Here is a 227113-nt window from a genome sequence, read left to right on the forward strand (position 1 = left end):
ACACTGTCCTTGTTGGTACTGGCTTACTAATACACTACTTTCTAGTATACTTGTCTTTCCCCTGCCCCAGAATATCTATATTCTTTCTCAGATGCCCATTATAGAAGTTTTATAAATTCTGCATTTCCTTATTTAAAACCTTTGACTCCAGATCACCCCCTCCAAGAGAACTGACAGCCTGTTATAAACAGGCCTGCATGATGACAGATATGTGATTATATTTAAATAGCCCTGTCATAAAAAGCATTTCCTAGATTTCTTTTTTCCTTAGCCTGATATTTAAGAGGTTGCACTACATTTTCTGTGCTGTTAATGAAAACTTTCTGCAGTGTGAAAAAGGAATTAAAAGCCCTAAATTAAGCATGTAAGTACCATTTATCCTACAAAATAAACATGGAAGAAATGGGGGAGGGAAATCTGTAATGCATCTATGAGAGCTTCTCACTATGGCAAAAAATGTTCCAGCCTGCTCAAAGAGCAGATGAATTTGGATCTCACTTCCAAAGAAAGGCTCCTACTGCTAATCTCTGTGTCCTGCTGTTTGAACTCATCAGCCTCAGAGATGATAAGGATATGTTGTTATGCAAGCTATCAAAGTTTATTTACACAACTTCTTAAAACAGATTCTTTCAGTGGTATGGCCAGGTGGTTAATGCTGATTGTCAGATTCTTTATGCATGCCAGCTTGGTAGTACACATCCTGCATTCTGTAAGCAAGATATTGTCTGCTGTACAGTGCTCTGTCATCCTAAATCTTAGGGGTTAATACACTCTCATCTTTAATCTCCTGGAATTCTTCTTTTCCTTTGATTTTAAAACATATGAACATTTTCACAAAGCAAATCCTCAATAAACACAATAAAAAAAATCAAATAACCTAAGCAGCTTTAAGTTCAAAATTAAATTATATATCAAGCAGGAATCTGGCAATGCAGTGCTATTCTAACATAAAGTCTTTCATCCATGCAAATCCTGTGAGCACTTTACTGCTCCCAGATTGTCAGGTGAGCTCTCTGTTCTAAATATTTTTAAGTGGCTTAAGCACTTAAGCACTCAGTTCTGGGATTCCCAACTTAATGTTTCCTCAAAGGATCTAATTTACAAAGGATGGCTGTTCATCTTCTGCTATCTATAAACTGAGGCAACAATTTAACTGCAAACCCTTTATAACAGCTGGGAATTGTCAGGTCTTCTGTATTTTAAAAAGCTTTTCTTCTGCATGGGATATAAATCACAGAATAAAATGTATGAGGGAAAATGGGAAATGGAGATACCATCTTATATGCAAAGGAAATACTGAAGATTTATCATCAGTGATTTTCTGAAATCTGCTTATACAGCCAGGACAATGGTTTCCAGAATGGTTATGGCTGCTTTTCATATTCACAGGTCAGCAGTTTGTGGGGACCTTTGAAGAGCTCAGACTCAAAGTAAAGGGCACTGACAGTAATGAAATGTCTTCCAGTGAGCAGCAAACTGCCAGGGGCTGCTGGAAGTCAGCACCACAGTGAGGGTTTGGTGTCACCCTACCCGTCACCAGAGTGCTCTGGGACCATGGGAGAACATCTCTGAACCAGAGTCACAGGGATCAAGCTTCAACTGCAGCCCTCAGCACATCAGGGCAGCATTTTGGAAAAAAAAAATAAAATTCTTATGCCTAAATCAAGTTGCAGCAACTTAAAAAAATCAGTTGGACATTTTGTGACCTGTGTCACCAGCAGGGTTACCTGACCGAAGGCCACAGTAACTTAGACCACTTTATGTTTGCTGTGGACTAGAAAACCACAGCCTCAAGGGGCAGGAATAATAGAAACAAAGTCACCTGAATAGATTTTCGAATTCTAGACACCTTGGAATCCAAAAATTACTTTCACTTCACTGTCTCTTTTGATATTACTTCCCCTTACAATGACAAGTGCCTCAAAAACTGTGAACTGCTTTCAGCTGAAGCTTGACCTTTGCTGCTTTTCTTCTTCAGCAAGTGACACCAATAAAATTATACAGCAGACAAAAAAGCTAATAAATAAATCTGCAAAAAAAAAAAAAAATAAAGCAAATAAATAATCCAGCTATGTAAGACTTATATTGAAGCTGTGGGAAAATATACACTGAGTAGGACATTCAATTCCCCCCTTGCAATTCTTGAGTGAAAGACCACAAAGTTTGCAGAGAGTTTGCAGCAGATATGCAGCAATATCCATGAAGAGTAAAACCCAGACTTCTGAGAGTGTGTGTGGCATTTGGGACGACAGAAACACCCACAGAATATTATAATATTTCAAGTTGGAAGGGATAATATTGTGAGTTTCATTCATACAGATATCATTCTCACTCAGTTTACGTCTACCTAAACACTGCTTGTTCAGAAACTAGAAATTTGTTGGCCAGAAGGTTCCCAAGCACGGAGTGAACAAGAATTGTCCATTTCATAGCTATATAACACCCATTATAGGTGGTGTCAGTCTGTTCTCAGTGGTCATGCAGACTCCAGAAATATGTCATCACAGCTGACTGGCATTTGGCTGACTGCAGAAAAGAGAAGTACTGAGGAAATTGGAAGGGAAGTGCCTTTTAGCAGGACTTTGCAGAACTGGGTTAAAGCATAGTGCTGAAAAGACAATAACAGACACTTTTATGCTGCGCATTTCATCCCCTGATTTGGTTAATCTTGACTAGCTGCTGCCACAACTGAGGCTGTTCTGTGGGTGAGAGGAGTGTCCCTCTCTATTCTGAACCAGAAAGAATGTGCAGAAAGCAAAGATACACAAATTCAATCCAGCCAATGTTTTCATTACTTTATTTATTCTGGGAAGGTGAAAGACAGAGAAGACTTTCTAGGCTATTTTGGTAACTAGAATGATTTAAAAACGTGGCTAGGCAACAGTGTGTACAGACCTTAGGCTGTTCTGCCAGCTCATCTCAGTCATCATCTGCAGCATCATTCGCTATTTGGTTACTAGAAAACCTTGGGTCTGAGGACTTCACTCATGTTGCAGCATTCCAAATAATTTCAGCTGGGTTTTTCCCTTTATCTCCTAAGGACATATGGCCACAGAGAATATCATTGGATGAGCAACTTCACTTGCCTTTGTGCTCTGCTCCTGGAGTTGGACTGAGGATGCAATGCCCAGCCTGTGCTAGACACACATCAGCTGCAGAGAGGAGTCCCTGGAGCTGCGAGGTCCCACAGCTCATCATGGCTTGGGTACGACATTGGAAACTGAAAATCTTGGCTACTGGGACAAGGGAATGAGCAGAGAGAGGCAAGAGCCTGGGCTCTGATTTTCAAGTCTCCATACACTGGTAGGAAAGGCCAGTGGTACCTGAGGGAGACCCTCTCCTCGAGCAGGGCTGGGCTGCTGGGGCAGAGCTGCTGTCCCAGGAGGAGGGGAGCTCCATCACCTCACTTCTGTGGCCCTCACAAGCACAGGTGGGTGCCTAAACAGGAATGTAGAGATTTCTGCAGTCAAATCTGGGCACGGTGCTTAGATTCCTCTGGGCTGGGCACTGGGGTCAGGGAATCTGGTTGCTCTCCAAGGCCAGACTCGGGTCACAGTCTGAATTTCACCTTTAAGCACAAGTCCTCATTTCAGTGTTCTCTGAAGTCCTCCTTGAGCTTTTAAACCTTTGCCCTGAAAAGATATTATCTTGATAAGATACATGGTTTCATAACCCTTTCAAAAATAATAAGGAAGAAAGAAAATTGAGAACCCAAGTTGTGCACAGTAAGGTCAAATACTCAGCTCCTTCTCCAAACTGAGCTCATCACACTTGGAAAATTCAGGACATAGCTGTATTGGTCCAGCTTTCCTTTGAAGCATTTTAACCTGATGTCCAAAACAAAGCAGTAAATTAGATGAACCAGTCAGCTGAAATTCGATGTCTTTAGCTGAAACTTGGCATGTAGTTTTGCCAGCTCAGTTATAGATTTTTTTGTTGTTGTTTTTTATGACTCTTTGGCTTTTTTATTTCTCTCTGTGCCTTTTTTTTTTTTTTTTTCTTTCCCTTCTCCTTCTTTTCTTCCTAAAAATATACTTTCCATTACAAGGAGCGCAGGAAAGCACCACCTTACTAACTTCTCTAATGTAGCCATTTTATTTAAATATTCTAGGCATTAGAGATATTTTCTATTAAACTTACAGGTTTCTTTCTTTCTGTCATTGGAACATGGTTTTAAAAATAAAATTATTTTGTTTCTGAGGTGTATGGAAATGAGTCTAATGTGGAAATTCACTTTGCTCAAATGAAGCTAAACAAAACATTAGAAAAGATACAAAAGAATTTGATCCTGATCAATGAAGGGGCATCTACTTCATTTCCATTGCTGAGTTCTGCCATCAGTGAAATGAGTTTTTCTCCAGGTAGGTCTTAATTCAAACAGTGTATGTTGAAGATTTAAGCTTTACCAATGCACATTTTGGAAGTCACTTCACATCAAAATTAACAATGCATTGTTTAGAATTAACAAGGAAGTTTTTTATACAGCTGGTTTATTCCCTTTCTTTTTTACACCTGGGCCCCATAGTGACCATAGCAGCGCTTTAAAAAGCTCTGTGTGATGTTTGCTCATAACACTTGGAATATTAAATCTCCACTTTACTTGTGGGTCATTACCATCTTGAGAGGAATGACATGGCCAAAGGTTCTTGAATTGTCACTCTCTTCATCCTCAGCTGGTTTGAGAGCAATGCTGACTACCAGGGATAGTCAGAGCTGCTTAGAAATTTTAAAATTGCTGCTCGTTCTCTGGCTTCTGGATTTGCTGGCTTGTTGCTAGTAGTTCCAAAGAATCCATGGTTCTGCAGCCCAGACAGAAATATTTACCTCTCTTCTTGAACTTGTCATGATTTCTTCTCAAATTTCCTTCAATGTCAGTAAGGGAGGCAGAAACAAACAAACCAAAAATATGAACTTTACAACTTTTCTTGGGAGGAAAAATCAGCTAAGGCAGCTTTCTAAGGAAGTTGAAATTGGCCTTTTTAAATCCAGATTTAAAGCTTGACCTTCAGTTCTATAGGTCACATCAGCACCAACAATATTTCTACAGTCATTTTGTTCCAAATAAAACCCCAAAAGAATAACAGCATGCACATTCATGTGGCTACAAAGGGAAGTTTGAATTTCCCAGAATCATGCATTTGAAGAGTTTCCTGTGGGTGATGTTATTCTACAGGCATACCTTATATCTCTGTACCAAGTGAGAATTAGATGCCACATCCTTTCATTCTTGCAGTCATTCCTTAATCAAGATGGTATCTCAGACTTATTTATTACAGTGAAAAAATAGAACAGCCCCACTAAACAAAATAGTACAAATACTATTCTTTTTGTGTACAAAAAATAATAATCAATGCAGTAGTGGTGTGTGTATATCATAGTTTATATGCAGATATGTCCTTCACATCTATTTAAATACTTATTCAAATATTAATGCATCAAATTCCAGTTGTATCCTGGATATAGCTCTCTCAGAGGGGTGTGTCTTGGGCACTGAGCTGTGGAGGGAGAAAATAACTGTGTCACAAAAAGAAAGGTTTTAACAGAATTCAGAATGGAATCCTTATCTCCTTTCCAGCCTTTCCTTTTATTGTAGCACTTTTTTCTTTCCCTGACTCATGGAACAAAAGAAATATAGCTTAATGCAGATCTTATCTTCTGTAGAGTAACTGAAATAGCAGCTCCACAACACCACTGTCCTTTACACAGCCCAGAGTGACTCATTAGCTGTGTCAGGGGCTGTTTGCTCTTCTGATCTGCTCATCCACAGAGCTGCATCCAGAAGCCTGTTTGCACATAGGATTCCTGCCCTCTGTGTATTGATTGCTGTAAATAAAAACACTTCCTCCCCTTTCTCTTGACTGTGGGAGCTGTTGTGGTCCAGCTGTGAGGTTGCTGCTGTCCCTGGTGTGGTCCAGGCTCACCGAGGCTCCAGCAGGAGCAGGCAGATGGTCCATGAAGGACTGGAGTGTTATTTCAGAATATCAGCCACTGTAAGACTATCTGACATCCATTTTGGAACTGGGACAGGCCCACCCCATGGGCTTTCCATCTTAAAGCCATCTGTAACTTTGCAGAGTGAGCTTTTGTTTTCCTGGGAGAGCATCCAGCCCGTGCCCACATCAGGGCTCACGTCTGTGTGTTTGAGGGGATGGCTGGTTCCTTCTGAAGGAGCAATCCCCCCTCTGCCATCACTGCAGAAAATGGAAGAGTTGAGGATATTCTACTAATTAGGAACGGACTCCATGCTTTTGCCCTATCAGTCTTTTTACCAGAAATGTATGAGTGCACATGAGGAAAATGCTGCCCTTTGTGGCAGTCATAGAGCATGATTAAAATCAGACTTTCTGACTAAGATGCAACTCTGTAAACAACAACAAAATGGACAAGAGCAAGTGGAGTTTGATAAGGGGAGAGAGACCTTCCTCTTTCTCCATCACACTGCAATAAACCTGGTTCAATTGCTTCTAGTTTATCACAGTTCAGCCTAAGGCTTTAGAAGTTCAAACACTCATATGATCTTTCTCCTTTCTTTACTCTAAGAAGTCCACACTAGTTATTACATGCTGGTTTTATTCTTGGTCCATCTCTATAGAGTTTGAGTGGGAAACCTGCAGCAGCACCAGATGGATTATTTCTCCTTTTACAGCTTTTTTTCTGTGTATGTGTTTGGCAACTCCAAATTTGAAAATGAGAACCCAACCTCCCATTACACAGCACCAATTCCCAGTGGGCAGACTGTTAGAGATGAAATAGCAAATCCCAAGCACTGTATAGAGATTTAAAAGAGGAAAATTAAAAGCTGTATCATTTGATTAAGCTCTGTGTCTCATATTGGAAAATTAAAGATAATTATGTTTACTTTCATGTAAGCCTAGAAATAATTCTCTGAGAATTTGAAAGCCCAGAGCATTGTCATTTACTTAGAGCTGAGATTTCCCTATGCAGTTTTTAACAGATTATACACAAACCCATTCTTAACTGGTTTTGAATATCTTTGCAAGTCAGTATCTGCAATATAGATCCTTATTTTTACCATACCCTCTTCCTCCCACTGTTCTACAGCTTCACTGGTGAACAAGCCTGGGATGAAAAGCTGATGGTTTAGTCCCACACTATAATTAAGTGATGGCTAAAGTCAAGTCCAGATTGATTTTCCAGACACTCTATTCTTTTATTTTTTCCCTTCCATTCTTTCCACTGACTATGAAGAATAGAAACTTCCAGGTGAACAGAATTGTCTGAAACAAATTACTTTAATGATGATGCCTTTTCCATGAATCAATGATGCACATTAAAGATTCAGAATGCACTTTAGAGCAACCCAAAATGTGGAAAATAGCAAGATACCAGTGTGATCTCCCTTTAAATTATAGATTGAGAATTAGATTCCACTTCCAACCATGCAGGTGCAAATCCATTAATTTCAGAGCAGCTTCTGCAGGTTGACATTGAAAAAAATGTGAAGCAAGAGTTTAGTTCTCTTTTTCTCCAATGCCTATTTATTTCTTCATCTGTGTGTTGGAAAGCCTTCCACCTCAAATATCTGTATAAACTTTGACAGAGTTTTCAGCCTTTCTGATAGACCCCAAAGAAATTCTAGGTAGTTTTTTGAAAGCACACTAGCAAATCAAATCTCTTCTTAACACCCTCTTCCTGCATCCTTCTGAATTGATGAAGCACAGAATTTTTTACCTTTTTTAGGCACAACAGGACACACCTAAATGATGCATTGCTGGTGAAGGAAGAGCTATAATGAAAAACTTTGACACTTCTTTGGACAGACCCTCAGTTGTGGTAAACTGAGAGAATCAGCCAGAAGTCAACACATACCTCGAGGGGAGATCTAAGTCACATGCTCTACATCTGAGGAGGTCAATGTACAGGGTGAAAATGCATGTTGATCTATCATTTTGGAGGCAAAAAAATTGAGTTATAAAGAATTTTGAGCATTTCTTTCCAAATTTAAATAGCGACTGTAGAGAAGAAAGACCAGGAGCTCCATTTTTATAAGTTTAGAGCAATTCCTGTTGTGAGAATTAACCTGGTGTGGGGTTCATAGACCTCTTTTTACCAGACTTTGCCTCCATGACTGCAACAAAGGGAGTTTTCAAGCAGCTTAATGACGTTCCTGGCCTGCAACTTCTAAGGAAATAAAAAGCATGATTTTTTGTGTTCCCTTATGCAGTGAGTCCCAGACTCCTCCATCCTCAGACAGCACAGTCTGTATTTGCAAGAATTTGCAGATAGGTTTAGATAAATTTGTCTGAGTAACAAAATAACATGAGGATTAAGAATTGCCAATAAAATGTGAGCTTTGGTAATAAACCAGGATGTGTGGGAGTTCTGCTCTAAGGCAGCAGTATGTCTTGAGTCAAGGAGACTCAGTGAATAAAACCCTCTCAGCATGGTATTAAATGAAGTCCTTGCTAATTTTGGCTTGGCTTGTGATAGATGGGAATACATTAATTTTCCATAAGCAGGAAAGCCCTGTGTGTTTTCTTCTGGTAGTAATGGAAGTGACAATACATTTAGAGGGCTTTGAGGAGGCAGAGGGAGAGAGCAGAGATCTGCCAGTACTTTTTCAGCTGCCCCTCCTTACTCTGGGTTGCTGCTGCAGCAGGGGTAGCTGATGCACACTCTGAAAACTGCCTGATGGTCCCCTGGCAGCCTGTCCAAGGAAAAGGATGAAGTTCACAGAAATGAATGGAAAAGACCATTACAACTGTGCTGTTTATCACAAATTATTTTTTACCTCTGAGCTTCATCCTTCTGCTATCAATGGAAGCATTCCAGATAACGTGATTTTAAAGGGGAAAAGATGTAAACATTTGGCTTTGGTATGCCAGAGACAGGCTTAATTATCTGGAGATTTGCTGGATATGTCTGCAAACCATTACAGGCAGAATTAAATCCTTTTGAAAATCCAGGTCTTATTCCTCTTTACTGTTCTTTGCATCTAAACACCCTGATAAAGCATACATATTTGTGTTTATTAGGCAAGTTGTGCAATCTCTTTGCTCCTTTTTGGTTTGGCCATTTGTACTCATGGTGTGCATGTTTGATGAAGTGATATTGCCCTACTAATGTTTCTCCAGGGCCTCAATGGGATTCTGAAGAGTCCAACTGAAGTAATTATTTACATCCTTTTGTGTTGCAAAGACAACCTGAATATAATGGAGAGGTTCCTCCTCCCCAAGCTCTATCCAGGTAGAAACTCTGAAGTGACTGAATGCTTGATGGGGCATTTCTCCAGCTCTGCCAAGAAGAAATAGAGCTTGAGAAGCATGAACTGTCCCACTCCATCTCAGCCAAGCATGGATCCTGAAGCTTAATAAAACTCCCCTTTGTGTGTGGGTACTCTGCTGGTCACAGAGGAGTGGAGCTTTCTGCCCCCACCTGCTCTCTTTAGCATCGGGGTCTGTGTTATTGAAGCTGAAGAACTCATCCAATCATTACCTGTATTTTCTTCACCATTTCTCTCTGGGAAAAAAAAAGTAAAACTGACAATAACATTTCTAAAGCCTGAGGCTGAAAGCAAGTGATACTCCAGCTCAAGTGAGAAATTAACCTGATTTCTGAAGGGCTGTTTCTGGGCTGCTCCTGCTGCTGCCTTCCTCCTGCCTTTCACTAGAAAACACTGCATTTCAGAAGAATTTGCATGTTGATGAGCATCTGCAGAAAAGATTATTTATGTCAGGCAAGGATGAACTTGTGCCCATCTCCCCATTTATGTTCTAAAGAAGTTCTCAGATCAGAAGATAAGCTTTTATCCTTTTTTCTCTTTCATTACAGAAAGCAAATTGAAAAGAAGGTCACTGTAAAGATTAAGAAGTCAGGATCAGTCTGAGATCTCTTCCTGAAATCTGTTTGCTCCTGCATTACTCTGTATATATGAAGTGGTGCTTAAATTCCAGGTTCCTGTTAAGGCTTTTTAGAGAAAATAATGGAAATTCACAAACTTTGGAACTTGTGCACTTCCAGATTGCTGGAACCTGACAAATTACAGAGGTGGAACTTATTCCTGGATTTATAGATCTGGATTTGAGGCTGCTTTTATATCAGCCACCAGCCAAAGTTCGTGGTGCTTGGTGGTCTGGTTCAGGCCTGTGTGTGATCCAAGAGTTAGGAGAGTGCACACTCTTCTCTGGAAAGCAGACATCACTTAAAAGAGACTCCTTTGGCTTCTGTTGGAAAAAGCCACGCTGTCAAGTAACCACAAAATGTTCAGCTCACTGTGATTTAATTCTTTTGCGAAGAAAAACAGTTTGGGCCATCTAAATTCGTACATAATGGACACTGGCCATGATTAATTTTTAATTTTAGCTGTGTGCTATTAGTTATAGCACCATCCTAGATGTCGTGGTCTATCACTTGCTGTTCTCACTGAAATGTGACATGCACAGCAAGCCAACTAAAATGTGACTGTGGCACAGCCAGGCTGGCTGACTCCCAGGATTTCCCTGGTCCTGCTCAGGTCTATTCCACTGCCTTCAACTTGCAGTTTTCTCTTCATATTATTTATTGCTGCTGAGGGTTAATTAAAAGGCAAATTCTGCTTAGGTCTAACTCTCTGAGTACAAATCTAGGAGAAACCTTCTGAAGTAAGTTAGTAAGTTTAAAAACAGCACACAGCCTTTTGCATCCTTCTCCTCCCCATGTACTGTACGAGTCAGCTGCACAACTTCAGTAAGCTTTTCAACTCTATGAAACCCCAGAGAATGAAGCCCTTACCACTGGCTGTGTTGATTAACACTTAGCTGGTGAGAAGAGAGCTCTTGCAGATAGAGCCTCTTCTGCAGGAACATTTTCCATTGCTGATCTCCTCCTGCGTGCTCCCACTGCCAATGACACACAGCACATCATCTTTCCAAGCCAGTTTACTTTGTTTTCCTCAAACAAAATGATCTAAGAGTGGCAAGGGTGTGCTTTTGCAGTAGTCTCTGGAAAGGCTTATTGCTGCCATCTGTCTCAGCTCAGCTTAACCTCCACTCCTGCTCCGTAGCATTATTGGTGCCATTTACTCTGTGGTGAAACACAAAGTCTTTCCACCCAGTATCCCAATTCTAAAAGAAAGTCAGAGGAAAGTGGTGTAATCATGGGCAAAATAAATTTTGTAATTTTGTAATATTTTGGGGATGCAAACATTTTGTTTCATTCTCCTTTAAACTTATTTTTTGAAGAATTGAGTTTATTCAATTTTCTCTTTTGAGACATTTAGTTTCAAATACAGTTTTTGCAAAGTCAGCTTTTTCAAAAGGGTGAGTTTCATTTGGAAAACATCAAAATATTAAAAAAAAATAAAAAATAAAAAAAACTTTCACTATTTCCAAGAGGAAACATTTCATTTAAAATCCTGTCAAAGGAAAATGTGTTTACATTTAGTAAAAAAGCCCTGGTCAGCTTTTTCAGCTGTGAGGTAAATTCTGAATCAATACAATTTCAGTCCCCCTGAAAGTTGTCTGCTCCAGAAATAGGTGCTGACTGTCTGATACCTCAGCCATCATCCTCCTGAAGATTTACAGCTCTTGTTTTGCAGCTGTCCCAGTGGCAAACCAGAAGTAGGGACAGACTGGATCCCTGCACCCTGCATGATTTCTTCTTTTTTCCTCCTTCCTCAGCCTTTGTAAGCACCAGCACACTCCAGGCAAGTGCCTGCCCTCCCTCAGCATCTCTCTGTGCCACCAAGGCTCAGAGGTGTAAATTCAGTGTCTCACACTCCCAGTGGCTGTGGCCCGAGGGAGGAAATTGGGTGGCAGCAGGTTCTGGCAGAGTGATGAGCAAACATCCACGGAGGCCCAGGGCTGCTGCTGCTGCTGGACCTGCCTGGGACCCCCGTGAGCCCAGCTGTGTCTGCCCATGCTCAGCTTTCCTGCCCTTTCTCCTTCAGCTCCTCTGCTAAAAGCGCATGTTTGATAAAAATCTGCTGTAATACAGCCAGCCAGCCAGCAAGACTGAATGTAAATCCAACAAAGTCTCAGAGATGAAAACAACTCTTGACCTTAGGGAAAAGGGGTGACATCCAAACTGCTGCCCTGACAGCAGAGTCTGGGAAATGAGAGACTCGTTTCCCAGATGTAGTGACTTCGTGGCCACCAAATGCCTTCCTTCCTGAAGTATCTAAGGCCACCTGCTGCTTCACAGTTGCTGGAGGGGCAGGATAAATAAGTATTATGGCAAAAAGTGCTCCTTTTCCTCTGTGGAAGAACTTTTTTAAGTTAAAATGAAAAGCCCAGATTTGTTTTCTTTTTCTTTTCTCTTTAGCTAGCAAGAATCTCAACATGCAGCAGAAAGCTTCTCACCCTGATCCCCAGGGCAATCAGCCCCTTGCCATGGGGGCTGGGTAGGCAGACACAGCATCATTCCAGTGAATTTCTCTTTAAGAAGCAGCTAAATGCACCAGGTCAGCTTGAACTGCAAATTATGTCTGTGTAAGTCACTGACACTGGTGACAGTTTTCTCTCAGCTCAGGTGAGGTCTTCCCACTTGCTCAACTCATACTGCAAAGACACTCAAAGTGAGCTACAGTCAGCTGAAAACATCAGAGCTGAATAGCCTTTCAAGATGCAAAAAATATAAAATAAAATAAAATAAAATAAAATAAAATAAAATAAAATAAAATAAAATAAAATAAAATAAAATAAAATAAAATAAAATAAAATAAAATAAGATAAAATAAAATAAAATAAAATAAAATAAAATAAAATAAAATAAAATAAAATAAAATAAAATAAAATAAAATAAAATAAAATAAAATAAAATAAAATAAAATAAAATAAAATAAAATAAAATAAAATAAAATAAAATAAAATAAAATGGTTTCAGAAGAAGAAGTAGGATCTGCTGAGGACTTGAATTCACACATGATCCTACCATAGTGCAGAGTTCACCATTTGTCCACTTCTTTTCCTTTATCTGCCTCATGTATGTAGATATAAGAACTCCAAGGCAGAGGGGGAGTTTAAAAGCTGAGGATGTGGTACCTGCACAGGGGGCTCTAGTCTTCACTGGCCCAGCAACACTCATGGGGTGACTGAAAATTAAATCAGGAAAAGTAAGAGAAAAGAGATTGGGCATTGAAGAATGGTGAAGTGCTGAAAGCCCATGCAGAGCTGAGTTCTAACTTGGTTAGACTGCCTAAAAAAGCCAGTATTCAGACAGAAACACAGGAAGACAAGAGGTAGCTGAGGACTGTAGAAAAGTCAGGAATGGTGAGTCTGTTGTTCCATGCTCTCATCCTTCACAGCACTTAAAAACGTATTCTCTGAGTTGTTTATCCACAAGAAATAAAATATTTTGTTTAACAGACTGATCAGACCCTGGACAACACAGAAATGTGGATGGGATTGGGAAATCAAAGAATGAAATGGAAGGCTGCAAAGGGGACAGTGTGTTTTCCCACAACCCCTGATTGTCTCAGCCCAGTCCCAGCCCAGTCAGGCACTTGCTGTTTACCTTGCTAGGGTAGAAGAGCAGGACCATGCCCGTTTCTGTTTGAAGTTGCCAAGTTATGAAACCACAGGTTCCACAGCAGACTCAGGTATGAGTAGGCTTTGCTTCCACTTCAAAAGAGCCTTGCAATGGCCACAAGGAACAGAAGATCCACAGTGGCCTTGCCAGAAAAGGTAAAGGAAAAAGAAGAATTCAGCTGCACCTGGCTGACATGGATAAACCTGTGCAGTTCTTCCTGAGCAGTTTCTGTCAATGTCATATTTGTGTACAGCAGTTCAGATCAATGAAACATGGAGACTTTAGAGTCACAGAATCATGGAATTGTTAAGATTGGAAAAGACTTTTAAGTTCATCAGTTACTCATCACCATGTTCACCACTAGCCCACGTCCTCCAGTGCCACATCCACACGCCCCACTTCCAGGGATGGTGACTGGATGTCTCTGGGCATGTCACTGAATAACAACCATTTCTGTGAAGAAATTTTGCCTAATATGCAGTCTAAACCTGTACTGGCACGACTTGGGGCCATTTCTTTGCTACGTGGAGGTGACACTGACGCCCACCTTGGTACAACCTCCTCCCAGGGAGCTGCAGAGAGCAACTGGGGATACCCCAATTAAAGTGCCTATAAACACTGAGTCACAGAGTAGCCTTTTTGCAGTTCCCATAGTTTTCTATTATATCAATTTTGATGCAAAGTGACTTATTTTTCATAGTAATTCATGAGAAGAAAAAAGACAAGGTAACATTGTGTGCTTTTAAACCACTAGGAATGTCAGATAGGTATTTTACATTTTTATGGAGATTTCTGGAAGAATTCAATAATTCTTTTTCTTCTGTGGATGTAGTTGTCCTTCTAAGAGGAATCCAGGTGCTACCTCCCTTAGAAACAGCCTAAAGATAAACCCAGCCTTATACTCACGGATTTAATAATTTCCAGTCCATTGCCTTTTTAGAGGATTATGACCACCAAACATAGCTTAATTTAAAACATTTTTCAAATTAAAGTCTAATCAAAGTGTCTTTGCATCTAACCAGAATATTCTCTGCAGGAAACTTGCTGCTTCAGTACCTGGAACAATGGGAAACATTTAAACTGGTACCCTTATTTAATAATGACACTACTCATAGGTCTGGTGTGCAGAGTCTTCTCAGGAGTGTTGTAGCAATGCTCTGGCAATAAAGAGGAAAAAGCCCTGCTGATACCCCTGATGGTTCTGGGAAGATCTGCATTGCATAAGTTGTTTTCTCCAGACCGTTTCAGTCTCTCCATATTTTTGAATGACTAAAGAGATTTATCGTGTAAGAAAGTTTCCTGATAAGCTACTCAACAAGTTATCGCACTCCTTCAGTAAGCTATTAGAAATGGATGGTTCACTTCTACAGTTCACTGCCATTTGCTGCTCCTGCTGAGAAATTTCTGACAGTCTTGCAATAATATAAGACCCATGTGGATGTTCAGATAGTGTAAGATAGGGAAATAGCAACTTTTAGCTGAGACAAGCTTAATAAAGTCACAGTTTTTCAGGTTTCAGAGCAATTGGATATCACATTGCAAACTGCAGCTGGAGTCTTATCTAAAATTGGGAATGAAGCACCTTTCTGGCAAGTTCTGCCATAAACACTCAAGTAATTCATTGGTGCTATTCTGGTCTCTTGGTGTGAGTCAGCAGGCACACTGGTCATACCTCTGTACACAGGCAAAGGTGAAGCAGCCAGAATACCAAATATCATGCATGGTTAAATTTAGTAAAAGATTTTATTTCACGCTGTTACTCAGAAAAACCCCTTTACTTTGACAGCAAAATTCAGAAGTATGTCCAGAATTTTGTGTTTTCACTTGAATACCTGCAGGTGAAAAACAAGTGACCACACCTGGCAGTGCTGACTCACCTGGCCAATTCTGTGTTCTCCTTTAACTAATTTAGACATTCAAGGAAGTGCCTCATCTGCATCCAGGCAGAACAAAGGTGTTTGGACACCCATTTTTTGAGATCTGTGGGAGTTATAGCATGCTAGATAATGCACCATCTCATGAACTGGCACACATGGTCCAGGACTTTGAGTGATCTGGCTCGGGCTAGGAGTCAGAGGCAGGCAGCTTAGGGGTCTCTCTTCCTTGGAAGAGCCTCTGGCTCACGATTTTTGGATAACTAGTATCTTCAAACTGAGTAAGAATGGGAAGAAATTTTGACTCATAGCATGACCTTTAGAATAAAAAAGATGTGTGGGATTCTAACAGGATTTTTTGAATTAAACCTGTCTTTTAATACCTGTGTTAACCACAAGATAGTTTCCTGGGGAACTGTTCCATCTCCTGCTTCGTGTTAAACAGTTGCTGCATTTTTTCCTTTCTAAGATAACAGGTATTGCTATATTTCTTACAAGAGCACAAGAGGGTTTCAGTACCCTCTTTAGGTTTATGAATCTTTGTGTGCAATGTTTATCATTGCTAAATATAGATGTGATAAGCACTGATCCTTCTCATGGTATTTAAAATACAATGGCTCTTCAGCCTCTTCAGTTTTCATCTTGTTTCAAGTGGGGAAAAATATTCAGTGTGCTGTATGTTTTCTGCCTCTGAAAGATGTATGTATCTAAAGTAACATCATAAATACTTGAAACTGTATAAATATTGTACTTCTGCCCAATGCAAAAGTGATTACCTCATTAACCCAAGATATAGAGCTGAAATAAACATGATATACAGTGAGGTTGTTCTGAGTTTGGCTGGATTCTCAGTCTGTGAGACCCTTTTTTACTCTGGGAAACATAAGATATTTTTTTTCTGTTTGCAGAACGAGTGATAACTTGCTCCACAGAGAACAGAAGACTTACGTTGAACTTGATTTCAAAACATTGCTTAATCTTGGGGCACTATCTAGAATGGTCTCTGTTTCAGCTGAGGTTCAAGTTCACGTCCCTTTGATGCTGTAAATGGAGCGAGTTGGACTGGCTGACGCAGTATTAAATGTTCTGTGTGCTTTTATAAGAACAAATTAACAAATTATCTGAGGGCTAACATGCTCTGCTTTACATGCTGAAAATTCAGAGGTAATGACTTTAAAAGCTGATTTGTGTTTTCTTTCATGTCCTAAAACATCATTCACGTGCATTGTCATTCTTGTTCCTTGTGCTGATCTAGAACATCAGGTTGTCTCAGCAGAGTTTATACACAAATGGACCAGAAGGCTCAAGTGAGAAACAGGATGAAAACTCTTATGCCAGTATTGATCCCCATCACAGAAATTCACATGGCCCTTGAAGCAGACACTGGATGTGTTCCTGGACAGCCTGCTCGAAGGGACTCTGTTTCAGCAGGGGAGGCTGGACAAGGTGACCTTCCCACCCCAACCATTCTGTGATTCTGTGAAGTCTCCATTTCTCCAGGAATCTAAGACTTGTGTTTATTCTAGTATGATTAAAAGTAGCAAGATTTCAGTGTCAGATATATTTATGTTCTAGTTTAGTAACAGATTCTAAAGATTTGCATGAATTTTTAAATTACATTTTAAAAAGAGAAGGAAAATTAATAGTATCTCTTCAGCTCTGCACTCCTTCCAATCATTCATTGGATCAGTTCTTCTTTTTCCAATTATGGTACACTTTTAAATTTCAGTAGGAAAGTGTTTTTAATATTTCAGGATTTGGCTTGTTCTTTTCTGCCTACAGTTTTATTTTTTTACCATATTTCCACATGATATCCCTTTCCAGTAAAGGAGAAGGGGTGCCAAGCCTTTCTGTGTTCACTGCCAGTGTCGGTACAACTCCAGCGTGATTGCATCCGCAGTGCCAGCCAAGCAGCCAAGGAGTTGTTCAGCATGGGACTGTCTGTTCCCAGGCTGGCTGCTTTGATACCTGCCTTTCTGCTCCTCCAAAGCTTCCTGCCTTCTATCTCCAGATCTCTTTAGGCTCTGCTTCTTCTCATAGATCATCTGCAGTACTGCACATGTTGCCTTCATCCAGGAAACATCCCGCTGCACAAACTGAAATTCTTTCTGTATGCCCATTTATAGTGCTTCTGGAGTGATTTTTTTTTTTTTTCCACATCCAAAACATCCCAGTGACAGGCAAAAAATTGCATCAAATATCAAGGAGGTGTTGAATTTTCAGCAGTAAGCCAATGTCTGTGTGAACTTTTCTCCATGCTTCTAATGCTAAGAAGCTAAAGGTTTCCCAGTTACCACCAGAAAAGATTTGTCACCCTTCGGAGAATTTTCCCATGTGCAGCTGGTTATATATGATGCTGTGGGAGGACTAAATCACAAATTTGCTATAAATTCTCTCTTAAAGACAAGATGTACTTTTCATAGGGCTGAAATATTAGAACCCTTGTTGAACCAATCTAGTTCTTGTATCAATGAAGCAATTTCTGCCATTTATGGGAAATGTGATTTTGTACAGCTTCAAGGTAATATTTCATTCAGGTAGGAAAAGTCCTGTGGCTGAAAACAGTATCATAGATCAAGGGAAATATGTTGAAAAGATCTAGACAAAAATCCAGGCTATTGGCATGGAAGAGATCTCAAAAATAAAGATCTTCTCTTTCCCATCAAAGACAGCTCATGTAGCTGATTTTGGATGGACTGTTTTTGGATTTCATTGCTGTCCCATTAAAAAAATTATGTCAAAAAAACTCCAAACATTCAGACCAATGCACTGAGTGCTGAACTGTGGGGTCCCTTCCCACTTCTATGTGGATTCCTTGAGTCATCCAGAGGAGTAACTTCATTCCTCTCCACTTTTAATTCTCCTTGAAGGAGGAAGAGAATCATTCTCTGTCTGAGAGGGGTCAGAGAGAAACCAGAGGATGTGTTCATACAATTATAACATGAGGACTGCCTAATGACACCCACTCCCAAAAGAAGTGTTCAGAGAATCTTACAGAAGCAAGTTCAGCTGCATCTTCAGGAAATTCATCTGCAGAGAACCCCATTATGATTTAAAAGCCTGCTTAAATGCCAAAGAAATCTTCAGTCTATGGTTTCTTCCCGTTCTGGAGTAAAATGCAGTACTGGAAGAATATAATCTGTAGCCATAAGGTGTGCTGCTATTTTATGTGTCAGGTTTTTATGGAGAGGTTTAAGGAGACCAGAGGGAGCTTCTTGAATTATAATGAGCAATCCAGGCAATATCAATTTGGGGTTATTTTCTATTCTTTTCTACTCCTTAATGCCTAAGCTCTACTGATCTTTCTAGCAAGCAGATGCCAACATAAATTTCTATTCTCTTTTCCTTCTTTAGTTAAGTCTGACATACCAGCAATGTAATAAACTCATCAGATTCAACATTATTAGGGCTGCCACAGAGTTGGGACCTTGCCCTGGTAGGATTATAGAGTTTCTGGGATTGACTTCCATGTCAGCTAACTTGACAAATTAATTTTCTTTTAATTGGTAAAAATTGATTGCCTTTTAAGCCCCTAGGAGTTTGCCCTTATTAATATTACCATATGGGGAACTGTAAGGGAGATGGTGAAGGAATTAGGACACTTGGTGGGGTTTAGAGTAGTTTGGGGCAGCAGCTGTTTTTCTTTTCTTATTTAGTTTACTGTATTAAACTCCTACCAAAGATGGATGGAGCAAACAGGAGAAAGAAATAACTCTCGGACAGGAGAAACACTGAACAAATACTGCTTTGACTAGTACAAATCCAAAGAAAATGGAATTCTGGCACCTTGGATGGCACAAGGTTTACACTGGGGGAGAGGAGGATTTGGCTCTTCTTTCCTAGGGATTTGTGTGTATAAAACAGTACAAGTGCATTTGTAAACTGGAGCCTGAAACCACAAATCTTAACACCCAGTACTTGGTACTGTCAGAAATATGAAGCTGCAAGGAAGTTACTTCTGGTTCCTGGTGAGGCCTCATGGAGAGGCACAACTCACTCGGCATGAAAGCTGGTATTTCCTCTGGCATCTTGGGCTTGTACAGGACCAGTACAGCCTGAGGAGCTGGTGGGGCCCTTACACAGAACCAGCATCCCACCCCTGGATGGAATTACAGCTTGTGGTGATGGATACTATTAAATGTGCCTGAAGCACGTGGGAAAATCTGTCTTGAAGTTCCTTCAAGTCTTCATCTCTTCAGTGAGCAGAAGTCATCCCACATGTCAGCACGACTCAGTCAGTAATAAATCCTTGGGAGGCCAAGCTGTGAAAAGTTTATGTTGAAATGAAGGATCTCACTGTGCAACTTCATATGGTTTTGGTTGTGAGTAATGGTAACTAACAGATACCATGAAATCAGCTACAATTAAGGGAAAGAGAAGGGAGTCTCCATGTTTCAAATGGAAAATGGAAAGTGAGTACTTTGGATGTCAGGTAACCAGATGAGAACAAATGTCTCTATTCAACATAAATGGATGAGCACAAACACGTTTTCTACACATGTTTAATCATGCATTCACAGCCTCTTTTTAGTTTTATTTGGCATATAGGCATAAGAAAGAATAGATTCAAATAGGACAGGATAGGATAGGATAGGATAGGATAGGATAGGATAGGATAGGATAGGATAGGATAGGATAGGATAGGATAGGATAGGATAGGATAGGATAGGATAGGATAGGATAGGATAGGATAGGATAGGATAGGATAGGATAGGATAGGATAGGATAGGATAGGATAGGATAGGATAGGATAGGATAGGATAGGATAGGATAGGATAGGATAGGATAGGATAGGATAGGATAGGATAGAATAGAATAGAATAGAATAGAATAGAATAGAATAGAATAGAATAGAATAGAATAGAATAGAATAGAATAGAATAGAATAGAATAGAATAGAATAGAATAGAATAGAATAGAATAGAATAGAATAGAATAGAATAGAATAGAAATGTTTCTGTTGGAAGGGACCTACAACAATTATCCAATCCAGTTACCAGACCTATTCAGAGCTGACCCAGTTAATGTGTGTTAAGGGCATTGTCCAAATGCCTCTCAAGCATTGACAGGCTTGGGCCATTGGCCACCTCCCTGGGAAGCTGTTCCAGTGTTTGACCACCCTCTCTCTAAAGAAAAGTTGTTTAATGTCCAGTCTAAACTCACCCTGATGCAGCTTTGACTCATAAAGGAGGGGGTCCCTGTCACCTCCCAGTGATGTTTCCCCACAGCACAGCAAGTGCTCTGTGCATTAGCCAGCTCTGGATATCAAAAATGCCTTTGGCTGGCACAGCTGGCACAGCAGCTGTCAGCTGTCAGATCCAGGGCTGAGTGAGTTAATAAAAAGCTTATCCAAGGGGTGGTGAGTGGGTCAAAGGCAAACAGAGGTCCAGGGATTTGGCACGAGGACTGCACAACATGGCAAGGCCACAGTGCCAGCCACAGGCTTTATGTTTATCATGAGTTTTCTTGTATTTATCATATTAGCCCTCTAACCATACATCCTGATGCCCTGGAGACCTGGCAGCAGACCCAGGAGCTATGGAGTGACAGCCTGCCAGGCTCCCAGGCTCCTGTTTGAATGCAGACAGAAGCCCAGGTTGCAAGAAGAATCACTGAGATGAAAATAGCTCACTGCAATATTATAAATTCCCTTATGTCTGCAGGATATAAATTTTGTCCTGCACTTCAGTGAGTCATGTGAGATTTTTATAAACTCGTATTAACTTTTTTTTTTTAAATTGGAGAAGGGCAATGGATTTTGGTTCTAACTTCTCATGTCTTGCACTTTAAACATCGTGATGGTGATATTATTGTTACTCCACACAGACTTTCAAATTTCCCTTTGAAGGAGCACTCAGGATACCTGAATATTTTTTAAGTGCCAGGCAGTGACATTGTTTAGCTTTGCAAAGTCAGTTATTAGTGAAATAAGTGATATTTTAACTTTGCAGAATGCAACATCCATGCCATCAACTACAGATTAGGTGCAGCAAACAGTGACTAGCTAATGAAAAGCAAAACTGTAAATTAACTTCCTTTTTTTACAGTGGGAGGAGGTGAGGCAAAGACCAAAGGCATCTTCCTGATACCTTATGGGCTTTCCTGCACTGCTTTGTGTTCTTGTGCTCTTCTGAGGATTTTGCCAATTTGAAGGAACTGTGTGGGCAACAGCCACTTGGGATCCCAATTAAGGCTTCTGAATTATGTTCTAATTTGGTTCAGTGTTGCAAGGGTGGAAATTATTTAGCTTCCTGCAGCAACGCTCCAAAGACTCAAAATCCTCAGCCAGAAAGAAGGGAATGAGTCCTGTCACACTCCTACCTTTAAAATGCCCTCTTTAGTTTAAGGAAATTCGTTTTCCTCCATCACTTCCTTGGAACAAATGGCAAAGAAAGGACCAGAAGAGATTTCCCACTCCCTGCCTTCATACTCATCTATTTCACAGGGTAGAAGTGAACAGATGCAGCTTCTGGCTCACAGCATCTCTGTGTCCTGTCAGGATTGCATTTAGCTGCTTTTCACAACTTCTGGGGCAGTGTGAGAGACACAGACTTCATTTTTCACCAGCTGCTGGGTGTTTTTATAAATAGAACTGGATCAGAAAAACACACTTGCTGCTTTTCAAAGATCTACAGGTTGTTGTAACTCAGTTTCTACTGCACAATTCACAAATTCAACAGAAATTGCAGAACTGCTTCCAAGTAGACTTGTGTTTTATCATGAAAAAAAAAATAATTGCACAGTAAGGATACATGCATCAGGCAGACAAAATGTGCTGCCATTTCCCTCACAAAAAATATTAAAAAATTTTTAAAAATTGACATAAAATCAAAATATATTTTTAGAAACCCTTTATTTTGTCTTCATAGATGATGTTTTTACATTTCTCTGCAAGCCAGAATGTCACAGAAGTGGTCTTTTGGGGAAGGGCTGTGACTGGTTGTTTTTTAATGACTTTTGTGATCCCTAATACCAAAGGTTCCCAGCCACACTTTGCTAAGAGTGACAGCTGAATTCAGTTAATTCTCCTCCTCCCCCTCAATGTAAGCTGGCTGAAGGCAGAAAACTATTTGGGACAAGCTTTTTTAAAATGTTTGTGCACCAAAAGCATCTTGCACGATTGCCTGTGCACATTTAATAAAAGTGTGAGCTGAGGCTGCTAATTCACAGCCATTATCCCCATAGCATGTGTGGTGCCTACTTCCTTTCCATGGAAAACAGACCAAAAGAATATCCATGGTACTTTATAAGTGCTTGGATCTAGATTTACAGTTAAAGAATCATGGTTTCTACTCCTTCTGCATAGAAACAGCCTTAATCCTTTGTTAATCTTGCTTAATATCTCTAGATCTAGCTGTAATTAGTTATTCTTATTACTGTTACATGGATCTAAATATGTGCCAGGAATTAACTCTTCATTAACAGAAGGGAATTGAGCAGAGTTTAGCATTAGGTGGGAAGTGCTGTAAGAATGGAAAAGACATATGTGCATTCTTAGAACTTCAGTGTTTGTAGACTTGAAGGGTATCTAGCTTACCTGTCTGCCAAATTCTGCTTTTAAAACTCTTTCAAGCTCTTTTTTAAAGACCTGAGATTGCAAATGTTACATAAACTTGGGTAATATTTGTTCATGAAATAAGTTAAAAGCTTAACATTATGTGAAGAACAACTTCAAGTTACCAGCAGCAAAAACCTGTTGTGAAAGGGGAATTTTTGAATTGGATGTTTGGTGCTGGTAAAAATATCACCACCCACATAATCATTAATAAAAAACACACTTTTCTGCTGGCATAAAGTGTTGTTTATGTAAAGACAGTGTGAGTGGAGGTAAGACAACTCATTGACAAGGAGTCTTGTATTTGGTGGAAGAGTTAGGTTAGCAATGACAGTCCCCAGCTGGGTCTTGTGGCCCTCTTGTTCTGGGCTCTGTGGAAACTTGCAATTGGAAGGACCTTCCAAACCTTTCTCTACAAATCTCTGTTGTGCCTCCTCATATCTGACAGCATTTATGTCCTATTCCAGTCCCCAGTTTAACATCTTATCTTTTCATCTTCCTAAACATTTGCTAGTTTCTGGTGGGTTCTCCTGTTCCTGACTGACAGTGCAGCTGTGCTCTGCTGAAAGCACCTGGCACACTGATGGATGTGGATCTACACAGCACTTAGGGCTAATGAGCTCTCAGCATCCTCTGCTCCATGAGCTGCACAGGGGAAACACCTCCACTTTGTGAGCTAACTTGAAGAAAATGTCGAGAGTGAATTGCTTTAGGGAAAAGAATCCACTTAAATGTAATGGGGCCTGAAACAGATAGCTCCTTCTTTCTGTAAACTCTCTGATACCACTTCTGCTATTCTGAGATTATGTGGGTTTTTTTTTTTTAATGTTGTTGAAGCAAATGAAAAGTGCCAACTGTACAGTTTCCCCCTTTTTCTCCACACAAGTGAGTCCAGAAGCTCAGATAAGCTGGGAAATAGGTGAGGAAATCAATGATCTCTCATGGAGTGCTCCCAGCAGTTCCCTTTCTAGCTGTGTCCCAGAGCAGCAGACAGCCTCATTCCCCATGGGCTCTGGGAGGATGTCCCCATCCCAGGGCTCTCTGCAGCTGCTGGAAGTCTTGCCAGGAGCATGGGCTTCGTGTCACACAAACTTTTGCTGATTTTAGGAGTCTCAATTTCCTCACATCCATGCACAACATTCCACAGAAGGCCCATTGCCTCTCTGAACTATTCTCACACACCAGGATATCTTGAATCATCTTTACCTTAATGGAAAGGAAGAAAATACAAATCTGGATCACTGTAATGTCACTGTTGCCTAGGAAGAGCCATTCCTGCAAGGCTCTTTGATTTGAATTACCTGAGCAGAGCATCAACCATTGCAGGTCCCATTTCCTTACACTCAAAAGGCAGGACAGGGCTTTTTGGTCGTAATTTCCAGATATTTAGTAGGCTGTAGCTCCTAAGTTTATTTACAGCTACAAAGAGTAGGATTTGCCTGTGTTGCATATCTCAGGAGAAGTTTTGAGAGTATTTCATTATTAAGAATTACAGCAATGTTATCCAAGGAATCTGTCTGGGAATAAAAAGTTTTCCAAGTAGCTGTGACCAGTGTTTAGGACAATGTCAGCTCTTCACTTGACTGGGCAATGAAAATAAGAATGTGTGCCCCTTATAAGAGAAACACACCTGGATTTTGCCCTCTTGGTAATATGTTAACAGATATTTTTTTCCAGCAAGTGGCAAATGACCATGGTATTCACCATGAAAACAAGTCTCTGAGTGCCCAAACAAACTGTATTTCAGAGATGCAAACTCAAGACTGCTTACTCATTGGGTTAATCAAATGTACAATCTGTTCCATAAAGCTGAGAAAAAAATGAGCCTAATTTCTTAACCAAACCCTATGAGCTTTAAAAGAAATATCAGTATATTTTTTAGTTAGCCCAGAAAATAAGGATTAGATTATCCTGTGCAAAGCCGTGGTTTCTCTCTGCTACCACTCTCTAGCCTTGTGTGGGTCACTTCAGGGAAAGGATGATCTCCCAGCTGTGTAGGAGTAAAATGAGAATTTCTACTCTGTGGGAGGCTATGAGAACTGCATGGCCTCTGCTTGCTCATAGACTGAATTGTTTCTGGCCTTTTATTGCCTTTGAAGGGCAATGTAAGATGGAGCAGCTCTGACAGTTCAAAGGCAGCACAGGTGAACCAGCCTGACACAAGAAGGAACAGAATCAGAAGAATATGGCAACGATCTTCATACAGCTCCTCTGCAAGGAAAGCTGACTTGTGTGTTAAGGATCTGGACTATAAAAAAGAATCTGGGCCTTTGCTCATGAAGCTTCATGTTATAAAATTGGCATCTTAGATGAAAATCACTAAGCCATCAGATCATTAATATGTTTCACGTTTTGTCAAACCATGGGTGAAAACTCCAAACAGAACTCAGGGCAAAGTTCATTAAGTTGGCAACAGCCCTGGCAACATGAGCCAGGAGCTTAAACCCAGACTCCAAGGAATTGTGTTTATCTGTATCATTGCCCAAAATGGTCACAGAAGGAAAACAGTGGACACCACAGCAGGTTCAATTCCTCTGTTTTAAGTTCCTTCTGCATTTCAGAGAGGAAAAAATAATTAAAAAGGAAAAAAAACCAATAAAAACAGTATGTTGACAAACTAAATGTCCATGTTTAAAAGGATGAGTCTGTGTTTCCCTGTTCTTGGACAGGGAGCAGCTGAAACAGTTGTTGCACCTACAAGTTAACCCATTTTCCCCTTTTTCAAGATTTTATGCTCCCTCTGCAGAGACAAAGGTCTCTGTTTCCTTCAGTTTTCTGATGTTTTTTATGACACAAAAATGCCCAGGAGCATGTACAGAACACCCTTGAAGCTGTTGAAAGCTTGATACAAACTTTAATGCACTCTTGTTATTTCCTCTTGCAGCTGCTGTGTGTCATGCAGGGTTTCTCGTTCTCGTCTGCAGGAGATATCTTACCAGCACTTGCCTGCAGCAGCATGGCATAAATCACAGAGACCAAATGCCCTGCTGATGTGAAGGGGTGATGTTCTAGGCACACCATGGGGTTTGTTCTTTTTGTTCTGGCAAGCAACTGGGGCTAGAAGTGTGTGTGCATATGTGTGCATGAGCATGATGCAGAATGAAACGGTACCAGAACCCAAATCCTCGTGTTCTCTTCCCTGCAAGCACCATGGAAACTCCCAGTGGTGCCCTACATCATGCTATAAACAGCCAGGAAGGGCTACAACATAATAGATAAGTAGCTATAAATAGCTTTAAGATTTGTCTGAAGGAGGAGACAGTTTTATGTCATTTTAAATTCTGTCAAGCCACCTGCACCTGCAAAGAGTTGCTAAGCATTCCTTCTACTCAAATATCCAGAATAATAAGTTTCTGTTAGCACTGTGGGGATATTTTTGTGACAAAGAGATTCATGTTCTCTTTTAAAAATCATATAATAATGAAATTGCTAATAAAGATATGGGCTATTGAGTGTTTTATCTCTTCTTTCCCTGGATGAAGAAGCTGAAGGTTCTTGAATGCCTAGGAGACATTCACTGAACACAGAATATGTAGTGGCATAGCTAAATCAGCCTGTGGGTAGTCCAGCTTGCAGATGCCCTGGAATGACATGCTCAAACAAAGTGGGGACTTGTTGAGTTGCAGGTTGCACCCAGCCAGAAATCAGCTTTGCCCACACCAGCAGCCTCTGACTGAGGCACTCCAGTGCTGCACATTTTTAGGCAGTAACACCCAGCACAGCTGGGGCAGGTGCTGCCATGGGTTATTCAGCCCAAGAGACAAACCCTGCTGAATGCACACCCAGAACTGAAGGCCCTCTGGATTTCCAGAGTCACCAGCTCCAGAAAAGTGCTACACAGGGGCTCATGTCTACTGCTGCTGCTGCTTTGTCAAGAGACACAGGCCACAGGTAACAATATTAGAAAGGCAGGTGCCAACAGGAAAACAGTAGATAAAGCAAGTTATCTTGCAGGCCACAGCTGAAGGAGCCCCTCACGATGGGGCTCATCAGAGCATCAGGAGCCCTGCCAGCAAACGTAAACGTTTTGTGAATTTGTCTCAGTTTTATTCAACTGTCCATGAATAACAAACCACAATAAATGGTGAAAGCTGAAATTTTTCCTCTTGGCAACTCCAGCCAGAACATTTGGTTTCCAGCTGGAAATAGGTCGTCATTTAGAAATTTCATTCCCTTTTGTTCAAGGAAATAGGTTTTAGAACATCCTACAATGCTTGAATCTGAAATGAAATGTTTTCTTTACATCAAATTCCAGAAACTTGTGGGGTAGGGAGTTGGAGAGATTTTAATAATTTTTAAAAATAAACAGAACCATCAATCATTGGAAAAGTTCTCTTCCTGGCTTTCCCTCTGGGTTCTGATGGGACTTGGGGTATCTCAGGACATTTACTAAGCCTTTGTTTTTCCATCTTAATTTGGAGCTATAGCTATCCCTGCCTGTTTGTGTTACACTGACCTCAGTGGGCCCTACTCTAATGAAAACTGCAAGAGTTCCTCTGCTCTCATTCTCTCCTCCCAAGGCCCCCTGACAGCCTCAGTCCCTCAGTCTCACTAAAACCATTGATGAACCGTGGGCAAGGGTTCATCAGAAGAGAAGACTGCTCAAGGGAGAGCAGATAAGTTGATCTGAAAGGGCAAATGGACTTCCTGAGCTGACCCCTTCAGTGCTGTCTCCAAAGCACCAAACCACAGCCAGGCCAACCCTGCCAGATGGGACTGGGTCAGCATCATCTCCTCAGTCCACAGCTCTCAAGATAACCAGTGAAAGATGAGCCAGGACAGATTGTTTTCCATGACAGACTCTTAACTTCTGCTTCTCTCTAGTGCCAGCGATTCCTTAGCCAATCATATTCAAGATTAGCCCTTTCTGTGAATATCAGCACAGTTTTCCCAGTAATCTTCTAGTTTATTTCCTCTTAAGAGTCCTGAGAAAGCTTCTGCTTGCACAATTTATCCTGACTTTACAGAAATAACAGAGCTCTGACGATTTTTTTTCCAAGTCAGGTTCTTCAGCCACTTGGCAGGCAGACCCACAGGACATCAGGGTAACCTGAGAGGAGAATTCAGGTCTTTTTCCCTGCCCTGGGACCTGCCTTACCGAGAAGGAACGTGGAGCCCAGGGAGCAGGAGTGAAAGTGCAGCACGTTGTTAACAGGAATGAATATCATCATCATCATCATGCCACCATCATCTGCCACTGGAATGGATCTGTCTCCATGGCAAGGAGTTTGCAGTCAGGACTGCATTGACTCAGCCTGCTTGGCCTCACAAAGTCTCATCTATTTTCTGCTTATTTTGAGTAAAAACAGTGAGGAAGTGGATGGAATACTGCTTTCTTTCATTGGGTGTTTTGGGAAATGTGATTGATGGGCTGGATGGATGGTGTTAGAGCTTGTGCTGTCACAATAACTCTTCTTGCCTGACAGTGCAGGGCTGCACATCTCACCAAACCTTGTCAGAGTAATAGTAAATAGCCTTTATAAATTAAAGAAAGAGTAAAATCATGATTAGTACCAGGAAGGATAGAAATTCTTCTTGGAAGTTATTTCCTTAATATTTGGATATAATCTACCTTATTCAGGAATATCCTTCTGTATGCAGAAGAAAGAAATATGCTTTTGTGCCCTGCAGCAAAGTTTAACAATGAGGTAGTAAGGACTGCTTCCTGAGCACACACAAATGGGGTTTTTATCTGTGCCAGGAACCTAATAGGAGCACTCAAATAAAACTACAAGCAGACAAGAAAAAGGGCTCATACCTGAAAGCCTTTGGTGACTCTTTCCATCCCCTGAGCTTCACTAGCCTGCTCTAATGAAGCTTTGGAGCTTTGTTTTCTGAGAACATTTATATTCTATTAGGAAAGTGCAAACATCTCTAACAATAGTTTTGTGTCAGGCCACAACTGTAGCCCTTGATGCTAGCACAAGCTATTAAAAGACAAAGTTCAGCCAAAGCCCCTTGGGTTCTAGGAGAGCTGTACAATTTGGATGTCAGACTCACTACCAGTTTCAGAGCTTTGCTGTACAGATGACTTCAAAACTCACAATTCCACCAAGAGAGACTAAAGTTGCAGAGGCCACTAAACTGAGACTGCAAATCAAACACAGTCAAAATGCCAAGATATTTTATCTTGGCAGATAGCAAATAAAACCCACGAGTGTAAGAAAAAAGAAAACTCTGGAGGGACTACATCAGAGCAGAAATAATTAAACTGCAGAAAAGGGGGAAAACTGAATTACAGGCTGAGTTTCATGTCTCTCTGTAAAAAGGTGAGCAGCAGGTGGGGATGCCCAGGCTGGAAACTTCAGGTCCTAATTCTGGTGGAGTGACACTGGTCCAGATGGGGCTGGGAATATCTGAGCTGAAGCATCAGCTGCAACATGGGGAATCCAGACAGTAGGGAAAACCTTTTGGTACAAGCTGTAGGGAAGCAGTGCAGTAGATTTCTTGAGGAAGCCATAGAATCTTCATGAAAAGAGATTCTGCAAAACAAGTGGGGAATGGGTGAGAATGGCAAAGGCAAAGCTGCTTCTCTCCTGGAGGAGGGGCATGGTCCAGAGGAGGCCTCCTCTTCTGCTTTCCATGATTGCCATGCTGGAATTTGGGCCTGAGTTCTCAGATCCAAAATGAGTTAGAGTCAATTCCATCCACACAAGTTGTGCAGGATCATGGGTTGTGCAGGAAAACAGGGTGCTTTCCATGTACTTTCTCAGAGTGTCTTCATTTTAATTCATTGCCCAGGGCTGCTCAACAGAAAGAGGAAGGCAACACTCCAAGGAAAACATCCCTGAGTGACTTTCAATGCCACCAGTTAATCCCTCTGCTCCAGGGGCCTCACTCCAGCCCAGTGCCAGAGCACTGCCAGTTCACATGAGCAGCAAGTTTGGGTTCAGTTATGGGACTTAAGCCAAAAATGCGATAGCAACCACTAATTCCACATCTTTTAGGAAATACAGACTTCCATGTGAGAGTTCCTTACCACTTCCACGAGATTTGCAAGCCTATAAAGTGTCACACTGAGCCACATTTTTAACCCATCTAGTCAATCAGGCTGTAATTGCTATTTGACTGCCCCTGAGTATTTCCCTGTAAATCAGTTTCTTATTTCAGAAAGGTACCTTTGGTTGTACTCCCAGATTCTGGCAAATGGCAAGAGTGCAGCAGGGCAAAAGAGGAATCTTGCAGCCATGAGTGGTTTTGCCCAGGTAGAAGTTTTACAACTTGTACACACAGAGTTACAGGAAACAATTTATTCCCTACAGCTATTCTGAAATCACACCTCTTTCTGAGACTGAATCTAGACGATATTCCATATCCTATCCTTCCTTACAGGGCTAGGAACTAGGGGAAACAGACCATTTTTGTGAAGAATCCTCTCTGTTTGAAAGTGCCTGCATGAATCTTCATTTCTCCTCATCATCTGTAGGACTCTATGACACACACAGGAGGAAAACATTTTAAGTACATCCTCCCAGCCTGAGTTCAAAGGAGAGTGAGCTGGACAAGATGTGCCAAAGGGTTTAACATCTACACCTTTCCTATAGAACATTGTTTTGTCCTTCACACTGTGTGAGGAGACACCCACATGTGTTTTCCACTTTCATTGTGAAAGCAGGAAATGTTTAATTAAAATCAAGCTTTAAAAACCCACTTTGTTTTTTCTTCATGCTGAAGTAAATCAGCTGCTAAGAGGGAGGATCTGTGAGTCCTGGAACACAAGTGGCCTCACCCAGCAGAGGGATGGAGCTGGAGAGATCCACACAGATCTGCTGGGATGATGTGTGTATCCCTGGGGTATGGGAACAAATCAGGTCATGTACCTGAAGGGCCACTTGCGGTGGGCTGAGGAAATTCAATCAAGATGGTTGTACTGGGCCAAACTCTGTTGCATTTATACAAAATAACAGAAAATAGGGATGGCAAGTAACTCACCACAAGATACAATCCTCCTGCCTTTCTCTGTGTCACCCTGGTGAACCACAGTGGCTGGGAGCTAGGAGAGCTGAGGTAAGGACAGCTACAGGTACTGCACCCCAGCATTCTCCCAAACCCAGCAGCTGTGGGTGGAGGTACCAAATTAGTTAAAGAAACTCAGAGCCATGACTGATTTATATCCTCACTGGATCAGGCCAAAGGAAGGACACTCTATCTTAATCTTAAGTACAGATTTTATCATGTGTCCCCTTTCACTTGCCAGGGTCTGAAGGACTTTTCAGTCCCCTTTCAGTGGCCATAAAGTAACACAAATCTTTGTGTTCTGTTTAGTAATGCAGAAAACAGTCCTATGGTCATGAGTGGCTTGGGAGGAAGGTTAAGGCTGCATATTCTTTTCCCAGGGACAACTCCACTTCCAATTACATATCATTATGTGTCAAGCACAACTCCATTTTCCACAGAAGGTGGTCTCAAGTGCTTTTTGCTATGGCACTTCAAGTGCCAGGAGAGGTACTATTCTCCAGGAAAAAAGAAAAAGTATAATTGTGTAACAGGAACTTTCCATGCAATGATTAAAGTCCTTGGAGACATCCATCAGACCACTTTGGAGAATTCTGTAGCATCAAGGTAAGCTCTGATCAATATACTCTAAAGAACATAATTATTTCCAGTAACGTTTTCACCAACTCAGATGCTCTTGAAATGGAAGTATTCTTCAAATAATTCAGTGTTTTGGGTCAAATCTCTCTGTGCAATTTTCTTGTAGTTGATGAGTGATCCAAGCCAAGCTAGAAGCAAATTAACGTTTGCAATTTTAATAAATTTCCCAGCCAGGTGTTAACTTTCTCATTTGCAAGGAAATTTTGCAGCAGCTTGTCAAAGCTGTAAAGTGCTATTTAAAACCCTTTGGGATTGTCCTATTTATCAACATAATCACTGGCATTTTTCTATAATTTAGATGGGGTCTTTAGTTCTTAGAAGAACACCAGCCAGAATATAGTGCTATCCAGGATCCCATTATCAGAAGACAACTCCTGCCCATGGAAGCATAATCCCTGTCTCAGACACCATATTAAAGTCACCTAAATTGCTTCCCCAGTTACCAATGGAGAATCTGAGGATAAGAAGTAAAAAAGTTACTCAGAAAGTAGGATTCCTTTCTTCCATGAAATTGTAACATCTTGCAGCAAAGGGAAGGTTGAAAGACAATGGATTTACCTAAACATTTGTTGTGTTTATGAATCCAAAGTGGGAAGATGATGGGAGGAACTATCCTGTATATCAGTGCTACAGCAGAAGAGGTTTGTCTCCAGTTTTAATCTCTCTTTTTGTGTTCCCTTCATTCCCCCTTTGGCCCATCCTGACATCATCCATGCTTTAACACTTTGGTCCCTTCCTCCTGTTTTCCCTAGAGAAAGGGAAGTAAGCAGAAGCTGAAATGAGCTCAGGAAAGAGCTCAGGGCAGAACAAGAGCATAAAGTACTGGGGCTCACAGGGCTGAAGTACAGCAGTGTTGTTTCCTCAGCTTCAGAGCTATACAATGACAAGCAGCAGCACACAAACATGTTGTCATGACAATGAGTGTGATAAAAAATGGGGATTTCTTTGCATGGCTGATGCAATGAGGGAAAGGTAACCAGGACAGCAATAAACACTTGAGAGAGTTCACTGTGTTGAGGAGCAAGGCAGCAGCACAGAGTTTGAAACATAATTAGAGACAAATAATTTGTAAGTGATGAGGTGATCCAAACTTTCCTATCTGTATTGAGGGACAGCAGTACAGGGTAAGCTATTCCAGCCTTACCCAACACCTGCAAACTGACCCTTCTGCGTGGCTGCAGCACCCCACCCAACCCATCCAACCAAGAAAGGTGCAAAAAGAACCTGTGGGTCAAACATATAGTACAGTCTAATGCCTTGAGAATGTAAAAGAGGTGAGAAATTGAGAGATGTAGAAGAGAACACATTAAAATTGATAATAATTTCACATGCTTAGTGTGAGCCATAGCACAGTGCTCTCTATCCACTCAGGCAGGGTGAGTTGAAGGGACAGTGTACAAATCCAACAGTCACAGCTTGAAGACCCTGTGTGTTCATCACTGCAAGACTTTCTGTGAAAAAAATCTCAGTTCATTCAATTTTTTTTAAACCTTTTTCCCCTGTTTAAGCCTTTTTTCCTTGTCACTGATCAGATCAGTGACATAAGAATGCCATGCCATGACCTGACAACAGGCTGCCTCAAAATGTGCAGTTCTCTTGCTAAAGGATTCTTTATTCCTTCTCTCTTGTGTTCATGAATTATTTACCTTTGATCCTAAGGAAGCAGATAATGGTTCATTTCAGACAAAAGACAAACTGATAGTAAGAGATCTCTCAGCTCATAGGAGCTTGTTTTCAAGTCAAAACCTAGTGGCTCAGATCCAGCCAGCTGCCTGAGTTTCTGGATGTGGCTCTTGAGCAAGGTTTTAAGACTCCATCCAGGACTGTGTAATTGATGAAGAGACATATTTTTGAGCTTACAGGGAAGACATATCAAGCAATAAGGAATAATGGAGTCCAGCCAGACATATTTAGTGAACTTTGTGGATCGGCCCATCCATGGATCTTCTGTTTACACAAAATAAAATCTCTATTCCTTTCTAGTCTCAGTGTCATCTCTCTCTCTCAAAGGAGACAGTCCTTGCTATGTTGAATTCCAAAGGCAGGAATAGGCTGTACCTTTCTGTTTGATCACATTTGTGTTCTGCTTTGTGATCTGTTCAGGATCTCAGCTGCTTCTCTAAGACTGCTCCACAGCCCACTAGATCACACCAGCAGGAAGTTTTTCATGATATTCCTTCTTCTTCTTCAGCTGCTGTAGCTATGTTCAAGTGTCTTGTCCAAAGCCATTCTTCAGGACATCTCCCATTATGTGCTAAATACATTCCCTTGCACCGAAGTTCTTCCCCATCCATGTTCACAGCAATCCTCTCCAGCAGCACACCAGGTTTGTTATCTGTCTCACACTGCTAATTTTCTTTCCCCTCACAGCTCACCTTAGCCCATTTCCTTCCTGCAATCATCTTCCTGTGAAATCAACAACACATGCAGCCAATTAAAATTTCAAAACCAGGTCCTCCCTTGAGGGCACACCTGCTTTCAAGCCCAGCAGGGCAAAGCATAGTTCACCAGCTGGGATTCTTGGGAATGGGCATCTTGGGAATGTGGTGGGCAACACCCACAGACAGACCATCTCCATTTCAATCACCAAACCAACAAATGTGGGAACTGCCTAGCTAACAAACTACTGATTTATTTGTGTTGCATCTAGGGAAGAGAGACAGCATATAATTTTGTATTGGAACTACTCTGTTCCACAAGCAGCTCATGGCACTGGGACTAAAAATATCCAAGTTATTGGCTTCCCACTCATACTGGAGGGACAAATCTTGCACTGAAGAAGCTCTATTTCTTCCTATTCTGTCACACCTATGAGGAAAATGCTGGGGGAGTTTTTGCTTCTTTCCTAAGTATCTGCCTGTTTAGTATATATATTGTTTTTAAGGGTATTAAAGTTCACCACTTTCCAGACAACATGCCACTGTTCTTACACAAAATTTTACTGCTTAGAGAAGAAGCCACATAAGGGTTAAATGTCCAAGGCTGGGAGCACAAAACCAAGTGGGGATTGTAACTAAGGGGTGACCAGGCTCCCTTCCTGCTCAGTCACACTGCTGTCTGCACTGCAATGATTTCATTCACCAAAACACAGCCATGGACAAAGAACGGACTCTGCAAAAACAGTCCCTTATCTGCTCCTGCCTGCCTCTTGTCCAAGTCATGTGTGATTAGTTCCCTGACACAAACACCCCTCTGGAGCCAAGGCAGCTGCAGGAGCAAGCTGTGCTCTGATACAGCTCATGCCTCTACAGCAGTGTGAGAGCAGTAGCTACTGTCTAGCTGAGCCCAGGAGCTTCGCTGTTTATGGAGCTGGAAGAAAAACAGAGTTTGATTCTAAGGGATCAAGCAGACCTGGTTGAGCTGGCAATCAAAATTAAAAAGTCAATCCTGGTTCGTAACAATAACTGTGGTGAGTATGAAGTAAAGATTGGCTGTAGGGAACAAACACAGGACTGAGAAAAGTAATTCCCAGGCGGTGTTTCACCATTTCTTTAGTTTTAATTTCTTGATAGGAAGCAAAGGGGTTCAAAGTACTTGGGGTTGGGGGATGAGAAGTAGGTGGCAATAGAGCAAGTCTCTAAGTGCCATAATTCCAACCACATATCATTTAAGCGATTACTCCTCTGAAAATTAAAACTGTGGGGAGCTTCTTTTCAAATATACTTCTGCTGTGTGTGTTCTTGGATATCTGCTGTGCAAGAAGCTCTGCAGCTACCTTTCTGTGAGTGAGGCACTGGTAGGCTTTCTTCATTCTACCCAAATAGTATTTTCATTAACACTGGTAGGAGTTTGTTCTACTGGAGATATCTTCTCCTCTGTCAGCCCTGGCTGGAATTAGACAACAGGAGGAAAGATTTGAGAAGACAAGGTTAGAATCATCATCATCATCATCATCATCATCATCATCATCATGCGTGGCAGTCATTCCATCAGCGTTCATTCCTGCCATAAATGGACCACGGAAGCATGGATATAACATATGCCAAGTAACAGACTTTCTGTCATGCTGCAGAAACTTTTCCAATGCAAGTGTATTTATTCCAGTTTGAAATATCAATTCCATGCTTTTTTAAAGTTTCAGCTCCGGGAAGTTCATTAAAGACCTTCACCTTTTATTTTCTTGCAGGCTTACGACTTGAAAAGCAAAGCAAGCACACCCTAAAAGCTCAAGGAAAAAAATATTAACTAGCAAACAAACAAGCAAAAAAGAATATAGAGTATTTAAGAAAGACCTCAGCTTTTATAAATGTAAAACCTCAAGAGTTTTAGGCCAGTATGATTTTTCTGGGGAGGGTATCTTTGCCACAAAACAGTGTTTGGTGTTAAATAACCAAGAGATGCCTCAATACTTCCTTAGTTAACAGTAATGAGGTTATCTATAAACTTTTGTTAGTGCTACATTTTCTGACCTGGTAGGACAGTCAGCTTATTATGGTGTTGCTATGGCATCATTTTCTAGTTTTTTTACACTACTTGATGGTGTTTCTAAAGAATCTTTGAAAACTGAGACTAAAACCTCTTTTCCCTTATCTGCTTTTTAGCACTTACACTGGAATATGACCCAGTAGGCAAAATGTTACTCATTATCAATTATTCTGGAAGGAAAATGGTTTAGCTGATAAAGCCTTTAGAATCATGTTTATAGTTTCAAAGGGCAAATAACTAAACAATTCAGCACAGTAAACAAGTGCTTAACTTTCCTAAGGAACGGAAAATATGTGTAATGTTAAGGTTGTTCAAGCTTTTACGAAGCAAAGACTCACTGCATAAAAGAAGTTGAAAGGCAATGATGAAAGCAGAAACTAGAGACCGTGACACAGGACCCACAGGGTCTGAGGATGAGACATAGGCTAAAGGCCAGTCACTGAGGCCCAGATTCATCCCATTTAACTTCAGGCACTTAAATGAATTGGCTAATGTAGGAAGCTGGGCTCCCTCATTAGACAACGTAGAGAAAAAAGCTTCTTCAATGAGAATTGAAGCACAGCCAGAACTAACATTTCTCTTTACTACATGTAAGAGAAGTTTAAACTCTAAAATTCAGTGATGTTTCTAACCTGAGACCTCACTTAATTGCATAAAGTTACTTCCCAGCCATCCCAGTCTTGAGTCCAGCTGTCTCCACTACAGCCTAAATGGCTCTTGCTATTATATTTGTCCATTCCTTCTCCTGTATCCAGCAGAGAACAGTTTCTTCCTCTCTTTGCAGGAGCATTTTACACTGTCATTGTGTCCCCTTAGTGATGTCTCTGGAGTAAACAAACCCAGTTCTTTCACTCTTTCCACTCGAGCTACAGTGTCAAGGCCTCCAGTTGTTCTCATTGCTTGCTTTTGGGATCATGCCACTAGGCTCACACATTTCTAAAAGGTGGCACCTAAACCTGGACACAGACATTGCCAGTAGGCTAATGCCAGGTGTTTGTTTGCTACTCTATTTTCAATAGAGCAGAGGGATTACTTTATGCCTTGCATGCAGCTCCTGCTCCCGGTGATTGTGCAAGCGCAGCCACCACTCCCCAGAGGCCTTGCAGCACGTCAGGATTATCAGACCTCTTCACTGAGACAGAAACAAGGGCCCTGCCCCCTTAGTCCTGCTCCCACAAGAACGTCTTTTCATGGTATGGTAACTGGTGCCAAGAGTAATAAGAGCAGGAAATGGGCATAAAGAGGAAAAGACAAGTTCATTGCAATCAGAGGCACCAATCCCACAGGCCGAGCACCAGTGGAGATGCTGAAGTTGCCAGTTACAACCCAACCTTGCAATGTTCCTTCTGGGCAAAGTTATTTCTCCTGTCTGTCCCTTTGATTCCCTTCCTAACTTTGACCTAATGAATGTGATTAAGTCTGCAGGAGGGCATTCCTGTACTACAGGCCAGATTCAGTAATTCTCCCACCTCACTCGAAATACCAACCCCTCTCTGTAGTAGAACTGCAAGTAGCAACTGAAGTAAGAAGTTGACAGCAATGCCAGCTGCCCAACCCAGTCTCCAAACAGATGTGATTTCAGAAACAGTTGAATGAGAGGTGGCCAGAACTGGGAAACAGTGAGATGCCCTAATGCTCACGTCAGAAGCCCTCCTGTGTTCCTTCCAGAAGCGCCTCTCATGGGTTGGAGGCTCATCCTTTGGGGAACAAAAGCAATGCCATATGATATGGTTTGCAGTGACCCATGAGTTCTGTGAACAGTGCATGGGGAACAGCAAACACGCCGGCAATCAGGAAGGCAAAGAGTTCATAGAGAGCCTGTGGCCTGAAATGTGTTTGCATAAACAATCTCCCTGAATTATTATGAATAATTAATGCGTAAAAAGTCCAAAACTCATTCCTGGACAGTCTGCAGAACAGAAGGATAAATAAATCATAAGGAACAAGGTGTTTGCTGAGTGACAATAGCTAAGCTAACTACAAGCTTAGCAGTTTCAGATTGCAAGGCTGCAGTGAGCAGCCTGTGGTTACTGTCAAGAACAGCTTGAACACAAGGGTGCCTCAATAACAGCTTTTATATTTAAAATAGTCATAATATTCTGTCTATAGGAGACCTTTCAGATGAGGACTGAAAAGTGGTTCACAGCTATTCAGAATCACAAAAGCCCAGTGAGAGCAAAGAGAGTATTTATTAGATACAATTATGGCTTTGTTACTAATTCATTACAAATTTGTTGGCAGATGCAAGATTTTGCTACTCAGATATGAGGGAGTTATATGCATTAAGTCTAACATCTAATATAGAAAACCTTAAAAAAAAAGGCTATTCTTCTATTTTGTCCAAAAACATTGTATATAAAAAGCAGGCATATCAAGAATTTCTTGCAAGTGGCCTTTATGTTACTTGGTCATAAATTAATTTAGCTGGAAACCATAGTGAGGTATTTGTATATTATTAAATGCCTTGCTGATTGAAGAGGGTGAGGGAAAGGGAGGTGTGGTTAAACTGACTTCAAAATCAGTCTCTAACAATAAAAATTGAGATAAGACTCAATAATAACTTTGCTTCATCAGACACTGAACAAAACAGGAGAGGGGTCTGACGGGAAGGCTTTGTTGGGTGTGAGGGAAGTTCACTGGTGGCTTCATCCTGCAAGGGGCTGAGTCCTATCCAATCTTCCCCAAATCCGTGTAAATCTGACCCAGCACTACCAGGCTGGATCAGAGCCTGCACTCTGCCAGTGCTGCTGGTGTTGTGGTTTCACTGTCCGGGATAAAGTCTTTGGGGACCTGGCAGCAGCAGCACAGTGTGCCAGGGACAGTGAAGGGTCTCGCTGGAGCTGCCAGCACTGGACCCACAGCAGATCGTGGGCTGCTGCCCAGAGCACTGCCATGCTCCAGCACCCACACAACACAGGGCTTTAAATGCAGGAGACTAATTTAGCTCAAAAAAATACTCTAGGACAAGTCATGATGAAAAGAAAGACGTTGAGACAAAAATCAGACTCACTGATTAAAGGGTCACTTCAGCTTGCCTTTTTTTTTCCCTAGTTAAAACTGTTAAGATCATAATTATGTTATTGAAAGATGTAGATATATAGTTTTAAATCCTGACCAGATTTCCAAAAGTACAGAACACATATTTATCCACTTTACCTCCAGTAAACAGGGGAATGCTGGGCTCTTCACCTTACCATACCAGGTGTCTGTTTCCAAATGCAAACTGAAGAGATTTCCCAATAGGTGGTACCTAAAAGGGGACTTGCCATCAGAAATGTTGCTTGCAGAGCTGGAGTATCATAATTTAATTTGTAGTTACAAATTGATAAGCAAACACATGAAAAGTGAGGCAATTTACCACCATCTTATGATGATTTTATGACAGACTGAATAAGTAAAAAAGGTGCATGCCCTGGTCCACAGCTACTGAAAAGCAAAAGATGCAGAGGTGACAAAAAGCTTAATCCAAAGAAGCAGTACCAGTTCCACCAAGGAATGGTCAGCAGAGGTGTCTCGCAAGCAGTAAGAAGAGGTTATTAGCAGCAGATGTGTTACTGTGAGCATTGTTTTAAACACTGGGAATGTGTTTAGGAGCTACCACAGGATTCCAGCATTTTTTCTTCCCCACTTGCCAGAGGCTCAGCTGCAAGTCAGTCAGGGCAGTGCATTTACTGATAAGGGGTGAGCTCACCCACACCAGAGGTAGGTGCAAGTCAACCATTTATTCTGTGATGATTGAAGCCCAGCAGTTTTCACTCAGTGACAGGCTTTGACTACATCTGAGGTTCATGTTTAAACTTCTTCAGTAGTTTCCAGAAGCAGGTATCAAAGACATTTATCAGAGAGGTACAAAGCAACAGGTTAGGGAAAAAAAAAACAACACGGAATGAAACTAAAGTTGTTGCAATATATTTTTCTAAGATTATTGTTAATATCTGGGTTTTCTTATGCTACTTGATAGCAGCCTTGCATGGCTCTGCAAGATCCCCATCTAACACTGATGCGTCCTACTATTTCTTCCTCTTTTAGCTAATCCTGTATTTATTTGCACCAAATAAAAGCAGTCACTGAAAAAGCCTGTCACTGAATATTTTAAACTGACAAAAAAGATAGGTTTCAAAACTAAAATTTGCAATTCAGAATCTCCCAAAACCTTATAAAGGCATTCTTAACACCACATAAAAAGAACAACTATTTAACTTTTTCACATGCAGTGACACAATCTCAGCTCTTCAGAGATCTTTCCCATGGTACTGCCCTAAGTTAGCATGAACCACAACTGACTTTTCTTGCTTAAAAAAAATCCAGAATGTATTTTCTCGCAGTGGGAGCCCTAACCCATGTCCCTACAGGATCCAAGGCCTCAGTGCTGCATCTGGAGACACTCAGCCAACAGCACTGGGCTGACCAGACCTCTAAATCAGTGGCAACCATCACCCACCATCACGGGCAGCTGGAGCTGACCCCTCAGCCGTGCTGCTCGAGTCAGTCTTTTGCCATTCAGAAAATAGATACAGATTTTCCACACATCCGAAAATGCTGAATGAGTCTTTTTGAATATCCCAGGCACTTGTTTATGTGCTCTAGTTATCCTTGATGTGAAGGGGAAAGAAATGGTCTCTGAATTCCACATTTCACCACCCAGCAAGTTGTTGGACACTGAAACACTGCTGCTGTGCCCTTTCATCAAGCCCACACCTCAAGATGTGGTTTTAAGGCACCAGGTTTTTTCCAGGTAAAATGTGAGGAGGAGTTTCCCAAAGCATGCTACTGTCATCCTACAGATGGGTAAGCATCAGGATGGAGAAATAAGGCAACTTCTTACAGCCAGTATGCATTGAAGCAGGAATAGACTAACATGAAATCTCAGAGGGCTCAGTCATCACTCCTCTGCTGTCATCTCTGACCACAATCTCTCTGTATAAACAAAGGCTCTGGCCACTGCAGGCTTTTCTGGCCTGCTGTAAAATGTTTTGCCACCCTTCTCACAGGAACTGCTGATGCTTAAAAAAGAGGCAGCTTTTTCTCACAGTGACAGTGTATCTGTAGAGGAGTCAGGATATCAAGAAAGTATAGGGGGATGCAGACAGGAAGATCTGGCAACTTGAGCAATTAGTCAGTTGTAATCTGGATTAATGAGCACATTATTATTACTCCAGATTAATATTAGTCCAGATTGCAAATAAAGTCCATTCTGGGAGAATTGAATGGTGTTGGTCAAACTCAGCCTTCTTATGAATTTTGATTTTTTAGCAACAATGAAACAGATTTCAGGAGACAAAAAACATGGCCTGGCTGTTCTTGAACACTGTTTTTCTCAGTGTGTGAGAGAGAAACAGAAAGATGTATTGCATCTCTTTTATCACCTGAAGGGAATTAATGAATCAGCATGATTGTAACACAGTCTCTTGATGACAAAAATACTCCAAACAATGGCTGGGTTGCTGTGATGGGGTCTTCCAGAGCATCAGGATTTATTTATGTGTGTTCAGATTGGTTTGGAGCTTTTCAAAATGTTGGTATGCTCAGTCCTGTACATGCTAAACATCATTTCAGCCACAGCCTTTGAGTGAACTAATAATTAATGAATTAATGAACATCCACTGCTTTGGACTCCCAAAGTCAAAATCGGGATGTGCTTCCTAAGGTAGCTCACACTTGTACACGGCATTCCCCACGGAATTATGGTATCACACACACAGCATAGGGCTGGAAAGCAGGGCCACTTCTGTTCCTTGATACTTTTGCTTTATATTTTCATGATATTATTTAACTAAAATCGACTACATACAGTATTTGGAGCACTGTCACATGTGCTCAGGAGATAATGTCAATGGAATTGCGTGTTGTCACAGGATAACAGCCTCCTGCTGCTGCTGAAATGCCAAATTGAAGCCGAGGCATTTATGGAAAATAAACGTCAAGTCAAAGCCAAGATGTTTATTTTAAAAACAAGAGACATGGATCTTGTGGCAATGTTCCATCATGTCTCTATTTCTCTAATAACAAATGTCCAGTGTGAATAGAGCCAAGTGATGATTTCTTCCTGGGCTGTCAGGGAGAGGGTGAAGCCTGCTCACTTCACATGAGGACTCACAGAGTTGTTTCTCACCTGCTTTCCTGCAGGTTTCAGTCAGCTGTCCAGGTAGCAAACACAAATGGTTTATCAGATATCTGCATGCTAAATTTGCAAAGAGATTTAGGAAGACAGCAGGAAGAAAAATGAACAGCAAATGCATTTTTAATTTGCTTTTAGGTAGTTCTTTTTCTCCAGAGAAGGAATGACAACATGAGGCTCCCTGAAATCAATGGGAGGATTTCCAGGCTTTTCAGTGGACTGATTAATGCCTTAAGGGAACAAATAGCTCATCTTTTTAGAGGGCATTATGTTAATAAGAGTGGTCCCTGAATTTTATTTGTGAAGGCATGGCTGGACCAAGACTGGGCAAGGAAGACAAGATCCTTCTGGGTCATAAGGGGCACCACGAGGCACAGAACTCAGAGCAGCACTGGAGAGAGCAGGATGGCTTACAACAGCAAGTCAGAGCTGGCCACAACAAATCCACTGCCCTAGCTACAGCCACAATGAAGAAGAGGGTTAATCCCAGTGCACAGAACCATTCCCAAATTCCTGCTCCATTCCTGGTGCTGCTGGAAGGGACAGAACCCATTCCACAGGACCCTCACCTTGCAACCTGGTTTGCATGGAGGGAGGTACACAAAAACAAGCTGGAAGCGATGCAAAACATCTCAAAGGATTCGGCTTAAAAATACACCCAAATAACCCACTTCAGTTCCTGAAATGCTGAGGTTTCACAGCTCATGCCAATAGGGTTCCTCAAATGCAGCACATTTTGATTCTCATTGGATCTACCTCTTATCCTCTATGCAATATAAGACTGATCTCTCCTAGTAACTACTGACAGTTTGGGCTCTTTTTTTTTTTTTTTTTTTTTTAAACTTCCAGAGGAAAAAATAAATTAGTTGCTCATTAAAAACCGTGATTTGGAGAGCAAGTAGAAAACAAACTATTTTAGTGCTGTAAGCTCTTCTCTTGACCTAACCTAACATCCTTAACTAATATGCAAACAAAGGGAAGTATTTAAATCATATTAAAGAGCTGTCTGAAAGGAAGAATCAAACCAAAAAACCTAACAAAACAAAACAAAAAACACAACCAAACAAAAATAAACAAAAAAAAAAAAAACCCAAACAAGGAAATTTGGAGTTAAAGGAGATTTGCAAAAGGTAATGCTCTGAAAGGGGTTAAATCTAAAGTGAATATTTGGCTGCTCTGTGCTGCAAGGGCCAGAGGGATGTTCTGTACAGAATTCGTAAACTTGCTTATTTTTTCCTTTGGAGATGCATTGTTTCCCAAAGACATTCTGGCTCCAGCTCTGATCTGGCACTCCAGATTGACGCGTGTGGAACCAAGAAAGACACGGAGAAGCAACACACAATTATGTGTCTTCTGTTTTATTGCATATTTGCTAGTAATTTCCTTTACTCCTACAACCTTTAAGCTTATCTTCTCTTATGGTGGGAAGAGACCTCCTGCTGGAGATCTGATAGGACAGCTTGATAGGCAAAGAGCTGGCATTTTATTAGTTTACGGTATTTATTAACTGTATAAAGATATTACAGCCATAATGGATCTGGACAGATGACAGATGGATGGTGCTCCAGGAATAGCAAATAAAACAGCTGCAGGCTATCCCCACCACTGCTTCACTGTCATCTTGGGAAAAATATTTAAGATTTTATCAGAATTTTTTCTGGCTGATTTTATGCTAAAATGGACTGTACACATTCACAAAATTCATCCAAGCATCTTGTCTGTGAAGGTTTTGGTGTAATGATGCATCATGGACCTCATACTTACTTTAAGCAGCTAAATGTAGAAAAGAAAAAAATGTTTCTATCCCACAGCTCCACTAACCTGGTTTCATATTATTATTTTTTTTAGATCAGGATTACAGATACCAGACCTGGGCAAATACACCTAGAAACAGCCCTTCTGCTTTTCATTTGGCATAAGATCTCCCTGTGTTCTTGAGGATGTCATGCTTCCTTCCCTTCCCACTAAAGAGGGTCATGCTTTGGTCCAGCAGATGACGAGCAGCAAAGCAAAGTCCATGGGAACATAAGGGAATGGTTTGCCAAGCAGCAGGTCCATGCTGGTGTGTGGCCTTTAGTCAGGGTTAAATAAACACTGTGTAAATAAATAAATAATTTTTCCCCAGGTTGTGACCTTGTAAATCAAGCCTAAGCCTAGAAGGGATTTTTATGGGCCAGCTGGAACAGCAGAGCAGTCTTAGCAGAATAAATATATAGGGGGAAGAAAATAACTGTGCCTTCCAGTTGCTCCCAGAGTGCTGTGGGGGAACATTTGGTGCTGCTGTAAAGACATGCCAATGATTTAAAAGGCAGGAGAGAAGGGACATTGTTCTCATTTACTCTGTGGTTGCTCCACATTATTTTAAGAAGTTTAAAACAGGAATAAAATGCAGTAAAATGCAGTCTTACAGCTTCAGAGCAGAATAGAGAGCCACACAGGTGAATGGAAATCTAACCAAACAAGTTCCTAGCAGCAGGTTTCCCAGAAGGGGATGGGACCTGGGCAGGATTTGCTCAGTTGGTTATCCGGGCATTGCAGCCTCCTGATGTTTCAGTAATTTACTGCTCATTACCAAATAATGGTACTAACATCATTAATACTTCGAGCAGTCCCTAGATATAGTGTGTTTGACCAGACTGCGTAAAAGCTACTTCACACATTTTTGAAAGTCCAGAGACACTCGTTCAATACAGCAGAGAAAAGCCAGAAAAGGGAGCTCCCACCTCCCAACCTTGCAATGGCTTGGTCCAGCAGGGCTGGAGGAGATGGGAAAAAGAGGATTCACAATAGGGAGATGCAGGGACAAGCGATATCCACAGAGCTGGGAGAGGAGGCACTGGGGACAGGGGCCTTGTGAGCGCGACACTTGTCTCTGATGGGGACATCCAAAGGGATGCAGCCAGTCCTGGCATTTTACTTTTTCCAGGGGTAAAGAGAAGTAATTTCTGCTCCAGAAGCCGGTAGGAGGCCACCCTGCCGGTATCCCCTGGCTGCCCTGCGGCTGCCAGGCACAGACACCCCTTGCCCAGGACATCCACGCTGCCGTGAGGAAAGGAGGCTCTGTGCTCGGCAGCCGCCGGACAGGCAGAGCGTAGCCAGAGCGAATACGGGGGATCCTGGGGAATTCGGGGCGGTACCGGCAGGAATGGGGCAGGAATAGCGTCAGAGATAAGCAAGGATAGGGGCAAGGAGAGGGGCAGGGATAGGGGCAGGGATAGGGGCAGGGATAGGGGCAAGGATGGGGCAGGGATAGGGGCAAGGATAGGGACAGGGATGGAACAGGGATGGGGCAGGGATGGAGCAGGGATGGAGTAGGGATGGGGCAGGGATGGGGCAGGGATGGTGCAGGGATGGGGCAGGGATGGAGTAGGGATGGGGCAGGGATGGAGTAGGGATGGTGCAGGGATGGAGTAGGGATAGTGCAGGGATGGGGCAGGGTAGGCGCAGGGTAGGTGCAGCGGTATCGCCGGTGCGCGGGCGGGGCGGTTCAGTCCCGCTCCCTCGGTGCCCATTGGCAGGGGGCGGTACCGGGGCGGTACCGGGGCGGTGCCGGGGCGGTACGAGGGCGGTATCGGGGCGGTACCGGGGCGGTACCAGGGCGGTATCGGGGCGGTACCGGGGCGGGCCCGTCCGGCGGCGCGGCGCGGGGCCATGCGGCAGCCCCCGGGCGGTGGCAGCGGCGGCGGCGCCGCCTTCCTGCCCGCGGCGCGGTGCGGAGCGGCGGCCGGAGCGCCCCGCACAGCCATGGGCGATGGGTGGCTGCCTCCGGACTGCGGCCCCCAGAACCGCTCCGTGGCCGGGGTGACGGCCGTGCCGCCCGGGAGCAGGCAGCTGCCCGCCGCCGAGCTGCTGTCGCAGCAGTGGGCTGTGGGCATGAGCCTGCTGATGGCCCTGGTGGTGCTGCTCATCGTGGCCGGGAACGTGCTGGTGATCGCGGCCATCGGGAGGACGCAGCGGCTGCAGACCCTCACCAACCTGTTCATCACCTCGCTGGCCTGCGCCGATCTGGTGATGGGGCTGCTGGTGGTGCCCTTCGGGGCCACGCTGGTGGTGCGGGGCACCTGGCTCTGGGGATCCTTCCTCTGCGAGTGCTGGACCTCGCTGGACGTGCTCTGCGTGACGGCCAGCATCGAGACCCTGTGCGTCATCGCCATCGACCGCTACCTGGCCATCACCTCGCCTTTCCGCTACCAGAGCCTCATGACCAAGGGTCGGGCCAAGGGCATCATCTGCACCGTCTGGGCCATCTCTGCCCTGGTCTCCTTCTTGCCCATCATGATGCACTGGTGGCGGGATGACGACCCCCAGGCGCTGGAGTGCTACCAGGATCCGGGCTGCTGCGACTTCGTCACCAACAGGGCTTACGCCATCGCCTCGTCCATCATTTCTTTCTACATCCCCCTTCTCATCATGATCTTTGTGTATCTGCGGGTGTACAGAGAGGCCAAGGAGCAGATGAGGAAGATCGATAGGTGCGAGGGCCGATTCTACGGCAGCCAGGAGCAGCCGCAGACGCCCCTGCCCGCTCACCCTCACCACCAGCCCATCCTCGGCAACGGCCGAGCCAGCAAGCGAAAGAGCTCCCGCATCATGGCCATGAGGGAGCAGAAAGCCCTCAAGACTTTGGGCATCATCATGGGGGTGTTCACCCTCTGCTGGCTCCCCTTCTTCCTGGTGAACATCGTCAACGTCTTCAACAGGGACCTGGTGCCGGACTGGCTCTTCGTTTTCTTCAACTGGCTGGGCTACGCCAACTCCGCGTTCAACCCCATCATCTACTGCCGCAGCCCCGACTTTCGTAAGGCCTTCAAGAGGCTGCTGTGCTGCCGCCGGAAAGCCGACCGGTGGCTGCACGGCGGCGGCGGGGAGCTGGCCCGGCTGCCCGGGGGCTTCATCAGCACCGTGGGCTCCCCCGAGCGCAGCCTGGCCGGGACCTGGTCCGACTGCAACGGGGGCACGCGGGGCGGCAGCGAGTCCAGCCTGGAGGAGAGACATAGCAAAGCCTCCGACTCGGAGTCCAAGGTATAGGGGGGGCGTGGGGGGCCGCGTCGGAGCCGGGACAGGGGGGAAAGGCAGGCAGGGAGACGCGCAGGAGCAGAGAAGTCCCCGGCAGCTGCTGATGGTAATGCTATTGCCCGGCAGAGCGATCCCTGCCTTGGCAGGGGGAGTGCGGGTGTTTACTTAGGAATAAAAGCAGGTGAACTGGTGTACGACATACCTCATCCGAAACTACAGAAAACAGGAAACCCACTGACCGGAGAACAAAGGAAATAAAGAGCCCATCCCGGAGACAGCCACCTCGTCTTTAGGAGACGCGCTGTCGCGGGGACTGTGGCGGCAGCGCCCGCGCTCGGGTGACCGTCCCAGGACCGTGCTGGTGGCCGAACCAGCGGGTGGTGCTGGCCCTTGGGGCCGAGTTCGGCTGCAGCTGGGGTCCGGCCACCCCGCCTGGCCCCGGGGCTCATCCCCTCTCCCGGGTTGCCGGGGTTTTGGGAGGCGCGGGTCGGTGCTGCAGGTGCTCCGGGCACGGAGCGCGGCCGGCGACACGGAGACCTGCTGGCAAGATGAGTTTTAAGCTCGGAGCAGCCGTGCTCTCCTCGTCTGCAGAGTAGCGAGACAGAAAATAATGAGCAATGAGGAGCACTGGCGTATTTTGAGAGGGGGTAAAACAACCCGACCCACACTCTTGTGCTTATTCCCTCTGCATCAGCCAGCAGTGAGTTACTGTGCTTATCTCCTTCGGCCAGACAATAGCAGTCAGGCTGAGAAACTTCTACCTCAAACTGTGCATATTGTACAGGGGAATGAACGGAGCATGTTTATATTAAACAGCATATTTACATCCCACTACTAGGGTTTTATGACAAGGGACGGGGAGGAGCGGGGGTGAGGAACCTTCTGCAGCTTGTTCATTGTAATTACAGATGAACCGGGGGAGAGGGGAGAATCCCGGAGACGAAAAAATGTACTGCACATTTTTTTTTTTTTAAATGGCGACAAAGTCGTTTTTTGCACAGTGTTAAAAGAGTTGTAAAGTTATTTGAAGATATTACTTGCACACACATACACACATGCAGATTGAAAAGGAAACGGAGGTTTGAGTAACACCGACCCTGAACCTGATTTCTGGCTTTGTCTGATCTGTTTTAGTTTTATTGAGAGAGAGTGACTTTTTTAATATTATTTTTTGAAGGTACTGTAAATATATCCATATTATAAATTAAAATATCTTAAGAGACTTTAATATTTTTATTTTTATTTCCAAATGCCCACGTGAATCTGCTGTTATTTTAGCACTTGTGTGTCATTTCCATTTTCCTCTCTGTGTGTGTTTTATAACGTATTTATACTTTGGTGCAATTTACTACTGTGTAAGTAATTGGTCTATGTGCAATAAATACCATTGCAGCACAAGCAAGTGTGTCTCTATAGGTTTTGAAACTATACCAACGTATAATGGGAAGAACAGCATTTGTTTTTCTCCAAAGATGGCTCAGATTACCAATACAACTTGATCTAATGGCTTTTCCTGACACAGTGTTGCAAAAAAACCTGTTTGAAACCCAGTATAGTTGTGTTCCAGTTGCACTGAGGTCCACTGACTTCCCTTATTAATAGGAAAAAATTAATGGCTAAATTAATGGCTAAAGACAAGGTGTTTCCACTGATAGTGAATACTCATTTTCTTGAACTATTCCTTTCTGGGATATATTCTTCTCTTTTTTTTTTTCTTTTTTTTTTTTTTTTTCTTTTGTTGTTGTTGTCATAGGAGTACATGGCTGGGAGTCAGGAGACCAGAATATTTAAGATTACAGAGGACACTTATTTTGAAAGCTTAAATTGGTCTTGAGTAGAAAGAAATCTCTGTGAGCATTACATGCCACCCCACAAGTAGGTCCACTTCATGCTGACAGCAGGGCTGATCCTGCCCTAGCAGGTGATGATAACTGAATATTACATTTTTCATTGCTGTAAGTAAGGAGTTGCAGTGAGCAGAAGTGCTGCAGCTTTGTCTTCCTTTATTGCTTTATGAAGGTGTGCTCTATTCTTGTGGTTTCATAAAGTTTTTCTTTACTGAAATGAATACATGGCAGACAGGGAAGCAAAGTGACAGTGCAGAATCAAAGTGAAGTAATTTTTAGTTTTATTAAACTCAGGAGTATAGTTTAATTGAATATCAGCTCCCAGGAACAGCACTTCCCAGAGCGAGTTCTTCAGGGTGGTGGCTCGCGGTTTGTTTTGGAAACCAGTTGTTCATTTTTCTTTGTTTTCAAAGTTAAGGAATTTGTCCTTTGCAATTTCTTATGTTGCATTTTCGGGGCGGGGAGGGGGGAAAGTTATTCTTTTTATGCAAATACAAAATAAAGGGACTGGAGAAGTAAATAATACTTTTCTATCGATGTTACTGGAGTTTGATGTGAGCTGCAGTTAATGGTGTCTTCCTTGATAACAGTGAAATGGGGTCCTTAAAATGCTGGGGTGACATCAAATCAGGAGCTAAGTGAGGTGGGCTCTGCCACTCTGCCACCAAATGATTTTAAAAAACCCAAAACAATCTGGTTTTATCTTTGATTACAGCAAACACAACAGGACCAAAAGTGTGCACTGGATGGTGATGTCTGATGCCAGCAACAGCAACGAAATGTTGGCTGTGCATGTCTGGGATGGGATGGGGAGACAGTGGTGCTTTCCTTGTGCATGTTGGGGATCACTGAGCCAGGGCAGGGCCAGGTCTCTGCCTGCTGGGTAGAGCAAGACAGGATCCCAGCAGCTGCCTGGGAAGTGGCTGTCAAGCCCTCATCCTCAGCAGGATGCTGGATCCTGAGGAAGCACAGTGCCTACTGCATGGAGCAGGACAGCCTAATGGACTTGGATACTCATCTCATAAATCAGTTCACACACTCACTTCTAACTATCCAAACACTCCTGTCCTTAGACTTTAAAAAGTGGTGACAATTTTGTGTCAACAGGGTCCAACTTAGGTGGGAAATTTATGGCCAGAACTTGCTCTGTTTGCCCTGTGGAAGAGCTGTGCTGGGTGATGCATCTCCTGGACAAGTGTAATGGCACTGAGGTAGGATGGGTTTAGCACACTGACCTCAGAAGGGCCAGCTGTGTCAGCAGAGCAGTCAGGGTTCGTCTGCTGTTGAATTTTGCCAGTTGACGACCTGCTGAAAGAGTCTGGAGGCTGACACATTGAGTCCCTTGGTAGACAGCTGAAGTAATCCCACTGGCAGCCTGCACAGGGATGCCAGTCCATCTTGCATGGCGTGGAAAAGGCAGTGGCACAGTAACAGTGAGGACAGAGCAGGACATATGGCACACACGTGTGCGAGGAAGGGGAGGCTGCTGGCGAGCAGTCTGCTGTGGATCACACTCAGAACAGGCTGTTCTCTGCAGAGAAGGATACTCTGAGAAGCGCTGTGGGGCAGCTGAAATACTCCGGAGGCAATGAGTCAAACACTCGGGATGAATGTATTTTTTTCTGACAAAAACCAGACATGGATTAGCAGTTGGAGCTGCAAGTCAGAAAGAAAAGGTGGTAGGCATGCGGCTGCACACGTACGTGGGCAGGAAAGCAACAGCAAAGAGCTGCAGGCCTGCAGGAGAGGGAGACACAGGTAAACCAGAAATCCGCTCAGAGAAAATGTCCTGCAGCTGCCAGGACCAAAATTATTTGGCGAGGATGCCTGGAGACTTCCACATGGAAGACGCCTGATTCTCCAAGGCGCCGGCCGCACTCTGTGCAGTGTTTGCTCAGCACTTCTGAAAGGAAGGCTGCCTCTCTCCGTGTGTTTAAATGGGAATAGACCGGGTTGGAGGAGTGGATTCAGTTTTCCATGTGCTCAGGGAAGTTGAGGCTGTTTCAGACAAGCAGCAGGCTCTGCAGAAGGACTCCCCAGCAGTGAGAGCTACACAGAAGCCCTCCTGCAAATCCGCTGCACTCTAAGACTGCAACCCTCAGCATCCACTGTCTGTTGCTCCAAGCAGCATGGAACTATGTGAAAAAAGGTGGCTTAGGATCTGAGCTGTGCATTTGACAGCATCGGCTGGGTATTTAAGTTGCTGCATGCACTGGTTCTTATGCAGATGCTGCTTTCCTTCTTGGGCATCCACATGTCCTCAAGTATAAGGACAACTTCTTTATCGACTTTTTTTTTTCCTAAACCCTATCTGAGACTAAGGTTTTATTAATAACCTCTAAGTGGCTATTTTGCAAACCTTCCTTGTGCTGCACACTTTCCTAATTTATTGTAATTTCCCGTCTGGTGGAGTGTACTTACTTCCTTTATGTAATATATCAGCTGCAGGGCTGGAAATTGGGCAGCTATGAACTGAAAAGAGCAGACTTTCGTGAGGCCAAATGCGGTCAGGCATCATTGCCACTGGGAGCAGAATTTGACCTGATAATCTAATCTCATACGAGAGTCTATCTCCAGAAAAGTATTGTTACCAACAGCAAATGACCTCTGCTAATGAAGCTGGAGCAATTAGTCCTATTTAAAGCTGTCGAGAAAATGTTAACTGCTAAATAACAGTTAGTGCTGGATAGTTCAAATAATGAGTGTTTTGTTTGCTGGTGTGTGTTAGGTGATGTGTTGGGAAATAATTATCCTTTGACTAGAAGCCAGCTTTGTACTAATCAGAAAGGAGAAGTCATGTTATGTTTGAAGGATTATACCTAAAAATAGTTCTGTTACCGCCACATCAACAAGCAAGAAGAAGCAAATTCACGGCAATGTACACACCTTCCTAACATTTCACTTTTCATCCTAAAAACTCATTGTTCAGCTGGGACTTTCTGTTTGTGTCAAGAGCACCAATGTGATCTCCTGCAATAGCACTAAGCACACTCTCCCCAAGGAGCATTATCCTATGCACCACTGACTCGCTTTCAGACCCTGCCAAATTCCCAAACGCCCCAGGAGGAAGTAAGGATTCTTTCTCTTTATATAAACAATCACACATAATGTAAGATCAACAATATTTGTGACAATCATGTTGCAGAAGAAATCGATCTGCTTTTTCTCTGAGACGTTTGTATGCCTGCCCATCCGCGAGGAGCAGCCGCCCATGGTAACAGCAGGTGATTTATCCCCACAATTCACTAACTCCAGCCTGTCAAACTCTGCTGGGAAAAGTGGCCAAGATGGGAAAAGGATAAAAAAGGTGATGCTGGTGAGCAAACACAGGATTGTGAATGCAAAAAGAAAAACTGGGGTGTCTTTGGGCAGGCTGTAGGTGCTGCCTTTTACTGGTAAAGAGTAGTTGGTTTGGAGAGGGATACATCAGGCAGAGGCACTGTGGAAATACAGGTTAAGAGGTATGAGGTCAGACATTCCATACAGGACCATGCTACCAAAGGACTGGCAGCTAAAATATGTCCAAAACATTCCTAGAAGTTTTTTTTTCCTATTCTTTGAGGATAACAGCAGCAGACTAAAGCACACCTGAGCAGCTTTCAGCTGATGTAAAGCCACTCAGCTCTCTGGCCAGCCGCGGACGCACTGGACCCCCTCAGCATCTCCCCCTCCTCTCCAAGTGGCTCCAGCTGGACCTGGAGCCATCCCCCAGCCTGGAGCCACCCTCCTCTTCCGTGGTGCCAAACGGGAGGTGCCCCATGGCCTTGGGGGTGGCAGTGCTGTGGGGTGTGCCGGGCGTGCTGGCACTGGCTGCCACCGTGCCCCTGCCCTGACTCGTCCTCTGTCCTGCCAAGCAGCCACAGAATCGGGCCCACTGTGCTGGAAATGGAACAGAGTTTGGATTTATTATGTAAACTGGTGATCAGCTTCCTGGTTCACCAAAAGCAGCAGCTTGGTACTCACATTTGCTTCACAAGCCAACTTTCTTTTCTTCCCTGCCCCACTTGGCTTCCAGGTTTTTCATGGTAGTGTTTGCTTGCTTGGCCTTAGCACCCAGCAGCACAAGGGTTTTTTTGTTTGTGCCCTGGCAGTTGTTAGAATCATGAACTGTACCAGGCTGTGGGCAGTTGTCCAGGTTTGGTTTTACCCATTCCTTCCAGGACTGATGCTCAGAGTTATGAATACTGGCTGCACCAGAGTGCAAAATTCCCTGACAAACAGGAAAGGAGTCCTGACCTCCAGGTTCACAGCCTAAAGAAGAAAATAGAAGCTTACCATTTGCAGACTTTTGCCATTGCCATGATTAGCAGAGCATCTCTGATGTAATGGTGTACCCTTCCCATCTGATCCTGTGTAATGCACCGAATCCTGTTGTCCTTAATGAGATTAAATGAGGATTTTCTACTAGTTCAGTGCCTTAGCCATTAGCAACTGTTGTGTGTCTCTAGGCAGTGATGTATCTTTGCAAGCCTGGCCCAGTGTCTCTCTCAAAGCTAAGGTATTTGGCTTCTTCCTACGAAATTTATTTTCATAATTTGTCTTAAGCTCATTGGCACAATGCTTTGAAAGGCAGATCCAAGTGTATACACCAAAGAGGCAAACAGACACTAAAGAGCTCAGAATCTCAGCAGCTGCTAGGTGTATAAACATTTCAGCTACCAACAAGCCATTTTGCAGGGCCAGGTGAGTGCTGCAGCCCCCTCCAAATCTGCAAGCTGGCTTCCCTCAGAGGGGGACCCTGCCACAGTAAGGAACAATTGCAGAGACAGCACAATAGCACATCACAAAAGGTTTCTCCAGGTGGTAAAATTTGAACAGTGCTTTGCTGGCAAAATGTAGAGACCTCTTGTTAAGAAGAAGGAATCAAGAAAAGCCCCTGGCGGGATTCCTAGCGGGGAAGGGAGAGCAGCGCTCAGGGTTGAAGTTTCCATGTGCAGATGAGGAGCCCCGCGGTGACTGCTCCAGTGAGGGTCACGGATGCCGCTGCTCACCCTCTGCCACTCTGCTCCCTTTCGGGTGTATCATGTGTGCCCCTCTCACCTGCCCGAGCGCCGGGAGGGACCCCAGAGGTGTCCTGAGACACAAAGGTGAGTGTCAGCCTGCGCGGCCACCCCGTCCCTCATTGTGCAGCGCAGGGAGGAGCGCTTCCTCTTGGACTGGAGCAGGTAAACTGGGAGATGTCCTACACAGCTCCCATTGTTCCACAGCTCGCAGAGCCCGCCTGCAGCCAGGGGTGGTTTGTTTTTCTGTTCTTCCCCTAAATGCTCACTTGGGAGCCGTCAAATAGAACCTCAATTAGCTGGCTTAGGACAGGGAGGGTGTGGGATGTGTTCCCTGGCAGGCAGCGCTCCATCCTCGCTGCGGGCACGGGAGGCAGCAGGGGCGGTGTGGGTCCTGTTGCTCACACACAGCATCGCTGGTACCCTGGCAGGTCCCCATGGCCAGACTGGGACAGCCACACCGCCAGCGCATCCGGGCTGGATCCGACACAGGAGCATCTGTAGGGATCGCTCACAGAACAGCCTGTGTCAAACACTCGGGCTTTTTGGAGCTTTTATCTAATATGCAGCACAAGGCAGCTGCTGCAGTAATTGCCAGTGACAACAGGTGTTGTAGCAGTGCTCTAAACCACCTTGAGAACTTCCACGGGAGAGGTTTTGTTCCTGTTTCAGTGCCAGGTAGTTACCAGCTGTCTGGCAACGCTGTAGGTGCCTGTCTGTGGTTTTCAGCATCAGCCCATCCAAGCCAGGGCTGGTGCTTGCCCCCTCTCCTCCTCTCCCCAGCCCTTAAGTCCCATTGCTTGTCCTGCTTCCCAGCCTGGCTCTGCTGCCTGTGGAGCTGCACGGGCAGTGAGCTCCTGTGGCTGAAACCCAGCCCTTTCAGACAAGGTTTGTTTCAGCTGAGCCAGCGGGTTACACGAGCACGGGTAACAATTGCCATAGGAAGATGCAGAGTGATGGGTTAGGGATCATCTGATAGCAGCCCTGGTTTAGATCCATCTCTGTGGTCACAAATCTCGTGTCCAGTGGTGCAGACGTTGAGACCCAGACCAGCCCTCTCTGGCCACTGTTTTGCTTGGCTGGTGCTGAAAAAAGAGGACTCACCACCCAAACCTTCTCTCCCTTTCAGAAGCTGCTCAAAATATTCTATTCAGGGGTTTAGTGACTAAGCCATTAAGCTTCTCACTGTATGTGAAAAGTCAAAATAAATTCAGGTTTTTACAAATACTAGTGCAATAGCGGGAAAAAAAAAATTGAATTCTGATTATTTCCAAGACCAAAGTGTGGGGCATGGGACAAACTTTTGACAGAGACTGGGACCAGGGCAGCTGAAAGAGCAACTCCTGTGGATCTCAGCACCAAACTGTCCTCAAATGCAAGAGTGATATGGCTACAAGCCAAGGACACTGGAAAAATAATTCCCCAGGAAGAGCAGCTCTGTTTCCCAGTGTGTATGTATGAATCCCAACACTTATGAGCACCACTGGGCTGTTAGGGGCTTGTGAGCAATCCCCATCATCTGTGTCTGCTGCTGAATGGTGTTTAGCTGCTTTTATTCCTGCACACTTCACTTACGTGGGAGCAAGGAATGTGGTGATAAAAAGGCTGGAATGGTTTCAGTTCTGGATAGTTTCCATTAATATATTTCTCGTTGTATAACGCTGCCATCACAGTACAAAATCCAGTAAGGTAACTCTTAGGAAGGTAGAACTTTTCTGCATAGCTATAATTAGGTGAGTGGGGCTGTGGAGCAGGCTGGGCTTTGATCAGACAATTTTTAATTGCACCGGATATGTTTGGGCTATTGCATGGTATGAATTTCTTTGCCCTTAGGTTACAAGGCACCTCATAAATTAAATGGTTGATGTTGTCAAATGCATGCCATTAGCACTCCGAGCAGATAATCCTTCCCATGGCCTCATTGGAGTCTATCTCAGAGCCTGTCTCCAGATAATGGCCTGGAAGAAGAACAATGGTGCTCCCAGCTCCCAGGGGCCTCCACTCTTCTGTTCTGTGCTTCAGAGAAGAAAAATTATCATTATCTGCATGGCTCAAGCTCCCTTTGAAATGCAGTTATTTTTTACTCATACACTCCCAAGTATTTTTTACATGATATCAGTGAGAAACTTGAAACCCCCTTTGAGAAGAGAAAGATTTCCTGCAGCCCTACTACTAAAGAAAATAGATAGATCAAGTAGTAAAGTTCAATGACTTACTTAGCATTAAATAAGAAAGAGAATAATGAATTGGATTTTGTGTGCCTGGTTTTCCTCTGCAGGGAGCAGTCAGGCTAATGGATTTTCATTGCCTCGTGCTTCTGTTCATCAGCCTAGGTGAGTTCAAAACACTCTTGCCTTTTTGTGTTCTCCTTTCCCTGCCCACTTGTCACAACTTCAAATATTTGGAGATTAGCAAACACATAGATTTGTTGCTATCAACACCACCTTGACTGGGGAGGAAAACACAGGGTTAACCCCCTGCACCCAGTGATGACTTTTGGCTGCATGGGCATCTGTATTTTATGCCTGGTAGCTGTTAAGTAGACAATTCCTTACCTAGGGTGGACACTAGTTTCCTACTATTATGAATTCAAGCTGTAACGTCCTTCAAAAAAGACATTATTTCCCCACTGGGTTCACCAAATATTTGTTGGGTCTCCAAACCCTCCTCTTTGTTTACAGGCTTTGCCAAACATGCCGTAGGGATTTTATTGGGGAAGGAAGGGAGGTGGCGGAGGAGGAAACGATTACAAAGCTATTTAACATAAACAACTTTCTCCTGTAAACTCCAGACACGGCTTGGCAGGGAAGAGGTTAAAGCTAGGGGGTGGATGGGGAGACTCATTAGGGCAAAGTAATAAATGGCAAATTGAAAAGCCCAGGGAAAGACACAGGGGAAGAGATGAGCTGACCCTAAATGGGACCCTAAATGGACTCCCTGGCTTGCTGGAAACCCTCTGCTGCTCTGACCTCGGGGTTTGGACCTGGTTCCTCCCTAAGGCATGCCAAAGCTGGGGGATGCTCAGACAGAAATCCTGCAGAACTGATTGGGAGTCATATTTCAAAGGTGAACCTGAAAGGTTTCTACAGAGCCAGAAATTGCTACTTCCTGCCCCAAACCTTTGCTGGGTCTGCCAGCGCTGCCCAGAGCCAGGGAGCTGCTCTCTGCCCACTTGGAGCAGGATTTCCGTTTTCCTACCAGCCTTGGTGCCTCAGGCTTTGTGATCTGGTTTTTGTCTGAATGGGAAATGCATAATGACAAACTGTTTAAACAACTTATGGTACAAGGAAACTTGCTGGAGTAAAGTACAGCACTCTAATTTATTTCCAAGGAAGTGATGCACCCTCCAAAAGCACTCCACTCAAGCACTGCAATTCCAAGTGCAGGTTAATTGCTGGCCATCCTCAGTGCTGCCTTCAGCCCTCATCCAGGCTGGTACTCAGGCACAGCTGAATGCCTGAGGTCCAGGGAAGGTCTGGCTGTTAGAGCTGTGCTGACTGTTGCTTTGCTTGTGTGGGTAATTCTGGTCATCCTGGTGCTGGGGAAGGAGAGCCCAGGAGCCACAAAAGCCACAGAGGAATTTTCTTGTTCTATTTCCAGCCCTGCTTTTTAAGACACAAAGGGCTTCAGATCAGATGCATTTCAGAAGCTTATCTGTGTGAATATTTCACTGCTTATCCAAGCAGAACAAAAACCTTCAAACCTTCTGAGGTCTATCCATCAAGAGCCTTATCTCCCCGTGTCACAATTTGGCTCCTGGCTGCTGCTGCTTGGAGCCTCCTGCCACCAGCTTCCCATCTTCCCTCTCTGTGCTGCTCCACAGCATCCTCCACAGCCACCCTGTGGTCACAGGCTCCCTGCCACTTCAGCCATGGCCTCTGCACTGCATGCAGGAGCAGCAGACCTGTGCTGCTGCATGCTCTGCAGCCAGCCAGCATCCTGATGAGCTGCATTTGTGCTGCTGCATCACAGCCCATCATCTGCATCCCCTCAACACACACACCGAGTCTGGGATACAGCCAGAGCCACGGCCAGAGCGGAGCACCGACCCTGCCTGGCCCCAGGAATGAAGAACATTTGTCTTTTCTTTCGGGATATTAATGAAGCTTGGATAAAGGAATGCTGCCTCCTCTAACTGAGCTTCCAAGACTGAAATATCCAAGGAGAATACTTCTGATCCTCTCCCACCTGGAAGCTGCTGGTCCCCTCTGGCAGAGGCACCACTGACATGGGGCTGCTTAGAGATCTCAAGGAGCACCTTAAAAACCCAGGCAGGCTCTTCCCCTTTGTAGCTGAGCATGGTACCTGAACCACTGGGAAGCACCAGGAGCATGGCAAGAACACAGGAGAGGCATCAGCATCATCAGCCATGTGTGAAATTCCTGGCCAAGTAAAACAGCTGCATAGTCAGACTTCGTGTCCAGTTTGTGCCATTGAGCAGGAGAGTCTCTGCAGAGCCTTGTGCTCAGTACCAGGACCACAGGACTTTTTGTGCTTTGAAGCTGAGCTGGCACAAGAAGTCGTCTGCAGCCATCCTGTCAAAGCCATGGCCAAAAACAACAGGGTGAAGACTTTGGAAAGAGCCACCCATCCACAGTGTAACTGATTTAAACCGGGGACCTGCCTGGCACAGGGCTTGAGAACAGCTTTTATGCGGGTCAGAGGTTGAAATCCGGAGCACCACGGTGGGGATCAGAGACCTCTGCTTCTTGGTACTGCCTGGACTCAGCCCAGATGTAGACAAGCTTCAGCATCAGGGTGGCCTCTTCCAACAGGGACCATTTTCCTACAGTCCTTTTCACAGGAGAAATTAATGTGTGCCTTGTTTTTGCTCTCCTCCCTGTGGTTTTAATTTTTTTCTCTGTTTTGATGGTCAGAGGGGTAAAGCTAATTCCCATCTCATATAAAACAATTAATTTGTCTCAGTAACAAGAGGCTAAATGTACTTTTTATACTGTGGTGTATGATAAGCTATTTATAAATTTCATATCACTGCTGGATCCTAGTCAGAGTTTAAAATAAAGTTTTAATTTAACTATAGTTTTCTAGTGTTGACAGATATGATAAATACTTTTTTTTTTTTTTCTATAAAAACTAATTTCAGCAGTGTTTTGCAAAAATCATTAGAAGCTAAGGGTTATTTCCCTGGGCTTTTCTTTTTTTTCTTTTGCTTTGTTTTTCTCCATGTTCCAGTGTTTAGTTTAATGTTACATTCCATTATAGGAAAAAAGAAAAAATTGTGTCTGTGGTAATTTGTTCTCCAAGGCCTCTGCTTAAGAGATGGAAGGATTTTCCTAAGAAGACCTATGGAAAGAGGTGTCAGCTCATGTCACAGAGGCCTTGGGGCAGTTGCAGCACCTCTCTGAGGTAGAACCAGCTCTCAGAGCACTGCTGCAAAGCCCACTGGCAATTTCATAGTGATTGAGCAAATCTTGGTATTTCAGGTGATCCCACAAGAGAGCCAAGAGGGCACAGTGGGGCAGGTTTCATGTCTGGAAGCTGAGTTTAAAACACAAGTCTTCCATCTACAGGAGGGTTGCATGCTCAGTCCCTTCAAAATTTTTCTGGACCCTCTCCAGTTTTCCTGCTTCCCCACATCAACAGCTTTGAAGAAGATGTCTCTTTCTGCAATCAATCATTTTCATTCTGCACTAAACAGCTCTGACATCAGCTACCATTGTGTTGTAGATGCAAATGCAGCACAACAGAGCCCTACATGTTGTGAGGTGAGCGGGTCAGACACTGTCCTGGAACAACAGAAAAACAAGAAATGTTGAGCAGGAAAAAAAAGCTTGTTTTAAAGTGTTTTAAAGCTGCTCTCTGTCTTCTCAGCCCTGCAGTTTACAGCCTGTACTTCTCATGCTGCCTCCCTGTTAGACAGACAAACAAGAGATGAAGCTATTTGGGGAGCAAGTCTGTGTTCTGCACGTGTGGAAACACTGACACTTGTGTCTATATGGACTGGCCTTTGTCTGTGAGGAGCTCCCAGAAGTTCAAAATACCCAGGAAAGGGGCATGCAGAAGGGGAGAGAGGTCTTCTTCTGGTGGGCTGCCCTGTCTCTCAGGCTGCTTTCATGGTGATACCCAGAGGACGTCATTGATGCAGCCAGCTACAATAATCCTTTCAGTGGGAACAGGTGCTGGGGGATAATCCTGCTGTTTTCCTTGGTCACAGTTCTCTTCAGTCACTAAGACAGAGCAAACAGGATTATCACAGCAGCGATTCAGGAGGTGAAGTTTTTGGTGGCGCATGCCCAGGGCTCTGTGGACATTTATTTCCGAGGGAGGTGCTGGCTTTGCAGAGCAGCCTGTCCTGCTTTGGTGAGCCTGGCTGGCTGCTCCCGAGGCTCTCACTCACACTGCCCCTCAGGGATGAGGGATGAATCCCAGATGACAAGCTGCTGCTCTCTACAGCTCTCCCAGGATATGCCTTCCCCAGTATCCTGGACACGTGTGGGATGGAGGTTGCCCAGCTGTGCATTGTCCCAAAACCTAGCTGGGCCAAGGCACTGGAAAAGGAGCTGGGGGAGGACAAGGGGTGCCAGCTCTGCTCAGGTTGCCAAATTTTCTGTAGCCAGGAAGGTTTGAGGCACTACAGACACCCTGGGGGTTCACAGTGACCCAGTCTGACTCTGAAACTTCAGCTCTGTGCCTGTGTAAGTGCAGGCTCATGCTTCCAGCAGACTTTAATGTATTGTCAGGTTTTATTTAAAATCCCTGGAATGCTGCACTCATCCACTCCCTCCCAGCCCATCTCCACTGCTCTTGGACCAGCCTGCACCCTGGTGACTGTCCTTGCCATGCAAAGCCAATGCCTCTCTGCTCCTATTTCACCTCCTTTTGCTCTGCTGATAACAACCCCTGACCCCACCATGTGATTCCCTTCTCCACCAGGGAAGGGAGGGCACGTGAGGTTCTTGGAATCAGCCTTCACACAGCCTCTGTGCACAAACACCTGCTCCCCACTATTGGTTTGCTTCGGGACTTCCCTGACCCCTGATTTCAGTATCAGCAAAGCAATTGATCTTGGCTTCATGGTTTTGTGGCAATCTGGGCCCAAGGCTGTTTTAAATAGCAAACTACAAAATAAACATTTGTGTACAGCATAAAGACACTGAACTGCAGGAATAGAAACCCAGGACGTGCCGGGTTGTTAAAGCTCCAGCTTGCAGCCGTGCTGATAAGGCAGCTTCCAAGAAATCGCCCAGCCCTTGAATTCTAGAAGCTCTCTCTTCCCAGGTCAACAACCTTCTATGGACTCAGTCCTGGTGTCACTCTACAAGCAAACACAGGCCAGGCAGGACCTTCTGCATATGGTACAAAACAGAGAACCTGTGTTGCTAAGAAGGGGAACAGGCACTCTCTGGCATAGGAACCTGAAATACACAATGAGAAGCACATTGGTAACTCTGGCAGTTTGGGAAAGCACAAGAAAATGTGCCTCAACTTCATTCTTCTTTGGGCAAGCCTCCTCCTTTTCTCAGAGGGGCTGAAGGTGGTGTTGGCTGAGCTGCTGCTCTCCCTGTGCCAGCTGTAGGCTGCAGTGCTGCCACATTTGGGCTCCTCCCGTTGTCTCCCCTCTTCTGGAGGAGCACTCAACCAGCTCTGCACCCAGGCTGCTCCCCTGCTGCTCCACACCCTGCTTTTGACCAGCCTTGACTTCAGACAGGAACAATGGCTCTTTGGAGAGCAGATTTGCCAGAGCATCCCACAGCTCTGTTAGTAAAAGCCTTCAGTGTGGCTTTTTTTCTGTGGGAAACACAGACAGGGCTGATTGGACCCGGTTGTTCGGCTCCCTCATTTCACAGGGATGTTTTAAAATATCTTATGCAGGTGCAGGAGTTGACACAACAGAGCATACACCGTGCTAGAGTCTGTCCAGCTTGTGTGTAAACACCACCAGTCCCCTTTTCAAACTCCTAGGAGTTGTTTCATAAACACAAAATACTTCACTTAATTTCCAAACCACACGGGGTTTTCTCAGCCGGGCCGGTGGTGGAGGACACAACATCAGCCCCGTGTCCTGCAGAGCAGCCCCAGGTCCCTGCCAGGGCTGGCAGCAGAGCCAGGCAGAGGCTACCACCTGCTGGGCCCTCCTTGCTGACTGCTGCTCAGAACCTCTCCACGGTGCCACTTGCTGCCTGGCAGGAACACTGTGTGCACAGCACTAACCCCTCTGGCCAGCCCTGTGTCGCTATCAGAGCTCTGGACACGTAAGCCTTGTAAGCAGTCAGGATGCTTAGTCAGTAGCTTTGGGCACCTGACCTGTTTCTTGCTCATTTTTTGTCTTCCAGAGTCTGTTTCTCTTCCTTATTGACCCCACAGAACAGGGTCATCTTTCTGAGCTGAGGAAAATTGCTAGAATTTTGCTGAATTGAGGAACCTGTTATTTCCCCACCGAAACTTGCTCCTACCAAAAACCAAAATGACTCCTCCAGCAGTCCATAAAAAGGGGGAATAAAATTCATGTATACTGGATGGGGACATGCCTGAATTGTGTGGGATCCCACACTTGCACGGGGAATCTGGAAAAGTCTTCATGGGAAACACCCTTACATGTTTAGGGCTCTCCACATGAGCTGGTGGCAGCGCGAGGCCCCAGCTCTGCCGTGCAGTGTCACCGTGCAGGACAGCTCACAGGGCTGCTGCTTTTGGGAGAGTGCAGAGCCTGGCCTGGGCAATCCAGGAAACACAGGGGCATGTTTGTCTCACTCAGGTGAGTTCTGTAGCTGACCCTGACTCCTGCAGCCTTGAGATTAAGGGACTTGGCACCTGTTCTGGATGGGCGCTTTGTGCATCTTGCAGTGCCGAACACTCGCTGCTCCCAACTTCTCCAAGGGGCTCGTGATGCTGCAGCACGTGCATTTCTGGGGCAGAGACTCTGGTTTTGCACCAAGCACACTGAATGCTATTGACATAGTTTCTTGATTGAGGCTTTTTTGTTTGAGCTGCTCTACCAAACTGCCCTGAGCCTCAACAGGGTGGCCTGCACCATCAGGCTTCATCTTCCCAGTTAGCCAGGCTCTGGGAAAGTCACTGGAAGGACTCCAGTGGCTTCAAAATAGGAGTTGACTCATGCCCCATGAGATCAAAACAAAATGTCTCTGCATATGAAAAAATATTATGGAAACTGTATCATTCATGCACGAAAGCCACACTTCAAATTTATCATATAAAATAATATTGTAAATGGAAAGAAGAAATTGCACAAGGCCTGGTGTGCATGAAAATTATTGGCATGTGAAAATGTCTCTTCCCATAAACACAGCTGCGGTCTGGTACACAAGCAGGCATCCAGAACAGGGAAGCTTGGTCCATTTCTGCTCTTCTTCAAAACTCTCCTGTTCTGTAGGAGTAGTTAATTTCCAGACTCATCCCTTGTATTGCCAAGAGTGACCCAGAGCAGAGCTTAGGCTGAAGAGACCATTATGAGGTGGTGTGGCAGTGTGACAGGCATTTCAGGAGCTCACAGATACAGCAGCAGCACCTGAGAGCACTGCCTGGGACAGAGGTGGTGCTCAGAGCACCCACAGCCAGGCTGCAGCTCTTGGCTCACTCAGGTCTTCATGGGAGCTCTGAGTCTGGGGTCAATCCCACCCCACTGGAGATGGCCAGGACGTGGCCGTGGTGCTCAGCAATTCAGAGACCCCGCGATTCCCTCAGCCGACATCTGCGGCTTGGTCACATTCCAGCAAGAGCTGATTGCCACGGTCCAGGGAGCAGGGTTTAGCATATCACCTTGAGGAGACGAGCAGAGGATGCTTCTGCAGGCACAGCAAATGAAACTCTAAGGGAAACAATGAATTAATGTGGGTATTAACCAGCAATTTGTCATACAGCCTCTAGAGTCAGCTTCTGATGCTGTGAAGTGTGCCGTGAAAAGCAGTGGATGTTTCTGTACCTCCTCTGGCTTCTCTGAAGCTCTTCAGCACTGGGAGCAGGTGGATACCACCGAGCCTGTTCATTGCTCAGCAATGGAGAAGCCAGGATGAGCACTACAGCTGCTGCTGCTGTCCCACCTCTGTGCAGGGCCATGGGGCAGACTGCAGCTCAGGTTTTCCCTCTGTGCCATGCTTCCCTCCCTGGCTGGGAATGCCAGGAGCTGGCTGAGGGCACTGCAGAGGTGCTGTCTGTCCCCTCCTGGGCTGGCCCTGACACACGTTCCATTTATCACTCTGTAGTGCCTCAGTGTCCCCTCCCTGTGACACTCCTGTGGCAGAAGGATCCCACCACACACCCTCCAGCAGCTGGGCCTGAACATAAACACAGTCAAGAGTCCAGCGACCCAGAGAGCCAAGTGAAATAACCCAGCTGCATCATTTGTCCACTATTGCCACAAAGTCACCCATTTTTCCCCAAAGCACATGCAGTTCAGCACTGCTGGCCACACTGTGCAAGCCCATCACTGATCCCCATGCCTACAGAGAGGAAGAGCTGTGAGATGGCTGAGAGGACTTCTGGCTCCCATGGTCTCCTGCCCCAGTGTTACAGGGTGACTGTGGAACCTTCCTCAGCCAACTGGGCTCTACTGGTTCCCTGCTGGAGCAGAGAACTGACTGACTGACCCACAGCTGACACCAGGAGATATCCAGCTGCGATGACTAAACTCTTCTTACATTCCAGAAATCCGACAAATAAATGTTTCTTGAAAATAAGCTGGTGTTTTGTTCTGGGAAATGAGCAGACCATCTTCCTGGTTGCTTGTGTGCAGAGGGCAGAGCCTTGCAAGGACCCACAGGGCACCAAGCAGCAACACCAGCATCTTGCTTGCTCTCCCTCCCAGCTGGCCTCGCCTCCTTTGATGGGTTTGGAACGAGCTCTGGAGGTCTAACTGCAGAGAGTAATGATGTGTGAAAGCTCACTTTCATTTTTCACTCTACTTTTTTGGAAGGTGGAACATTTTAGAGTTGACAGTACCATGCTAAAGCCATATGAGGCAAGTAACTATTTTTAACCAGATGGAGACTATCTGAGAGTCTAGTGCTGGATCATTTCAAACAAGGAAGAAATCATGGAATCCAAATGTAGGCGTGGGAGGGATGGGGGTGGGAAGGCTTTTATCATACACTTATTCCAATAACTGTCCAACTGCTTCAAAACTTATGGCCACTTAACTGAAAATGCCTGTGGGGTCACTTCAAGTAGTGGCTGCATTTTAAAAAATGCTCTGAGAGAGAGGCAGATCCTCAGGTTAGAGCAGCTTGAGAGGCTCCCTGTGCTCAGCAACCCCCTTTGCATTCTGCACCATGCTCTGAGCTGTGCCAGATGGGAGAAGACACTTGCCCACCTTGGCACTGCCCTTCTCTAGACCCCCATCATCACGTACTAGATGGGTGCAATGTGCTCAGCTCTTCTGGGGCCACAGCCTGAATGAGAGGAGAAAGGGTGGTCCCAGCCCTGTTCTGGATGTCCTTCCACCTGACAAGTGAAAACCACTGCTTCTGCCTCCCTTGCTCAGAACAGAGGTGGTGCTCCACATAATGAGAGTTTGCCAGGTGAAATTTGCCTTGTGGATAAACTGAGGAATTTTTGTTACATTTTCTTTATCTGACACACCTCAGAATTGCAACAGCAGAACTTTCTCACTGGCAGCCAGGGACTGAGGCAGCCCCTCACACAAAGAAAGGGAGAACCAGGTTACAACTGCCTGACAGGACACAACCTAAATGGTGTTAGAAACCTGTCACCCTATTTGTGTGAATGCACATTTACAGGCACTCAGAGCACAAGGGTGGTGACCACACACTTGATGTTTAGCTTTGTGCTGAAGTCAGTTTAACTCTGTTGCAGGTGCAGCATTGACTGGTTCCATGCAGGAATGTGGCACTGCTTGGGCACACCCTGGTGCCAAAACAAGGGTTGGGAGGAACATTTCTGCATTCAACCCCATCAAAAGTGAGGCTTTGTGGTCTGCAATGTTTTCCCACTTTGCAAAGGGAAATCAAACCTTCTTCTTTGACCTAGTTTGGTACTTGGCCACTAGCCTGTCTTCTCAGTATCACCGCAATCATGAGTGGGACACATGCCCTTAGCCCCCTTTAGACAAATCTCTTGGCTCTGATTGCCCAAAATCTGCTGTTCCTGGGATCCTCTACATTGACAACAAAGTCAAACCCTGCCCTGGCTTTGCACTTCAGCATGGCTGGGGCAGAGTGTGCAGAGATGACACAAAGGCATTGTGAAGTTCCATGTTTGCTTGTCACATAACAAAACATAGTCTCTTAATCTGGGGAGACAGAGAAGTTCAAATTAACTTTCTCTTCCAAGCCATCAGCATCATCTACAGAAGGAATCTTGCACATTTAGACTACTTTTAGCTCCCAACTCAGTGACACCTGAAAAGAGGAGCATATTGTCCATGGTAGGTAGGCTGCAGCTCTCTCCAGCATTTGCTGCACTGCAATTGCCTCTTCATCCTAAAACATCCTAAATGTGAGCTATGAGACCAGGAGGACATTCTGGCTGCAAAGACACAGGCAAATTTAGCAAAAGGGACAGGATACATCCCCTTTAAAAGGAGTCAGGGTCAGCATCTTCGTCATGGAGAGTGGAGTTCAGGATAAATGATGTATGAAACTCAATGTTTTTAAGAAGAGTTGTGACATGAGATGGACATAGCAGGGTCTGCTGCCACCTGCAAACGCCTCTGCACACCCCTGTTGTCACTGCTGTCACTGCAGCTGTCACCTTGTGGCTTTGCTCTTCCTGTGCAGAGAGCAGCAGTGAGCAGCAAGGCTTGCAGTGCTCCCCGCTATGTCAAACACAGCACAGGCTGCTGAGCTCACATGTGGGCTGTGACACTGTGGAGAGATGACTTGCATTTTCCATGGGACTTGGCTTTCACTTGGGATTCCCATCCATGGAGAAGCTCAGAACTTCCCTCCTAGACCTTCTCATCTCCTTTTGTCTGGTTATTTCTGACTCACCCCTTGTCCTGAGGCAGGGCTGTGGGGAGGTGATGGCTCCTGCTCAGTGTCAGCCCAGCCAGGCAGGGCACAGCCCAGCCTGCTGCCAAGCTGACCGGGGCCTTTGGCTTGAGGAAATGCCTGCTTGAGCTGATGTCACTGGACTGGTGACGTACTTGCACACCACGTGTGGCTTGTCCCATCCCTGTCCCTGCAATCTTGAGTAACAGGGACTGACACATGTTTTTTCCAGAAAGCAATCTTTTCAGATAGAATTAATTCTGTGATTTCCAGGTGCTTCCTCCTCCACACAACTGATGAAGACTTCCTGAAGCTAACGGCCAAGGCTGCTCAAAGCCAGGACATTTAAATTAATCTTTTGTTCTTGGGGACTTTCAGTAGCTTGATGGCTCTGGGTGCTACTTCTTTCTCACTCACAGACCTAAACAGGTCCCAAAGCTGCTGGCAAAGAGGGGTTTTAGGGGGAAGAGGAGGCCAGGGTGGGAAGTGGCTTGTCTGTGGCTTTGAGACTGTGGGGAGGCTCCACTGAAAGCTCTTTGCAAGAGCCTCCCTGTAGAGCTGCTGTCTGGGTGTGGGGTGAGGGCAGCCTGTGAATCCAGCCTGGGGTCCACCACAAATGGCCTCAAATGAGCCTACAGCTGCACCCCAGTGTCTGAGTCACCAGGACACCCTGAGGATGTGGTAACTGAGGGTTGTGTTTAAAGGCACAGACGACCTCTCCTTCCCAATTTGAGAGGGTGCTTCTTGAGAAGGATGCTTGCATTTGAGCAACTCTGCATCCCGCAGGTTCTCTGTGCATTAAGGGGAACTGAGATTTTGATGGGAACACCTTGTGTTGTGCATCTATTTCCTCTCTCCCACTTATCAGGGGTTGGATCATGTTGCTTATTTTAAAGTCTAAAATGCAGATGAAGCTGTGAAGCATGAACAATAAATGCTACACGTCAGCAGATACCCAAGAAGCACAGCCCATTAATAAGGGGTGATGAGTGAATAAAATGCCTTTCACTCCCTGATCAAGAAATTTTTATTCACTGTTTTTGAGCATAATTTAGTGTTGGGTCTGAGCCAGAATGTTTTTATTTTTGTGTGGATCTACATTTGCATTTTCTCATGGCTGTTCTATAACCTGACTGCATTGCCATTATATAAATGCTGGCATCACAACATTTTCAGAGCCTGTAAAAGGCATGGAGCAGAAATCTAGAGAACATACCCCACACCTGTGTCCTACCTCCAGTGCAACTTATCTTAAAAGGTAAAACCCCTCCTGACACTGATCTCAAAGATCCCTTGGTAAAGTGTATTTCTTCTTATTTTCAAAAAATGCTAAACATTTCCTTATCCAGCTTTTTGCTCGAGCAAGAGGCAGTGCCCCGGTGCTGAACTGTGGCTTTCTTGCCTTGCCCTCCTCACCAGGCACGTCTGTCCTAGTGGGGCTTTTAAATGCGGTGGGTTTTAAACTAACCAGTATAAAATGTACATGAACATGAAGCCTTTGTGGTTACTGCAGTATTACCCTTAAGGGACAGGCCTGGTTGATGCTTTCAGTGAGGTCAAGTCCCTCTTCTTAACTCTGGTGTTACTTGTGTCTGCCCTTGTGCCCTCGCTTGCCTGCCAGCCGGGAGGTCGACACCCCTGTTACACAAGCGAATGTCGTCGGTGTTTTCCTTCTTGATTGTTCTGCGTGTAATTTGGATTCCACGAGCGGCACTCAGCTTATGTCATTGTATCATTTTAATGGTGTTTTTCTTGGCTGCAGGTCTGATTTTCTTGGCCTTGCAGTTAGGGCATCTCTGCAGACACGGACACTCGATAGCTGCGGGCGCTGCTTCCCCTTTCGCGCACCTTGCGCTCGCCCCTGTGAAACCAAACTGCAAAGGACTGGCTTTGCAATTCCTCCCTTGCCCATTCACAGTGGCCAACACACTCCCCTACTCCTTTAATTTTCACATGTCAGTACTTGGATTAAAGTTGTTACTGTACTACATGAAATCTTTAAAGTTTTCATTATGACTGCAGTGCGAAGGGTTTTCAGAGAAACTTGGAAGGATATCTAGGTGCTTCAGAGTGGTCACATTTACTTGACCTTTTCTGGGTGCACATCTCAACAGAATGAGTTTGGGACTGTACTTTTTCCTAGGCTGTTTAGCAAAGCCATTCCTTATTCCTGGTAGCTCTGCTTTCAAGGTATCTCCAGCAACATAGGTATCCTAAAACAGTAGTGCAGGGCTCTTGATGGATTCATGCAAATCCTCACATTTTTTATTCACACAATTTACCCTTCCTTGTATGAGCTGACAATCAAATCATACATGTATGCTTTGCAGTTGAGAGTTTTGTTTTCTTATATATTACCTATTATATTTCTTGCCTGTGCTGTTTGTAAAAGAAAAACAAAGCAATCAGCTCCCCCCAAAGCAACCTCTTTCTCCTCTAAACCCATGAAAAGTTAAAATCTGCATCTTTATTTTTTCTCCCCCTGCCCATGCACTTCTGCTTTTGTGCTCTCTGCCCAGGGATGGTCCCTGCACTGCTGTGTCCTGCTCCTTGGAGGAAACATGATGTCAGGAATCACGAAGCTGAGTGAGGTCTGTCAGGGGTCCCTGGCTCCCACACAGGCAGTGAACTCCCAGAAGCATGGAGAGGAAAGAGGGAAAGGGAAAACTGATGAGGCTATGAGCTGACACACAGACCAGAACAGGCAGATGCTTCTCAGAAGGAACCTCCAAAGTAAATACGATTGTGCAAGCTATTTCTGCGCCACGTTTCCAAAGAGAGACTTTTCTGTTTCCCTTTCCTATATAGCCACTCAGAAGGGCATGTTTGGATGCTCCAGGGTTGAAAAAAGAAAAGTTAAGACCATGCTGTCAGCTGCACTCCAGATCTGGGCATGCAGCACCCTGAGCTCATTCTGCAGAGGAGAAGGAAAGCCATGACACTCCAAAAGCAACTAGGGTTTGCTCTTGTGCCAGGATGGCCTTTCTGAAAAATAATTTCTCTTTCTCTCCATGCCTCAGTCTTTAACCAGCTAGCCAGTTTCCTTCCTCTCCCCTGTATGTTGATTTTTGGCCTTTTTTGGGGACAAGCAGCATCCCCCAGGAGAGGGACTTGGGGGTGCCTGGGGGACTTGGGGGTGCTGGGAAGCTTGGCATGAGCTGGCAGTGTGTGCTGGCAGCCCAGGAAGCCAGTCATTATCCTGGGCTGCATTTAAAGGAGTGTGGCCAGCAGGCCAGATTCTCCCCCTCTGCTCCACTCTGGTGAGACCCCACCTGGAACACCCCTGCTATGAAAACAGGTGGAGAAAGTTGGGATTGTTCAGCCTGGAGAAGGTTCCAAGAAGAACTGGGAGCACTTCCCAGTACATAAAGGGGCTAGAGGAGAGATACAGAGGAACTTTTTATGAATGTTTGTAGGGATAGGACAAGGGGGAATGGCTTCAAACTGAAAGAAGGCAGGTTTTTTTAGATACTAGGAAGAAATTCTTTACTGTGGGGTTGGTGAGGTACTGGCACAAATTGAACAGAGAAGTTGTGGATGCCCCATCCATGGAAGTGTTCAAGGCCAGGCTGGATGGGGCTTGGAGCAACCTGTTCCAGTGGAAGGTGTCCCCATGGCAGTGGGCTTGGAAATAGATGGCTTTTAAGGTCCTTTCCAATCAAATGATCCTGTGACTGTATGACATGAGGGATCAGAACCCCAGCTGACCTCACTGGCAGCTGTGTCTGAGGAAGGTTCCTCACTGGTCCCAAGGCATCCACACACAGAGGATGGTGGCCAGACAGGAGCTACTCCTCCGTGCCTCATCCAGCCCAGTGGTAATGGAGCAACAGCACAGGAGCCTGTGAGCCTGCTCTGAATCATCCTCTGGAAGGCCTTCACTTCCTTGCTCTCTGATCCAAGGCTGCTTTCTTGGCAGAGGCCTCCCCCCAGCAGTCAGTGGTAAATTCACTGCTTTGGTTGGTTGGTGTTTTTCCAGTGTTTGCTATGATACACAATTAATGAAACGTAAGTACCTCCATTTACTGCTCTCTAGAGAATCCCCTGGAATACAAGCCCTGGCCTTTGGGGACATTTCTATTGTTTCAGCTGCCACCAAAGCCAAGGGCAGCTAAATCACACAGTGTGATGGGAGGGAGCTCACCTGCCACTGTGCCCTGGCATTGCTTGCAGTTGCCTGAGCACTGTCTTTAATGACAGACACGCCACAGTAGCTCTGGCATTACAAGGTGACCACTGCCCGCGAGGTCTGGGCTCTGTCCCCAGCCCAGGCAAGGTCAAATCATTTTGAAATAGTTGACTGATCTTTCAGCATCAACAAGCAGCCTTGGAAGACTGCAAGGAAATTCTAAGAGGGGGAAATAGTTTGACATAATTCAGGTAAACAAAAAAACGCAGTCTGCAAGCCTCGTGCTACAGGCCTACTGCCAAATCTGCCACGTCTCTTTTCCAAGGGCTTCACCTGCCTGAGGAGCAAAGGTGACTCGATCCAATCTGTGTTTGGTCAGGTCCTGGTTTAGAGGTGTGCCTCTATTTTTGAAGTGCCCGCATGATAGTCATTCTCTGCTGGCAGGAGACCTTCTTGATGCATTTGGTATTGGGGTTGGACAGCCCAAGACCATGAGGGCTCCCAAGCACAGTGTCCAAGGTCCCAGGTACCTGGACCGATGGCTGCTCTCTTTAGCAGGTTGGTTTAGGAAGCAGAGACTTTCCTCTGCCAACCCTTGCTGATGGAAAACACCTGCTTGGCACTAGCTGGATCTTTCTAGATCCCAGAAATGTCTGATTAGAGCCAAGCAAAACAAGGGACTGTGGATTCTGTGGGAGGTTGTACCTGGAGCTGTGGATGGGTTTCACTGCCAGCCATCCTGCCTTGCTCAAGGCACTCTGGCTGCGCAGCACAGAGGATGTGGGAGCTGTGCAACCACCTCGGACAACTTGCAGGTCACAGAGCAGCACTGCCAGGGAAAACAAATATCCTTGTTTGCCTCAAAAGGCTGAGCCATTACCTGCAGTGCACCAGGAGCTGCTAGGACAGCTTTGGGTGGATAGGCAAAGACCTCACTGTGGGACAGTCCTGTTCCCTGTGCCAGCCACCCCCACGGGTTTGAGTGAGCCCTGGGTCAAAGCAGACACATGGCAAGGGGAAGGGAGCAGGGGAAGGGCACCACAGGTTTGGTTGTCAGCAGCCTGTGTCACTCTACATGTTAAGTCCATGAGAAGCTGGCAGCAGCTCATTCTGATTTCTCATTTTACCTCATGGCTAAAGATCCCTTCTCCAAAGGGGTGAAGCCCTTAAATACTTTCAAAAGTCCATCTAATCAATCTTGCTCTGATAATTTAATTACTAAGATGAAGCCAGGGCAGTTGATCAGTACAAGCCACTTACAGCACGAACAGATCAGAGCTCTGAGCCCAAGCTCGGTTTTTTTAACCTCTTTGACTTGGAAAGTTTTCAGAGAAATTTTCAGGACCACAACACAGGTCTGACCGGCACAAGGTCTGTTTCTGCAGGCATATGCTGCTTTTACCCACAGTGTTGATATAAGTAATTCTCACCTTCCTCCTCTCCCCTGTACCAGGCACTGACTATAGAGTTACAATAATTTAAGATCTATCATTTTCAGAGTATTTTTAACCACTTCCTTTCACAGTGCAGCCTCACAACCCCTTCTGCCTGGCTGCAGATCTCAGAATAAACTGCCTTGCATTTGCACCCTGCTTCAACCCATCTCCAAAGGCAGCAGCAGTTCCCAAAGAAATGTGGGTTGGATGTCCCAGGGCAGGGTTTAAGGACACACCAACCATCACAGAGCAGGCAGCAGTGCCTGCTGGGTTGGGCTCTACTCACCTACCATGTGTCAAACACCAGCACACTCTGGTCAGAGCTCACAGACCTGGTGCTTTCATTTGCTGCTTTTCCTTACTCCACGCACACAGGATTATTTTAAAATAGAAACTTCCTAAGAAGCTCTTAGACATTCATAGGACTTGGCCTGTTGTGAGCAAGGTGCTTCACTTGAGGCATTTGAGCAGCCCTGCCGAGATCAGTGGGCAGCTGCACGTGGTCAAGAGCCCGGTGAAACCCAAGAGCCAGAGATTTCCTCTACTATTGGACATCTACCGGAGCAGAACCACAACAAACACATCTAACAGCATATTTATACACGTTAGATGAGAACAACTTGTTCAGCAGTGCTCTGCTACTACAACAGTTACATTTATGCATGCAAAAATCCCGCAAAATGTGGCACAGACCCACTGTGGTTTGATGCAAAATAGCCTAAAAACAACCGCAACAACAAAACCTCCAGCAGAGCTCACTATTAAAAATCCCCTTAAAATAAAGCAAAGAGAGAGAGAGAAAAATGGCAGTGATGATTTCCTCATTCACAATCAGCCAAAGAGAACTGCTAGCATCTGGTCAGATATTTATCACACAGTAGCTGCAGCATCAGGCTGGCTCACTTCAGCACCGAGCACTTAACAGGTGCCATGAGACCCTTTCCTCTGCACACAGAGCTCAGCTGGGTCAGGCTCAGACACAGACCCAAAAACAGGGCTGGGAACCTGTTTGCCAAATGGCCTCTTGAAAATAGCACCAAAGCCAAAATTAGTATTTGAGGAAGCTTAGCTTCAGGCTGTTGTTTCCAAGCACCAGCATTACATACTCAGGAAGCACAAATAAACCTTAATTTTTGGTCATACCTGTCAACAACAACTATACCTGCTATTGAAAATGGAAAGAGCTGGAAGAAAAACTGTGAGCTGCAAAACAATTTCAGCATAGGGTTATCCAGGTAACTGTAACCAGAAAAATCACTGGGAGCCCTTGGCCTGGTCCTGGGAAGCTTGAGGTTGTTTGCCATTGAATTTCAGTAAAAGATAGGACACCCCCTTCTCTCATTTATGGTACTCTGGGAGATACTAGAATAAACTCCATAAATTATCCCCTTCACTGTATTCATTTTCCCTTTTTCTGGCTCCCTGCAAGGGCAGCACAACCCTTATGAATCCCATTCCCAGGTTTTTAATATAAGCAGTGCCAGCAACCAGACACGATCACTTAGTATTTTTATTAAAAAATACAATCATGGCTAAAAAACAAACTCTGTTAGATCTCGACAAGAGAATAAATAAATCAGAGGGGCAAATGTGGAGATGCAGCCAAGGAGCCACTCCTTGATGCTGGGACTGTGGGAGTCCCATAATTCACATTATGGAAGGAAAAAGCACCGAGGGCACTTAGAGGGACTGCAGCCCTGAACTGCAGCACAGCTGCCGCCTGTGCAGCGCATTCCCAAGGGAGGAATACAGTGGGAGAGGTGTTTTTCCCGGCTGCGCTGTTCCTGCCAGTGCAGGACCGGAGAAGAGGCACTGCCACCTCTCGTTTAGCAGCTGCAATAGGCGAGCAGGGGCTGGCAGCCAGCACGGGAGGGGCAGAACCCTGCAGCACTGCTCCCATTCCCTGCTCAGTCAGACCCGTTCGAGGGCAACAAGAAGGGTTTTGGCAGGAACAGGCTGCAGGCAGGGCAGCTGCTTCTAGCCCTGAGTTTGTTCACAGGCATCACGAGCTCCCACTCAGCACAGACCCTGCTGCCACCCCACCCTGAGAGCTGCCAGCACAACTGGAGCCAGGCAGCAACAAATAGTGGGACAAATCAGAGCAAACCAGGCTTTCATACATTTGTATGTTTATTATTTCAAAGTACAGTATATACACAAGGTATAGCAATACCTTTGAAAACTTTATACAGAAACAGGTATCTACAAAATTAAATCAACAGACATTTTGTGTATAGGACTTACACACAAAGATTGGAAGAATCAACAGCTTCAGTTAGAACACGGAAATGGGAAGGAAACACCCATCCACCTTGGAAAAGCTCTAGATACCACCCAGCTCCCTCTGCAAGGCAGCCACCTGTCCCTGGTGAGACAGGGCACACCTGATTCCCACCCAGTGCTGGTGTTCACAGTCACAGTGACTGGCACAGGGAGGGTGAAGGCTCCTTGGGACAGGCCTTGCCCTCTGAACCCTCCCTAGATTCAGGTCTCTGCAGCATGTGGACACTCAGTTTTACACTTGATGCACTGGAAGCCAGGCATACAGTTTTTAAAATTTTTCTTCTTTAGTTATGAACCAAAACACTCTAATAAAAAATATTTCAAGAGAGATACTACAGGTGTTGCCAGCAACAAGTGAAGATAATGAGAAAATGTTCAAGGAAGAAATCAATCTCCAGTTTTCTGGACACTATAATTAAAAATATTGCACGAGTCAGTATGGCAGCAAGCCAGTGATTTCTATAGCATAAAATGGTACTCTTCAGGTCAGAGGGTCTGGCTTCTGACAATGACAGTGCTGGATTTTACAGAGGGTGGAAAAACATAGGCAGCTTTTTGTAGGGCCTCTAACAACATCTGTTTGTGCGATGTTTGAATTAAAAGAGCACCCTGAGTATTTAAGAAACAGATGTTTAAGCTTGTAAGACACAACCAGCCACAAGCTTGGAATTTTCAAAAGCAGCCTGTGGCAATTACACATCTAATGGACACTGAATTTCAGTGACAGGCAAGTAGCTACATGCTCCAGGCTGCCTTCATGATTCGTTTATGAATCTACCAGTTTGTCTCTAAAATTCAGTTTATCTGAGGACAGTTTTCAGGTTCCTCATACAATTCCCAAAACAAGGTAAGTGGGATGAGATTGCTACACAAGCCTTGCACCAACCCTGCACCAGCTCCTGCTCACCTGTGTGAGCCACCCCACACAAACACCTTTCCACAGAAAGTGTTCTCGCTACTCCACCAACAGCATCACACTCCTGACAAGCTACCCCATGGAAACAGGACCAGCAACATTTTATGGCTGATACATCATTGCCTCTCAAAAAGGAGGACCATCCTTATGCCAAGTTGCTGGGTGACCCCATCAGGTATTCACCACACCCTGTGCTGACTGGAGAGTCACTTGCCAATGTGCAAGCCAGAATGACTTTTCCATCTCCAACAGATACGTTTAAAATAACACCTGTGGATGACAGCTTTGGTCCATGAAAACACCGTGCACGATAAACAACGTGGTATTTTGGCTGCTTTGTGTGTCTCCATAACCAAGGAATAAAAAAAGTCTGAGAAGTTATTAGTGCTACAAAGAGCAAGCAGCATTTCCAGCAGGGCAGGAGGACAGCTAACTAGGTTTTTCAACTTAAAAGGAGAAACAACCACGGCAAAAAGAAATAAGAATTTTGACAAAGCCATTGCACTGATTCCATCTGCACCACACCCCTCCTTCATTCACACTGTACACCTGGAGAACATACATTAAAAGATTACAATATTAACATGGTATCTAAAATACTGGAGTCATTCAGTTGAATGCCTGAAAACATCCAGAGATCTGGTACATTAAAGCATGAAAACACAAATATACAAGAGCTAAGCTATGTTTTAGCATGCAAATTGTTCTAAAGTACTTTCTCTCAGCAGAAGAGCCGAGCTCAGTCATGAGCAACTGTCTGTTCGCTTCCTGGAAGCTGTGACAAAATCTGTTTCAGCAGAGCCAGGTATTTTCCTCTTCACATCACTTAAACAGCAGTAAAGCAGTAGTAGTCCCATCACTGGACTGGCCCGAATTCTTAACATCTCAGATAACCATTGCCTTCAGGAATTAGAAAAATAGATGTGTAAAAACCCACCCAGATTAAAGACTTGCAGTTTCTATATAATGCTTGCTCAGGTTTTACACAATTTGCTCCCATTCTCACTTTCCAAAGGAACACTTAATCCTTTGACAAGGAGGTTGCCTTGAAGGGACCTGATCAAGGATCTTGAAGCTCTCTGGACCACAAATCAAGTCTTGATCCCACAAGGACTTACAGATATACCTATCTTTAGACTAACAACAAAGTCCCATTGTCTTGAACCAAACTATTCAAATTAATTTAGGTTCTTTTGCTGTATTTATTACAAAGCTCAGGCAACTCAGTGGCATCTGAAAATGGAGTTCACATCCCTAAGTCATCCAGTCTGATCAATTATCCTTCTCTATGCTGCCAAATTCAGGTCCCTCATTTTGTGTACGAGGCAAACAGTACCTGCAGTAAGACAGATTCTCCCCACACCCCCCCTTTTTGATTAAAGTAGCTAAAGCATTGTTATTGTAAATGTACATTGACTTTTTTTATGGCAATAGGAAGTTCAAGTATTTAATAAAAACCTGAAGTATGTATTTACACGGTGATCTGATCAATTGATTTTGGTCAAAAGGTGATAGATACAGAAACTACACATTTACTTGCTGGAATAAAGATATTTCAGATCCGGTATATTACTCATCCTGGAATTAAAATGTGAACATTATGTGACTAAACCAAATCTTGTCACCTTGAGACTCTTCCTCCATCACCCTCACAGCCACTGAAGGACTAAGTAACAGTTTTCAGTTACTTTGACCAACTAATTCTTCTCAACAGTAAAATCAACGAGCGGCACAGATTTCTGTGCCACTTTCACAGTCCAACAATAGATTAAAATCCCATTTAGATCTATTTCTTACCATTATAGTCAGTAGTTGGTCTAGCCACAGCTAATGAGAAATTTTCATTAGTTTCCATTTGTCTTTGAGAACAGATGCAACCACCATGTCTACATGTACTTACACAGATTTACAATGGGCAGCTTAAACTCCTTAAATGCTGTTAGTTATGCAGAAGCCCAGAAAACTTTATTAACCAATTATCTGATATCAGACTTCTTTTGATCCACATGTTTAAGGATCAAGGGTTTACAAGATTTGCTGAACTGACATTGGTTTCAACTACATGAACTCAAGAACTGAATCAGAACACTTTCTAATTCCTTAGTTTTACTGTTGTTTCACTCCTCTGGAATAAAGAATTTGACCAGGTGAATGTTAATCCAAAACAAAAAATATGCAGTATCATGGCCACCACTTAAAACCCCAAATCTTGTAACAAAGCATTACTCCATGCATGTGTCAAAAATGCTTAAATCAACCCAAAGATCAGAAATAATATGCAAGAAAGGAAACAAATGTCTGAAAGCCCTTAAAGCTCAGTAACACCGGATATGTTCAATAGCAACTAAGACATAATTGGCTTTATTTTTCTTTTCAAGCTCCATCATTAAGAGACCGATTAATTACACAGTGCAGAAATTAAAATCTCATGGCAACTCACTCCAAACAGTCTGCACTGCAAAGCGTCCGTATTTCATATAGAGGTTTCAGGTAAATGTAGTGTGCAGTGAATTTCAGCAGTGCCTCAGGCTGGTACTGGGTAGACAGAACCACACAGATGCCAAACCCTGTTGATTTCTTACATGAGTGAGCCTGTGTGGTCAAAGGCTTCTTCTGCAAAAACCCAGATGCTTGTGCTGGCAGGCAGAATGTAAAACACAGTGGTCTGTAGCACCTGCCTTTTCTGCATCTTCATGTTGTTTAGTCCCCAGAAGCTTTAGTTATGTCTTCTTTATTCTCTGTTCCAGATCATGCTTGTGTTTAATAAGTCGTTCTATTTCTGTCCCCAGAGTTTGCAGGTTTTCCTTTGTGGGGGGAAAAATGATAAGGTAATTTATACAGGGAAATTAGTCCATCACCACAAAATGCACTAATAAGTCAAAATTACTGTTTATGTCAGCAGGTTGATACTTTCAAGTATTCAGAACAAATGCAAATAATTAGAGTCAGAAGAAACCAAACTTATTTCAACAAAAAACTCAAAGCTCTTGGTAAGTCCTTTTTTGCAGTTACCAGTATTCTACAGGATGTCTAGAAGGTAGAATGCTTGTTCCCCTAGCATTCAGGAGGAATGATGATTACAGGAAGAGATCTCCAGCTTGTGCAGAACCCTGCAGCCCAGCTGGCAGCCTGCACACTGCTTTCCAGCCTGCCACCTCCCCCTGGCAGCAGATGTGCTGCCCCAGCAGCTCAAGAGAGCCAGGCAGGCAGAGCCTGTGCTCCTGGCTCCACATGCCCAGGGCAGAGCATGGAGAGACCTGCCCTGCTGAAGGCACAGAACTCATTTCAAGCAGCAGCCCATTAGTGCAGCATACTCTGAGAGTCTTAAACTAGAGGTACATGGCATCATGTCACATAACTCCCTGGTTAACCCAATGCCATCAGTGGCACCAAATCACAATGAGCTGACTTCTGAAAAGCCTGTAATAGCATGCAGTGAAAGGGGCATCTGAGAACCACAAGAACGTGCAGAACTGGCACAGCTACTCACTTTCAGTGTGATATTCTTCAGTAACGTATCTTCTAACACAGCCTGAAGCTTCCTGTTTATCTCTAAGGAGAGCTCCAAAGTGAGCCCACTGTCTGCAGGGTGAGATGTATACAGAGATGCCATAATCCCACCACGCCTGCTCAAGTGTACTTTGTTGAAGTCAGAGGCCTCTGATGACAGTGTTCCAGCTTCTTCCCGCAAAATATAACTCTGAATAATTCTGGAGGATAAAAAAAATAAAAACATCACAGCATTACAAGGCAGAGAAGAGTCGATGCTGAAGTAACTTCAGATTCCTGACATGAGTGATTTTATTGTCAAGCAGTACTGTATTACCAAAAAAGCAGTAAAAATTTTCTCGTGTAATTTCTATGGCAGAGGAAAACCTGCGATACCAATAGTGACACAGGAAATGCTGGTAAGTCAAGAGACCAAAATGTGCAGGGTTTACTTATTGAAAAGTATTCTGAATAGCTAAGGGGACAAGAAAGGAAATTTAAAAAGTCTACTTTTCTTTGCTGAAGGACTCCAGACTTGAAATCTTAGCTTTTCTACACATGAGAAAAAAATGACAAAGTCACTTCACAAGTCTTCCCAAGTTGTGATCACATTCTGTGAAATGGTAGCAGCTGGGTATACATGTATAGACTTATTAAGCAAGGACTGTTCTTAACAGGCAATAGCACCTTCCAGAGGCAGCTTTATGCCAGCATTTCTTACCCTCCTAACTGAAGTTCCAGACATTAATTATCCTGTAAAATGAGATTTTCATTTAAGTGGAATCTTGTCTCACACATCAACCACTGACCACCTTTGGCTCAGATACATCATTTGTTTTATATATATATACCCAAGTACCATCTGGAATAATGCAGATTCTCCTTCCAAAACAAACACAATCAGCACCCTTTTAAGCACATGAGGATTATGGACTCTTCTGTTAGCCAGTGTCAGTAATCCACCTCAAACCAGCCACCTGCTGACCATTTTCCTCCCAAAAACCCACTTGTGACAGTTTATTCCTCCTGAAAAAATTCAGTAATAGTACTAATAGCCAAAAAATTGGCAATTACTATAATTGCTGGGAAAAGATATGGAAAAAAAACCCCAAACGAATTCAATCTTCGAAATCTACTGTCACTACAGTGTTTTTACTGTTTTAAACATTTTAATTTAGACAATTACTTTTCTTACACAAAATCCAGAATACTTGTCTAGTGCATCAGCTCAACACTGAAAACCTGCATGGACAGAACAGAGCACATACTTTGTTTTTTTCCTGATTTCCTCCACCAGCTGTTTAATGTGATCCTCCATAAACTCCATCTTCTCATTTTTTCGAGCATGTGCCTTCTGCAGCCTTAGTATTCTTTCAACCAAGACAGCCTTGTCCACCTCTGGGAAGCTGTCCACAGCCACTGCAGAGCCAGTGTTCTCAGGAGACCGATCCTCGTTGCTGCTCCGCGCGTTCAGGGACCCTGCCAACACATCAGTTTTTGTAAAAACTCCTTCAGATCTCAGGTGAAGTGCCCCCAGCACAGCAGTGCATGCACTCACTACTGGTCAGGAGCTGAAGATATTTTCCCCAGGATGCCAGTTCCCCTTTATGTTAGTGTTGTTTTCTCTAAAGGATCCTTACGGTGTTTAAATGTGACATGCTGGGACTGCCTACTGTGGTGCATTGCCTTCGGTGTAAGTGTGCTGCTCCCTTCAGGAATGCTCATTCCCACTTCAACACCTTCATCTCAAAATCTACTCTGCACAAGACTGAGCTGATTTTAAGTGTGTGCTTTGGAATAAACTAAAATTACAGTACTATGAAAACTGTACAGACTCACAAAAGCCCTATATATAAACACTCTGCAGCACTGATCACTTAGAGCTCGCAGTATTTCCTTTACATTCTGCTGTTCTTTCTAAGCATTTGTCTCTCTCACACAGTGAGATTACAGGACATCTGGACAGAACTAACCCAACTTAAAACCCAAAGATATCAAGGAAGGAAAAATGCTGTTTTCAGTTCTAAAGATCACTCCTTTAGTTCTAACTGGATAGAAAGTAATGAATATTACATAAACCCACTGATGTCTCTAATGATGCTAATTGATTTCTCATTTACACAGTTGCAACTGTCAATAGGGCAATTAAACAACGTTGGAAGCCACTGCTCATTTTTATTTTGCCTCTGGCAGCATGTAAAAGGTCCTCTATAAACTGGAGTCCTCTTGAGCTTCCTCCAAACATAAAAGCAACAAAATAAAAAGGCAGGTATTTAAAAAGAACCAAAATATATAAACATCATAAACATTACACTTTAATCACATAATAAGCACCTACAACTGCAGTCAGCCAAGTGCATTTTGGTGCTTAGAGGCTATTTTGTCAGTTTTAATGGGAAGCAGCCCACACACTGAATATGCACAAACCACACAAAGAGCGAGCACACTGTGCAACCTTGTTAAGACTGAAGGGCTGTTTGGCAGCCCTGTTATGTGCTCCATTACCTGATGAACTGGAACGGCTCCCCATGCTGCTGACTTCTTTGTCATAATTACCATTTTCCATCTGATCCAATTTCCTCCGTGCTAAAAGTATGAACAAAATGACGATTACCAATAGCAGAGTAAGAATTAAAAATTACGGGGTTACTCAACATACAGAACCTCTAATCATCTCTCACCTGCACTAATTTAACATGACGTGACAACTGAAAGACAATGACAGCAACTAAAAATAAAACCCAAACAATTTCCTATCCCTCTCTGGCCTGAGCCATGAAGCACCTGGATATAACACCCACCATGATCCCTACACACTGCTGTAGTTGCCAGCTGAAGGGGCACTGTCATGTGTAGGCTTAACTGGGACCAGTAAGACTTGAGTTTGATTCTACTTCTGATTAGGTCTGCCATGTAAATTACTACTGATGTTGGCAACTCTGTTCCAGCATCTCATAACTGTATCACTACAGCAGTACTTGTGCCAGAAGCACCACTCATTCCTGGGGATCAAGAGGGAAAGCACACAGCTGTTCTTATATGCACAAAAAGGGACGCGGAACTTGTCTTGCACAGTGCCAATAGGACCTCTTCTTCCAAACACACTTCAAACACATTTAATTATCTTCAAATCTATTTGCATTCAGAGTGTATGCATTGTTGGGTATTTGATGACTTCAATTTGTAGACAAAATTAGCCATCAGTCTCTCCACATCCAGCTTTAAAAATTGAAGTGTTCTGTTTAATGTACTAAAAATAACTGTCACCAGCAATTCCTGATACAGGCAGCAACTAGGAAACTTCTGAATATACTCTTACACAGACCAGGATCCATATATATATATATTTCAGTAGTCAGATACATCATAACAAAGACTAAACTCTTTTGAAATAGCAATTTCATTTTATGTCTAAGGCCACTTCAAAAGTTACATTTTAGACTGAAAATTAACACAAAGGCCTGTCACTGCAGTTTCCACAAGATCTAACTTGCTCACTCTCATTGTCTTCAGGGACAATGACACTTGAAGGGTGACACTCAAGCAGTGAGCACACACAGACAGGACCTGAGTCTCTAACAGACTGAAGGGGGTCATAGATGGGGCTCACTCATAAGTGAAAATAATCTCCACCTAGCTGAAGTTGTTTTGTGAGGTCTTTCAGGTTTGCTGCGTGCTTGCGTTTCTGGGTAGCCAGGTCATCCTTCAGTTCATCCACGTGGGTCTTCAGTGCTGACACTTCTTCCTGCTCTGAGGCCAGCTGAGCCTGCAGGGTCTCAACCTCGGATTTTCGCTGATCCTCCTCCTTCTGTAACTTGATGGCCTAAAATTGGGATTTTACTTTCAGTCATACACAAAGAAATTCTAACCTAACTATAGTGCATGCTCAACATCCCTAACTGCACTTTTCATCTGGGAATCATTCACACTTCACACTTATTATTTAGGCTGAACACTAGCATTTCACATGAATAGTAAGATTTCTCAACTATCTCCAAAACTTCTACATGATAAAGTACAAAGTCACATTACCTTCCAGGACACACTAAGCTTATAAAAAATTACATTTATCTCATAGTACAAACAGGACCTGAGGAACAGTTTACAGTAATAAATGTCACAGGCAAATTAGAACCTTGTTTCTGTTTCAATTACACCTGCACAGAGAACAACTCTCTGCTCCCAAAAAGCCAGAAAGAGCAACACAGCGGCACCTCCTCATTCCAGTGCAGTGTGTCTCAGGATGCCTTTCAGCTTGAGAACATCAGGTGTTCATATCCCTCTGCGACTAATGGCAGACTCAAGGAGAAACTGCAGTCAGGGAACTGAAGATACAAGGTGGTATTCATGTGCCACATCTTTATCTGCCTCAGACATCTTACTAGAGCAAAAACAAGCTGCCCACTGTACTCACCAGATCACCTTTAGTCTGTTGAACACATTCCAGCTGATTCTGCAGCTCTCTTTCACTGTAAGAAAGCTTATCCAACTGGCTCTGTAAGGAATTGTTTTCAGACTGAAGCTGTGCATTCTTACTGGTTAATTTCTCAGTGAATATCAATAGCTCAGATTCTCTTTTCCGACTACCTTCAATGTCCTTCTGAAGATCAGCAACCAGAGAATTGAAACCATCTATTTCTTCCTTTAAAGCATTGATTTCTTGTTCATCTCTGTCAAAACAATTGTATCCCATTAGGGATAACCTGAGCTTAAAGATATGAAGCTTTATTGCAATAAAAGCATTCAGGTCAAGTCCAAATAAGACACAATTTGGGGAACAATTAATGACCCTGGGGTATCTATTAGTCACTGGATCATTTCAAATGTCAAGGCAGTTTCACAACATGCTGCAGTGCTGAAATGACAGATTTCTGCATCCCACAGAGGACACTCGGGCATTAGCTCCTCATCTCTCCATGTTCAATTTCTCCATATGACCTTCAGATCAGGGTACAAACAAAACTCTCAAAACCATACCAGGTAGGTAAGAGGAAGGCTTGCAAACCCAACAAAGGTGGCAAATCTGTAAGAGGCCTTTTCTTTAAGAAACAGGGAAATGCTCCAGTTTGGATTTCTCTAGGACAGCAGTATGGTGATTCCTGACACATCCTTATCCAAGCCCTACAGCTCTGAATCAAAGGGCCTATCCTACTGCACTACTCCTCCCCCCAAAAACAAGTCCTTTACTCTACAAACCAAGTTTTTGTTTCTACTGAAAGACTCCCATGAGAGACTTTTGATCTATCCTATCCAATCCATCTGAGTAAAAAATGCTACATCTTCAGTTATCATCAACATTCTACAGAAAGTGTTTGAAATTAATTCCAAAATTTAATAGCAGTTAAAAAATGTTACAGACTAAAAACATCCCTCTTATTTGCTCTTGCAATATTTGTTCATTAATTCTTCAATCATAGGGGATTTTATACACCTTTTCTGAAACTTCACTTTCTAACATCAGCAGAAAAAAACCCTCAACTTTCTCACAGGGAGTGTGTATATTCATATTTAAAATTAAAATTATACAAAGCAAGAGCACACATTTAATTTCCTGACAGACATTGTAATTATGAGGAGGAGCAATTCACTTTAAATCAACAATCCTGTATTGATTCATTTCTCCAAGAAGAGCCGAGATCCAGTCATTTGTGCTGCAAAATATCTCACCTGCAGGTCTCATTTAAAAACCTGTGCCAGAAGGGTATGCTTGTATTTTATATTTTCAAACACATTGTTTCATTATGACAGGCGAAATCTCTGCCTAGCAGTCAGGGTTGGATCAGACAAAATTAAAGATCTAGACCATTCTAAAAGAGGTGTCCAGCTTATCCTTAAAATTTTGCAAATGAAGGAGACCAGGGAACACTGGAGGTGAGCAGTATCCAGATCAGCCATGAAGTTCTTTCCAGCATTCAACCTAAAATCATATTCCTCCAGTGAACAAATATAGCTGAACACTCACTTTATGATACAGCCTTTATACATATCAGCATGTCTGCCTTGAAATTGAAATAAATGACAATATGAAATTTAATGTAGGGATAATAAATGTATGGGAAAGATATTGAAAAAAAATCCAAACTGAATAGGAATGAGAGACATATTTAAGCATGTCTCAATTACTGAGAGGAAAAGATAAGTGGAAACACACACTTGTAGTTTCACACTTTGATCACAGTCACTTCAATTCATTTGGCAAGATTCCAAGTGAAAAATAATTGTTACTGATCCAAGGGTAGGCTCCAGCAGTTTCTAGCCCACAGCAGTTTCCCTGGGAAGGCTGATGACACCATGACAATACAGGTGACCAGCACACAGCAAATGGGAAGTGGCTGATTGCTAAACCCTGAGGAAGGCCTATAATTACAGAAATACTTTTCAATAATAAATAAGAACTGTTTACCAGCATAAAAGGGACAGGCATATAGGTGGTTCTGCCTATTTGACATTTATCTATCTCCATTTATGCAACACCACTGGATCCAGCAGAGTGGCCAGCATTTGTATATCCCAGTCCATATGTACCACACAGACACAGGACCATGCTCAGACACTCCTGAATTGTGCATGAGCCCAGCCCTCCTCTCACATTCTTAAACGAGCAAATTTTGATGCAGCAGAATGAATTCCAGTCAATTAGAAAGCCAACTGCCATATACTGTGTGAATAAAAATCTATCAAGTAACTAAAATTCTTTTCACTAAATACTTCCATTCATTGATCACGATTTTAAAGCAATTTATCTTTCCAGTTTAATTGCTCCCTTCCATGCTTCAATAAAACAAGCACTGAGCAGACACCTAGAAGACAATTTCCTGTAGAGCATGCTGGAAATCAGACACTTGTTATTCTAATAATGAGAGACACTAAACTAGATTTATCAATTTCAATCCCCTTGTTTTGTAAGAGGCCACCAAGGTTATCTTCAACAAGCAACACTGATTTAAATCAGAACAAGCATTCTTCAAAATTACAGTACATTTAAAGTATCAATAACTTCAAGAAAACAAACCCTTCCACATCTCAGATAATCTTTTAAATCATTACTCAAAGTGCACAGCTGTACCTCTGATGTTGATCCTGCAGCTGATCTACAGTTTTGACTCTGTCCAGCAAATTCTGAATTTCACTTTTCTGTCTATTTATTATTTCTTTATACTTGGATAACTCATCTTCTGTTCTTAAGCGCTCATCCTCTAGACACTTTACCTAAATGGGAAAAAAAAAAAAACCAACCAGAAAATATTTAGTTTCACAAACTTCAGAGCTAAATTATTCTGATCATATGTCTAGACTGTTGTACAAAGCTCATGTGTTAATTTTTTGGTGGTTCCAAGTAACTTAAAACAATATCCCTAAGTATTTCAGATCAAATAGAGACAGAAAAACAAATAAAAAATTAAATACAAGCATGTTTAACTTTAGTTTTGTCCAAAGGCTCAAACTTATCAGCCTAATGGATCAGAGTCCACAGATATGATGTTTCCCCAGTTACTAAGGCAACCCCTTACTATGTCTTCCTCCCTTTTTCCACAGTGCTATTACCTCATTACCAGAGGTCAAAACTCATTTCACAGATAGGAAAAGCTTACAGGTATTTTATTTATATTAAATTTAGGAAATTTAAAATATTTGCAGGATTACAAATTAAAAATGTTTCTCAACTTTTCAGCCAAACCAGGTGCACACCATGAAGCAAAACACTGCAGTGTTACAGATCAGCTCATACTCCCTAAAAAAGGCTATCCAGAGTCAATAATTAGGTATTCTTTCTAGTCTCATGCCAGCCAATCTCTAATCACACTGTTTATTCCTGAAGAAGTAAAAGTCCAATTAGGAATGGAATGTATTCTTGTTCCAAAAACGCCGCACTGTGCCTTCAGCCCCACTCCAATCCAACTCAGCACACTTTACCTTTGTTCTCAGTGTTCGAAGCTCATCCATGCCTTCCTTAAATGTTCTCTTCAAGTCTTCCAGTTCTTTTATTTTTGCATGATGCACCTTTTTAGAGGGTAAAAAGCACATTGAGAAAACTAAATGTACAGTGGCGCCACAAAAAAAAAATAAATTAAAATCTAGGGCAATATAGGCTACTACAAAAACTGAGAGGGCTTGAGGCAGAACAGGTACCCCAAAGACTTGGTTTACTTCTTCAAAAAGGAAAGCAAAACCTCAAAGCTTCTTTATTCTCAGGAGAACTGAGAAGAATAGGGAGACTGCACACTCTGGTTTTAGGCATGCAAAATCTATGGCACAACAGGCCCTAAGAAAGCTCCGAGCAAACTGGCACCTCTGAAGATGGCATGTGCACAGATGAGCTGTGAGCAGATACATCATCATCATCATTAGAGAACTTCACTTTGGGGCTAGTAAATGTCTACAAATAACAGAGGCTGATCCTTGTCTCTCCTTGCCATATATCTTAGTAAAATACTGGTCAGAGAAAGACCCGACTCAACTGAATTTGTGCTTCTAATTACTGTAACATTCATGTTTATAAATGAAAGAGAAGTTATTTCACCTTCACTATATCATATTTTCCCCCTAACTTTGTTTTTAAAAAGGCAGTACCTGGAGATATCCTCCAAAAAAGCAGTGCTGGAGGGCAGACACCTGGGATTTAGTATTAGACCACAAAAAAAGACAAAACCCAAAGAATTTGGTGTAACTGTAAGCATCTTAAAATAAGATGCTCAAAATTACAATCTCATGGGATTCTTAATCACAAAGTGGACTCCACACACCACATACTTACCTCCAGGTGATCAGACTTCTCCTGAATTTGTTTCTCTAGTTCTCCTTTAGTTACTCGGAATTTTGCATCCAATTCATTTGATTTGATTTCTTCTGACTCCTGAAGGGATTGAAGAAATATAAGTAGAGTTTTAGAGTTTTATGTTTCCCTTTCTATTCTGAGTGTACAGACAGCTTTTCACATCAGAGTCCTTCCTGTAAGTACATCTCTGATAAGCCTGACCATGCCAAGGAAGAAGCCCACGCTGCATGCCAATCAAGATAAACATTTTCCCTTTTATTTAACAACTTTCCAATAAAGTAAAAAACCTAGCTTAAGCTAGAAAGAAATTAAAAAGAAGATTCAGGCACTAAACAATAATTTGATCTCTTGAGAAAATGTGCATACTTGATAGGATTTTATCATTTCTTGACAGTTTTTCCTTATCTGATCTCCTTCTTCTTTTGCTTCAGTTAATTTTGTCATTGCATCTTTGAGACGTTCTTTGGTTTCCTACAAAAATAGTAATTAAAAGAATGGGTTAACCCTAGTAAAACCCATTTACTTAACTTCATCTGAGAAGCACATTTCTCACAATAAAACTTTCCTTTCAGTCTGAAAGAATTAAGAAAACAGGAAGTCCAACACTATTTTTCCCCTTGCTCCCATTCAACTGTTAATTTATGTAATTCCATTTTACCCAACAGTGAAGGCACAACAAAAGGATCTCTTGTTTATGTGTATGTTTTTAGATAGCACATTTAACTCTATCACTTAAAAACTAAAATAACAGCTATTTCAAACAAATAACCACTCCCAAAAAACAAACTTAACAACAAATTAAAATTTGATGACCAAATTACAGAGAATCCACCAATACATTCTCCCTTCAACATCCTTTCAACATTTCCATTTCAGTATCCCTTTTTGAGAGCACTATTCTGACTTTTGCTGCAGGTATTCAAACTAAATAGAAACACCACATTAGAAACAGTACATAAAAAGTAAATACTACAACAACTACATTACTCTGTATTTTCACGTAATGATATCAGCACCACTTCACGCACCTTGTGTGAATCCATTTCTGTTTTCAATTTGTTCTGAGCCCATTTTACTTTGATAACATGAGAATTGATTTCTTCCTTCAATTTTTCTATTTCTCTGTTGAGTCGAGTGGCTTCACCATCCTGAGAAAATTTTATAGGTTTTTTATAGAATTAAATGATACAGTGTTTCTACAACAAAACTCCTCTCCAGCTATCAAGTTGGTTTCTTTTCTTAATGTCTGGGTTTTGCAAAATCATGCACATATTTCAGAATGCCCAATAATCCTTTAATCCAGTGGAAAAAAACCCCATTAGTGTTGTGGTTTGAATAGCAAGGTAAGGTTGCATTCCTGTTAGTATATGTTAATGTTACATAACTGTGAAAAGACAAAGCACCACAGAAGTGATTTTTGTTTCAGAAGTGTAGTTTCTAGTCATTATTAATTTTTGGATCTTCCACATGAAATAGAATTGTAAAACACAGCTGTGAAGAATAATGCAAAAGGACTTGGATCATTCAAAAATAATCTCTTGCTGCTTTCCAAAAACAAGTGGCAAAATTTTGGATAAAAAATTCTATTACTTTATTATCAATTTTTAGTAGTACAAAAGAGGAAATATAGAGTGAAAACACAGAAAAACAACAAAAAGACTGCAATCATTTAATGCCATTGCAACCTTTAAAAAAAAAATCTGAAGCTAGGAATTACTTCAAAATCTAGACATCTGCAACAAGCTGTCTTCTCAATTTTGTAAAAAAAAAAACCAAAACAAACCCTAATGTTTCACAAACCAATATTCAGGGAAATATTAAAAGGAACTTCAAAAAGATTGTGATGAGACCTGAGTAACTTTTTCCCCTTCTCTTGGAAGAAAGGCACTTTCACAGCTGTGTGCAACAAAAACTAAATGAGAATAGGTTTCTTTTACCAAGTACAACAGCAAACAAGTGATAAGGTTGTTCTGACAGAGCTTTTAATCAAATCACACAGCAGTACTTGGAGTACCTTAGTTTCAAAGAGCTGGTGTAATCTTCCTTTTTCCTGAGAAAGTTGTTTAATTTTATTTGTAAGCTTTTCTATTTCTTTGTTTGCATCTCTCAGTCTTCTCTCAAGGACCTCCTTTTCCTTTCGGAGGTCAAGTGACTCCTTCTCCCCTCGGACATATTTCATCACCATGGTCTCCTTTTCATGGCGAGCTTCCTCACATTTCTTATTTGCCTTGGAAAACATCAAAACACAATGAATCAAACCTTGTATTTCATAATTAACTGGATATTTTTTAGTATTGCAGTAGAGGAGCGTAACAAGGCAGAACTGAAAAGCTCCAGTTTGACAAAGACTAACATTCAATCCCTCTTAAGCACTGCAATTACTCCTGCTTCTAACAGTAAATGTGTATCTAAGCAGCTGCATCTTTGCAGCTAAACATCTCAAATGAGTTATCAATACATTAGTAATTTCTTGTTTAGATGGAAAGTAGTATAAAATTTAGGAACAAAATAATGTTGCACCAGTACTGGCATTCTGTCTTCCTTCATCCACATGCCAACTGCACAATCATTATCCAGTGGCTTATTTTTCAGTTGGCTCCCTTTCAGTGGCTTACTTTTACAGATTCCCCCAGCACTAACAAGTTCTGCTTCAAATTAGAGAAAAAAAGTAAAATCAGACACTGAGCTTTAGAATACATACAACAGAGAAAATATTTTAATATGATTTTAGAAAGGAAAAAAAAATCCCAGATTTCAGTAATACATAAAGACAAAATATGAGCTTTTTGCTGGAATTGAGAAAAGTATTAATTTTCTGACAGCCTGTCTGAAAAAAGCTGCTGCCAGCTTTTAGCCCCTTTTGAATCAAGCTCAGCTTACAGGTAAAGAAAATGAGATTTCCTTGAGGGCTGAATTCAATACATATAAAAATAGGTATTTTTTAAAAGAGTTATCAGGCACTCTGAAGTGTTAACATCCATTTGGAAATTTACTGCTGACAGTTATCAAAAATGCATATATAACTGGACATGAGGAGTTCCAGTTTTGGAAATTTTCATCCTACATAGAGATCCAATGTTTCCTACAAAAACTAAGTTTGTTCAATAATGTAGATGTTTAAGTTTTTCCATATTACCTGTTCCATTCGAAAGGCCATCTCTTTATGCAACTGCTGAATAGTATTTTTGGCTGCTGCATCTTGAGTTACAAGTCTGTCTTTGCTAGCTTTCACTTCTTTATTAAGCTCTTCTATTCTTGCTTCCAGCTAAAACACAACATCATGATATAATTATAGGGAAAATAACTCTTTGATCATGTTTTACGCAGGCAGGCATATTTCACACAAAATTAGATGCTCCAACAGATATTTACCTGTATTTTACACTTGTCAAGCTGCAACCACCCATATCAACATCTAGCTTTGCATGACTACTAAAAGCATGAAAGATGTCAATTCTCATCTTCAGTGAGAGTGAAGATGCTTCAAACCAAGTAAAACACAAAGCACAGTAATTTACTACACAAAGTAACAGCTTGACAGCAAGCGCTGAGCTGCCAGAGCAGAGCTGGCTGCTGTCTGAGGTTGCCTCACCTTCCACCATTTTGTTCCTATCCTTGAGCCATATCCTTCACCATGCAAACCAACCACGCATCCATACTGATTTGGACTGGGAATTAATTCATTGAAAAATCACTCAGCAAATAAAGATGAGCTTAGTCATCATGCCGGCACTTATTTTAGACACCCAGTGAACCAAGTCTGAGACCTGATCCAGCTGAAGAATAATCCCCAGTGTTAACTGGAACACTTCCCAGAGCGTGCTCCCTGCCAAGTCATGCAAGTCCAGCAGGAGCAGAGTGGTGGCTGCAAAGGCTGTGACACTGCCCAAGCGTTGTTCAAATTGTGCCTCATGATTCTCCTCTTGTCCCAGGGGAAAGCCAACTCACCCAGGTTAGGGGGTTTTGCTTTGGGGGAGATCTCAGGATCGGTACTGCAAATTCTGTGCAATCTCAAGCTGCTGTGTAAGAGGCAAGAACCACCTAATTTGCTTCTGTTACCACACCATGACTTGACCACACTCTGTTCAGCTCTGCAAATGCATCATTTTCCAGAGACAAAGCTTCACATGTACAAGCAGGCAGGTAAGGTTTGTTTAGAGCTGTGACTGCAGCCATGGTTTTATTTACATAAAAATTACCATAAAGTATTAATACAGAAATTCCAACAATAAAACACTACCATCAGAAAAGAAAAAATGCAAGTGTTTCACTGCAATGTCTCTTACAGCTCCAGGTGCTACACAAACATAAAACTATTACAGTCCAAAAGAGTATTTCTGAAATCACTTGCAAGCATGTAGTATCACAAACACCCTCACAAATACTTTTTTCAGAATGGAATAAAGCAACTGCTGCATGATAGAGCTTCATTAAATCATACATGACTCATGACAGAGCTATCACTGAAATACAGACACAAAAGAATTAGGGAGTTGCTCATATGGGTTTATTTAGGCACAATCAATTCCAATTTTTAACCCAAAAATAACACTTTCCGATTCAATTTTTAATCACACCATGGATTTTCAAATATTCTCTGAAATCAACCATGAATATATGAATATATTACATGAATGCATTCCTCTAGAACACTTCAAGCCTGACACCCTGCTCTGTGAACAGATTTCTGTATGATGATGTAGACACCAATGAAGAAACCTGACAACCAGGATAGTCACCAGCACTTGGACAAACAGAAATTAGTATTTAAACTCTTTCTCTTGCCAGATTTCCAAAAATATAACCTGTAATCAGTTTATAAAGCTGGTCAGCCAGCTGCAGGAACATCAGCAGACAGCTGATAACAGACAAGCAGTGACACCTGGTGTGAAACCTTTTCCTTAAAACCAGCCTACACCATGGTCCTCCTTGGCCTGCTGTGGTTCTAACAAGCCCCTGAGAAAAGGCCTGTATTTAGTACCTGCTACTACCACAGCAGAGACTTTCAGATACAGAACACTTGAAGGATGTGAATCCAGAAAGTCAGTTTATCCAAATTCACTAAAGGCTTTTAGACAATTTCTTGGAATACAAGAGTATATTTATCCTCTTAAAAAGCTTAGGATAAGCAGCATGGGCATCCCCAACTTCTCTGTGCTACCAGGGATTATCTGTTCAAGAGTGACATTATACACAGGTGAAATACTAACCAGCACTTCTGTTTTGTTACCTGTGTACCTTTTGTTATCTTTGTACCTGTTTAATAATGCTGAGGTGCTGCTTTTCTGTTTCTGTTCGTTTTTTCAACTCATCTTTTAAGTTGTCCTTTTCTGAGCAAATTTCCAAAATCAGTTCCTGATGCTTTTTATTTTCTTTAATCAATCTGTAAAGAAAAAAAAATTAAAGAGAAGGTACATCAGTAATGGATTTTTTTCCATTGCTTGTTTTCAATCTTGAGATACATAGTTTTTGCTCTTCGATCTGCAAGTTCTATTAGAAGCCAGAAGCCCTAAAAAATATCCATGAAAGCCTTACAAGAAAAAAAAAAAATAATGTTGTGCATGTGGAACGTAACTCCAAATCAGCAAGCAGCAACCTCCTTGTGAGGAAACTGCTCATGTCCAGCATTTTAGGGTTGCTGTGGTCCATAATGACATGGGACATTTGGTAATCCTACAAAACTACATAACTGTACATGTTAGTAATTTTAAGGTAATGTAAGGCAGTAACTTCCAGTCAGATAGTCTCACCAGTCATTTGTCTGAAAACACAGAGATTTCATTAATTTCATGGATTTCTCAGAACCCATGCAAGATCACAACTTGGTATGAAACAGAATCCTGACTTTTTTAAGTCCTAAGTACGTAACAAGTATCCATGCCCATCCATGCTCCTTTAAAATTCGATTTTTAGCAATAGTTTCAGTTCAGCTGTTTGAAGCCAACTCGGACCTAGTTTGACATTCTAGCATAAAACTCAGAAGTTGCACTGTCAGAACTGCTGAATAAACAGTCTCAAATGTATTGACATGTTTGCAGATACTATTACATGGTGGGTATTTTAGACAACTAATTGCATGCATTTGTGGGAGGCATGCATTTACCTGAAAAAGATACTTAAATATCCCTTTATCCCTGCCCCTTTGTTGAAAAACAAAATCTCTGAACAAACTAGTCTCCTAAATTATAAGGAATTCAAAACCATCAGTTACAGAGACATTAACACTTGTGATCTGCTTTTTAATCTATTAATGTATATTCCAGGATTACAAATTCTTAATTCACACCACAGCTGCTCACATATATATATTTAGATCACAGGAGAAAACTGGGCTATTTCCAGAATGATGTTACAAGAAATTCTCCTGATCATAAAGTAAGGGACAAAACAAACCAGAATACCCTTTGGACCAAACACAAAATGTTCCACAGCAGTTTCACACTTTTGATGTGAGTATCCAAGTATAAAATCGTTGCACCTGGCCAAAATAAAGACATGTTTCTACATAAAGCCTTCTGCATGTATATAGAACATACACACATATAAAAACACTTGTCTCTAAGCAAGTAATTGGTCCATGGCTGAAAACCCTGCCCTGCCTCTGAGTTTAGTGTGAATAATTAAAATTCTTTACCTCATGGTCTCCTGGAATTACCCCTCTCTACAAACCCACCACTTCAGATTCCCACTCCTCCTCTGTAACTTCTGAATGTCTAACTGTGCATTCTCGAGCTTTCCTGTCATCAACTGACTTTCCTCACATGGATGGTTTCTGTCAGAGGTTAACTGGTGAAATGCAAGAGAATACTTTCCCTACTGGGAATCTCTCCCTATATCTGGTTTCCCTCCCTTTGATGTCCTCCTATACCATGGTGTTGGAGAGCCTTATAAGAAAAGTAGGACACTCATTTCCAGCTCTGCAAAAAGAAATAAATATTAAGTTAGAGACTACATTTTGTTAGCAAAAAAACATTTCTGAAGAGGCAACAAAGTATTAAACGCCAAGTAAGGAATCATGAAATCAAGCAATGAACTGGCTTTGGATGAACAGAAATATTCATGTTGAATACTGCCTGGTAGAACTATTAAGCCCAGTTTATTATAGTAACACTTATAAGCCATGCATTTCAGAAGTCTTCTTATAAAATGTTCAAAGAGTAGTTATATGACACTTCCAATTCAAACAATACTCTCATCTGATTAACAACTTTGCTGGATGACAACAGATTGAATACTACTTGAAAAAGAAACAAGTAATTTTAAGCATAAATAAAATGCCCATTGTGGCAGTTAGTATTTTCAAAGATTCATTCCTCCACAGACACATATGGACTGAATGAATCCTAGACTATTTTTAAATCACCATTACTGCTGCAGTATTTAAGTAATTCTAGACATTGGCAAGCTATTCAATTACACAGTTGGCTATTCAATTCCTGCCAAATCCTGCAAGAATGCAGACATCTAAGCACACACTTTTATTTACAAGTACATACCAAAACTAAAAATGATTCTTTGATTAAAAGAAAATTTTAAAGAGCTCATTAACTATCCTCATATCAACTCAAGACAACTTGCTTCAGACCAAATTGCTGTATGCACATGCACACAACATGCAGCCAAAACTGTTCAGCACACACCTCCAGCTGTGACGCACATACTCAAATACTCACTTTGTAATAGTTTGTTCTTGCTGCAGGTATTTATCTTGTACACATTTTTCAAACACAGCCAAGGCATGTTCACCCTTCTGCACACCATTGGGGAGCTTTGGTTCCTTCGAAAAATCTGTGGAGAGGAGCTCAGACTCTATTTCCCTTAGCAAATCCTCCTGTGAGGAAGTCTGATGTATTGTGGAAATAAGCTTCTTTGTGCAGTCTGTGTCGTAAGGGCTTTCTGAATAGATTTTATCACTCGATTTTTTCACAAAGTCAGATTCCTCCCTTAGATCCTGTAATATTTCCATTAATGATTGTTCTGTCTGGTTAGTTTTTGGATGGTGTCGTTCAAGTTCTTCACTAGGTAGATGTTCCGGTTTTGTGGGGCTTTCTGCCTTTCTTTCACAGTGGGCATTGGCAGAGGAGCCTGCCCTGCCACACTGCTGCTGTCCTTCTGCTGGGGCCCCACTGCTGTTGATGCCAACAGCTGCTGCATCCTGATCCGAGGACAATGAACTCAATTCCCTTTCCAAGACAGAGGCATCACCTCCAGTGCAACTGATGATTGGACACTCCTCCATTCCAGGTGTTTTGTCAGCCTTCTCATTATCTGGGGACTTGAAAGAGGCATCATCTGCCAAGCTGACTGGCTCCAGTGTGCTCTGCATTTCTGGTAAATATTCCTCCATACGCTTCCTTCGGAAATCTGGATGGAGAATTCATATTACAACATATTAAACACAATAACAAAAGATATTGAGATAGGGGAAATAAAGGCTACCAGAAAGCAAAATTCAAAGTGCAAAAATATTTAGATACATTATACAGAGTTTTCTGATTTTTCAGCCCAACTTTTAAGTAAATGCTCCAATACAAGTTTTTCTAAGAGAAGATGAGAATTCAGGGATAGCAAACAGGAAGCAGAGAGATAGTAAAGGCCAAGACAATAAAAAAGCAGAACTTTTTAGAATTAATAATTCTATCATTTAAATCCACAAAAATTTCAAGTAATCACTTCAAAAAAATACTTCATGACAATAAATAACTCAAAATAATTAAGCATCCAGGGTCTTACAGCTTTCACTTGCCTACACATGATTTGAAAGCAACAATACGTCTTGACTTACTCATTTTTACAACACAGAGTGACGCCCCAGTCCAGCCAGCATATCCAATTTCCTTACTGTCATGTCCTTACTGAGCATCCATACAGAAAAATGCATCTGTACCCAGGAAACTAAGGGAAGGGGCTGGGGGAGGATGGGGGTGAGATTCTCTTCTCCCATCTGTTTTCAAGCAACCAAAATCCCCTGTGGAAGAGCACAGATGGTCTGTGGCAGATCTGCTCTCTCAAACAGTAGCTTGCAGAGCAAGGACTTGAAAAGCTCAGTAGAAGCTCCCTAAAAGCACTAGAAAGACACCTTATTGAGATCCAAATAGCCAGAATAATTATGGAAGAGCCTGGGTATAATACTGTATCTTCTTTTTCAGGAATCCCAGATGGTCCTGTATCTGAAAAGACTACTGTCATTTTTAGCAAGCACAGGAAGCCCTTATCTCCACTGGGAGAAAATCATTGCAGCAGTCCTAACTTTGATATGCAACCCTATCCTCCTACACTGGATAATTTAGGCTATTTATAAACAAGGCAAACTTTTCATTTATAAATTCAACTCTGCTATTCCAAGAGATACCTCAAAGAAGGTGCTTACTTGCCACATCAAACTTGTTTCCATCATTGCTTTCTGACTTGCTCAGCTCTCCCTTACACAGCCGCACCATCTGAGCCACTCAGGTACTTGCTCCACGCTCCTCCCTTTGCCTCAGCCTGAAAGGAAACCCCTTTGTGCTGTTTGGCTTCACTCAGCTCCCCCAGAGTGCTGCCTTATGAACCAACACTTCCTACTGAAGCTCACACTGTTAAAACACAGGGGTTTATGAATCCCATTAGGCCTGCCACCAAGTGCTACCACAGTCACCTTTCACTGTTAGACACAAAAAAGCAGCTCCAGGCCATCTCTTTCTACCAGGAAATACCACCCCACAAAACACTGGGCTACAACTGGCCTTTAATCAACAAGAAGGAAACACATGGAAAACTGAGCATTCACATGAGAGTATTGAAGGGATCATATCACAACTGGACAAGAGTCACAAATCAGCAAATGAGAACCACATTTTAAGTAACAGGCAAACAACTTTTCCTTTTTTTGGTTTCCAAGCAAAAAAAAAATCCCCAATGCTACAGCCTCTAACCCAGTACAAATCAGTAGGAACCTGAACACGAGTGGTAATGGAGAGGTACAAAGGAGCACAGAGATGGGGAATGAGAGAGTCTATACAATGTGACATGGATTCCCCCCTTCTACAAACAGACCTTCACTGGTGTTAATAAAATCCCTGGCTACCCTTTCCTTCAAAATATTAATGTTTAGGTCAACACTGGAACCAGTAAATCCCACTGTTTGGTTTGTGCAGTCCAAACAAATGCTCTTTTGGAACCCATCTATCCTTTGATAACTTCTACTAGTAATAAAAGTTCACAATGTACTACTGTTATTCTCAAACAAAACAAACCAAACTGACAGTCTCAATGTCAAAGTGAACATAACTGCAAGGAAAAGTATTCATTTTGATAGTAGCAGAACACATTAGTTCCTACTTAATTGAAATGCTGTTAAAAACCAATGCTTTCAGACTAGTGCACTTTAAATAATCTATAACAGTAAGATAATTTGTAAATTATGCATTTAAGATGGAAGGAAAATTCATCTTCTAGTATCTGTTCTCTCTTGTCAAAAGTAGTTTATAATCCATACACTCAGCTGTAAAAGATACTGTATTAGCATAAAGCTGAGGAACTGGTTTTTAATCTAGTAGTTACTCCACTCCAAGAACTTAATGCTTTCTCTGGAATGATCAGAGAGTTTTTTAACATCATTTTAAGCCTTTTTTAAAGTACCTTCTGAAGTGTTACAGAACCTCCCAAAATGTGCAGTTGTTTGATGTACTACTGCCTCAAACCTGCCTGTGACTGCCCAGCTGCTGCAGTTCCCTTTCCACAAGAAAGGGAGTGGTAAAATCAAATACATGAACTTCCACGTTGGTTGTTAACATAAAATTTCTAGTCCAGTCAGCAAATTGGAAGGTATTTATCTCCATATGGAAACAACAAGTGAAAAATACAGCCCTGTTAAGAGAGTACATTAGGAAGGTCACTAGGTTTCCTTTTTATTGTGCTACTTCCTCCTGTAAATAATCCTGTGAATTAGCAGTACAAAGACTAATCTACATGGAAGCAGAAATACAATTATTTGCACAACTCAGCCACTGAGGAAAAAAAAGCCACTGACTCCATATCCATAATAACCTAGTTATTATTAATCATAAACAAAGTGTAGGTTTTATATCAAACACATGAGGAATTTGAGTAATGATTATACAAATCAGTTAAAGCATGAAAAGTAAATTATGGTGATTCAGTGTTCCCCGCAGTCGTACTTTAATTTTCAGTGGTACCTAGAATATAATTTACCACATTAAGTTCACAGTCTTTATGATTCCAGTAGACTGGATTTAGTCTTATCTGCCCAAATCTACTTCCACCTATATGCATCTGTTCATGACATACATAGTTTTTTTGTCCCCCTACTGTCACTGAATAGTATTAGCTTTTATGTTCTAATTACTAACACTTAAACAGAAATTAAATAATTAATCAGAGGATCACAGTTTATTTTCACACCAGAAATGTCCAGACAAAGAATTCATGTGGAGCAGCTGTCAATGCAAATTCATACTGATAGTCAAATGTCTCTTGAATATTCAAAGTTTGTTCTGCCTACCTTGGGCAACTGAATGTAACAGATACTTCCTATATAATGCCAAAGACAGAAAACTGCAGTGATGTCATTGAAGAAAAGGCTCATGGATTGTAAGCAAAACTTTTTCAAAATTAGGGATGGACTAAGGTTATGTATACTGCATTAAGGAAACAAAATAGTTTAGTGCCTCTTATGATGTCGTCAGAAGACATCAAAAACAATCAAAAAAGGTTGACTTGACTGAAGCAAGTGAACTGGCTTATATGATATGCTTAAGCATCAAACAATCACAGTGTGTTGAGTGACAGCCAAGTGCTGGGTTCCTGCACTGTTTTGCAAAGCTTCTACCTTCAACCACCTGCTCTGCTCCTTCTTTAGGCCTGCCCATCATCTTGCCAATAGGGCAGAAGTGTGATGTTTGTCTCACTCGAAGCACAAGTCCCTTCTGCTTCCTGTGCCACAGGAACTTCTCACAGCAGCACTGAGTGGCCCAGCCCAAGCCTGCTTGCCCACATGCCATGAATGACTGCCATCCATCTAGGGCAGCATGTGAAAAGCTCTGTCACTGCCCTGTGACACTTTCTGCAGCTGTGACAGGGCTCTTAGCCGTGACTGGACTCACATAACTGGTCTGACCAGTCATCCTCCTCTGTTTTACAGCTCAGAATTAGTCTGACACTCAAACACATCTTTCCCATAGTCCTGCTCCTTTACAGCAGAGGAGGCAGCTGGCTGTGTTTTCCCCCAATGTAGTGACACAAGAGCCATGCAAGTGGAAATACATCAATTCAGATCCTGGTGATGAGAGCAGGAATGAGGAACAGGAGCACAGCTCAGCCACATTTGCAAAACATCTCCCTACACATCAGAATACAGCCAAGTTGTAACCTTTAAAAAAAAAGGCAGTTTTGGTTTTAAAACAGCCAGTTTAAACATCTGTTTTTCTCATCACAGATGTGTTCTTAAAAGATGCAAACAGCATACATATTTTTCATCATTATTCACAAAACTAGGTTTAAATCTGCATCAGCACATATGACCTCCAATGTAACATCTAAAATGAGTAAGTAGTTAAATAGCTGGCACAGAACATAACAGTAAAGGCTGGTACTGGCAAGGGTCACAACCATTTATCACACTGCTTAAACTAAGATGTGCTTATCTGCTAAATTGCTGCTAGCACGACTGACTGGAATCAGAGGAAGGGAACAGAGAGCTTGCCAATGCAGTGTGTGAACAGCACACCAGCTTTTGAATACAAATGTCTCCCAGGTATGTCAGGGAATGCAAAGACTCATGAAATAGCAAATTTTTAATTCACTTTCTGTTACGCAAGAGAAACACCTTCTAAAAACCGCTAACCAAATGATAAAATTAAGAACAAATACAACAATGAGTCATTTAAGCTCTTCAAGGAAGTACCTGATACAGTCTAAATATTGATTATCCTGGGAGAGCATCAAAAATTTCAATACATACTCCTGTAACATGCCAACAAAAGGAAGAATAAAATTATTTCCAATAGCTACTACCTTCAGCAGCAGTCCAGAGAAGATTATGCTGTAACAGCAAATTCTCACTTCAGAGTCCATCCACTGGCACAGAGAAAAGCAGTTTCTGCAACACTCAGTCCTCCTCTTCCCTCTGCTGAAAGTATGTGCACTCCTAACTTCCTAAGGAAGCTGTTGGCACCCTCATCCCTTGGCTGTTCATGCACTGTACTGGTTGAAAATCCTCCTCCCCATGGCAATACTGCTAATTCTAATTAGGAACACCACCTTCCTAGCTCTAGCCTGCTATCCAGTGAGTACAGGCACGTGCCATGGTTCTGGTATGTTTTAATTTCACATTATGCTATTTCAAACTGCCTGTCTTTTCAATCCTCCTATTGAATGCAAATGTGATTCTTTTAAATCCCTGACTACAAAGGCCTTTCCTAAGCAGATGCACTACTAATACTAGCATTTAATTTCATAAAATGGATAGAATTTGACCCAAGCACTCAATCCTTATGCTGTAAATATTCAAGGAGGAAATTACCTTGCTTCAGCCAATTTCAAAATACATGTGAGATGACAGCTAAAGAAACACATTAAATGATAACTATAAGAAACTTCCACTGACATGTAGCTCTCTAGAAGACTTCACTAAAAAGGGAAAAAAAGAAAGTGTGCCTTGTCACCTAGTAACTACCACCATGGGGCTCTTTACAACAAACAGATTAAAGAGTGACAGAAGTGTGTGCCTGGGTGGTTCTGTAAGCAAACTTAAGGTCAAGGTCCTGAGAAACAAAAAAAATCACTGCTTCAAGAGTAAAAAAATATATTTATACCTCAATGCCTAAAAATACTGCAGATCTCTCTGCAAAAAAGGGCAGGAAGGAATAATGCTTCACTGGTGTGGCCATGTACAAAACCTTGTTCAACCCAGGCTTGATATGAAAGCGAAGAACATTGAGATAAGTGACTCTGAGGCACAAAGCCTTCTGAAAGGGGAGTAATAAGAACTTAATACAGCAAATGCAGTTTACTGGACACCAGATGCATTCAGCTACACATTACATAACATAATGGCCAGTAGGAGTCAATTATTTTAGCTCCTTTCAACAAGAAAGGGTTTTGCATCATCTTTGGATGATGTTTTCCACTCCTGGCTGTGCTCCTAAGAGGCCTTGAAGTATAGTCACTGATGAAGAGGGAATCATCTACTCTCCAAAAAAGTACACATTCAATCCACAAAATCGTGAAAAAGCAGTTCTCACATCAGCTCAGACCATACATGCTCTTTAACTCTGGATATAAAAAAAGCATCCAGACAGGTTTTATAGGATATGAAACAAGCTCGTTTTTAAACAGAAGTATGAGATAGCTTTCCTCTTTCCATTTCATATCAGTCACAGCAGAGTACTCAAATTTCCTTCAGTAACAGACTAAAGTCTCAAAACTACTCAAAGCTGCCATAGAGTTGTGATGCATTTCAGAGAGCAGGTGGGGGACAAGGAAAGGAGTGATGAAGTACTCCATCAGTCACAGGCAGATGACTCCAACACTCAGCAGTGTCCTAAGTACCATGACATGGCCTGGCAAGCAGCTCAGTGACAGAAAAACCTGGTGACACCAACAAAAGCAGACAAAGTTCCCAGAAGTCCCTACTGCTCTTATAATGGTGCCACCTCAGGACTCAGAGTTGCTCTGTCACTGCAGTGTGAGCTTTAAACTTGTTAAGGAATCATTGCACACCTCTAAACAAAGTCCATGTATTTACAGGAAAAACCTATCTAGAAAATAAGGCCCTTGAAATTGCTTCAGAGCAATTCTCTTAAAGCTGTAATACGTAATCTGTACTTCCTGGTTCCTTGTCAAGAAGTGGATGACAGCTCACAAAATTTGTGCTGCTGCACTTTGTTTTCCATGATGGCACATTCTGAAGGTAAGTTTCTCTGCAAATTCATCTTAAAAATCCAAGCAAACATCCCTAAGCAGTAGTCTCCTCAAATGCTCTGTAACCCTCAGGATCCTTCCATATTGGTTCTGGTTTCTGAACTCTGCAGTTCAGGTTTAGTGTCCAGTGTCAACAACCAGGAGAAGGGATGCTTGTCCTTTGGAGAGTTTCTTATGGAGACAGCTAGAAAAAGGGGTTTTCTTAACATTCAGACTCCCCAGTGAGAGCAAATAATGACTTCTTTTCCCTAGTACCACACCAAAAGACTGGGCAGCAACACACAGCTCAAATAACCAGCTGTCTGTCCCAGGCACTTTTACTGCTCTCTGTAAAGCATTCCAACTGATTTTACAAACATCTCTGCTCTTCTGTGTCCTCTCTAATTCAACCAAAAATGCCTGTTTATGGGTTTATAGAGATTTTTGTTTGCTTTTGTTTGCATCCTAATGTTGTAGAAGCAAGACACATAAAAAAGCTCCATTTTGATACTGATGGTGCTGGACGCAGACATCTACGAATCCTTCCAGTTTTGGCAAAACTGAATTTAGGAAAGCAGTTTAGGAAGTTAGGATAGAGACATACAGTTTACCTATATATATATATATAAAGTTGTGGGGCTTCTCTCTGCATAGCCCAGTGCCAGATGAACAGAAAATTCTACAGCCCAGCTAAACCAGATAGGAATGTAATGCTTTCACAATGACTGCCCTGTTTGTTCACCTGCAATACTTCAGAAACCAAAGTAGAGCACTGAAGCACCTGAAACTGTAGCTGGTCTAAAGAGATACCAGGTATGGGTCCTTTTTATTACTCTGGCTTTCTAACAGCCCTCCAATCAAGAGGCCTGTTCATTGATAAATGTTATATCTGTAAAAATAAATACTTTTAACTTAGTTGTACAGTCTTTCAAATATTAGCCAATAATAAAATAATAAAGGTTAAAAAGCCAAGATACACACACCAAAAGGCTACTAAAAAACTCCAAACTACCAGCTAAAACTAGAACTGGGAGATCTGGCAGACTTTTTTTTTTTTTTTTTTTACAATGAAAAGCATTATCCTCATACAATTTTAAGTGCAAAGAAAATACTGACTTTCTTCCTTTATCACCCAATAGCAAATTAAAATGCAGACATGTGAATTTGCAAGAGGAAGGTATATGCATTTCACAGCTATTTTGAAGATTCACACTTACACCTCAAGTCACATTGTAAATCACTGTCCCATTACTCCAGCTCTCCAACTATCAGTTAAAGCTCCCAGCAACCTGCCCAGACACACCTGTGGACTGGACTCAGCTACAAATGAAACACCCACTATGTCTTACAGTGTTCTGTGTCTTGACCTGTAAAAGCACTGAGCACAAGTAGTTCCCCATCTTAGCAACAACATGGAGGTGAGCTGAGACTTCTGCTCTTTCTGTTGGAATGGAATCTAACATTTACTTCACATGCAAGCAAGGACTGTCTTTTACTAATACTGAGCAGTGTTTCAAAATGTACCTTTTTTCTGACATGATTTTCAAAAATTCTTATAAAAATCAGCAATGCCCTAAATCTGTCCTGAGACAGCAGCTTTATATTTAACCCCTGAAAGCTGTTATTCAACAATAACTATGATTTTAAAAAGGAGGCTAGGGTACATGCCAACTCAGAATCAATATATACTCCACCATTTATACTACTCAGCCTCCTATTCATTCACATTAAATAATATATACTATTAAATTCCAATCCACAGATTGATTTTTATACATGGTTCATTACACTCAAGCGGAATCCCATCTTGGAAGCACCTCTCTTCATGTAAGCAGCTACTGAAGCTCATGAAGCAAAGATAAATATGTAACTTTACCAAAAGCACATTTATCATTTATAGTGCAGTAATAGGTTGGTTCTTTCCCAATCACTGCAGCATAGACTAAAGGCTCTGCTAAAGAGATTTTTTTATACTGCCTTACATTTCCACTCATGCATCTACAAAATGAAGTGACATAAGACTGAAATGTCACCAGTCAAAAGACTTTCATGATAAAGCTCTGATGCTCACCAGAAGACCCTACTAAAAGCAAAAACTGCATGTGAGCACCATTTGAACGGGTCAGTTACAGACCCACTTCCCTCTTGCTGGTTCCTGAGCAACAAAAAGGGAGAGTACAAGTGCTTTAGCCAGTTCAGTTGCAAATTCAAGAGTTAATGTGAGATGTAACACCAGAGATGGACTTTGTATTTCAAAGACTTAACAGGATTTATTGGCTGAAGAATACTGAAGAGAATAATGATTTGTAGAGTTTTCTTGACAAGTCACACACATGTATATGAAGCAACCAGCAACCGAGTGTAAAAAAGCTTCACAAATGCCTCAGCATTTATTAGAAACAAAACTTAACTGAACAGTTTGTTCCACAAGGGTCTGTTCATCTCCTTTAGCTACCATGCTATAAAATATTCCATTAGAAACACAATCTTAGATGAATCACAACAGAAAAATAAAGTACTTCCTATTATCCTTAAAGACATTATCCTTAACCAGAGACATTGAAGTAAGCATTAACAGCCACACAGCAGTTAGAATCAGTTGCCATTTTAATTCAATTTCCAACCTGTTACACTCAGGTGAGAGATGAACCCGTTAGACAGTTTATGTGCTACCAAGTGTATAATGACAACCCAACAGGATTTCTTAATAACTTTGGGGTACGAAAACATTTCTAGCTTCTTACAGTTGTGTTATTCATTGCAAAACCCAAAAAGCCTCTCTTCAAGAACTTTTCACTTCCTTTTTACACAATAATCATTGCTTAAGTAAATTAAAATGCTTTTTCGAGTCAGTGCCAACCTGTCATTGCATCAGAACTCTTGGTAACAATTTTACATGACAAGACTAAAAACAAAAGTGAAGAGAAGTTTTATAGTTTGTTTTAGCTCACTGTAATCCTAATAATACTTTTACTTAAGCTGATCTGGACAGACTGACCATACCTTTCTACTTCATTTCCTGGGTGAAGTTTTTGGTTTCTTTTTCCTAAGGCTAGTTTTTTCCATAGCTACTGTCTACTAGTCAACACAGTGATCAGCAAAACACACTTTCCTATTGTTTCCAGTTAATACCCAGCTTACCTGTGTTTTGCATGGTATCTTTCACAAGAATTCTGTCACAAAAGGCTTTCTCAGACTAAGCATTACATCACCAGGTAACACTGCAGAACAGGGAAGCTCAAGTACTAGAGATAACTCTGTTTTCCACTGAAGTTTGTTTAAAAAAAACCAAAAAAACAGGATTCTGCTAAAGAAGTTCTGGCTTACCTAAGATACAAAATGCAGCTCTACTGTATAGCAGCTGTGTAGAGAGACAAATCAAAGGTTTGAACTAAACTGAAAGGGACTGGGCTAAAAACCTCAAAAAAAATCCAGGTATTTTACATAATCTAATATAAGATGAATTTCAAAGTCCTTCAGGCTTCAAGCTTATATATTTGCTTACAATTCCACATTCAACAATAATCAGAGTAGCAAGCTACCCAAGTTATGAAACGCATTAAAAGGAGATGAACTGGATTGGAAAGCATCACACTGCCTAAGAAAAAGAATTCTTAACCTGAAGAAGAGATGATGTTGATCACCACCGCTTGTACTCCATACAAAAAAGAGGGTGGCCATGAGGTCTCACACACTCCCAGTCATCCTGTATTTAGAGACAGCACAGATAGGAAGCAAAAGAAACACAGCAGAGTTCCACCCACTCTAGGTATCCCAATATTAATTCACTTTTGTCCAAGATCAAGTCAAAGTGGAAAAGCTGGCTGTACACTGGGACATGGAGTCCTCCAGCCCAGGAAGAACTTGACACAGCTTCTGACTCAACTCACACAAAGACCTGCTTTGATTCACGTACTCCAAGGGAAGGAGTGGAACAGTGACTGTATCCAGTGGGTACTCCAGGATTTCATTGCTTTTATCAGTTTAACACTTCAGCTCAATTATTCTTCTCTAGTTTTAATGTGACTTCATTAAACACCAATGACAGACAGTGCCAAGATGCAAAGCTCAGCATTTCTATCAATTCTTTGAACATGAGACAAGTACTTTGGAATACAAGGTTTACTCAAACTTTGTATTTGCCCTCCTTTGCTTATATCACAAGTTAGATAGGTGAACAGAAATGTACAATTCCTTCAAGGCAGCATCAGGTGTTCTATCAAACTCATGTACATGGTTAATATTATGGTCACATTAACTCTTCGTCTGGAGTCAACAGCACGACTCCAAAATAAAGTTCATCCATTAAGGTTTACCAAGTGAGGCTGGTTTGCTCCCATCATAACACAAGTCATGAGGTACACCTTGAAAGTGTTGGGGTTTTTTTGTCATAGGAGCCCCAACATTGGAAGCTCATTGGAAGCTCAGGGGAAAACAACACGTTAGCTACAGCATCCTTTTACTGTGAACATCACATGAGGCTTGGATACTTCAGGGTTTACACACAGACTTGTAATCTTCTGTGTGTCTTCAGCACAGAACAACTCCTACTCCAAGTCAATAAAATGAGTCTCTAAGTCAGCAACCAAAGAATGCAATGCCAGCAATTGTCACTGCTAGCACTACTGTCACCTCTTCAAGTTTTAACACCCTGCCTTCAGTTCTGCTTACAACAAGGCCAGGAGCAGCTCTGTCCTTACTAGAACCCTGTTTACAATCACCTTCTGACACTGATAACATCACCTGTACAAAGAAGAATGTCTTAAGGGAGGGGAAGAAATCAAGTTTCTGACTACACAACCTGGACAAAGCATACATTTTATGACAGCTCTTCTACACCTATAACAGAGCCATAACTCCTGTTCACACTACAGAAGCCAGAGCTCTGGCAGACCTTCTTACAATCCTGTACTATCGTGTCATTGGTAACACATCAATCTTGGAATATTTGGCACTGGAGACTGCAGTATGTCCTTCCAATGGCTCTTTTCAAATGCTGTTTCCAGAACATGCAAAAGGCTGTAAAATTCCAGCCATGGAATTACTGTCTGTATGGACACTACATACTGAAAAACACCATTTGGGGGGATGGTACAGTTTACTGTTTTCAAATCTTTCCTAGAGTTTCTCCAGTATCCATGAAAACATGTAAACACTTCAATCCTTTAAGGATGTGAAAAGAGTCAACTGTGAGCTCTACAGAATAATGACTTCCATTACTTAATCTAAGAGGAAGTATTATAGACAATATTATAACAGTATCAGCATTCCATGTACTTCTTGAAATCAGGGTCATGATTTTCCCCTCTCTTCTGACACTGATTTGTTTCTGATGAGATTTTTTTTTCACCCTCAATTTGAGGGTCTTGGACTATGACTTGAAGGTAAGTATTATCCATGAGGCTATCCAATATCGTCTTTGGCAACCGGAAAATAAGTACAGAACAAGTCAGCTCAGAATTAAGTACAGGATATTGCTTCCTGGAACCCACATCTACTAATTTAACATGCCTAATAAAACTGTTAAATCCAGAAAAACACTGCCTTTCTATTTTTTCACAGCTCTTTAAAAAGCCAGCTTCAGGAAATTCAGTATTAGCTTCAGGTAGCATTAAGAAACAGAGCTGCTAATTAGGACCAGATTAACCACTCTCTGTATTTGGTTCCTCAGTCCTTTTCTCAACAGTTTGAAACAGTGAACCTTACAATGCCAACAGACATCTGTCAACAACTCCAAATCGAGTCTTAAAAAATGATAGAAAAATCCTGTTTTGAAACCAGACAAGAACAGATGAGTGAAGATTTTCAGAAAAATAAGAGCTCAAAGGCAATATAGAACTAGTTTTTTTTTTTATATATAAAACAAATAACATATCAAATGTCAGCTTACAGCCTCCTGAAACATCTTCATACTTTCAGTTTCTCATATCTTCAGAGCTTAACCATTTCCTCCCTAAAGTCAACGGCAACATAAGCCTTCATAGCAGCCAGTGATTACATTTCCTTGCCCATAAACACAGCTGTGGCTCACAGTTTCAACCATTTCCTTATACAACATATTGGGACAGTGGCCATACCTGGATTTTTAGTGCATTCTGCTTGCAACACTAACTTCTAAAAAGCAGTTTTACAAGAGGATAAAGCAAACCAGCACTAAAGCCAGAATGGCATACTTCTCATCTTACACACAGATCTCAGTTCCCTTAAGAAATCCTCCTTTGGTCTGCACAGAGTCTTGCTGGAAGCATACATGTATCAGACTCACCTGTGCAGACTATTTTCCGGGACAAGAGCCAAAATCTGCAAGCCTACATCATAATCATTTTGCTAAAGTCCTTCTTTGAAACCTAGAAGGGCAAGCAGCTTTTACAAATACCATCTGCAAAAACAAGGACACGTACCCTACCGCAACACCGCAGCCGTCTCTAAAAAATAACCATCATCACAGTTGTTGGGCTTTGTTATCTAATTATTTACCCATACAGCAAAATCAACCCGCAGCCAATGGAACAGCACAACCTAATTAATATCGCGGAGAAGAAAGCTGTGCAGAAACAAAGAGACTGCGAGCCAGCACAGGAGCCTGCGCTACCCGCTCGGAGGTCCTGAGCAGGAAGGTGTTGCTATGGCAGGTCCTCACCCCCCGGCCCTGCTGGCACCTCGCTCCCTCCTCCTGCGCCTCGCCCACGGCCCCGGCGCGACCTCCGCCAGCCCAGTGCCGCCACCTGCACAGGGAGAGCCCCCTCGCCACCCGGGGCAATTCCGCCTCCCTCCCGTCCTTCCCCCGCCCCCGCAGCCGCGTCCCTCAAGGTTTATCACCCGCTGACAGTGAAGCGGATCAGCGGCCCCGCGGCCCCTCCCGAGCCCGCCGGGCATTCCCGTCCCGTCCCCCTCGGCCGCCCCCACGAGAAGCCCGGCAGTGCCCGCGCAGCTGAGAGACGCCGGCTCCGAGCATCCACCCACTCACTCACCCACTCACTCAATCACCCACTCACCCGCCCGCCCTTGCTGCGGCGCGGGCCCTCACCCGGTCGTTACTCGGGCGGCAGGAGCGGCGGCAGCGCGGCCATGGCTGGCGCAGCGCGGTCCCGCTCCCCGCCGGCCGCCCTGCCCGGCGCGCTGACACATCAACAAAGATGGCGGCGGGGGCGGGGCGCGGCGGGGGCGGGGCAGGGGCAGCCCCGGGCGGCGGGGCCGGCCCAGCCCCGCTGGGGCCGCGGCTCCTGTGGCTCCTGTGGCTCCCTGTGCTCCGTGTGCTGTCGCTCGGGTCGGGCCGGGGCAGCCCTGCGGGGGCCGCGGCTCCTGTGGCTCCCTGCACTGTCGTTCGGGACCGGCCGGGGCCGAACGGGCCATCCCACCGGGACCAGCCGGTGACTCGGGACCCGTCACGCCGCCTTCTCTCGCCCTCATGCCGCTGCTGCGTTCTCACACGCGCCGCCGAAAGCCCGCGATCCACTGACGGTGCTGAAAGCTCCGAGCGTCTGGATATAGGACATAATGCGGTGGTATTAGTGCACTCTACGCCAGGGGACATTTAGGGTGGACATTAGGAAGAATTTCTTCACAGAAAGGGTGATCAGACACTGGAACGGACGGCCCAGGGAGGTGGTGAAGTCCCCTGGAGGTGTTTTTAAGGGTAGCCTGGACGTGGCGCTCAGTGCATGGTCTGGTTTACAAGGTGTCGGGTCATAGGACTCGATGGTCTCAGAGGTGTTCTCCAGCTGAATTCACACAAGATAATTTCAGGCATACGTATAAAAATTGTTTCAATTTGGATTTTTTTTTGTTTTTGTCATTTAAATATATGACTATGTTAACAAGGGATCTCATGTCAGACATTCATTCCATGGCACTATCTAAAACCACAGCCCCGAGCAGCTGCCTTACAGGAGCGATTCTCCACCCCAGCAGCTTTCAGAGAGATGGTTACAAAGATACCTCTCCTTTTTGCAAGATCCAGTGCACAAGTAATGACAAATAGAATCTTCTCCCTTAAGTGAGCAGCATCTCATTCTCCATAACCAACCTCTGCACCCACATGCCATACAAGAGTCAATCCACTAATGTTAATAAACAGCTTCACTTAGCACCTACTGGGACTTCATTCCTTATTCTGATTGGATTAAAAAAAAAAAAAAAAAAAAAAAAAAAAAAGCTGAAAATTTTACTGGGCATCAAAAATCTGAATTACATTCCAGTGCTGGGATCAGCAGTTTTTCAGCAGAACACAAAAGCTTTTTGGAATCCAGAGCACGGCATAAATGCCATTTTATTTAATAAAACATAAATTGAAAAAAATACCTTAGCAGACAAGCTGTTAAGTGAAAGCAGTTGTATTTGCTATAGCAGCTCAGCTAAAATGAGCACTGGCATCTCTCCTGCAGTATCATCTTAAACATAACAATAGAAAAGCAAGTTAGAATTACTGAATAATTCAGGTTGAAAGGGACCTCAGAAAATTATCTAGTCCAATCCCCTACTCATAGCAAGGGTAACATTGATGTTAGATCACATTGTTCCTTTATTTCGGCTAATCTATTTTTATATACATATAAAAGCATACACATTCCTACATGTATGAAATCATCACCTACCCAGTGATGATTTATTCAGTTTGTATCATGGATGACCTTCAAAGTAGAATGTGCTGCATAACTTCACTTACAAACATTAATTGAGAGAGTTATTTCAGAGCAAGTTCTTTTTCTCCATATTCTTTCTATGCATTTGGAATTTCAGAGCCGCAACTGCAAATTGGGAGGTCCTAGAAAATTCCCCTTGAAACCTGTTGTTTAACCCCAGCCAGCAACTCGGGCCCCCAAAGCTGCTGGCTCATTCCCCTCTCCAGCAGGGCAGAAGAGAAAACTGGAAGACTCAAGCTTCTGTGTCGAGATAAAGACATTTTAATGTGACAGAAAATAAAATAATAATCATGATAATATAAACAAACCCAGTTATACACAATGCAATTTTTCATCACTTGCTGACTGATGCCCAGACAGTTCCCAAACTGGTCAGTTTTTCCTCAGTTTATGCACTGAGGATGATGCTATTTGGCAAAGAATAATCTTTGGCCAGCTGGGATCAGCTGTCCCAGCTGGGTTCCCCCCCTCCCCCCCAGCTTCTTGCTGGCAGGGTATGAGAAGCTGAAAAGTCCTTGACAATAGTGTAAACACTATTTAGAAACAACTAAAAACATTAGCATGTTATCAACATTGTTCCCATCCTAAATCCAACGCACAGCTCTGTACCTGCTCCTAGGAAGAAAATTAACTCTATCCCAGTCGAAACCAGGACAAAATGTTTTAACTTATTCTTTAAAACAAGAGTTTGATCTTAAAGAAAATCAATCTGCAAACATTTTAGTACAATCACAACTATAAATCTTTCAATGTCCATTATTTTGGGAAAGATAATACTGCTTCAGGTAACTAAACAATGTCCTAGCCATCACCCCTAAAGCAGCAAAGGAGTCAGTCATATGAAGGCAGATGTCTTTAAAAACACAAAGCTGAAAGCACAAATGGAAGTAGGTTGCAGAGAACACTCATGCCCTCAACTTTAACCTCCAAATAACATTTCAAGTGTCTAGCCCTTGCTTTGCTCAAATTATGCTGTGCATTCCATCTTACTAAAAATACATAAAAAAATCAAGTGTGGAATGGATAAGTAAAAATTGTCTCTTTTCAGCAAGCAGCGTCATGCAGCACTCACTTACTAATTGCCATGCAACACAAGTCCAAGCTTTGCTTTCAGGAAGGGTTTTTTGCCACTGCTGCTGCTGTTCTGCAGCTGAGCTGCAAAGTTCACACTGCTGCTCTGTAACACGGTCACTTCAGTGCCCAAACGCTTCTTTTCTTATTTGATCTTCTAGTTATTTAAAGACAACTGCAGAGACATCAGTATACTCTGGCCCCAGTCTTTTTAAGATATGTGCTTTTACTTTGCTGTACACTTTGTCTGCAGTCCCACTGATGTTACCTGTATGTGGTTTAGTGTGTTCTAATAGATCTGGCAGAATTTAATCTGGTTTTTGTCTTTTATTCTGGACTTTTTTTTAGAGAAGGATTAAAATCAGGTTAAGAAAATAGAGCCTGGTTAGTGAAGTTCTTCTTTAAAGGCAGAAGAGAAGGATTTTTTTGTACTCATCTGGACTCCCCATAGCTCTAGTCCCAGAACTGATGTTGACAGTTCTGTTTCTTGTAATATCTGTGCTTAAAATTTTCATCTGAAGAGTATCTTATCCCCAGGAGGCAGCCACATATATCTGGGGAATGATAACAACAGTTCACAGAGAGAGTCCTTCCCAAACCACTTGCATGTGTATTAAATCAGAACGAATTACTGTGTCTCTTAATTAGCCAGCCATAGCTCTTATTTGGCATATAAAATGCTGAGGAAAACAATTCCTGAGTGAGAGAATTTACCATCTGAAAGACAGACAGTCCTACACAACAGACTTGTCTGCTGCAGACAAGCTCTGCATTGCAGAGGCAGAAGCAGAATTTGGCCCACATATTCAAAAGGTTGTAGTTCTGGCTTTTTGCTCATGTTTTGTTATATAAGAAAAAGGAAAGGAAGTGTTCATCTAATTGCTCAGTTTCCATATGACATTTGTTAATTATCCAGAGTATTTCTATAGTTTTGCCCATTGAAAGGGCTTAGCAACTTATGTTTTTTTCCTTCAGCTAAAGTGTTAGCAACTTTAAGGGAGAACAATGAGTTGGCTCAAACAGCAGATGTGCTGAGCGATACACTCCTCTGAGACCACTGGTGTCAAAGGGCCATGTCCATGAGGAGGAGCTGGCAGCAGAGTCCAGCTTGCCCAAATCTCACCATCTGTATTGTGTATTGTATTGTATTCTGTATTGGATACCCTTCAGTCAGAGGGCTGGTCTGTTGTAATGTAATTACTGCAGGCTGAATTTCACATAAAGAGTTATTATTTTCTTCATTGGGAATTACCTTCATTGTTGACACCCCAGGAAAATTGTGTGACTATTTTATTCTGAGCAAGCACAGTTTGCCAGGGGCCTTTAGGAAGGACCATTCACAAAGCTCCATCTTCCCTCCATGTGTCAGGTAAGGACAGCATCTCTGCTGAAGCTGCTTGCCACCACCATCATGTCTGACCTATACATGGTAAATCCCAAGTGTGACTACAATCATTCAAGTGCTCTGAGTACATTACAATTGGAAAAAATTATTTTCATTACACATTGCTTGGATTGTCCTTTTTCAGCATGTAGCACAGTGGTGTCTCAGCTGGTTCCTAGGCATTTAGATCCTAGAGCTAGTGACACGCTGGTACAGTTATTACATGACCTAGGTGAATTTAAGCCCAAGGCTCTTGCTAACAATTGCAGGCAAGTCACACCAGCCTTATGCAGCTCCTGGGATGTCACTTCTCATCAGCCTCCATGCTAAGGGCACTTTCCTCAGCTACCTCTGACACTCAGTTACCCTGCAGGGAGACCTGGATAGGCTGGAAGAGTGAGCTCACAAGAACCTTAAGTTCAACAAGATCAAGTGTAACGTCTTGCACCTGGAAAAACATAATCCAGAAGTGCAGCATAGGCTGGTATCTACCTATCTGAGGAGCAGCTCTGTGAAACAGACCTGGGGTTCCTGGTGGACAAGCAGCTCACCGTGGGTGAACAGGATGCTGGGTTGCATCAAGGACATCACTAGCACGGATAAAGAAGTATTTGCCCCACTCGTTGCTTGCCAGGCTGCACCTGAACTGCTGTGTTCACTTTTGGTCCCTGCTACACAACAGAGATTTGGATAGACTGGAGAGGGACCAGAGAAGAGCTGCAAAGAACATCAAGGTTTGAGAAGCTTGATATAAAAAGAACAGCTGAGAGAAATGGGCTTGCTCGGCTGTCAGAAGAGAAGGCTCAAAGGAGGCTTTTTCACCACATACCAGTATAAAGGGTGGCTACAAAAAAGATGGAAATTCCTTTTTTTCACATGGACTCCCATGGAAAAGACAAAGGGTAATGGATACAAATCACTTCTGGGGAGATTTCAGTTAGACACAGGAGAAAAATGTTTTGCAATAAGAGAAATCAGCCATTGAAATAATCTCCCCAAGGAAGTGGTGGATTCCCCAACACTGGATGATTTTAAGATTCAGTTGGAGAGGGTGCTGGGTCATCTTGTCTAAATGTTTAAAGCTAAAGAAAGCCTAATTTTATTTTCTTTTGAGAGAGGTTTGAATGACAGAGAAGTATTTTAGTGCCTTACCGGTACTAGTTCTTCCTAGGCATGAGGATTACTGGGCTAATCTTAGGGACAGAGGAACAAGGGGCAGGGAGATGATGAAGGCTGTATGATAATGTCTCCCTGCAGCCTCCCACATACAAGTGTGCCTACTCTGATACACACTGCTGAGCAATTTAGCACGTGGATTTCTTGAAATCCCACAATATCCCCCCACTAATTTTCCTTCTTGTTGTAAGAGCAGCCTCTGATCCACTCAGCTTCTGCTCAGGCTGGAGCTGGGGGCTGGAGGTTCCTGTGAGCCAGGAAGAGTCTTTCCTCTGACTTTAGTAGGTGGTATCTAAACCACTGAGAGAAAACTCAGCAGCCCTAATATGTGTTGCTCCCTTTTCTTCTGAGAATGCTTAGAAGAAAATAGAGCAAGGATCCTAGACAGGATCCTAGACTTAAATACAGACGATTTAGACTGAAACACTGTCACCGCCAGATGCCAAATGGCTTAAGGCAAAATAGCTGTGCTTCAGCTACTTCTCTGTGAACAGAGATAATTATTCCCTGCTGTACAGAACATGTAACAATAAAACCCATCACTGATTTTATAAACTTTAATAATAAGTACAACAATGTAGGCACTAAAATAGATCAGATTAATTTATTTTTTGGTGAAAGCTTAATTGCACAGCACTGGGAACACCTGAGATCATGTCTGAGTAGTAGCATAAAATTGCAGCAGTCTTGAGGATGAAGTGTATTTTCCCATGAACATAGAGACATGGAGGTGGGAAACAAAAGTTGAAGGGGAAAACGCCTTATATAGGAAAGAAAGAGGAAAAAGAACAAAGGAAAATGAGTATAGGTTGGAAATGGGAGATGAAATGATGCGTGTTCTTGGCTGCAAGGCAAAATTCAAATACTTCAAAATACAAATGCATCAATTTTTTATATCAAATTTCAGCTTTTTGCTTAGCTCTCACAGCCATTTCCTGAATTTGTATGAAATAAATTTGGGTTACTGGTTCAATCGTGGATAATTATGTCCACAAAGATACTCAGAGGCCTGGAGCACCTCTGCTATGAAGTCAGGCTGGGAACTGGGGCTGTTCATCCTGGAGAAGTCTCCGGGAAGAACTCAGAGCACCTTCCAGTACCTCAAGGTACAAGAGATCTGAGGAGGGACTTTTTACAAGGGCACGTAGTGATCGGACATGGAGAATGGCTTCAAACTGAGAAAGGATGGGTTCAGATTAGATATTGGGAAGAAATCCTTTGCTGTGAGGGTAGTGAGGCCTAGAGAAGTTGTGGATGCCCGATCCCTGTTAGAATTCAAGGCCAGGTTGAACGGTGCCTGGATAAACCCGCGCTAGACGAAGGCTCCGTGGCCGCGATGGCGGCACCGCAGGCCGTGCGGCCGGGCAGCACATGCCCCGCTCCGCCCTTGAGGATCGGGGTCCCGCCTGGGCGGGGCGGAATGAGCGGCACGGATCCGCCGGGACCGGCTGGAGTTGTCCCTGACCTCTGGGGGCCGCTGCTTCCTCTCTTCCCGCCGACGGTCCTCGAGTGAGCGGCCGGCCTTGCTTCCCGCCTGGGGCAGCGCGGACGGCGGGGAGGCGGCCCGGGGTGAGCGCTGCTCTCGGGGGAGAGGGGGGCAGGGTGAGTGCCGCTCACTCGGGGGTGAGTGCCGCTGTCAAGGGGAGAGGGGCAGGGGGCGGCCCGGAGTGAGCGCTGCTCTCGGGGGAGAGAGGGGCAGGGGCGGGCGCTTCGCTTTCCCCCGGGAAAAGGAGCCGGGTGCGGCCCAGGACTGAGCGCTTTGCTGAGGATAGGGAGGGCCGGTGGTGGCGAGCTTGGCTGGAGGCCGTGGCACGGGGCTGTCTAATTTTATTTTGAGTTACTTAAAATGACTTAATTTTAATAGCACCTGTTTAATTGCAGTTGCTGAAAGCGCGTTTCTGCTGGAGTTGGTTTGCGGTGTCACTTCGAAGACTGTTCTGTATTTGCAGGTTCATTTTAGTTTGTTTTCTCCTATACTTTTAATTTAAAACAATTATATTGCATATTAGCATTTGGAAAGTAGGTGCTGAAAAAGCATTTTGGCAGAGCCCAGGGCATTGCTTCCCCTCAGGCAATGGGAATGGTTGGGGCAGTGGCTCCCCTCAGGCATGGGGAACCCAGGAGTGCAGCCTATGCTTTTTGTGACTACAAACTTTTTTAACAAAAGTACAGCGAGGTCTCCTCCAGAGACCCAGTGAGCTTCATGTGCAGGTGTTGATGGCCACTCCTATTTGTCCATGTGTTCCTCTCCAAAAGGAATTTTCATCGTTTAACCTGCAGTATTCGTTGTTGAGTTCTTTAATGCAGAAAGTGTTTTGCTGTGCAAAAAAAATAAATAGATGGTAGAGAATTAGCCTTCCAAAATGTTAATGTTAAATATATGTTCAGAATATGACCCAAAAATACTTTAATTTGTGTGCCTGCCTGAATTAATCTTTAAATCCATGCTTTTGCAGTTACCTGGCCCATAGCCACCTTTGGTCATACCCTAGTGTCAGCCTTTACATGATGGCAGAACCACTTCAGCATAATGAAGTTGCAGATGCAGATTTAAGCAACAGGGTCACAGGTACCAACTTACTGTTGAAAAGCTTTTAGTTTTGAGGCTGAATTTCTGAAATATCTAACAAAATCCAGTATTTTGTAAGCAAATGATACAGGGTATTTTTGACAAATGTAGAAACAGTACAGAAAGTTTTAATAGCAGCACAAGTGCAGTAAGAGAAACTTTGTCCTAAGCTTGACAGAGGTATCTTGACTTCATTTTTCTGTGATTGTGTATATTGATACACATCATCAGTATGAGTATGGCTTATAGATGCAACTCCTACTTATCCAAACTTGTAACTGCTGTAATGCCTCAGAAACTAAAAAATCCCACCAGGATAGTTGAAGTTTTAGGAAATTTGGACTGATATGTGGGAGTTGGAGTTCCTTCAGCAATGTTTCTTGCCTCTTAAGTGCCTTGGTGTCGTCTGATCCATGTTCTCTTACCCCAGGTTGGGGAGAGGGAAAGGCTTCATTTTGGGAGATCTGAAGTAGCTTTATGTACAAACATCTTGGGTCTGGAGAGTTCATGAAATTTGATTTCATGTTAGGCAAGAGTTTTAGTTAAGGCAGAGTTTACAAGATTGACTTGCTTCCAGGTGGGGAAAAAAGGCCATGCTAGCTTTATGTTGTCTCAGTGGAGACATCAGACAGGCCTGCCAGACTGGAACAAGATTTTAATGGCATAAGTAGCCTAGAAGAGTGACTAATTCTTTGTAGGTGGATGAGTTGCCCACTTACAAAAGCAGAGTTCCTACTATAGCTTAGCTGAATACCTTCTAAGAGTTGTTTGGTAAAGAAAAACTCACAAAAAGGACCACAAGGTTTATAAGGCACTCACTGGAAAATCAGAATCTCTTGTTTCAGATTGTTTTGTTTCTCAGTATTGAGTCATAAGCACAGAAGGTGAAACTGTTGTTTTAGTAATACCACTGATTGCACTATTGAATAAATATAGTATCAGAATGAAAACAAGTGACTTCCAGAGTGTGTCATAGTCCAGGCATCTCCATTCACTCAAATGGGCTGACAGAACAGTAGGAGTAGCCAAGAGCCTTGTTTCTTCCTGCAAATATTCCATAATATAGGCATGTGTTAGTGTTGTTAATCAGATCCCTTTGCAAATACTTCTGCTTCTAGGAAGTTCTATGGAAGACAAAACTGGTAGAGAGAACTGCATAGCTGCAGCTGATAAAGAAAATACTGTGAGTTATTTCACTTTATAGTTGCCCCAAGTATTCTGAGCATTTCTAGATAGCAGGAATTATCAGCATGTATTTATCTTTCTAGAACTTAGAAGTGTTGTCTCCTTTTGTTGTCGTATTTTTGTATATTACAGTATTTTTACCCTTATGGTGATCTTTTTTCCAGTAAGAGTGACTTCAGGTTTTTCTTCCACAGGTGTCACATTCTAATTGGATTAATGGGAAGCCAAAGAAATTGCAATGTTCCTCTAAGAGTGCTTTTTCTATTTGCTATGATAAGAGTTTCTTGAGTTTGTTAGTACCACCCCCTAAAGGGGGCACTTGCCATCGTTGTGGTCTCTTTGGTAAGTGCCTGCTGTCCTGTAGTCTGTGTCATACAGTACGTTTATCAGTGAAACCAGATCAAGTTTCCTCAGAAATATCTTTAAATGGATATATATTTTTAACTCTCAAACACAAGTATAGGCTATTTAGAGCAAAGTTGGAGTAATAGAGCTGACAAGCAGGAGAGTATTTCTTTATTGAAAGTGGTGGGGGTTTTTTTTCCCTTAAATGTAGAAGGAATTTGGGATGTTTGGGCAGCAATGTCTGATAGCTGTATGTGAATACAAATTCCTATTTTTGTTTGCTTAGAATTGCAGGGGAGCTGTTTTGTAAAGCAGATATTTAAACAGTTGTTGTTCCTTTCAATGTGTTTTGTTCAGACTTCATTTCTTTTTCCTCATTTGTTTTAGGAAAGCTCAGATGTTCACAGTGTCTGCAAACATACTATTGCTCTGTAGATTGTCAGAAAAAAGATTGGCCAGCACATAGAGTAGTTTGTGATCCCATTAAACAGAAGTAAGTTTGATGAAAGTTCTGCCAAATTATCTTCACAGAAAGACAGTGTCCCTCCCATTACAACATAAATAAGCATGGGAAGGCAGTATTACAGTAAAGTATTTTGCTTATTCTTAGGCTAGTACTGCATTATCTTATGGCTGTCATTATTACATATTACCATATTTGTAATTCTGCATTTTAGTGGATGAGGAGTAAGGGTTGGCAAAAATCACATAGTATGAGCACAGCCTTTTATCTGTTTGCAAGTAGATTGTATTATTAATGTTACTTGTCAGTCTTTGGTTCTTCAAATTGAGATGTTTTCCTTTGATTGCAGTTCAAATAATAACAAAACCAAGACGGGAGTTTATCTTAAGGTATGCAATACAGTTTTGATTGTCTTGAATGGATCTGCTGTGAGTGAGTGAGTGGCAGTGTGCTTCATTTAACCTGTATGAGAAATGAACAAGTTGCTCCTTTTAGAAAGATCAGTGTTTCAAATGAGAAGTTACTGGGAGAAGTATTCAGAAAATTGTTACTTCTAGAACTCTTAGAAGCACTGTCAGACAACCCTGTGTTTTTTTGAAAAAAACATTTGTGAAAAAGTTAAAAATCAACACATGTAGGATGTTGCTAGAGAAATACTGTGGGAAGAAAACAGATGTAGTATCTCCAACTCAGAAAACTTCTGGTGTCTTGTTTCTGTGAAAAAATCATGAGCTGACTCTTAGAACCTTGAAAATTCATTAGAGAAATACATTTTATGTAGTATTATACAATAACAGATGGAGATAAGCTGTTGTTTCTTTGCTGTAGAAGGAACTAGATGACACAGTTCTCCTTTGTAATGTGTTGAAGCCTCTCTTGATCTTATTTTGAGCCAAGCATTTCTTCCAGTCTTCCTATGAACTCTTCTGCAGTAGTTGATTTTTCTGTATTTGTGGTTTCTTGGTATCACATTTATGAAGATGACTAAGTTTGCGTACCTCCAACTAGCCTTGTGTTTGCACTGTAGAACTCCTTTGTCATGTACTCCTTTGGAGTAGCTTATTCATCTCTTTTACTGGAAGGAATTTAGAAAGGAGGCTTCATGTCTTGAGACTTCTGTTAGTTTATCCTGTTAGTTCCTATTGTGTGTGTGCTTGTGACTGGGTTCTAATGAAACTGATAAACTGATAGTGAGGGCCCTTTATACCAAATAGCTGTACAATGTGAATAAAAAATTTTCAGTCACTTTATTTTCAAAGAACAGAAGGGTTTTTTTATCTTGTTCACCTCTTGAAGCTCTCACAAGTTCTGCAGAATGAAGAGAGCTTAGATTGCATGTTGAATGATGCTAAGGTGGGTTACATTAAGTTATTAGACTTTTTAAAAATGGATGCCAGCAGATAAAGCAATAGCTGTAATCTGCTCTGGGGTGTTAAGGGTATGAGGAAGGAGGTAGAATTAGATTCTTCTTATTTATGAGAGCATCATATGTGGGAATTTTAGCTGAGTTGTCCTGTAAAACAGTTGTGAGGAAGTGAATGTGTGAATCTTCAGCACATGTTCAGTAGATCTCTGCAGTGTTTCTTGAACTTTCTTACTACAAGGAGCTACAGCTGAATAGCTCCATATTAAACATAACTTGAACCTGTTTTAAATAGGGTAATTCAACTTCTGAGGATTCTTTCTTTTTACTTTAATTTCCCAATTCTTTAGAAGAAAGTGCAGAAATCAGTTGAATTGGTAGCCCTTCAAGCCCCAACAGCAGCTTTAATATGCAAGGTGATATTTCTGAAGGTCTTGATTATTTAGTCATTTAGATAGGGGGAAATAATCTGCTATGCCCTCATGTTCTAATTATAATTATTTCCAGTCTATTAAGTGTTTCTTTGCCCATTATAATCAGAAGGAAAAGGATGGAATGAAGGCATTGCCAGCTTTTTTTTTCTCAGCTCATGGGAAGGCACTGTTCACTAACTGGTGTTGAAATATTACAGGAGGAAGTGAGGTTGAGTTTTGCTGTAGATGTTGTTCTTCCAGATTCTGGTAAGTGCTTGGTTGTGTGGGTAAAAAAAGCCCATCACAATTAAGGCTTTTATGTTCACTCTCCTCTCCAACACCTGTAGAGGATGAGTGGTTTTTCTTTTGTCCTTCTACTTCTTGTCACTCTCCCAGCCTCTCCCTTAACTTTTTTTTTTTCAATTCTACTTTATTTCACCTTTCTATAAAATGTCAGTGCCTGAAATACCTTGCTAAGCTTAATAACCTTAAATTTTAGTAAGGTTACTTTTCCAATAGAATTGTATTAACTTCAGTGTGTTCTAGATTATCTGCTTTATTTTTCTGTTTTAATAGATGCATGAAAATTTTGTTTCTTTCTTATGCATTTTTAACTCTTTAAAAATTACAGTATCAATTTCTAGTTCCAGGTAGGATTTTACCAGCTTTCATTATATTTCATGCATGCTCACTAAGTATCCCAAAGAAAGAACAATCATTGGATATTGCTGTATCCAGCTGGAGAACTCTGTAAGCATGCTTATATTTCTAATTTAGCAAGCTTCAGTGAGAGACAAGCTAAACACCAGACCTTTGAGAAGTCAGAATTCAGATTTTCAGTTGAGCTAGGTTTGATTGTCAAAGCAGATCAATACATGCAAGGTGTACCTTTTGTCTTGTGGAAGACTGTTGTTTAGGGTTTCCTCTGGATGCAGAGCAGGAACAATGTAGAGCCAAGACCATATTAATTTCATTGATCTGCAGCCCACAGAAACGTTCAGAGACGTGGTGGTTGATCCTCTTAGCTTGCTAAACTTGCTTATGTGCAGGAAGCTTACCTCCATCCTCTGTCAGATTCACTTTAGTCCCGTGTAAATTCAGCTGATTAAGGATTGTGCTGGGCATATTTCACATCTGGTTGCTTCACAGCACACTAGTGGTGAAGTGATAGGTAACCTGCCAACCTTTTGGAGAGAAATCACGTAAATATCACTGCATTCTTGAAATATTCCATGCATTCAGTCCAGACTTTATAAGCAGCTGAAAAACCTGTATTGAGGTTTTAATTTGAAAATAATGGTATTGAAAGTTTGGACTACTGCTTCATGCATCAGAAATGGAGTATGTAATAGCTGAGAAACCAAGATTTACAAAGACATCTTGACTAAATCGTTACATACTCAGTGTTGTAAATAATGAGGTAGGTTGTGAATCCTTGTGTCTGAAAAGCAATCAGTTTTTCAGCTCACAGTCTTTTGTGACTGCAAGTAAATGTTGATTGTTGCTGCTTTGCTCATTTTACGAAGTCAGACAGTCTTGGAGCTGTGAATATGCTCAGAGAACTCAAGTAGTTGAGCTACTCTGAAATTACCTTTGTTTTGCATTTTAAACATTAAGTGCTGAACAAATAAGTAGAACATGCTCACCTTGTGATAGGAATGTAGATCTGGCTGAGGATGGTTCTGAAGTGGAACTAGCTGATGGCTATTTTGTATGATAAATCTTTTATTCTTGCATCTATATTTTAGAAGACTGCCAAAATAAAGTTCCCTTAGAAATGAAGTCTCATTTAACTTCAGGAATAGATGCCAAAGGAGACTCTCCAAGAGGTAAGCAAGCAAATCAAACTAAACTTGGGGAATTTTAGGTCTGCCTGTGCTGCATGATACTCTAGCTGCTCACTAGCATCATCTCAAACTTAAAAATGTTGGCTAGTAGAGCTTCCTTCAGGTCACTACTGACATTAGCTCATACACATTTTCATAGTATAAAACATTTGTATAGTACTTACTATGTGAGCATTAATTACAAATATGACAGGAGCCTTCAAAGTCCAAAGCATCAATAAAAAGAATCAACTATTTCAGTATGTTTATCTTTTCAAAGTCAGCTAGCTTTTGATTGGCAACCTTTTTTTTCTTTTTTTATGTGCAGTATCAGAAAACCATTCAAAGGGAAGTGAAAAAAAAATGCTTGAAGATGAAGACTCTTCTCACTGTACTAATTCAGTTGCCAAGTTTGTCTCTTTAAGTACCGGAGATGAATTTTCTGGTGTGGTTTCCCACATTCAAAATCCAGACACCTTTTTTTGTCAGCGGATGCAAAGTGCCTGTAAGTGTTGGGTTGGAAATGGGATGTACAATGCCCAGTATGGCATTTTTCTCTTCGGTAGGAAGTGGCTGGGAGAAGGTGATTTTTTTCTTCTGTGTCCATGTGCAGCCTTTTAATTGTGGGTAATCAGTAGCAAGGTGTGTCCTTTGGGAAGAAGTGGCATACCTCATCATCTGCCCGTTGTTGGAAGAGCTGTCTTCCTTGGTTTCTTCTTGGCATGCCTTCACTAGCTTGCTTTCAATTTGCACTGGCTTCAGCATTGTCTCTTTGCTGAAAAAATCCATCACTAGTTTTCCCTGTCTGTTCACTGCTGTGATTCCTCAGACACACATGAGGACTCTCTTGGATGTTAATGATTGAGGAGCCCTAGTCTGATCAATGTTAAACATTTGAAATAATTTCCGTTAGGCTACAAGATGTTCTTCCAGGCTTTGAGCTTAATTGTTTTGTAATAATTGTAAGACAGGCTATGTTCCAAAACCTATTCATTTTAACATCAGGTCAGCTTGCTGAGCTTGAAGCTTCTCTTAATGAATACTGTGACAGATTTCCCGGTAGTCCATCTTTCCGTCCTGCTGCTGGCAATGTGTGCTGTGCCCAGTTCACAGGTAAAAAATTGAGTGAAATACTATGTCCCTCAAATTTAGTACCAAAAAGATACATTTTGTAAATATGTTTAGAAATGTTTCATATACAGTTTATTTGTCTCTGGTTTTTAGCTGTGGGTGATGCTTGGTAGTGATTTAAGAAATTATATTTGTAAAATACCAATTTTAGAATGTCCCTTTATTGAGCAGGCTCTTAACATTGGATTCAGATTACTTAGAGTAGGTTTTTAAGAGATCATGGAAAATTTGGGGGTTTTATTTTGCTAAGTATCATTTCCCCAGGGTTGGAAATCAATATATCTTTGAAATTTCAGTCCCCAAAAGAAGCACAGAAGAAATGAGATTATATGTAATGATGCTGTTCTGATAGACTGCTTCTCAAAATGCTACTTAGCTAACACCTGGTAGTCCTGAGCTGCACTGAGATGGGTATATTTTTATATTGGTCTGGGAAAAAAAATCATTCTGTTCTCATACATTACATTTGTATTCTTCTTTCTAGAAGACAACCTTTGGTATCGTGCTGCTGTTACAGCTTATGTTTCTGAAGACACTGTTTTGGTGGACTATATGGATTATGGTAATTCTGACTCTCTTCCACTGACCAGACTTCGTCCTATAATTCCAAGATTAACGGACTTGCCAGCCCAAGCCATAAGATGTAGCCTGGCAGGTATGAAGTAAATGATAAGCAATTTCAAACTAGTTAGGGGGAAAAAGTGGTATTACATAACCATCACACCTATAGTATCTCACACTGAAACATGGGGGAGGATGGAAGTAATGCTAGGCATTATTTCCAGAATTCTTAATTGCCATGGCATATCTACAAAACGTGACAAATATTACAGAATGTACTTGCAGTTGTTATACCTGTCTACACATTGGTGAGAGTTGGACTGACCTCAGAACCTTTCCATACTATGTGACTTTTTAGGTGTAAAGCCACCTTTAGGAACATGGACCTCAGAAGGTATTTCTTGCATGAAAAAAATGGTGAAAGACAAAGTGTTGACAGTAAAGGTAGTGGATAAAAAGAATTCTAGAACTGTGGTGCAGCTTACAGATGCATCAGGTACTCCAGCAGTAAATATAGCGAGCCGTCTCATCGAGGAAGGCTTTGCAGCTGAGGAGCTGAGCATGGCCTTACCAGCAGCCAGAGGAAGTGATGTTGAGCAGGCCAATGGTGAGTATGAGCACATCCTACTGCACTGGCATTTAACCTCTTGCTAGAGTGGGCACAGAGAATGCAAGCTCTTATATGGTAAGAGCTTTTCAGACTGGCTCATCAAGTCTAGCCTTCACAAGTCCAAAGTTTAGCCATAGCAACTTAGCAGTAAAGAAGTTGTGTGTCTGTATGTGTGTGTCCATGTGTTCATGCTTAACAAAGTTGTAATTGCCTGCTTTTGGAAATTGGTACTTACTCTGGTTAGAAGTCTTACAATTTCCAGTTGAATTAGGCTGTGATGAGTTATTTCTTGCTGTTCTTAATCCATCCACCCTAATCCATCACTGCAAATAATATTTCCTCCATTTTCATTGTCCTGTATTTTACACATAAACCCACATACTTAGTCTTCGAAAATTTGACTGTAGTAGCTTATAAAGCTTCAAGTCTATGCCTAAATTGACTTGTTTGAATTTAATGACCAAAGCTTCAATCTGAGAGATTTTTGCAAAAATTACATAGAATTTCTTTGAAATCTTGGGGAAGATTCCTGGCTTCTTTTACATGAAGCATGCTAAATTCCTTTCCATCCTCTGTCTGGCAAACATACATGTTCTCTTCTGATCCATTGGTACTGAAAACTTTTTGTCAAGTCTATGTTTAAATAATTTCAGTCTTTTTCCCTAGATGCCTTGTGGCCAGGACACAGCTATTCCTTGTGTGTATTCAGAAGAGCAAGGAATCTTAAAAAAATTTCAAGTAAACAGTAACTTTCCTGGCTGTATCTAAACACATTCTGATCTGTGGCCCTCATCCAGGACTTGTTTTGTACTTCCTTGGTTTATTGGTTGCCTCACCTTTTTGTAATTTCTGTCTCTGAGCTGTTGAATGCAGGTTTTCAACTGTGTTCTCCAGTATGCCATGATTTAGTGTTCCCATGATGTATTCTACAACTTGTATTAAAAAATAAGCATCTTTTAGGTACCTGAGTACAATATACAGTGCAAATTTCTGCAACCAGTCTTTATAGTAATATTTTTTGCTCTTCTTCCTTAGATTGTTTTTAGTAGTCTTGGTGACTGATGTTTCCCTCTTCTATGCTTCCTACCCTGTTTCCAGGAACCAAGGTTCTCCAGTGTCCCTCTTACCCAGGTTGTTGCCAGCTAGTCTTTACCTCTTTCTGTGATTACTCTTCCCTGCTATCTGTGGCTTGCTCTTTTTGGGAATGAAGAATACATTAAACAACTGGCTTGTTTCTCTGACTTGGTTTTACTCTGCAGTGAGGCTCTCGCTGGTAATTATCTGTTGGACAGTTTAGAACAAGAAATTTGAGGACACAAATGAGTATTCGGGATTGTTTTTTTTTTTTCCTGTAAGAGTTACTTTAATTTATTTTCATTCTGTGCTTTTCTCTGTCCTCTCTAGAGGACACAACGAACAAAAGAATGTGCAAGTGGATTAAATTAACTCTTAACCAAACACTCAGTGTCATAGTATGTACAGTGTACAATCCTGGAGAATTCTACTGTCAGATTTCAAACAGCCATGGTAAGTTTATTCAGCTGAATTCTTTCTGATAATTTATTTCCTTTTGATTTGTCATTTATTATAGTTCTAATGAACTACTATGTCAAGTAAGCTTACAGTACAAAGGCTTACCTCTGACATTTTTATCTAAGAATACAAGTGGAGTGACAAAGAAATATTTTTGGAAATGCTGAAGATAGGCATTAGAGGAAAGTGAAAGAGTTAGCATAACCTAGCCAAAGGATATCTTAATTTTCTTTTCACTAGAAGAGTGTCCAGGCTTTGGAATAAGTTGTCCAGGAAGGTGGTAGAGTCATTGTCTCTGGAAGTGTGCCAGAGGCATCTGGATTTGGTACTTAGGGATGATTATGGTGGTGCTGGGTTGATGGTTGGACTACATGATCTTGAAGGTCTTCTCCACCCTTCCTTATTCAGTGGCTCTGTTAATAAAAGCAAATAAGAGACATGTTCCCTGTGCCAAGACAATATTTACTGGAGCTCTCTCTAGTACACTCTTGTAATTTATAAAGACTTAGAGATATAATAATTGTAACACAAAAATGAGAAAATGCAGCCATTGAGACATGACTTCTTGTTGGATTAGTTAAAAAGTAATCTTGTTTATCTACCAGAAATCTGTATAAAGACTTCTGATAGCTACTCGCTTTTTAAATGTTAGAAGAATGTGACAAAATTCAGTGGCTGAAGAGGGAGCTAAAGTCATTCAAACAAAAAATATGGGGCAGCTCTTAAGAAGTGAGGGATGTTTGTTCCTTGACTTATGTAGTCAAGGAATACATTTGAAGGTTTAAAGTAAACTGTAGAGTGAACAGCATTGATAAAGTTCAAGTCCAGCTCATTTACTTGATCTAATCTTTGTTTTTTCTTCTTAATTTTCAGAGTTACTTTCTCTAAACTCACTTAACAAATCATTGTCTGAGCACTGTCAGAAAACACCACCAGATGTTTTTGAGCCTAAGAATGGAGACCCTTGCTGTGCTTTTTACTCTGGCAAGTAACAGGCTAAAATAGTTTTGTTTTTATAGGGTGAACATGAATAATTTGCTGATGGTTTACATTGGAAGAGGACAACAAATAATTATATTTATTTACTAACAAGTGAAAGCTGGTAGACATAGCAAATGTGTGAAATAATTATTATTAATTTTTTTAATCTTCTTTAAAATCAGAGGATGGTAACTGGTACCGTGCTGTGGTGCAAAATGTCACTTCAGATGGAATTGTTCGAGTGAGCTTTGTGGACTATGGAAATACTGAGGAAGTACCACTGGATAATATCAGACAGATCTCCTCCTCATTCCTAAAACTTCCATTTCAAGCAATTAAATGCTGGCTCTCAGGTGAATCCTTATGAATTTTCTCTTATAAGAGCTCTTGCTTTTAGAGACTTGCTGCTTTGGGGGAAGGAATGACAGGGAATACTGTGCAGAACTCTTCTCTTTTGTTTGTTTGCTTTCTCTTCTCTGAGCTCCTGCAGTGATTTGGAGTGATCTGCATGGACTTTGCTTACTGCTTTACTGGTGAAAGGGAGCTGTTTAGTACTTCTTCATCTGTAGTGCTTACTGGTTTTTGGTTGTTGCCTTGCTAGGAATGAGTGTGCTTTTGTGCAATTTTATTTCTCAAAATTTTTGCAGGCAAAGGAGCTAATCTGTTTTAATGAAGCAAGTTGGCCTTTCAGTTCTCTTGAATTTGACTCCTGAAGAGTTTGGCACTGTACTGCTGTTTCTCAATGTTCTGCAAAATCTTTTTCCACACTGTTCAAAAATTTGCAGAATTTTTCTTTCTTTCTGATGTACTCTGCTTGGTTTAAAAATGAAAAATGTGGAAACAGGAAAAAGCTCAAAACCTTTTGTTCAAGTGTCTTTTGCTGTTCCCCCACCCAAAGAACCTTAAAACACTTATGTTTTGTCTGCTTCTTTGATAAAAAGGCGTGATTATACTGATTCAAAAACAGTCTTAATAGTGTTGTTTGTGCTAAGGATTGTGCAGAGGATTTCCTTGGCTGAATCATAAGACATAAAAGATGAAACTTGGGAGTCCCAAGGAAATGTGGGCATTTAGAAAAAAAGGAGGAAGAGGGAGAGCAGGTAACAGGATGAAGGACAATGTGTTGCCCTGGAGTAGTAAAAGTAGCCTTGATTTTTCAGGATATGCTCTGAAGACTTTTTTTTTTTTTTTTAAGTATTTTTCAAAGGAAATTATAAATGTTGAGGAAAGTCAATATTAATGAATGGAGATATTTTAACAGTTATTTTACTTCCTAGGTATAAAGCCTGGAAATAGCAAATGGAGTCCAGAAGCTACAAAAAGATTTCATATGTATGCTTCAGGCTTAGAGCTTCAAGCCACAGTAACTTCCCTTTCTGAAGATGGTGCAGGTGTGGTGCTTACTGACAATTCCACAGATTGTCCAAAAATGATCAATGAGATACTAACTTCAGAAAAACTGGTTGTAAAGGAAGTTCTACAAGATAACAATAACTTTCCAAAGTCTGTTGACCAAAAAGGTAATCAAAGCAATGTTAACTTCTAGATTTAACAAGAATTTTCAGTATCCCAGCCTTTAACTGTTACTTTCTTGTTTAACTACAATTAATATCAATGCATAGTTTTGTTTATATTGTCAGTTCTTACAGTTGAACACCAGCTGCCCTGCAGGTGGCATTACAGACAAAAAGAGAAGGAAAAAATGCTGTGTTTGTCTTAAATGAATGTTGTTTGACTCTGTGGGAATCAGAGAATTAGCAGTTTTCTATGGCTGAAACTTCTCTCATGTTTGCTTTTCAAGATCTTAATTTTTTCTGAGGTGTTTTTTACTTTAGCTACTTTTATATGCCAACAGTTTATGAACAGCAAAGTAAGCATCATTTATCTTGGTATAGATTTGTCTTCCTGAAGGGAAGACATGTAGTTGTGTCTGAAATTCAAAAAAGTATTATAAATATCAAAGGAGTTTTTTAAAATACTTGTGTGCTTGGAGGACAGTGATAACACTGCGTTTTCTTACAATTTCTATTAGCAACCTCACTTGGGCACTGGAAGTCAATTGAGTTGGCTGTGGATGAAACCATGTCTGTCTGGGTAACAGAAGTTGTAAGCCCAGACTTGTTCTATGCTGTACCAGTTCCAAATAAGGGTAAGAAAAAGTGTTCCTTGTTCCTAATACCAGTAAGAAGACACTGTTGCAAGCTAGATAATAAAATGAATGTGTGTAGTGAACTGAACGGTGTAGGAATGTATCTTGGACAGTAGGAAAATACAAAAAATGTCAAAGGTGGGAGCAGGGAGGCTTAATAATGCTCTTCATGGTACCCAGATGTGGTTAGTCAATGTGGATTTTTTTCTGTAGGTCAAAAGCAGCTCCTTAAGGAGCTGATTTCACTGGAAGACTATTGTAGATCTTGTAACAAGCAGCCCTTCCAACCAAAGCTGGGTGAAGCCTGTTGTGCTCAGTTCTCAGGTGAGACAATCGTTTGTCCTTCCATTTCCTTGGCCAGTGTAAAACACAGCTTTTATTTTTGTTTCAGACAAAGAAAAAACCCCAACTTGAAAGTGCTTATGGATCTCTTAATTGTGCTTCTTGTCAGTTGGCCTTCTATATACCCACCACAGTATTTAAAAATCCCTGGAAAACTCTACAGTTTTCTTGTTCTCGTGATAAACTGTGTTTATAAGATGATTCTTCACAAGTGACTATTCTTATCCCAATCTTTTCAGGTAATGGCAATTGGTACAGAGCTATTGTTCTGGAAGCTTCCCAGTCTTCAGTGAAAGTACTCTATGGAGACTTTGGCTGCACAGAAACTTTACCCCTTTCAAAGGTGCTGCCAATCACCGATTCCTATTTAAAGCTGCCATTTCAGACAATTACTTGTTCACTTGCAGGTAAAAAAAACCTCCCCAAAATAAGCAAAAAAACCCACCCCAAAAACCCCTGACAAATTTTCTTGAACATTATAAATTTGTACCTGTTCTGGTGGTAGTGTTCATTCCTTAATACTGGTACACAACATGATGATCTTCTGAAATAGTATATTGGTAAACATGGTAAAAGCTGGTTTAGAAAACATGTTTTTAGTTCATTATCTCTAGAGTGTAAGCTATTTATATGAGGAAAATTTAGCATCATATTTTCCAAAACATATGTATAATTCAAGTTATATCTTAAAGGAATTATTGATACAATAAACTTGATGTTCCTTTTCTTGCAGGAATAGAGAAAGCTGAGTGGTCTCCATTAGTGCTTGACACTTTGAAAAAATTATTATTGAAGCAACATGTCACAATTACAGTGAAAGGGATTAATGGAAATGTTAATTTAGTAACAGTGGAGAAACACTTTGATAATGGTTATGTAAATGTAGCTGACAAACTGCTGAAGGAGGGTTTGGTCACATCCTGCAGTCCTGAAAACTCTCATGGTGAACATCAAGGTACAAAATTTGGCTTGATTACTTCAGTTTGCTTTTTCTGAAGAACTTGTAAGCATGGGGTGTAGCTAAATGACTTTCCCTTCTAAAAATCCTGGACAATGCCACATGTCACTTCTTAGGAAACTAGGGAAGGAATGTATGTGTGTACTTTGCTCATTCACTTTGGTTTTTTTTAGGTAATGGAGGTGAGACCAACTGCTGCTGCATGGAATTAAAAGTGCAAGTAAGATTCACTCCAAGCAATGCTTTCTTTTTTAGGTTTCCAGAATTCAAAAGAAACCCTGGGTAGGAAGCAAATGGGAGAAGGGGGAGTAATAGCTACTGAAACATGGAAGTTTTGTGAAATGCATCCTGGCACTTTTTCTCAGGTTGTTTTATATAAGGTAATATTTAGAGCACCCTGAAGCTGAGGGAGGATCATGTTTAGAGCTCATAGACTTCATTAGTCCGTACTTTAGAACTGTACCACATACAGTTCTTACTTCACTTTTTTAGAGTTTGAAGTCTCAGGAGTGATACTTTTCTCTGTTGTCTAATTTATGATGCTGATGTCAATCTTAATTTGAGTATTTAATCAATTTGGTTTGAGGAAGCTGCTTCAGGGAAAAAAAAAAGGACACATACATGGGCAAGGGGAAGTCGGTTACAATTCTATTGGCTTTTCCCCTCCAGAAGATTTTGCAACAGAAGGGAACTGAATATATTTATTGAATTAATTGGTACTTAGCTGAATTTGTTGTATTAGTATCTACCCTGATCTGAAATCAGCAATAAAAGAAAAAAAATATTTGTACACTTCTAACTCTTTCTGCTTATTCCACAGCTTGAAAAGCATAAACAAGTCCTACTCTTCCTTTTAAACAAGTTTGGAAATCCAGATGGATTCAGTGATATGAAAAATCTGCTGGAGCACTAAGTCTCTGACATGCACCATTTCATTTGCATGTCCACCCAGTTGCTGCAGTTCCTTTTTTAGAAGATCAAGAGCATCAGCTTTAAAAATGAGGGTCACTTCATAGAAACTGTGCTATTTAAGTTCCTGCCATTTATCTGTATGCTTGGATTGTTACTGTGACCCAAGCATGTAACCTAGAGCATTGCAAAGCTGCAAGGTAAAATTTCTGTTCTGTTCTTGTTTTATGCCACCATGTGCTACTAAACTTTTTGCTTGTATTTTCTTGTTGAATGCACAGAAGTTTATGGAATGGCCATTACATTGTGAATCTGTTCTGCAGACTTGGATTTGAAATTATTGCAGTTGTAAGGCTCACTTAACTTTGGTACCATTTATATTACTTGAAAAACTCTTTTTTTTTATTATTCATCTTTCAATCTAATTTCTGGTCTGAAGTTAGACTGAGATTTGTTCTTCATAAACTTGATTTGAGTACCATTAAAAGTTGAATGTTGTCTTGGACTGCATACAGGTAGTTCTCTAAAATCAGTAAATACTTCATTGTGCACAGTTCTTTCTTTACACTTATGCTGTATAATATGCATCTGTGAATGTTATTTTGAAGTGAATTGTATTGAAGCTGTTTTGTGTCTAGCTATATCATCAGGATCTCTACGCCATGAAGTTTTTTTCATCATCATAAAAAGACCCATTCTAGGCTATGACAAAAATACTGAATCAAATTATTAAAGAGATTTTCAGTATTTCTTCAGTTGAATACCTGGTTGTCATTTCTGACTAATTCAGGAATGTCAAATTATTCTTTGTAGAATACAGTAGCCATTTGCTGATTGAAAGTGCAGGATCAGCCTTTTTGTCCACTTAAAGCACACAATTTAAGTTTGGGCTTTTGCAGGTTGGAAGAATCTGGAGATTAAAATTGTTGCAAAATGTTTTCCTTTGACTTAATGTTTTATTACACTCAAATTGATTTTTTTTTTTCTGCCTCTTAGTTTCTGTAGTATCAAATTCGTGTAGTAACTAATAATTAGATGAATGCTTGCACTTGGATTTCTGGAGTTTTGTTCATGCCCCTGGTTCTGAACCAAGACTGTGGCTTAGTCAGATGTCCTTCAACTCCTTGGGACCGGAGTGCCTTGCACAAGCATTTGCCCCCACACACAGCACCTCACTAATGTCTTACTACTCCCACACCTCTTGTTCACTTGTCCTCATCCACCCTCTCCTAGCACTTACTGCATTTCAGAAGATGAGTGACTACAGTAGCCAAAAGCATTTCATAAACAGGTCAAAGGAAAAGTGAACCTTTGCTTGTTCTGCTTGGATAAAAAACGAAGCTGGAAAGCAGTGGTTGGTGTTTCACAAAGGCACTTGGCAGTAATTGGAGAAGTAAGTGACTTCATCTGGTTCAGATACTTAGTTTACCCCTCCTTTTCAGGTGAACTCTTGGGAGCATTGATGTAGGAACAAATCAAGCAAAAAGTATGGAAACCCAGTGCAGTTCCTCATGTAGCCTTGGCTTCCTCTTGCATTTTTTTTTTCTTTTCCTCTGCTAGTTTTAATCCCTCAATCTACTTGAAATCTTCAGTTGAAGTGATGAACTGTCACCTATGGATTATATTTATCTAGACTTAGTTGCATGCATGCTCTTGCAAATAAAATTTCTTTGTTCCCTTCTGAACATGAAAAACTGGAAGTGAACTGGAAGTCTAGAGTAACAGCACTTTTGAAAGAGAAGTAGTATGAAATAAGTAAAAATTACCTAGCACTGTAAAACAACAAGGCTTTTTTTTATCCTTACAAGATAATTTTAACTTACGAAGCAGTGTTGGAGGACCTTGAGCATGCTTTGCTTACTGGGTTTGACTGAAATTATTTATTTAGCACTTGGTGCACATACTGTGTACACACAAGGGTGTGTTTTGCCTGTACAATTCAATTATTGATTGATGTTTAGGTTTTGTGTGGGAAGAGGTGTGCAAGCTCTTCTTTGACTAAAAGCTCGGTTCTGTGCAACTACTAGTACTGGCACAGAAAAATAATAATAGCATAATCTTTAGAACAGGCCCCTTACATCATTCCTCCAGGTGTGGTAGGTGTGAATATGGTACTCCTCACAGGTCAATAATAGTTTCCTGTGGAAAAACAAGCATTAGGAAAAACATCCTGGAAGAAAACTGAATCCTACATGAAGCTACTTGAGGCTGCTGTGAGGCAGTGAGTGTGTGTCTGTTCTGCTCGGTGCTGCTGCGGGGTCTGCTGGCTCTGCTCCAGGGCAGCTGACATTTTTGGCTGTTTGGAGTCTATTGGAGGAGTGGAGGAGTCCCAAATGTAACCTCCAGCAATGTGGGTGTTCCTGGGGTTGTTTCCCCACCCCCCAGCTCGTAGTATAGGTTCAGGCTGTGCTAGATGTGGAGAGGAGGCTGTCACAGCTGAACAGGGTGTGTTCATCCGAGTGGGGAGAAGGCTGCTCACAACCCCCGCAGGTGCACAGGGGCCGTGCAGAGTCTGCCGAGAAAAGGTAAAGTGCGGCTCGGAGGGCTTTCTTCCCACCCTTTTTAACTGAGAACACCCTAAACCTCCGGCTGGCAAGGCAGGGGCCGTGAGGGGCTCAGAGATGCTGGGGGTTCGCTCGCTCAGCAGAGCCGGGTGTGCAGCGGGGTTCGAGGGCAGCTCCCCGGCGCGGAGCAGGACGGGCAGGCGGTGGAGCCCAGGAGAGCCTGCCCGGGGAGGTGATGGAGCCTGGGGAGGCGGTGGAGCCCGGGAGAGCCTGCCCGGGGAGGTGATGGAGCCTGGGGAGGCGGTGGAGCCCAGGAGAGCCTGCCCGGGGAGGTGATGGAGCCTGGGGAGGCGGTGGAGCCCAGGAGAGCCTGCACGGGGAGGTGATGGGGCCCGGGAGAGCCTCGGGGAGGCGGTGGAGCCCAGGAGAGCCTGCCCGGGGAGGTGATGGAGCCCGGGGAGGCGGTGGAGCCCAGGAGAGCCTGCCCGGGGAGGTGATGGGGCCCGGGACCCCTTCCCGGAGAGGGCTGGGGCTGGTTGCCAGCGGGCCGGACGGTCCCGCCGGCGCGGTGCGGGGGCAGCGGGGATGCGGCAGCCGGCTCAGAGCCCTTGTGCAGCCCGAGGCAGGAGGAGGGGGCAGGAGGCACCCCAAAGGCCGGTCCGGCAGCCGAGGTCCTGGCCCGGGTCCCGAGGAGCCTCTGGTCCCCCCCGCAGGGAATCCCGAGCTCAGTGCGGGGATTGCCGCAGCTTGGCCGGAGCACGGCGTGAATCTCTTCAATCTAATAAATAAATAAATAGTACCATGCTGCGTTTGTAAAATAAAAAATAAAACAACAAAACTACCACTCAGGAAACCAGACTCAGCCCGTGCTCTAGTGCTTTAATTACTTTATTTCTAGCACTTTTGGGGTGAGGCCAGGAGAAAGTGCTGAGCCTGCCAGGGCAGGCTTTCCAACAGGTTGTGTCTCATGTCTGTAGAAATCTTTCTGTAAAAGACACAATAACAACTCGATCAAGACCAGATAATCAAGGAAGGACTGAAGAGCCTGGGATTTTACCTGCACTGTGTCTGGATATTTCATGAAAGAAATGAGAGCAGCCTTTTTGTTTATTTTGCATAGTAAAGGTGAGGTATCACTGTCACATAAATCGTCCACACAACCAGATTTTCCCACTTTATTCAGCAAGGGGTGTTCTGGACAGGCTGTGTGTGTTCTGACCCACTCCTCATCTTCTGTGTGTTGGGGTACCAACCATGTCATCTTCAGTGTGCGCTCTTAAAGATTTCTGGGTCTTCCAGAAAGATTCTGAGAGGAATAAGTAGGTGGAATGGCTTAGAAAGTAGATCTCTCTTGACCCTATCACAGCTCTTAAAAAGAAAAAAAAAAAAACAAACCAAAACAAACAAAACAAAAACCCAGGTGGAAGATCCATACTTTCTAAAGTAGGACCTCTAGGAAGTCTCCTTTAGGAAAGGTCCACAGACCACTGTCCTGAAAACGCATGCAGGTAACAGCTTGTACCTGTTTGTGGGAGTGACACCATGGAGATAATTCCCAGGCTGTGGCTTGTCCTTTGGGGCTCACAGAGATGCTTCAGGAAGTTAAGGTGAGTATTGGGGTTAGTTTTGTAATACAGGGGGTAGGTATGGGATGATCTCAGCACATATCATATTATGAGAGCTACTGTGAATGCCAGAGACGTTAAAACAAGATTTTCCCCTCCTCTTTCAGCCTGTAGGGAATCACTGAAGCTGACAGCTCTCCCTCTCCATTGTTAGGGAACCGTTTACAGCTGATCCTACCATAGGTAGACCAGAATTGATCCACCTCGGGTGTGGATGTTTCTGGCTGATGCAAAGCAGAGCAGGTCAGGCCAGACACCCAGCTGGAGATTCTCTGCCCAGATTTGCACAGCTCAGGGGAAGGGTGACAAAACCAATTACATTAATTGCTCCAGAGCCCCTAGCCTTGAATGAGTTCTCAGTACAGTATGTGACAAAGTTATGTGTATGCTTTTATAACCTAAATATAATTATATTGTTTGCTTGTTTATTTTCTTATGCTGTTGTTTGTCCTAAGACACCGAATTCCTGCAGATCATTTTCTCAGCCATTCCATAAAACATTTATTCCCAGCATCTACACTGGCTGCCCACTGCTGCAAGCATCAAGTGCTTGTGATGCTGAGACAGGCTCCAGCTCCATTGGGTGGGTTTGCATGTGGCAAAAGATTTAAGAAGTGACACATTCATGGAGACACTCCTGCTGCTCTAGCCACAGACAAAGGCAGTAGCATAAGCACTTCTGTCAGGACAAACTGCACAAGAAGTTTAGTAAAATAGGTCAGAAAAGTGTCTTTTATTCTGTAACTCATGGGTCGTACAGGATTTGATCTGCAGTGTGTTGATTTTGTCAGTACCCCATGTCAGCAATGCTGCAAGATCAAGGTCTCTTTATGTATAGAAGCCTTTATTGCATGGGGGGAAAAGAGTCTCTCAAAACTCCCTTGCTGCAGAACTGGGTGGGGGACAATAAATAAACTGATTTTGTAGAGCATCTTCTGGAAATATAATCCTGTTTATCCCTTGGAGAAAAAATATTGTCAAAACTTTTAGACTGAAATTTGTGATGTTTGTTTTAAGGAGGAGTTAAACATTTCCCCGTTGTCAGTTTCAGATCCCACTGGGAGCTGCCCCCAAGCAGCGCCTGTGGCTGGGCAGGGGGATGTCTGTGGCTCCTGACAGAAGTTGCCCACTGCCTCCAAGCCTTGGCAAGAAGAAAAAAGTAGAATTTACTTACGGGAAACAATTATGAGAGAGACTGAAAAAGGAGGCAGGAAGATTGGTCTCCTCTCTCCCTCCCTCCATCTGAGCAGCAGATGAGCACGTAGCAGTGAGCTCCCATCAGCAAGCTGGGGCCATTCCTCAGCAGTGACAGGAGGTTGCTTTGGCTTGTTGAGAATATGTTTTCATGAATTTGCAGTGTAATCTTTCCTGCTCTCTCCCCTATTAAAATGAGTGATACTTTGCAATGCGGAAAGACATATTAGGAAGGTAGTTGTCAAGAGGAGCTTTTCTCCCCTTTACCTCTCTTTCCCATCTCTGGTCTCACTCCTCCAAACACATTACACATGGTTACAACTCTTAGCTTTGAGTAAGTTGTCGTCATATTCATGTGTCCAAGTGAGAATCTAGGTACAAAAATAGGAGTTTTGACTTAGTGTGGTTTCTAAAAAAATATTTTTGAGGTAGACATTATTAAAATTCCCTATCTTAATGGCTGAGAAGATAAAATGAAAATGTCCTTCACTCACCACCCCACTCCCCCAGCAAAGCTGCTAAGGTTGCTGCTGCTAATCCTGGGCTAATGCTGATGAGCAGCAGGTGATGAAGCTTTCTTTCAATTCCTGTTGCTGAGAGTCTGGCTGGGCTAAAAGGCAAAGCATTCATCCTGCAGATTAGTTGATTTAAACCCAAGATAAAACCAAGTTGTAGAAACATCTTGACCTGTCAATGTTTTGTATGAAAACAATGTGAAATCCCACCACACCTGTCCCCCCTGACTGCAAGCAGAGGCTTGTCTGGCTGTGGGTGATGGGCACTCTGGAAACAGCTCCTGGGAACAATGTCCTTGAGGCATGGCAGGAGGGTGACCTTTCCTCTGTGGCACTTGCAGGGCTTAAAGCTCCTGAGGGACACACACTGGGGCTTCCCCAGTGAAGTCACGTTTTGTGTTGATCTCCCCTTACTTTGGAAAGCCTGGGATCTGCTCATTTGGCAGGGGCAGTGTGGTGGGAGGATGTGCTGAGGAGTGATGCTTGATGTGCCTGGTACTGCAAGACAGTGTTATTCTGTCTGTAATCCCTAGTGGGGGTGATCCCAGAGGGGATTCCTTAATCCTCTTCATTTTGTACCTGTGCAGGTAACTGAGCACGGCCTGCTTTTAGGTGTCTTGCCTTGTCTGATGTGAGGGATATATCATTTGCTACAGAGACAAGTCTTTCCTGAGAAAAATCCTCCCCTGTTTTCTGGAAAAACAATGAATAGAGCTGATTGTCAAGGAATACACTTACTTGTCTTTAACTAGATAAAGAAAATCTGCTTTTGCAATGACAGGGGCAGAGACACATCAGGAATGTGGTCTAGTGAGTGCTTTTAATCTGGAGAAAAAATAAATATGCATGTTTGAAATAGAAAGCCAAGATCTCTAACAGATACATTTGGTCTAAATCTGGGCATGCTTGAAAGTGTCACTGAAATCTACCTATGATGTGATGGCAGCCTCTCTGATTTCAAAGGAAAAATGAGCAGAAAATTGAGTTTGCTGGACAGTTATGCATAAAAACATCTCCCCAGAAAGCCAGTCCTTGTAAAACATAAGGTGTGAAAGAGCCTGGGGTTGAGTGTTGTTGGAGACCCGTGATGGGGACGGGGACCTGGAGCAGCTCCGCTCGGCTCTGCACCAGCTTCCCCAGGCACACGGGGCCCTGGTGGGACTCAGCTGCGAAAGGGAGGTGCACAGCAGAGAGAGGAGAGGAGAGGAGGTAGGGCTGCTCTCTCCAGATGTGATGGGAAAGGACAGGAGTATGTTAAGAGATTTCTTTTATTATTTTTTCTTTTCTATTATTTCCTCATTTTCATGGTTCTTCCTTCTATTTGTTCCCTACCCTTCTCCCCAGGGCAGGAGTTACTTTTGCCCCTCAGACAAAATGTTTGTGAGCTCATCACCTGAGACACCCAGGAAGAAGATGATCAGCTGCAGGTAAAGAAATTTGCTTTAGGAGCTGGACTTCTAGTCATCTCCTCTTTTGTTTCTTTATGCTTTTTATTTCCCCTCCAGATTTGTCACCATGAACCTCTTGTCATTGGAGTCCATCTGCATTTTCCTGCTTTCCCAAGGTATGTTTAAAGCTGCCATTTTGCATCAGTGGTTTTTTTCTTGGTTGTTTCCCTATCTCCAGCTGGAGTTTTTCACTCAGGAATGAAACCCAAGTCAGTGCCTCTCCAGGAGGTTTAGGGATAAACTTCTGAAACATAGTTTCACACAAAAGGGGAGAAAATAATATCTGGGGAAACAGCTTTTCTGAGAATTTGAACATGTGACTGATCCATATGTAAAAGTGTCTAACTGATGCGGGAAAAGCTGATGTTATGATATTAAATATGCATAAATCTACCCAATGTTTATGGCTGTAATCTCAGAAGCCTAAGGCTGGCCTCACTCTCATTTTTGTACTGTGTCCCTGCATGCAGTGAGCAGAGAGACTGTCCTGTGTGCTGGAGTCATGTCCTTGTCATCCTTCATGCTCTCTGTGGCTCTCTCTACTTGAAGGAATTTCCTGACATAGATACACTGCTGCGTAACCAAATTACTTTTTGCAACTGTGAAACCTATACCAGCATTTTTGCTGTTATAGGTTAAATCCTGTATGTCTTGTTCATGGATGATTATCTGTTTGATCCCGCAGCTTTGCTGGTGTTGGGTATACAGCAAATCCACGTTGGCCAGGAGATGATTGGCAAGATCTCAGCTGCTGGCCAGTGTAAGATTGATTTATAAAGCAAGTTTTTTTTCTGTTACTGAATTCCCTCTTTCTTTGGTTGTTTCGGTGTGTTTTGTTTCGAGTTTTTAAAAGTTTTTTTGTCACTGTAATTATTTACATTTATTAGCCCCTCTTCAGTCCATAAAGTCCTCAGCAATGCTCTGGCAATCACAGCACTGTGGCTGCCTCCACCCTAGCCTGTCTTTCTTCTCATTGGTTTAACTCTCCTGGGACCTGATCTTCTCTGGTTTTCCCAAACTGGCTATTTGCCAACTGGATGATGTTTCCATCAGTGCCTTCAGAGCCTGATCCAAGCAATCCTGATTTAAAGAGCTGTGTTTAATTACAGACTTGATCAGACCTCCCACTTGGGTAGTTTTTTCAGGCTGTAGAGCTGGCACAGTCAGGTTCCTGGGAGCAGGGGTGATGGGGCTCTGGCTGGCCAGTACATGTTCACCTGCAGCTCCCTCGTACTTGCAATCAGTTACTGATAAACTGTTGTGAATTCTTGTCTGATAGCCATTTTTTTCCTATTGTCTGTCAAGGGATAGATTGCATTTATTCCATTGCCAGGCATGCCCTGCAGTTGTATCCTGTAGCACCATGTGCTCAGCTCAGACTTCCCATCCCGAGGATGGGTGTTTGGGGCTTCTCCCTGCTGCACATCCCCAGGAGTCCCTTGGTGGGTGCAGACATGCTGCTTACAACTCCCTGCTGAAGAACTGCATCGCACCCCTCAACTGCAGAGCCACCTGAGGAGTGTTTCTCCATGCTGAGCCCAATCTGGGGGCTCTAAAGTTTTCTCTGTGCGTGCTTAGGCAGGGATATCAGCCCTGTTCAAGCTCTAAGGGCAAGGCTGACAAGCCAGGACTGCACTGGCAGGGAGGCTGTGCTCCAGCCTGTCCTCAACACTGTGCCCCAGGGAAAGGCTGGGTGCCCCGTTAGGAGAGCCCGTGACCCAGAAGGGAATGCCTCACAACTTTCAATCCCTGTAATCTGGTATTAGAAAACCCTAATTATAAATTCAGGTTTTGGCTAGGAGGAATGATTTGGAAAAAGTAGTGATAAGAAAAAAGATTATAATAATGGGGGTAGAGTAACGTGACTGGCCAAACGTGACACCTCTTAAGGGGTTGGTGTGCTTGATCTCTATTGAACTCGTGGATTCTTTTTCCCTTGAAGTTGATTCTGGCAAATGCTGCAGAGGAGACTTAAGTATTTCCCTTTAAATGCTTTGAAAATGACTCTTCATACTCTGCAGTCTGCCACTTATTTATTTATTTATGTATTTATGTATGTATTTATATATTTATTTATGTCAGTGAAATTGTGGGCTTCCACTGCAGCAAAAGCACCTCAGAAACTTGTACCTGGGAGCAGGCGTGTTCATGCAGGCAGGGGTGATACAAAGACACATCTCTGAAGAGGAGATAAAAGGCTGATTTTAATGAAAAGTGTTTCTGTCAGTATCCGGGAGCTGTTCAGCGAATTTGTGTTTAGGAAAATAAGAGCCTGCTTGGAAAAATATGCTGCAGATGAAACACACTGGGCTCTGTGGGACATGGTAGACTTTGCAAATGCCTCCTGGGTTTACATCTGTGCCTTGGGCTGGGAGAGCCTGCAGGTCCCATTGGGCAGAGCTCCCTTTCCCTGCTGCTCACACCTCCCTGTGTGTACTCTCCCTGTGTTTGGTGATGCTTCATCCAAGTCTGCTCCCGTGCTGTCATGGGGACCAGGCTGGGGCTCTCAACTCCAGGGTGAGTCTGGCAGACTGAGAGCTGAGCTGGAGCTGCTGCAGGCCAGATCAGGCGTGCATGTGGGCTTTGGGATGGGAACACTAGGCTGCCCCAGTCCATCCTCTGCAATTTGTCTGGATTTTCAGCTCTTGGCTGCCTGCTTCCAGAGAGCAGGGCTAACAAAGTGCAGTTCCACAGTGTACATATTTTTTTTCTCCTAGTGATGCAGTGCTCTGCCTCATTGGATGTCCTTTTCCTCCTGGATGGCTCCTACAGCATTGGGAGAGGAACCTTTGAAAGGTCCAAGCACTTTGCAGGCAAGCTCTGTGATGCCTTGGACATCCATCCAGACAGAGTGAGTGTCAGGAATATCTCCTCTAATTTTCAAACAGCTTGGCAGTGTGTCTGAAGGCCAGTGGTAATGTGCTGAGTGAAACTGCAAAATTCCACCCACCAGCTGCCATGGGGGCAGAGTGTTTATCCAGAAAGATGCAGTTTGTGAAGCAGTGGGATTGGAGGATGCTTCTTGATTCTTCAGTTTTTAAGCAGTTCCTTTTGAACTTGAAAAAAGACACAATCCTTCAGGTTAAAAAATTATGATTTTGGGTTTTTTTACTGATTTTATTTTGGCTTGGAAGCTCACAGATTAGTTGGATCTTTCTCTTGCTTTTCCTTGGAAAGCTGCAGAATTAATCTCTGGAAAGTTAACCATGGTTATAAATGATACAGTCTGCTTAATCTGCTTCCCCCAGAAGGAGATGGGTGCTGTGCTGCTGTAGTCTCAGGTCTTGATCTCTGGAGTCAGCCTTGAGGCACCTCTGGGCCTGACTGGCACATCCTGGTTCATCTGAGGGGATTTCAAACCAGACTGGCTGCAGTTCCAGGTGTGCATCAATGCCACAACATTACCCCAGCTGAGGGCCTTGGGATGGGCTGGGACTGTTGCTGGGCTTAATTCCATGCCAGAGCCTTTCCAAATAAATGTCAGGTCTTTGGGAAGGTTGTGTCAGTGAATACTTAATATTTGCAGATTTGGTGGTGTGTTTTGTTTTATTTTTTAAATACCATCTTTCTGATAGTCTTTCACTTAATCCTCACATAGACTGGACTGAAAATTAGCAGTCTTTTCACCTCTGAAATTGTCACATTCCATAATACTACTTGTAAGATTTCAGTGAAGTATTCTGGATGTATTGCCCAGTACAGGCCATTTAAACTACTTGCATTTTCAACTAGAGAAAATGGTTTTACAGGAACTATTGGAAAAAGTATTGATTTGTGTTGCCTGATGTGCTCAGTGCCAGAGAGAGCTGCTCTTAGTGATGGAAAGGTTACCTGCACTGTGTATAAATGGGTAGGTGTAGAAGGTGTTATTTATAAACTTACAGCCCCCGAGGCTGCGAGCTGCTCTGAGTGGGTAAATATAGATCCTGAGCTGCCTCTAACTGCAGCAGAGGCTCCCCTTGTTTCCAGATAAACCTTTCCCCCTTGTTTATAGTCTGTCTAGATAATACTGGAGTTTCTGCTCTATTTTTAAGTTCATTTAGAATGCCTGTGGCTCTGAAATATACTTTGCCTCTATACAATTTAGTCTTCCCAAGTTTGTAAATTCATCAAAAGAGTAAAACTTGAACAGATACCTTTCATAACCTTTTCTTTTAGGTCCGTGTGGGAATGATACAGTTTAGCTCAACTCCCCACCTTGAATTCCCACTGGATTCTTATCTAACCAAACAAGAGGTGAAAGAGAGAATCAAGAGGACTGTGTTCAGGTCAGCTTATTTTTCAGCTCTTCTCTTTTTCTGGGCTATGGATAATCTCTGGAATGAGAGGGTTTTTGAGGTTTAGAAATCTCTGCTTCTGCTGGGCTTACACCAGTGTGATGTCCCAGGTAGGGAGGTGAATGAACTCCGTGGTCCATGATCCACAATCCACTAAGAACATGAAACCTGGTCTGTCTTAGTGAAAGCTGATAGGGGACAAAGTTTTCAGTGTCATATTATAGCGTGGTAAATAGAGAGCTTTCCAGGCCTTTCTGTCTATTTGAGCCAGGCAGTGGGTTACATCCTCTGTGGAAAAGCAAACATGTTTCCTCGTGGCCTGAGCTAAGGCAGCACAGTGTGCTGCTTCATTTTTTGGTGGTTACAATTTCCTTTGTCCCATGAGTTAGTGACAAACTGTTGGTCTGTAGATATCTACATGTGCTTGCTGAATTCAAGAGGATCAGGTTTTCAGACAGAAACCTTTTTTCTTCCTGAGTGCTAAGAATTGGATGTCTTCCCATGACCTCAGGAAATGGAGCCAGAAGTCCGAAGAGCTGTCCTTAGAGTGTCTCAAAATCCAAACTTTCCATCTTGGAAAAATACATTTGGATCTACTAAGGATCTGACAATCACTCCAAAAGAACACTTGTTTTGATGATAGATGAGGTATTGGGAAGGCCTGTGGATGTCCACCCTTTTAGCTGATCTGCATTAGGACTAAGGGTTAGATCATCCTTTCCCATGGATATCTGCTCTCGGGATGTTGTACATATTGCAAGCAAATGTGATCAGTTTTGCATTTTTTAAGCAAGATCAGCTGGCTGGATTTTGTTGTATTTCTTTTGATGAGTTTAGCAAATCAAGAAAACCTCTTGTGTACTGTTACAAGAAAAGCTTACAGAAAACAAGACATGTTCCCCCTCTCTGGTTGTTGTTAAAAGTCGGTGAGAGCAGAGAAAGTGAAGCAGCATTTGCTGTCTGGCACTGCATTTCCTTGATGACAACAGAGCGATGCTGACAGATCAAACAGAAATAACGACTTTTTGCCTGGCTATTTAATCTAGTTTAAATGAAAAGCTGACATCTTGAAGTCAATAAAATAGTTATGGATGGGTTCCATTTGGCTTCTGAAAGAAAATGGGTGTTTGACATCTTGGTTGAGAGGTTCCTTGATGTGCTTCTGATGAGCCTTTGGCCAGTGAGGCATTTCCTGACTTCAGCCCAGAGCTGACAGTGCTTGGAAGGAGGCAGCACCAGACTAAAGTAAAGCTTTTGTGATTTATTTGGAGACTGCTGGTCTCTCTCTGTGAATGCTGTCCAAATAGCTTTGGAATTTGTTGGCCAGTTCCAGCCATACTCGGTGATAATTTCAAGCTAAATTTCATATGAATTTCTTTCATGTAAGTCAGCAGCTGGTTACAGGAGAGAAACCTTCTCAGTGCTGTCCCTGCAGAAAGACAGCAGGTAAAGTCCAGATCTTCTTGTACTTCAGAAAATCCTCATTGGAATAATGCCTCAAACACACTTCCGCTGTGTCAAAACCCAGTGAAGCTCCAAATGCAAATTAAAAAGCAATTGAGTTTAATGAGCTCTTTATTAACTTTTTCTAATCCTCAGGGCTCACATGGGCACAGTGTACTGAGTTCATCAAGGTTTAGTCACCACACTCATTGTGCACAGTGTATTTTTCCTCTTGCAAAGCATTATCCACTGAAACATCTCAGAGACATCTGATCAGAAAAAGGCAAATTTGGACTTGCTATGAACACATGGTCACTGAGTATGCTTGGAAATGATGGAGTGCAGAGGAAGAAGTTCAAAGCAAAGAGGCCTGGCAAGTACAAAATGAAAAAAGTTTCTGTGAAAATCAGAGGGTAGATGGAAAAACAGTGAATTTGGGCATGATGAAATGCTTTTCTAGAGCAAGCAAATCGGCTATCAGGTGCTAGGGAGAAGGACAGATGCTCAGACAGCAAATGAGGTGTGTTTGTGTCAATGTGTGGTCTGGGGCTGGCCATGTGGGTAATATTGGCTCTCGGGGAGACCAGCTTGGGATGCTCCACAGCAGCTGGGGATAGCTCGGGCTGCAGGGCCGTGTCCAGGCAAAGGCAGCCCGTGTGGCTCCCTCAGGACACATCTGCGGGGCCCGGGCTGGCTCCAGCAGCAGGCCCGAGTCCTCGGGCTGTGGTGCCGGGGAGGCCAGGGGAACAGGCAGGGCCAGGGGAACAGGCAGGGCCAGGGAAACAGGCAGGGTCAGGGAAACAGGCAGGGCCAGGGGAACAGGCAGGGCCAGGGAAACAGGCAGGGCCAGGGAAACAGGCAGGGCCAGGGGAACAGGCAGGGCCAGGCAGGGCCGGGGGAACAGGCAGGATCAGGGAAACAGGCAGGGTCAGGGGAACAGGCAGGGCCAGAGGAACAGGCAGGGCCAGGGGAACAGGCAGGGCCAGGGGAACAGGCAGGGTCAGCGGAACAGGCAGGGCCAGAGGAACAGGCAGGGCCAGGGGAACAGGCAGGGCCAGGGGAACAGGCAGGATCAGGGAAACAGGCAGGGCCAGGGAAACAGGCAGGATCAGGGGAACAGGCAGGGCCAGGGGAACAGGCAGGGCCAGGGGAACAGGCAGGGCCAGTGGAACAGGCAGGGCCAGGGGAACAGGCAGGGTCTGCGGAACAGGCAGGGTCAGGGGAACAGGCAGGGCCAGGGGAACAGGCAGGATCAGGGGAACAGGCAGGGCCAGGGGAACAGGCAGGGCCAGTGGAACAGGCAGGGCCAGGGGAACAGGCAGGGTCTGCGGAACAGGCAGGGTCAGCGGAACAGGCAGGGCCAGGGGAACAGGCAGGGTCAGGGGAACAGGCAGGGCCGGAGGAACAGGCAGGGCCAGGGGAACAGGCAGGGTCAGGGGAACAGGCAGGGCCAGGGGAACAGGCAGGGCCAGGGGAACAGGCAGGATCAGGGGAACAGGCAGGGTCAGTGGAACAGGCAGGGCCAGGGGAACAGGCAGGGTCAGGGGAACAGGCAGGATCGGGGGAACAGGCAGGGCCAGGGGAACAGGCAGGGCCAGGGGAACAGGCAGGGCCAGGGGAACAGGCAGGGCTGGAGGAACAGGCAGGATCAGGGGAACAGGCAGGGCCAGGGGAACAGGCAGGGCCAGGGGAACAGGCAGGATCAGGGGAACAGGCAGGGCCAGGGGAACAGGCAGGGCCAGGGGAACAGGCAGGGTCAGGGGAACAGGCAGGATCAGGGGAACAGGCAGGGTCAGGGGAACAGGCAGGGCCAGCGGAACAGGCAGGATCAGGGGAACAGGCAGGGTCAGGGGAACAGGCAGGGTCAGCGGAACAGGCCGTGCAGTGACCGCCTGAGGTGGGAGGGACATTTCTTGTGGGGGTGCCGCTGCTGGCTGAGGGCCTGGGCTCCCGGCTGGGGAGCTGAGGGGCTGGGGCAGGTGAGCAGGGCCGACATTGGCCTCTGTGTCCCTGCCGCTGTCACCTGCTCCTCAAAGGTGGGAGAAGCCGCACGTCCTCTGGGGCCGGGGCTTCCAGATGGGGAGGCGAGGCACAGAGCTGCACTTGGGGGCACGGCTCAGATACCCTGCACTCAACCCCAGCCTTGCGAGGGACAGGCACAGGGAGCCCATCTCCTGTGACACCTCCCAGTCCTTGCTCTTTGTCTTCTTCACAGAGCTCAAGGACATTCACTTCACCCACTCATCCTCCTCCCCCAGCAAAGGCCTAGGAGCGATGCTCTGTTCCCAGCTATACTGAGCAAAGTCCTGGTCACTGTCATTTTCCCAGCTGGACTGCAGAGGGTCTCTTGTCATTCCCTTTGGACACCTCCTGGCCAATGGAGTCTTCCTCTCCAGAAAGTTCTTGGCCAATGGACTCTTCCCAATCAGACACTTCTTAGCAGCTATCTACATCTCTGTGGAGCAGCTCATGCTCACTGTATTCTTCCCAGTCAGAGATACTGTGGGAGCTACTGACTTGTCCTTGGGAAAGGCCTTTCTCTGTGCCTTCTTCCCAGTCAGAAACTTTTTGGTAGCTGCCGACATTGCCATGGGACAGCTCTTCCGTGATGCATTTATCCCAGTCAGGGAGCTCATATGAAGTGGCTCCTGGCTTCTTCTAGGGACAGCTCCTACTCAGGGCTGGCTTCCCCTTGGGACCCTTCCTTATAGCTACTGGTTTCTGCTGGGGCCAGGAGGGCCCAGCTCTCCCTTCAACAGCCAAAATGACTGCAGTTTTCAGATGGAAAACCAGAAGCTGTAGAGGCATTTGTTGAAGGAAATAAAATTAAAATATCCAAGAGTTCTGGTTACTGCACCAATTGCAGAAACACTCTGCTGTATGTTAGAAGTCTCTTGGAGACCACTCTGGGTTGGAGAGGAGGGACATAAGGGTGAATAGATGGGAACAGTGGGTAGGAAGATGAGAAGAATGACAGGATTAGACATCCTCATGGATATGTTGCATGGCAACAAGCAGAAATAGGCTATGTTTCCCATTGCCAGAGGGTAAAAATTTGAAAGCCAAATAGTAAATTCAGTAGCAGGGGAGGAATTTTGATTTTTTCTTTTCTGATTATATCTCCCTGCTTTCTAGAGGTGGGAGCACAGAGATCGGTCGGGCTCTGAAGTACATTCTTCACAAGGGTTTCCCTGGTGGCAGAAATGCAAGTGTCCCTGAAGTCCTGATCATCATTTCAGATGGAAAGTCCCAGGGCAGCACTGCAATGCCTGCAATGCAGGTGAAGGAGAGACACATCACAGTTTTTGCAGTGGGAATCAAGTTTCCAAGGTAGGAAACTCTCCAGAGTGGGAAGTAGACACCCAGCTAGCCAAGTGGCCAGTCCTGGTGAGTGAGGAGTAATCTCAGACTAGGTATGAGTTTTGGAAAGAGAAAAGGGTTTTGCCAGAGGAGGGTTGTTTGTTGTTTTTTTTTTCTGTAGCTGTGGGTATATCTAGGAGATAATCCATACCACTTTATCATTGCCAGGGGTTGGGGAAAAGGACTTTCTCCCTTCAGAGAGGAAGGGCATTCTTCACTTCCAAGGAGGGGAGAAAGTGTGGAAACAGTCAGTATTGAGATGGACTTTCTAAGTAAAATGATTTTGTCTTATACCTTTTGTTATTAATATTTTTATTGCTGCTGTTACTGCTCGATTTCTCATCTCATTTCTGTTCCCAGTAAATTGTTCTTACCTCAATCCATGATCTTTGACTTTGGTGTTTCCAGCTGGAGGTGAGAGGGGAAGCAAGTGTGGGCCTGGTTTCAGTGAGAGCACTAATTTGGGGAATACCATACTTAAACCACACAAAAAGGAATTTGCAGGGTAATATAGGCATGAGGGAAACACTGACTTGGTGGCTGATGTAGATGGAGCACCGGAATTGATGAAGGAAACTTTTCCACTTAGTAGAGCTATGCTGCTGCCTGAGACTAAACACTCCCGGATCTTGGAAACTGAAGAGTGTGGTGGTTTTTCATCAACTCTCTGTTTATTGCACAGGGTTGGTTTTGACCCTTAATTCTTTGTGGGGGAGACTGAGCAGCTAACCCGTGCCTTGCTCGGCAGGTGGGAGGAGCTGCACGTGCTGGCCAGCGAGCCCCCTGAGCGGCACCTGCTCTTTGCTGGAGATGCTGATGATGCTGCCAATGGCCTGTACAGCACCTTGAGTGACCCTGTCTGCACTGCCACTGCTCCAGGTGACCCTGCTGGCCCCACCTCCGTGTGCTTTTAGCTTGGCTAAGACAGTGTCAGGAAGCATACAGGGGAATTAGCAGGTGTTACACTTTGAGGTAACCTGCTTCTGGTGTCCAAACTGGATGGCATGCTCTCCAAATACCTCCAAGCTGCAGAATCCCACTTTCTGCATCCTGATTCACCTCTGAAAATGGGAATATTGGTTTTTGCTCACATGACAGGGGATAGAGAGATAAACAAAGTTGTGTTAAATTTTCTAATGGACTTGGCTGTGTGTTAAGGGCTTGCAGGAGTTAGAAAGATAGAACTAGGGTGGTCCAGAGGTAGCAGAAAATCAAACACATGAATGATAAAGGCACCAAAGGGGCACAAAAGCTGTCATTTAACCACGAACTCAGCAGTGTGAGGTTTGTAGCAAAGCAAAGGAGCTGAATGAATATTTAGGTCCCCAGAAAGGCTGGTGATCTTTTCAACAGGAAGCTTCTTCTCTGTGGTCTCACAGAGGCTCTTGGAAGCTCTGCCTTGTCAGGTAGTTGAAAATGGTTGTCTGCTTTTACAGCCTTTGTATTTTCAGGCAATTGACAATAGTTTGCCTTTTGCTTTGCTACAGGCTGCAAAGTTGAGTCCCACCCTTGTGAGCGCAAGACCCTGGAGACTGTGAAAGAGCTGGCTGGCAGCTACGTGTGTTGGAGAGGCTCAAAGCAGCCCAATGCTGTGCAGGCTTCACTGTGCCCTTTCATCAGGTAAGATGGGCACCCATACCTCTAAAAATGAGTGGGGCTGAGAGATAAAAAATACAGTAATGAGGCTTTTATCTGACCTTGACTCTGCTGGGATGAAGGTCCCTCAGAAGACTGATGCTAACAGTGTCTAGTCCTAGCCAGAGTCTCTGCTCTGATCATTGGCTGAGAAGCAAGCAAACAAAATAATTTTTTGAGTTTTAAAAATATATCCATAATCTTAAAATGTAAAGATTACAGCTGAATTAAAAAACAAAAGACTGATATTTATGAAATTATGCTTTTCATTTTGCCTCTCATTTAGAATGGACTTTTATTTTTTTTAAAGTACTTGTTTTGAAAACCTATGTTTTCGAAGGAAAATTTGTTCCATTGAAAACACAGTAAGGCCCACCTTGAAGGTACCTTGTTAATATTTAAATTAATGACAGGTCTTATTCTTCCTATTTCAGGTGGAAGCGAGTCTTGATAAAACACCCATCCAGATGCTTCCGAACTGTATGTCCAGGTGGGATTTTGCTTTTCCAAAACTTTAATTTATGAGGTAGGAAGGGTAATAACTAAAGAAGAACAAAAATAAAGAGGTTTGCTTTCACTTCTCAAAAATTTTGTTCTGAATTTGAGACTGTGATCAGTAGATACTTAATCAATTTTTTGTTTCCCATGGGTATCTATGACCAGAGTTATTTTGGATTAAAATGTCTCCTAGTAATTTCTTCTCTACTTGAGGAGCCAGTGGATCCTCATCTGTTCATGTCCTGGGGGCAGAGTCCTGCACTGCTCCCCAGTGTCTGCAGGGAGTCACTGTTCTCCAGCCAGGGGAGTACGCAGTGATGCCTCCAGTCATATGCCTGGTACCATAAGCAGCATCAGGTTAGTGGGGAGCCTGACGTGTGATCACCAGCCTGTTTTTGTGGCTGTTGAAATAGCTGTGGTCCTTCAGTCCTTTTTGCAAGTTCAGGTGACAGTGGCTTTATTTTCTTTATCAGTACAACACTGTCCAGGCAGCAGACCCTGACCCCTTCATTGCTGCTGAAAATCTGTCAGGGCTGCAGGACCTTTAGCACTTCTCTGTTTGTATGAATATGGTGTCACTGGCATTGTTCCAAATCAAATTAAGTCAGAGTCTGGTTTGCTTTCTTGTCACAGCCTGCTGGAGAGCCATCCCAAATGGAAATTGCCATGGAGGTGAGGGTACACATGGCCCTGTGTTAGTTCAAACTCTGTAGCAAGAGGGGCAGAGCTGTGACCCTGTTTCCACTAAAAGTAATGCCCATGCTGGCAGAGGATGGGGAGAGGCAGGCTCCCTGCTGACTACCTGTCTTTCTCTTCCCTGTCCTGTTTAGACCCTTGTGACTCCCAGCCATGCCAGAATGGTGGCACATGTGTCCCAGAGGGACTGGACAGATACCACTGCCTCTGCCTGCAGGGGTATGGAGGAGACGTCCACTGTGGTAGGTGTGAACTTGTGTGCTCTGTCTCCTTCCCTCTCGGCTGAGTCCTGCCTTCGTGGTGCCCTTTGTGCTGCCCTGGGGCAGCTGGGCTGGGGCCACTGTCTTTGGGCTTTTCTCCAGACGGCAGGCAGAGTTTACTCTCATGCTGATCATGACTGTGGCAGGCCCAGGGACTGGGTCTTGCTGTTCAGACACCATGGGGGTATGAAGAGCAGCAGTATTGACAGTCTCACCCTGGCATGTCTGCCCTTGTGTCTAAATGCAGATGTCATGGGATCAGGAGAACACAATCACTGAGAGACATGGATGTGCCTGTTGGTGCCTTCCCTGCACACATGGATGTAGCAGGAGCTCCTGTTTTTGGGGCTTCAGTGTAAAAAGCCAAAAACTCCTGATCATTACAAATCACCTTGTACTTACACTCCCCAGAACCAAGGTTCTGACTCAAAGTGTCTCAGGGTGTCATAGGTGAGGGTCTGGTGCTTGGACTCTCTCCTTTCTCCACTATGTGATTGTGTTGTTCAGAGTTTTTTGCCCACAGCACTAAGAGAGTGGAGTTATAATTTCTGATTTGAAGTTTGCCATCCAAAAGTTCATGAATTCCCATCAATATTTCTTGTCTCTAAAGGCTTATATGGCATCCAGCCAAAACAAAGCCTGCTCCTGGCTCATTTGTCTTCCAGCTGATGATATGAATGGCAAAATGTTTGGTTTACAGGAGACAATGTCCCCTCTCCACAAGGCTTCCAGCAGGCCCCTGCTGGGGTTGCCCTGCAAATGACTAATTGCCTTCTCCCTTTCCAGCAGCAAAGCTGAGCCTGGAGTGCAGTGTGGATCTCCTTTTCCTGGTGGACAGCTCAGCAGGGGTCACACTGGAAGGGTTCCTGCGCTTCAAGGCTTTCCTCAAGAGATTCCTCCAAGCCGTGGTGGGCCAGGACTCGCCAATGAGTGTGGGGGTGGCCCAGTACGATGATGATGTCAAGATACCCATTGAGCTGAGCCAACACAAGTTCACATTTAGTCTCATGAAGAGTATTGATGCCTTGAATTTCAGTGGAGGAAGAACCCTGACAGGAAGAGCCCTGCAGTACATTGCACAGCACGGTTTTAGGAGTACTCCAGTCTTTGCAGATGTGCAGGATGATCTCCCACATGTGGTTGTCCTGCTTACTGACTCCAAGTCTCAGGATTCAGTGGCAGAAGCTGCTAAGTATGCAAAGGACCAAAATCTCTTCTTGATTGGCATAGGCAGCAGCTTCATGAGAGCAGAGCTGACCACGGTGACTGGCAATCCACAGCAGACCATTGTCTACTCAGACCCTCAGGACCTGTTCAACAGGATGCCAGAGCTGCAGAGAAAAATCTGCAGTGTGGGCAATCCTGAAGGTAATATTGTGGTGTGGGCATTGTGGGACACATTTGCCAAACCATGCAGAGGTGTTTTCCAACAGGGAGGAGGGAATGGCAGAATGACCAATGTCCTTGTTTTTGTGTGCCAGTCACAGATCCAGGGACTAACCTTCCATAGTGATTTTTGTGATGGGTCTCAACCTATGGGTGTGAAAGAGACATAGATCACCCCTCACAATCGGTGATCAGCAGTGTTGGACTTTGCCCATGATTTCCTCTCACTGCTGTTTTTCAATCAGAAAGGAGAAGATAGATATTCTGAGAGACAGCATGTTTGTGCTCCTTTCCACAGGCTGCCAGGCTCAGTCTCTTGATTTGGCATTTGCTGTGGATGCCTCATCTGGAGTTGGCCTGGAGAACTTTCTGCATCTGAGGCGCTTTGTCAGGAGCAGCTGTTTGCACTTCGTCATCAATCGGGATGTCACACAAATTGCCCTGGTGATCTATGGCAGCACAGCTCACACTGTGTTTGCTTTGGACACCCACACAAGCACCTCTGCTGTTCTCCAGGCCATCGACCAGGTGCCTTTCCTTGGGGACTCAGCCTCTGCTGGCAGTGCCTTGCTGCATGTTTACAGCGATGTAATGACCGTGCAGAAGGGAGCAAGACCTGGTGTCAACAAGGTGGTGGTGCTGCTCACCAATGGAGGTGGCATGCAGGATGCAGCTGCCCAGGCCCAGCAGCTGAGGCACAACGGCATCTTGGTGTTCGTGGTCGTCATTGGGGACACAGAGAGGGACACGCTGCTGAGAGTTGCTGGGTCTCCCACCTACCTGGTCCACATCTCCTCCTATGAGGACCTGCAGTATTACCAAGGCCTTATCATTGAAAGGATCTGTGAAGGTAGGAGAGCCTCCAGTTGTCACTCCCTATGCCAGTGTCACCAGCTGCTGCTATTGTAGGTTTTCAGATGTTTTACTGACTGAACTTGGTACTATCTTTTGCATTTTACGGATGGGGAAACTATGACACAGAGACCTGATGACTGTCCAGAGTAATCCTGGAGGAATTAGTAACCACCTTCCCTAAGATATTCAGTCCAGTGGGTGAGAGTGGGCATAGTGTGACTGGCTCTTTCCAGCCCTGCTAGATCTAGGTTCTGCTTTCTCTGAAAGTAAAATAAGTTTGCTCTTTTTCTGATGTTGTTTTAAATCTGTAGAATTTGCTGTGTGTTACTGCACCCCTTCAGTGTTGCTGGGGGGGAGCTTAATGGGCCCCTTTTTTGTGCTGGTCCCTGAGTGAGGTCTCTGCTCTCTTGTTCAACAGGTTTGTGACCAGGTGTTTGTAAAGTGGTGAGTCTGCAACCTCATCACTCCTATTCACCCTTAATATCCCACTACTGAAATTATCATGTAGGCTTTAGAGATTTTGTGTTGCGCTGTATTTAATCTTAAAATCAGAATCTGTCCATTTTGAAGCCTCCAGATTGTTAAACTAGGCCTTCAGACAAATTGTGATTAATCTTATTTGTAGGACCAAATCCTCATCTTCAAAGTGGAAGGGAAGAATTCTCAAATATTTGTATAAAAGTCATATTTGGGGTTGAAAGAAAAGGTGAAGTTTCTACAAAACTTTGAGTCATGAGTGTCAGTCCTCAGCTGGGGAAAAATATGACTCTAATAGTAAGTTTGAAACACTTGTGTCTTGTCTGTAAATCAGCTCTTCCAAAAGGACAGCAGCCCTAGTTTTCAGACAGTGGTGATGAAAGTGTTCCTAGTTAAAATACCATGCCTTATTTTCTTGTTCAAAATAGCCTAAGTTTAATGTCTACCTGTTTGCTTTTGTCATGTTTTAACATGTTTATAAGATCAAAAGAAATGTGTTTGAGCTTCAGCACAGAGGTCCTTTTCATCTCTGGGCATGCCTATGTCTCCTTCAGGCTTAGAAAGAGCTCCAGCATCATCTCTTTGGGGTGAGGAGCCTCCCTCCTGGCAGGCTCTGCAGATGGTTTCTACCTGGAGCTTTTCAGTGTGTTTCTGTTGCAGTGGTACTTTCAGCTGTGTTATTACCAAAAAAATGCATCATGCCTTGAAATTAGCTAAAATGCCAGGGGTGAAGGGGAAGAGACAGCAAGGTTCAATGAGTCAGGGTAATAGCATATCATTTCCTGAGAGTGAATTGCTGCTTTCATTTCATGTGCAGGTAAATCACAGTTTGTACCAGATAGGCTGGGACCGAGGGCGATGTAAAGATAAGCCCTTCACTCAGTCTTCTACTCCCAAGTCCAAGGCTTAATAACAGAATCATTGTCTGTGAAAAGACTTTAAAAAATTTATGATTCACTATAAAAGTATTTGAGAAACAGACCCTGCCTCTGTGTACCTGGAGTATGGGTTAGTTCTGAGGCTTATCTGAAGAGTCAAAAAAAAAAAAAAAAGGACCCAGGGTTTAGGAGAAAAGTTCCCAAGCATTAAATATATATATGAATCAGATTAATGGAAATACAAGTTATTGGGATCATCAAAATGTAAGAACCTTATTTAAGGTATGTTAACACAAGACTTGAGCTCAGAGAAATGGTGTTGTGGCAGAATAATTCCCCAAAGCAGGGACTCCAAGGTTATGCTGTGGAGCATCCCTGGAGGGATGAGGTGGACACATGACCTATAGAGCAGAGCACCATGGAACAGCTCCCTGGGGAACAGCAGCACCTGGAAGATGAGTGGTGTGTCCAAGAGATCCAGTTTTCATTGCCAATGAAAACAAGTGTCCATCCCTGGGAATACACTACCAGGCGGGACCTCATCTCAGAAATCCCAAAATGCTTTTGAACTCAGCTTGGGTCCCTGTAAAATCAGCTGGAGCTAAAGACCGATATGTCTCAGGTCTAGGAGTGTCAAAACAACAAAAAATCAGTTATAATTTTGCCAGAGTTAGGTATAGGTTGAGATTTGATGTACAGAGGGGGAATGAGCACAATGTCTGTTAAGCTGTAGAAAGCTCCCTGACAGATAGTATTTGTATTCTTTCTTCTTCCCCCTTTTCTATTTTCTTTGTGATTTTTCTACCCTGGAGCAAAGAGTAAGGCAAGCAGCTCTACACCACGAAGTTGTTGAGTACAGGAATTTCACACCCTCACCAGCACCTCGGTGGTGTTGCCAGCAGACTGGAAGCAAATTCCTCTGGGATGCTGCTACTTAACCTAATGTATTGGCAGCAAGGCAGTGTGGAACACTGCCAGCCCTGCTGACAGCTGGGCTCTGTTGTGTTGAGCGGGTTGGGAAAGCTGTCACATACTTCATAACAACAGGGCTAATAACTTGGGCTGTGCTTGCAGGCTTCTCTCAAACCCCCTAGAGAAGAAGCCCAGAAATTTTCCTTGTTGTTTTCCATTCATGCCATCCTCATTCCCCAACTGGCAACTTCTTATTCCTCTCTAGTGGAAACTTTTATCCTCTCTGGGGCAAAGTGAGGTTTGAACTTCAGTGGCATTTGGGATGGTGAACTTCTTGGAGCAGGGCATGTGTCTTGTTCTGTGTTATCTATGTCTGCACATGGGGAGTCTGGGGGTGCTCACAGCTCTGCAGATGCTCCATTTTGCTTTTCTGTGATACACAGCCTATCATTAAGTTACTCTTTAAAGCTTTACTAGGAGTATTCTCCTCCAGATTAGGACACCTAGAAAAGCCACTCTGTTCTCTAGGTCAAAGTGTCAAGACAGGGTTGTGGCTTGCACCATCTGCCATATTTATATGTTTTTCCAGTCCCATTAGCCCTTGAAACCATTGTTTTGCCGCATTCTTGATGGCTGTGGGCCTTAGCTCGTAATAGTGCAGATGTGCCTGAGCCTGCTCTCCCGCTTGTGTCTGTTGCAGAAGCAAGAAGCCCCGTGAACCTGTGCAAGCCCAACCCCTGCATGAACCAGGGCGTGTGCATCCTTGGGCCAGGGAGCTACCGCTGCGAGTGCCACGGCTGGGAAGGACCCCACTGTGAGACCAGTAAGGGTCAGCAGCTCCTCCCAACTGATCCCACATCTCCACCCCTCCCTGAAGCAGAGAAGTGGCTGTAACTCTTGGACAGCTGTTTGGTGGCCAGGTTTTGGTGGTGATGTGGTCTCTATCTTATGGAAAGTGGAGAGGTTTGGGCTGCTGAGGGAAGCCAAAGCTTCTATCAAGAAGCTGTGTATTTTTATACATTCACTATATGAGCTGACTGTGAGGAGGCCCCAAGAAGGTCTAATAATTTTGGTAATACTCGCTGTTCTGCTCCCCTTTTTCTTCTGCCCTGGTGGAAGAAAGAGTCTTTCCTAGGTTCCCCAGGTGGGAAGATTTGACTCTTTTAATGGGCAGGAGCTGTTTCAGTTGGAGCAGACCCCCTTGCTATTCCTTTCAACGCTGTCCATGGTGTAAAAGCCTCCCCATTGCCTTCCTTCTCTTCAGCAGGGGAGCAATGGCCAGGAGGAGGGGAATCTCTGGCTCCCTACAGGTGGCTCTGTGCCCATAGCATGAAGTTCTCAATTTAAGTGGGTTTTCCCCATGCCAAATATTTTCCTTTTTACCTGAGCCCAGGAATTCTGACTTACAGCCTATGGCCTCTGTCAGCTAAGGCTAAGGGAATGCTTGTTTGGCTGTTGTGGACTGACTGTGACCTTATCCCTGGGTCCTAAAACCCTCTTCCCACATCTGTGCTTCTCTTCTGCCACAGGAGCTCTCCGGGGTGATTCTCTGAGATCTCCAGCCCTTCCTCCACATTCCCCTGGGCAGTGGAGTCCAAGGGGTTTGCAGCACTTCTCCAGAGCCCTCCAGCACAGCAAAAGGCAAATGGATCAGAGGCATTGACATAGATGTGCCAAGTGCTCCAGTTCTCCATCCAGGAACACTTTCTGACACTCACAGGTCCTTGGCAGTGATGGAGTTGCTCCAGCACAGGGACTGTGTTGAGGCCGTTCCCAATTTCTGCATTGCATAAACTGGTCTTCCCAGCACTCTCTTTCTTTTATAATTGAAGTAAATATTTGTGTTTAAGTATTTCTTTCTGGCATTTTGCATTTCCTCATCCAGGTCTTAAGGTTGTGATTGTTTTGGTTTTTTTATTTAACAGATTTTGAGACATCTGTGAGTTAATCTAAAAATATGTAGAAGTCTGAGCAATTCTGGAACTCCTGCTGAAGGGATATAGCACAGTTGAAGCACTTGCAGCCAAGTGCTGGAGTGAATGGCTTGTTACATGAAGGAAGGCAGAAGAAGAACTGATTACAAGACTTTATGCTGTTTCATATGTTGTTCATGCTACTTTCTTCTCTGAATTTACTGGGCTGCGATGGTTCATGTCTCCAAGGGCAGTTTGGCCACATGCCTGCATCCTTTGGAGCATCAGCCTCACCTCATCATTAGATCAATTTTCCCACAAACCTGTAAAATTTACATAACTGCTCCCCCAAAGCCCATGGTTCCCAGTGTTGGGTTGTTGTTTGCTGACTTTCCCATGGTGTCTGTCACCTCAGGAGAGCACAACCAGGTCTGCAGAGCCAAGGCAGAGATACTAACTGTGACTGCCAGTGCTCATGAGAATAGTGTCAATTGTTCCCAGCAGAAGAAAAATCCCTTCACCCAGATGTCCTGGCCCCGTGTTTGAATAGTAACATTAGATGGACAAAGAGAGACACAAATTGCTCAGCAGGTTTGTTGTCAAAAGAAGAATGGTCTGAAAGCAGTCTCAGGGATGAAAGCTGGCACTGAGACAGGAGAAGCACTGTCATGCCTGTGGGAGAAACCAGGCTGGGAGAAAGAGGAAATTCTGCTTTCTTTTCACTGTCACTCTGGTAGATTGTCTGTGTCCTAAGGCATGGCAGAATAGAGGCTTAGTTGAAGGGCTGACATTTGGGATACAAAGGGAAACAAATCTATTAACGTTACTTAGGCATGGCTATAGCTCAGCATTGCCTCTGCTGTTAACCTGTCAGTCTCCTCTTCATGTGGGGAGAACGGGCTTGATCAGACACACATCAAAGACGTGGTTCATGGGATGGTGCAGAAGCGCCTGTGGAGCTGGCTGGATTCCAGCCAGACTGCTCTCAGAAGTCTCCCTGACCTCCTTGTGCATCCTCGTTTGTGTGAAGGGTGTGAGGGACCCCTCCCCTCACTCTGCTGCCCCGGTGGCTTTGCAGCTCCCTGGGTTTCTCTGCCATCGTTGCCTGACAGCATCATTAGCTCACTCCTCACAGGCATTTGTCCTCTGCGGGATCAGTCTGCCCTCTCAAATGTTTATTTACATTGCTTGGGACACGGCTCTGGAGCAGGGACATGCCTTCCTGACCTTCTACAAGTGCTTAAAGCCTTTTCCTTGCACTGTTTGCAGGACAGTTTGTACAGTGATGCTGCTGAGCACTTTATCTTGTGGCTAAATGTGATGTGGTGTAATCTGTTTGTGAGTTCTTTATTTTAACCCACAGATATTAAGTATGTTTTTAGTATGCATGGGTTGTACGAGGGACAAAGCAGGCTTTTTTTTGTCCCTGGGTCCTGAGCTGGGAAGCCCTGCATTTTTGCCATCCTGCTGGTTTTAAGCACCACAGGTACACAGACATCTCTGTATGATTCAAGAAGCACAGACTGCAAAATCTCATGTTGGAGAGAACATTTTAATGCTGGACAGGATTTATCTATCTCTGTGCATCCGTTTGTCAAGTAGAGATGATGTGAGAGATTGGAAACTCGTGAAGTAGCTCAGGAAAGCTGGTTTCTAAACCCAGTTTTTGGGGTCTGAGTACACCAGGTCTCAGTGCCCAGAGTGCCCCAGGGATCCCCACGTGTCAGGGATCTACATGTGCTGCAACTGTGACTTTCCTCCTGACATTTATCCTGAAAGCAGGTGATTCCTGAAGCCTTGGATAGATGCTCAGACATTCTCTGGCAGCAGCAGCACCCACCAGCTCTCCTTTTGTATGAGACAAAGCACTCTGCAAGGTAAGAAGGTCATGGGGCATTGGGAGGAGACGGGAGAAGCCAGCCTGAAAATTAAGATGTATGGGATGGTCTTGAAGAGACCTGCTGATCCCACAGGCAAGCAGGTACACTGCTGAGCAGCTTTTGGAGCTGTTTTCTTTTTAAAAATTTGACTTGAAGTTCCTGGCTAATTTCTAGGCCCTTTCTCTTATAAATTTTAATTAAAAAAGAATAAGTAGGAAAGCGGCTTGGGTCTCTGACATGATCCCTTATTAAATTCACTCTCAAAGACTTGCCTTGATTCAATCAGAAATATTAAATGAGACTTGATGTGATGGGAGCTCATTCCCTTAAGGCTGGGTCAATATTTGAGGCTGGAACAGGCACTGAGGAGGTGGGGTCCCTGCAAAGCCAGCACTAATCCTGTCTGGCATCAGAGGAGCTTGGAGGATGTTGTCCGTGCCAGGTTGTCATTAGTGTCTGGGCTGCTGTTACTAATGGGGCTGTGAATTACTCTCGCCCTGGAGGATTGCTGGGTGAGCTTTGGCTGGTCCTGGGCCATGTGCTGACTCCAGGAGAGATCGTGTTTCTCCTTTTAAAAAATGGGATTTAAGTAAGAGCCATGATTTTCACCCCATTTAGTCTTGCATTCCCTCAGCAAGCAAAACCATGCCTGTTTGTGGTGAGTAAATGTTGGATGGCACCTGTAGTGTAAAGGCTGCAGCAGGGAAGCTGGGGTTTGATCCCGCTGTACCATCCTCCCTGCATACCAAAAGCCAAGGCCAGCCTGCAAGAGGTCTGCAGATGCTCCCTGTAAAGCCAGCTGCCTTCTTCAGCTTCAAAACCCCCCTGCAACCTCACTCTGCAGTGGAAGTAAATAAATCTGATTCATACCTGAGACATCTTAAATGAACTTTCAGACCAACTTCTCCACTGATACGAGGTAATTATTTTTTTTCCTATAAAATCTTTTACTTCTGTCTTACTGGAAAATCAACATGCCCACTAGCAAACTTGGTGTGCTAGTCAGGACCACCCAGGAGCTTTTGTGGGGTTGTTCTGTGTATCCAAAGCAAGAAACGTGGAGGTACTTAAGCAAGAAACTCACCAAGCTTTCTGTGGGAGTGGAGGCACCAAGAGATATTTCACAGATGTGTCTGTTTTGGTGTCCGCTCTGTAAAGGCTTCAACTGTTTAATAACTTTTTTCCTTCCTTTCCAGCTGAAGCCCATCCTGGTTTTCCCTCCCTGCAGCAGGCAGTAAGCCTTCACACAGTTGCTATCTAGTGGCCAGAGGAAGGTAGTGGAAGTTTTTTCACTGCTGGTTCTGAGCAAGAGGACTGCTACAGAGATACAGGCAGGAATCTGTTACGTGTATTTGTGTGAAGTGCTGGGGTTACTGCTATTTTTCCGTGGCGTAGATCTCTGAAAATTGTTTTGCTTGACGGTCCAATCACTGCTATTTAAGCTATAGTTCATTGCAGTTGTAGACTGCATAGCTAAGGATTTGTAGTAACTAATGGTATTGGGGATTGGATGTACTTGAAATCTCTTGGAAAGTGGAGCAGGGACAAGCACCATTACTGAGAAAAACACTGGTAACATAATATACTCAACATTTTATTATAAAACCCTCTAAAGCGCCACTTTATAGGTCACAGTTACAACAAAGGAAATGCCTTGAGTTAGGAAAACAATGGGGAGACAGAGACATTGTTTAACATTTCTTGTTTGGGGAAAGTGTGCTGTTCAGGACTTGCCTATGTTTACCATTCCCTCATGGAGACATCCCAGCAGGAGCACTGAAGCTGACTGGGCTGTGAAGGGGAAAGCAGAGCTGCTCTTGTCCATGGCTGTCTCAGTACCACTGTGAAATGTCTGGACAACTTCTGGAGGATGACAGTGGGGTGTACAGTGAGGGCGCAGCACTACAGGGGTATTTAGGGTGTAGAGAGGGGCTCTTGCCAGCTCATCATGGGCCAAAACAAAAGCTTCATGGAGTCTGTGGCCTTTTGGTGCTCTGGAGAAGGAAGTCCCCAGGGTCCTTAACCAGATGAGCTAGCAGTTTATTTGCATCATCTTTTCCTATGTGCAAAACCTTGCACAGGGACAACCTGACAGCTGAGGCTCCTGAGGCCTGGCATTAGCAATTCCTCCATCTGCACCACAGTGGAAACTAAAGTCAAAAAAATGGGTGCACAGTCACCTTTCTTGCTTCCAGGATACCCTGACCAAGTGTTTTGTTGCACCCTGGCTCTGTGGTTGGGGCAAGCAAGCCCAGAACCCTTGTCAGGACATTCTCACTCACCCCAGTGACACCACCAGCTCTGGATATCACAGCCCTGTGTATCCCACTGGCTGTCTGGCCCTTGTGTGAAGAAAGAACAGCCCTTTAGACGTGTCAAATATTTTCAAGGGTAAGGAAGGTACATTTTTCCTTTCTGCCTTTACCTTGGCTTTGGTGTAGCCACAAAACCCCAGGGACAACCCATCCTGGGAACTCGTGCTGCTTTAACTTTGTAGGGTTGGAAAATGTCTCCAGCCCCATCCAGCCAACCCAGTTACTGAGCCTGGGCTCTGTGGGGCCATCAGAGGAGACGAGGTGTCTCCAGGCCATCAGACATGTCAGCAGGTTCCAGGGAGGGGAGGAATGCATAGATTTCTGCCAACCCACTGCCACCCTTCATATTTCAATGTCTCTAAGTTTAGCAGTTCCAAATATCCAACATCTTTAATTAGAAAGCTTGGCTAGGGTAGAGAGGGGTGGGCTTTGTGGGCCATACTGCTAGGGCCCAAAGGCAATATTAATGATCAGGAAATAAGGGTGACAGCACCAGTATGGCCAGCAGCTCAGCAGAGCCCTGGCAGTGCAGCCTTCATGCAGGGCAGGCTGCTCAGCCCTCCACTGTGGAGGGACACAGGGATGGCTGCAGCTGCAGCTCTGTGAGGATCAGACACCATCACAGCCAGGGCAGGAGCATCGGGACAGCACTACCTCCCCTCTCTTGGGAAAGGGCAAGCCCTGAAGGATACAATGGGATCCAGCTTTCCCATGAAACAGCTGAGCAAGCCCTCAAATAGTACTTTTTTTCCTTTTTCTTTTTTTTTTTTTTTTCATTTTTTTATTTAACTTTTTTTTTTTTTTCCAGAATTTCTTTGCCTAGAGCTCTTGGTGCTGCCAGTCTGTAGCACAGCTTACAGCACGAGAAGGTGAGCAGCTCAATATTCTAGCAAAGCTGCAGCTGGTAGGAGATGCTAGAATGCATCAGGACACTGATTAAAAATGTCCTGGACAGGGCTGCTGTGTGCTTCTCATTCATGTCTGAAGTATTGCTCACATGTGGGGATAGCCCTTGACTGAAGGCTGGATGAAATGCAGCTGAGTGACGACTGGCAGCAAGACAGGTGAGACTTTAGTTGACTCCAATTTATCAGGACAGGTACAAACTTACCAGGCTGAGGAATAGTAGAGGTCCCTTCTGAATCCACTACAGTCACTAATATAGAAACCTTAATAACTCATTGATAAACCTTCAGAGTAGAAATACACAAAACACCCCTATGTACAGTAACATTCTTGTTTACATCAGCTGGGTTAGGACTTTGATGGAAGGATTGCCACTGGTTGTTATTGTTTTAGCTACATGATTGGGATTTGTCTGGAAAGAGCAAGTTCATTTGGGATAACTCATATCAGCAGCTGTTGACTCCAGTGCTGCATCTGAGCCGTGGGTGTGACGTGGAGGAGGCACTTGGTGTGTGGTGGTGTTGAACACCCAACCTCCACAGACAGATGGTTGAATCCCCTGGGCCGTGCGTGGGCAATTCGAGTCTTTAGTCCATTTCTGAACCATGTGCTTCTAACTAGCTCCCTTTTTCTCCCATTCCTGCCAAGGAATAAAGGCAAATTAGTCAAAATGGAAATCAGGCAAGCCACATCGTCTGGTCCCCAAGTGGTTTTGGCTGCAGGGTGGGTCAGGGAGATCTTTAAGTTATAAACAATGCATACATTTACTCATTTAAATTGCAGGCAAGGCAAACACAGGTGAAAAGACTGGAGGAGAACCAGGCTGATGTGCTCTGCATTGTGTTGGTCAGGGGTGTTTCCCAGACATGAGACCCCTCCCACAACCCCATCCCACCACAGCCAGTATGCTCCACTGCCAGAAGGGAACAGCAGTGGCTGTCCCAGATGGATTTTCCTGCTGTACCTTACCTTAGCTTTCTGTAGGACTGTTCCCTTCCCCGTGACCATAACAGATAAAGGCCGGTTTTTTAAAGCCGTTGCTGAATTGACCGGGGAGTTCTCTGCACTGTTTGCTGGACTGGCACTTTTTGCCTGAACCTACAATAAAAATCATAGAAATGGTTATGACTGTTATAATCTGTTTTCAGATTACTGAGAGAGTTAGCTGCCTTTTCCCACCATCTCCTAGTACAGTGTCATCCCATTCCAATGATGGTGCATTTTTTCAGTGATATGCCAATTTAAAAAAAAAAACCACCAGGGGTGTTTGTGGTGTGTTTGGGTTTTGGGGACTCTAGAACTAGAGATACAGAGCAGGTGATGGAAATCTCCATTTCATGGGAAACAAGTTCCCAAGAAGGAATTTAGATGTGTGAATCTCCTGTGAAAACCATCCCTGAGCTCAGCCAAGTGCAGAAGGAGCTGAGTCCAGACCTGTCTGGCTCTGGAGGGTGTCGCTCAAGGTCCCACAGGAAAATACAACCACTCTCCTGAGCCCCATCCACCTTTCACTTCCCCATTACTGCTGTTACTTCATTAGATTATTATTACATTATGTATATTATATATAATAACACATACATATAAGATATACATTTATACAAGATTGCATATTACACTAATTATGCTATTATTAATTATTACATTTTTAAGCAGGCTGAGACTGTGTGACTGCCCAGCTGCCAGAAAGCTGCTGTGCATCCCAGGGGTGCCCCACATACCCGTGGGGCTGCGTTCTCCAGGTGGGTGGTGTCCACAGCCGTGCCCAGGGTCACCGGGCCAGACTCTGCCTTCTTCAGGTTCTCTTTCACCTCCACCAGGCTCAGCTCCAGGTCCACCCTCTGGCTTTCCTTCCTTTTGCATTCTTCATCTATCTCCTTCAGCCTCTGCTCCAGGCTCTTGTCTGTGAAGAGAGAGGAATCTTGGGGCCTGCTGGGAACCTGGGGAGCTCCTGAGGGGAGCAGGGATCAGGGCATGCCCTGCACATTTTCCTTGTGTTTTGCCCCAAGAGGGACTGTGGCTCTTGCTCTAGTGCAATCTGGGTGATGTGGTATGTCTCAAAGCACCAGGTTCCCCCATCTCTTCCGGTCTCAGGAGGACCAGGTTCATTGCCCCCTCTTTCTCCATGGCCCCACCTTGGCTCATTTCCACACATCCCACCTTGCCCTGCTCTACCTGTGCTGCCACCAAGCATCTCCTTCAGCTCCCGCCTCTCCTTGCGCAGCTGGGTGAGCTGAGCTCGGATTTCATCCTTCTCCTTCTCCAGCCGTTCCTTCTCCTCTGTGAACCGTTTCACCTCCGCCTCTGTCCTGTTCTTGCCCAGCTTGGTTTCCACTGCTGCTGCTGGAAACACAGCCCACCAACAACAGGGTCAGTCAGGGGAAAAAAAGCAGGAGGGAGAAAACCTTTACAGGTGCTTGAAAAGAAAACAAGGGAAGGTCTGAAAAGTCACCAACCACTAGAGTCAGCTCACAGACTGCTGTAGAGCAGAGCCAAGTCAAATCAAAGGGCTCCAGCTCTCTTTAAGCACCCTTGGGCCACCTGAGCAGCACACTCACCTGGCAGTGGCATCTTGGGCCGGTGTGCAGGCACCAGCTGGGGACTGCCCGCTGGAACTGTGCCCGCTGGCACCTCGGGGCCCACCTGGGGGAAGGCAATGTTCTGCTGCTGGGTCTGGATTTTGACAGCAGGCACCCGTGGCAGAACCTCCTCAGGCTCTGGCTTCTCTGGGTGTTTCTGGAAAGGAGAAATGAAGTGGGATGATGAGGTGTAGGGAACTGGCTCAGTGATTAAGCCTGGCCGGGCATCATGGTTTGGACAGTACCTGCTCCGAGGTCTCTGCTGCCTTAGTACAGGGCTCAGCTTCCTTAGCCACGGGGGCTGTCTCTGCTGTGCTCTCTGGGGCAGCCTTGCTGGCAGCCCTTTCTAGAGAGGGTGAGCTGAGGGGTGAAGACTGGCATGACATCTTGCCAGCACAGTGTAGTAAGGTCTTCACTGGGGTGAGATCCAGATACACTCTGTCTTGGTCCGCCTCCAATTTGCTCTCACTCTTGGGTAGTTCTTCCTGCAAAAGAGACCATCTGCTGCAACTGGAAGTACAAGAAACATCTCACTGCAGAGCAGAACTATCTCAGGCAATCTGGAGTATTTTCCAAAAATCTTAGAGGAATTAAAATGCCAGTCTCTGAGTCATTCCAAAGAGGGCTTTTGCAAGTACTGGAGGAAAGGCCCCTCCTGTTTTCCTTCAATAGGTCTCTCATGGTAGGAGCAGCCCCATGCAAGGACATCACTGTTGTACATCCAGCAACCCATGCCACATTCTTTGCCTTTCCTGAGTTAACAGTCCCATTCCCAGCATGACCCACTGCTCTTGTCTTTTCACACAGGGCTTGCTCTTACAGGCATAAAAAGGAATTTTGAAAGGCTAGGCTCCAAAAAGCCCATTATCACCAAATAATCCATGCCGCTTGCTGATGGAAACTGTGGAATTTTATCCCAGCTGCCTGAGGATCCCTACAGCCCCTTTCTGGAAACCTCTCTTCCATTCCTTAGCAACTCCTCTCCACCACTTGCTCCATTGCAAAGGCCAGGATTTCCCCAGGGGCTGGGAGTCCCCTTCACCACTGCTGGGGAACCCTCCCATTCACTGCTGGAGACACCCCATGGCCAGATGTTTGCCATGGTCCCCCCAGAGCTCCCTGCAGCAGGGCATCTGTCTCACCACAGGCATGTCCGGCAGATCCACATCGTCGTACAGCTCGTCCTGCTGCAGCCTGCCCTTGGGCAGGTTGTCGATGTAGGCGTTGGGCTCAGAGTATTTCCTCTGCATTAGGCTGTGAACAGGCAGCAGGACATCCCATCAGGGAGACTGGATTTGCTGCATGGCTCAGCAGTGCTGCATTTTTAGACATCTGAGAACACCACTCCTGAGGTGTGGGCAAGGCCAGGCAGTCAGATGCAGGAGAGGAGAAAGCAGAGCCATACAAAGCAGTGTGGTCACTGCTGCTGCTGCCCATTAAGCAGCACCCACCAGAGTGGGGCTGTATTTCCCCTGGGCTCTTTCCTTTCCTGCCCAGCCCTCAGCCACAGCAGCACAGCCACTCTGCCCCAGTGGCATGATGGACTGGGTGGCCATCTGGAGATGCCCCTGCTTTTGCAACAGCCACTCATGCACGTGCCCCATGGAGAGCTGCAGCTCAGGCCAGATGCACCCTGGTGGGACAGGAAGTACTCTCCTGTCCCAAAAGAAAGCTGCAGCTGTGAATTTACCACCTATTTCCATGGTAGCCAAAGCCCCCAGCTCTGGCTTGTGTTCCCTCTACCAGCCCCACGCAGCCCCAACCCATTACCAGTGACATACAAGAAGGAATTTTTCGCAGCGCTCACAATGCAGGAAACCCTGTCAGCATCCACGTAATCGTAGGTAAATTCCTCTGGGTCTGTTTTCGATCCTGACTCCGACAAGAGGAGGCCCAGCCAGTGGCCCATTTCCTCTGAGGACTTTGCCTGCAGGGTGATCAGACACAGGACAGGTTGCAGCAGTGGTTCCTCTGCACTCACAGGGCTGATGCTGGCTTAGACTGGGTAGGGAAGCATGCTGGCCTGAGCTTCCAAGGGGAAAGATGAACTGCTGGGTATTTATAATAAACCTAAGGCTGCCTTAAAAGTACAGCTCTATGAATGGACTGATTCAAAAATCTGGCAGCCACATAAATGCAGTTCTTTGCTCTGCTCCTTCCTAAAATTTCTAGTTAGTCTGCATTTTCCTTTCAGTGGTGATCAGCTCAGCTGTCCACAAGAGTAAGAGATGTCTCTGGGGCTGGAGGTACTGGCAGGGAGCAGCTTTGGGTGAGGAAAGTGTGCAGCTTTTATTTTGCACCAGCAGAGTGCAGCAATGGGATTGCCAAAGCAGAGGCAACGAGACCCGAGCCTGTGAGATCCCACTGCCAGAGCACAAACCCCTTCCATGGCTCTTTGCAGAGGGGAGAGGAGAAGGGAAGAGTTTAAAGCATCAGAATCCGTTGCTTTAACATGGTCAGTAGCCAATTCCCAGCTGCAGTGAGCAGTCTGACATTTTGCAACATGAAGAGTTAAATTCTAGGCCATGAAGTCAGCTCTAGCAAATAGCAAAATGCACCTCCCAAGGCAGGGGACTACACCTGAAGCAAGAAGTTGGCTAATGCAGCCACTTTTTGCATTGATTTGAGGAGTCAGAGCAGTAACCACAAAGTAAAGTTCAGGGCAAGTGAATATATATACACTTCCCAAACTGGAAAGTATCTTTTAAGCTTTCAGTCTGTTTTATTTAGCAGAGACTTCAGTCCCTGGGAAGCCTGCCAGCCAGCCAGTCCATACATGGAGTCTGACATTGAGTCTGACATCCCAACAAAATACAGATTCTTCCATTCACAAAATGTAAATTTTCCCAGCACCTCTTCTTTACATCTGTAATTGGGCAAAATTTCTTAGATACAGACATACCCTGAATCAAAAACTAAACAAAAACATCTTCTAATTTCAAGGCATGCCCTCAAAGTCAGTTGTTTAGCTATAAATATTCCACCCACTAAAAAAATACAGGAAATTGCTCACATTGTCCACCTCCTACTATAATCATGCTGTCGTCAGAGAGAAGTAAGATTAGAGAAAAACAGTCCTGGATGCAGGCATAAGAAAGTAACAGATGGAGATAAATTCGCTTGCACTTTCAGGGCCAGATCTGTGACAGGCTTACTTGGGATGTGTGACCCATGGCTTTGGGTCTCTGCTGTCAAAAGATGAAGTTCTCTGTTCCTCCTAACCACAGCCTTAAATCCCTAAAGTGGCATTCTTCTTATCTAACATTAACCAATGCACTCCACAGAACTTAATTATCTAAGGTTATCCTGCAGTCAGGGGAGAGAGATGGGAATCTCCAGAGGACCCTATGTCCCACCCTAAGATGAGTGCACAAGATGAAGGCTGAATGCTCCCTCTTGGAGGTGCCAGCATCAGACACAGCCTGGATTACCAGTGAGGTGGGACACATTCTAGGTGACCACAGGCAGATGAACCAAAGTCCTGCTCCTCAGGTTCTGTTTTGTTGGACTGAGGTTTCTCTGGAGGAACCCATTGGCATTTAGACCTCCTAAGGTATCCAAGCTGATGATCTGAAGCAGAGCTTCCTCAGAGATGCACATCCTACCTCCAAAACAACCCGTTCCTCGCCGTTGTGCAGGATGCGGAAGGAGTAAAGATGGTCAGGGCTCGGCTCTGGGATGATTTCACAGCCTGCCAAGCTCAGGGGCTGCTGAGCCAGTTTGCTTCGGTTCTTGTCCTGGTAGAAATGGAGGTGCCCATCTTTTATCTGACACCACCGGGACTTCCACTGGCTGTTCACCAGCACATTCAGGTAACCTGCAAGTAAGAACAGGTTACTTAGACACATTTTCCATTTAACCCATATTAATTTGTGTGCCTGGGGATGTCTAATAGGTAAGCTATGAGATCACCACACAATGCAAAGCCACAGGCACCAATAAAGAGCAAAAGCACAAAGACAAGCTGTCCTATCCATACAAAACAGGGTGAAAAGGGTAAAAATCTTGAAAATGAGACCCTTAAGATTCAGGATAGGTTTGGAGCAGCAAGTTGGCTGCAGATGGCTGTCCAAAGTTGGTCCCAGGTGGTAAATACATTTAAGCTGATCCTCACAACTCTCCCTGCAGGCTCCCACACCCTGGGCAGCACAAATGCCCTGCGTGTGCATGTCTGGTATTACCCACCCTTCCTCTTGGGTCACTCTGAGAGCCACAGGCACCACAATCTGTATGGATTTACTGGCAGGACCACCTGGCATAGGCATGTTTGAGAAGAATGATGCCTGGTGCTCATCCTGTCCTGCATACTGAGATCCAGCCCTGAGACAAGTCCCTGCAGAGGGACTCATGCTGCCACTTACTTGAAGTCTCCAGGGATCTCTCTGGGCTATCCAGGGAGCTGGACTTCTTCCTCCCGAGGTTCATCAGGTTGCTCAGTTTCAGGCCAGTTGTGCCCTTCTTCTTAACTACCAGAAATGAAAAAGACACATGCGTGGCTTTCCCAGCTCCCAGCCTGCTGTCCCAGCTGGGGGTCCTGCCCTCACCTCACACAAATCTCTTGCAGAGGGAAAACCTGTGACTCAGGGACAGGCTGGAAAACTGCAAAGCCCAGGGAGTTCAGGAGCAAGGTGGCACCAGTAAGATCAGCTAGGGATTTGTGGAAGATGCTAATCTGTACTGCTTTATATGTGGGTTGGCTCTGACCAAAGACCAGTCACTGCAGGAGCAGTGGGAGCTGCTTGCACAGCTCTTGCTGGGCAGGTACCAACCTCCCTTCACTTTCCTACACCACAATATATTTAATTAAGAACCATTACTCATAAACATTTACTGTATTCAAGTCCTTTCCTCTCTAAAGAGGGACACAAGGTGGGAGGGGGGAAAGTTTATGTCCAAAGAAGCTCTTCAAAATTCTCCTACTGTGCACATCAGTCAGTGTGTGAATAAGCTTATGGAATCAACAGGTAATCCTGGTAAGAATATCAAATTCCCAGGCAATGAATGCACACACAGCTTTCATAGGTCTGTTTGAGGTGGCAGTGATAGGAGCTACAGCAGCCCTGGCCCCAGGCAGCATCAAGGGCCTGTTTTCCTTGTCATTCCCAGGGCAAAGTTTTACCATCTTTTGTCTCAGCTGTCTCCATGTGGCCGTCGGTGCTGCTCCCGCTCTCGGAGGCTGCAGAGTATCTCTCGGACACCTCCACCTGTAACAAGCACAGGCACAAGCTCCACAGATGCAGGTGACCCATTCTTCCAGCCAGAATGTGCTGCAGTCCTTCTCCTGTATTATGAGGTCCTGCTCTCTCTTGTAGAAGATGCTTTCACCCAGCCATCCCCAGCCAGCTCACGCACACTGTGTCGTTCCCATTGTTCCTGAACATGCCCCAGCTGGGCTCACCTCTGAGGAGACACAGAGGCACCACCAGTGCCACCCTATGGCCTCCTACCCTGCAGCCTGGCTGGTGGGGGCATTTGGCAGTCCCTGTAGGGGGCATGGGCAGAGGAACCAGCCAGGTACACAAACAGGTCCATTCTGGGTGTCCACCAGAGACTTAGGAAAGTCTCTTTGTCCTCCCACTGTTTTGGAATGAGCTGCTCCCAGGGGACTGTCACCTAAACCTGGACTAGAGACGACCCAAGCCCTGGCATTCAAGGGTCTGTGTTTCTCCCAAAGCTCTTGGTGAACACAACCATCTCACTGGATGAGATAGAAGCTGCTGCCCTAGATAGCTGGTAGCCAAATGCTGAGTTAGTCTGGGAGGGAAGATATGGCAGCTAAACTAAGATGCAAAGGAAAATTAAGATGGTTCCAAGAATGCTCCTTTTCAGCAGCACAGGGGTCTGGTTACACTCCTATCAGTCTTTGCTTACCTAAAATTAAGGCACCTACACTACTATCTATTGAAGGAAAGGACTGGAAAGCCTAAATGCCAGTTCTGTCTATAGAGACATGATGTACCTTTGGGTAACCGAGACGCTGCGAGTCTGGGATGTACTGGTTGCCTTCACTGCCTCCTTCACAGAGCAGACCACTGGTCTCTTGGATTACCTGTGCAGAAGGGAAAGCCAAAGCCTGTGAGAGCTGCAGTAACAGGATCAATTCATCTCCCCTAGCTAGGACAGGAGAAACCACATCAGGCTGGGAGACCCATGGTTTACTGTCCCTGTGACCCTGGGGACCGTCCTGGTGTTGCACCAGGCATCCAGCAGAAAGTGTTGGATCCAAGTCACTGGGAGAGGCTGCCAGCAAAGGCAGCCCTTGTGTCTCACAGCCCCGTGGCTCCCCTGGGCTCCAGGAGGCTCCTCCTCCTGCTACTGTCTCGGGGGAAGGGCTGCATTTACCCCTGCCCTCAGCAAATTCATGCTGGGGACCCACCCCAGACATTTCCCAGCCCTGCCACAGCAGCTGGGCTGGGAGGTCCCTACGTGGCCTCCAGCACACTGAAGGCTGCAGGGAGCTGCAGGAAAAATCTATCCCAGGACATGAAAATGAAGTGGTATATTTGTATAAAGGCTTGCAGTGAAGAAGGGAGCCAGAGCAGGGACAGGGCTGAGATAAGAACTGATCTCCCAGAAAAGCATGGGAGCACCAGTGGGACAAGTCCTGAAGGTGTCACTGACCCTGAGCCACTGCTCTGCCTGGTCTTTGCTCTGCAGCCCCAGCACAATGACATCAGCGTTCGTGGGGATGATCTTCAGCTTGTGCTCTTTCTTCCTCACTTGCTTTTCCTTGTGAATGACAGTGCAGCCCAGCAAATTCACGTCAAGCTGGGGGTTGTGGTCTTTGGAGCTCTTGTAGCACTGGGGAAGGAAGACAGGAACAGGTGAGAGACAGAGGAGGAACCTTCCTGCTCTGAACCCAACCCCGTAAGGGACTCATGCAGCCATATGCACTAAGTGCACTGAGCACAAAAAGGTCCTACAGTTCTAAGAAGTCTGCACAGACTACACACAGGAGATCCCTGTATGTACAGGTACACATACATCTGACTGCATGCATACATTGTCTGAAATACCTTTTACTGACACTGGACCAAGTATGTGGTTAGCCCCTGGGATAAGTATCCCTTCTGCTAAAAGTTTCCCCAAAAAGTATCCCTAGACATTTTGGGTGATTGGTATTGTGGTCACAAATGTGTCCTTGTGCCCTCTTCAGCAATCTCATGCCCACATTCCTTCTGAAAATGGAACAAGATCCCCAAATCTCCAGGACATGGTTTTTGAAGCATTGCTTCTAGGGGTACTTTGGTTTTTGCCAGCTCATTAACAAGGTCTGAGGTGCCACTTCCTTCCTCAGCTCATAAAACCAGATTATTTTAGACAGAAAGTAGAGGATCTGCTCACCAGCAGCCTGGTGTCCTTGATAACACACAGCTGTTTTGCCCACTGTCCCAGCCACTTCTTTCTCCACAGGAAGGCACAGATGCGGGCATCCTTCATCAGCTCAATGGTGGCCTCTGGGGATGGCCACTGATGGGTTGCTGACTTGCCTTTGCTGCTCTCCTCCTCATCGTAAGATTCGTAGGAACTACTAACGGCTTCACCATCTTCTATAACAAAATCAAAGCTCTATCATTAAATCCATTTTTAGAATAACTCAGAGTCAAATGCTTCCCTCAGCCATGCTCACACATGCACAAGCTTCCAGTGCAGGGATGTGTCTTTTGAGGCACTCCTACAGGAGGATGATTAATACGAAAATTACCCTCATAGATCCGTTTTTCTTTCTAGTCCATTATGAATCTCATTGCAGTATTTTGTGCCTAATGGGCTCTGTTAGCAAACACTCAAAAGACACTTCTCAGTTGACCACAAATTTGAGAACATTCCCTTAGACATTTCCTGATGTTTGCTGCTTTTCCCCCAAAGATGCTTTTACTTGCAACTTCAAGCCAAACACGCACAATGTTTAAGACAAGAGCAAGCTACAATCAGCCCTTGTCCTCTAAATGCCATAAGTAAAAATGGTATTTGCAAGGCCATGCAGCAAGCAATGATCTATTGCACTGGAGATGTCATTCACTTTCCCTCTCTGGTCCAACAGGTCCCTCTCTCTCTACTCAGTATCAAAGGCTTTGAAGTAACACTGTTGCAGCACCAAAAAATAGTCATCAGTGGCAAATGTGAGAAGAAGTAGCAACATTTTTTATGTCCATTCTTAAATGGATTGCTGTGTTACTACGATGAGTTGGAATTTTCAATACTCAGCTCTAAGGCACTGCAGATTATTAGAGTTTTCAGTTGATCAGTGGTACCAGGCTCATCAAAAATACTGAAAATTTTCTCCCTGATTGCAGGGGGATTTCCAAAATTCTGCTGGCATTTAGAGCTCTGAGTCACAAGATAAACTCACAGAGCAAGATGGTAAGATTGGGGCAACATTTGTGTAGGGTTTGGCACTCTTGCCCTACCAAACAGCATGGAGGAATATTGTTAAGTTTCTCTCACTGGAATTTAATCTCACTTGGATTCCCACCAAAATCTTACTACCTACATAAAAATAACATTGGTGCAAATTAAAAGAATAAAAGCAGTCAGAAAAGAGAATGAAAAAGGCATTAGGAGCTTCACTGAAGAACATTTCAGTTGGGTTTGTTCTTTAAATAAAAGGAACTGAGACGCAGTAACAAAGCTACACTCTTACTCCCAGTGAAAGTTCACTCTACAGCCTCCCTCAAGTGATCAAAACTGCAACAATTAAACACATTTTTGAAAAGAAAATACTCCCCTTTGAAGTCTCTGAATGGAGCACACTACTGCCTCACCATCTCCACGCCCTCAATGTATCAAACTGTCCATCTTTTATGGGAAAACTTTACCCCTCACACAGTGCATTCTCATTATGCAGACCTTGTCCACAGGCCCCCTGCACAGAAATTCAGATGGAGTAAAAATGTAGGCGTTTCTCAACCCTACAAACACCAAGAAGCTGAACCTCTGTGCTGCTACAGGACCTCTCCATATGCAGCAGCAGCAAGGATGCCTAAGGGAACATCATCTCCCAAAACTCCCTCCTTATCCACATGGGGGTATCACTAACCACTCCTCTGGCCTCTTTTGGAAGTCTCTGGTGCCCCCACCTAAGCAGTAGGTCTCAGGCTGCCACCTTACTCCTGAGAAGTCCTGGATTCTCTTCTGTACATCAACCACAACCACAACTGTGGTTCCTCATGAGATGAGCTCCTCCCTGCTTGAAGAGCTACAGCAACTTCTGTCCTGGTGACACTGCTACAGCCTCACAAAGGAAAGGCATTTACCAGACAAACTGGGACAAGCCTTGCCTGATGGATTGTGACAACCCTGTGATTACTACTAAGGCTCACTCAGTCCCAAATTGTATAGCTCAGGCATCAATGGCAGCCACAATCTTGGATGTCTTTATGTAAATCCACCTCTGCTTTCCTGTGGGTCTTCCCATGAGCTCCCAGGGAGCTAAATTAAAGCCATGATGCAGGAAGCTCAGACGTCTTATACTGCCTTTGCCTTTGCCTCAGTGGAGCACCTTCAATAACAGCTACTTGTCAATACAGCCAGCATTACCACACATCAGCTCCACACCAGTGACAGAAGGGGAATAAAAGCTGGGGAAGTTCTCTTCATTGCCGTCCTGAGCACAGGGAAAGCCACAAAAAATAATGCTTTGTGCAAAACAGACAGGGAGAGGTGGTTACCCTCCATGCATGTAACAGGCAAATCCAGGGATGATCTTTGCTAAAACTGAGTTTTTGGGGGATATTTTGAGGTGCTTTTTTGTCATTTTTGTTTAAAAAAGGCACTTCAGGTTTGGAAAGCATGCCATACCCATAGTTATTGTGGCATAAATAACGCCCTCAGTAACCTGCAACCCTGGCCTGGGTCCAGCCGCAGCAAGTCTACCAAAAAGACCTGCACAGTCAAAAAGAAAGAGAAAGGGAGACAAAGAGAGAAAGCCACAGATAAGCAAATGCAGAGAACAACAAAGGTGTCAATCCCCTCAGCCAGTGAGGCTGTTCCATCCCTGCACACCTGCGTAGGCTGAGACTTCAAACAGGGACAGCATTTTCAACCCATCCCCTCAAACAAGGCAATTCCCTTTAAAACAGAATCATCGTCATCACAATTAAAAGCAGCCAGGGCCGATGAGCTGTTTCAGCCAGAATAATTATTGCTCAGTTGGCAGCCACATCGCCCCTCTCAGTTTTCACTCTGCTCCTTATCGCACCCTCCAATTATGCAAAGGCTGCTGATAAGGGTTTAACACATTTCAGCCCAAGAGGGAAGGGAAGAGCAGCCTCTGCTGGAGCTGGAAAATGAAAGGCAGAGCATCCCCAGTGGAGGGGTGGGAATGCTGCTGCTGAAAGATGGACCTTGAGACCCAGCAGACTCACCCGCTTGCTTCGTTTTAATTAATTCACCCACGGTTTGCTACAGTGCCTCGCAGTCCCACCTCTGATGGTGCACGAAACCTCTATCTCCTCAGCCCATCTGGAGGCTTGCTTTGATGTCCTTTCTTGGCAGTGCACACACTTATTTTAGTGTTGTTCCTATTTTTGTCCGATCTCACTACGCCCATTTGTTTGGGGACACATGGGTGTCTTCCAAGGCTCATGCTGCAACACTGTCAGAAACTGTATCGCAGAGGGGCTTTTCACAAGAGCTTACAGTGACAGGACAAGGGGAAATGGATTCAAACTGAGAGAGTGTGCGTTTAGCTTAGATTTTAGAAAAAAAGTCCTTAGTGTAAACATGATGAGGAACTGGCACAGGTTGCTCAGAGAGGCTGTGGATGCCCCAGCCCTGGAAGTGTTCAAGACAAGGCTGGCTGGAGCTCTGAGCAACCTGGTCTAGTGAAAAGTGTTCCTGTACATGGCAGGGGTGTTGGAACGAGATGATTTTTAAAGTCCCTTCCAAGCCAGGCCATTCTATGATTCTATGAAAGACCACCAGGAGCTTCCTGGACTGCCACCCCCTCCCTATGCAGCTTGTAGGGAAAGGCACAGAGGGCTTGGGGGGGTTACTGGGGCCAGAACAAAGCCATGCATGTCCAGACTGCCCTTTAGCAACAGCAGTCACACCAAGGTCCCAGATGATTTGCTAGCAGTGAGCATCACTGTGTAGGACAGGTACAAAGTACCACTGACATCTGATAGGGCACAGGGTGGGGCAGAGGGAAGGGATGGGGAGCCTGTGCTTGTTGAAACACAGGACAGAGACCTGCTGGTTTGCCCACATGCTGCAGTATGATTTCTTGAGGCAAACCAGGGCACCAGCATCACTGTCCAGCTCCCCTGTGCACAGCACACCACACTTCACCTTCTCCTGAGCCCCCACAGCCTCTCCTGCCACATACCTGCTGCTCCACATCTCTCCCTGCTCCTTCTGGTTCACCCTGCAAGGAACCACCTCCAACATGAGGTTGCCAAACAGGACAGAGATTCTCATGATGATTCCTTCCTCCTCACACAAAACATACTTTGTAGCACATCAGGAGGTTTGTGGAGGAGGGATGTGGTGGGGAGGGGACCGGTGGCTGAGCAATCTCAGGATGCAAAGGCACCACACACCTCAGTGGTGAGGAATCACTGAAATCCTCTGTCCCATCTCTGCTGGCTTCACAGGCTCCTATCTCCACTTACAGCTCTGATAGTGCTCAGTAAAACACAGAGCCTGCTGGTGCAACAGCTGATCACAGCAGCCTCATTCGGACAGTGCTCTCATCATTTGTGCTTTTCTCTTTTTGCAGAGCTCTGATCTCTCATTTCCTTAAGCATCTAGATTTCAGTGGGTGGTGGGTGTATTTGTGTCTTGGACCAGCAGGTTACCAAGGAAAAGAGGTGGGAGCTGGGTGTGCACTTCTCATTCCTGCCAGCCAAGTCTCTGAACTGAGGGCGAGTTTATGGAGCTGCATGGATAACACAAGCTGGGTATCCCAGCACATGGATCCATGGCTGCATTCCAGCTAGTCTGTGCCTTTTTATGCCATGGCTCTGAACAATTTATCCACTTTCCCAGTGTGCAGTGTAGCATGCAGGAGGGGAAAAGAAATCTCCTTTATCTTCCATTGCAGGCACGAGGATGAGGCTTCAGCAGCCTGGACTGCCCCAGCTGCAGCAGGGCTTCACAGCCCTCACCTCAGCCAAATGACCCAGAGCCTTTCAGCAAAGCACAGAGCAGAGCCAGAGGGGCCTCTCCTCTGCACTGAAACTGCACCTTTCACCTGGGCCACAATGAGCCTGAACCTTTTCCCATCTAAGCTGGGCACTATCTTCTGTTCACTGACATGGAGATTCAAGGCCCAGTAGTTTACACTGGGGCTGGAGAGGACCCAGCTTCTCCCAGATGAAGCCCAGATTCAACAGCCAAGGATTTAGATGCCAATCTTTCACCCTTAACTCACTTCTTTGCTTGCCTCAACTCTTGCCACTCAGCTCTGCCCATGCCACACACTGCTGCAGTCAAGGCAGATGAGCAGAGATGTGCCTCTGCAGTGGGGTGATATAATCTATCTCATACAAATGGATTATAAAGTGATGACAAGATCAGCTCAGCTATCAGATCAGAGGAAGGCAATCTCTCAGTGAAGGGTGTTCAACAAAAGGATGCAGGAATACCTGGTAAAAAGTGAGAATGTGGGAGCTCAGCATGCAGCAGCCTCCTCCCAGAGGGGACAGGCACAGGTGGCACTGCTCCAGGACACGGCTGGGTGCTGTCCCAGGCCGTGAGCGAACGTGTCCAAGGGAACCCACATGCTTTCCCCACACACGAAGCCTGGCTTTCTAATCAAGCTTACAGATGGTTAAACTGCCACAAGAGACAGAGCTGAATAAAGAGCCAATTATAAAAACAGTTATCACTCCTAACAGACCAGCAGAGCCGTGGATTTTGAGCCCCAAGGGGACAATCAGAGCGCTAGGACACGAATGCAAGCCACCACAGCTTCACCACTCAGTCCTGAATAGAAACTTGTGTTTGACTGCAGTCTATCTGCCAGAAAATCACCAAGACAAAGAGGACCCACAATGGTTTCTAACATTTTACACTGATGCTATATTGACCCAAGCATATTACTAACTTCTACAGGAAAAATTAAAAACTGGAGTAATTCAGTAGTCTTTGCTTTCCAGCTAGTATTAGGTCTGTAATACCAAGTGTGATGAACAGTAGAAAACAAATTTGTCCCAAAAGCTGTATGAAATATCAGTGCTTTCATTTACTGATTCTCATAAACCTCAAGTCCTCCAACTCCCACATGAGCCCCCTCCCAAGGTTTAGCTGGGATATACCATTTACGGAGATGTCATAGGGCTCAGCCTCTTCATAATATCCCTCTGGAGATTCAATCTTGGGGACTGGAGGTTGTTTTGTTTCGAGAATCTGCAGAATAAACACATAGAAGAAACATGATTTAAGGTAAAAATAGATCCTTCAAAACAAGAGAGCATCCTTTTCCCTTTTTTTGTAGCACTCAAGTGTACCCCAATGGATGAAATCTTTTAGATGTTGTACAGTTAGCTCAAATATAAATTGAAATTACTGTATAATTGCATCATAAATGTTACTTTCATGTTGCTGAAAGCCATGGGAAGATCAACTCATAGCAGCAATTGCAGCCAATCAGCCTTACCATGAACTGAGATTTCTGCCTGCTGCACTGACACTCCTAAGCTGCCCATGGTAACTGAGGATGGTCCTCTGTGCTATGGATTATCTTATCAGGGAACCAGAAGGGAGGACAATTGGTGCAACCCTGCCTTTACACTGAAAACATAACCTTAGCAGTCTCTGGTTGTGTCTCCAAGTCTCTGACTGATAGCAACTAACAGCTAAAAATCTCTGCTTTAGAAACGATATTGGGAATCTTTAATTGTGCTCTTAACAAAAAATGAAGGAAATGGATAAACAACACCAATGGAAAATAAGCCTTTGAAAAGAGTCCAAGTGCTGGAAAATCCCTGTGGTGCCTGCCAAACCCCTCCCAAAACACAAGGAAGGGCTGGCAGGAAAAACATGCCTTGATCCTTTAGAAATATCAGTACACGAGGTAAAAAAAAAGTGAAGTTAAGAAATAAACTTTTTACTTTTCAGGTGATTCACGCACATGTTGCACATGACACAGCAAAGCAGCAGCACAAACAGATCAGTAGGATAAGCAAAGAGCTTATGGTCTTCCCAAATACCTGGCAGAACCCATCTCCCACCCTGACCTGACAGTAGCATTCCCCTGCTCCCCAGTGAGGTGTCCCTGCTCCTCAGCGAGGTCACACCACCCTCAGCCATCTGACAACAGGATGCTCTGTCTTGCAATGCTTCACCTGACCCAACTGAGGCTGTGCCAACCCTGACAGGATGCCCAGGGTTAAAACCCCACTCCCCCCAGGAGGAGGGGCACAAAAGCAGGTCTCTCTGCAGAGCCAGCAATGTTGAAAATCACAAATAGTGCACTGTGCCAACCCACGACTGCTCCCTGGGGAAGAGGGGCCAGTTGTAAATCAGCATCATCAGAGCAGCCCAAGGCAAGATCAGGCCATTTGCAGGCCATGCCAATGTCATCCAATGCAGGTGCAAAGCTGCCCATCCTGCCCCAGATGTTTCCACCAGCAGCTACTGGTGCCCAGAAGCAGAAAGGAAGCTTTGAAGGAAAAGATTCTGTGGCCAACAGCCGCCCACAAAGGGAAGCTGTTGGGCCTGTGGGAGTGAGGAACCCTGACCACACCAAAGTCACGCGTCTGTTCCCACTTGGGCCAGCTGCCCGTGGCTCTGCCAGCCTCCCAGACTTCTCCAGGGTTAAAACTCTTTCTTGCCAGATGCTGTGAGCAGGCTGAACTTTCCTTGCAGAGAAACGTAAAACACTGCTGGAAAACACTTGTCCTCCAAACTCTTAAAAGGTTTAGGAACTTCTTGCCCTAATGTGTTACAGTAAAGAAACAAAAACAAATCCAGTCACTCCAGGGCTTTACTGAATCCCTCCCCTGGCTAGGAAATGTGTCTCTAATTGCCATCTGTGGTGGACTCCTGCGTGTAGCCAGCTCACTTTGTGCTGTGACCATAAACGAACTGCCTACACAAAGAAATGCTGTGGGTTTTTTGACACCATCCCACAACTGTCAGGGAAGGGGCTGCTCTGCTTTGTTTCCTACAGACAATGAAAGCCAACAGGGTGCACCTTGGCTGCCTCAGAAGGTATTTGTTTTGTCTTTTTCCTTAGGGGTATGGAGTGGTTTACTCTCCAACGTAAGTCAAAAGCAATATACTGTGTTATTTAACCACACTGGCCTTTGCAGAACATTTGCCTGTTGCATTATGGCACAATGAGCATGCAAATATAACCACCTTGCATGTCTGCATCTGTACCACAGGACTTTGCCCGTGGGAAGAGAACAGCTGCCAGGGCTGCAGTAGAGAAGAGGTCACCAATGTCTGAGCCTGCAGAACTCTTTGTTAAAAGATTGTTTTGGGGAAAATCCAAAGGACCTGGGATCCAGGTGGGCCCTGCTGGGTTGCCCAGTGACTGCTGGTGTCTGTGGGTGGCAGGGACAACCTGCTGTGCAGAGCTTTATCACCATATTTCTCCAGTGCCTCAAAAGGCAGGTGCAGAGCAACACCACATGATGTCTGAGTGTCACCAAACCACAGAAAACTCTGCAGAGCTAAAAGAGATCGAATGTGAATTCCTCTCCTAACCTCCCTAAGTTTCTGTGCAAGGAGTTGTGCTCCACCCTCCACTGCCCAGGTGGCTGTGGCTCCTGCCTGTACTGGGAGCTGCAAATGCAGACAGGGAAGATCCATTTCCCCCTAACAGCAATTTCCACTCACTAAAGCTCTCCCTAGCCCCACTCCTTGAAGGACACTCAGATATCTTTGCTGACAAAGCTCACTGACATTCAAATGCTCACACTGAGGAGGTATTTCACTGCTGCATCCAAGGGAGGTTAACTCCACTGGTAAGCAGGTGGGAGAAGGTAATTCCCAGCATAGGTCTGGGAGAGACAGGTGCCCTTCTCAGCTAAAACTGGAACGTTTTTTTTCTAATTCCCTCATTTAATTTCCTGATTGCCCAGTCAGAAAGCTGGGCTGCTCCAAACTCACAAGAAATGCTTTGGGGACACCTGGCTGCTGCTTCCCCAGTGGTGCCTTCACTGAACCTCCTGCCCACTGTGAAATACAGAGCTAAACAGAGATTCCTGCTCTGGCCACTGCTCCCAGGCCCTTCAGCTCCAGCCGAGGCTTTGTCAGCTGCATTCCATCCTGCCCCTTGTTTTCCTTGCTCCTCCAGCTAACACCAGCTAAGCCACACAGATCCCTGGGCAAAAGTCCTGGGGCCTCACCCTGCATCCTCCCTCCTGGGAAAAGAGCAGATCTTCCCTCGTGGCTGATGGATGCACCACCCCATGCTCCTCAATGCCTCTCCTCCTCCCCATGCATGCTCCCTGCCCTCCTTCCCTTTTCACATCCTGAAATCCCAGCTAGCAACAATTCCCACATTGCATCAACTACTGAACAGCAACATTCAGGGTCTCGAGGATGACCTGTGTCTAGGACAGCTGGGCTGGCTTGCTGGCACAGAGACAACATCTCACTGACAGCTGATGGTCTTTAACTGACTTAGAGCTGCCCTACAGAAAAATCTACAGAGCCAGCAACTCCTCCTCACAGACCTGTGGGCTGCACAACCAGAACACCAGCACCCAGGGCCCAGACAACACCAGGTGCTCCAGCTGTGAGCAAACCCCTGGTAATGGCCAAACTGAGAAAGGCTCTGGCAGCACTGGAGGTCCTGGTACTGCCCAGGGACCTCCCCATCACCCTGCAGCTAAGGGATTCCTGGCTTTTGGATAATGGCAGCAGCCCAGGCACAGCTGATTTACAACTCAGGAGAGATTTCCCAAGCAACAGCTGAGAGTCATCACCACCTCTGCTTCTTTGAAAACCTCACTTCTCCTTCCTTGAGCCTGGAGTGCCATGCAGTGGGGGTGGCTCTCCCTGGCAGAGAGCACAGCCCAATTTGCACACTCACAGGGAGCTCCCACAGCTGTCTGCTCCACCTGTGCACAAGTTTTGGGAACCACAGGGATTCCTGGGCATCCAGCCACCCCAGGCCACCATCCCAGCTGCACCAACCACATACTGACCCACAGTCTTTGGAAACATGGAACATATAGCTGGAAATTCCTAGTTCGATGTTTTGTTATTATTTTTGAAATAAAGCTCACCAGGACTCTTTGCCTCACTAACATACACAGGCAGAGGTCTTTCCACCCAGCCATGATGCAAAGGACATGACAAAAGTGAAGCCTCAAGGGGTTCAGAGCCCCAGGCTGAGGCAGTGAAAAGCAAGGGGTGTGAAAAACTTACCTTTGGAGGGGGGAGGTCTGGCAGGCTCTTCTGAGGAGGTGACAAATGCAGTCCTGAGTCTCCATTGGTCAGGGAACTCTTCTGATCCAGCACTACAAGGCAGAAACAATTCTATAAATGACATGCGGCATCTCCCAGCAGAGCACTTGCTACCCTGGGCTGTGCTGGAGCAGCAAGATGCAATTTCAGTGGGGAGGAAAGTGACAATTACAGGCAGGGCTGCAGGTCCACCATGTCATTTCAGGCCATAGCCAGGAATGTGGCACTGGGAGATGCAGCAAAAGAGCTGACCTCTGGTTTTAGGGCATGTTTTTCCTTCTGGAGGAAAACTGTGAAGGCCAGACCCACTGCTGAGACTTCTAAAGGTCTTGAGAAGCAGCACAGGCAGACACCACACTGTCTGGAAACCCACAGCACTTTAGTTCTAGCTCTGATCCCTGCTGCTGTGAGCAGACAGGTCAGTGACTGTCTGCTCCTCTGCTACCTTTCCCAGAAGACGGATCTAGTACCACCCTGCTCTCAGGGCAAACTGCAAAGGTGGCTGCTTAGCTGAGTGCACAGCGGCTTATCAAAGCCAGCCACAGTCAGTGGTGTAATCACTGCCCAAGGGAAGGTTCCTCCTGAACCCACCCAGGCCAAACACATGGATAGGCAAATGCCAGTAGAACTGCTCCAGGTGATCTGTGTCTGCCTCTGGAAACTCAGATTTTCCAAGCAGTGAATGCAGAGTGATTTAATATCTGCAGGGTACATTGAAGGCTCAGAAAACTTGTGTTCAGTCCCCTTTCTCCTACCACAGAACTCCTGGGTGGCCTCAACGAGTGCCCAAATCCCATGACCTCTGAGACAGTGCAATGATACCCCTTCCTTCTCCAGCTACACATGCCAGCATCACAAATCACAGACTGTTTCCTTACTGGTGTGGGAGGGAAGGAATATTTTTCCTTAGACAAGCATTAACATTTTAAAGTTGTCCTCTGATAAAGATGACTCTCTAAAACCTGCAGTTTGAAGACTTTAGAAGAAGGAAGGAAAAAGAAAAAGCATCCAAAAATCCTACTCAAATTCAATGTGTACTAACTATTAACTTATCTGTGCTCTCTGTTCCTTGTAAAAGTGAATGCCACCTGGCACCTGGGCTAAGAAGATTGCAGTGGCCACACCAGGAGCTCTTCACATCAGTCCCACCTCCAGACTCCTGCCCCTCTCTGTGCTGACTTTCAGAAGGAGCTGGCATTTGGCTCACTGAAGAGCCCTGTGGACTTGCTGTGTCTCACAGGTAAATGAGATCCATTAAATGAGTGCCTTCATCACCCAGTGCAGGGAATTCCATAACTGGGCCACAGGAAGGTATCTCAAAAGCAGTGTCTGTTCTGCTTAAATCCATACCACTGAAATTGCAAGTAGATACAAGGAGCAGAGAAATACATTTTTGCACAGAAATTGCATATTTTAAAGTTTGGAGGGGTGACTTTTGGAGCTGATGGACTTTGGAAAGCATTTCACCCTGTGCTGCTGGAACACGCTTGAGCACAGCTGTTGTGGGGAAGAAGCTCTGCAGAGCACGAGGTCCTGTCGGCTCAGCCACAAAAGTGTGGTCCCCAAGCCCATTACAGGCATGGAATTGCAGTAGATAAGAGGGATAGAGGGAGGTGCATAATCACTGGAAAATCAGTATCACACCAGTGGGCACTTGGGCCCCCTCCATCCACTAAACCTGAACCTGCAAGCACCTCTCCATCCAGTTACAGAGGCAGGATCAGGGCTCTACACCCAGCTGCAGCAGTGGCTAAGGTCCCACACATGTGTCTCACTGACACATTCAGCATTTCCAAATAAGTCAGAAGTTTTACTTGGAATAGGGAAGTTGTTGAAAACAGAAAGAGAGAAGTGCCAGGTCCCGCAGGGAGTGACTGAGTGGGCAGGGTCATGGCCTTGATAGGGGAAAGTCTGAAATAAAAGAACCACCTCTAAAAATAAATTGTCTGAAATTTTCCCTGTGTTTGAGCATGGTGAATCAGTGCAAGCTTTGCTTTATCCACCCAAATGAGAACTTATATAAAAAGATGCTTCTGTTGCTGCTCAGCTGCTGGGAGCTGTGTGATCCTATTATAGAGCATTACAGCATCACCCAGAGGGCCCTGTCTGGAGGTCACACTGGGGCTGCACGTGTGGAGGACATCCTGCCTTCAGAGGCATTTGAAGTTAGCCCAAGTTTGGCTGCAGGTAGTTTAAAGAACAAATCAAACCAAATAAACAAAAAACCCCACCACAAAGAATTAAAACCAAAACAAACAACTGCAGAAGTGGAACAATCCCAACTGTTGCAGGACCAGCACATCAGCAGCAGGCTGCACTGATGAGTCCTTGTTGCATCCCTTGGCATTGGAAACTCCGGGGTAGGATCAGCCTCTGACTAGGTGTGCCTTCATAAAATGTATGTCACTAATACTCTCACTCCATGCAATTATCAGCAACCTCTTTCATGGTGAACTTCAAAGAAGAAGAACATTTTTAGACAATTATGTTCTCTGCCGTGTTACAAATTCAAAAGCTGGGAAAACTAAATTGGAAATGAATATTTTATCTCGGTTTAATTTCTCGGCTTTTACTCTGCAGAGCTCTCACATCCCTGGGAGATGAAGGTGCCCTGCCTGTGCAGATGGTGAGGGCTGAGCCCTGCGAACTCACCTCGCAAGGCTGTGACAACACCGACCCTCTGGGCCAGAGCAGAGCAACACAGCAAACAAGAAATGCACTTTCAAGGTCTCAAATATAGAAAAAGTGACTAGCTTTGTAGCCAAAGAAAGCATGAAGGCTTCTTTGAATATTTCAGGCACTGAAGCTTCAGGCCTTAGAAGGCAACATTTTTGTCCCAAAATAAAGACCTCCAAAGTGCTACTTCCAGGAATAACCTCACAGTGTTGGCAAGGACCGCTATTTCCAAGGGAATGTTATGAAAATGGCCCTTCCACAACCAGCAGCTGCTTCAGCCCTCAGAGCTGCCAAAGCAAGGCTCTAACCTTGTGTGCCTTCATCATCCCGTGAGACACGATGAAACCATTAATCTTCAGCTCCCTACCTTTGTCTTGTTTCTCTTGGTCACCCTGATGTTTATGGACTGTCACTTTGTTCATATAAATATACTCCTCATCACCACCTGCAAACAAAGGGAAAAGTGAACTCTTTATCCACATGCTGCTTTCACACCGCTAAGTTTTTCCACAAAGGCAGATGTAAAAAAGTGTCTCTGCTGAGAACATTTGGAGAGAGCAACGTTGGTTGAGGCAATGTGCAGGAAAAACCCCAAGCAATAATAAAAAGCAGAAAAATTAAGTGCTTTATGGTCAGGAAATTCCTTAAGTTAAAATTTCTACTTAAACATTAACTTGGCCAAACAGTACATCCTGTGTATCTTACAAAGTGGATTAAATAAACTTAAGGTTTAATAAGGAAAACAGAAAGGATCAGGAATCTTGGGAATTTTTTGCTTGTAAAGCTGGACACATAACTATAGTAATTTTACATAAACAATTAGAGGTCACTGCAAAAATAAACTCAGTTTCGTTTTCTCCTTCTAATTTTCATGTCTCCTCTTCCCACCCGCTGCCAGGAAAACGTTGCTTCAAGACCCCGTAGCAGTTCCCATGGCAGCCCAGCACCCCATCCCTGGTTTTCCTCATCTGTACCACTGGACTTGGTGTAGACTTTCAGAAGGTCAGAGAGGAAGCTCTTCTTCACCACAGCAGTGCTGCTCAAGTTCTCCTTGTCCAGTATCCTCAGAAAATCTTCAAGTTCTGTGAGCAGCTGCTCGAGAGCTACAACAGAAACAGACACAAATGTTGGCAAGGCAGCTGGGTGGTGTGTCAAAGGATATATGTTAATCCCATGCTTTCCAAAATCCTTTGCTTTTACTGACCAGGAATAGTTCATACTTAATTTTCCAGCTTGAACCCTGCCTCTAGCTTTGGAAAGAAAGTCAGTCTCAAACCAAAAAATCTCCAACTTCCCTTAGTCTGTTCACACATCAGTGAAACCCCATGTAAATACTTATTCCATTAGGTCTTCCTCCTCAAGCAAAGACAACCTGAAGAGATTTTGAGTATTAGGGCTGAGGTTACACGAAAGCAGCTTGCAAGGTTTTGGTACACACACCTTGAGTCCTGGCAAATATCATTCAAACCTCATTTGGCTTGGGACCTACCAAAAATCCCACTTTTTGCTTCCTCTTCCTAAGCCTCCTCTTTATTTGGGAGAGATGGGGCCCTGGCAATCTGGTGTCCTTGCCTATGGTAAGGACATTGGAATTAGATGATCTCTAAGGTCCCCTCCAGCACAAACCACTCAATAAACTTATGTTTCATTCTACCATTATTTCTCTGCCTCTATTAAGTTGAGAATGTTTATGTGTGTATTCCAAAAAGAAAAGGAAAAAAAAAATCCCTACCTCCTCATATACCTCAATCACAACTCAGTAACTTCTCAAACCACCTTGCTTGGGCAGTGACCACAGAGAGCCCTGTACCATGTCAAACTGAAGACACAGCATCAGCAGCATCTCTCAGTGCCTCAGATGCCCTGTTGTACCCAAGACATCCCTGCATCCCCAAAGCAAACAGCTGGGACACGCTGCTCCCCAGCACCACTGGCTCAGCTGGATTAGTGGGTTTGTTTTCTTCCTGAGAAGGTGCTGCACTGCCCTGCCACCAACAAATCACTGCTCTGACAGGGCTCACGCTGAAACAACAGATTCTTAATTGCTTGCTTTTGTTCACACCAGAGTTTATCGTGGGCTAATTAGCAGCAGGGGCGGGAGGAGGAAATAACAGAGGATTATGTAGAGTGAGGAAGCGCTGTGCAACAACAACAGTGTGGGGAAAACGTGCCCAACCCCGCTGGGACTGTTCCTCCCCTTTGGAGCTCCCCTGCTACCCCTCTGCATCGCTCCCTGGTGCTGAGGATCTGCAGAGGAGATGGGCAGTGAAGCCTGGGTTTGCCACCACCACCCTGCAAGCCTGGCTGTGACTCCTTAGCACTCCACCAGGGAACTTAGAGATAACTTGAGTGGGGCAACGCTCCTTTCCCTTTACTTACAGCATTCCCACTCTGAGTGATCCCATGGAACCCCTGTGAGTCACAGTTCACACCCATCAACTAGAAAAGTGTTAACATTTTGGATTCATAAGACAAAGCATCTGAGCAGTTCCAGTTAAAGAGCTACCACATTTAAGGTCATAAAGAACACGTTTTTAAAGGCAGGAGAAAGCCATCACCTTCCTACTCACCTATCTTTAGCCATCAGGCAACCTCCCTGGGGTAAATACATGTTAGAAGACTGATAAATAAATTACACTGTAAAAGTTTGTGTTGCTAGCCATTAATTGAAAAAACTCACTGCTGCTGTTCTCAAACTGAATTAATCCTCACCAGATTGACTGTAAATCAGCCTAATGACTCCAGATCAATCAATAACAGCTCCAGAGGAACCAACCAACTTGCAGTTATTCACACTTCATTCTGTACCCTCTACACCAAATTAATTCTCTTCTGGTCTGATTTAGGACCAGTGGGGAATGGAAAACACCTCCATCATGCTGCAGAACTCAAATGTCTTTGCTAGCTTCTGTTTTGCCCAGAGTAAACAAGAATCACTTCAAGAAACAGCAGGGGTTTTTTCCATAAGCTGTGAAGAAACAGGTAGTATTTGCTGATAATAATACTGGATGCCAATATGCAATGAATGGTGTCAAACCTACTCACAACTGGCTTCTCTAAAGCTTCAGGGACCCTGTTTCTTCCAAGTTTAAGGGAAACCCCCCCAGGGTAAATCACAACCTTGCTATACTCATCTGCTTCAGTGGCCCACTTCAGAAAATTCAAACTGAGGTCAGGTCCTGCTGGTCATGCCAGCTGCACAGGACATTCATGTGTCAGGGATGATATCAGAAAAAGCGGCACCAAGGACACCCAACCTTAATCTGAAGCTCCAGAAACAGGTCAGCTCACAACAGCTGCCCACAGGGATGTCACAACAGTGGGTCTGCAGGGAAGGGGGTACAAGTCCCATTCCCTCCTCCACCCCCACACTGCAGAAAATTACTTTATTCTTCTCCCAGGCATCCACAGCTAGCACACACACAGGGCTGAGTGCTTATGAATAGCATAGACCATACAGTAGGTTGCATTTTCCAGCCCACCAAAGCTGAACTTAGGCTTCCAGCGACTCAAAGCAGCTCATTTAGGATGTGATCCTGGGGTCAGTGGAAAGACTGTCAGACCTCAATGGATTCAGACTTCAGGGACTCACAAGAGATTAATTTTGCTCTTCTTCTGCAAGAAGCAGTATATAAATCATCTGCTTCTATGCAAATATCTCTCTGATCTCAGCTGGACATTCCCAACCCAAACCTGATACCTGCAAAAAAAAAAAAACCTCCACTGACAGTTCATTCTCTCCTATCAGAAGGAAAAGAAGCTAATACTTATCAGAGATTGATAATTGTGAGAACTCTTATACATTAAACCACCTCAGGATTCTCAGTGCTGGAAGTCACTGCTTCATCTCAGCTAAAGATCTATCACACTGCACTGGTGATGTATGGAACATGCTCATGGTAAAACCAGGTTGGTGGCTTTTCAAAGCAGCCTAAAACAAATAGTTCTGCCCCCAAGCTGCATGGTTTTGCTCTCCTTATCTTAGCAGTTTAGAAATGAGAGCACATAAAGAGATGATTCCTGCTCTGCAAGGCAATAGTTACAGATGCAAGGAACATATTTGCAGAATTGTATGGCTGTAAGCAGCAGGATGAGAGATCAGAAGTAGACAGGAGCCTAAGTCATAAGGCAGAGCAATTCTCAGATGCTTTTCTGAATTTTTTTCCACTGCTGTATTGCTCTTCTCCACTCTCACAGCATTTCTTTGTGACTCAAGTAATATTTCTGGCACCAACTGAAACAAAGAGCTTCAGAGATCTTGCAAAAATTCAGCTCCCTGCACAGAAAACAGGGATTACCTCTAAGGTAATCAGGCAATACCATCTAAAGGTTTAGATTGTCAGAAAAATTAAGAGGCTTGGTCCAGGTCACTGTGAATACCTGCACTGAACCCAGTCCCCTCAAGCACCAGGATATGAACTATTCCAGTTCCCTACAAAGCATGGCCACAGACCTGGAGAACCTTTAGAAATCACAGCACAACTCATATCACGTTCTTCTCCATGGCAACAGACATCAGTAACTGGACGAAACCTGTAGGAATTTCTCAACACATGATGGAGAGGGGTATAGGAGCATCACAGTCAATGGGAAACTTAAGTGATTTGCATCTGCAGTGAGAGGATGATTATCACTGAAAGGACTCCTTAGCTTTGAAATATATAGAAATATCACATCTTTATTGATGTAATAAGGACTTTCAGGGTGAGGGTTTTAGTCAGAATTACCAGCTCCTTCTTCCTTCCTTCCTTAACTGGATGATGAGATATGTTCTTCCTTCTTTTACTCCAAGACAATGCAACCCATTTTACAAAACTCCTGAGCTGCCACTGACTACCACAGGCTCTCTCAGTCTGAAGGCTGCAACTCTGGTCACAGCAATAAGCAAAGAGATGCTTTAAACACAACTGATCTGTTCCAACAGCAATTCAGTGGCAGCAGGACAGCACTGAAAAGGGCTTCTTTTGGCAGCAGTCTGTGCCTTTCTTTGGAGACTGAAAGTCTCTTGCATTGCAGCAGTGTCTACCCTAGTTCATGTGAAGCTAGAGCCAAAAATGAAACAGCTTGCAAAGCCCTCATTGAGGAAGCACATTCCTTGCAAAAGAGCTGCCAATTTTGCCTGACACTAAGGTCACTGAAAGGTAAATGACCATTAAACTAGATTATAAAAGCCATTCCTACCAATAACCACTGATCTCTGTCACTGTGCTACAATAACAACCTACGTCTACATCTAATTACTTCATGTCTTGGCCTTATGAGGAAATGGGAAGACAGGCTCAAAATGAGCTTTCATTCAAGTGTTTCAGTAACCACTGTGCAGGATTGTATTAGACCATTTAATCTAAATTCAATTACTTATTTTATCAAGGTAGAGGGGCCCCAGCCACCGGACAAAGAACTGTAATGAGATATATACTAAAAGACAAACTCTTTCCTCTGCTGAGATGAGAGGTGAAAGATAAGGAGTATCACTTGCTAACAGGAAACTAAGGCATTGGGAGATTAAGTGATTTGTCCAAGGATGTGGCCGTATTCTTCACCAGATTGGGAATACAAACTAGCTTTCCCACATCCCAGCCTGGAGATTTTGTTTCCAACCCCCCATCCATGGATCCCAAAGCAGAGTCTGGGTTTGGTACTTTTGGCTTCACCCTTCCTTCCTAGAAGGAGCTGGGCTAAGCTGCTGACAAATAACTCCATTCAGGAACCAAGTCAATACCTGCAGTCTGTGCCATGCCAAGCTTCTTCCTTCAAAAATCTTGGAAACTCCAGAGATAATAGAACTGGTAACAGGATTGTGAATCATGAAAGGGCCAGCCACCAGGAGCAGAGGGCTTCCTGAGGAGTATCTTGAGGTACCTTCCCTTGCCCAACCTCCCCAGACTGCCTCCATCATGCACTAAATCCCATGGCAGCCTTTCATCTCCCATTTCCCACTGACCAGCCCTGGCTGGCAGCACTGGGATTCCCCAGGGGCTGCTTTGGCAGAAAGGAATTCCTTTCTAGCCCTGCTTTCTTTTTTCGTTGGCTGCATAAAATGAATAGGGCAGCTGAGGAGCGTGCAGAGAGGACAGGCAGGCACAGAGGCAGCATTCAGGCTGCTGAATAGCAAGTGCTGTCAGAAGAGCAGGAGGACCCAGCCCAGGCCTCCTTGGCTAATTTGGAGTCTTACAGTAACAGTTGGGCTTTGCAAGAGGGAAAAGTCACCACGGTTACAGCTAGAGAAGGCCATTCTCCCCAGCTGTGAGGAAAGGCAGATGTGTGGATGGTGACAGCTGTAACAGCTGGATGACCCCTCCACAGGGCCACCTTCCAAAACAGCAAAGCAGATCCTTCCTCAGACAAACCAACCCTCCTCACCCTGCTGGCTGCAGGGTCGTGCAGAGCAGCAGTGAAAAACAGAGAACCACAATGCTTCGGCTCCTCTGCAGTGCATGCAGCTCCTCCTGCTCCAGATGCTGCTGGCTTTGGCAATGCAGTGCAGGGAAGAAAAGGTGGTAGATGGCTCATCCAAATGCACCGAGAAGCAGCAACATCTCTGCTGAATCCCAGAAAACTGCTCCTCTGAGAAGCATCCCCATCACACTGAAACCCCACCAGCATTCACCCAGGGTGATGAGCAGAATAAACCAGGTGAGCGCAGACTAAGGCTTTACCACCCTGGTTTGGACCATCAGAAATGGTGATTTACTTCTCACACTTGTGCCTGTAATGACTGGCCAGCCTTCCATCTTCCTGCTTTTCATGGGAAGATAATAAAAAGCCCAGCCCACTGTTGTCCAGTTGAAAATTTTTTCTTACCCACTGAAAATTATGAATATATAAATAATGGTAGAAAAAAGAAATCTCCCCACAGCAAAATGAGAAGTGCTGTGTTTATCAAAGGAATACCCACAAAAACCTCCTCTAAGCTTCTGGCAAACAATGAACTTTCTCATTGGAGAATTGCTGTTAGATTAAACAAAACAAAAGGCGAAATTCATAACCCTGAGACAAGCTAAAATCTCTCAAAATAAGAAAACTGTAAAACTGGAGAACTCCTATCAGAGCTTTCTTAATAAACCAGACAAATGTCAGACAGTTAAGACCACTGTCACAAAGCTGTCTGATTTTTAGACACAATAAGTGCTCACAGAGAAGAAAGAAAAAAAACCCCACCCAGACTGCTCTATTAATGTACCTAAAACCCAGCACCGCTTGGATTCACACTCTCGTTGGGAGCACTAGGCTGGTCTTTGTTGCAAAGTATGATTCATGGAAGGACAGAGGCAAACAATGTGTTTGGCTGGCTGTGGGCTGTGAACTGCGCAGATGAACCCAAGCAGCTCTGCGTGGGCTGCTCTGGAAGTTCGAACAAGACTCGTATTGAGAAGTGGCAGCTCTAACCCAGGAACTCTGAACTTTAACAAAACGGCAGCAGAAAATGCACACAAAGCTTTTTTCAGTTAACTGAGCAAACAACAGACTCCTCTTCCCTCCACTGGAAGGCAAGAAACAGCATCCAAGAAAAATTAAGGGAAAAAAAAAAGGAAGAGAGAAGAGAAGCAAAACATGAAAATTACTGTGTCACAAGGAGATTTTACTGAGCACTCTTGCATTTTAGTACCATATCACTCTATCATATCATAGAAAAGTTTGGGTTGGAAGGGACCTTAAAGATCATCTGGTATGCAATGGAGGGTGTATGTCTGACACTTCACAGGCAACATAGTGATGTGCTTCTTTGCAAAGGGTCTCAGCCTTTCCATGACAGAGCAACTGGTGAGTCACTGGAGGTCCCCCACTGCCAAACAGATCTGTTGGATGACATCTGAGAGATGCTGGCACCTCTTCCTTTGGAGCAGGCCATATTAGCAGACTGCCCATCAAACTCACAAGATCCCCAAAGCTGTACTAGGCTACAAACTGCAGGTCTGTGCTCAGTGATGCTCACAGCCACAGCAGATGGGAACATAACACAGAGTGCCATGGAAAACTGTGCTGGGACTTGGGGTGGATCAGAGAAGTGCCACATCCTCATTGTGCAGGGCACACTCAAGTTGTGTAGCACAGTAACTCCTGCTGGGACAGAACCCAGGTAAGAAAACAGCAGGGAAACAACTAAAGAAACATCAGTTCAAGATGTAGTCAAGAGGGTAAGTAATGATCTATTCAAATTAAGAGGTCAGCTAAAAAAAGTTAGACCAAATCAGGCAGGGTAGGACATTAAAGACAACACTGTTTTTAAGGTAAATATCCCCAAGAGCAGGGCAGCAGGGCATGGTGGGCTCCTTTCCCAATGGGGAGAAAAAAAATCCCAACAATTTTTACAAAGCAGAAATCACATTTGCTTCCAAGCCACAGAGCCAAATCCTAGAGTGGCACAACAGAGACACCAAAGACTTCACAGCTGTGAAGCTGCCACCACTGATTCCCTTCTGTCCCCACAGTCTTTTCTGCTGCTTTTCCCCCTTACTCCTTCAGTTTCCAGCTAAGATTGGTGGTTGATTGGTTGGGGTTTTTTCTGCCTTGTGGAGGGTTGCTCTCCTCTCCATCACTCCATGGGGCTGACTTCACTGGAGGGGCTGGTGACCATCTGACCTGCAACTTAAAGCACGTCTGCTGTTTGCTAATGCAATGGACAGCTGTACCCAGGGAGGGGCTACCAAGAGGTGGCTGATGAAACGGAACAGATGCCTTCAAGAAAAAGAAACACGCAAAACACTCAAGCAAACACTGCAAACACACAGGCTTCTGCTGCTGGAACCTTGCACAAGAAGGAATCCCACAACTGCTCAGCACAGCCTTGCTCTCCTCTGCAGTCTTTGCTCCATGAATGGAGCAACCTGCTCCCTGGACCTCACCTCAGGTCTTTGCCAAGGCTCCTGGAGCACGGTTTTAGTCAAAACGCTGTAGCAGACTTTGCCTCATCCCTGCTCATCACTCTGCACGGCTGAATCCAGAGGAAAGCAAATTTCCATCCCTGTCCACATTACAGAGCAGCAGCAGCAGAATAGAGGCACACTAGAGTCCCTAATGCCTGCTGAGCCCACAGCCATGTGACCACCTCTTTCCCATGGAAAAAGACTACCTCATTCCCAAAAGAGTGAGTGAGAAAATGCAAGGTCCTGGAGAGAGTAACTATCACAATGATGGTGAACGACAGCCCTGGAACAACACCCGCGGTTTGTGCCACCTCAATACAAATAAAGGAGGTTAACTGCCAAATATCTTCTGAGATGGATTTCTCTCTTGCAGGCAAGACACAAAGTAAATGAAGCTGCCAAATACACATAGGGTTGTGCTGGTTTTTTTTTTGAGAAAGGACAAGCACACGCACACATGCACACGCCCTCCTAAGGCCTCATATCAAAGCATTTTCCCACCATTCTCTGTTGATTTAATGGCATCATTTCTCCAGCAAACAATAGGAACACAGCAGAAGGGGAAAGCAATTATGTTTGAGAAAGCAAAAGCAAGAGCTCTGGGGTCAGAGAGAAAGACAGATACACAGCCCTGGAGTCCCAGTCTTTCCTTGCTGTTTCCTCTGCAGAAATGGCTCTTTGAGCCACGCCATCCACAAGAGCCAGGGCTGGGCCTCTGTGCCTATAGCTGAAAAGCAGAATGACCACACCAGGCTACTGCATTAGTGCAGGGGCAGAACAGTTTTTTTAAGTATCCTGAGTATCAGGGTAGGCTGGCAGAGCCTACAGGAACATCATTGATTGCTAGATTTCTTTCTTAATAGTCTTGCTCAATCCCTTATCCAGACACTGCATGCAGTCCTTATCCATCCTCCTCAAGGTAATGTGGAAGCCTAAACACCAAGAGGGAGGATCATGCAGCTGAGTCACTGAGCAGTGTTGATACAGTAATGTGCAAACCTGATTTTTTTTCTCTGGAAATCTGCTGTTTAATCATCAGCAGAGAGAAGTGCTAAAATCTCCAATACTGGTGCTCCCCCCAGAGAAAAATCTCCCTGTCCCCACTTCAAAATTCCCCCATCTATAGATATCACTATGGACCAGAGTTCACACTCCTTCCTAACAAGATTCAAAGCAAACCAGTGTTCACTACACTTCAGTTTAGGGTTAAGAAGCGTAGAAAGAGAAGCTTTAGTAATACTGTGAAGAGGTCAAACTACAAACCCTCTCCTGCCATGAATCCCCACTGCTCAGTGAGTACCTCCCAGCTGGGACCCACCAAAGGAGGCCACAGCTCTCCCACGTGTCACGGGAAGGCAGACCTGCCAGGTGACCTGAGGACATTCCTCACTCTTGTATTCAAGAGATGACACCTTTATTTATCCCTTTATTCCTCCAAAATGATATTTCACTAAGTCAGGGTGGCAGAGCAGCCTCCAAGGAACTGGCAGCTCCCCTGTTTGCTATGGATTACCAAGACATGAGCTCCCACTTGTCTCCCTACAGATCAAGCCCCCACATGGTGTGATCTGACTCCAGGAGCACAGATCAGAGAAGCCACAGACATTTACCTACTGAGATGAACAACTTCTGCAGTGACCAAATGGAGGGCTCCTGGTTTGACTCATGGTGACAGCCCTGCTGCACTGCCCATGGATGCTTTACTGCATGGGGGAACCTCTTATAAAGTGAGGTAGAGGTAAGCATCCAAAATTCTGCCAAAACTGAGCAATAAGCCTTGATTTACCATCTGCAACCTGAGCTTGAGCTCATCTCTGAGCAGCAACAAGTCAGGCTCACACAGATGCCCTGGGTGAAGAGGAGGCTCAGGACAAGATCACCCTATGGCACCTATGCCACCCTCCCCAGCAGAGCCTGGCAGGAGCCCAGCGGGGCTGATGCAGTGGAAAACCAGGACAAAGACCTGCACTTTTTTTTTTCCATGTGAACTGGAAAACTTCTCCCTTCCTATCCTGACTGTGAGGCATGGGAAACGAAAGAAAGCTCTTAAACCAGCAAAACAACAATTTACGGGATAAAAAAGATTTTGTTACTTTGTCTGTCTTGCACTTTGTTTACATGAATGAGAGCCAGTTATCCAGACTGGGAACAATACGCTGAATTAAACCTCTGAAACCCATTACATAAATATGCCAAAGGTATCACTAATCCTATCACAGATTTAAAAGTTAGATCATTATTTTCATTTACCATCTCAGCAGAAAATTTGTGACAAGAAACTGCTGATGAACGAGTTCAAGTCCTTTCAGCAAATTCAGCTTCCTTGGAGCTTTTCTAAATGCACTTTTGACTCTTTCATCCCCCTTGCAACACGTTTAGGAGGCATCCCTGTAGCTTGGCTATAACCTATCCAGGCTGGCACTTCTCTTTCCTCAGCATTACATGCTAATAAACACTTACACCATCGTTGGTACCGGAGGATCATCTGTGGAGCAGTGGTTTGGGATCAGCAGCTCGTGCCTGGCTCCCTGCGGTTGGGGCAGGCCCCGCCACCCTCACTCCAAACCACACTGCTGTGCTTTCCATCCACAAAATGAATAGAATACAGTTCAGTGTTGACACCAGTGAATTAATAACCTTTAATGAGAGTAATAACTTGAAGGAACTCCCTGTTTACTCAATGCTAAGTGCAGCCTGGCTAGTCCACTGCTCTGCCTGCAGCGCTGGAAACAATTCAGTCAGGACACGAGGAGCATCTTGCACACAGGAACTGCCCTCGAGACAGTTTTCTAGTACTCACAGGCAAAAAGAGGTGCATATCCTCAACAGTGCCAGCTGGTAAGGCACAGCCAGCCCAGCAGCCTTCCTGCTTTGCAGGGAAAAATGCTGGCCACTCAACCTGAAGGCCAGAGAAAAAGTGGAGCAGTACATCTTGGACATGGCTCAAGAGAGATCACAAGCTGCCACTGCAAACCTCTACTCAACCTTTGGTCTTTCCTTCACCGATTCTGAGCTTACGCCCCAGCCCCAAAGGCAAGGTCTTTCAATCTTCTTGGGTTAAGAAAAACAAAATGATCATTTCTGTTGTGGTTTGTTGCAATTTCCCTTGCTTTATTGCTATCTGTTTACCCAGCCTTTCTAAGAAAGAAACAGGCAGATGAAGGAAAGACAAATGACTGGGAAAACACTCCCCATTTCTAGGACTAGACACAGTTTGTTGCAGAAGACAGTAAAACAATCAAAAGTGTGGGCGATTATAAGATAAACTACCAATACTATTGATTCAACTTGTTTGTTTCAGGAAAAGAGACCAAAAAGTAGAGGAGGCAGGAGGAGGCTACATCCCTGGGGCATCTGTCCTCTCATCCTTACTTCCAAGGTGGTGGAACCTTAACCAAAGGGATTTGAATTCATCTTCTCTGGAGGCTCCTTCACCTGCTTATGTTGCTACAGAGGGCAAAAAGCACCAGCTCTCCCACCCAGAGAGTCCCACCTCAAACAGCAACTGGGCTGTAAATATCACATGTCTTCTTTAGTTCCACTGAAAAGCTTCTCCATGTTGTGGGACTTAGTCCTTCATCATTTATGTTTGGTTACAAAAAGAAACCAGACAATCTTTTGTTTCTCCTAAAAAAAAAAAGGTTTCTTTCAGGCACTCACCCCAGAACAGCACACATTGACATTCTCTCACATTGACACCAGGAGGAGTTTGCTACCACCCCACACTCACCTGTGTGAAAAGCTACCCAAAGGGGAAAAGTGCTTGGCCTGGCAGCCAGGTGGAAAGGGCAGGGAGCAGTGATTAGCTCCAGCTCAGCCTTCAGCAGGGACATCTGTCCCAGCCACCTGGGTCAGCTGCTAAGCAGGTCATACACTGCAGAAACGGCAGACAAAAAACATAGAGACAAGAACTACCAGGCTCTCAAGGACTGTTCAGGCCATCAAACTCCTTTGTCATGGCATTCAAAAAATGTACACTCTGAATTTCCCCTCCATTTTGAGTAACACCTGCCTGAAATTTCCATGTGGGACATGCCAACTTATGCTTCTACAAATTCCCTCTCCTGAAGGGCAAAGCAAGTGCAGGAAACTGTTTTGAAGACATAGAAAACAAACTGGACCAATAGGACCCTCTCAGCAACAAAATAATATATTTAATTTTCCCTACCCATGATTATCAATCCTTATCCAGAGTTCTTTGGATGCAGTGCTCCAGCACATTTCACCCACATCCTTTTGTGCATGGCTCAGAGTAGCACATCAAAGGGGCATTTGAGGCTGAGTGTTGGGTGTTGGTATAGAACAGCCGAACTTAAATCCCTGGCAAGAGCCCTTAGTGAGTTCCAGGTAACCCATCCCTAGCTAGGTGCAGGCAGATGTAATGGGGGATAAAGGGAGTGGAAGGAAAGATCAGGCAAGTAAAATTCCTTTGACTACTACATCCCCTATTGCCACATCATCCTCCTTGCCCTGGGCTGGCTGGTGTGCTCACACAGGGCAGCACCACACAGAGACCATGCTCAAGTGCTGGAAACAGCATCTCAGGACAGCACGGTGCTCAGGGGCTCTGCCTCTCTGCTACTGTAAGGACCAACATCAAACTGCACACTCAGTTTGGGCAATGCTTGGTTAAGTTTATTCTGCAAACCTGAAAAAGGCTACTGTGAGTTAAACATTCCAGAGATTTTGCAAAAGTCCACTTTCTTCATTTGCCCTTCATCACAGGCAGCCTTTTCAGCCAAAGCACATGACTCCAGCGATGGGGCTGATAATCTAAGCCTTGGCAAAGACACACACTCAGCACTCACTGACGCTCACACTGGTTTCACCAAGATGTATTTTTCCCTTAATGCAGCTCTCTGCACCCAGACCTCTGCTTGCCACCTTGGCCATCACACTTTGTAGATTTTCTGCCCTGTGTGAGGTGCCTGCAGGAACTTGCTCTCCTGGCTGACACGAGGTGCACTACCTTTCTCGCATGAGTCAGCAGGCAGCAACAGGAAAGCCGTTCTTTGTACTTGAAAAAGAATTAAGTGATTTTGAAGCAGTGGAATGTTTTGGACTAGTTAGCTGACCGACAGCATGAGCGCTTCAGAAGAGGCTGCATTATGAGAAGCAAACTTCAAAAGGAGAAGTGACAAGGCCAGAGTGTTTGTGGTGCCTGAGGAAGTAATTAGAATTTAAAAGGGACACAGATTGGACAAGTACACTAGGCTAAGAAAGATGAACTGCTGCCAAAAAAGTTTCTTTAGCTTTCCCAGCTCTCTCTAGCCCACATTAGAAATGCAGTTTCATGAGTATCTCTGTCTCAAAACAGTTTTACAGAAAACCTTTGCAGTTGTTGAAAACATGAGAAAGATGCCACCATCAAAAGCTAGATACCTCCTGCTCCCATTTCTGTTTTCAGCTTATTAATAGCTGTCTTGCTTTCATCATTCCCAAACAGGAGAGGGTTTCTGCAAACCCCTCAGAGATAAGACATTTCTTAGACAAGGGGTTTTGTATACAGCACGGTTTATCTTCCTTCATTGCAGGGTTGTTTTTTTTTGTTTTTTTTAAGCAAAAGCTTCAAAGGCTTGCAGGGTCGGTGAGCACTGATATCTGCTCTGCTGGTGGGTGACCTGCCAGGTCAAGAGCACTGCTCCAACTGGAGAGGTGTGATGTTAGTCAGAGAGCAAACTGCACACAGAACTCAATGGTTTCCAGTCACCAAGGATCATTGCTGAATTTCTGCTGCTTTGAGATCTCTGCTATGGAGGCTTTGAACTGGTGATTCTAACAAATGCGAGGCTGCAACAGCAAAGCCACAGCAGAAATGTTTGTTCTACTTTTCCCCAAAAAGCTGAAGCAGCTCACAACAAACTCAGCATTTAGCCCCTTCCACCAGGAAGTATCAACACTTTGGGGAAAGCAAAGGCCAAAACTAGAGGTCTGCAATAAAATCTAAGGGCAGAAGAAGTGCAGCTTTGGAGTGAAGCCAAAGTTGGTGCTCCACCAGGGACCATTTCTTCCTAACAACTGTTCTCTACCTGAAGACATTAATGCCCATTTTCTTAAAACTTTTTCCCTTAGAGACTCAACAATTCATATTCAGACAGTGACAGAGACAACTAAAATGAGTCAACAGCTCTCCAAAGTCAAACAGAGCTCTGTTGTCTCACCAGGTGCAGGTGAGATATGGTGAGTCAGGCTGGAGGAATGAGCTCCAGCAGCAGCACCTGGCACAGCCAGTGGCTCCCGACCGCCCCATTCCCAGCTCGGTGGGTCACTGCACTTAAGGCTCTCAAACTGCTCATCTGTCAAGTGGGTAAGAAAAAAAGATTGCTGGGAGTTTGGCAAGCTTAAACAAGCTTCCAGTAACACTCCGAGGAAGCTCACAAGATGTCATAACACAAAGTATTTACTGAAAATTGTCTCAGCATTCAAATGTTCTTTATGTATTTAGTTCAAGTTGTGTTGGATTCCATCTGCCTCACGCTTACGGGTGCAACCATAATCTCAAAGGAATAAAAGTTTTCACTCTATGATGTCACTTATGCCCACTAGTCTCATGGGGACTTTCTTTCCCAAGATCCTGACTCAATTTTGAGGGAAAAAGAAAATCTTTGTACAAATGCAGCTACCCCTCACAAGAAGGTCTACAAAGGGCGCAACATTTTGGGACATAGGGGTAGACTGGCAAAGCTTCTTGCTATGGAAGTGAAGACACTGCTTCAAAATTTGCTCATGGTATCAGTGGCACCATGAGCCTGGCCCATCCAGAGGCAGCCATGTGGGTGTTCGAGCTATGAACCAAAGGCATTGGACACGCAGCTCCCCCTGCTCACCTCTGTAGTCAGTGCCAGGATTTGGGTGTCAGCTGAATAGGCTGAGCTGGTTTTCCTGGACTCCTGGACTTGCACTGGAAGTTGGAAGGCTGTGTTTAGAACATGAAAGGAACACCCTTTTGAGAACACAGAAATGCTTGGAGGATACACTGTACTGCTGTGCAACCACCACAGATATCTACTGGAGCTGTACCTTCATCTCACACAGATCTATGCAGCCCCACTGAAGCTTATCAGAGCTTGAATTTAAGTCCAGAGAAGGACTTAAATTTTATACAGAAACTCCAGGTTTATGCAGACACAAATGGACCATGCAGAAATTTCCCAGCTCACATTAGATGCAGATGTCTAGCTCTGGGGATTCCAAAACACCAGAGAAAAACCAAGTGCAAAAACAAGTGCAAGCTGCACTTTATTGAAACAGGAAACCTCAAACCGCTCCATGTTCAATGGGAAGCCCAAACTTTGGGATTCTGTTTGTATTGAACAATAAACCCCACCAGGCTAGCAGAGCCCTCCTCAAGGGTGGGAGGGACTGAGGACCAAAACCAAGCTCACATTGTGCAGCACCACAGGCAACTCCTCTGCACACAACACCAGCTCCTCTGAAGCTGCACTCTCCCATTTACCTAATTCCCTATACATGCATGGATACATGCTGCTAGTGTTCCTTGGGGTAGGAGTCCCTCAGGCTTGGGCACCTGGGTTTCCTGGGCACTACCATCACCTCAAAGGCTGTTTTTGAACAGAAATACCAGCCAGGACCCAAGGAACTTTCATGGAAAATACTTCTGTGCAGTTTCACTAAGAAAAAATAATAATTAAAAATAAATTTAAAAAAAGATTAAAAAATATCACTGTCCTGATGGGTCAGGATGCAGAAAAATCTTCTACTCATTGTGTGAGAGAATATCAGGATCAGGCTTCCTCATGCCAGTGGAGTTCCCCTGGGTGAGATTCATCAGGGCAGCTCCAGTGACTCCATCCCAGAGGGTGCTACAAAGCCCTGACAGCTCCTGTAAACTGCACTAGCAGACTGAGTTTATGGCTCTTTTGCCCAAAAAGCACAAAGCAGCTGGGAATTACCAGGGACAGCCACAAGACTGAAAACCAATGTTGAAAAACAAACGACACCCAAATCAAGAATCACAAGGCAACCTTGAACTTCTTTTTGGAAATATTTAGGCAGGATGTCTTGCTGAGCTGATACATCTGGTTTCCAGAAGGACTTCAGCTGGGAGCTGTGCTGGACTAAAACTTTTCAGGATGCCACAAGAAGTGGGAAACGAGGAGGCTGGGACAGACTTTCAGCAAAAAGAGGAGATGGAATTAGAGAGCCCCAAGGGGACAATTCCCATGGCTATCCCTGCTCTGCAGGGACTTGGACATAACTTGAAGCAAAGTCATCTAGACCCTGCATGTACCAAGCACAGTGGGTGGGTGATGTGAAGTCTGTGTTCAATTCATCTATTTCCCTAATCTATCACTCACCCATCTTTTGGCAACTTGGAAGGGCAGACCTGTACAAATCACTGTTGTGACTGGCTTGTTGATGGCCCTGGTCCAACTAAAGATGTCAAACACATGGCTACCTCCATCCCTTCACAGCACATCCTTGACTTCACTCTGAAGCAAGTCTGTGGGGGGTTCTGAGCCCGTGCTCAGGATGGGGATGTCTCAGCAGCAGAGCAGGCAGAAGCATGCCCGTGCTTAGTCAGTTTAAAACCTGCCAAAGCATCCAACCCAGCTACAGAGAGGACAGAAGAGGAGCTTCTGAGATGTACACAGTGCTCATTCCTAGCATGTTTCACCTTCCAGTACAGGCAGGAAGCATGATCCAAATTTTCAATAGGACAAAAATACCTCTTCTTTCCCTTGCTACACAAAGTGTGGCTTAGGAGCACCAGCCAGGTGAAAAAAACAGCTGGTACTTGCACCAACACAGCCCACCCTGCACACTTCCCAATCAAACAGGCATTCCTTCTGCAAAAAGGGCAGACCTGGGTCTCTTGCTTTGTATTTTGTCTCTTGCTTACCTAATAAAAAGATCATAAATCACAGCAGTTTCCAGGTCTTCGTTATTGTCCAGGCAGCACTAACAAAGGCAAGAAGGCAAACTCGGCACATACCCAGGGGACCTGGAAACACCCAGCCATTCCCAAAATAGGAGCAGCTTGGCGACTCACAGCTGGAGCACAGCTGGCCCCCTCTCCCAGCACTCTGCTCTCCCAGGCAGCTCTGCAAGCAGTGGGTCAGGAGGTGCATTCCTCCGACAAAAATACTATGAGAAAAAACGACCTAGAGGCAGCACCAGTCCCCTGCACAAGCCACTGGAGCTGCACTGACCCCGTTCATCTGCAGGATGGTAGCAGGGCTCAGGGACCCCTGGGAACGAGGCTGCTTCTCACCACATCCCTGCAGAGTGCCTGGCACTGCCTGCAGCGCTTATGGGATGATGCTGCAGTGCCAAGAAATTGTGCTGAGATCCTGGTTGCATCAGGAAGAAGGGAGATGTGCAGCAGCACTCATTCAAAAAACAAAAAAACACACTGAAAAAAAGGCCTAAAATCAGCACAAACCCCAACAGCAAACAGCTCATTGCCATAGGAACAGGTTTAGTGTTATGGCAGCCAGACAACTGAGTCCTGTAGGCTGGCGTCCTTCTGGTAACCTTGGGAAAATCATCAGCTTTTAATTACAAATCTGGGGGAACATCGGATATTAGTGTTTGTATTGCCACGTTACATCTTGGCTCTGGTTAAGGCTTCCCTTGGCTCCCAAGGTGCTGGAAGACAAACATGTATTTTCTTTTCATTTCAAGATAGCTGAAAGTCACAGCCTAAGCAATGATGAGAACTGTATGTGATTAGGAATAAATGAATAAAACATTCTTAAACAAACAAACAGAAATCCCCCGGCCTCAAATCCCCAACCAGGACCCTGAGGAGCCAGAGAAATGCAGCAGTGGTGGAAACCATCGAGCCAGCAAGCCTGAATCAATACCTGGTGCTCCACAGCAGAGTGGATTCCCAGACAGCACCTATGAGACAGCCAACAGGGAACAGGGTCTGCATTCATCAGCACAGAAATTTCTGGGTCTCAGCACAGCACAATGTGCAGGTTGATTTGCTCAGATGCAAGGCAAGATGCAGACTGACTGCTCTGAGCTCTGACAGATTTAGGTGACAGCCAGTTAGCCAGCCCTTTTCACCAGCAAGGTTAACAGCAGGGATCCTCTGGCCTGAGCACCACATCCCACAGTCACACTCACAGCATGTGAAGGAGTCCTTTCCTTTATTCACTTCCCATTTCCTGCCCGTTTCTTCCAGCAGCAAACTCCCTGTTCTCATAGGGTGTGTGGGATACATGGAGAGGAAAGGAGCAATCCCTCCCCTCTGTACTTCTCCCCTCCACTGTCTCTATTTCTCCATCCCACAGTATCAGGATCATGAACTGTTTCACCCTGCTCCTTCCAGGAAGGGGGAAGATGTGCAAGCACAGTCCTTCTGTTGAAAATCAGCTTTCCCAGAGAAAGCACGGACAGAATTAACAGCACCCGCAAGCAAGGCTGGACGTGCAGTTTGCACACAAAAAAAAAAATCAATCCAACTGTGCAGGGGGAACTGCATCCCCTGGGTAAATGGCACCCCCAGGCAACTTTGCTCATTAAGAGGAGATCAGCTTCCAGAGCAGGTGGAGGAAGGAGAGCACAATAAACCAAACCTCCCTGCTCTGCTTTTGTTATCCAGGAGGAAAGGGGATGGAAGGGAACGTGAGGAGGCTGAAAAACAAGCACTCAACCCTAAGCACAGAACCAGGCTGGGCTCAGCCCCCCTGTGCCACAGCACAGGCTGCTCCACTCCAAAGTGCCCCCAGGAGCAGTCCTGGTGCCCCCTCTTGCTTACCCTTATGCAAGTGATAGCAAAGTCACCTTGCTGCAGGCTGTAGCCAAGGCAAGCACCAGCCAGAATGGCCAGAACTGCACAGGCATCCCCCACCTTTGGTGCTGCAGAGTGAATGCAACCAGACAGCTCAGTTTAGCTGTGAGCATCACAAATCTTCAAAGTTCTTCTCCTGTGCAAGCTTCTCCTTCTGCCCTGAGCTCATGTGTGAGGTTTTGTAAAGAAGAAGAAAGCAAATTAGCCCAGCAGTTTGATGCCTCATCGATGGTTTCCTTGAACCAGCTCCTACTGATCACCTCACAGCCAAAACCTGGTGATCTGAGTCAACCACCAAGCCTGAGGACAGGAATGGGGCATGGGGGGAAGCCACCATCACTGGCCAAGATCTTCCAAGCGCTGGCCTTTCCTCGCGGGCTCCACAGTGCTCCAGCCCTTCTGATTTATAAATACACTCAGTGCCAGATGAGTCAGCCCCACTTCCCCTCAGGATTTACAGCCGGGACACGGGCAGTGGTGCAGGGGAAGGTGCAGGGAGTGGTTTTACACCATGTGAAAACAATGTCATTTGTTTTGCTGGGCACACTCACACCCTGCAGCAGGAACGCTCCAGCTGGAGAAGCAAAGCTGAGCACAGACCATCCTCCACGGCTGGCTGTGCAAGGCCCTTTGCAAGGTGCATCCCGCACAAAGCTACAGCAGACATGTGGATCCTGCCTGGCCAGGCTCTTCAGCAGCTTTCCACCAACACAGCTGTGGGTGTCAAAGACATTGACTCAATATACTGTCATTTAAAACAAAACTAATCTCTTCAGTTAAAAAAAAAAGAATCATCCTGAAGATTTACTTTCCCTCTTCTCCTGAAAAAAAATCAGAGATTACCAGGCCTTTGGCTAAGAACTGCTTCACTGGAGGGGTGGAAACCTTGACAATGGTCACACTTAAGGAGTAACAGATGTTCCCTTCTACTAAAAGTTCTTCCTTCCCAGCTGAACTCCAATGTAGGAGACCTAATGTGCCAGATACTCTGGTGAGGAGCATCCTGGGGACATTTCCAGACCAACAAAAGCAGAAAGCAGCCAAGGAGGACAGACATGGCAAACACCGTGCTTGGCTGGACTGGAGTGTAACCTGGCCAGCAGCTCTGCCCACATCAACCACAGCTGGCCAGGGGTGGGAGCTCACCTTTTGTTCACAGTGCAGGAATGGAAAACAGCAGCTTGGGAGGGCCTGGGAAGTGACCAACCTGCCAAGAGAGACTTCATGCTGAAGCAACAAAATAAATAAAGTGATTTTCCCCCAGCCAAGCAGAACTGCTAACGAAACCACCTTTCTGCATGACACATTTAACAGTGCTTCGAGGAAATCAGGGAGGCAGTAAACCCATTAGCACAGAAAATCCTCATCTTCCAGCCCTGGCAGCACACTGGCAACTCTAAAGATTTTCATCTGCAGAATAGCTTCAGAGCGACAAATTCACAGATACCTGGAGTGTTTCAAACAAAAGCAGATCCAGCAGAATGGGATGGCTGTTCATCCACGCAGCTGTGCCATGTGTTAGAGGAACACAGGCCCTGCTCCAAGAAGCTGAAACTCCTGTGGCTGACATAGATTGTGCCACTGTGGAGAAGCATTGTAGGATGGCTTGCGCCAAATTTGTTTAAAAATTCCTCCTTCGTTTCCGAGGCTGTATCAAACAGCAGCATGTGTCAGGACTGGGCTAATGTGTGCTCCCAGATTAATGCACGCTCCCCTGAGGCTGTTGGCCTGCTGCCATGAGGGCACACTGCTGGCTCATGTTCATCTTGGTGGCTTTTTGCAGAGGTGCATTCCAGTTGGTTGGCCCAACACGTTATCCCTGGGGTTATCCCTCCTCAAGGGTAGGACTTTGCCCTTCTTTCTGGAACTTCAGGACATCCCTGTTGGCTCATTCCTTCAGGCTAGTGAGGCCCTTCCTAACAGCAGCACAAACATCTGGTGCATCAGCCACCCCTCCTAGTTTGGTGTAATCTACAAAACTGCCCTGTCAACCAGGTCATTCCTTAATGCAGGTGGAGAAGTGACTGGCTTCCAGCTGGATTTTGTGTCTCCAGTCACAATCCATTGAGCGTGGCAGTTCAGCCAGTTTTTGCCTCAAGTCACCATCCACTTCTTGGACTTGTACTTCACCAGTTTGCTTAGAAGGATGTTACAGGAGAATGTTGAAATTAAATCAGTAAACACCCACTGCTCTCTCCATTTACCAAGTTGGAGTTTTACACACATCAAGACTGTTACATGATAAGGTGTAATAAATAAAGCAAACGTTTTCCCAAGCTGTCTACTCATCACAACCCAAACATAATTAGTAAGGTGTGTTGGGGTTATTTAGAGCGAGCAACATTCTGTATCTGTGGGTTGTTTGTATTTCTGTTTCAGGATGAAAATGCAGAGATAAGAATACCCATATATCATCACACAGACAGAATCTGGTTCCCTCACCTGTATGTCTAGATGCTGCCTTAAACCAAACAACAGATGCAGTAGATAGATACTGTGCAGGCTCATTTTAATCAGCATTCACCTGCATTCAGTTTACAGCAGAAACACTGGCATTGTGTCAAGTTACATCACACCATTTTGGCAGCATCTGAATGCCTCCCACTAATGCATCAGACTTTCTCTCTTGGCCTTCCTTTTCATGGGGTTAGAAGAACATCTTGTTCAGAAGATTTGTATAGTGTATACAAAAATCATACAAACAGGTTGATGCTTCTTTGTTAAAGTCTTGGGCTCTTGGCCTCTTGCCTGAGCTTCATCCCAAGAGAACAATTCACTCCACATTAAAGCCTTGATCTGAGTTTCACCGATGGACAGGGTTGCTACAAGCAGACTGACCTATTCCAACCAGAGGAAGGAAGTCAGCTTGGAGAACTCCTGCTATACTGACAGCCCCACAATCTTTATCCCATTGTGAGAGCCACACACGAGCAGCTCCTGGCGACAAACAAGAGCAGTCTTGGACTTTCTGTCCCGATGTGCATGCAGGACTCACAAAATGGCTAAACACAACTCACATGGCCTTCAAACATTCCCCCTAGGCAAGGGCCCTCTCTCCACACTCCAAAGGCAGGAGTTCAGGTGGAACACAAACCACAATCTTTTTTTCTTCTTCAGCCCCAAAATTTAGCCAGTTCTTTACCTATCTGATGGCCCACCCCCTTGGACCATAACATCCCAGTCTGGGCACAGATTTGAGCTGGACAAGACCTTCCCCATGGCTGAGTACCCCCACTGCATTCTAAGCCAGGAAATATCCAGTTTTCCATCCAGTGACAGGCTTTAGGACTCAGGCAAACATATATCTTTTTCATTTACAGCTGACAAAATCCTTGCTTTATGACAGTCAAAATACTTCATACAAACTTTTCTCTATGCTGTGGGAAGAGAGCTGACAAAAAGCAAATCAGAATAGTTTACTCAGTGAAACACAGAAATTGCATTTGCTAGCACAAAGTCATTTTGACAGAGATCTTCTTTTTGTCTTTCCTGGTTTAACCCAGACTGACAAGTCCAGGGCCTAGTGTCCTTGAAGTCAGTGAGAGACTTTCATCAATATTCTGAGAATTTTGTTCCCAGATGGAAATAACACAGATTATGTATACAATCAGTCAAAAAATGTAATTTAAGAAGCAGTTTTTCAGGTTGAAAATTGTATTTCAAACACAGACATTAACATCATGATGGCCTTGGAGGGCTTGGACAGCTCCAGCTGACAGGCAGAGCATTAGAGATCCTGTGGAAACAGGGACAGTAAATTCTCCAAAATGAGTTTATTTGTTGGCAAAGGCAGCACAATTCCCTTCTGATTTATTTCTACATTGAAACAGACATTCAACAGCTTCCCAGCATTAAGACATTTTTCACCCCTCAGTCCAAGAAGGGCTTAGAGCTACTTATACCCAGTTACTGTACATTTCCACAACAGTGTGGAGCCTTGGCAGGCTTCTCAACCAGCTGGTGAGCCTCAAATCCACCAAAATGTGAGGAATAAAATATTTTTCCTCCCAAATATCTGAGCAGCTGTTTCTCAGGAAAGACACTGGCCACTTTCAGTAAATCTGCAAAACTTCTGGGCAGGAGGTAGACACTATCACTTTAACTTTGCTCAAAAAGCCAGGGGTGTCTTCACCTCTCTAACATAATTTTAGGAGGGATTATTCCATATCACAGAGAATATTTACTGAGCTAAGATAAGCAGGTTTTCTAAAAATGCAAAAGAAATGTGTAAGGAACTGTTTTCTCTCTTTGTGTTGTAGTCCCCTCTGCATCTTTTCCAAAAATTCACTTTGGGAAACATCAGGGTTATTTCATAGACCCATAAACCTTCCAAACAAGGAAACCAGAGAGCTATGGAGATGCATGTGCTACTCTGTCCTCTTCCTTTTTCCTGCCTTTGGTTACACTGCTTCAGCCCTTCCTTGCACTCACAGTGGTGTCCACCATGAGCTGATGATGAGCCACATCAATTCTCATTCAGGGGAAGATATATGCAGCAACAAAAGGATTTGGTTTTTGGTTTTTTTTGTGGGTGTTTTTTCCCCCATCAGGCTGGCCAGATGAATTAGCTCAGAGGGTGGTCTGACTGACAGAGCCAGCACAGAGCAACCAGCAGCAGCCAGAGAAGAGCAGGTACTGCAGCTTTCCTTTCCAGTGCTTGAGAAGTGTTTAGCAACTCAGGTCCTCGACTCCACTTAGAAATCTCTCTCGGTTCAACCTGCCCTTAAGGCTCTAACTGGACTGGAAACTGTCAAGGTCAGACTCTCCTCCCACCACTTTTTATCTCATTTTTCTCCCTACCTCTGGCATCTTTTAATTCGAAACCACCCACACACCCAGTTCATGTGACAGCTCCATCCACTAACGTTTAACAGCTGACATTTTTCCCTAATCTGTTGATTCAGAAGAATGTTTTTATACACAGTAACACTCCAGAATATCAAACCTATTTCATGTGGGGAAGTCTCTCATGAAGCCCATTGCCACCTGGCAGAAGGTCTCTTCTAGTTAATATGTGCCTGATGTTCATTGCTCAAAGACATGTTCAGCAAGTCCTGGTGCAGTGTCCTGATCACTGCCACAGTGTCCAAGGTACCCAGAGCATGCACTTCTCACTAAACCTGTACAGGCTGTGCCCTCCCTGTTATCTTCACTTACAAGCCAAAAAAGATAGCCATCAAACCCCAACCAACCATAAAAAAATCCCCACAAAACCACCACAATCAGAACCTCCCCAGAACTTCCTCTTGGCTCTCAAACCAGCGGCAAGGATGCTCATCTGGATTCTCAGCACCAGCCAAGTGCCCGACAGCCAGTGGCCAAAGGACTGCTCCTGCTTTTCCAGGCAGCTTTTCCAGGAGTGAGGCTCTTTGGCAGGGTGCGCTCCTGTGCTGCCAATTCCCTCACACTGCCCAGAGTACACATGTGCACACCCAGGACGATGAACTGCTGCCCCTCCTTCCCAAGGACAGTGACACCAACTAGAGCATGCTCATGCCAAGAAGCAGGTTCTGCTGTTCCCTGCACAGCTGCCAGGCTAATGATGGCTTATTTTCAGGGACAAGCTCCAAGCTCAGCTGCTGCTGCTGCCAAACCCTGTCACAGCAGATCAGCAAGCACAGGACTCTGCCAGGTGCTTCAGCTGCCTGCCCTCCTCCAGGAGCTTCTGCTCTGCATCCCTTCCCCACCACATGTTGATCCACATGATCCCACACGGGATCACAGTCATGCCATAGGAAGGTCAGAGGGTCTTTGGGCAGTTTTACAATGCTATCAGTGTCCAACACTTCTGAGTCCCCTGCCCTGGGCATACGGGACACCCCTCTCTCCTCCTGCCAGGCAGAGCCCCTTCCAGTCCAGCTGGGGGTTTGGGCCCCTACCTTGGCACGATCTTTCCAAAGCTGTAAGGCCACTGTGGCCCAGGCTGGACAGACAGACAGGTAACCTGCTGTGCAAAAGGTTCAGACAGATGAAAAAAAAAAGGTCTAAGTTTCACCCTGAACAACCAGCATGAGGTACGTGTGCATCCCAGGCTTCTTCTGTTTGCCACCTCATACAGATCTTCTGCCTTCAGACCCCAAATGAGTTTCAGGTTCATGGAATGCTTATTTACTTCTGCTGGGTTTGTATCAGGCCCCTCCTAGGTCAAAAAACCCAACAGCTAATGGACATGCAACATACATGGAGCTTCCACGCCTATTAGCAGGTCTCTCTGAGACAACACAATTTTCCACCCATGCATTAAGCTAGTCCAATACTGACATCAGCTCATTTCCATTGATCCTGATTACATAATAGTGACTTAATTCTCTACAGAATTGAATTTTCCATATGTTTGGATCTTTTGCAGTTGCTACATGACTTCCTTGTTCCCTGCTGAATTTATAATTTATTATCTCTTTGTCCAATGCTCAAAAGGTATGGTCTTTGCTGCAAGCAGAAATTTCTACAGATTTTTTGGATTTTTTTTTGTTTCCTGATCTGTTTACCACATCAATTTCCCTCCATCTAAGAGAACTCCATAACCATACTGCAGTATGGACACCCCTATAGCTTCAAGGACTGCCATCAATTAAGTTACAACATACATTAAGAGTAGCTAATAACCATTATGGCACCCAAGTCTTTTAGGTACATTTACTGCTATTTATAATTCATAAACATCAATCTTATGAGATCTGAATGTTGTCCAAAACCCCCAGTTAATTGTAAAGGTTATAGTTTTATGGCTGCAGATGAAAATTCTCACTGAATGTGTCCCGCCCAACAGAGAAGAATGTCTGTAAAACTATCATGGTCCCTCAGCAGCTTCACTCAAAAAACACCCGGTAACACCTCTGGTTCAGTCCATTTCCTGGAGGACTGGAGCCCACATTTCCAGTCTCTTTGAGAACAAATACATTTCCAGAGCTACTCACAAGAAAATTATTCTTCTTTAACATTCATGTAATGCCACTGGGTAAAGCTATTAATTTTCACAATCTTCTTTTATAGCCAAGGCAGTTCTGTGCACTCAAGACAGGAGTAAATTGGAACAAGGGAACATAAAAAAACCATTTTAAACTATTTTATTGAAAAGACTGGGTAAAGACATAATCTAAAAGAAGGATCTCTGGGTTGAAGAAGTCTTTTCTGTAACAGGAGAGCCACTGCCCACAGTAAGACTATTAAAATATAAAATTAACCATCTGCTCCTTCATAGAAGGGAACCCCTTCTGCCTCTGCAGGTCTTTGAAAATGGGTGTTAGTTCCTGGAAATGCATCAGCAAAACAAATCATCATAATGGTATGTGCAAAGGGAAGCTGGAGAGGAAGAGAAGGATGTGATGACATCTGGGAGCTCTCAGCCCTCTCTACTTCAGGACAGACAGCAGGTGCCACCTCCCTCCCACACAGTCCAGGATGAAAGCACCTGTGACCCTGCTCCTTTCTCCTTGAGGAAAGGGCACAATCCTTCAGCCCTGTCCCACACCTGCCAGGTCAGTCCCTCACCTGCACACCCTGCCTGGGGGGGCTACCCTGGATGCATCCCCAGGAGCTGCAGGGAGCAGAGAGCCCTCCTGTCATGGCTAGTCCCTGGTGCCTACCTGAAGCTCAGCCAGTGCTTGGCCAGCACCTTACTGCCCTCCAGCCACACTCTCCACACTTTCTGTTTTCAAGCCTTGAAATTCTCACCCCTCTCCAAGCACAACCTCTGCTCTCACTCTCACACCAGCCTGACAAATTGCACGGTGACACTACAGTGGGACAACCACTGCCTGCTGAGTGCAGGTTGGCTGTGACCCAGAGCCAGGACAGCTCTGATTTGGTGGCAGCATGGAATGTGGGTAGCTGCATCCTCAGCACATCTCCTGATACAGACACACTGTCTCCAGTTCTCACATCACAGCACTGGCTGTTCTTTGGCATCAGTGAAAATGGCTTTTTGTTTGCCATGCCAAGCAAGGAAACGATCTGATTCTTCCATGATATACATCCAATCTCAGTAACCTGATGCCCTTACACATCACACCCACAAGAGTAACAGAACCTTCCAGACCATGCGACAATCCTTAGAAGAACTGAGGCAAGTCACCTCAGTGGGAATATTTTGCATTTAGATGCAGAGAACACCAGAGGATGTACACTCTCCAGACCACAGGATGAACTAGATGACGCAAAGGATCTTTTCTCTCTCTAGGAGGAGGTACGTCACCTCCAAACCTGCACAGCTTGAGCCACCTAATCAGACTCCTATTTTGTAACAAATTCTGTGACCAGGGCTATGAGACAGACCAGGTGAGTCCTGCTCCCAAGCATCACTGAAGGACCTGCACATCTTCAGCATCCCAAGTGAGCTCACTTGACAGAACTGCTAGCCAAACAACTGGTTCCCTGCCCCAGCACCCTGCTCCCATCACTGTCCAGACTGTCAAGTCAAGCCAGCAGAACCCTGTGGAAAGTCAAGAGCTGTCTGCTGCTGAGAAGGGGAACTAATGCCAGAGATGGTGCAGGTGAGGAGGCGGGATCATGAGACTGAGGAGAAATAACTCCTCAGCCTGAGCAGAAACAAACTGTTAGCAGAAGGATACTTCACAAGGCAGCTGTGCAAAAGAAGCCCTCATCACCTCCTGCATGCAGCCACCAAAAAGAAACCAAGAAACATTCTTCAGGTAGAGACCCGTTTGTTCTTAGTCTACATGGGACAGTGGCACAGAACAAAATGAAGGTCAGGGGCTGGATGTAGCATAAAGCTGCAGAAATAATGAGCACCAGTGACACTTTGCTTTCACACTGGGGACTGCCAGCAGCCCGTTGTGTGGAGCCAGATGTGTTTCACCACGTCCCCAGGACACTGGCCACGCCACAGAGCTCTCACTCCACGCGGGTGTGTGCAGCAGGCGCAGAGACCCAGCCGTGCTCCAGCTGTGTTTGTTTGGCCAGCTGCAGTGCCACAAAACACAGCTGCATTGATCAGGGCCGGTCACCTGGCTCCAGATAAAAGCAGCTCAGTAGCAGGAATCTGGCCATCCCTGCTCTGTGCAACTGGAGCCAGCCCAGTGACCGAGCAGGGTCTGACCACAGCCGCCTTATGATGCAGAGTGCTGTGAGAGGTGACAAAGGGGAAGATGCGTCGAGGCAGAGTGAAGAGCAGCAGAGATGGATTATGGAGCCTGACTTGATGCCAGGAGATCCCAATTTTCATCCTGGCCCCGCCTCTGGCTTGAGCTGTGCTGCAGGAAGTCTTTCCCCTTCCTGCTTTGTCCACACTACTCATTATTCCTATCTAGGAATAGGAATGATCTTACCACACCCCCAGGAAAACTCTTGGCAACCAGTATCAGAAATGTTTTTTCTCTTCAGAAAAGCCTCCACACTTAATTTCAGATGTTTATGGTTTTCATTTTCACATAATATACGCTATGACTGATGTGTCAAAGCCATCATAGCCTAAATCTTCAGGTTTTATTCCTAAATGCACTATAAAGAATTGTTCCCTGCTACTGACTGAGTCATCTCCTCTAGATCAAAGCCTGTCCTGCTCAAACTGAAACAAAACAGTTTGGTATTTGACTCTTTCATCTAGAAGCCAGTTCTGTCTGTGCTAAGCAGCAACTCCCTTTCCACATTCAAAACAGAACATTTTCCTTCGTTCTGCCAGTAAGATGGCAGAGCAGGCCTGCACATTTGTGAATAACCAACAAAAAGCAACTGCATGAATGAGGAAAGGCAATTGTACAATCAATGGGTGAAAGAAAATTTGAAATTCCATCCCAGAATCTGGGATAAGCAAGAATTCCCAGGAGCACCATTTCATCAGAAGCTGGAACGGCTTCAGCCTAGAGGATCAGAGAAGGTGAAGATGTCACTTGCTGAAGTGTCTACAGATGATTTGGCTGCATTTTCACAAAGCATGTCTCCAGGGTGGTAGAATCTCCTCATCTTTCATAGTCCAAATAACTAACACAGTCCAGACCCTGGTCTGGAGCAAGGATCAGCCACGTCAGCGCTATTAGCACCTGGAATTCTGAGCATGTCTGCTTGGCTAAGGAGCCGTCAGCTCTACATCCCCCTCTATAACAAATCAGCTTAAATTATATTAAATTCAAAGGCATCTTTATCAATTGCACCAGAAATACAGTTAAGTAAAGTATCAGTAAAAACTGGTAAAACTTGCAGTCAATGCAGGGTAAATCTCAGACCCAGTCTGATCTTTGTGGTCAGCCCATTGACTATGCTGGAAAGACACCAGGAATTAATCTGGCCCTTCCCACCTCATCTAAACGTGGGCCAACAGACATGCATGTTTATCAGGACAAACAAGAACATATGCTGGAAAAAGAGCATTTCCAACAAAAACCTCCATCCAGCATGGGAACAAAAGCAAACTGCAAAGATTTTGCAGCTAATCAGAATGTCAGAGTGAAATTGTGTGATCAGGGTTAAACATTAGAAGAACACCTTAAAGAAAGCATTGGAGCATCACCCAGACCTACACATTTTTTTAATGAAGACACCGAGCAGCCAAAGGTGTGATCTGGAAGTGGTACTCAACAGCCCACAGATCTTATTCTGGTTTTGAGGCAATGCCAGTTTCAAAGGGACAGCTAACAGCCTGAATTAATCACAAGGATGGTCCATTTCATCCCCTGCACAGCACTAATAGGACACGCCATTTATGATCCTAAATCCCTCTCACACAAGTACTGTTCTCAGCAGCCAGCTGTGTTCCTGTCAGTCCCCAAGGCTTTGGCATGCCTGTGGGATGCATGCAACTGACCATCACAAGAATGCAAGACTGACCATAGCTGAAATGGTAGCAGCAGCAGATGAAAAAACAACCCAGCATATAAGCTTAGGGGATGCCATTATTTAGGCCAAAGAATTGCAGGAAGGCTGACGTAGCCAATCCAAAGAAACACGAATGTGAAAGCCTGTGCTGTTCAACACAGATTTCCAGCCAGAGTCAAACCTTGCCTCTGGGTGCTGCCCCTCCAATTCAGGCCTTGCTGTGGCTGGGCTGGACTCAGCAGGGGTCAAATGTCTGGATGAACCTGCCCTCCCTTCCTTCAGCACTCCAGGTGTTTCAACCTCAGCATCGCCCAGAGCTTGCTGCCTTTATTTCTAAGCAGTATAATAAAACTGTCACTGCTCTTTTGGTTTAAGAGCTCCAGTGAACTATCAGAATTAAAAATAAATCATTCCGTTTTGGGTAATGCTGAGCCTCCTGGGTCTAGAAAGCATTTGTTTCTCTTCTCAGCCAGATGTGGGAATTCAGCCTTTAGGATAAAGTATGGGAATTTTGATTACCATTTCACTTCCCCCCACTTTGCCAACTCCCACTTCAATTTCCAGAAATAGATCTCTTTTACACTCAGAGAGTATCTGTTTGAATAACCTGATAGGAAAACTACATTCACTCAAGTAAAGTAGTGCAGGATGCCAACAGGCACAGGCTTAAAGCATCCTCGCCAGGTCTGGCTTCACACATTGCCAGCTTACACTGGCTCAGTATAGACAAGAGCAACACATATAAACCCATACAAACAGCCTCAATATTTTGGAATAGACAGGTGATTAAAGCAAGAGCTTTGAGTTGAGAGTGTGATGAGCTACCACGATCCAAGTGCTCAGATGACAGACCACATCAACAGTGTCTCCAGAGCTGTGGCTCACAGTCAGAGACAGAATTATAGTTCAATGTCCCAGAAATCAAGAGTATATGTTGGCATAATTAATACATTTTGTGATTGATTTAATGGTGAATTTTCCTAGACCTTGGAGTTCACACAGACTCAAACATAAGCCAAACCACACTTGGAGCACTGATAATTTTCTGACACGCTTTAATCAGTTACAGGGTCTGTACAGAACTGCATTTGGACAGCCAGCACCAAACAAGTCAATAATTCCTTTCAACATCTGGAAGACAACCTAGTTTTCAAGAAGCATCATCTCATGAGCAGAACAATTTCAAAGCTCTAGCTATAGCAAATTAAACTGATGTGGCACGTAGGCAACTAGATAATATCATCAGCTAGAGCTGCTTATTGGAGAAAGGCAAGAGACACTGTGTGTATCCTGTAACACAATTAGTAGAGAGAAAATGGAATAAAGTTGAAGCAGTAATGAAAACCTGTGTTTATATAAAATAATACCATTCTTAACTCATGAGTAAATGATTTACAAGTGTTGCTTTGCTGAATAGTTTGGTAGCTGACTTCCATTGAAACAAGACAGGCCATTGCTAGCAGAAACTGATTATATTATTAACTCATTAGTGTTATGATTACTTAAGTTATAGACAGAATCCAGTAACCCTTGATTAGGACCATCATGGGAAGTTTAGTCCTCATGTCTTCGTACAGCTTTCTCACAGCCTGGCCACAGGAGGTATTGCTGGATGACCCGGTGGGTGAAGGGTGAAGAAGCTGCTCTGCAGACATGACTCATTTATTCCAGAGGTCACTTTAAAAGCTTTTAGGGCTTTAAGGTCACTGTGACCCCACACAGGCTCACCAACAACTATATTCAGCTCTGACAGTGCTGCTCAGAGGAACAAGACATAAGTAAGTGTGGAGCACAAATACTTGTGTGGGAGAAAACCAAAACCACCCAAAACTGTCACGTGCACATTTCACTGGTGACTGCACAGCTCTGGGGCACTTGTGACCATCTTCCAACCAGATAGGTGAGGTTGCTGAACTCCAAAAGCACCTGCAGGCCCAGCACTGGCTACACCTAGAGCCCCAGGCACCAAGCACAACGTGCCCCAGATGAGGTAAACAACCCACATGGACTGAAAAATGTCCAGGAGAAAAAGCACGTAGCCACCGTGCTGCCCAGCACATTCCAGACCCCTGCAGCAGTGGATGGTGAAGCCAGAGCCACCCTGCCCAGTGTGCCCCCAGCTGTCTGTGACCTCAGGCTTGGGGAGGAGGGCTCCTGACCCCTGGAAGCAGCCAGGCTTGCCTGCCTTTTCCTAGCATCCCCACTCGGAATTTGTTTATCCAACTTCACAAACAGTTCATATCTTAGCAAGAGAGATGCATCCCTGTGCATGTGTACTGAACTCCCAACAGGGACCAAAAACCTGGCTGTGGTTGGGTGATATGAATTCACATCCCACCCCTCTGCCCAGCTAACCACTGCAAGGTAAAGACAGCTCAGCTGCTTTGCTAACTGAGCTCAATTAGTCTGAGTATTCTCCTCTTCTTCATCACATTTCAGCAGCTACCAAGATCAGGCAATCCTTTAGCAGATGTGGAACTGTACACTACAATCCCAGCTCTCTGCCTGATGCTGCATTCCCCAGAGCCATGGAGAAGTCTGAAAAGCATGACAATAAAAAGAGCAGACGTTCCCACCACTCAAGACTACGTGGCACATTTTTAGAGACTGCAGTAGAACACAAAAGATCCTTGAAGATGCTGGATTTATACAAAGGAGACAGGACGTGCTCCCCAGCCAAGCAGCCTGGACGAAGCTGGTGATGGGATGGATAGAGCAGACGGCCTCCAGCTGTCACAAGCCACTGCACAAGTCTGGGCTGGCCACATCTCCACTTTTAAAGTAAGCCCCAACTTCCAGACTTGTGATATTTTGCTACCACAAGTGCTGGGCCCCTAACTGCTGCAACCACGTACCTGTTACCAGCAGGCACCAAAAAGCATCTCTGCATTCTACTGATTTCAGCTCATTCACAGCAGGACCATCAGAAGTCAGAGCTGCTTGGCACAGGGACTGTCTGAACAAATACATGAGTTCCTTCCAGAGATGACAAACTGACAGTGCTACTGGAAGGCTCTGGGGCTGCAGCTGGCTTGGTTGCATTCCTCAGTAGAAGAAAGCCCCAAATTTCACACACACTTGTGGAGGACTTTCAGCAAAAGCCACTTGTGACATCATGTAACTTTGTGCAACTCAGGTTCTCTGAGCCAGCTCTTTCTTCTCAGCCTTAATAGTTGTCATACTTTGCAGTGACAAATAGCAATGATGAGATCTGCAGAGCGACTTCGGATCAGAGATCTCTTTGCAGATACCTTATCTCACAGGAGCTGCATACACACTTCCCCTCGTCACCTGCCTGAGCTGGCTGCCTCAGAACATGGGCTGCAGGACAGAGATCCCCTCCTTGCAGCAGACCAAGACCTGCTCCCCATCTCACTCAGTCCAAGAGGGAAGAGCTTGAGCCACAACTTGAGCACGAACTGTAAGAATCTCCTGGATCAGACCCACCTCTTTCAAAGCGCTGCTGCCAAAGTGTTATGCAAACTTCTTCAAAAAGCATCCCAACTGCTTAGCAGCCCACCTCTACACCCCAAACACAGTGCCAGCTCTGGAAAGCTTCATTAATTATTAGCAAGATCAGGAATCTAAAGATATTTTTTAAAATATTCAGTCTCCTACAATACAAAGTAAAAAACCCATGTGCATCACACCAGTGCTGGGGGTAGCTACTGCTCCTGATTATCTCTGGAGGAGATTCCTACACTCAGAAATAAGAAGCCCACAGGCTAAACTGCCGGCTAAGACTTGTGAATCCCTATTTCCCAGGCTTTTTCTAAGCTTTGTACTATATTTTTATCCTAAGCAGATCCTAAGTGTAAAAAAGAAAAAAAAATAAAGAAATACATGAGAAAATCTTTATGCAACACAGAGCACAGTCCACCCAAAGAGGGGAAATACTTTTATTAAATTGCAAGAGGCCAAGTCTGTATGTTATGTGGGAGTTTCAGTCTGATCCCATAATTCTGAGATATTTACTTCCAGACAGAGCTGTTTACAACCAAAGACAACGTTGCCATGCTCCAAACCATCCTCAGGCTTGCTTTCTATGGAATTTTGCCCATGGAGAAAGCGATAGGTCAGTGCAGGGGCGGAGGGGAAATATATTTTAATAAATCCTGGCCCTTGTCCTTTGAACTTCAGACCAACCCAGCGCATTTCCCAGGCCTCCCCTCCACAGCACCCCGACACACCACAGCTCCTCTGGATGGGGACACAGTCCCTCCCTGCAGCACAAACAGCCCTGCTCTCAGCTCCTCAAGCAAGGGCTGCTCTCCCAGCCCCAAGCCAAACCACTCTGGGGGGCTGCAGCCCTGGCTGTTCCCAAACCCAGAGCGAGGAGCCACGTTTGGAGCGAAGGCTCAGCCCCGCAGACGGGGCGCGGGCGGGCACAGTGCCAGCACCGCTCCACTGGGCTTCGCCAGGGCCTCGGCTCCTCTGGCCACCCTCAGCAACTCCTGTTTGCTTTGGAGGCTTTTCCCTCCTAAAGCTCTGCTCCCTGGAATCAAGCAAATTTAGTAATTTTATTTTTTTAAAAGAGTAAGAATGTCAGGTACCAGGAGATTGGTGGCTTCCTACTGAACACTTCTGAACAGATTTTCTGTTTGTGAACTTCTACAGTCATTCCTCCAGTTCGCACAAGGTTCTTAGCCATGCACTGCAGCACACAGCAAGAAGTTCCTGAATTTAACCCCTCTTCTTCACAAGGCAGCATAGCTCTTACAAAGGAAATGCCCTCTCTCAGCTACTGCAGAGGAATTTGCCAGTTCACTGACATTTCTTCCAATCCACCACCAACCCAGCAGCTCCAGCCCAGAAAGTGGCTGTATGAACACCCGCACCAGCAGTTCCTTGGAACAAAGCCCCAACAGACATCTCTGACCCACAGAGCTGAGCTGACAAGCTGCAGCACAGACTGGACCAGTCTGTCTTGTCTGTTGACCCAAAAGAAAAGTACAAATGACTCAACTTCCAAGATGAAGTAAACAATAATATGCAGGTCATCAAACTGGCTGTGTGACTATAGGATCCCAATTCATTTGTTGGGTCTGGATCTGTGGTTCAGCCAGACAGCTTCAAAGAGAACACCTATGCCCTGGGTGCACATGCTCTGCATCCCCTTTGATGATAGGTGTACCTCTTATTTTTGGTCGCCAAAGACATCCCCTACAGCTCTGGGCTCTCTGGTTGTTATTGCCTGAAGATTCACTTCCCTGCCTTCCAGAGGGTACAGCAAATTAGAGTTTACAAAGACTTCTCAAAAGAACAGCATCCCTAATTTCCCTTGATCTAGGGAGGATGGTTCCAAGGACAGCACTGGCCATTGGTGAAGGAGCTAGGGATTCAGGTCCTGAATTTGCCATGAAATTTTAAGGGATTCAATCAAGTCACTAAATCCTTCCTATGTACTGTATGTTGAGATGGAAACATTGAGGAACAAGTACGCAGCTGAGCAGGTGTCCAGAATTCAGATTTTAAAGCCTGTGCTGCTTTGGTGCACAGCCTGGGTGACATGAGCTGTCCAGTTCCCTGCTTGCCCCCAGCCCACCCTTGCTGCTGGGAGTTGAAAGAGCCAGCCATGCTCCAGCACAAGGCAGTACAAGCATTTTTGCATAGACACTCCCTGTGCTCCTGGCTGTGGGCGTTCAATGAAAGCGATCAGTGAGAACCCAGGAACAATAAACTCATTCAGGCAGTGTCTCCAGTCCCCAGCCAGGCACACAGAGCCAGCTTCGAGGAGAGGTGAAGGTGTGGGGAGGAAGGGGAATGAGACTCGTTTACACACAAAGGTAAAGGAAGGGCTCCTGCCCTGTCTGGAGCATTCCAAAAGCAGATGCCCAAAGGCTCAGAGCTTGTGAGCTAGCTTTTAGCCTCTATTTTTTATTTCTTCTTTTAGGAAGAAAGCTTTTCTCCTGGCTTTAGGAGCAGGGCTCTTGGCAATTTCGGTAGTGACACAGCTGGGGCACAGACCCCAGAGCAGCAGGGCTGCAGGGGTACTGCTCCCCTGCCCTGCATGGACCCTGCCCCTTACTCTCAAGACATGGAGCCAGCCCCAGTGATCATTCTGGGGGTAGCAAAAGGAGCACCCCAAAGCTGGCAGTTACACACACCTCCCAAGGACCATCACTAATCATGAAGTGGGGCTGAAGCCAGCATCCCTACAGCCCATCTGCAGTGAGCCTGTCCTGCTGTGGAGAGCACTGGAGAGCCTTGTGTGCACGTAATACAACTCAGAGCATCCTCATGTGCCCTGCTAAAACAAGAAATGCAGCTGTGCTAGAAGAGACAGAAGTACTATACTGGCACAGGTGGGATGGCTTGGAAGGGTGGGCATGGCGGATGTTTGAGACAGGCTTTGGTTTCAGTTGCAGAATAAAGGCTTCATGTCTTCAAGCCCTGCAGAGTAAATAACGCTGCACTCCTGCTGCCTATTCCCCAACAGAGTCCTCTCCATTCTCCAATACCAACCAGGGGCCCTCTCACATAAGTGAGAGTTACTGTGTAAGTTACGAGGTTGTGCATGACACTAATTTTCATCTGCATTTAAAAGAAGGCTCAGCCCAACAGCTGAAAGTTGTACTGGATTTGGCACAGAGCAGTACGTTGCCCTGCTTTCTCCAGTTGCCACACCAAGACAATGAGTTAAACACAACAGCTGTGTGGACAATCAGCTGAGGAGAAAGCACATATGTCTGCAGAGAGCCCAGATCTTGTTAATATGAATCAATCTATTTCCAACTCTAATTAATAACAGTTTATAAAGCACCTCAGATTGTTACCAGGGCTCATGTCTTTCACTCACGTCTCCACTTTTAAGTCTAACCCAAAGCACATCCCTTTGTATGTGCAAGATCATGTGGAAAAGAACACGTGCCCTAGTCCTAAACAGACCCACCCCCTTTCCCCTCCCAGTTAAAACTCATTAACTTTGCAAACAAACACTTCTTTCTACCAAATCACCATTTTACTCCTTATCAACACTAACCTGTTGGCTTCTCTTAAGAAGACAACCTCTCCTGCATGGGCAAACAATGTTCATCTCCATGGGGGGAGCACTGCAAACACTTCCAAGGACCCTCTGACAAGGAATGTGAGCTTAAATCTTTGCTCAACAGAGATAGTAAAACATAAATGCCAAACACTTCTCTTTGAAGAGCTGGGCTGGAAGTTGCTCTAATTTCCATTACAGACCTCCAACACATTTAAAATGCAGTGATAATCTTACAAAACTCTCCAGACTTACACCACTTGACATTTTAGACCATGAGCATAGGGCTGCATCACCCATGACTGCGGTGACAAGGGTATCAGTCTGAGAGGACTTGAGAGAGATGGTGTGTAAATGAAGGTGTCACCAACACATCCCTCACCAGTAACTGCACCCAGCACCTCTTCCCCTCCCAGAGCCTGCAGATGGCTGGTCACAGAGCAGCCAGCCATGTCTGACAACCGTGGTAAAGAGCAGGCAAGAAGCCATAATGCCCCTAGAAGAGGGAGCACAAATAGGGACAGTTGCCATATTCAAAGGCAAAACACATGGGAAGGGGGAGAGAGCCCTCACAGGAAACAGAGGAGGAGCAAGAGCAAGAGACCAGCAGCTCCATCCTCATCACCATGCAGCTGTGGGTACAGTGACCACTCTTGGTCACCCCTGCTCTCTGCAGATCTCCCTCTTGTCCCTTTGGGCTGCTGGGTCTGTTGCTCTTTATGCCTCACACACACTCCCCAATCTTAGGGAGAAGGTGCTTTTCTAAACAGCATCTTCACCAACAGCAGACATTGTTTAGGGCAGCCTAGCAGAGAAAAACAAACCTCGTGCACATGAAGATTATCCTTCAGAGCTTCAATAGCCTAAGAGGAGTCAAGAGGCAGTGTCCTCCTATGCAGCTGGCCTTGCAACCTCCTTTGCAGTGACTGGGAAAGGAAACCCATTCCCAGGAGAGTTTCACAATCTCTCCTTCACTTCCCACCACACAAGTCCAACAGCCTGAGTTCTTCCCACTCCATGGGTGCCACCCTGCCAGCCACCAGCCTCAGCCTCCCACCCCACCTGGCTCTGCACGCTCTACCCAACCAGATTCCTGTGGCTGCTTCACCTGCCATTGGGAGGTGACACTTGCACATCCCTGCCCGTGTTTAAAATAAAGATGCTGCTGTCTGCTGATGCTTCCAAACTTAATTTTGTAAGTACTAGGACAGATCTTGCAGTCAAATTTGTTTTCACAAAACACCAATTCATTGCTCAACAGCCCTCTTTGAGTCCATCCACCTCTGTCATTCCAGGATTTCCCTGTCTAAGCACTCTGCCTGACTAGTGGCAAGGATGAAGACTTCACATAGCAAGGCATCCACAAGTTATCCCCACCAGAACAGGCACATATCCCCCATGATTATTAGTAACAACCCACTTGTCTGCCTTCTCAACCTGCTCCTAAGGCTCCCAACTCCCACATGTTATCCTCCAGCCCAGCCCTTACCCCAGAGCTCCAGGTGAGTCCAGTCACCCCCCACACTGGGCACACCTCCCACACACTGACCCAGCTGTGCCATCATCTGTGGCCGCCCCGCAGGCTGGCGGTGCCTCATTACCACCCCCGCTCCCACACTCAGCACCAACACAAAAAAGCACTGGCAGGGCTCCGCGATCAGTTGCGCTCGCTATTTATTCATCACACATGTGCAGAACATCCCCGCTGCTCTGAGGGAGCAGTGTGCATATTTAAAAAGACAATATACAAAACATAGCTGAATCTTAATGAATCTACTGCTTTGCTACTGCAACTGAATGGAATTGTGCAGACCCTGCCAGGATAGAAAAAAACCCCAAAAAACAAACCAACTATTTGATTTGTAATATAATCCTTAAGATCGTTTTTGCAGTGTGTTATTATTGTGCTTATCAGGCCTGTAGAGCACCAGTTGTAAGGAGGAAAAGGATCAAAATGCAACAGGCAGCACAGTGCCAGCCCTGTCAGAATGCTAAAGTACTGCACAGTGAAAAAAACACACAGTCCTGGCAAAAGTTAACTTTACACAGTATGATACCTCAACATATGGAGCCCCCACAAAAGCAGGATTAGGAAATGAGCTATTAGCTCAAATGCATCTACTGAGGTCTAAGCAAACCTTTCTGGTTTGACAGAAGTAAGTACAAACAGGATCTGGAAGAAATACATTTCTTTAGTACCAAGTTCCCCATTTAAATGACCGAGTTCAATGAGGAGGACAGCAATTACAAGGAGAGTCACATTTCCTCTCAACAGGTAAAATTTACCGCAGATTTACTCCATGCTGTATGCTCCCTCCTGCGGGGGAGGTTTCTACACATCAGCAGGAGCAGAAATGACAGAGGACCCGCACACATCCGAGTGCTCCGTGCCCGGGCACCTCATCCCACCTCCTCCCCCCTCAGCTGGCAAGGAGGGCTCATGTTTGAAAAGTATCCACATAGTGCCCACAGCAGCACGGACCTGCGATGTGCCAGTCTGGGTGTTCGTGACCAAGCAGCATCACACAGGAAGCGCCAGAGCCATTGATTGAGGGGAAATAAATGGGCTGTGGGTGACAGCCAGCCCGGATGAGACCTGCCAGGGAAAAAGCCGGGAGCTGCTCACCTACCCTCCCTAACCACCAGAACTATTTGCGTTTAGAAAACAGGACACTCAATGCCTGTTCAGCCTGGGAGGGTGGGAAGTTCACGCAGATGGGCAGTTTAGGAGGAAAGACGGAGCGGGCAATGTCAGACAACCGAGCGGCTGCAGAAAACGCAACAAGGCGCTGCTTTTAAGCGGCAAGAGACGGTCCTGATCTGCGGACCGGGTAAAATGTGAAATTTTCTCACATCTCCCTCCTTCTCCTTCCTTTCCTAGCTGGACAGGAAGACAGGGATTGACATCCACGGGTAGGACCTGCCCTTGCTGCCCCGCACCTTCTCCATCGCTCCCCTCACCCGGCCCCACTCGCGGGCTCCGCTTCCCCTTCATTCCCGAGCTGACCCCGGCCCCACTTGCGGGGACCCCGATCCCTGGCCCCACTCGCGGAGCTCAGCTCCCCAGAAGCCATTTCCCGTCCCATTCTCCGTCCGCGGAGCAGGACCCCGAGGGACGGCCCCTCCCGGCCCCAGGCACTGCGCTCGGCCCCCACTCGCAGGGACCCCTTTCCCCACAGCTGATCCCGGTCCCACTCTCGGGAAACATCGCCTCGGGAGCTGGCCCCGCATCCACCGCCGCGCTCCCACACGGGGGACAGCACTCCCCGGGGCCCGTGTCAGCGGCTCTGTCACCCCCCAAGGACCGCTGTCCCCGGCGGTCCCCGAGCGCGGCAGCCGCGGGACAGGGACACGCGTGACCCCCTCTCCCCTCACCTTTGTACTTCTCCATGGCGATGAGCGCGGCCGCAGCCCGGCACTCCCGACGGTCCCGCACACGACGCTGCCCGCGCTGGGCTCCGCTCCTCAGCCTCCAATTCCAGCAGCGCCGGCTGCCCCGGCCGGCCCGCCCCGCCTGCCCGCCCCGCCCCGGAGCCGCGGAGCCGGCCGGGATCGGGCTGTGGGCTGCGAGCGGCACCTGCCTCTGCTCCGGGAGCGGGGAGTGCCCGGCGGGGCCTCCCCGCGGGCCGGGCCCCTCAGCGGCCGGGCCCCTCAGCGGGCCGGGCTGGAGGCGGGAGAGGAGGACGGGGGCGCTGGAATGAGGGGGCGGCTCCGGGGGATCCTCGGGGGTGCCCCGTGTTTGGGATGGTGAGCTCTGGCT

The 227113-nt window shown here is 44.5% G+C and overlaps 5 protein-coding genes across 15 annotated transcripts; 3 read left to right on the top strand and 2 right to left on the bottom strand.

The window, feature by feature from the left end:
* Nucleotides 1-45623: 45623 nt before the first annotated feature.
* On the top strand, nt 45624-64323 carry ADRB1 (adrenoceptor beta 1). Of its 5 annotated transcripts, none has more exons than XM_058841552.1 (3): nt 45626-47056; nt 56176-56230; nt 57498-57686. In XM_058841552.1, the coding sequence occupies exons 1-3, from the start codon at nt 45686-45688 to the stop codon at nt 57557-57559; spliced, it is 1488 nt and encodes a 495-aa protein (XP_058697535.1). In that variant the 5' UTR covers nt 45626-45685; the 3' UTR covers nt 57560-57686. The 5 variants fall into 5 exon arrangements, with proteins under 5 accessions (XP_058697533.1, XP_058697534.1, XP_058697535.1 ...); XM_058841554.1 differs by lacking the exon at nt 57498-57686 and adding an exon at nt 63737-63880 and having other exon boundaries at nt 45627-47056; XM_058841553.1 differs by lacking the exon at nt 57498-57686 and adding an exon at nt 62192-62229 and having other exon boundaries at nt 45627-47056.
* Nucleotides 64324-74501: 10178 nt separating this feature from the next.
* Nucleotides 74502-109891, bottom strand: CCDC186 (coiled-coil domain containing 186). 4 transcript variants are annotated; one of them, XM_058841206.1, is made up of 16 exons: nt 109781-109891; nt 95526-96216; nt 93109-93235; nt 90989-91117; nt 89867-90079; nt 88881-89000; nt 88219-88323; nt 87832-87930; nt 86991-87077; nt 86143-86285; nt 83491-83746; nt 82710-82899; nt 81582-81662; nt 80345-80555; nt 79078-79297; nt 74502-78391 (listed from the first exon to the last, which is right to left on the bottom strand). In XM_058841206.1, the coding sequence occupies exons 2-16, from the start codon at nt 96197-96199 to the stop codon at nt 78308-78310; spliced, it is 2739 nt and encodes a 912-aa protein (XP_058697189.1). In that variant the 5' UTR covers nt 96200-96216; nt 109781-109891; the 3' UTR covers nt 74502-78307. The 4 variants fall into 4 exon arrangements, with proteins under 4 accessions (XP_058697189.1, XP_058697187.1, XP_058697188.1 ...); XM_058841204.1 differs by having other exon boundaries at nt 109749-109883; XM_058841205.1 differs by having other exon boundaries at nt 109745-109883.
* Nucleotides 109379-133242, top strand: TDRD1 (tudor domain containing 1). The gene is made up of 23 exons (XM_058842055.1): nt 109379-109563; nt 116024-116132; nt 116481-116595; nt 116908-116975; nt 118975-119122; nt 119513-119618; nt 119938-119977; nt 121583-121631; nt 123113-123193; nt 123519-123695; nt 124196-124303; nt 124806-124976; nt 125241-125489; nt 126897-127019; nt 127899-128009; nt 128189-128359; nt 129284-129526; nt 130039-130155; nt 130369-130479; nt 130737-130904; nt 131231-131452; nt 131629-131675; nt 132276-133242. Exons 1-23 carry the CDS (start codon nt 109379-109381, stop codon nt 132366-132368), a joined length of 3012 nt encoding a protein of 1003 aa, XP_058698038.1. The 3' UTR covers nt 132369-133242.
* Nucleotides 133243-139361: 6119 nt separating this feature from the next.
* VWA2 (von Willebrand factor A domain containing 2) lies at nt 139362-157990 on the top strand. Its single transcript, XM_058841445.1, has 13 exons — nt 139362-139766; nt 140336-140410; nt 142368-142501; nt 143809-143918; nt 148506-148700; nt 149479-149609; nt 150218-150350; nt 150800-150855; nt 151694-151801; nt 152606-153187; nt 153504-154055; nt 157028-157150; nt 157857-157990. The coding sequence occupies exons 1-13, from the start codon at nt 139718-139720 to the stop codon at nt 157988-157990; spliced, it is 2382 nt and encodes a 793-aa protein (XP_058697428.1). The 5' UTR covers nt 139362-139717.
* A 3680-nt stretch (nt 157991-161670) lies between these two features.
* On the bottom strand, nt 161671-226851 carry AFAP1L2 (actin filament associated protein 1 like 2). 4 transcript variants are annotated; one of them, XM_058841672.1, is made up of 19 exons: nt 226729-226851; nt 186941-187069; nt 186334-186411; nt 183252-183343; nt 179183-179273; nt 173265-173467; nt 172542-172721; nt 171880-171969; nt 171040-171124; nt 170282-170386; nt 169526-169737; nt 167702-167847; nt 167063-167174; nt 166166-166405; nt 165900-166077; nt 165517-165684; nt 165063-165244; nt 164311-164439; nt 161671-163981 (listed from the first exon to the last, which is right to left on the bottom strand). In XM_058841672.1, the coding sequence occupies exons 1-19, from the start codon at nt 226742-226744 to the stop codon at nt 163955-163957; spliced, it is 2463 nt and encodes an 820-aa protein (XP_058697655.1). In that variant the 5' UTR covers nt 226745-226851; the 3' UTR covers nt 161671-163954. The 4 variants fall into 4 exon arrangements, with proteins under 4 accessions (XP_058697655.1, XP_058697657.1, XP_058697656.1 ...); XM_058841674.1 differs by having other exon boundaries at nt 165517-165678; nt 173265-173470; XM_058841673.1 differs by having other exon boundaries at nt 165517-165681; nt 173265-173470.
* Nucleotides 226852-227113: the final 262 nt, after the last annotated feature.

This window comes from Poecile atricapillus, chromosome 6, assembly GCF_030490865.1.
Source record: "Poecile atricapillus isolate bPoeAtr1 chromosome 6, bPoeAtr1.hap1, whole genome shotgun sequence".
Classification (NCBI taxonomy): domain Eukaryota; kingdom Metazoa; phylum Chordata; class Aves; order Passeriformes; family Paridae; genus Poecile; species Poecile atricapillus.

Excerpts from the sequence above, each read along its gene's own strand:
- AFAP1L2 (XM_058841671.1), bottom strand. Across the intron at positions 183,344-186,333 it reads CCAAGAGAAACAAGACAAAG|TGCTGGATCAGAAGAGTTCC; the intron begins GTAGGGAGCTGA and ends TCTGCCTTGTAG. Across the intron at positions 165,685-165,899 it reads GCCCAAGATGCCACTGCCAG|CAGCAGCAGTGGAAACCAAG; the intron begins GTGAGTGTGCTG and ends CTGTGTTTCCAG.
- VWA2 (XM_058841445.1), top strand. The coding sequence starts at position 139,718 with ATGAACCTCTTGTCATTGGAGTCCATCTGCATTTTCCTGCTTTCCCAA. Across the intron at positions 151,802-152,605 it reads TGGAGGAGACGTCCACTGTG|CAGCAAAGCTGAGCCTGGAG; the intron begins GTAGGTGTGAAC and ends CTCCCTTTCCAG. Across the intron at positions 154,056-157,027 it reads CATTGAAAGGATCTGTGAAG|AAGCAAGAAGCCCCGTGAAC; the intron begins GTAGGAGAGCCT and ends TGTCTGTTGCAG.
- TDRD1 (XM_058842055.1), top strand. The coding sequence starts at position 109,379 with ATGGCAGGTCCTCACCCCCCGGCCCTGCTGGCACCTCGCTCCCTCCTC. Across the intron at positions 116,976-118,974 it reads AGACTGTTCTGTATTTGCAG|GTGTCACATTCTAATTGGAT; the intron begins GTTCATTTTAGT and ends TTTCTTCCACAG. Across the intron at positions 124,977-125,240 it reads CATAAGATGTAGCCTGGCAG|GTGTAAAGCCACCTTTAGGA; the intron begins GTATGAAGTAAA and ends GTGACTTTTTAG.
- CCDC186 (XM_058841206.1), bottom strand. The coding sequence starts at position 96,199 with ATGGAGGAATATTTACCAGAAATGCAGAGCACACTGGAGCCAGTCAGC. Across the intron at positions 91,118-93,108 it reads ACCTCAGCATTATTAAACAG|CTGGAAGCAAGAATAGAAGA; the intron begins GTACAAAGATAA and ends GTTGTGTTTTAG. Across the intron at positions 80,556-81,581 it reads GAGCCGTTCCAGTTCATCAG|GGTCCCTGAACGCGCGGAGC; the intron begins GTAATGGAGCAC and ends ATGTGTTGGCAG.
- ADRB1 (XM_058841550.1), top strand. The coding sequence starts at position 45,686 with ATGCGGCAGCCCCCGGGCGGTGGCAGCGGCGGCGGCGCCGCCTTCCTG. Across the intron at positions 47,057-56,175 it reads CCTCCGACTCGGAGTCCAAG|GGAGCAGTCAGGCTAATGGA; the intron begins GTATAGGGGGGG and ends TTTCCTCTGCAG.